This window comes from Ursus americanus, chromosome 17, assembly GCF_024610735.1.
Source record: "Ursus americanus isolate L20-20 chromosome 17, mUrsAme1.1.p, whole genome shotgun sequence".
Classification (NCBI taxonomy): domain Eukaryota; kingdom Metazoa; phylum Chordata; class Mammalia; order Carnivora; family Ursidae; genus Ursus; species Ursus americanus.
In genome coordinates this window covers 19,870,062-20,158,419 of record NC_142143.1, presented here as the reverse complement: position 1 = coordinate 20,158,419, position 288,358 = coordinate 19,870,062, and the positions used below count along the sequence as shown (strand labels likewise).

Below are 288,358 nucleotides of genomic sequence, written 5' to 3'. Positions count from 1 at the left end.
GCACTGTAATAGTGCCACATAGATACATACGAGAAGGCTGGCTGAGGGATTGGGATTTATCCTGTTGGTTAATGGAGAGCCAGGAGAGAGATGTTGTCTGTGAAGTTCTTGTGGAAGGTTTAAGTGAAGATGTCAGAAGACCTTTAAGAGAGAATAGGTGTGGAACTTATGAGGGAAGGTGGGTTGATATCCCTAGAGAAGGAATTTACGTTGGAAGTGAAAAGGGCTGCTAACAGGAGGTCAGAGAAAAGTACGATTTGTGGGCAGGTTGAGGAAAGGATGTCCAAGAAGCCAGGCTTTGCCTTGTGTTTGGACTAGGTCTGCCAGCTATTCTTTTAATAGTAAAAGATAATAACTAATAAAAAACAATGGTGATAATGATGTGGTAGCTAATATTTATTGACCCACCTACTCTGTGCCAGATACGTTCTGAGAATTTTTTGTTTAATCCTTATAGCAACCCTATGAGACAAGCAGTATTGTCATTCCCATTTTACAGATGAGGAAACCAAGGCACAGATATTTAAAGTCATTTGCCCAAGGTCACACAGCTACTAAGCAGTGGATCTGGGACTCCAACGGAGGCGGCCTGGTCCCAGAGTTTGTACCATATTATATCTCTCAATTCTAACCATTGTTGGGAGAAGTATTAGGAATAAAAACTGTTTCCTTATGCCCAAAAGTCAGGACCCAAGAGTGTTAGTGGTTAAGTCCCATAAAAGTATAGCATTAACAGATTTTTTATCTTCAGATTTCCAACTCAGCATGTGATTGTCTGATAGAAGCATCATAGACATATTGAAGCAATTCCACTTCTCAGAAAGCCCCCACGCCTCTTGAAACTACCCCTTCTTTCTAACAGACCAGCTGATTCTGTTCAACATGAGTGAGGCTTGGGTATTCAGTATTGCACAGGACTATATCTGGCCTGTTGGTGGTCTGGGTAGGGGGCATGGCTGACTAGCTGATCCCTATGATGATTAAGTATGGAATTTAAGGTACAATGGTTGAGTATGATGATTAAGTATGGAATATAAGATACAATGGCTGGCTGAGTTTGGCGGTGGTGAAGATGAGGGGATGTAGTAGCAAATGTTTGGAAGGGGCATGGACTAAAAACGAGTTGGGTGCCAACTTGACAGGAGATGACTGAGCCCCAAGATTTGTTAAGTTTTTGATGATTCTAAGCTGACGGTGTCATAAGGGAAGAGGAACAGAGTGCACATTCGATCTAAAACCAAGAAATACCATTAATGTAACAGGAATACAGAAAAGGTGGTTTTCCCAGGGCCTGAAAAAGTCGAGGAAGACTTTGCCAAGAGAAAGGGATAAGAACTGGGTAAGCATTCAATAGCTCGAGCAAAGATAGGTTGGGAATGCATATGGTGGGCACAAAAGTTAGACCAGCCTAAGTATCAGGCCACATGTGCGATGAGGAAGGTGGGAAATAGTTTGAGTGAGGTCAGGTGATGGGGGCCTTCAAGGGAGTTTGGTGTTAGGGCATCTCCACTGGCTCCCTTTTTCTCAAACAAGGAATTAAATGAATACAAGGGTGTTTTAGGGTCACTGATTGTAATACATGGGATGGCAGAGAGGCCGCAAGAGGGAAGGGATGTTAGACTGAGATCCTAAAGTGTGTGTGAAATGGATGGAGGCCTGGAAGAGGATGTGGCTGTGGGACTAAGGAGTAAGGTGCCTGACATATCTGTCAGGCAGTGTGAAGTGAGGATTGAAAAGAATATAGTGAGATGGAGTAGATGAAAGAGAAGGGACATGACAGGTAGGCTCCATATCCAGCCTTGAGGAGTGGAAGATTGAGAACACCACTAATGAGCTGCCTGGGAAGATAGGCCTCTTGCGTTATCAGTTAGAAGATTTTTAAAAATTGATCCTCCCAGAATTATATACTATAGTTTACTGATTCTAAGATGCATGTCTTTATCTCTCTGGGATTAAGATGCATCCTTTATGTGCTGTTGGCCAGTCTGCAGTTGTGACGTCCTTGCCTTTATCTGTGGGTTTGTACCAGAACTTGCAGAATTAGTGTCAGTGGCTCCGATGAGAAAATCTGAGACAACATGGGATCCCTCTCAATGGCACAGAGAATGATTTTGTGTGGGAAGCACTGAGACTGGAAACACCTAGTCAAAACTTATTTGGGCATTCACACTGTGCAAACGAACAGAGATTAGGGATAACTTAGCCAGTCTATTTCTTTTTAATTTATGTACAAGAATGATATAGGATAAAATACCAGTCTAAGTGAGTTTAAAAGAGCCTTTCAATAGAGATAAAATAAAAATTAAAAATAAGAAAGCATTATTTCATAGTTTAGTTGGTGGTAGTTTTTTGTTTGAATTCTCAGTACATATAATGGACATCTTAAAATCAGAGACATCTTCTGCTCATTGAAATAAGGTAAAATATCCAGGACCCACTGCTTGTTTGAAATTTGCTTGCTGGGGGTTTAAGACAAATAATCATTTTAGAGACTTCTTTAGGCAGAACTTTGTTTCATTTTTGTAGATTGAGTGGATTTAGATGCTGTCAACTGGTGAATTTAGGTTGGCAAGAAACAATGATTCTGTGTCTGTGAGCTTAGACTCTGAGAAAAATAGTGAATTATTGTAAAATGTGCTGTAGTCTACAGTGTGTATTGGTCTTCTCTGAAGTCTGAGTAAGTAATGCTTTGCACATAACTACTCAGCTTGTCATCCAAACATGGATCCCATAGTACTTTTTACATAGCACTTCTGGTACACAAGGATGGAATAAATGACTTCTCAAAGATAAGGGACATTAGCCACATCGATAACCTGTGTTGTCAGTTTCTGTTTGAATTTCCCCAGTTTGAAACAGTTTGTACTACTAGGTTGGTTCGGAAAAAAACAGGCATTATGCCACTTACAGTTGGGGAACTGAGACCCAGGGAGGGTAAACAACTTGTTCAGGTCATGCTGGTTAGTAGGAAGTGTCAGAGAAGAGATGGACCGAAGTTAGGTGGCTTCTTGTTCAGTGCTCTTCTTTTTACTTGTTCTTACTGAGTCGTTCTGGAGGTTGGATTTGGAAACAAAATAAAACCATATCCCTTTTTTGAGTCACAGCCCCTCAGGTATGTGAAGGCAGCCCTCACAAGTTGTCAGCTCATTTCCAGGCCAAGCATATCCCTTTTCCAGACTGGCAGTATCAGAATTCTCCCAAAGATCCTCAAAGTGACATTTATTGGACGTATATTGGCCAAGGGGGCATGTTGGGCTATGAAATGTTATTTCTTGCATTTGTCTTTGGTTAGCCTCCACTCAATATACTATAAAACTACCTTCAAAACTAACACATCATCTTATTTTTGAGACCCTGCTAGAATCCTTTAGGTACGCGTCTAACACTGTTTGACAAAGCCCAATGAAATGACCATCTCCATTTGTCCAGCCACTGGTTCTTAAAGAAAAGTGGGCAATGGCAACTATCTCTCTAAACTAAACAAAACAAAACAACCCCCACAAAACCTATGCCTCACCACATACCTACTGGAACAGAAATTTGGGGAGAGCAGCCCAAGGATAGATATCATGAAAGTAAATATGCTTGAAAGATTCTAATGTATCCCTGAGATATTACTGTTATACTAATGAAGCCTAAAATGACATTTTAGAAATGCTCCCACCTAATTTTATTTGCTCATACTAATCTTACCATTATTTGATTCATCATGACTTTTTCCATAAAAACTATTACTGAGCTAGGTCTCCTTAATCTTACACATATTCATTTATTGATTCATCCATGCAACAAATACACATACGAGTGCCTGGTATGTTTTAGGTATGGTGGACAAAGTGGTGAATGAGCAAAATACATATCGCCATGGAGCTTATATTCCACCGCAGCTAAACAACAAACAGGTGGAAGTATTTCTTCGGAAGTGGTAAAAGCTAGGAAGGAAGATGTAGCTGGGTAACAGGATAGGTAATGATGGATAGGAGGTTTCAAACTATACAAATAAAATGGTCAGCGAAGGCTGAGGAGGTATAAGTGAGGAGAGTCCTGAATAAAGTGAGAGAGCAAACCATAAGCAGATCCAGGGTGAAAGGTAGTCCAGGCAGAGGGAACAGGAGGTGCAAAGGCCCTGGGGCAAGGAAGAAGTGGGACTGTTACATTTCGTGTTAGTATACAACCATTTTTTGATTCTGCATAGTTGGGCTAGTCTTTCAGAAACTTAGGATGTAACTTATCAGAGCCTGAAATTTTTGAAATAATTAGGGGTTTCTCATTATCCTTCTTTTATCTTAGTCAAGAACTTTTTGACAATATTTAGTCTACTTTTTTCTGTTTGCTCTTTGTAGAAGACAATAATTAAAGTCAGATGATTGTGTATCTTCAATGACATTTTTGTTAGTGCCTTTTAAGAAAGGTGTGTTGCCTCATTGTGGGTGTCTAGAACCTTCCTGGTAGCTGAGTCAACCAGATTGGTGGACCTGACACTGGCATATATCTCAGCCAAATATACTGTATAGCTTCTGACAAATGCTCATACTGCAGTGTCCCTTCCCCCCACCCCCTGCCGCCCCAAAGCCAAGGACATAATATTCTTACTCATTTTCTGGCTCTGAATGTCTTTGTTTTTGCAGCCTAACCTTTTTGTCATCTTTGGCATTTTTCTCAGGCTCTGTCTCATTCCTGGCTTTAGTTAAACTTTACTGACATTCTTACAGGTCAGTGCTTTTCATCTGTTTCATTCTTTGTTACTTGTTTCCCCTTCCATCTTCTATGTGCTTGTTTTAAAACCTGACACCCTCCGAAAGTTCTCTCCTAACTAGTTATTTTCTCTAGAAGCTTTCTCTTTTGCCTGCTCCTCAGAGCTGCCTGTGCATGTGTATGCTTGCAAGCACGTGTGTACGTGGATGTCATTCTTAAAGTCTCTGGTTCCTTTTGAGGTAGACGAGTTCCCATTTAGAACATCCTGAGCGTAACATCATGCTTGCTGTGCTTCTAAGTTTGGTAAGCATTTTTATTAAAAACCTAAATTCATGCTTAACTCAGCCTTTCTCTTCTTTTGTGGGCAAACTCCTACATGATACAATTTCTTTTTCCTAAAGTTCCTGTTTCGCCAGCATCACCAGCCAGTGATTCTTTGTTAGAATTACGGTAAAGGAGCTGTTGCTCTTCTGTTAGCATAGTGATTAAGAGCAGGGCCAAATACAGTCCAAATCCAACTCTGTCACTTACTCTCTGGGTGACTCTAGGCAAGTTTTAAGGAAGACTGAGGTAGTACACTCTAGCTGCTTAGGACAGTGCTTGATACATTGTCATCACTTAATAATTTTAGTGGTCTCTCAGATGCCTGGCTGGCTCAGTCAGTGGGGTATCTGACTCTTGATCTCAGCTCAGGTCTTGATTTCGGGGTCATGAGTGGAGGCTACTTATTATTATTATTATTATTATTATTATTATTATTATTATTAATTTTAGTGGTCTCTGAGATGCCTGGGTGGCTCAGTCATTTGGGCATCTGACTCTTGATCTCAGCTCAGGTCTTGATTTTGGGGTCGTGAGTGGAGGCTACTTAATAATAATAATAATTTATTATTAATAATTTATTATTATTATTATTTTATCTGACTCTTGATCTCAGCTCAGGTCTTGATTTCGGGGTCATGAGTGGAGGCTACTTAATAATAATAATTTATTATTAATAATTTATTATTATTATTATTTTAGTGGTCACTACCACCACTACCACCATTATCATCATCACCATCAAATCATGTTTCTGAGAAAACAAATTGTCAAGGCCAGTCAAGAATTATCAGGTTCTCTAAAGTGTCTGGATTGGTAAAATTTCCCATCCCTATGATGTTGTAACTCTAAAAGTATTGTTCGTTCTATATTAAGAAAATACCCTTCACACCTCTGTTCCTAAGAACTTCCATTTCTTTTTATAGAGCAGTTTAATTCTCCTCGACTACTGATCCCAGACTTATGTATGCAAATCCTCATCAAAGTGTTTAACAGAATCGGGGACCTTACTGGTATCAGAAAGTACCCTGTAACCTAGAAGGCAGAGAGGCAAAAGAGAATTCTGTTACTGTTAGGAATGATTGCCATCCCTTCAAGACAGACAAATTACTTTTAACTTGATTAGAATTTTGAACAAGGAGAAAGGAAGGGCTTAATTAGTCAGTTTAGGGTAAATAATTCATCCATGGTGATAGAGTGGCATGGAATAATCTGAGAGCAGTGGTGGGAATTTAGAGTTTAGTCTGAAATATATAATGTTGTTCATATTGAAAAAGTGCTCAGAAGGAAAGAATATTGGTTATTAGACACTTCTCTTCAGATAGAATTTAAGCTAATAAATTTCTTTCTTTCTTTCTTTCTTTCTTTCTTTCTTTCTTTCTTTCTTTCTTTCTTTCACTTTAAGTCAGAGACAAGGCAAGGCACATCAAAGATGTTCGTTCGTTTGTTCGTTTGTTCATTCATTCACTCATTCATTCTGCAGTTACCTATTGGGTGTCCACTGTACATCAGGCACTGTTCTGGGCATTAGGGTTACAGAGGTGAACAAGATAAACAAGATGCCTGCCTTCACAGAGTTTATATTCTGGAGGCGGGAATTAAATGTTAAATCAGAATGATAATTTCAGCTGGAACAGGAGTAGTACAAAGAGGAAAGAAACACAATATTAAGGAAAGAGATAGGAAGGATGAAAAGTTGCAGTTCTGGGAAGGGGGAGTACTTGGAGGTACAGCTGGGTTTAATATTTTCTCATCTAGATTGGGAAGGCATTTATGGGTTTCTGGCAGGAGAGTAACATGCTCTGAATTTCATTTCACAGCAATTCCTCTGTCCCTTGTCAATAATGTATTGGAAAAAGATGAGGCTCTTTGTGAGGAGACCTGTTAAGAATTGGGTCTGTAGGAAGGAGGATAGTGGTTTGGACTGGATGGGGAAAGTGGACTTGGAGAGAAGTGAATAGGTTCAAGGTATATTGTGGGAGCTGAATTAACAAAACCTGCCAGTAGACTAGCTGTGTGGGATGATAAGACAGAAGGATGTTTCTGGCCTATCTAATGGGTGGAGGGCAGAGTGAGCCCTTTATCGAGAAAAGCAGAAGAGAAGCTGCTTTTTGGAGAGAGAGGGGATAGAGAGGGAGGGATGAAAAATTAAGGTTGTGGTTTGTTATGCTTGAAAAGCCTATGAGGCATGATGTGGAGGTATAAATAGCCAGCCAGTGGAACAGTCAAGAGTTAAATTTGAGAGGGTCCGTATATTCATAGTATTAATACCATGGGAATGGGGGAGATTGGCAAGGAGGAGAGAGGGGAAAAGAGCCCTGGACAAACTGTGGTGAAATCCAGTTTGATTGGTGGGTAGAGGAAGAGGAGATTATTAAAAATAAAACTTTTTTAAACAGTAACAGTCTTTTTTTTCCTCATGATTCTGTGGGTTGAGTGGGCTCATCTAGGTAATTCTTAGTTGTGGTTTCAAGCACCAGCTGGGGGTTGGGGTCCCCTCAAAGCTTTTTCATCCCACAAAGTTTGCCTGGCTGGAAAGACTCCAATGGCTGGGGCTTCTCAGGCAACTCTCTCTTCGAGGTCTCTCCATATGGCAGCCTCAGGGATCTGAACTCCTTACACAACAGATGAAGGATTGAAAAGGAACAGCCCGAGAGGAAGGGGGAAAGCCAGGAGAATATTTTATTGCTGAATCCAAGAAGAGAAGTTTGAGGAGGGTAGTTGTCTATCATGTCAAGTGCTACTGGAAGATTAAAAAGTTGAAAGCACAGAAGGTGCATCATATTGGCAAGACGGAAGTCCTTGTGCCCTAAGCAAAAGTGGCTTTGGTGTGATTTGGGGGTGGGGGGGGAGATTGGAGGGATTAAGGAGTGAACAGAAGGAGGGGGAAAGCAGATGGAGATGGTGAGAGCATTGAGTTCTCTTAAGAAGCTGTAAAGGGGCCAGAGAGAGTAGGACCCAGAGGGGGGTGTGAGTTTAAGGGAATCTTAGACATTTGAGATGACACCTAAAAGAAAAGTTCATCTGGGCAGAGGCCTGGCTGGCATATGGTAATTTCTCTGGGGCTTAAAGGGTAGAGATAGCTTGGAGTCAAGGTCTCTGTTCCCTTTTCAGCTTAAGGCAATCTCTCTCCCTCCTTTGTCTCTTGCCAGGGGTTTTTTGAGTATCCATCTGTGACTGAAATTAGCCTGTCCCTGCACATCTCAGTAACATGAGCCAATAAATTTGCTTCCTTTTTTCATGGCTTAAGATACTTGCTATAGAATCTTTTTATTGTCCATATGATACATACATCTATATATGATACATGTCTATATGATGAACTTTGAAAGAATTTTAAAAAACACGCTGTATAGTTCCTTCTAACAGCCATCCAGACTAAAGAAAGGGGGGGATGGGGAAAAAGTAATATTTTATTATAGAGTTGTTTTTTGGATAGCATGTATAACATTTCCTTTACCATTTCAATGTAAGTTACCCAATATTTAGAATTGGAAATGAAATCTGATGACATCTGGTTCAAATTCTTCACTGAATACAAGACATGGATGCCTCAAGTGAGTGAATTACCTGTGGAAGGAAAGAACCTAGGACCTGGGCTGTAACTTAGAAACCAGGTTTTGGAGTCACACAGACATGAATTTGAATCCTGGCACTGGCCCCTCACAAGTCCTGCGCTTATAAAAATTATTTAACTGCTCTGTTTGTTTTCTAATATTTAATCTGAATTAGTTAATACATTGACCTTACAGTTATTGTGAGGCATAAATGAGATTGCAAATTAATTAGGAAGTCATCTTGTACCTAGATATCCTTTGTTTAGTGTTAGCTCTTAAAACGTCCCAAGACTTTGAATGAATTAATACTCTAAACACTGAAAAATTGAAGATCACAATAATAAGGGTCATATTTTCCTCTCATCTTATTGTTAGTTTTGGCTAAACCAGTAATTAGACTTTCCAATTGAAATTATTATTCAGATTAACTGTAGATTCACATGAAGTCATAAGAAATGATATGGAGAAAACCCACATACAGTTTATTCATTTTCCCCCAATGGAAACACTTGGAAAAACCCATAGTATCACTCAACAATTTGGTGTTATAAACAGAAACATTTTTTATTGATGCTAATACCTGTTAGGACATCCGAAGTTATTCTTTAGTACACAGTCTTTCAATAGAATTTGGAAGCTTCATGATTTTTATTTTCTATCATTGCTCAAATGGAAGTGTGGATAGCAAGCATTTTGATTCTCTTTTGTAAAGTTGTGATTAGCTTTACATAATTTGGAGCTAAAGCAATGTCCTGATTTGAACATCTGATAGAACCTATTAGACAAGAGGATTTACTGCAGCAGACTTCTGACTTGGCTTTGATTTGGTGACCTTGGCCAAACCACTAAATTTTTTTATATTCTAGAGCTAACTGTAAACAGGGCAAAAGTACATATCTCTGCCTGATTCATGGGAATATTCTGGATGAAGTAGATACCATGTTTATCCCCTGCCTATCTTTCCAGCCTCCTTTCTTGATACTCTCCTTTTGCCTTCTATGCTTGGCCATAAGAATGTTCTCAGTTCCTCAAGCATAGCATGTTGTATCTCGTTTCTGCTCATTTTCTTAGGCTCTTCCCTCCACCTGGAATATACCCTCATTCCCTCTCTGCCATGCCTCCCAATCTATTCACAGATATATCCCCCCTCCCCCCTCTAAGTCGTACTTATTTTCCAGATCATATCTTTAGCAAAGTCTATAGGGAAAGCTCCCCATGACCTCCAGGCTGGATTAGATCCCCACATCGTATGTTTCCTTAGCATCCTGTGCCCTTATTTCTTGGGACTTAGTCCATATCCTTGCTCTGTTTTGTCTGGTGCCTATTTTCATCAGCATACAAAGCAAAGGCAGGAAAGAGTACTGTCTAGATCCCTGCTAACCACACCTATCACAGTACCTGCTGCAGGGTGGGTGCTCAGTAAATACCCTGGAATGAGCGACTGAATAAATTTAATAAACATACGCTTAGCTTTTTGGAAGAAAACACTATGCAGGTCAGGTGGAATTGTGGGTGGTATTTATTTAGTATGTGACTCATCTAGATTTAAGACCATTAAATGTTTAAAACTATATCTTTATGGGATGGTTTGGTTTTCCTTATTTTTTTCCCCTTTTCTTTTGTTTTCATGTCAGAATTGCTGTGTAATTATCTTGCAAAATACCACAAAGTGTGGCCAAGATGAATTTTAAAAAAGAGGACAAGCCCCAAATAGAGAAGAATGTTTACTTTAATGCATTAAAGAGTTCTGAATGTGAAGCTCTTGCCAGGAAAGCACATACAGTGTAGCAAATGGCTGCTTCTCATTCTGCCTCAGATGGTGAAAATACCTTGCAGTTTTCAGGCCAGTTGAAGTTGTCTGTGCTGTGTGCATCCGAATGCCCAATATGATGCTGTAATTCTAGCTCTCTTGCTGAGACAGAATAATGTTAAAGTGTGCTGTCTGCTTTGGTGTCTTGTACTGACTTTTAAAAAAAATCAAAGAAGAAATTTTTGTGTCTGTGTCACAAAAGAGATCTCATTGCTTGTTTTTCCTCCTTGTAGGAAGAGACTTATAAATGTTCCCCTTTGGGGGACTGGCCTTGACTTATCTCATTATTCTGCTTTCCATTTTCTCTGTCTTAAGTGTTGGGAAAATCCCAGTGAAGCCAGCTTTCTGCTTATACTCAACACTTACATTGGGAGGGAGGAGCCCAGACCTCTCTGTTTCTCTTTCTCAGCCATCAACAAAGTGTTTTGAATTTCTGTCAGGAGAACCAATGGTTCTCGTACTTGGTTTACCATCAAAATCACCAGGAAAACATCTTAAAAACTTAAAAAAAAAATTTCAGGGCCTCATGATCTAAAATGCTCACTCAGTATGTCTGGAGTGGAACGTGAAAATTAAACTGTTTTGGTGATAATGATGTACAAACATATTTGGGAGCTCTGTGGGAATCCCAAATGCTTGAAAACATTTATGTCCCTTTGATGCTTTGGGGTTAACATCTCAGTGCATGAACTTGGTCCTTTGTGTTCTTACTTCTCCTGGTCCGTTGCCTCCTGGTTCATTTCTCCTCGTGACCCCCTTGCACTTTCTCTCAAACCACTGGTAGGTTGCAGAATGTACCACAGGTTTTGTCTGCATTCGGACATGGTAGAGAGTTCTTACCCCTTCCATGCCCTGGGTAATTCCCACTGACGTCTTGGATTTTTCTCATCTCTTTTGATTGAGCTGTCACCCCTTGTCTGGGCTGTCCTTGGCCTTTGCTCTTCCCTTGCCTTCCATACTTGTCACCTTGTATTGATTTGCCCTGCACATTGTGGATGCTAAATAAATAGTTATGGACAGAATAAGTTGCCTGTTTACTTCTGTTTTTCCTACTGTATAGTGAGTATCTTAAAATAAGACCTGTGTTGGGGCACCTGGGTGGCTCTGTCAGTTAAGCTTCCGACTCTTGATTTCTGCTCAGGTCATGACCTCAGGGTCTATTTCTATTCCTACCTGTCCCTTTGTATTTCTGTCTTTAGGAGATTTACTACTTCATAAATTTTAATGCTGTTTCCATGTAACCTATATTTCTATGGTCACAGATATTTTTTTTCAGATAATTCTAGTTTGCTTGCATTTTAATTTTCTTGAACTAGGCAAGTTCAGGGAATTTTATTTAGATCAAATCTATTGATGTTTTTCTTTGTGAATCTTTCCTAGGTTTTGTATTTAGAAATCCTTTCCACATCCACAATGCAGACAGATATTTACCTGTATTTCCTCCTATATATTTTTACACATTAAAAAGTTGAAGTTTCTTAAAGGAGTAGTTCTATAATGCATCAGGTGGTGTGTAATAAAAGAGGGAGAGTATAACAACCACAGGGGATATTTGAAGTGAGGCTGCAAGGGAAGCAGAGAACTGAGGGGGCCAGGAAGCAAGCCAACCAGATGTGTGGGTGTGCCTGTTCCAGGGAGAAGAATTAGCAAATGCGAAGGTTATTAATGGGAGCATGTCTAGCATACATACCAAAGGAACATTAAGAAGGCTGGTGTGGGTGGAGCAGAGTAGGTGAGGGGAAGAGAGCAGGAAATGAGGTCTGAAAGAGAGTGGGCTAGAAGCGGGAGTGTCCAGCTCTCATAAACCATTGTGAGTACTTGGGCTTTTACTTCTAATGACATGGGAACTACTGCAAGGATTTAAATAGAGGAGCGATCTGACTTGACTTGCTTTTTTAAAAATTACTCTGACGGTTTGATAAAGCATAGATACCTAAAGAAACACATCCAGGGGGCGCCTGGGTGGCACAGCGGTTGAGCGTCTGCCTTCAGCTCAGGGCGTGATCCCGGCGTTATGGGATCGAGCCCCACATCAGGCTCCTCCGCTGTGAGCCTGCTTCTTCCTCTCCCACTCCCCCTGCTTGTGTTCCCTCTCTCGCTGGCTGTCTTTCTCTCTGTTGAATAAATAAATAAAATCTTAAAAAAAAAAAAAGAAAAAGAAAAAGAAAAAGAAACACATCCAGGAGAGGGAAGAACCTAGCAGGGACCCTCGGGTGGGAGCAGCCTGGCATGTGGGAGGAATGGCAACAAGTTCTAGTGTGGCTGAAGGTGGGGTAGAGGAAGGTGGAGGGCAAGGTCAGAAAATGTGGGAGGTTGGTGAGGAAGTGTTCTTCCTTCCATTTTTTTACTTTCTTATTGGTTATCTAGTTTTTACTCCTTTTTGGGTTAATTTTGCTTGTTTATAGTTTGTCAGAAAATAGTCCGATTACATTTCTACATTTTTCAGTACTCAACTGCTTAATTTTCTCTTAAGAATTTTTCATCCACCTGTATCTATCAATATCTTTTCTTTTGAAATTGGTGTTTTCTTATAAACTTGTTAAAATCCATTTGCAACATTAATGAAAAGAGTAGTATATTTATTTTTTTTATTATAAGAATATTTTTTTATTATCTTAGTCACCATACAGTACATCCCTGGTTTTTGATGTAAAGTTCCATGATTCATTAGTTGCATATAACACCCAGTGCACCATGCAATATGTGCCCTCCTTACTACCCATCACCAGCCATTAGCCATCAGGGAAATTCAAATCAAAACCACACTGAGATACCACCTTACGTCAGTTAGAATGGCAAAAATTGACAAGGCAAGAAACAATAATTGTTGGAGAGGATGTGGAGAAAGGGGATCCCTCCTACATTGTTGGTGGGAATGCAAGTTGGTACAGCGGTCCCTTAAAAAGTTAAAAATTGAGCTACCCTATGATCCAACCATTGCACTACTGGGTATTTACTCCAAAGATACAGACGTAGTGACGAGAAGGGCCATATGCACCCCAATGTTCATAGCAGCATTGTTCACAATAGCTAAATCATGGAAGGAGCCGAGATGCCCTTCAACAGATGACTGGATTAAGAAGATGTGGTCCATATATACAATGGAATATTAGCTATCAAAAAGAACGATTTCTCAACATTTGCTGCAACATGGACGGTGCTGGAGGAGATAATGCTAAGTGAAATAAGTCAAGCAGAGAAAGACAATTATCATATGATTTCTCTCATCTATGGAATATAAGAACTGGGAAGGTCAGTAGGAGAAGAAAGGGATAAAGAAAGGGGGGTAATCATAAGGGGGAGTGAAGCATGAGAGACTATGGACTCTGAGAAACACACTGAGGGTTTCAGAGGGGAGGTGGGTGGGGGAATGGGATAGGCTGGTGATGGGTAGTAAGGAGGGCACGTATTGCATGGTGCACTGGGTGTTATATGCAACTAATGAATCATGGAACGTTACATCAAAAACCAAGAGTAGTATATTTAAAAAAAATAACTTACAGCTAGCCTTTTTTTTATTCATCTGTAGTATCAGTTGGGTTGCATTCAAATATAATATATGTGATAAACCCTACTGCAGAGGTTCAACCTAATGGGGCTTTTTTCCCCTCACATTAAAGAAAGCCAGTAGGTGGGTAATTCAAGGCTAGTTCAGAAGTCTCTAGGAAGGCATCAAGGATACAGGCTTCTTCTACCATACTACGCATGTGTGTGGCTGTCATGCTGTTCACAAAATGTTCTCCAGACTTAAAGTTCTGTTTCCAGACAAGAGAGAAGTGGAAGGGCAGAGGGCAGCTAAGACTGTCTTTTTTCATTAGGAAACAAATAATTTTCCTGGAACCTCCAGTATGAAGCATCTGATTACTTCATGGCCAAAATTGGGTGACATAACTACTCTTGGCTTCGGGGGAGTCTCTAGGAGCAAGTATTTTGAACTGGATATATTGCTGCTTTGACTATAATCTGCACTTTCTTAGTTAAGAAAGAGGGAACTAACAGTGTTTGCCACAACAGACAGCCTATAGGAGAAGCAGTACAGATAAGTTTCAAAAGAAAAATATATATGGTCTAGTCAATATATATGTAAAAATGATAAAACCTCTAACAGTCCAAAAATGCAAGTTAAAACTGTTATCATTTTGGCTCATTAGGTGGTAAATTAATAATAGTGATGATACTCAAAATTAGCATAAGGTGAAATGGCATGCCTTCAGGAAGTATAACTTGGTATAACCTTTCTGGAAGCAATTTAATAATACATGTGGAACGTATGTGTAAGGGTATCTTATTGAGGGTTTGTTTTGCATTTCCCTGATGACTAAAGTTGAACACCTTTCATATGTTTGATGACCATTTGAATTTCCTCTTTGGTGAGTTGCCTGTTCAAGTCTCTTGCCCATTTTTCTACTTATTATTTTTTTCTTATTAATATGAAGTTCTTTACATTTTCTGCATATAAGCCATTTGTCTGGGATATGCATTGAAAACTTCTTCCAGTCTGTAGCTTGACTTTTCAAAGCTCTCCTAGTAATGTCTTTTACATACAGAATTTAATTTCAGTGTTGTCTAATTTATCAGTCTTTTTCTTCATTATTAGTACGTTGTATGTCCTATTGAAGAAATTTTTCCTTACCCCAAGTTAATATTTTCTTATAAGATGTTGTAGAAAATTTATTGTTTTTACCTTCATATTTAGATCTAAACATACTTATTTAAAAGGTTTCCTTTCTCGGGGCGCCTGGGTGGCACAGCGGTTAGGCGTCTGCCTTCGGCTCAGGGCGTGATCCCGGCATTACGGGATCGAGTCCCACATCAGGCTCCTCCGCTATGAGCCTGCTTCTTCCTCTCCCACTCCCGCTGCTTGTGTTCCCTCTCTCGCTGGCTGTCTCTATCTCTGTCAAATAAATAAAATCTTTAAAAAAAAAAAAAGGTTTCCTTTCTCAATCATTATCTTTGCCATAATTCAAATATCTTTATTCACATCCATCATCTTCTGAGCTCTTGCTTCTGATGCATTGGTCTATTTATCAATCAGTGCACTAATACTATTCTTTCTTATTTTCTGTTGTTTAAAAATAACTTTTGATATCCAAGATTTGGCAAATTCTTCTATTTTTTTCCCCTGTTCATTTGAAACCTATAAAGTCCTTCATTTATCTTTACTGTAGAAATTACAGTATACTTCTTTGACCTATTAAAGTCTACTGTTAATTGAGGTACACAGAAATGTTTTATATGTATACTTACTGAAGGCTAGAATAATCAGCGTCTCTATCCCAAACAACATAAGATTCTTGTTTATCTTTTTCAAGAAGGTCTCCTATTCTGCCTATTGGCTTTACATATCAATTCTTGCATAAGTTTGTCATATAAAACCTGTTAGGATTTTGACTATGATTGCTTTGTATTTGGAGACCAATTCAGGGAGAATTGATATTTTAAACATATTGAAACTTTCAATCTGTGAACACAGTATAACTCTTTATTAGTTTAAGGCTACTTAGTTTTCTTAGTCATGTTTTCCAGTTTTCTTTATACATAATGCATAATATTATTTTTAGGTTTAGTCATAGATATTTGTTATTTTGATACTCATACAATGATATTATCTTAAATTTAATTTTCTCTATTGCTGGTATTAGAGATATATTTAATGCTTAAATTACTGACTGTATATTCAGCAATACTGCTCAATTTGTAGATTCTTAGATTTTCTATAAACGTAATTATATCATCTATAAATGATGACAGTCATGTTTGTTTCCTTTCAAACCTTTTATCTTTCCTGTCTTTCTGTCCTGGGTAATTTCATCTGTTCAGTGTTGAACTGGTGATAGCATGCATATGTACCTTATATTCTATCTCAAAGAAAAACTTTCAGTAATTCATCATTCAGTATGATGTTTGTTGCAGATTAATCACCAGGTAAAGAAATTTCCCATTTTCCCCTAGTGTGCATATGATTTCTCTCCTTTTTTCTGTTGACTTTCAAACCTTTTTTATTTTGAAAAATTTCAAATTTATGGAAAGGTTGCAAGAATAATGCCATGTGTTGCTTAGCACTTTTTGTTTAGATTTTCTCATTGTTGGTATTTTTCACATTTATCACTGTCTATTCATATTTTCATTGTAACTATTCCTGAACCATTTGGGAGTCAGCTGTGGTTATATGACCCTGTAATCCTAAGTATCTTCTAAGAACAAGGATATCCTCTTATAAGCCACTGTACAATGATCAAATTCAAGAAATATGACATTGGTTTGATTCATTATCTAATGTGCAGTCCATAGTCAAATTAACCCAATTACCCCAATAATGTCCTTATAGCAAAGTTTTCCCTCTCTGGGCTCAGATATTGTATTTAGTTGTCTATCTGTTTAGTTTCCTTTAATCTGGAACCTCAAATTTCCTTTGTCTTCACTTTTACTATGTACTTTTTATTTCTTTTCTGTATTCTTTTTTTTTCTCCCTTTCTTGCTTCCTTTTGGTTTGGGCATTTAAACAAATTATTTTTTTCTGTTGGTAAAGACTATAGTTTTTCCTTTCAAACTTTCAAGACTATAGTCTTTCTTACCTTTACCTTATATATAAATTATAGCATTTTTCCCTTGACTTATTAAAGTCTAGTGTTAATAGTAGTATCCATAGAGGTATAACATGTATATTAGTCAAGAGCTAAAGATAACATCTCTGTCCTCTTTGCCAATAGCACAAGGATCTAAATACTAAATCTTCCCACACCTTTATGTAGTACTTTGGCTTAGTATTTTACTTATACCTGCTTTCTGGTCCTCTTATATTAACTATTACTTCTTGTGGTTTTTATAGTCAGTAGCTTTATGTAGCTTTCCCAACATAATAACCAGTTTATTTGCTTATTATTGCTTTCTGCATTTCACTTATTCCTTCTGGATTCTGCTTGGTCCTTAATAAGGAATATCTTTTTTGGCTCTGATGGTAAATCTTTAATGTTTGCTTGAAAATGTCTCTTTTGCTTCATTTATGAATAATAGCGTTGCTGAGTATAGAATTCTAAAGTGTGTTATTTTTCCTCAATTCTTAGAAGATAATTTCTTAGACGTTCTTAGCAGATATTTTTTTCATTGCTTCCTGCATCTTTTGTAGCTAATGGGAAATCTGTCAGTCTACTCATGTTTTCTTTGTTGGCAGTTGTCTTTATTTGCTTTAGCTGTGTCCTCTTTTCTTTGAAGGAGTGCAGTTTTAAGTTGTGATAGCTGCGGTCAGGTTAAGAAGTATTAGAGACCCATGTCTTCTTTCAGTTGTGAATATTTTTCAATCACTAGCTTGAATTTTTCTCCCTTGCTATTCTGTTCTCTTTCATTTTAAAACTTGTGTATGCAAAGGGTTGACTATTCTATGCTTCATGCTTGCTTAATGGATCTTGTATATTTTTCATTTCATTTCTCTATACTGCATTCTGCATGATTTCCCCAGTTCTACCTTCTAGTTTATTAACTTTCTTAAGTTGGCTTCTTTTTTGGTTCTTTTTCAGAACCACCTTTTATTCCCATAGAACTGTAGTCCATTTTACTAATTCGATATAGTAAAACATTGTCTCTTTAAGATTTTTCTGTTTCTTTAGTTCTTGGGGCACTAATTATTATATCTTATAACTTCCTCATCATGTTCCATTTTCTTGTGTGGTTTGTAGCTTTCCTTGGTGAACTGATATTCTGCAGGACTTTTGATCGTTTTGGTTGTTTATATGTGCGTTGGTGGAAGGGTTCCATATGTCCTGGCTCCTACATGGAGCCTTTCAGAAACATTTGATGTTTGCTCCCAACTGACTTAGATCTCGATCCAGTTTCTATGTTAATTTCTCAATTCGGGACTCTCACTCCATACAAATATGAATTTGAGTTCTGTACCTGTGCATGATCAAGGCTAGGGTTTGGATTTCCCATAGGTGGCCTTTCTTTTTTCCTCTCTCATGGCATTGTTCAATCAGCAAGATCCCTTGCTACTTTCTTAAGTGAGTGAGCAAAATTTATGTAGTCCCTTTTTCATGGACTGGGTGACATTTTGAGTTCTTGGGATTTGTTTAAGGAGACTTAAAACTAGCTCTTACCTCATGTGGTCCCAAGCCCTTTTCTTTTACCTCCTCATATGCTCTATGACCAAGTTCCTAGGTTTTTATTGCTTAATCTGAAACCTATTTGGACCACAAGTGTATCAGTTTCTGCTTTCTTTTCAGGAATTGAGTTCCTTCTTTGTTTTTGTAGCTGGAGTAGTCCATTTTTATTTTCAAGCTTGGCTCTGATTGTTTTATTTGTTATATCTGTATGCATAGCTTCTATGTGTTAGTAATGTCAGCTTGGTTCAGCACATCCTTTTTTCTCCTTTATTTCTGTTTTTTATTTTCATTAACTTCTACTTTTTGTCCTTAAGCTTTTTATTATTATCTTTATTTACTAAAACAACTTTATGCTAACATTGGAGGAGATTTATTAAAAAAAAAAAGAAAGAAAAGAAAAAGTTGCCCATAATCTCATAATTGGGGCAGAATGGCCTATTTGTAGTCTCTGGATATCCTTCAGGTCTTTATTCATAGGATTTTGTGGTTACAACTATGCCACATATTTAATTTTGTGTTCTAACTCTCGTTTCATTTTTTTCCACATTTCTAAGTAATCCTCAAATTACCCCTTTTAATGGCTCTATGATAGCTTCTTGATGTACTCTATCATGCTTAGAGAGTTTCCTGTTTTCAGTTTTTCATTGTTTTAAGCAATTTTTCCCAGAATATTTTTTGCATATGTAGCTTTTACATTAATTTCTTGGCTAAAATCTCAGGAAGGAAGATGTTCAATTAAAAATTCTTGGTCAGGCATTACCAATTTGTCCTTTGAGTGGACTTTCTCATCTTATAGTAACTTTAGGAATACATTTACATAGTAACCAAAAGCATTTATTTAACACTTACCGGGAGGGCAGCTCCGTGCATTTTGAACACCGTAGTGATTAATAAGACCTACTTCATGTTTCAAGTAACTTACAGTGAAGCCAAGGATGTAGCTGTGTTAAGTTTTATAATATTAGGGCAAAAGGAATAAGTGCTATAGTCAAATCTAATCAAGGAAGAAATTTCACAGAAGAGCTTACATTACAGCCAAGTGTAGAGGAGAGAGTAGGATCTCCCTGGGCAAGGAGAGGCTGGACAATGTTCCATGCTGAGAAAAGTTAATGGACAAAGCCAGAGGCATGGAAAAGTCTACAGTGCATTTAGGGAACATTGAAATTGATGGTGTGGCTGCAACAATGGATGAGGGAAAGGAGTAGGTGGCAGACGAAGTTGAAGGAAGGTTGTTGGATTGTAGATCTTGAGTACTTTACTAAATGGTTTTGACTATAATCATCCAGAGTTTCACTTCTGCCTCTAATTACAAATGCTGGGTTTCGAAAAGCAGCACGTATTGTAGAATCATGGTACCTTATGGTAGGCAGAGGTCTTAGCCAGTTCTCTATTTTATAAATGAGGAAAATGATTGCTATTTTAGGAAACTTTTCCAAGTTTACACCGATATGTTGAGGTATATCTGAAGGTAAACCAACTCCCTTTTTCAGGAAATATTTGCTGAACATCTGTTCATGGCTCTAAGCACTGCTTCTGAAGAAAATGTGAATAAAGCATATGGCCAGCTGTCATAGCTGGTCAGGGAAAATAGAAAAATCAATCATTGTAAAACAGAGTGGGGACAATGATAGAGATGGGTAGAAGGTATTCAGAGAACACAGAAGAGGGGCCGCTATTTTAGCTTGGCAAAGTGGGTGGAGGAGAAATTGTGGAAGATGGTGTCTATATTGTATCATAAAGAGTGGGTAGAAAGAAATTTGCTAGTTATGTGAAAACCGTGGTGAAGGAAAGGTGTTCCAGTATGAACAAAGGCATGAGGTGGGAAATAGCAAGGTGAATATGGGAACCAAAGCCATTTCATATCCTAGGAGAATCTGTAGTGAGGCAGAGAGTGTCAGGATGTAAAGCAGCTTCTAGATGGCTAGATTGCGCTTGTCGTGGTAAGCAGTATGGGCTTTATCTTTTAGGATAGCCGGGGATCTTAAAATATTTAAGAGGGAAACTTGGCAGGACTTTCTGGCTGATCGGAGGTAGGGCTAAGCCTGAGGGAGAGATGAGCAGAGTATGATTCTCACATGGACTTACATGTCTTCTTCAGTTAGTTGGGTTCATCAGGTTTTAAGGTGGTGGTGCTTTTGTTTCAGTAGAAGCGGTGCACTGTGGTGTCTAGGGCAGTAGAGCAGCCCTTATTTGGGCATATGGAGGTTCAAGCATTTTTGAAATGCCTGAGAGGACATCCAGGTACTTTTGGAGGTCACTTCCAGGGGCCATAGACATTATCACATTTTTAAAAACCCCTCTTTATTGCTAAGAAGTTTGAAGGTATAAAAAAACATAAGGTTCAGGGGCACCTGGGTGGCTCAGTTGTTAAGCGTCTGCCTTTGGCTCAGGGCGTGATCCCAGCGTTCTGGGATTGAGTCCCACATCGGGCTCCTCCACTGGGAGCCTGCTTCTTCCTCTCCCACTCCCCCTGCTTGTGTTCCCTCTGTCGCTGGCTCTCTCTCTCTCTGTCTGTCTCTCTGTCAAATAAATAAATAAAAAATCTTAAAAAAAACATAAGGTTCAGAAAACCTTCTTTTTTTTTTTTTTTTAAAGATTTTGTTTTTTTTTAATTGATTCGACAGAGATAGAGACAGCCAGCGAGAGAGGGAACACAAGCAGGGGGAGTGGGGGAGGAAGAAGCAGGCTCATAGCAGAAGAGCCTGATGTGGGTCTTGATCCCATAACGCCAGGATCACGCTCTGAGCCGAAGGCAGACGCTTAACCGCTGTGCCACCCAGGCGCCCCCAGAAAACCTTCTTAAATGGACAATCTCAAATGTGCAACAGGCAAAGCAGAACCAGAAGTTCTTATGAATAGAGTAGCTCCTCATTACAGAATGACAATACTAGGTGGTAATAATAGTAACATTTATGGGGCACTCATTATTTTCTACAAGTGCTAAATGCTTTGCATTCATGGTCTTATTTAATCCTCACTACAGTCCTTAAATGAGGAAACCAGGGCACAGAGAATGTAATTACTTGCCCATGGTCACTAATTAATGCACGTGCTGAGGAATACCAACTCTGAGGCCCTCACTCATCAACTCCAGGCCATCCAGCCTCCCCATGAAGCTGATAGACAGGTGTGGTGCCACATTGAGATTTTCAGGGTTCAGCTGTCAAAACGATGGCATCATTGAATCACCCATGTGGAATAAGAGGTTGAGGGCTTTATATCAGCTCTGTTTGAGACCTGGTAGATGTGGAATGAAAGAAATTAGATGATCTCTGAATCTTTCTGAGTTTGTAACAGGACTACAACCTCCTTAAATTGAAATTATAAAATAATCTATGTCACTGCTTCTCTTATGAAGGATTTTTCTTACTAAATATGTCAGGGGGAGAAGACAGATTAAATATTAATTTAGGCCTCCATTTGAAATCAAACCGTTAGAACCAGCAAAGAAAATTAAAGGTAACCATTCCTTAATTTCTTGGCAGGGATATATGTATGAAAACATAAATTCTGTCATCAGAGGTAGAAGAATTTGAGATTGAGGACTTCATGGGTTGGGAAGAGCAATTTTTTTAAAACTACACCTCTGGAAACCATATATATATTATATATATATATGTATATATATACATATATATATAATATATATATAATTTATATTTGCTAAAATAAAGCTATTTTAAACCTCATACTAAATATAGAAAACTGACATTTTCTATATTTATATGGGTGTGGATTATATAATTAATTTCTACTTATTTCTTGCTTCTTAGAAACTTTATGGTCCTTCATAGTTCAAAGAAGATCCCTTTTAATTTCCTCTGTTTACATTAATTTGCACATAAAAAGGATTTTATCTTATTTGAAATGGAGAACCAGGCACAGAAAATCAATGCCTCTGTGACTTAGCTTCCCCTCTTCTTAGAGATACAAGTGGAGTTTCAGGATTTGGGGTCTATTTTCCCTTAGCTTCCTGTTTCTTGCCAGTAATTTCATCGCAAAAACCACTTCTCCTCTGCCATCTGCCCTGCTTCCTTTCTCTATTTTCCACCCCCGTTTCCTCATTTTCTAATTACTCCCAACAGCAGTGACTCAAACATGTATTAGAAGCAAGAGTCACACAGTTGCCAAATAGGAGTAGGAATTTCACAAAAGGAGTCATTGTGCATCTGGATTTTCATCTCCCAAAGAAAAAGAGCAAGGACCCTGAAGGAAAGTCAAGCCTTAGGGCACAAAGTAACATAATAAACATATTCAGGAATAGCACTTCCCTGTAATTCCTCTTCTGTTACGTCTTTAAGGTAGCCTTCCAGGCTGTTCAGTTATTTGATTTCCTCCCTCTTTTGGGATACAGTATCATACAGTAGCTCTTCCTTAGTCAGCTGAACTCAGATATGGTCATATGACTTGTCAGAGCCAGCTAAATGCAAGTGGTAGTGACAGATGTCTCTTCTGAGCAGAAGATTCAAGAGTCCGTGCATGCTTTGATGTATTCTAAATTTGTTTTAAAGATCTTATTTATTTGAGAGAGAGGGAGAGGGAGGGCAGAGGCAGAGGCAGAGGGGAAGCAGACTCCCTGCTGAGAAGAGAACCCAGTGATGTCAGGCTAGATCCCTGGACCCCAGAATCACTACCTGAGCTGAAGGCGGGCGCTTAACTGACTGAACCACCCAGGCACCCCAGTATATTCTGATTCTTGACAGTAGCTGCTCTCAACTTGAGTCTCTTGAGTGATGATATGAACAGTCCCCTAGCTGACTCACAACAGGACATGTAACCTGACGAAGAAATAAACCTGTGTTGTTTTAAGTCACTGAGGTTTTTGGGGTTGTTTGTTTCTGTGGCAAAACCTAATCCATCCTGACTAATACACTAAACTCTTCCAGCATCTTAGGCCCATAAAAAACCTATAATCCTCAGTGCCTGGGTGGCTTAGTCAGTTAAGCATCTGCTGTCAGCTCAGGTCATGATCCCGGGGTCCTGGGATCAAGTCCCACATTGTATCGGGCTCCCTGTTCAGCGGGGAGTCTGCTTCTCTCTCTGCCTCTGCCACTCCTCCATGCTCGTGCTTGTGTGTGCGCTCTCTCTCTCTCTCTCTCTCTCTCTCTCTGGGTCTCTCATTAAAAAATCTTTTAAAAAATGTATAATCCTATACGTAGATCACAGATGATTTGCAGACTTGAAAATTTAAAGTATTTTTAGAGCATTAACTCTGAGAATGCACTTTTTCTGCATCTCTGTAGTCGTGCCTAACCTATTGCACAATAGTTTTGTGTTTAGAGATTGGCTGTGTTTCCAGAGGTTTCTTAAGGGCAAGATGATGTCTCATTGTTTCTTATTCCTGGGCACCTAGCACCATGTATGTTTAATGGGCACTAGATGATGACAGATTAATGAAAAGGACCAAAAAATTGCCTAGGTGATCATATAACTATGATAGGTGATCCATAACTATTTGGTGTTGAATACCTTAGTATTCATGGTCGTGAAAAGTGCATTCGTCTCCTTGGTGGTAGCTCCTTGGCTAATTTTCCAGGCACAAAGGAGCAGTTTAATGTAGATTCTCAAGTTGTATTTTCCATGCCACTGGGGCCTTTAAAAAGCTTTATTTAAAAAAGTACCCTTAGTGCAACTTTGGCTGGAGGGATGCTATATTTGCATATAAACTTATGTGGAGCTGGATGCTGAGCTTGCATCTTGACCATCTTTCCACTGGGCATTATAATTAGGAGGAATCCTGATGCCAAAGCTTGGCTAGTGCATAGTTATTGATTCAAAGTTTATTATTTCACCAGGGATTGTGAAGAATTTTATTTGGTTCAAAATGTGCTTAATACATGTTATTCTGAATGTCGAGGAATTATTGAGTTCTGCTTTGTGTGCTTGCCTTGATCCAGTGAAAGCTCTGCCTCCATCCCTCCCCTCCTCCCACCAGCCGCATTTTATTTCTTCCCAAAAGGGATTTCAGGCATCTGGGAGAACATGCGTACACAAAGCTGTTGTGATCGAGTTCCTACTTGCTTACCCTTCCATTCCCTCCCTCCTCTCTAAGTGTAAATTCCCTAAATGGAGCACACTTTTTCATGTTTGTCTTTTGTCTAAGCAGGTTCTCCAGTGTCCAAAAAGCCATTCCCTGAGTTTATTCACTTATTCTATTTATTAAGAGCCTACTCTACACCAGACATTGTTCTAAGCCTTGGGAAGAAAGCTTTTTGGGAGCTTACATTCTATTGGAAGAGACCGATGACTAACAAATAAGTAAATACATAGTATGCCAGGTGGTGATAATATAGAGGATACTTGGGATCATGAATGTGGGAGTGGGGCAGGGCAGTGCTGCTAATTTTTGCAGGGAAAGGAAAGCCTAATAGATAAGGTGCTTCTTAGATGTCTCAAGTGAGGAGGAAAGCCATGAGCACAGGAGATGAAGAGAAGCTGGGAGGGTTCACAGCAAAGAGAAATGCAAATACAAAAGCTCTGAGGCAGGAGCATGCTTCAGGGACACAAAGAGGAAGGAAACCTTGCCAGGGTCAGAGGGATGAGCTGGGGGTGGGCTGCACAAACCATGTAGGGTTTTTTGATCAGTGTATTTTGATCTTTGGTCTGAATGAGGTGGGAAGCTATTTTGCATTTTTTGGGCAGAGGTATGTCTTAAAAGGATCTGGCTGATGGGTGAAAATAGATTGTCACATGGGGTAGAACAGGAAAAGGGTGACCAGTTAGGAATCTCTTAGACTTATTTAGACAGGAGATGAAGGCATTGACCTTCAATCCTCAGTTCAAGTGTTGGCTTTTCGAGGAAGCCTCTCCTAATTCCCCTAGGCTGAGTTGGGCCCACTTCCGAGCTCCTGTAACGAACTTATTTTTGAAATGAAGTTGTGTACTTGAGTTGGCTTAAGTCTGGAGGTCGATTGTAGAATTGAGAGTTCTCTGAATTCATTGCCAATTAGAATACTAAGTTTATTTAAAGATAATAAAATAAGCTATTTAAAAATATATATGTATGTTACGTTATTAAACATTACAGTAACTGCCACAATTATTTAGAACTTCAGGGGAGGAATATTTTGATAAAGTTTAAAATTACCAGTGAATAGTAATAGTAAAAAGCAGACTGACTCATAGCAGCTTCTATTATTGTTTTTAAATTCTTTATAATCTGCCCTTTTAATGCCTGCACCCAGGATGGGCTTATATCCATGTCCTTGGTTTGTCACTGACAGGAAGAACTTTTTCTATTGTAGGTGACAGAGCACCCAGCTCCAAGTCCCTTGAGCAAAAGAGAAGTTGAGAGGAATATCTAGCTTCAGGCATGATTTGACCCAGGGATTCAGTTTTCCTCTGGGTTGGCCTCCTTCTCAGGCAGGCTGTCTACTCTTAGCTGCAAGGTGGCTGACAGTGGCTCCAGCCCCGTGGATGCCTTGCTCTGGGTCACTACAGCAAAAGTCCCAAAATATCACTCTGATACCATCATATGCTCACCCTTGAGTCAGTCACAGTGGCCAAGAGGATATGATATTCTAACTGGCCAGACAGGCCGGGGTCTCTTTCTCCCTTGTCACTACAGCTTCTTCTCCCTAAAGGGTTAGGTTTCTTTTTTTTTTTTTTTTTAATGATTTTTTATTATATTATGTTAGTCACCATACAGTACATCCCCGGTTTTCGATGTAAAGTTCGATGATTCATTAGTTGCGTATAACACCCAGTGCACCATGCAATACGTGCCCTCCTTACTACCCATCACCAGTCTATCCCATTCCCCCACCCCATTCCCCTCTGAGGCCCTCAGTTTGTTTCTCAGAGTCCATAGTCTCTCATGCTTCATTCCCCCTTCTGATTACCCCCCTTTCTTTATCCCTTTCTTCTCCTACCGATCTTCCTAGTTCTTATGTTCCATAGATGAGAGAAATCATATGATAGTTGTCTTTCTCTGCTTGACTTATTTCACTTAGCATTATCTCCTCCAGTGCCGTCCATGTTGCAGCAAATGTTGAGAACTTGTTCTTTCTGATAGCTGAGTAATATTCCATTGTATATATGGACCACAACTTCTTAAACCAGTCATCTGTTGAAGGGCATCTCGGCTCCTTCCACGATTTAGCTATTGTGGACGATGCTGCTATGAACATTGGGGTGCATATGGCCCTTCTCTTCACTACATCTGTATCTTTGGGGTAAACACCCAGTAGTGCAATGGCTGGGTCATAGAGTAGCTCAATTTTTAACTTTAACCAACTTGCATTCCCACCAACAATGTAGGAGGGATCTAAAGGGTTAGGTTTCTAAGTGGGAATCTCCTTTTCAACCTCCCTCCCTCCGTCTCCCCTCCTTCTCTCTCTCTCTCTCTCTCTCTCTCTCTCTCTCTCTCTCTCACACACACACCCACACCCACACCCACACACCCCTACCTTTCATAATAAGCTCTGCTTTTGCCTCAAGGACTTTACTTGAGCTGATCTTATCATATTTCGTGTGTGTGTGTGTGTGTGTGTGTTCAGAAAAACAAAATAATGCCTCACAAAAGCTGCATTTTGTTTTACCCTGTTGATGCTATATAAATCTGGGTCTCAGCATGAAACAGATGGAACACTCAAATTAGGATAATTTGAGAAGAACGCAGTAAAGGGACCATTTGCAAAGGTGTGGGCAGGGTGTAAGGAAACCACAGGAACAGTACAGCACTCTGGGGCTAGTAACTGCAGCTCTATTTACCTCCCCTAGGCCTGAGGGGGTGGAGGTCGATAGAAGCCGCTGGCAGACTTGTGTAAGGGGACACAGCCAGTCGTTACTGGAAATGAAGATGTATATTTGAGTCTGCTTAAGTCTAGAGGCCAACTACATAATTGGCCTCCAGATGGCAGCAATTAACACAAGGGCATTAATGCCCTGACATCACTCTCCTTTAGCTCTCCTGTCTTCTACTGGTGGCTCCCATTGGCAGAAGGCAACCAGAAGCCACAGGGCAGAGGAGCTCATTGATATAACCCATCTAAGTCAGCCTCTCAGTGCATAGGACAGGATGGAGGGGGTTGAGAGAAGATCTGGAGGGACACTGGGTGATACTCGGCACAGTTCACCACTTTTGCCCCTCTGTATATGCATTTATCTTTTGTCTAAGGGTAATGTCCTTGTTGCCTTCACAGGGGTCTCAGCAAGTCCCTATGGTTCTTTGTTGAATAATTTCACTTTAGTGGTGCTCCCTCCTCAAACCAGGAGCAAGGGACTAAAGGAACAATGCAAAGCACAGCTGCTGCAGTGCTGGATTCTGTTGCATGAGTTGTCTTTCCCCATCCTCGCTCCCGGTGCCCCTTACTTCTTCCAGCTTCTCAGCTAGATAGGACAGGTGGACCCAAACCTTTATTCCTGCAGAATCTCAGTTCTGGCAGTCCCTTCTTTATTGGGTTGTTTCCATGTTCCTGGTTCCATGGAGGAACATAGTCCTGCATATTGTATTAGCAGCCCAGTTTCTCCGTGGTAATTGGGATTAGTCAGTGAGTCCTTCCCTTGCCTGCTTAGTGATAATGGCCAACCCAAGTGACCCAGAGCCATCTCAGCTTCCAACTCAGTGGAACTCTGGCTGTTTCCTGATTAGAAGCACGCCAACAGGCACTAAGACTTCCCAGGTCAGGTGGTCAAGGTCATGGGGATGGAAAGCAAAAATTCTATAAGTGATTGTTAGGGTGAGAGTTAGGATAAGAACACTCTCACCTCTCCTCCTTGTTTCTGGACCAGTATATTTTGGTGAGGGAGGAGATAAATTACGTAAAATGCTGTTTACATGGGAAACATGGTAAGATCAGTAAATCCATGGATGAGAGTGCAATGCTGCACTTCTTTTGTCTCAAAATACATTCCCTGGACACAGGTAATGTTGGATAAGATAACACAGCAAATGGTTAAGGCATGCTGCAAGTCCGTGAATAGTGGTGCTGGCAGAACTGCTGCAGAGAACGATACGACAGAGAGATCAGCCACTATGGTAAAGGTATACTGTTTTTCCCAATAACTGAAAGCAAATTAATTCTGATTTTCTTTACTTTGGGGATGGAGGGAAATAGCATTTGCCTGGTTAGTAGCTGCATACCATATGCCACAGTCTGTTGATTTCTACAATAAAAATACTGCTGGAGCCACAGTTGTGATTGGCAATGCCACTTAGTTCAGTTTGTGATTGTCTCCCAATAGTCTCCACAAACCATCTGGCTTTTTCGGAGTTAAATAAAAGATAAGATGGGAATCACCACCCTTTAATTCTTCCAGTCTTGGGTAGCAGCACCAATCTCTGCAGCTACCCTAGGTGTTGACAATGATTCTAGTTTATTCTACTGGATGGGGTAGTTCTAGGAGTGTCCATGTGGCCCTCACTCAATGAATCAGTGAATCAATGTGGGGGGTTTGCCGATTGACAAATATATCTGTTTCTGCTATACATTCTGGGACTGGGGAAATAGCCCCGGGAGAAGTCTCTGGTCCATTGGACCTACTGTGAGGTGGACTCAAGCCAAGACTCTTATCACCTGTCTCCAAGCTGTCCTCCTTTGAATGGTGCACCAAAGCAGTATTTCAGAGAGCAGTGTAAATTCAGATCCATTATCTAGTTTGTGGAAGTTCTGAGTATTTCCTTTTCTAGTGCACAGTCACCCTAGAAATAGCCACAGGATCCTCCAGGGAAGGCTTGAGGGATACCTGAGGCAGCATTGTAGGACTCAGCCTCTTCCTCTGTTGAGAAGCTGTGTGTTAGTGAAACTTAGTAAGAAGTTGAGAAGCCCTACCGTAGTGACTGCATTACATTTCGGCCCATGAGACCTAGAATTTTTCCTCTCATATGTGTCAAGTAGCACCTTCATAGGTTAATCTATTTTTATTTCATTTCTTGGAATCTTGATCCTTGTGGATCAAGGATCTAACTACCACTCATTCCTGTATCCAGGTACTTGTTCCTGACAGTCAGGTACCACCAGCTGGCTCTACCATTCTTGGATCCCTTTATCTCTATTGAGATCAAAGAACTTGATTTCATTTCAGCATCTTCCCCATCACCTTCCATCTTCACCTGCAGAGGACAGCCACCACATGTTTTTCAAGGGTGCCTCCCTCCCCAGTCTTGGTCAAGTGTGGGAGTTCTGGTTAGGGAGTGGTGGTTGCTCATAACGGAGCCACTTCAGCATCCCATCTCTCTAAAGTTGAGGCTCTTTCCCCTACAGAAGTCAGCTCACTCAACTTCTGCACAGGGCCAGATGGTAAATATTTTTCAAGACACAAAATTCAGCAACTGTTTTTGCCAAAGACTGATAATTTTTGTTGTTGTGATGGTGGTGGTGGTGGTGGTTGTTTATGTGCTTGTATTTTGATATAAAACAACTAAAAACTATTCTTAGTTTATGGACCATACCAAAACGGACAGCAGTCCAGATTTGGCTCATAGGCTGTAGTTCGCTGACCCTTAGTGTACAGGAGGGCAGGGAGATTCAATGTGACATCATAAACTTAGGGCACCTTTGAGCCCAGGCTTTAATTTGACAGTTTGTCAAATCACTGATGCCACTCTGGTGGTCAGGCAGAAACATTAAATCCTAAATCTTGGGTGAGTGTATACTGACACTGAATTAAACCAGACCAATGCCCTTAGAAACTCACAAATCCTCCCCTGGTTCCTGACAATGGAGATTGGCAAGGTTCTCTCCAGGCTTTACTAGGATCTAAACTTAGGTGTAGACCTAGAGGCAATGAGAGGTGGTAGAAATGGGTTCTGGGAGAGGATGAACCATCAGTAGGTTATTATACAGGGAGAGACTGATTTTCTTAGGGAGTAAATGTCTATCCCCACGTGCAGGAGAATTTTGTGGGTTCAGAGTTTTCAGCTTTATCAGGGTCACGCACTCTGCCCACCACGACCTTAATATCACATACCTGGTGGAGCCGATGGTGTGATGAGCACTGCAGCTCTACAGCCTTTATAATCTGTCCCGAGTCTTGGTCCTCAGCCGTATCTGCCCTGTGACTCTGGAAGATGAGGGATTGTTATACTGTAGGAGAGGAGTAGCTATGGGAACTTTCTATCTTATGCATGCGTGCTCTCAATTGTATATTCAGATTTCAACTTCTCGTTTTCCATTTGTACACCTTCTATGGCTGTGAAAAGAAGCAAGAAACTTGATAATATTTATAATCACTACCATCACCATAGCAATAAAGTGCTTTGGCCTCTTAACCTCCCAGCAACTTGGCAACTTGAGTAACAGATATTTTGGCCTGGGTCAGTGGCCTTCCCTTTTCTCCTGGCAAGGAGGTTTTGCCTGCATTTCTCAAATACATGCGCAGTCCAATGCCAGAATCCCACTTCACGGTCTTCATAGAAAACAAATAGCATGTTCAGGTTAGGATGATTTGAGAGGAATTTCATAAAGGGATATAGAGGCCTGAAGCAGTGATGGGAGAGGGACTTGCCGGAACCCAAGGCAGTTGTCACTGTGTAGGAAGAGTTGCCAGAAAGGAGCTAAGAAGATCCTAAGTTGAGGGACAGAGTCAGCACTTTTGTCATTTTCCTGTAATATGTTATGCAGTTATGCAGCCAATCTCATTTTAAATGTACCTTATTTATAACCCCAGAGCATCCTATGACTCCTGTTTTTAAAAGTTCACAAAGTAATCATTTCACTTTCTTTAGACATCCTGGTCATGTTGTTCAGCTGATGGAATTCAGTTAAGCAGCTTTGGCTGTCTCTTGAAAAACTAAATGAATATAGTGAGGATATCTTTTCAGTTTTCATTAACTTTTTTTATAGCGTAGTCTTTGAAACATGACAGTTTGTTGTTCCGTATATTTGTAGGATTTTTTGTAATGTAATTTTATTTTTTAATTTTTTAAATTTTTTTTTTTTTTTAGAAAACTATCCAGATCTATTTTCTTCAAATACCATCATAGCATAATTTATTTTAATCCCTGAGCCTGTGGGTCATTTTTATCTGATGATTACTTTCATTTAAATTTTAATGAGGGTTTGCAAGTCCTTCCTTTAGATACTGCAGGACAATAAATAAACTTTTGTAGTGTGGCGGGGTGATTCATAGTCCAGGAAATCAATATCCCGACTTTGGTATGCATTAGTTCACGGCAAGGACTATTTTTTTTTTTTTCATTTGTTCTTGAAATTACTTTAGATTTCCAAACACACAATTCTACAACATTAAGGATGGAGGTTCATTGGTTCTGAAGATGTCTCCTTCTCCACCGTGGTGTTTTTCAGGTATTACTGGGATATGTCCTTATTTATCTGGAGAATGGGTCCTCTTACTCTTTTGTATCTTTCCTACCCAGTACTAGGAGATGACCAAAAAAAAAAAAAAAACCCCTCATTTAATAGGCAGCATACATGCCTCTTAACATCACTGTCCCCATATATGGGGCTATTAATTATTCCCTGGAAATCATTTTACCAGGGCAGTGCCTAGTGGTCTGTCTCCATCCGTCACTTTGTGATTACTGAGTTTTTATATCACCTTAAATTTTGATGAGCTGTTGCCAAAAGAAAGGTCATTTTTCATGTCTGTTTTATTGAAAAGACTAGACAAGACAAAGAGGTGCTACCTAATCTGTGATGCCCGTGAAACTTTCTAACCCGTGTTCTTCAAGAGATAAAAATTTCTTTAATCAAACTCTGTACAAAATAAATGGGGTGTTGTTTGTGAGAAACCCCTCTCTCTCCACACCAAACTTTTTAGCACCTTTCGATATATAGCTTGAAAGTCTGGTTCTCTAGGAAGTGCTTTTGTGTGTGTGTGTGTGTGTGTGTGTGTGTGTGTGTGTGTGTGTGACTACTAGAAGCAATTAGCTGTTCCCAGAGCTGTGCCCCAATGCACTTTGTATGCATTTCTGTGATAGCATTAAACACCTCCTGGTTTGTTAATGTATCTTTTTACAGGTCTTTCTCTTCCTGTAGACTGAGCAACTGAGCGCCCTGAGAGCCCAGACTGTTAATTATGTACCATTCTGTACACAGCGCTGCTCAGTGCCTGATGGCCGGCTGAGTGAATTTTGAGCAACCAGCTCAGCTGACCTGTCTTTGCATTTGTATGGGATTACCACTGATAACTCAGCTGAATTTATGATACATTGAGGATGCTGTTTTCCTAGTCTCGGCAGCCAAGTGGTTATTGGATGAACTTTTGCAATGTATTTTCATTCAACATTTTTTACGCACCTATTAAATGCCCAGCTCTGACTTAATCTTTGAGAATTATAGAAGAGTAGCACCTTGTGCTGCCTTGCCCTTCTTTCAGTTAGGAAGAAAACATAAAAACCAAACAGCTGTATCACAGCACTGTAGATGCTGTCATGGGAAAGAGTGGGAACAGAGGCGATGGAGTGGAGCAGGGCAGCTAAAGGAGACGCACCAGCACGCAAGGGAGCGCGAATGCATGGTCATGAGGTCAGCTCCATTTTCTGAGCAACCCTGGCAAGCGGGTATAGTCAGGAAAATGGGTTCATGTGTCCAGGTAACCATTTGCCTTTCACTCTACGATGCCAAGTGGTAATGAGGATTAGCTGCAGAATTAACACACATTTTCGGCTAAGCAAGTCATTAAAAATAAATGTAAATCCAATTTAGCTACTCTTTTAGCTTTAATAAACTAATATGTTACCGTAAGAACCTTGTTAATTTGTACGTTGATAGGAAAAAGCCACAAAAATGACGTGATTTGCACTTTAATTTATATTCAAGCAGCTGTAATTTTATAAAAATGGAACACATTGGCCAGCTACAAAGTCCTTATTATGTGATTTCTACAAGTCATTGAAAGTAATTATCATATAATCCAAATGCTTCCCTGAGGTTCCCGTGGGAAGTAAAGAATATTCAGTCCTAAGTATCTAGGACCTTTTCTCCCTACCATCTGTTAGTTTAACAAATACTGAGTGCCCGCTACGTGCCAGCAAACCAAAAGACAAAAATCCTAAGTTTACCCTTGGCCTGACTTCTGAGGTCACAAAGAATAATTACTGGAAAGGATATTTTCAGAGGCCCTTTCCAACATCCTACAGCTGGGACTCCTAAGCCAGTCCTTGGTGGGGCGCTCTCCTTCTGAATCTACACACACTCCAGAGGCCTGCTGCCAGAGGCATGATGAGTTTGTGTTAATTAAAGTAATTGGTGGCTGTAGGAGATAAACATCAAAATCCTTGTGGTTGAACACAACAGAAGTTTCTCACTCAGGTCAAGTCCAACTGTCCCGCAGGGAGGAGTGAAAATCTGTCCCATCTTCAGGGACCCAAGGCTGGCCTCTGCCATCGTCAAAACGTGGTTTCCAAGGTCACCCTGGTGTATACCAACCCACTGACACCCTGAAGAGAGAGAGTTGATTTCCTGTAGGAAGGTTCTGTGAGCCAGGGTGGCACACATTGCCTGTGCCCTCCCACTGGTTGGAACTCAGGCACGTGGGCACAAACACTGTAGGAGAGGGAGCTTGGGGACTCTCGCTGTGAGCCTGGGGGAAAAAAGAAAAATAGAACTAGGTTTGGTGAATAACTAGCTAGTCTTTGCCATAATGATGCTGTACTGTTTTTGTCATTATTAATCACATTATCCACAATTACCATCTATTGAGCACCAACTTGCAATAAGAATTTTATACTAATTGCCTCATAATTTTCACAACAACCCCATTTATCCCTTGGTTCACCAGCATATGTTTATTGTGCTCCTCTCATGGGCCAAGTATCAAGCTAGAGTGAATGCAGTAATAAAAAGCAGATTAGGGATCTATGTTTTGATAGGATTTTTTGATGTATTGCATCTGATATAAACAACAAAGAATCAAGAATGACTTTCAAGTTTGGGCATGAGCAACTGGGAGAATGTTGTCATTTACTGAAGTCAGCACAGAGGCAGGGGCAGCTTTGTGGGGTGGATGTGGGGAAGCACAGAAGTTGTTGTTATTGTTTTGTTGTTGTTGTTGTTTTGGCCTCATCAAGTTTGAGATATCTCCTAGACAAGCTGCCAAGGTCACAGTTGGATAAAGAAGTCTGGAGCTTAGGGGCGGCTGGGTGTCTCAGTCAGTTAAGTATCTGACTCTTGATTTTGACTCAGGTCATGGTCTCAGGGTTGTGAGATCAAGCCCCGCATCAGGCTCTGTGCTAGGCATGGAGCCTGCTTAAGATTCTCTCTCTCCCTCTGCCCCTCCCACCCCTGTTCACACACTCTCTTTCTCCCTCTCTCTCCCCCTCCCTCTCTCAAAAAAAAAAAAAAAAAAAAGTCTGAAGCTTAGGAGAGGTCAGGACTAAAGATTTAATTTAGATGTCATCAGCATAGATATGGTTATTAAGCCAAGAGAGCAAATGGGACCCTCAGAGGGCGGGCATAGATAGAAGAAAATGGTTTGAATTGGTGTTTAGGGGTCCTCTAACCTTGAGGAAGGATCCAGAGCCAGCTTCATGGGCAGGCGACTTTCACAGGTGTGTGCACAGGGCCCCTGTGCTTTAAAGGGTCCATGCTTGGTTTAATGGTTTACTGTTGCTGTCTTGGAATTCTTAATTTTTTAAGAGCCCCACATTTTCATTCTTCAGTGGATCCTATAAATTATATATAAATTCATCAGTCCTAAAAGAAATTCCTAGTGAGGCAGAGGAAATTGAGTGTGGGGTCCTGAGGGCAAGGCAAGGAAAGGCTTTTAAGGTGGAAGATGTTGTGAGAGAATCAAGAAACATAAAGACAGAGAAATAACTATGGGATTTGACAAGATGGAGATTGCTGGTGACTTTGACATGAGGCACAGAGTAGAGTGGAAAGGGGCCACTGGAATTAGCTGAAAAAAGAATGGTCTTACAGCTGACTCTACCTGTAGTTTTGGGTGGGCAGGGTGTAGGGAAATGTGATGGTAGCTGGAAGGGGATGCTGGGTTAAAGAATGTTCGTTTATCTGCAATGTGAGGGACTCAGACAGTAAGACACTGGTGATGCAGCGAGAAAGGGAAGAATCATAGGGGAAAGTGCTTGAGTGGTGAGAGGGAGCATGTGGAGGACAGGTGGGGGGGTGATTGTAAGAATAGACTTCTTCGTTTCAAAAGCAGAGAAGGCAGAGGCTATGGGTTCAGGTAGGTCGGCAATTGAGAGTTCATTCTAGGCTGAATGCTTCTTTTTTAATGGAATCTGGGGAGAGGTTAGTAGCTGAGGTGGTGGTAGAAGGTGTCATGAGTTTGGTGAGTCACTTTGGAGAACTGACAGGTCAGTTTACTATAAAAAGGTAGGATATGGGGGAAATCTTGTGCTGAGGTTCCATTAGAGATTTTTGAACATCCATTTACAGTCAACATGGTTGAATGACCTTTTTCCAGAACCGTTCAGTTTTTCAGGTGCAAGTCTAGAGTAGAAGGATAGTGGGATTTAGACAGAATTGGTTCTATTACTGTCATGTTTTACAGATGAAGAAAGTGGGGTTCAGAGAACTTGCTAGTAATTGGCAGAAATCAAACATAAATCTCTGACCGCGGACCCCAAGTGCTTGAGTACTGTGCCATATTTCAGAGCTGTTCTTGTTAGTATGCACTGATCAGTGTAGCTTCTACAATATTATGCTACTTCCCACAGTGGTGAGCAGGTGAGTAATCCCATAGTCTGTATCTCAGTTTTTTTCTAGTGTTATCCAAAATATAATGTTTTTCAGCTAGTCAACAAACCATGGCCTTTAGAATCACAAAGCAATATTGTCCATTAAAGATATGCTGGTGGGGTGGGAAGAGTTTGAGCAAGTTTGAGTGCCACTTCTCCTGTTGGCCATGTGATTTGCAGGGCTGTGTAAGGATCCATTCAACATTTATTGAGCACCTATAGTGTGCCAAGCAATATGGAAGGTGCTGAGGAGATAGTAGTGAATTAGTCTTAGTCTTATCCCCAGTGAGTTCAGTGAGATAATATATAGACAGTGTGGACACAAGTTGGACACTTGATAGGTGTTATTCTTTGCCTTCTTTTTGTAGTTGTTTTCAAGTAACTGATGATACTTCTTGGTAAGAACATCAACAACCAGTGGGAAATTTGTTCCATTTCCTGATCAGATACTAAGTGAGGGTCCCTCTTATGTATAAATACCCAATTGCGTTACCATTTAAAATTTGGTTCCCACCCAGCCAAATCATAATCAACAACTTGGAGCCAAGGCAAGACTTCTACTGAGTTGATTTTCTCTCGCTCTCTCTCTCTCTCTCTCCACACACACACACACACACACACACACGTATAATATATATTATATAAAATTATTTTATATATGTAATATATAATAAATTGTTATATATTATATATTTTATATAAACATATAAAATTTGTATATAAATCATATATATAAAATTTTCTTAAAGCAGTAGGAATGAACACAGGTTAGCATGACTGCCTATTGGCAGTAATCCCTGAGTAGTGCTGTTGTCTATGTGGCAGTTTTGTATTTTATTGTATTTTATTTTATAGTGAAAGAAGCATCAGCTTTTTGTGGTTTATTTGATCTCTAAAACCAATGAGAATTCTTTAAGTGAAAAGAGTCAACCATCAATAGGTCTTAAATTTTACCCTCTCGATGCATGCTGTGATTTATTTACCAGTCAATATTTATTCCTGAGCTCCAGACCTTGAAAGCTCTGCCTGTGGTACTTGAATTCGTGTTTCCCAAGAAGTCAACCCTTGGGATGGTAATTGTTTTATAGCACAAATGAGGGTGGATTTTGTATTCCTGGAGGAGGAAGTATTTTGTCTTTCATCCCTGCATCAAAGGGTCTGTTGTAGGATAGTTTATAAAATGAAGGAAGGAGTGGATCCACGGTAGGGAAAAGGGCTTCTTTTGCATTAATGTATTTGAATTTAGTGCCATAAATCTCACTTTCTAAAATTTCTAGTGCCGTTCAAGTTTCCGATAGTGAAACAAGTCATTAAAACATAGCCCTGTCAGGGCACCTGGGTGGCTCAGTCAGTAAAGCATCTGCCTTCTCTTCAGGTCATGATTCCAGGGTCCTGGGATTGAGCTGTCATCTGGCTCCCTGCTCAGCGGGGAGTCTGCCTCTCCCTCTGCCCCTCCCCCTGCTTGTGCTTACTCTCACTCTCAAATCAATAAAAATCTTTAAAAAAACAAAAACAAAAAGATGTCCGTATGTTTAGTACAACTTCCAACCAAGCCTCTGTGCTGCAAGAGTACCTACTCTAAGCTGTGAAGACGTTTATCTGTGGGACCATTTGCTCTGAAATTCCGTTCTTTATATCCCCTTAACTGTCACGCATCCACCCAGTGCGCTCTTAGGAGTCAGATTTTGTGGAAGAGTATGCCTTTTCATCAGTTTATTTGCAGAATATACTCAAGCATTGATTGGCTGTGCTTATCAAATTCTCCACGCTTAATAATATGTAAATAGCAATGTAAGATGGCTTCCCATTAGGTTTCTATAGTTAAGTCTTAGCAGTCTGTTGTGATGGAAGAGTTTGAGACCAGAAGATCTGATTTTAGTTTTTACTCTGCTGCTGACATTGTTGTGTTGTCTGGGCCTATCATGGAACTATTCTAGACTCCAGTGTCCTCACCTGGAATATGCGGTTATTGGAATAGATGATCTGTAAGCTTTCTCCCAACTCTAATGTTACATGCTTGTGGACTTTTATAATCCAACAGAGTTGTTTAAAAGGGAGAAAGGCAGTTGTCATAGCAACAGTGATTTAATGCACAACCCTGTTTCTTTTTTTTTTTTCCTTCCAATCTTTATTGAGGTATAATTAAAAAAATATTTAGGGGCTTCTGGGTCGTTCATTCGGTTAAGCATCTTCCTTTGGCTCAGGTCATGATCCCAGGGTCCTGGAATTGAGCCCCGGGCCAGCTCCCTGCTTAGTGGGGAGTCTGCTTCTCCCTCTCCTTCTGTGGCACACTCTCTCTCAAATAGATAAATAAAATCTTTAAAGTATACAACATGATGAATTGATACATGTATGTATTGTGAAAGGTTTCCCACCATTAAGTTCATTACCACGTTCATCATCTCACATATTACTCTGTGTGTGTGTGTGATGTATGTGTATGTGGTTAGAACACTTAAGTTCTGTCAGCAAATTTTATTTGTATAATACAGTATTAGCTGTATTTACAACATTCACCAATGTTATCCATTCGATCCATAGACCTTATTCATCTTATAATTGAAAGTTTGTACCCTTGTACCAGCCTCATCCTGTTTGTTCCTCCCCCTTAACCCTAGTGATAACCAATTTATTCTGTTTCTATGAGGGTTTTGTTTTTTTTTTTTTAAGATTATACATGCAAGTGAGATCCTGCAGTATTTGTCTTTGTCTGACTTATTTCATGAAGCATAATGACCTCTGGGTTCATCCATGTGTTGCAAATAGGATTTCCTTCTTTTTTACGGCCGAATAATATTACATTAATAATATTACATAATACATGGTGTATACCAAATTTTCTTTATCCATTGATGGACATTTAGGTTGTCTCTATGTCTTGGCTATTGTAAATAATGGTGCAGTGAACATGGGGGTACAGATATCTCTTCAAGATAATGATTTGATTTTTTTTTTTTTTTTGGTTACACACATAGAACTAGGATTGCTGGATCATATTGTGTTCTAGTTTTAATTTGCTGAGAAACTTCCATACTATTTTCTATAGTGGCTGTATCAATTTACATTCTAACCAATAGTGTACAAGGCTTCCCTTTTCTCCACATCCTCACCAACGTGTTATTTCTTGTCTTTTTGGTAATAGAGACCCAAGCATGGTGTGAGGTGATACCTCATTGTGGTTTTGATTTGCATTTCCTTGATGATTAGTGATATTGAGCATCTTTTCATGTGTCTGTTAGCCATTTGTATGTCATCTTGGGAAAAATGTCTATTCATATCTTCTGTCCATTTTTAAATTGGACTGTTTCCTTTTTTGTTGTTGAGTTGTATGAGTTCTCTATATGTTTTGGATACTAATCCCTAATCAGATATATAATTTGCAAACGTTTTCTCCCATTTAGTAAGTTGCTTTTTCATTTGGTAGTTTCCTTTGCTGTGCAGAAGCTTTTTAATCTAATGTGGACTCACATATTTATTTTCTTTTGTTGTCATTGCTTTGGATATCAAATCTAAAAGAACATTGCCAAGACCAATGTCATGGAGCTTACCTCCAATGTTTTCTTCTAGGAGTTTTACAGTTTCAGGTATTCCATTCAAGTTCTTAATCCATTTTGAGTTGATTTCGTTTATGGTGTAAGATAAAGGTCCAGTTTTATTCTTTTGGATGTGGCTATCCTGTTTCCCTAACACTATTGATTGAAGACACTGTCCTTTCCCCATTGTATATTCTTGGCTCTTGCATGAATTTATTTCTGAATCCTCTTTTCTCTCGCATTGATCTATGTGTGATTTTTATGCCAATACCATATTGTATTGATTACTACAGCTTTGTTATATAGTTTGAAATCAAGAAGTGTGATGCCTCCAATTTTGTCCTTCTTTCTCTAGATTGCTTTGGCTGTTTGGGGTTTATTGAGGTTCCATACAAGTTTTAGGATTGTTTGTTCCATTTCTGTGAAAAATGCCATTGGAATTTTGATAGAAATTTTATTTAATCTGTAGATTGTTTTGGGTAGTATGGACATTTTAACAATATTCTTCCAATTAGCACAGAAAATCTGATCACTTATTTGGGTCTTTTTAAAATTCTTTCATCAGTGTTTTGAGGTTTTCAGTGCACAGATCTTTCACCTTCTTGGTTAAATTTATTTCTAAATATTTTACTTTTTGTTGCTACCGTAAATGAGATTGTTCTCTTAATTTCCCTTTCAGATAGTTTGTTGTTAGTGTATAGAAATGTGGCTGATTTTTGCATGTTGTTTCTGTGTCTTGAAATTTTACTGAATTTATTCTAACAGTTTTGAAGGGTATTAAGGAGGGCACATATTGCATGGAGCACTGGGTGTTACACGCAAACAATCATGGAACACTACATCAAAAGCTAATGGTGTACTGTATTGTGACTAACATATAATAATAAAAAAATTTAAAAAATGAAAAAGTTCTAACAGTTTTGGTGGAGTTTTTAGGGTTTTCTATAAATAATCATGCAAACTGAGAGAATTTTACTTGTATTTTTTCCTTTACATTTGGATACCTTTCCATTCTTTTTCTTACCTAATTGCTCTGGCTAGGACTTCTAGCACCATGTTGAATAAATTTGTTCAGAATAGGCATCCTCATATTGTTCCTGGTCTTACAGAAAAAGCTTTCAGCTTTTCACTATCAAGGATGATGTTAGCTGTAGGTTTGTCATATGTTTTTATTTCTATTATGTTGAGGTACATTTCTTCTATACTCAGGTTGTTTAGAGTTTTATGAAAGGATGTTGAATTTTGTCAAATGCTTTTTCTGCATCTATTGAGATGATCCTATCATGTTTATCTTTTACTTTGTTAATGTGGAGTATCACATATATTGATTTGCATATGTTGAACTATCTTTGAATTCCAGGAAAAAATCTAGCTTGATCATGGTGTATGTATGATCCTTTTAATGTACTATTGAATTGAATTTGCTAATATTTTGTCTGAGGATTTTGAGGATGTTCATCAGGATATTGGCCTGTAATTTCCTTTTCTTATAATGTAATGTAGTGCAGTGCTTTGTTATCAGAGTAATCCTGGCTTCATAATATGAGTTTAGAAGTGTTCTATCCTCTTCAGTTGTTTTTTTTGGAAGAGTTTGAGAATGATTGGTATTCATTTTTTTTAAATGTTTGGAGAATTCACCAATGAACCCATCTGGTCTTAGACTTTTGTTTCTTAGGATGTTGTTTTTTTGTTTGTTTTTTTTTTTTAAAGATTTTATTTATTTATTTGACAGAGAGAGAGACAGCCGGCGAGAGGGAACACAAGCAGGGGGAGTGGGAGAGGAAGAAGCAGGCTCCCAGCGGAGGAGCCTGATGTGGGGCTCGATCCCAGAACGCTGGAATCACGCCCTGAGCCGAAGGCAGACGCTTAACCGCTGTGCCACCCAGGCGCCCCAGGATGTTTTTGATTACTGATTTTTTACCTCCTTATTAGCAATTGGTCTATTCAGATTTTCTGTTTATTCATGATTCAGTCCTGGTAAATTGTACATTTCTAGGAATTTATCCATTTTTTCTAGGGTATCTAATTTGTCGGCATGCAACTATTCATAGTAGTTTTAAATGTTTAAGGAAAAAATATACATTTACAATTTAAGGCATTTCAAATGGACCTTAAAATATAAAAATTGCCTGCCAGACAAATTTTCATTAATTATTAACTATATCAGAAATTTAAGTAATACTGAAATTAGTCAAGATCAATTTTATAACTCAAATCACATAAATAACCTTCATTGTTCTTTTGGAAATAATCATTGTACACTTGATTAAGAAGTTACATTTCAAAGTGCATGTAACTTAGTGTCATTTTTTTCCTGTTTTTCAAACATTTGTTAAACCAAGTGTCTATAGAAGCACATTATACAGCTAAAAATCTAATTGGGTCATTATTAGCATAGAGCTGTAATCAGTAAGTAATTAGTGCGCTGTATTCTGAAGTTAGTTTTGATAAATTTTTAGACTTTTCTGAATTAACATTTGTTTTATGGCCAGTTAAATTAAATATTGATTAAGGAAATTCAGACAGAGGCCACTTGACCATCTGTCTCCTACCCTGTCCCCTGAGTACACTGCCTTGAACATCTGGGAGGCCATGCTGACTCTGGGGAAGGCTCATTGTCAGTGGTGGTGGCCTGGGATAGGCTGATAGACCAGGGTGTTGGAATCATTAGCAAAAATATTAATCAGATTAAGGAGAGTTGGGAACCTGGATGAGTGTTTTATTGCTATGGTAACAAATTACCATACAAGTGTAACAAATTACACTTGGTGGCTGAAAATGACACAAATAAATTATTTTAAAGTTCTGCAAGGTAGAAGTTTGATACAGTTCTCACTCGCCTAAATCAAATTGCTAGCAGAGCTGTGTTTCTTTTGGAGGCTCTAGGGAAGAATTTGTTTCCCTTCCTTTTCCAGCTTCTAGAGCTGCCATATTCTTTGCTTTGTGGTTCCTTCCATGAGCCAGTCATCGAGCATCTCTCTCTGACCCCAGCCACAAAATGTTCTCTGCTTTTAAGGCCTAATGATGAGATTGGGTTTCCCCGTATAACCCAGAATAATCTCCCCATATCAAAGTTCTTAATCAAATCGGCGAAGTCATCTTTTCTGTGTGTATGGTATCATATTCACAGATTCCAGGAAAGCCATTATTCTCCCTACCACAGGACCTGAATTCAGTGTATTGGATTCACTGTCTGCACTTCCTGTGTTTACCGCCCATCTTCTCATTCTTCAGCTTTTTGTGTTTTGGCATCTGTTTCTGTCTCAGTTCACTTTAAACCTTTGTCTTCTCCGTTCTCAACTTCTTTGACATTCCTTTTGCATGCAGTCAGTCCCCTTGACTCCTTTCTCCTACTGAGAGCAATATTGCCATGTGGGCTAGTCAGGCTGCCTGGGTTCAAATCCTGGCCGTGCGACTTATGTGCGACCTTTGGTAAGTTACACACTATTTCTGTACCTCAATTTTCTCATCTGTAAAATGGAAATAAAGAATGTGTATGGCTAATGTATGTTTGACACAATGATTAAATGAGTTAACATATTTGTTACTCTTAGAATGATGCTTGGCACGTAGAAAACCCTCCACAAATGCTAACTATTGTTGCTGTTATTTTGGTTACTCCCCTTCTAGAAGTTCCCTCAAGATTTATCTGAGATCTCATTTCTTTTCTACAAAAATTACGGTATCTCTCAGAGCTTTAGCATTAATCTGTCTCATTCACTGGCCTCCTCAGTGCAATTCTAGGCAAAGAAATCCAGCCAGAGACATTTCCAAACTCCACACCTCTATTTCTGGCAGTGTTGGGTGAACATTTTATTTGGATGTCCAAATCCAAAGACTATGGCTTAAAATTAATACCTTGGAAAAGAGTTATTTTTCCAGGGGGAGCCAGAGACCTAGCATATCCAAAGCTTAACCCAACATCTTGCCTATCAAATATCCCATCTGTTTTTATTTCTGCTGCTATCTTCAGATCCAAAGTTAATTTTGAGTCTTTCCTCACACTCCTAAACCTCAAAAAGTTTATCAAATTTTACAGAATCTACTTTCAGTCTCTCTTGAATCTGTTTGTATTCTTACTGCCATTGTTCTGATCCAGGCCCCTGTGATTCTTACCCTGATCTTTTTCCCCAGTTGAAGTAGGCAGTCTCTTCTTAAATCTCTGCTCTGATGATGCACCCTCCCAACATTGCTCACATATCTTCAGTGATTTGTCACTGTCCTTAAACTGAAGACTATTAGTCTGGCATTCAAGGCTCTGGACAAATTGCCTAAAAATTTTAAAATTCCATACAAAAGTTAGTTCTTATCATTACTTTCAGTCTAAACAGCCAGTGTTACTGTTCACATGTCTTTTTTTTTTAATTTCCAAAATATTTAATTACTTTTTTACTGGAGTAGAATACTTTAGTAAGTAAGTACAGATGAAAAGACACAGCATGGCATTATGGAAAAGAATAAACAAACTGGACTTAGAGTTAGGTTTGGTCTCTAATTCAGGTTTTTTAAATAATTTACTACTAAACAAGAAACATCCTTTTCCTAGAGCACTCTAATCTTATTTACAAAAATCATGCAGTTAACCTAGATTATTTTTACTTCCGAGTTGTCTTTTTGTCTATGCTTCTATACATCTCATATTTAAAATATTTGATCCTCCAGGGAATGTTTGTTTGTTTATTTTTAAAATATTTTTTTATTATATTATGTTAGTCACCATACAGTACATCCCTGGTTTTTGATGTAAACTTTGATGATTCATTAGTTGCGTATAACACCCAGTGCACCATGCAATACGTGCCCTCCTTACTACCCATCACCAGCCTATCCCATTTCCCCATCCCCCTCCCCTCTGAAGCCCTCATTTTGTTTCTCAGAGTCCATAGTCTCTCATGCTTCACTCCTCCCTCTGATTACCCCCCCTTTCTTTATCCCTTTCTTCTCCTACTGATCTTCCTAGTTCTTATGTTCCATAGATGAGAGAAACCATATGATAATTGTCTTTCTCTGCTTGCCTTATTTCACTTAGCATCATCTCCTCCAGTGCCGTCCATGTTGCAGCAAATGTTGAGAAATTGTTCTTTTTGATAGCTGAGTAATATTCCATTGTATATATGGACCACAGCTTCTTAATCCAGTCATCTGTTGAAGGTCATCTCGGCTCCTTCCACGATTTAGCTATTGTGGACAGAGAGCTGCTAAGAACACTGGGGTGCATATGGCCCTTCTCTTCACTACGTCTGTATCTTTGGGGTAAATACCCCTTAGTGCAATGGCTGGATCATAGGGTAGCTCAATTTTTAACTTTTTAAGGGACCGCCACACTGTTTTCCAGAGTGGCCGTACCAACTTGCATTCCCACCAACAATGTAGGAGGGATCCCCTTTCTCCACATCCTCTCCAACAATTGTTCTTTCTTGCCTTGTCAGTTTTTGCCATTCTAACTGGCGTAAGGTAGTGTCTTAGTGTGGTTTTGATTTGAATTTCCCTGATGGCTAATCATTTTGAACATTTTTTCATGTGTCTGTTAGCCATTTGTATGTCTTCATTGGAAAAGTGTCTGTTCGTATCTTCTGCCCATTTTATGATTTGTTTATTTGTTTCTCACGTATTAAGTTTGAGAAGTTCTTTGTAGATCTTGGATACCAGTCTTTTATCTGTAGTATCATTTGCAAATATCTTCTCCCATTCTGTGGGCTGCCTCTTAGTTTTTTTGACTGTTTCCTTGGCTGTGCAGAAGCTTTTTATCTTGATGAAGTCCCACAAGTTCATTTTATCTTTTTTCTCTTGCCTTTGGAGATGTGTCATGAAAAAGGTTGCTTTGGCCGATGTCGTAGAGGTTGCTGCCTATGCTCTCCTCTAGGATTTTGATGGATTCCTGTCTCACATCGAGGTCTTTCATCCATTTAGAGTTTATCTTTGTATATGGTGTGAGATAGTGGTCAAGTTTCATTCTTTTGCATGTAGCTGTCCAATTTTCCTAGCACCATTTATTGAAGAGACTGTCTTTTTTCCACTGGATGTTTTTTTCCTGCTTTGTCAAAAATTAGTTGCCCAAAGAGCCGAGGGTCCATTTCTGGGTTCTCTATTCTGTTCCATTGGTCTATGTGTCTGTTTTTGTGCCAGTACCATGCTGTCTTTGTGATCACAGCTTTGTGGTACAGCTTGAAATCTGGCATTGTGATGCCCCCAGCTTTGTTTTTCCTTTTCAACAATTCCTTAGCGATTTGGGGCCTTTTCTGGTTCCATACAAATTTAAGGGCTATTTGTTCCAGTTCTTTGAAAAATGTCATTGGTATTTTGATTGGGATAGCATTGAAAGTGTAGATTGCTCTGGGTAGCATGGACATTTTAACTATGTTAATTCTTCCGATCCATGAGCATGGAATATTTTTCCATCTCCTTGTGTCTTCAATGTCTTTCAAGAGTGATTTGTAGTTTCTGGAATATAGATCCGTTACGTTTCTGGTTAAGTTAATTCCAAGATAACGTATGATTTTTGGTGCTATTGTAAATGGGATGGATTCCCTAATTTCTCTTTCTTCAATCTCATTATTCGTGTATAGAATTTCACCTGATTTCTGAGCATTGATTTTTGTATCTCGCCACATTACTGAATTGCTCTATAACTTCTAATAGTAATATGGACGCCAAATTCTCAACAAGATCCTGGCTAATAGAATCCAACAGTACATTAAAAGGATTATCCATCATGACCAAGTGGGATTCATCCCTGGGATGCAAGGGTGGTTCAACATTCGCAAATCGGTCAGTGTGATACATCATATCAACAAGAAAAGAGTCAAGAACCATATGATCATCTCAACAGATGCAGAAGAAGCATTTGACAAAATACAGCATCCTTTCCTGATTAAAACCCTTCAGAGTGTAGGGATAGAGGGTACATTCCTCAGTCTCATAAAAACCATCTATGAAAAGACTACAGCAAATATCATTCTCAATGGGGAAAAGCTGGAAGCCTTTCCCTTAAGATCAGGAACACGATAAGGATGCCCACTCTCGCCATTATTATTCAACATAGTACTAGAAGTCCTTGCAACAGCAATCAGACAACAAAAAGGGATAAAAGGTATCCAAATCGGCAGAGAAGAAGTCAAACTGTCTCTCTTCGCAGATGACATGATACTCTATATGGAAAACCCAAAAGAATCCACTCCCAAACTACTGTTTACATGGCTTAAACATGCTTGAAACTAGACTCCTCTTCCTTCCATGAATTCACTCTGATCTTTCATACCCTTGTGCCCTTGTTGCCAGGAATGCTCTTTCCCTCCATCTTTGCCTATTAGAAACTTACCCAGCAGTCTAGACTTAGTGAAACCATGTACTGCCCTCTTCATGAAGCCTTTCCTGATAGCCTTCCCCAGAACTCTGGGTGGGGAAAACTACAGCCCATGGTCCAAATCTGACCCGCTGCTTGGTTTTAAAAGTAAAATTTTATTGGAACCCAGCCACATTCCTTTATTTGTAAATTGCCAATGGCTGTTTTGGGGCTACACCAGCAGAGTTGAGTAACTGCAACAGAGATCATATGGCTCACAAAGCCAAAGCTATTTACTATGCGGCTCTTTATAGGAGGAGTGTGCTTCGAGTGTACATAGTCTGAACCATACCTCCCTTGTGGCCCTTTCACCTCTTCCTTCTGTTGGAGTTACTTCTGCATACTTTCTTTCCTTGCAAGATCACAGACTCTGCCTTCAACCTCCTTGTTTCTGTCATTGGGCCTAGGAGGGTGTAGAGCTCAGTCATTGTCAGTAGAAATAAGTTATTTTGTAAAAAATTCTTTTTAACTAAATTTTTGGTCACTTGACTAAATGACCAAAATCTTATATAATTAGCACTGTTCCTTTTAGGGGGTTAGTGCTTGTCATTTGGTGTTACTGGTAATAAACCATTTTGTTTCACTTATAGAAGCATTTTATTGATTGCCAAAATAAGTTAAAGTTGAGTCCGAGGATCTTAAGAAATAATATTCTTACGCTATTTAAGTTGTTCACTTGGAGATACCACTTAATAAGTGGTTGCACTGAAATTTAGGAATGGCAGTGTTTACATTTTCACAATGTGTGTGTTTTACCATGTGAAATAGACACCCTAGTCTCTTGGTTATTTTTGTTGCCTACCCCCAACTGTATGTACTGGGGTGTGATAACATTTGACCACACCACTCTATTATGAAAAATGCCAAATAATTCAATTTGTTTTAGAAAAACCAGAAATGCCTTTTCACTGGCTGCTTAAGGAAAGACAAAATGACCTGATCTTTTTTTAAATCTATGAAGTGTTGATATCTTTCTCCAGATGGCATTGGATGCCCTAGCTCTTTGCTTCTTTAGGACTGGGGTATGCCTTCTCTGTCAGACTCTGAGCTCTGCGAGTATAAGGACTTTATCCTTTAATCTCTGAATCCTCGAATCCTCAGTGCTTAGCAGAGTGATCTCTTAACAAATGTTTGTTCCATGGATCAATCAATAGACAACTGAACGTCTCAAAAAGAGCTCTTTCCCAAGGTGTTAATTTTAAACCGTACTCTCGTAATTGCCTACTTCCATCTTGTTTACATCCTTAAGTATGATCTATGACAAGTTTCCTGTTAGAAGTTTTATATCTGTGTGTGTTTTGGCTGGGGGGGGGGATGGAATACATTGTGTCTATGGCCACAGAACACCAGGAAAACCCTTAAACTTTCATGGGATTACAAGAATTCCATAGCCATTTTCTCAATGCTAAGTTCAGTAAAGACTTAGGATAAGTTAAATATTGCAGGATGAGGTGAAGTGAGAAATCCAGAGTTTAGATTAGCCTTCAGAGTAGTGAAGAAGAAAAAGATGATAAAAATGTTACAAAACGAGAAAATGGGGAATAAAGGTGAAGGATAGCCCACATGAAGTTTTTGAGAACCTTCCAAGAAAGTTCTCAGTGATGTTGTTGACTTTTGAGTATGTAGAACCTTTAAGTGTTAAAACTGAAAGGGATGGATTTCCAAGTCTCCGATAACCAAGGTTCAGGAGAAAACAGAATTCTCACAAATGAACAGACTAATGAAGGTGATTCTTATGCTGCATAGGAGGGATTGTAGTAAGGAAATTAAGAGGTAGTGAAGCACTCAGGATCTAGGAAGAGTAGGGGCTTAACTATTTGTAAAGAGGATAACATTAGAGCCCAGCAGAAAGAGAGCCATGGAAAAGGTGCCATCCAATAGGAGTAGATCTTGTAGATGCCCCTCAGAAGTGCTGAAGTAGTGAGGGAGCAGGGCGTAAATAACTCAGGCAAACTATGCAAGCACATTTCATGTCTCTGCTTTCATTATGTCCGGTAACATGCCATTGACTGAAGCAAGTCATGATGACCAAGTCCAAAATCAGCAGAGCAGGGAACATACTTTCCCTCCCTACTGGGAAGTACTGATGGGCCACACGGCAGAGAGAAGATATAAACTGGGGACAATAATTCTGGTTTCCTGAAATGAAGTGCTTCTGGTAGAATTCTGTAGCAGAGGGGGGAAAAATGGAAACTCTAAATCAGCCTCAGGCACAGGAAAGAAAGAAGTTACAAAAAAGGTATATAGAATCTAGAGATGGGTTTGAAGGAGAGAAACTCTGGTAATTTATCTCCAGCACTTTATCTGAACTTAGTAAGGCTGGTTATACATTATTATAGGCTCCCATCCTTTCAGATTCTGTAAATTCTTTATGTAGACATTGAGCCAAAAGTTAAATCTAGGTAATATTATATCTAATCCTCAGCATTTTGGTCTTTTTCCAAAGTGCTTGAATGCTAAGTTCATGTGGCTTTAGATAGACAACTGTCACAAAAAATTACAAATAACAGTGACTTGGCAGTTTTGATGTGTTTTCATGTGTTGGTATTGCTGGATTGGTATAACATATTGATGTTAAACCATCAAATAGCCTGCTACAATGCAGGGAGACCAAACAGGAGACGTGATGCATTCAAGGACCTGGTGTGATGGAGGAAGGTTGGATTGTAGCAAATCCTCTCATTAGGTCTACTAAGACTAAACAGTTCACCATCTTCAGGCCTCCAGAAGGGTCTCATATGGGTTACATCTCAGCATCTGTGACTGCTCCCTGGAATGTACCCACATTCAGTTACCCATCATTTCTGATACTCAGAGCTCCTCAGAACGTTTGCTGTGGGTCCACCTGAGTTCATCTGAGGTTGCACAAATTCTGCCCACTGAAATGGGATTATACCTACGCTAATAATAATTGGGGTACACCCTTGGCTTTGTGTAATCTATGTGTTTGAGTCTTCTTCCTTCCTAGAATATGGGAGGGTATCAGCCTATTTTATAAATATTTTGTAAAATGAATTTGAACCAAATAAAAGAGGACATTAGGAAAGCTCCAGAAGTTTTGGAAAGCAATTCTAAGCCTGAGAAGCAGCCAGGAGAATTTTCACCTCTGTTCTCATAAGTGTTTTGGGAAAAGGAAGTGACAGATTCATTCTCTACTTTGTAGTTAAATCTGAAAATAAGAGAAAACTAGAAATAAACACACCCTTGCACAAATTTCTTTCTTTCTTAATAAGGAGTAGGTGAGTTTTATGTTTTGCTCATGGTAGTGACATTCAAAACATAGGTTTTCAGTGGTTTGAAAAGTAATTTATCTAAGAAATGACAAGGAGAGTGATGCAACACAGAGACGCTCTGGCTGCAAGTTGTAAAACATCGACAGAACTGCAGATGTTCCCGTGGCACAGAGCTCTTCTGAATCACAGGAGTGACATTTAGATGAAAGCAAATCGCTTTTACATGGGTGTACTTCTGCGCAATGCAGCCAGAGCTAGTGCACCTTGGAAGTGAGCCAGAGAGAAAGAGCACCAGCGAATTTTATTTTATTGAGAAAAATACTCACATTTTAGATAGGATTTTAGGGAAAATGTGAGGTACTTAAGAGAAATCTGAGCTTGTTTTCTCTTATCAAAATATTAAACATTTTTTGTGTTTCTGTGGACTCATTGACTTTCTTAGGAGAAGATTCAGGCCAAGTAGGAAATATGGGCTTGAAATTTGGGAGACAGAGCAAGAGTGACTTTGGGAATGACCTCATGAAGACAATAGCTGGAGATGTGGAATCTGGCAGATTGCTTGGGGAGAGGATAGAGAGAAAGAGAAGAACAAAATCAAAACCTTGGGAAACACCTCTGCCTGTGGTAGAGTGATAATAGTCCCAAGTATACATTCGTGTTCTAATCTGCAGAGCTTGTGGAGATGACCTTATTTGGAAAGAATTTATAGATGTGATTAGGGTCCTTAGTGATTAAGGACCTTAAGATGAAGAGATAATCCTGTATTGCAGGTGGCTCCTAAGTGCCGTCATGCATGTCCTTAAAAGAGAAAGGCAGAGGGAGATAGGAGGTGATGAAACTATGGAGACAGACATTGGAGTGATATGGTCACAAGGCAAGAAATACCAAGGAGTGCTAGAACCCATGAGAGGCTGAGAGAAGCAAGGGGAAAAGGTCACCTCCAGAGCTTCTGGAGGAATCACAGTCCTCCTAACACCTTGACTTCAGACTTCAAGCCTCCAGAACAGGGAAATAATAAATTTCTGTTGTTTCAAGCCACCAAAGCTATGGTAATCAGTTATGGTAGCCCAAGAAAACTAATACCCCCACCTTTGGGAAGAAAGAAGAGAGTTTCCAGTTAGGAGAGGGAGTGGTGAGAAGCGTGAATATCATGGAAACCAAAGGAAAAGTTTAAAAACAGATGAACAGAGGCAATGGCATTAAATTCTAGGGCCTAAGGAGTGAGAGTGAAAAGTGCAGGGAAGTCATTGGTATGTTAGAAGGTAATGATGACCCCTGCCTTGCATTGAGCACCTGCTGTGTGCCGAGAACCGCCCTAAGCACTTTGTAGGTATTAACTCATTCTCTTGACTCTGTAGGGTAGAAACTGTTATTGTCCCCATTTTACAGGTGATTAAACTGAGGCGCAAAAGATTAAATAACTTGTACTAGGTAAAATGGGTAGAAAATGGTATGGCCAAGAATTGAACCCAGAAACCCTGACTCCAGCACTCACATTTTAACACCTACTATGCTTGCTCTCTTCATCCCTAAAGGTATGTGTTTCTCAACACTCTGCCTGCAGGTCTTTTATCAAGTAAGGTAGATGATAGGTCTCGAGAGAAAAAGATACTTTTTTTGAAAGATATTTTGAGGTAGAAAGGTGGTAAGATTAGAAACTTGACATTGCCTGGGCTCCATCTTCTCAGCTGCACTGGGGAGGAAGCTGTCTGCTGAAGCTGAGGAAAGCAGCCAAGTTTCAGGCCTTAAGGAGTCTAGGAAAGATGAATATATAGTGAAACAGGAAGCATGAAATTAAAAATTTGTTGCACAGGTCAACATACTCAGTGTCACTTCCTTGGCTGGCTCTTGACTCTGCTCTGCCTTTTCCCGAAGAGTCTTTGCACCACGTTGAATGCAACATGCAGAGGGAGAAGGAACTGAAGGCAGATTGTCATCCCACATCTTTGTATGGAGTGTACTTTGTTCAGAGCTGAGAAAGGAATCTGAGAAGTACACGATAAGATCCTTGTCCCTAGAGACTCTTGAACTACTTGGAGAAATGGGACAGCCATGTGCTGACAGATGAATGAGAATATGAGAGTAGTGGTTCTTACTGCAGTATTTTGATAGCTGGTCAAAAACCAGGAAGACATTTCAAAATGGATGGAAAAGAAGGAGAAGAGATGGTTTCATAAGAATTTGGGTCAAAGGGGTGTCAGCATACCATACCTTCTAACCCTGCCTTGTTAAATTATTTAGAACTGCTATAGACTTAAAACAGCCTATATAGGGGCACCTGGGTGGCTCAGTCAGTTAGGCATCCAACTCTTGATTTCAGCTCAGGTCATGATCTCAGGGTTGTGAGATCAAGCCCCACATCAGGCTCTACACTAGGCGTGGAGCCTGCTTAGGAGTCTATCTCTCCAGGCACCTGGGTGGCTCAGTCAGTAAACGGCTGCCTTCAGCTCCAGTCATGATCCCAGGGTCCTGGGATCAGGTCCTGCTTTGGGCTCCATCCTCAGCAGGGAGTCTGCTTCTCCCTCTCCCTCTGCCCCTCCCCCCCAGCTCCTGCTTTCTCTCTCTCTCTCAAATAAATAAAATCTTAAAAGTCTATCCCTCTCCCTTCCTTAGAGCCCCTCCCCCTCCCTCTCTGAAAAACAAAAACACAAAAAAAACCAGCCTATGTATTGGCATATAATTAATTAAATTCATCAGGCTGCATGCTATAGTGGAAAAGATGAGGGTTAAAATTTCAGTTACTCACTTGTGTGACATTGGACAGATAACTTTACCTCTTGAGCCTCAGGTTTCCTATCTGTAAAATGTAGATAGGAGTTCTCTGTCTTGTAGGATTGGGGTGAAGCATTAATGGTGTAATGATCAATATTTAGCACAGTGCCTGGCATTTAATAGATGATCAGCATCAACATTTTTTCCCAAAGTAATTAAGAACAAATTGGACAATGCAGTTTATTGACTGATAGTTCATTTCTGAGGATGCAACTGCTGAGTCTTCAATAAATGTTAACTTTTCATTTCTGGAGTATATTTAATGTCTTATGTGCTATTTATTTACATCTCTCTCTCCCCCATGGACTTAGCCATTGTGTGAAGAGAGCTCTGATGAGCCAGGTCCTTTATCTGTACCTCTTAGAAATCTTAATTTCTGGAGGACTATATGAATTTGCTGAGGCAGTAAGGATTCCTCCCCAGTTCCCTTGTAACATACCCATCTTCCCCATATCCATCCTCTCCTGGCAATACTCATGAGGTTTTTTTTTTTTTTTTTGACATTTTCCCCCATGATCTACATTATTATATTTTTAAATATGGAATTCAAAAATTTCAAGTACCTATGCCGCTTATTTCCACAGTGTAATTTTTATCGTCATTTATAACATTTTGTACTTCCTTGAAAGGAGTTTTATAAGAGCTAGAAGTGCCCCACTGAGTCATAGTCCTGGTTCCTTTAGCCTTATAATTCTCTGCAAAAGGGGCAAGGAGAAATGTTTTTTTTCAGGAGTGGTTTGTTCCATGGTTGCAGACTCAGACTGCATGTACTGTCCAATGTTGACTTAAAACATCTCCTAGCCCTTTAATCTGTCACCTGGAAATTTGTCTACATTCTTCTGGAGTCTTGGTGGGTCTACAGATAATTCGTTTTGCATCTCTCTGGAAATATGGAACATATAACCATGGTAGGGAGCATTACAGAGTGGAAGAATACCAGGTTGATGCTCTTGTGTTAGTTCCACCCACAGAGAAACACCTAGGAGTAAAAGGCTGACACTTGCCCAGGCACCTGAGCATCAGAGCGGGGCATGCATTGTGAGGGGAAGGCTGCCAGGTAGAATCCCAAGGGGTCACACAGCCTTACCTGGGTGAATTTCCCAAGAACAAGTCTCAGGCTCATAGCACTGTGGGCTTAGAAACCAGGTCTGTGGGCGGATTCATTCTAAGCAATCATGAGAAGATATAAGTGTAGAAAGAAATTCAGGATGCCGATTTGTTAGCCCACACTGAGAACCTTGGTTGCTGGGTAGATGAGAACATTAGTATGATTACTCTCTCCCTGCAATGGAAACCAAATCCTAATCTGAAGATTGGTGAATGCTGTTAGAGCAAGGGCAGTTAAGTGAATAAAAGAGAGTAAAATTGTGTCTCAGGACTGTCTGGCTTTTGGAACACTTGAACTTTTAGGCTGTCGTCTGGATGGGCACAAACTCACTATGTTTGTTTGTTACAAGTTTTGTTGCTGTCGTTGTTGTTGTTGTTAGGCTTGGCTGACCAAACCTCATTTGTTAGAATTTACAGTTTGGCCCAGGTCACATCATTTTACCCCTTTGGGGAAATTTGAGATAACTCTTTATACCTCTGACATGACCCATGATTGCTGATTTATACTTTATTTCTGAGCAGGCTTTTGCTTCCCTCATTTCTAGGTTTTTAATAGACTTCTTGCTGACCTTCCAGTACTGATAATAAGTAGACTGATTGTTTCTCCCTGCCAGGCTCAGTTTCCTCATCTATATAAGGCACCAAATTAATTAGCCAACCACTAAGGTAACTTCCAACTCTAAATTTCTACCTTCAAATTTCAAGATATTCTTCTCAAAAAATTCTGCAATTTGGTAAAGCTCAACTTTGCTCCATCAGATGGCATAATTCCTGACCATGTTCCCCAGGCTTGTTGGCATTAAATAAGGCTAACACGTTTCCTTGGCTTTTTTTTTTTTTTTTTTTAAGATTTGGATTTAGGGGTGCCTGGGTAGCTCAGTCATTAAGCATCTGCCTTTGGCTCAGGGCATGATCCCAGGGATTTGGGATCAAGCCCCACATTGGGCTCCCTGCTCCTCTGGGAGCCTGCTTCTTCCTCTCCCACTCTCCCTGCTTGTGTTCCCTCTCTCACTGGCTGTCTCTCTCTCTCTGTCAAATAAATAAATAAAATCTTAAAAAAAAATAAAGATCTGGATTTAGTCTTCCATGAGTTTGAATTCTAGCTCTGTCCTCCTAGTGCTTCTTTAGACAAAACTCATCTTTCATATTTCACTGAGGCTTCTAAAATTACTTTCCAATTCTCTTTTCCATCAGTAATTTATTAGTTGGAAATCTGTAGTAAAAACTTTATCTTATAAACTATTTGGTTATCTTGAAATATGGCTAGTAAAGGAAAGGCAGGGATAAATGTTTGCTTCTTTCCCTTTATCAATTTTCTGAGTAATGAATTGGTGTTCTAGCAACCTCTAATGATGACCAGTGAGTATTCTTTTAAAAAATCTTTTGATTATTAATAATTTTATTATTTTAAAATATCTAGAATTTTTATATCGTTCATATGTACCAGTAGATTTAGTCCATATTGATAGAATCAGTGTAAGTCAATACAATCAATATTGTTTTTGATGAGATTGACATGATGTCTAGAGTTTGCTTTAAATTACTCTAGCACCTAAAAATCAAATCAACAACAAAGGGAGTGGAATATGATGAAACAAGATTAGCAAAATCTTTTTCTCTCCCCAGCTTTATGGAAAAATCTTGATATTTGTTGAAGCTAAGTGATGGGTACATGGAATTTATTAAACTAATCTTTTTGCATTTGGTATGTTTGGAATTTTTCCTGGATAAAATAGCTCTAAAAAGGTACATAATTCTGAGATTATCAGAGGCATAAATCTGAGTTCAGTCTTCAACTCTGGTCTATTCATGAATCTCATGGGAAACATTGCTTGATTTTTTTTTTTTTTTTGAGTTAAAAGTTGCTTGGGGACTCCTAGGGAAGATGGTAGATTAGAAGGACCCTAAATTCACCTCAGCTCACAGATACAACTAGATAATACTCGCTTCAAAACAAACAGCCCAGAAAAGGACCCAAAGACTGGCCAAACAAACTCCACAACTGAATGTAGAGAAGAGGCCACATTGAACAGGGTAGGAGAGGCCAGGACTTGGTGGGAACCTAAACCCTGTGGATCTAACTGCTGGAGGGAGGTTAGCTACAGGTACAGGGAGGAGTGAGAAACAGACTAGCACACTGGGGAGCCTATAAGGGGAAGAGAAATCCCCATAGCATTTGGCTCTGAGAATCGGACTGAATTTCAGGAGTACTTACAATCAGCAGGACTTAAAGCTTGGAGCTTTAAAAATCAGCTGGCTCAGCTCTCAGAGCCCAGAAGGCAGTAGGAAGCTGAGCCCCTACCCTTAAAGAGACAGCACAGCAGACAGCCTGTGAGGATGCAGCTTGGAAGCAGCAGTTTGAAAGGCACCTGGAGCTTACAGGAAGGAAAGTTAGTTACTAATCTCAGAGTTCACTGAGAGACTTTTCCAGGAACGAAGGAGCTGGCAGATGCCATTTCCCTCCTCTACCCCTCATCATAAACACAGCCACCTGTGGGAACCAGTGGGGCACTAGCAATCCCTACCTAACTTGCTTATACTGCGCCCTGCCCCTCCAGCCAGTCCTGCCTCAGTCCTGGTGCTGCAGATCCTCTCCCTGAGAAGACCCACAGAGACCTTGCCAACACTCTGTCTCCCAACCCCCTGTGGAAGATGTGGGCACTTTGTTAAGAATGCATCTCTCACCTGCGGGTGCTTTGCGGAGTGGTCAGGCTAGCCCAGGTCTCTGCTAAGGCTGTGTATCCCCTGTAGAGGAGGACCAGCACTACCTAGTTAAAAGTGCACAGCTGGCCCACTTCTTTCAAGAGCAAGAGATGTAGCTGAGTTCCCAAACACACAGAAACAGAGAGCTAGACAAAATGAGGAGACAGAGGAATATATTACAAATGAAGGAACAGGACAAAACCACAGCAAGAGACCTAAGTGAAACAGATATAAGTAACATGCCTGAGAGAGAATTTAATGATCATAAAGATACTCACTGGACTTGAGAAAAGAATGGAGAACAGCAGTGAGACCCTTAACAAAGAGATAGAAAACATTAAAAAGAACCAGTCAGAGATGTAGAACAGTAAGTGAAATTAAAAATAAACTTGATGTAATAAATAGGCTGGAAGAAACAGAGGAATGAATTAATGAACTAGAAGACAGCGTAATGGAAAGTAATAAAGCTGAAAAACTGAGAGAAAATTATGCAAAATGAGAATAGACTTAGGGAACTCAGTGACTCCATCAAACATAATAACATTGCATTATAGGGATCCCAGAAGGCAAAGAGAGAGGAAAGGGGACATAAAATTTATTTGAAGAAATAATAGCTGTGAAAACTTCCCTAATCTGGGAAGGGAAACCTATCCAGATCCAGAAGGTACAGAAATCCCCCAACAAAATCAACCAAAGGTGGTGCACACCAAGACACATAGTAATCAAAATGGTAAAAAGTAGTGAGAAAAAATTTTAAAAGCAACAAGGGGAAAGAAGTCAGTTACATATAAGGGAGTCCCCATAAGGCTGGCTATCCATAGATTTTTCAGCAGAAACTTTGCAAGCCAGAAGTCGGTGGCACGATGTATTCAAAGTGCTGAGAGAGAAAAATCTATAGCCAAGAATATTCTATCCAGCAAGGCTATCATTCAGAATAGGAGAAAGAGTTTCACAGACGCAAACTAAAGGAGTTCATGACCACTAAACCAGCCCTACAAGAAATGAGAAAGAGAACTCTTTGAGTGGAAAGGAAAGACCGTAAATGAGAGTATGAAAAGTAGGAAACACGAAAGCAGTAAAAATAAGTATTTCTGTAAAAAATCAGTCAAGGGATCCATAAAATAAAAAGATGTAAAATACGACACTATGTAACTAAAACATGGAAAGGAGTAAAGAATGGGTTTGAACTTAAGTGACCATCAACTTTATATAGACTGCCATATGCAGAAGATGTTAATCTACAAACCTAATGGTAACCACAAATCAAAACCCACAAATAGATATGTAAAGAATAAAGAAAAAGGAATCCAAGCATATCACTAAAAACTAGCAAGCCATGAAAGGAAGAGAAGGATCTGAGAAAAACTACAAAAACAATCACAAAACAAGCAACAAAATGGTAATTAACACATATCCATCAATAATTACCTTGAATGTAAATGGACCAAATGCTCTAATCAAAAGTCACAGGGTGACAGTGGATAAAAAATAAGACCCATCTATATGCTTCCTACAAGAGACTCATTTCAGACCTAAAGACACCTGCAGATGGAAATTGAGGGGATGGAGAAACATTTATCATGCAGATGGGTGTCAAAAGAAAGCTGGAGTAGTAATACCTAAATCAGACAAAATAGACTTTAAAACAAAGTCTGTAAAAACTTAAAAGAAGGGCACTATATAAATAAAAGCAAATATAAACTATTGGGACTACATCAAAATAAAATGTTTCTGCATAGTAAAGGAAACAATCAACAAAACTAAAAGTCAACATGCTGAATGGGAGAAGATATTTGAAAATGACATATCTGATGAAGGGTTACTATCCAAAATATATTTAAAAACTCAACACCTAAAAACCCACAAATAATTCAATTAAAAATGGGCAGAAGACATGAACAGACATTTCTCCAAAGAAACAGACACATGGAAAAATCCTCAACATCACTCATCATCAGGGAAATGCAAATCAAAACTATAATGAGATATTATCTCACACTTGTCAGAATGGCTTAAATCGACACAAGAAACAAGTGTTGGTGGGGATGTAGAGATATGGGAACCCTTTTGCCCTGTTGGTGGGAATGCAAACTGGTGCAGCCACTGTGGAAAACAGTATGAGGGTTTCTCAAAAAGTTAAAAATGTAACTACCCTATGATCCAGTAATCACACTTCTGGATATTTACCCAAAAAATACAAAAACATTAATTCAAAGGGATTCATGCATCCCTGTGTTTATTGCAGCATTATTTATAATAGCCAAATTATGGAAGCAGCCCAAGTGTCCATCAGCTGATGAATGGATAAAGAAGATATGGTATGTATATACAATGGAATATTATTCAGCCATAAAAATATGAAATCTTGCCATTTGCAACAACATGGATGGAGCTAGAGAGTATAATGCTAAATGAAATAAGTCAGAGAACGTAAAATACCCTGTGATTGCACTCATGTGGAATTTAAGAAACAAAACAAATGAGCAAAAGAAAAAGACAAACTAAGAAACAGACTATTATTATGTTCAGTTAGCCACTGTATAGTACATAACTAGTTTTTGATGTAGTGTTCAGTGATTCATTAGTTAAGTATAACACCCAGTGCTCATCACAACACGTACCCTCCTTAATACCCATCGCCCTGTTACCCCCTCCACCCACCCTCCCCTGCTTTGAAACCTCATATTGTTTCCCGGGGTCCATAGAATTTTATTATTTGACTTTATTGGATCTCCATTCATGAAACTCTCGTCATGAGAACTGAGAATGTCCACTTTTGAATGAAATAATGTTCAGTGAATAATGCAATGTGAAAATCAATTAGTATCAGAATTCCAGTGTCATTAGCATCCCTTAAGAATTTGAACCATAATTACTTATGCTGTCTGTATTTCATGCCAGAAAATAATTTGGTATTTTAACCATTCAGAACTGACTTCTTTAATAATGTGCTATTTCTCATTCCAGGTTTAAGTTTATCTATTCATGGGGCTGAAAAGCGTTTGCAAATCCATCAACGGCGAAGTGTGGCAAGCCGTCCAGGGTCACGTCGCCTGCCCGTGGTCAGGCATTCCTCACTTCCACCAGGCAGAAGGTCAATAAAAATGGAGGCAAGTTCTTCTGGAATCACTAATGGGAAAACCAAAGTCTTCCACCCAGGTAATGCATGGAAAATATTCCACAAAAACCCATTTTAGCAGCAACCTAATGTTGCCTGCATTATTTTTTTATTCGAGTTAAACTTACCTTTTTATTTTTTATGTTTATTTTTTTTAACTCTCCTTTTTAAAGAGTCTTGTTTTCTCCTCTCTTTTACCTTTGGTCAGTGGTAAATGTCACCAAGACCAAAAAGAAGAGAAAGAGCTCAATGTGTCAGAAAAGGTTAAGACTACATTCTACCTACAGTGGTGGAATCTAAATGAAAATCTGAGTGAGTAAACTCTTACTCAGTTCAAAAAAGCTTATTGTATAATACAATAAAATAGAGATTTGGCCATTTTCTTGATAATTTGTTCTAAGATAGTCCAGGGAAAAATTCAGGCTAAAAATGCCCACTTTGAGGCCTGCGTTATCTGACTTGCCTTGGCTATATTGTCTGGAGATTAGGAGAGAAGACTGGAGTTGTATTAAGTTTCAAGGCTCTGGAGAACATCTGTGATTTCTTAAAATGAGTCTATATTAAAATAGGTAATTTCAACTAAAAGGTTTTATTTGCTTGTTTGGATGAGAAGCTCATCTAAGCATTCATTCATTCATTCATTCATTTGTTCATTCAGTGAATTTATTGAGTGCCTTCTGTATGCCATGCATTGTTTTGGGTTGAGAAAAAGTGAATAAGGCAACATTTCTGCCCATCTGATTCACAGAAACATTGAATTGTGAGGCAGTTCAGAAGTCCTTTAATGTAACTGTGACCTGATCTTGATTCCTCTGTGTTATGTCCTAGCAGGTGGCCACCTAGCCCCAACAAAAGCCAAGCCTCCATATCTAGATATGTCACACCATCTCTCTCTCTCAACTGATAACCTTGTTTCCTAACTTCACTGAGGTACCCCAGGGCCATTGGGTGTGAATTACTGCAGATTCCTTACCCTCCATCTCCAAATTTATCTCTGCTTACTTTCATCCTACTTCTCTTTCCTCCGGTTTTCAGAAAGTGAAGTTCCTCCCACTGTCCTTGACCAAGCCTTCACCTGTGGCCTTGGCCACCCTTCTTCTCTTGAGCCTCACTCAGGAGAATGTGTACCCTCATTGTTGTCTTTTCCCCTCCCTTGCTTTTGACTTAAGAAGGCTTAAGCTTCTCCCATTCTAATCATTTTCATTTGACACTGACCTTTTCTCTCTTCTGCCATGGTTCCTCCTCTAAAAGAATAATCTACTCTTGTTTTCTCTTCTCTCTCACTTCCCAGCCACTCTTGAACCTAATACAATCTGGTTTCTAGATTCTCCACTCTGTCACAGCTGTCTTGAGGCCCTTCGTGACCAACTTTTATCACAGAATGCTGTGTGGCAATCTCTTCTGATGCATGAGATCAGGGTGGACCACCACTTCTTCCCCAAAACACTGTTCCCTGGTTTCCATGATGGCCTTCTTTCTTGGTTCTCCTCTTGCTTCTCTCACAGGGAACTTGGATGGTTTCCCTACCACCAGTATCTCTCTCTTTCCCTTGCTTCCTGTCTCAATACATCCTTTATATCAAATCCAGAATGATTCATCTCTGCCCCTAATCATGTCATTCACCTTGTTGATCCTACCGATTTTGAGGTAAAGTTCAAACCTCTGAGTGTGTTAAAAACAAATGCCTTCCCTGATCTAGCTCTACTGCCTCTCATCCTTCATTTTTGCCCCCTTCTGCCTTAAGCTTTATATTCTAGGATATCACTCCTAGTTCAACCAGAAAAGCAGAACCAGTAGAAGATGGATATTTAGAGATTTATTGCAAGAAATTGGCTTCCATAATTGGGAAGGCTGTGTAGGCAAATCTGAAATCCATAAAGCAGACCATCATCAATGGCATGCTGGAACTTTTGGGCACAGGTGAAGCTGCTGTCTATAGGAGGAATTTCTTCAGAGAAGCCTCAGCTCTGCTTTTGAGAACTGTCAACTGAATCAGTCCTGCCCAGATTATTTAGAATAATCTTTCTTATTGAAAGCAACTGATTATGGACTTTAATTATATCTACAAAACACCTTACAGCAACACCTAGATTAGTGTTCATTGAGTAACTGGGGATTGTAGTCTAGCCAAATAGTCATATCAACCACACCATCACATCTAATCAGACTGACTTGCTTTCAGTTCTCCATCACATGATGCTATTTCATGTCTCCCAACCTTTGTTCATGCTGTTCTCTCTAGGATGCCCTGGTTTTGTTCCATTATCTTTTAACATTTTGAAGTTACCTATCTCTCCACCATAAGGTCTTCAAGGGCAGGGATTCTGGATATTTATCTTTGTCCTTTCAATAAATATTTGCAGGGTAGGATTGAACTGAATCTTCATTAGCTGTTTTTCAGACTATTACAATAGCTTCATTGTACATTTTCCCAGCTTTATTGGGATATTATTGACAAATTACAATAGCTTTTTAATTGTTCTACCTGACTTTCTTTCAACAAATATTTATTGGAGACCTATTAGGTTACCAGGCACTCTTCAAGTATTTGGAATACATTGGTGAATGAGGAATGAGTCTGGCAGTTTGAGGAACAGCACAGAGACCCCTGAGCCTGGAGTGAGGGGGAAACACCAGCCTAGATAGGTCAGATAAAGCAGGGCCTTGCAGGCCATTATAAGGACTTAGAACTCTTTGCAAAATGGAGTTCTTGTGGGTTTTTGAGCAGAAGATTCCCATGATCTGACTTATTTTTTTTTTTTCAAAATTTATTTATGAGAGGGAGAGAGCACGAGAGTGTGTGAGCAGGTGGGGGGAGGGGCAGAGGAAGAGGAAGAGAGAATCCTCAAGCAGATTCCCCACTGAGTACAGAGCCTGATGCAGGTCTTCATCCCAGGACCCTGAGATCATGACCTGAGTCAAAATCAAGAGCAGGATGCTTAACTGACTGAGCCACCCAGGCACCCTGATGTGACTTATATTTTAAGAGGACCACATTGGCAACTATGTGAGAATACATGATAGATGGAGAGGGTGAAAGGAGAAAGGTCAGATAGGAGACCATCATAACAGTCTGGTGAAAGCAATGATGGTAGCTTTAACTAGGGGTGGCAGAAATGGTAGTGAGAATTTAGATTCTGGGAATATTTTAAAGTTGGGCCATCAGGATTTCCAAGTGGATTGGATGTGGCGTAAGAGAGAAAAGAGAGCTAAGGATGGCTGTAAGGTTTTCGGCCGGAGTAAGTTGGATTGGTATCAACTGAGATGGAGAAGGCTGCAGGGGAAGCAGATTCAGTCAGTTTTAAGGAAGAATTAGGGTCAAGATCAGAAATCCGATTGTGGACATGATAATATCGAGAACTAGTGAGATCATGTGGGTGGTAGAATAAACATGTCTGGAGTTTGAGAGATTGGTCTGGGAAGGAGATATAAAATCAACTATTGTTGACATATAAATGGTCTTTAAAGCCATGTGATGAAAAGAGGTGACAGAAGGAAGAAGTAAAGATGGAGAAGGGGAGAAGACTAAGGGCTAGAATCTGGGTGACTCCAATAGTAAAGGTAGGAGAGAATGAAGACCAAGAAAGAATGACTGTCAAGGATGTCAAGAAACTAGAAATTACATGTTTTGGAAGTAAAGAAAGTTTACCAAGAAGAGAGGAGTGATTATATAGGTTAAATGTTGCTGAAAGTCAAGTAAGATGAGAGCTAAGGGTTGGCCATTGATTTTAGTAAAGTGGCGATCAATGGTGATTTTGATAAGAAAAGTTTTGGTGAAGTGGTGGGGATGAATCACTGATTAAAGTGGGTTTAAGAGAAAATGGAGGGATATGAATTAGATATTGTGAATACAGACAACTTTTTAAAAGCAATTTTGCTGTGAAGGCTAGTGAAGAAATAAGGCCCTGGCTGGAGAAGAAGTAAAGTCAAGAGAGCATTTTGTTTTTTTCAAAATAGCACATCTCCAGCAGATAATTTATGATGTTCAGGAGAGGGGAGAATTCATGATGTGGGTGTCAGTGAGAGATGAGAGCTATGCACAATAGAATTATGAATAATTTATCTGTGATAACAGATGGGAAGGGAGAGTGTATGTGGCTGTTGGCAGTGTGACGAGGGTCTAAAAAGTTCTTTCCTACTGTATCAGTTTTATCTGTAATGTGGGAGGCAAGGTCATCACTGAGAATGAGAATCAAGTCTTGTTCCGAGATGGAGGGAGAGGGAGATGGTATATGAAGACAGGTGATATGGACGGGGAGATATGACTGCCTGCCAACCCACATTAAAGGGCTATTCGAGATTCATGGTCATGAAATTAAAGTAGGACAGGTCATCATGGTTGTGTGTTTTTCTTTAACTTTGTTTAGGTACATGCTTGAAGACATAGAATAGATGGACAGTTACATTTAGTCGGGGTTGTGATTTTGCCAAGGAATTAGGAAAAGAGAATCGAAGGTGCATGAAAGGGAATGATGACAATTGGTTATGTGATTCAAGCTTGGTAAAGAGGGAAGTGAAGTCAATAAGGGAATGAGGGGCAGTGGGAAGTCGATAGAATTGGTTGGAGGTTCCAGAGCTTTGGAAGGGTGTCAGGTTCAGTGTAGGGAAAAGAGCTAGAAAGTTAAGAGGTGGTTGTAAGAGAGTGAGTGGAATGCCTGGCACTGATATTATGGAGGGGTTTGCTGTTAGTAATAATGACAAGGTCTACACTAGGGTATGAAATGAGTGGCTGTAATAGGGTGGAGGGCAAGATCATTGAAGGAAAGAATTCTCAGGGAGTGAGAGGCCAGGGTTTGGGAAAGATCATTCATATAGAGGTTGAAACTGTCAAGGAATTGAATAGTGTTTAGAAGAGGGATAATAAGCCAGGACTTGGCCTCACCCAGAAGTGAGGGAGCATGTCCTGGAGGCAGCAGGTGAATCCTTCAATGGCGAAGGATTGAAAGTGATATAGCAACCTGAGATTCAAGACTGGAGATGTTTAGGGAATAGGGAGGACCAGGGTCTGAAGGTGCTATTAAGACTCAAGGAAGATACCTCTTCCTTTCCAGGCCCATTGGTGTCAGGACTGTAGGAGAAAAATAGTACCATAGGAAGGAGCCACAGGGGGAAGCAGTGACCTCTGGAAAAGCCAGGCTTTCATATGAGCAAGAAGATGAAGAGAACAATCTGAGGAAAGACTGATGATGGGAGGAGAATTCTGGAGGGCCCAGTGGAAGGGATTTGGATGTTGGGGAATTGTATTCCAAAGCTTTCTTTAATTATTTTTCTGGACCATCCCAAAGTTTTCCTCCAAAGAGACTATTAATATTATCCCTCCTCTACTTAATGATCTTTATGGCTGTCCAGAAGAAATCACAACCTTGTGAGTCCAGTTTTTCAAGCCCTCTGCAGTTTAACCTTTCCCTGTCTTTGCTGGCCTATCTTTTGTACCCCACTCTGCCTTATTCTACTTTAACCATATATGGTTCTTTGCTATTTCTCAAATAAGCTCCTCCCACTTTTGGAAATGCTCCTTCCCTTAGTAAATGTCTACTTAGAACTTCTCATTCCTCAAAATGTAACCCAATTCCACATCTTCTTAAAAGCCTTCCTAGATCTCACTGGTCAGAATCGGTCTCCCACTTTCCAGTACTTCCACAGAATTCAGAAGCTTAATCAAAGTCCACATGTTTTTTAGATTTCATAGGTCTCCTGAAAGGCAGGAACTGTATTCAGTTTATCTTTGTATTCTCCATCTCCACTAACCCCATGCTTTATTCAGAGAAAGGTTTGCTAAATGATTATTTGCTGTTTGTTGAAATCTATTCTATCCACTGGATATAGGTTTGCTTTCTGAAGTTACACAGACTAAATCTAATTCCTTTAAATGATGTTCCTTTAAAAACTCATCTTAGCTATTTGCCAGCTGAAACATTTCCTAGTTTCGTCAATGCTTCCTTCAATGATGTGGTATTCAGTTTTTTTACCATCCTACCCATTTTGTTGTTAGAAACCGTCTTATTTCAATTACTGCCTCTTTGAATATACAGCACCCAGAGTATTTTGTTCATGTCTGGCCCAGGTAGAGTCAGTCAGTGTTTACCTGACATCTTGTAATGTAATAAAAATTTAAAGAAATGTTAAAGTATTTTCTAACGGTGTAATGTCAGTGTGAGATAATTTAGCATATGTCAAGTCACTGATCTCACCTTAAAAACATCACTATGTTTATCCATAATTTTATCATAGATAGTGAACCCTACTTGCATTGGCTAATGGCAGAAAATATAAGTAAAGCCAATTCTCTAGCACTGAATTAAAACAAAAATTATATTTAATTATAATTAAAAACCTGTTTTTTAATATGTGTATTTAAAACTATTCTGCAAGATAGATATGACATCAGTTACATCTTTTTATTTTTAGTATACTAACACTAATGCATCATAGCTCTCTGTTGGGAGATTATAAAAGGGCTCTCAAACTTATTTATAGTGAGTCATAGATGTTAGAAGCATCATGGCCATTTTAGTAATATTGAGGCCTATTATGTGATCCATCTACTTTTTACAAAGTTAATAATCGCAATTCTCAAAGTGCTTTCTAAAAGCTCACTCAGACTGGCTGTGAAGTACAAAAAGAAAAAAAATAAGTCTTGTTGATCTTCTATGCTATCAGCCCTGAAAAATTTCAATTCATATATCCCCCTTTGGGTTTACAAACATTTCTGAGTTCCTACTATGTACAAACAAATATTTATTTGGGAGATAACTCGTTGGGACTGCAATGGTGTAGAACTCTTTTATATATGGACTTTAGGGAGCTTACAGTCATGTTCAAAGAGAAATCAGTCAGGGTTCTTTGGTTATAAACAACTGAAACTAATTATTTAATCCAAGCAAAGAAGGAATTTAAATCTGGAGGATATAGATGGAAAGCCTGTGCATGGAACCAGCCTTGGAAAAGGAACAGAAACCAGCAAATGAATTATTTGATTATCTGGAATAAATGAACCCTTACAGTTTGTCTTAGTTTTGCATTATTTGGCTAAAGTTTTGAAGACTTGGGAGAGACCAGTCTTATTGGCCATATACCTTTCCCTTGGCTGGATAGGTAGTAATGAAAGAAAGGATAGGACAGAAGGAGACTTCTCCCTTCAGCTATTATAATAGGATTGTAGGACCACTTAATTTCTCCTCCCATCTAAACTACATATGGTAAGGGAAAGACACTGCCCCAAAAGGAAATAGAGGGGATGTTAGAAAAGAGAAATGTACATAGAAGATTGTCCACTACAGGGACCTGTATGTAACCTGCTATAATAGAAGTAAAACTGTTTTAATGGCTGGAATGGAGATTTAAATAAAGTTATGGGAATATTCTTAGTGGGAAAAGTTTAAGAAGGATTCACAAGGTATATAGTCTACAAATTGGACTTTGAAGGTCAGCTAGAATGTCAACGGGAGGATGGAGGGATGACCATTCATATATAGGAGGGAACATAATGACAGAGAAAATGCACTGTACTGGTTATGAATGTAGGCTTTGTTGCTAGAGATTTTGAATCCAGATATGTTAACTGATAGCTATGCAGACTTGGGCAAATGACTTAGGTTCTGTGAATCTCAGTTTTTTGACCAGCGAAACGAGGATATTAATACCTATTTCATGGTGTTAGAGTTGCCAGATAAAATACAGGACTCACAGTTAAATTTCAGATAAACAGCAAATGTTTTTTGGTGTATTTCTCAATATTGCTTGGGGGCACACTTATAATAAAAAATTATTAGTTTATTTGAAATTCAAATTTAACCGGGTACTCTATTTTTATGGACTATAGCTGGCAACTCTATATAACACCGTTAGGAGAAGTTGATAAATTCATTAATGTGAAATGCTGAATATGATCCTTGGCACATAGTAGGTGCTCAGTAATAAATGGTAGTGATCACTTTTGTTTTCACCATCACAGACAAAATTCAGAAGCCTGAAAGTGAATATGTCCCAGAACCCATTCTTGCTCAGTCACTGTACCATAGAGCAGTTTTCCAGTTAACTTGTGCTGGAATGAATATTCTCATTGTGCTATACTGACACAGGAGCTGTTTACCTTTGTCTTGTATTTGTGTGGTTTCGTTTTTCTTCTGATAGTTTCAGATGTTTCTCTTGTGTGTTGATTTGTATTTGACCTTATCTTTTAGCCACTCATAATTAATGAATACTATTTTCTATTCCCCTTTGAAGGCTGATAATAGAAGTATTAAATGGCACCAAACTTGGGACGATAAGGGTCAAGAGCAGAGTAAACTGAAGCATTGATTGCAATTTTTTTAATTCGAAACTGTAAAACTTAGTGGGCATAGATCACATTATCCCAGTTTAATGACTTTGCCATATAAAATAGAATTAGAAGCCTTCTGCAATCTAAAATATTTCTTCTCTTTCTTTTCCTTTATCTGTTAGGCCAATCATACAGTCCCAGAGGAATATCATCAATCCCAGAATTTGTCCTTTCTTCTCTTTTGGAGTTTGTAAAATGGCATTTTTACTGATATGTTTCATGGTTTTCTCAAATAATTTCTAACACAATTCCTTTTATCTTTTAACTTCAAATCTGAGCAGCCCTTTATGCATGATTATTTTTTCCTTATGTATATATGGTGTCTAAATGCTGGGATGATTTGATTTCACACAAGAGAGACTTTAGGATTTTGTTGTTTCCAGTGAAGCTAGAATGTAGTTAGTTCTGTCTGTATACAGAGGTATTAAGCGTTTGACAGAAATAAAATTATAGCTACAATTTATTAATCGCTCTACCATATTCTCAACCTCAAGAACTGTTAAGCTGCTTGCATTCTTTATCTCATTTAATTTCCCTAATATTCTCATGCCTTTATCCTTATTTTTATGGCTGGGGAAACTAAGGCACAGAGAATGTTAAATAACTTGCCCAAGGACAAACAGCCAGTAGATGGCAGAGGCAAGATTCCACATCAGGTAGTCTGATGCTCTCATTCAATGTGCCAATGTTACCGTCTTCTTCAAATGATGTGGTGGCAATATATTTCTAGCAAATCAGTATAACAAAGCCTTGGAAAATTTAAATTACAGGCCCTATAATAGTTCAAACCTTAGTGTAAGAAGACCATACTAAAGAAGGGACCAGTAGGATTCCATTGGAAAGTGATGATCCACTTTGTGGCTTCTTTTTTTGTTGTATTCTGCATTAGGCCTTAATTTTTCTGTCCTCCCTTTTTCTGGTTCCGGTATTATAGAACACATTCCCATTTCGCTGAGTTTTAGGTATTACTTTCTGGCCCTCATGTCAAGGTCTGATCTCAAATTAGGGAATAGACTGAACTCGGCAAGTGCCTTTCATGTTCTCTTGTGAGAGAGAGTACCAGGAGCTATGAGGAAAAGGACAGGGAGAGACAAGGAGCAAGTAAGGAGAGATTTTTAAAAAGCCAAATGAAGGCTGTCTTATCTCTAATTCTGCCAAAATGAGAGTGGAGATTCAACTCATTCTTTAGGGAAAAAGTAAGGAAAAAGCAAATGGATGGCTATTCTTTACAACAGTAATGATCATAATACAACCACCTCACGTTAAATGATGCTTCATTGTTTCCAAAGGGCTTTCACAAATATTTCTCCGACATCTCACTTAGTTCTTCCAGCAGTCCGTGAGGTGGAATTATTACTATTTTACTATGGCTCAGGAAATGAAGTTGCTTGCCCAAAAGTATAAAATTAGTAATCGGTGCTCCGTAACTAAGACCTATGTCTTTAAATTCTTACAAGTGTTTTTTGTTGTTGTTTTTGTTTTTCAGCTGTGCCATTTTTTTTTTTTTTTTTCCTCTTGAAGACAAGAATTAGTTGAGTGTGAAATTTTGGTGTTTTTCTCATCACTTTATCTGGAAACAAATATTGAGAATTGTGGCTGAAGCTTCTTTACTGAACCTAAAGAACCTGGCTACTCTTCCTGAGTAGATCTGAAGCTGGGTGAAATTATATGTGTGTTTTATTTGTGAAATGGATTTTTTGTGTGACCGGAAGCTAAGATCTTCCACATGGCTTTGAAATTATGTGGTAGAAAAACTATAGGAGTTACTTCGGACTTCTGTTTCATTTCTCATTGTGTTGAAGGTGAATGTGGTGTCTTTCAGAACAGTCAGTGGTGTGATTTGAAAATAACACTAATCATCCTTCATTTGAATCTCTTCCTCTTTAAGTGTTGGTGTTTTTTTTTTTTGTTTTGTTTTTTTGGTTTTTTTTTTTGTTTTTTTGATGTGTGATGTGAGTTTAGTAAATATGGGGTGCTTAGGAAAACAAGCTATTTTGGGCATTGGTATCTGTGTTCCTTGCTCTCATTTGCTGAGTAACAAAATTGTGTTTTCTAAAAATATGTGCCAAATTCTTCCCTTAGATATTTACATTTTCTTTTCCCTTTGCTGAGGGACATATGCACATATTTTGACTTATATGATGCATGTAGAGAGAATTTTCTGAAGAATCTTTTCACAACCATTTGAACACACAAAACGAACGAAGAAAAGCTGTAGAAAAGGCAGCCACAAGGAAAACCAAATGACTAATTTCTGGAACAAGGATTGTGTTTTGTGGAACCTAAAACTCTATCTTCTGCCCAAGGTTATTTCAAAAATTTTATATTTAAGAAGCTTGGACAGATTTAAATAAAAATTTATCTCAAGACCATACAACCGTAACTAGTGACCTAACCCCAACCTAAGCCCTTAATTGTGGTAGATAGTTAGTAGTAAACTTCTACTATGCTTAATTTCCTCAGAGATGAAGGTCATGTACAAAATGGACAGAACCTTAGCACTCACGAGGCTTGTTGTCTTGCAAGGCCATACTCTCATACATTCATCTCAAGCTTTTCTGTAGATTTATCATGCAAGTTAAGAGAATAAGCAACATTGTAGTAATGCTGAAGGTCTCATAGTTTTTATCGTGCAACTGCTCCTAATCCTGAGTTTTTTTCATCCCTTCCTGTGTAAGAATGTGTATTATCAGAGCAACAGAACTCAGCAGGAGATTGGAAGACGCCCCCACTCCCCCTCCATGGAGAACTGCCTACAGGACTCACAGATCCTTCCTGTCCTTCAGAGCTTTGCAGCTCTGATTTCCAAGCCGTCTTTGGAACTCCTAGTGCAAGGATGCCTTATAAGTTAGGAGGTCACTGTTTCGCCAATCCTGAGAAACAAACAATTTTGTTGAAAGTCAGCCATTACTGCCTCAAGTACTAGAATTATTCTTTCCATTTTAGACCTGAAAAACATCTACCCTCTATTAGCCACATGTGGTTCTCCAGTCAGGATCCAGTCCAGAATTGAGTCCTTAGAACTAGTCAGTGTTAATCATTTGAAAAAACATCTTTAGTTTCTACAGTGACTGGTGTGGGTGAATCAGTCTGTGTATTCCTTCTAATACAATGTTGAGCTTTCTTTTGTAAGAGAATGATCTTGCAATATCACTAGATTTATAGTTACACAACACTAATATGAAAGAGTGATTCGTGGGTCTTTTTACAATAGCACTTATGAAGCATCCTCTCTTGTGAAGCCTCTATAGCTTATAGCATGCTAAATAGAATTTAGTAAGCACTATAAAGTTAAGACACAGAGATGGAAAGTTTTTCTAGAACCAGTGGAATATCCCACATGTGAATCTAGGGTTTCCAATTTCAGATCCTTCAGAAGAGCTAAATTTATTTTCTTCCTTCTTAAAAAATATTTCTTGAACACAGTCTGATGCAGGGAAAGTTTGTAAAGAAGACAGAACATACCTCTCCCTCTTCTTAAATACCATTATTCATCTTAACACTGTCAGAAACACTGATTTCACTATGGGGAATTGAAAACAAACTCTCAATTACAAAAATGGTGTTTTTTGCAGCCTTTTTAGTCCAAAAATGTTACATGTGAGGATTTATTTTAGATATTTATATCAAGTTTTGATATATCACTGTTTCCTATTTTGTAAAAATGTTGCATTTGACAATTTGTATTAAAAATACCTCTCAGGACAGGAACTACCAATTTTTATTTGCAGAGTATAAATAGAATGTAACAGATGCTCAGATCAAGCATCATTCATTATGAGGAAATCACAGAAAATACCATTGTCCCCTTTAGCCTGGTTTACAGAGTTCCCCATCTTTTGTGTTGCATGGTGAAAGTAAAATTTAACTTGTCACACTTCTCTTTATTTCTGTTTCAACATGAAACAGCTATTCCAAGTCCAATTACAAAGTTTTTTTTTAATGCATTGTTTTTATTTAGTCTAGACCCTAAACTTGGAATTGGCCTTTATATTTCAGAGATGGATTTAATGGCTCAGGGTCGCATAAAAATGGAAATCAAGTCCAGGTCAATGTAGTGTCAGAATCTGCTTTTTTTTTTTTTTACCACTTTGTGTTAATTTGTAAATATAATATCTATTTACATTTGAACAAGAAACTGAATTTTAAGTCATTTCAAGTTATTAAACTAAGGCAATATAACAGAATAAGAATAGTGATTGGATGGCTGGGTGGAGGGCAAAAGGAAGTGAAAGTCATACAACGTATATTGTCTTGTATCATAGCAGGAAATATTAAGTAATATATAAAATTGATCAAAGAACAATGGAACACCCACATGGAAATAGCCAAAAAGAGTAAAAGCAAACTCTTGAGAGTATTTGTGCTAAGTAATAGGTTTGGGGTTGAGAAAGGGGTAAGGCTGGCAACTGTTAGCTTTCATTATAAGCTTTAAGATGTTGGTACCTCAGCATTTTCTTTATTATTTGACAAGATTTGAGAAGAATTCACAAAAAAAGTAAATATGTGATCTAGAACATGTCTTTCATAGTTGTCTATAGATAACCTATCAAGATGCCTTAAAATTATGGACGATGAAAGAAAACTGGGATGTTTTCTCAAGTCTGTATCCACTGTTACTAGTAATATGAAATTGCAGTATAAGAGCTTTAACTGAGCAATTAATATGTTCAAGGCCTTGATCTAGGTTCTGAGGGGATAAAAAGGTAGATGCAGTTTGGTCCCAGGCCCCCATCATGTGATAGTCTAGTTGAGGGTCTAGAGATGAAGAAGAAAATCTAGATGGGGAGAAATAGGAGCTCACGTGTTGTCTGTGTCTACCCCACACTGTGCTAGATACTTTACCTGCCTTATTGCTGATGGAAAACGTGTACCATAGAAAAGATAAAGTATAGGTTGCTATAGAAGTTCAAAATAGCAATGGTAGAAAATGGTGTTTGCTTGTTAGGGTCAAGAAATGTTTCCTGAAGCGGAGCATTTAGAATGGTGCTTAAAAGTAGAAAGGGATTTCTATAGACAGAAATGGAATGGGAGAGGCATTGACATGTGTGCTGAGACTCCTATTTCGAGCTTGTTTTTTCGATTCCTTTTGTATATAAGCATTTAGCTAAATCCATCTAAACTAGTTACAAACCTAAAATGAATTTTTATTGTTTGCTCAGCTGAAGATCTTTTATTAAATGTAAGCACTGTTATCAAGGCTCTTTTTTATTGAAGCTACTTTCAACTTTACTCTCACACAACAGAATCACAATTAAGATTTGAGTATAATCAATCAAGTATGAGAAAAGCTCAAGACAGATTTGAAGATCACATGAATTTTGTGGCTATTTTTGATTTTTAAAATGGTTCATTTTGTTCTCCACATCTTCAGGAATCTTTTTAAAGTTTCCCTCTTCAATGTAACTTATTGGTTTAGTTTCCTTGGGATTACATTTGGTTGCATGTCAATTACTGAGGCCCAGTGGGGGTTATATTTTATTTTAAAACTTTATCAGTTTGAAACCATGACATTTTCACCATCTTGCCTCTGAAAAGGAGCTTTGTGTTTTGACTCAAAGTCAGAGGCATCTGTGACTGTAGAAAGAGCTTTGATTCTCAACTTTTTAGAGATCACATCAAAACTATAGGACTAACAATAAATAAATATCGGAAGTTCAAAGTAGGACACAGAACTTTTGTATTGAAGTATTTTTTCTTGTTCACTGGGCAGTATGTGCTAAAGGTAAAGCTTATCACCTTGAAGGATTCATTTGAAAATGTCCTTGCACAAGCGATCACTTTCTATTTAGGAAAGTTTACAAAAGTCCTTGTTTTATAGCATCCCCTACTTTGTCATGTTGGACTTTAATGAATGATTTCCTGCCAGAAGTTTCAGACCGTTATATTACACTTTAAAGTGTATTTTATATTTCTTCTAGAGCAGAGAAAGGAAAACACCTTTATTTTAGGAATTTTAAATGTGATCTTACAGTTTACTACGAAGAGAATGTTGCATCCTGCAATTTGGAGCTCTTTAAATTATATATTTTAAGAATTGTATTAATCCAGAAAATTTTATGTTAGAATTATCTCTTACTGTCTTAACATTTGTAGTCTTTAAGTCTTGAATCTGAACTCTCAGTATTTAATATTCTCCACTGCCACAATCTGAATTTAATGACTTTAAAATTATAAAAATATTTTGTTTATTGTAAAAAAAAAACATAGACAAGATAAAGAATAAAATAAAATATACCCGTAATTTTAGAGATGAGGGATAACTATGTACCCATTTGGACTATTTTCTTCCTGCCTTTTTTTCTAGTCATATAAAAGGGTACTTTTTAAAAATATACTTGAGACAAATCTATTTATCTCTATCCTTGTATCCATTTTCCTCACATTTTCATGATATCTTAAGCATTAAATATTCTCTAAAGACAGACTTTAACGACCTGAATGCCTCCTTTATGTTGCATCTTTTGTGACTTCCTACACTCCTATACTGTTCTCTAACAAAAAAATAATTACTGGGGCATCTGGGTGGCTCAGTCCATTAAGTGTCTGCCTTTGGCTCATGTCATGATCTCTGGGTCCTGGGATTGAGCCCCACAGTGGGGCTTCCTGCTCAGCAGGGAGTCTGCTTCCCCCTCACCCTCTGCTCCTCCCCCCCTTGTTCTCTCTCTCTCTGTCTCTCAGATAAATGAAAGAAAATAAATAAATATAAAATATATAAATAAAAATAAATAATCTTAAAAATAATTACTAAAAATTTATGGAATTTTGGTTATTAGAAATTGTAGTAATTTATTAGTCAAAACTACTTCTACATGGGGGCGCCTGGGTGGCACAGCGGTTAAGCGTCTGCCTTCGGCTCAGGGCGTGATCCTGGTGTTATGGGATCGAGCCCCACATCAGGCTCCTCCACTATGAGCCTGCTTCTTCCTCTCCCACTCCCCCTGCTTGTGTTCCCTCTCTCGCTGGCTGTCTCTATCTCTGTCGAATAAATAAATAAAATCTTAAAAAAAAAAAAAACTTCTACATGAATTTATGAGCTCAGACAAACAAGGTAAATAAGTTGGGCTCCTGTGTATTAGCCTATTTATCAAGTCATTTGCTTTTTAGGTTATATAGTGGCATTTGTCATGTCGGAAGCACTAGAACATGGGACTATTGGTAAATCCTTTTCCCTTATTTCTAACAGCCTGTATTTGTGACAGCTTTCATATATGGGGGGTTTTTAAGACTGGTAGGAGCATGGGTTGGAGTTGCATCTTGACAACTTAGTAGCTGTATAACTGGGCAAATTATTCCTTCCCACTGCACCTTCTTCTCAAAGGTAAAGGCTAAATGAGATGATAAAGTACATAGCCCAGAGCCAGCCTATAGGCGGTATTGAGTATTCTTATTTATTTTTTGTCATCGTTATTATGAAGCGTTTGGTTTTTGAGCAGAACAGTGGCAGCTAGCCTTAGCAGAGGTTGAAAAGCAACAGCACTTGTCCCTACTTATGCACAGTAGCCGGCCGTGGGAAAACCAAATAATCCATTTTAATTCCTGTTGAGAAGCTTAGTCTCAACTGTTAACTTCAGTGAGGCAACCATATGCATGCATTTGAGAAGTTCACGGTGTCTGCGGTGCTTGACGATGCTTGACAGTCACTGAAATGCATGCTGGTGTCCCAAAGAACAGACTTGTGGCTTCCTTCTCATTATTCAGTAGCAAGTTTCTGTATAAATGTCAATGTTCCTTTGATACATTATTATGATGGTAATAGTAACGGTTTCCATTTATGGAGTGCTGACTGTCTGACAGCTAAGAGCTTGTCATGCATTATCTCCTTTAGTCTTCATGGTTGTTCTGTGAGACTGTTATTATCACCCTGATTTTATAGACGAGAAAACCAAGATTTAGAGATATTCAGTGTTTCCTAATAAGAGTTTGAATGCTGGTGTTCAGGACTCCAGAATCTGGGCTTATGGCTTTCCTTATAGCTCTACGGGCTTTCTTTCATAATTATCACGTAGCCTTAGTCATTTATTCAGCCTACATTTGTTGACGGCCTGCCTACTCGGTGCTAGGCACTGTTCTGTGTACTGGGTGACAGCGTGCAGGTAAAAGTTCCTGCCCTTCTAAAGCTCACCTTCTGTTATATTAAGTTACTTGTGTTCATGTCCCTCCTAGAATGAGCATCCTTATACGATAGCGACTGTGTCATATTCTTTTGAGTTTTAGCGATGTAACTGAAATTTATTCAAGGCTAAGAATAATTCTACAAAAATATTGGAAGCTACGGCATGCCCCACTCTATTCATCAGACTATCTTTTTATTTTAGCACTGGCTTTTTAGCTCTTCTAAAGTCCTCAGAATTGGAGATGATTATTTTAAGAAGCATTTAAAGGTTTATTATTGTTAGTGATAAAGCTACTTTTTAATATCTTGGTTCCTTTGATGTCCTTAAATGTTCTCTAGGTGTGTGGAACAGCATGAAAAAAACCCTCATCTTCAGAGCACACCAAAAATACGTGAGACAAATCTAGTACAACAGGTTTAATTACTTCATAGCAAAAATAAAAGCATTCTGATGTAATTGAAAAATAGATGATGTAGCAGGGAAGTCCAACTGTGAGGGGAAAAATGTCTATTTTCCTGTGATATAAAGAATATTAAATCCTTTTCTAAGAATGAATTACTATAGTTTTAGAGAAGATGATATAAAGTATTTGTGTTGGATGTCACTTTTTATCCATGTGAACTGAAAATAATTTTAAATGTCCTTGGGTGGAGGCTAGCATGTTTTATTCTTCACCCAGGAAGTCATCAGTAAATACTATGAAGTGTGTAGTATTTTAATAAAGTAATTGCCTTATTTTTTACGTTGGAAGTACAATTGAACCTTTTTGGTCCCATAAGGAGCAAATGCCTGGTAATATTTCTCATTTTTTTTTAAAGTCCTTTTTCCAAGAGGATCATTGGCAAATCAGCTGGCTGTTCATTTTAGATTTTGACATTGCTTCTCCTTGGGACCCTAATGCTGGGCTCTCTGATAACCAGTGCGAACTCCATGAATATCTTTCATTTCTCTAGAAGGAGGTGTGGATTTGCAAGGCTACCAGCTGGATATGCAAATACTACCTGACGGCCCAAAGAGTGATGTGGACTTTTCAGAGATTCTTAATGCAATACAAGAAAGTAAGTTTCCCTCAAATTTTAATTTGACCATGGAAGGAGAAACTATTCTAATACTTGGGAGGTATAATAAAACTAGAAACCTTAGATGCCAAGTTTAAAAAAAAAAAATGTCTTAAAGGAGATACTGTGTAAAATAATTTTGAGACCAGAAGAGATGGTTAGTGAAATGCAGGTTTAATTTGTGAAACTGAGCCACGCAGTATTGGGGTCTTTGAAAAAACCTGATGGAAGAACTGAAGTTCTGTACTTAAGATAATATTTAGTAGATCACCAGGTACTGTGATTTTTTAGATTCTTTGATTTAATCATAATTAAATAAGTTTTTGAGAACACTATTACTAGAATACTATCCCTTTGCTCAGATGTACGAGTAGTAAGAAGTAAATGTTGATGGAGTAACCTGAAATCATGAATTTATTCTCCAAAATGGGTATCTCAAGTCACTGATGATGGGCTGTGACTTGAGAAGTGACCCCACTCTTCTAAGCATTTTGATTAATCTCTATGCTTCTTACATTACTTTTTTAAATAGTTTTTACTAGAATTTGATCTTAATACATTTACACAAGTTGTAGATTTAGCATTGAGGATGGAGGATGTGGTATCATAGACTAAGTTATTGACATTCATGTTTCATTCTCAGAGCTCTAATACTAGATCAAGTAGTATTCTACAGTGTTGCGCTTGAAGGGGTTAGATCTGAAGACCACGGCAGGAAGAACCACTGTAATTTTTTGCTACTTTTAGTTTCGTGACACTGCGTTTCTATACTAAATTTTTAATGAGCAATTTTAAGCATTTTCATAGCAGTTATCCCCTTTTGTCATCATACTACCCTCCTGACCTTCTGAGATAATTAATACTTTCACTTTATAGGTAGGACAACTGAAGGAAGGAGAAGTTAGGTGCTGAGGTAATATGATCAAGATTGGAGACCAGCTGGAATGGAGGGTCTCCTACCCTTCATTTAATTCCTTTCTGAATGTGCTCAGTATGGGATTTAAACACATCAAGGGGAAGGATCCTGAAATTGAAGATGAGGCTGGTTCTAAGAGAAATATTTTTAATGAAAAAGACAAAAGGACCAGCTATTTGTTCTGCTTGGGCAATCCTTTCATATTAGGTTAATGAATAAAAGAGAAAAAATTTCCCCAGGAGATTAAAAATCCAATTAATAGACACTGGAGAGAAAATAATTTTTTCATGGAAAGTTATAAAATTCTGTAATTATGTCATCTGATTTGAAAGATGATAGATTATATAGTGCTGAAAGGATTTTTAAAAAATGTTTAATAAGTGATAAAAGTTGGCTTCTATGCAAGTGCAGGAGATGAACTTAAAAATTTTTTAGGGCTGCATAAACTTACATCAAAATGAATTTAATGTTTATGAGACTATTTTTACAGTAATTTTTGTTAGCATATCTTACTAAAGAAACATTTGTATATGATAACGTGTATTGTTTAGAGTGGTGAGCTCTTTGTGAACAAGCAGAAGCGTATGTTTGAATAGTTAATATTTAAGTTTAAAAATAAGAAAAAGGAAATGTTATTTCACCTTAATAAGCAAGTCAACTCTTTATAAGTTTAAGAATTTTCTAATACTTTGGAACTACTCTGTTTTCTTGTTTAAAAAAAAAGATAAGCTTTATGCTAAGTAGGTTTAGGAAGCTGTCTACATGGTCATTTCTGGTAGGAAAGATTTGGGCCATTTATCTGCCTTCAGTTTCACCGTAGATTCTAAATGTGACTCAGATACTTAACAAGTTAGTTGACATTTCTAAGTATAAAAATACATAGTTTGGTTCTTCAAGGGACTATACCTTAGATTGTTATTTGTAGAAAGTTTCGAGAGACCAACTTACAACAATGTAAAAATAGGATTTGGACATCAGAAAAATTCCTTCTCTCCTACAAACATTTTTGTTAAGATGATGGAAAGATTTCATTATTTTCTTGGAATTTTGTGGACATATATGTATGACCTTTAAGATTAAGCTAGGAGACAGAGAAAATTTGCCAATTTTTTGAGTGTCTAAGCTAGGCCAGCCATTATGGTAAGTGCTCTTCCCATACTTTATCTTTTCTTAAAACAACCCTACAAGAAATAGTAGATGTGTTTTCTCGATTTTAAAGGTGAAAAAACTGAGTATATTTCCCCAAGGCTATATGGTTAATATTTGATAGTCAATATTTAGTCATATGCTGGCCCTTGTTCTGATAAATAAAAGGTTAAATAAACATGATTAGGAAAAGTGAACTCCATATTTTTTTATAAAATTATTCTTATTTTGTTACGTCTTGATGCAAGAATTCTTCCCCATGCTTCTACATGGTAAATTACATTTTTTGCCTATAGTGCTTATGTCCTAACAATGGCTTCATCTGTTCAAAAGAAGATGTCTTAGAGTGGCTAGCCATCTAAAAGTTGTTTCTCAACTTTCCCCCTAACAGATGTGGCTTATAAAGAAGAAAAGTTATTTTATCCATTCACCCATCTCTCCATCTCACCTGTCATGTGCCAGGCACTACGTTATGCATAGTATCTTAAAGCAGTGGTGAACGTTTTGGTGCACAGTTCAGTTCAAGAGAAATTGAAAAACAGATCACATTTGTTTTGTTCAGATTGAAAACAACTTGATTGCTTTCTAGGAGAAAAACATTTCTATGTGCAAGTATAATGTAAGGGTGTGTGTGTGTCTGTGTTTTCCTTGATGTAATTTTCCCTTCTCTCTATTCTAACCCATTGTTCCCCATCCCCAGATGGTAGCTAGGTCTCCTGAGCTTCTTTGTTTCAGCAGAGTTCTGTGTTACCTGTAGTCCCCGGCTTTTGTGTTCTGAAAGTGTGGGCTTCTGAGTGGCTAATGCTTGGTAAAAAGGGACAGACACAGAGATACCCACACACAGAGACAGAGGGAGAAAAGGAATTTTCTGTCCAGCTCCCTTAGATTGTCCTGCAGTGGTAGCATGGCTTCCCGTGTATGGGGAGAAAGGGAGGGATTGGCTGGGTTGTGTGCCAGGAGCCTGTGCTTGAACCACCTGAACTGCCAGCGTTGGCTACGCTTCTCCAGCCTGAGGAAGGAGCAGGTCTTCCATGTTTCAGGGAACTTTGGGGGTTCTGGGAAGGTGGCAGTGTCATCTTCGTGTTTCTTTGTTGCATCTCTAGTACCTTAAGCAGAGTACAGAGTATAGTAGCTGCTCAACAAATTTTGTTAATGAATGAGTGAGTGAATGAATTCTACTCTAAACTTGCAATGTGGGTGGCTCAGCAGAAGCAGTGTGGCTTGGAGACCTGAGTGCTCTCTAAACGTTCTGCTGTTTACAAAACCTCTGTCAAAACCTTTTACAGTCCTACATATGTGGGGTAGAGGACTGGGAATGTCAGCAATGACTGAAATTAAATTGTCTATCAGGCCAGTTGGGGTGGGGACTTAGAGACAGATTTAACTTGATGTAATGATGACAAGGTCGTGGGGGCAATTCTTACTTATGGATTGCAATTTTTGCAATCAAATTGCAAGATTTTTGAAATATGGACATTTTTGAGAAGTAGACATTTAGAAATATTTCCTTCTGAAATTAGATTGAGGATCACGTTTTAAAGCTCTGTAGTCCATGAAGCCGGTGTGTTTGTGTATGTGCATTTGTTATATTAGCAAACCTTTAAGAAAGCTATCAAAGGTTATACTGAACCTTTTTATTCTTGCTTTAAATTATTACCAGTGCCCCGTCTTTTCTAGGGATCCTTCCTCTACCCTGCCCCACTCTTTGTTGCTTACCCCTCCTGCTTTGTCCTTAGTTTTTCTTTTCTTGATTCCTAGTATGTACAGATACAGACCATGGGGACTCTTGAGTGGCATTCAAACTATGGTACATTATTGTGTTATAATCCATTAGGTTCTAAAGAAGGAAAGTGAGCAAAAAGCAAAGTGTTTGAAATGAGGACTTGGAGGTTGGAAGGATTGTTGTTTTCCTGTAATCGGACTCTCTGTGCTTGCACGTGTGTCTACGTAATCACAGTGCTGTTCCTGCACTGGTAGTGCTCTGTGCTTCTGTGCCCGCAGAGACTGAGTCATTTCTCAGTGACATCCAGTGAGTCATTTTGAATCCAATTTCTTGAGCCCTGATTTCCAGTTTTATTTTTAATCCATATGGTCATGCTCTTTCAAAGGGGAGGATGGGAAGAGGGAGATGCTGACATCTATGGAACACATAATCTTGCCTGGCAACTCTGTGGTTGACCTTTTTACCCATATTACTCTTTTCAGTCTTAAGTTTTATTTGCTTTAATTTCCACATCCGATAAAGGGAGATAGTTCTAGTAAATCTATATAAAGCCCTTAGTGTGGTGCTAGGCACATGACAAGTGTTGGCCGCTACCTTGGCTTCATTCCTCTCAGTTGTGTGTGGGACATTGTATTATCCGCACTGATAGGACAAAGACACTAAAGCTTGAAGAGTTAAATGCCCAGTCTAATAGCTAGTAGGTACAAGGACTAGCATTTGAACCTAGGCTTGTCTGAATCCACAGCTCATGCTCTTTCCAGAGAAGAGGAAGTTATGGTCAGGAGACTGAGGATCTTTAACGCAGGACATCATTGACTTCATTTCACATTGTGAAAAGATAACCAAGGCTATTGAGCAAAGCTTGAATTAGGTACTTGGTTCTTCTCTAGGTATCATTTTCAGGTTGTTAAGAGGCACCGTTATTATCTGCCTTGTTATAGAAGTAATCAAGGTGTCTGTCCTTTTCTTTAGAATGAAGTTAGTAGCAAGAGAAGCTCTTCATAAGAAACATGCTGTCCCAGGAACAAGTTAATGATCTTTGCCCCATTGCAGAGTGTCCTGTGGATGCCCCATGCTGTGGTCTATGCTCTGTTGTATAAACTGTATCATCACTGAGCCAGGAAATGCCAATGAAATTTTTTTAATGAGCACACTTTTTAAAAAATTATGACTTTTTTCTTTGCAGAGATATATTTGAATCTTAAAGTATTTCAAGTAAACTTCCCATGGCAGAAAAAAGTACCTACTCTCATATCTATCACAATTAGAACCCTAGCTTGCTTTCTTCAGGTTTTCTTTGGGGAGATGTTAGCACAACCGTTTAATTGTTGCTGTAACACACTAGCAGAGATTTCCAAACTTTTTAAAGCAGTAGAATCGATTGTTTCTTCCTCAAATATATTTTCGCATATAGTCTCAATACATAAAAAAGGTAACTGAGTTGTTTGGGGTAGCTGGGGGTAATGGGTGTAGTGCTTTTCTCACTCGGTTTCCTCTTTGTCCCTTCCATTGCCCCTGAAGCTCCTCCAAAAGGATCCTGGGGTTCCAGGGAACACACTTTGAAAGCCCCTGACATTTGGAAAGGAATAAAACTAGCTAAGGGAGGATTTATGTCTTTTCCAATTTATTTATTTTGAGTTTTCCAATTTAGGCCCTTTTTTCCTCTCATTGGTAAACCAAACAGTCTCTGCCTTAGGGATGTTGTAAGATTCACGTGAAGTGTATTGAACAGAGTTCTAGGCTTGCTGATATATACATCTTACATAGTGTTTGGTCTAAATCCCAGCCTAAGGTGCTCAGAGCTATGCTGAGTCTGTGTGTTTCTCTGAATTTTTAAAGACCTTTAATTGGATCTATTTGTTAAATTTTAAAAAGTATCAGACCTGTCCAGTGACAGATGTAAAGTCTAGCTTTATTCAGATAAATATTAAAACTGTGACAAGACAGCTGGGTGGCGGTTAAAGGACTTCCTGTGCTAGAAAGCCAAACACGATTTTTTTTTTTTAGTATTAGAGCGTGCGCTCTCACACGCGACCACGTGCGTGAGTGGGGAGGGAGGTAGGGAGGGACAGAAGGACAGAGGGAAAGAGAGGGGATGCAGATCCACTGAGCTGGGAACCTGATGCAGGGCTCAATCCCAGGACCCCAAGACCGTGACCTGAGCTGAAACCGAGAGTTGGACACTTAACCGACTGAGTCACCCAGGCGCCCCAAGCCAAACATGATTTAAGAACAGTGGGATGCTTTCCACAGAAACAAGAAACCGGCTAGAAACAGCGTGGATATGAGGGTCAGAACTGGGTTAGAGTTCCTCTCTGTCACTTGCTAGCTGGCCTTGCTTAGTGTCTCTGAACCTTTCTTTCGCATAATGCCCTTCTAAGGTATTTTGAGGACAAAAAGGGAAAACAGGCCTGAAAATCTTGAATACAGTCAGCTCTCAACACTGTAGTGCCCTTGCTTCCATCTCCTTTCCCACGACTTCATCCTCAGTCTCTGGGTCTGAGAGAGAAACAGATACTTTGAAGCAATCCCACTAAGAGATAACTAGAATGAAAAACCAAATTGATAGAAACTTACAACTCGTTTTTTTAAAATTTACTTAAAAATGGGCCCGGAGTGCCTCCTATTGGCTAGTCCTTGCGTCAGTTTCAGAGCTGCCTGGGGCCTTCACCTGGAAGAGACCCTAAGGCTGGTTGTAAAGATGAACTGGTTACAGAACATCCTGCGAAATGTACAAATTAGGATGTAAACAAGCTTTTCTTTTCTTTCTTTTTTTCTTTTTGCATTCTAAATTATTCTTGAAGGTGTCCTTTTTTTGTGTTTTCTAATGAGGCTTTGAGGTTAATATGCAACATCTTCAGAGTTCTAAATATCAGATGTAACTAATAATTTGGAGCTGGGGACAAAAATAGTAAAACGGGCTGACACTCTGGAGGACAAATACAGACACCTGGATTACACTACACGGTCCTCCCATGTTGTCTTCAGTGACCTACAATTTCACTTGATTTTCTCTGCATCAGGAAATACTGAGATTAAAGTACTTCTGTGCAGTTAATGCCAGTGTGGGGTTTTTCTACTGCATTTGAGAATTAGGAAAGTTAAAAGAGCAGTGAGTCGAGCTCTTTGATTTTTTTTGACATTTATTTCTTACTCTCTAAAAGACACAGTTACTGTTTGTTTTCCCTGCCTTTACAGCACTGATTCGATTTCGTCCATTCATGTCTTGTTCATTTTCGTACCTCTAGCACCCTAACCTAAATGTCAGAAGATAATAACTTGTTTGCTTATTTATCTGAGAAATGTATCTGTGGCCTTCTTTCCTTAGAGAATGAATAATGGCTAATAATCCAAGTGATTTTCACTAAATAATTTAAATAATTACAAATATTTAATGAGTAGATTCAGTGCTATTGCAGTAAACTTGCCTTCCCATCACATAAAGATCTCCCTGCCTCCTGGCCCGCTGACTTCTGTGCTCTGTCTCTCTTCTGGAATAACGCAGCAAGTCAGCCTACAGAAATCTCTTTCCTGTGCTGACTTTGGTGATTTACTCAGACTCTAGCAGGTTTTTGGTCTCCCAGGCAATTTGAGGTTCTCGACTCTTGTGTAGCTGTTTTATGTGAGTCTTTGCTCTTTTGTTCCCTGGTCTTCTTCAGCTGAGTGCCTGCTTTTTGTGGAGGAGAATCATTTGAGCTTCTCTCGCTTTCCAAATGTATGGTATCTACCTACTGTGACTCAGTTTTCCAATTCTGTTCACAAAGCCTTTTGACGCAGTGCAGATCTGTTCCTTGGGTTACATGGAATTTTTGCATTTTCTCTTCTCTTGTCATTCTTTTTTTTTTTTTTTTGAGCTTTTATTTATTTATTTGAGAGAGAGTCGGGGGAGGGACATAAGGAGAGGGAAAGAATCTCAAGCAGAGTCTTTGCTGAGTGAGGAGCTGTAGGTGAGGAGCTTGGCTTGGGAGCTCAGTGAGGAGCTCGATCTCACAACCCTGATCATGACCTGAGCCAAAACCAAGAGTTGGATGCTTAACCGACTGAGCCACCCAGGTATCCCTCTTGTCATTCTTAACTGACTCCTCAGAATATTTGGCTCTTTCTTATTTAATGGGCCTAATAGCAGAATTTTGGCAGATAATTATCAAACTTTTTTTTTTTTTTTTTTTTTTTTTTTTGAGAAGTGTAAGGAAGGTGAGGGGATCCATTACAAGTAACCTTGTTTGGATGTCAAGTAGCTTTGTGACATCCATGCCATGGATAAAAAGGCCCCACTGCCACCTTGGCTAGATGGTGAGCTCTGTGAGGAGAGGGGCTGTGGCTGCTGTGTCCAGTCCTTGACCTAACCCAGCACAGGGTCCAGCCAAAGTAGGCACCCACTAAGTACTTATTGAATGAACAGATTTTTAAAAATTGATTAACTTTGGAAGTTGGGGGTTGTTCTTCTCATTAAAGAAATGATATAAGTTTGCTTCAAACGATATTGTACTTTGTTTCTAAAACTTAGCTCGTAAAGCTGCTCTATCAGTAACAATGGTGGAGTGTTGATAAAGGGCTCATGCTTCTTCTGTCTGTATACTTGTCAACATGGTCTGCAGTCTTCTTAGTGACCATGTGTGCAGCTGAGCATTTTTTGACAGATCAGCATTTTTAATCCCTGCTAAGGCTCTTGAGAGGCTGGCAGGTGATAATGGTGCCTTAATATCACTTAATTCTCTAAAAATCAGGTTTCACGACATACTGATTTCCCTTGAGCACTCAGGTAACATTAGCCCCGTAACAACTTCCAGACAGTAATACTGATGGGTAGCAGTGGGGAAAACAAAGGACTTCTCTTCCTTTTTCCAAGTGAGCTGGTCCCTCTAGAATCAACGAGTTGGGCCTTTAATGTAGAACAGAATTTTTCAACCTCAACTCTATTGACATTTGGGCTAGATATCTCATGTAGGGGCTATTCTGTACATTGTAGGGTGTTTAGCAGTATCCTTGGCCTCCACCCACTAAATGTTAGCACTACCCCCTCTCCTTAGCCATGATGATCAAAAATGTCTCCAGACAATGCCATGTATCTCCAGGGTGACAACAGGGTCCCAATTGGGAACCCCAGACTAAAGAGGGCTTTATAGGACTGATTATACCAATGCAGAAGGTGATACTTGCAGGAATGACCTGATAATTTTTTCTTTTCTTTTCTTTTCTTTTTTTAAGATTTTATTTATTTATTTGACAGAGAGAGAGACAGCCAGCGAGAGAGGAAACACAAGCAGGGGGAGTGGGAGAGGAAGAAGCAGGTTCCCAGCGGAAGAGACTGACGTGGGGCTCTATCCCAGAACTCCGGATCACACCCTGAGCCAAAGGCAGACGCTAATGACTGAGCCACCCAGGCGCCCCGACCTGATAATTTTCTATCTTAGCAAAAGCAAAGGGGCAATTCTCATGGGATGGATGAATGGATAGTCAAAAGTTTGTCGCCAGGGTGAGCCAGTCAGTCACTTGAACATGAATCTCTGTGTCCTCCTTAGCTTCTTTATTTCACACCTTACCCCAGTCTACCCCTCATAACAACCATTCCAACTTGTAAATGCCTCACCTCTTCTGTCTTGTGTTGCTAAGGCACAATTGCTGACGTAAGGTCCCAGAGTCTAAAATCAATAAACCAGCTCTGCCATGGGTCAGACTAACATGTCTATGATCTCATTGAATCCTCTTAGCCACCCTGAGAGAGAAGGTTTCATACCAGCCTCACCAGTGAGGAAATGGGAGCACAAGTTCACATGGGTGAGTGGTGGAGTTTAGGATCGTAAGCAGATCTACTTTGTAGAAATATTTTTATCCTGTTGTTCAAATCTAATCAATATCTACTTGAAATTTAAGCACTATGTACTTAAAAATTTAGTGAGTATCTACTTGGCAACTACAGAGCTCCGGGCTTGTGAATAAGAATTGTGTTAGGAAAAATGTACAGGCAAGGTCCTAGAACCATAGGATATTGGAGAAGAGGAGGCTCTCAGACATCATTAGACTGTGTCCACCTTGAGATCATCATTCTGTCATTAAACAAATATGTGTTGAGGGCTGTGCCAGGACCTCTGTGCACCAGTTAAGACAGACAGGGTCCCTGTTCTTATGGAACTTATATTCTAATAGGGTAAATATCCATCACGTAGTAAACAAATGAATAAACAATAAGTGCTGTGACGAAATGAGCAGTGAGAGGGGATGGAGAATAATCGGAGGACAGGAGTTTCTTTATGTAAGGTTGTCAGAGAAGTTGTCTTTCCTCTTGACATCGTCCACAACACTGGACATACTGTGCTCTTTCCAAACTGTTTCTTTCCTTGAGTTCCTGGCACAGCAAAGGTGCTCCTAAATCGCAGTTGTATGAAAAGACCATGATGTTTTCTTCTTTGGAGCTGCAGAGTCTAAAAACCTATAGTAAGTGTATCTTTTCGTCTTGCTACTGCCACAAATTACCACAAACTTAGTGACTTAACACAAATTTATTTTCTTTCAGTTCTGGAGGTCGGAAGTCATCGAGGTGCCAGCAAGACTGTGTTCCTTCTGCAGGCCTGGGGGAGAATCTCCTTTCTTGCCTTTTCCTACTTTCTAGGACACCTTCATTCCTTGACTCATGGCTCTATCCTCCATTTTCAAAGCCAACATCCGTAGCATTTCCCAATCTGTCTCTCTGACTCTGACCCTCTTGCCTCCCTTGTAATTACATTGGGCCCACCCATATAATCCAACATAATCTCCCATTTTAAGATCCTTGAATTAATCACATCTGCAGAGTCCCTTTTACCATAGAAGGTAATATATTCATGTGCTCTAGGAATTAGATCACCTTTGGGGGCCATGACTCAGCCTATCACAGTAAGCAGTAAATGTTAATTTTATTGCCTTGACGATATTATTTTACAGAAGAAAAACTAGATGTTAAATGAATTGCTTTGGAACCTGGTCACACCATCTAAGTAGATGATCTCTATTCCCTCTATATCCAAACTATGTTCTTTTCCTTATAGCACTCAATGCAATTTATAATTCTTCGACTCTTTGTTTTGTTTACTTATTCCCACAAGGGCAGGGAGACATGTCACTTTTATTTATCAGGGTATGGCTATCACTCAACTCTGTGCACAGCACAGTGTGCACATCTCTAAAAATTTTTTGAATGAAAGGATGAATACTCTTGTATGTGCTATATAAGTGGTACCATATCGCCTGCAAATTATTCTGCACAGCAGCTTGTGGTGGGTTAAGAACACTTAATGATTTCTAAAGCATCAAAGGAAAAAGTGAAATTCAATGTTGGTCTGTCATTTGAGTTGCTGAGGAAGGGTCCTGTACCTGGCATTATGTATCTTCAGCCACTAGTGCTGAACTGTCATTTCTGATACACTGCAAGGCACTATGCATTTGAACGTGATAGTCTTTATTTGCAACTCTGATATATAGTGCTTTATGTATTGGCATCAACAATCTCTTGGAAAGGCCCCTGAATGGGTAACTTCATGATTTCAATTTATGATTAGAGAAAGAAGAAATGCAGAAAACGTAATTGCATGCTTTGTTACTGCATGAGGTTTTATTTATTAGACCTTGGGATGTAACAAAGGTGTAAAATTACGGATCTTACTGAACCTTGCAGTTGGCACATATATGGGTTCACTTAGCAGGTTGTATGGCACTTTCATGAAAAATAAAATGAGATAAAATATAAAAGCTTATGTCCAACACAGAGAATGAGTTCTTAGAAGTCATAAGTGAAAGTGCTTTATGCTAAACAAGTATGTGAAAGAAAACTAAACAAACATAATACCTCCTCTTGTCATGGAAGGCAAGTTATATTTATATTATGGAGGTACTTTACTTTGCTTCACATTGTCCTTGATCTTCCTTTATCAAGACACTGTTTGATCAAACATGTTTTACATCTGACATCCTTTTCTCTTAGGAAATAATATACCTATCATTCAAGTGGTTTTTGAAACAATGAAAAAATATGAAGCCAAAGGGAGAGATGTCTTCTATTTTGGTATTGCTTTTAAGGTTAAATTCTTAACCTCACTTGTAATGTATTTATTTTGGTTTTAGTGGCCAAGGATGTCAATATTCTTTTTGATGAATTAGAAGCTGTCAACAGTCCTTGCAAAGATGATGATTCTCTGCTTCACCCTGGAAACCTGACCAGTACTTCAGATGATGCTAGCAGATTGGAAGCAGGGGGAGAGGTAAGTGTATGATTTCTTAAAAATACAATATTTCATCCAGGTGGAAACCTGTGAAGCATATTCCAGTGGATTGTTTAAAGTCATCATCTTGTTGAACTGTAGGTTTCCAGAAAACAAAGAGCAGGTCTTACATCTTTTTTATTTCCTCCGTAGGTCTAGCACATTTCGGGGATCCTGAATCTACCTATGCTTAAACTTTCACTAAATGATGTATTTCCCTTCTTACACCTAGAGACATTTCATTTATGTAAAGGGAGATTCTTAAAACCAGCTGTCATTTTATGATAATCTACTTTCTGAGCGTCACTAGGAGAAAGCAAGCTTTACGAGCATGGACTTCCTTGTATAAATCCCCCAGCACATAGAACAGTGACACAGAATGGACCAGCTCTCAGTAGATTATGTTGTCCAAAGCCTCCCCCAGTTTCTGTCCACCTCTGTAATCTGGAAATTCATTGCAGTTGTAAATAGATCCATCTGTTCATATGTCATTTTGGAAGAAGAGTCTTTTGTTAGGGGCATTCGCTCTTGCTTAGATTTTGTTTCAGTGGAGTTTAGTACCTTCTTTGTATATACATTAGGTATATACAGAATCATTTATTGCATATTCCTACTGTTTTTATTATTCCAGAGCCAGTTAACCATTGACAGGATGACACCTTTGAACAGGAAAAATTGCTTACTTTTGCCAAGCTTCCCAGACCTCTTTCTACCAACACCATATGCTACTGTCCATGTATTTTTTTTTTAAAAAAACTTCATTCCCTTGTCATTTCTTCACACAGTTACCTTGAGTGCCAAGATGTGGCATAAAGGAGGGATATCAAAAGGGATCTCAAAGAGCACCTACTCTCATCTCCTTAACTCACAGATAAGGAAACAGTCTCAGGAGGGTTAATGGCTTAGCTAACCCTCCTCCTGATGCCGTGGCTGAAACTTTGTTTTTGCAGACAGATGCTGATGTGCTAAATCTACAGAGTAGTTCCCTGCTTGGCAAATAATTGTTAAGAAAGTGTTTATTTGGGTAGACTTCTGAGTACCTCTTAAAGCAAAAACCAAAAAAATAATCAGTGAGGATTGGTCATCCATTGAGAATGTCTGCACCAAGACATGGGACGTGATATTTCCATCCCTCCTGGCTGATATTTTCCCTTTTAGATGAGGCGGCATGCATGGCACTTGTGCAAGAATGTACATTCTAGCAATGATCTTGGAGGTCTGGCATGTTTGCCTCCCATATACCACTGTTTGAAAACTGATGTAAACTGGGCCTACAGAAAATTAGCCAACCCCCCTCCCCCTATTTCCACTTGCTAGATTCATAGACATATTTTTGAAATCTATCAACCTGAGAACATTGGCTCTAGCCTAACCAGGCTGTACTTGATGGTCTCTTTCAGTGTTGTACATGATTATAACAAGCCTAGGGAGCCTGGAAGAAAATTACACCTACTATTTTGTTCTCTAATTTTTGTATGTGTAATCACTACAAAATGATGTTTATAACTTACATGTAAGTTTTGAAGCATAATAAAATAAACACCTTAAACTATCATCCAACTGAGGAACTAAGATGGTATTTTTCAAATTATAATGACAACCTAGTTGTAGGTTACTAACTCTATTTTTAGTGGAATGGGAAAGTAATATTAGCATGTATGCAAGTAGAAAGGATAAGTATTGTCTTGTGAAACTTTGGTCTCAAATAACTTGGTATGCTTATATATGTACACAGATATCATAAAGTAAAATGTTTTTTCTTATTGTGGGCAAAAATTTTGAGAAATGTTGAACTAGAATAATACTAAAACCACCAAAACTGCTTTCAATCCCATCCTTCTACCTTATCAGAAGTCCTATAGTCCTGAATTTTTGGTTTTTTATTCTCTTGATCTAAAAATATCTTTACCATGCATATACATAGCCTTAACAACTTCTTTCTAGATTCATTTTATTTGTGCTTCATTAAAAATCATGTGCCATGGAGTCCTCTGTGACTTGCTTTTATTCCTGTCAATATTGTTTTAAGAGTTATGCTTACTCTTAGATATAACTGTAGTTCATTCATTTTTACTGCTGTATAATATTCCACCATATGACTATTCTATAATTTATTTACCTATTTTCCTGTCCATGGACATTTGAATTAGTTCACATTTTTTATTTTCTACTCTTATGAACAATGCTGCTATAGATACTCATATACATGTCTCCCAGCACCTTTAATAAGGATTTGTCTTCTTATGGGTTATATGTTACGCCAATGTTCAGTTTTACAAGATAATGCCAGTGTGTTTTCCAGAGTAAGTATTTCAGTTTTCACTCTCGCTTTTTAGAATATGATCATTCTCAGTTGTTCCACATCCTTGCCAACATCTGGCATTATTGTTAGGGGTCTTAAGTTTTGTCCATTTCACTCAATTCTTTTTCCAATTTTTAGTTTTTGTTCCCTACTATTTACATTTTTCATTAATAAAAATGTAATTTTGATAAAACACAATGAAAAATTCATTTACTTTTAATTTTTTAATATTATCTCAGGCTCATTTTTATGAGTGTCTTAAACTGGTTTCTTTCTCTGTGTGTGCAGACAGTGCCAGAAAAAAACAAATCAAATGGACTTTACTTCAGAGATGGAAAGTGTCGAATTGACTATATTCTTGTGTACAGAAAATCCAACCCACAGACCGAAAAGAGAGAAGTATTTGAAAGAAATATTAGAGCAGAAGGATTACAAATGGAGAAAGAGGTAAATAGTTTGCTTAAATGAGAAGAAACACAAATATGCATCTATTCATATCGAGAGGCAATTAAAAAATAAGCCATTATGTTCATTATGTGAACTGAACATTTCATTTGTTTGGAGTTTACCAGTCTGCAGTGTTTGGGGAATGTTCCAATAACTAATTTTTTGAAGCACGGTTTGCCTTTGAGAGCATTTGAATGCCAAAAGATTCCATGAAAATCAAAATACTCTATTTCAATTAAATGAATTGCTTCAGAGTGTTATGATTTACTTGACTTCCTATGTCTACAGTGTCTCTGTCTATGTGAATGGAGGGTTCTTTTGCATGGATTTAAGAAAACTTTGGATAAGATGCAATCATCCCACTCGGGAGCCTCTTTTTACATTTCAGGAAACATAATGAGCTTGGGCATCCTCATAGCAGGAGAGGCTGTCTGGCTGATTTGGCCAAAAACAGTGGGACTTTAGAAAATGATTCCATTTTAAGAGACATTCAGGTGTCTTTTCATGAGGTTCTGTAACTCAAGAGTTACCTTACCAGTGTTTTGCTCTCTCCCCTCTTTCCTTCTCTGTATAGGGACCTTTCAGGGAAAAATTACTAAGGAAGGTACCAGCGGCCCAGCTACACCTCTGACCCACAATGAGATTATTGTGTACCCCAAAACACCATGCACATTTATAGAACTTGGCCCTGTTAGGTAGATTACATAAGTCCTCTTAGATTTTCCTTAAACGTTTGCAGAGCTTCTGGACCTTTTCATAGTCAATGAGAAGAACGTATTGGCAGTTGGAAACATTTGCTTCTGATTTTGCTCCTCAAGGCCGAGGGGATAGATCTTTGAAATCAGACATCCAGGTTCTTCTTTGTATGGTACACGCAGGTTGCATGCAGATCTTAGGACACTTAAGATAAGCGGGATTTTTCCAGATCTGTTAGACTGACCTCAACTCTTGAGCATTTATGAAACAGAACAGCATTTTTCTGGAACATCTCCAAAAAGAGCATTAGAAAAATGGCAAGGGGTGCTGAGTGGCTCCGTTGGTTGAACATCTGACTCTTGATTTCAGCTCAGGTCATGATCTCAGGGTCCTGAGATCGAGCCCTGCATCTGGCTCCCCGCTTGGTGCAGAATCTGCTTCTCTCCCTTTCTCTCCCTCTCCCTCTGCCCCTCCTCCTGTGAACAGCCCTCTCTCACTCTTTCTCTCTTGCTCTCTCTCTCTCAAATAAATAAATCTTAAAAAAAAAAAAATGGCGAGATGATTGTGGCCATAACAGGTTCTCCTTCTCGGGAAAGTGCATATGGGTTTCTCCAAAGACTGTCTCAGTTGGAGGTTTCCTTGCAGCAACACACAGAGTTAAGTATGTTGTTTCCACTTTTGTGGGGCTCCAGGAAACCTTTGTTCCACCCATAGAACATACCTTTGATAAATCTTGTTCTTTAAGTGGTTATCGAGACAACTGTATACTCTTTTCTTAACATTGGCAGTGCATTAATATTTTTATTATTTTTTAAAGATTTTATTTATTCATTTGACAGAGAACACAGGCAGAGCAGCAAGCAGAGGGAGAGGGAGAAGCAGGCTCCCTGCTGAGCAGAGAGCCCGACATGGGGCTCGATCCCAGGACCCTGGGATCATGACCTGAGCTGAAGGCAGATGCTTAACCAACTGAGCCACCCGGGCGCCCCTAATATTTTTATGCTTAAAAATCATTCCTTCATCTTTTATTCTTATTCCTTATTCAGAATTTTTATATAAAGCAATGTGAATTGCCACCTGATCCTAAATAATGAAAGTCTTTCTTCTGATCCATTCTGACTCTGTCAGAGTCTTAATTCCCATCAAAAGTAGGTAGCTTTGTTCAATTACTGAGATATTTCTATTTTAAGCTTTGTAACTATGTTCTCCGTTCCTGGGGTTTCTTCTGCCTAGATTGTTTTAATGACATTTTATGACTTATTACTTAAAACTCAAAAAGCCCAATACTTTTCTGAATAATACTCAATACTACAGAAATTGCAAATCTTCTGTGTGTCTCCTGAAATATCATCTGTGCTACAGTAGTCGTCTACTGGGATTAAATCAGGTAGCAGAGAATTGTTCTGCTGTTTGTTACCCAGTTGTGCTGACCATGGTGTGCTGGATGATTGCTGCATGATTTTGGTTGTATACAAGATAATTTTGTTTGGTTGTAATTTTTTGAAATTTTAATAGCTAGATATTTGCTTAATGTATACTAGAAAAAATAGCAATTAGAAAAAGGGTGATGTCACCATATGGAAAACTTCATAAAACTTATCTAAGCATTTCTTCTCTTTCCCTCCAGAACTTCTTCTCTGGATGGCAGCTCTCTATTTCTCCTTTTCCCCCACAATCCTCTATCCACTCCCAACAGCTAGGTTGTCCTCTTTCTGGAACCTTCATTCTAAGCAGCCTTTCCCATTTCCTGGCTCCAGTCTTTTGCATACATGACACAATTGGCTCTAATTGAGCCTCTGAGCTCTGCTTTGTGTTCTCATGGCCACAGCAGGCTCAGCAAGAAGGGCCTTTGCAGGTTCTTCTGTGCCTGAGAGGTAGCAGGAAATTATAGATAAATTAATTTTTTCCCTGTCACAAATAATTAAAATGTCCCTTAGTTGAACAACAAACTTGTATCTACATTGTGTTATTAGATTTAGAAGCCATCAAAAGCACTCTAATTTAAATCAAGTGTTTTATGAACAGCTACAGCCAAGAGACAATAATACTAATAGCTATTTCAGCTTCCAGGAGTTACTTCACTCTTTTACACAGAAAACAAAGAACTTAGTTCAAGGTGGAAAAGAAAAAAAGAAAACGCAGAAAGCCTACTATGAATCCATATACGTCTGAAATGATTAACAATAAATACATTGTATGGTTAGTGTTTTTTTTTTTCATTAGCTGTGTGTCATGATGCCCAACAATTACGGAAAAGATGTTTCAGAGACTTAGATGTTTTTGCCTTCAAATGGGTAAAGACAGGCTCTGTAGTTGAACATTTTGGCAGTAAGAGAATCGTTATCTCTTTTAACACTGAATTTCAAGAAACAACTAGGAGAATGTTTAATTCATGATAACAGTGAAGACATAGTCAAATTTAATCTTCCCTAAAAAACTTTGCCCCTGCCTGATTACTCAACAGCTAAGTGCTTGCTTTTGGCACCCTGGGTCTTTAATATTCTGTAACTCATCTTTCATATTAGCCCAGAGAAAGCAATCCACAGCAAACTTCCCGAATAATCATTAAGTCCAAATGTTCTGCGTCTTAGTGTCTATTTAAGGAAATCCCCCCTTTTAAAGGTAAACTCCTATTTACTACTCACATTTTCCATTTCAGATTTTTTTTCTCATTTTAAATTTTATGTCCATCATTGGCCCTTTGGTACCTATTTTGAAATGATTATCATCAATAATAAGTTTATCTTTTCCTTCATATAGTCAAATTGTTGATGACTTTTGAATTGCTTGGAATGTGTGAGTAGTAGTTGTATTAGTGAAGCACACTCTTCTCTTTAGACCCACACAGAACTAGTGATAGCCTCTATCACTAGTCATTACAAAATAACTAATTACATAAATCATACCATTTTGATGATAGTTAATTCATTCAGCAAACATGCACACTCCCTCTATTCCAGGCACTGTTTCAGGTACTAAGAACTCAGCAGTAAATAAAACAGACAAAAAGCCCTTTTCTGTTGGAACTTAAGCACAAAATTAAAAAGTAAATATATATAAAATATCAAACATTACGGGGAAGAAAGTAAAGCAGAAAGTGTTGGAAGGGGTTTGTAATTTTTGTAGAAGTTGGCAAGGATAGGCCTCTCTTCCATGGAAAGAGAACAGTAAGTTCAAAGGCACTGAGGCAGAAGCTTCCCTAGTGTGTTCATGAAACACTGAGGAGGCCAATATGACCGGACTTACTGAACAAGGTGGAAAATAGTAAGAAATTACTCCAGAGAGACAATGGAAGACGGATGACATTAGGCCTCAGTGGTCACTGGGAAACTTTAGCTTTTCTGAGTGACAAGAACATCCTTGGACGGTTTTGAGCAGAGGCATGACAAGATCTGGTTTCTATTTTATTAGAGTCACTCCGATTGCCTGGTGATTTTGGACTTAGAAAGGGAAGTCATGGCAAGGGCAGAAGCAGGGAGATCAGTTAGGAGATATGTTGCAAAATTCTGGAAGGAGAGGATGGTGGGTTGGTCAAGCACTCAGCAGAGATGTTGAGAAGAGTAGAAAGTAGACCTTATGGGAGTTTTCAGACACTTTGGGTGAGTGATGTAAGAGAGAAGGGTCACAGGCTGTTTACCTGTTACACGCTATTCATTTAAGGAGTTGGAAGAAAGGAGCTGCCCTTTTACAGGGATGCGGAGAAGAGTGGGTCCTATTGTAGACAGATTAAGCTTGGTGTGTCCCTGTGGTGGAGATGTTGAGTAGGACAGAAGAGTCTGGAATACAGGAGAGCTCTGACTGGGAGATAAACACTGGGATGAGCTCAGCAAAGGAATGACTACAAATGGAAAAGAGACCCAAGTATTGAACTGTGGGACACACCTGTGTTGTGAATTTGGAGGATAGAAGAGTCAACAGAAAGGAGCAAGAAGGGAACTCAGAGGGTGTGGTGCCCAGAGGAAAGTGTTTCAGGAGGGAGCGATTGTGTCAAATGCTGCTGAGAGGGCAAGTAAGATCAGGACCAAAGTTAACTATTGAATTTAGCAAAGTGGAGAAGTTTGGTGAGCTGGGCAAGGGAAGATTCTGTGGGGAGGTGGAAGTGAAAGCATGACGAAGGTATATTCAAGAAAGAATGGGAGGAGGAAACTTTGAGAGAGCAGTTATAAATAGCTCTTTCAAAAGAGAAATGGGGTGATAACTGGAGGAAGAAGTTGGGGCAAGAAAGAGTTCTTTGTATTTAAGATGGGAGAAATAACACGTTTTCATGTTAATAAAAATCGCTTACTTTCCGAAATTGGTGTTACAGAAGAGCGAAGGAAGAATTTACAGAGCATTGTCCTTGAAGCAATAAGCAAAAAATGATCACAAGTTCCTCCCATTGCAGGGACCTACTTGCCTGCATCTGTGCCCACAAATGCAACGTTCCCTCTCATGCCAAGGGTACCCTGACCATGCTCCTAGCTAAGGCCAACTCTTTGCTTTGGGCTCAAGATCCCATCCTCTGAGTCCTACTCAATAGCATTGCTTCCAAATGTGATTAATTATAGTAAGCTTTAAAAACACACAAAAAAAATGCAAAATAATGCATTTTGTCAAAATTTTTTCTGTTTTCACTTATTTCTAGAAAGATTGAAAACCTAACTGCAGTAAACACATACACAACACTCAAGATACTCAGGTATCTTGGACATTTTCCTTTGAGATTATGACAAAAATAGTATTAAAATTTTAACTCTTACATTTATTAAGCGCATACTATTATCATCCCCATTTTGTAGATGAGACAGTTGAGGCAAAGCAATAATGTGCCCCGGGGACAAAGCCAGCAAGAGGTAAAGCTGGGATTAAAACCTGAGCATAGGGGCGCCTGGGTGGCACAGCGGTTAAGCGTCTGCCTTCGGCTCAGGGCGTGATCCCGGCGTTATGGGATCAAGCCCCACATCAGGCTCCTCCGCTATGAGCCTGCTTCTTCCTCTCCCACTCCCCCTGCTTGTGTTGCCTCTCTCTCTGGCTGTCTCTATCTCTGTCGAATGAATAAATAGAATCTTTTAAAAAAAAATAAAAATAAAATAAAATAAAACCTGAGCATACTTGCTCTTCATTCTTTTTTTTTTTTTTTTAAAGATTTTATTTATTTCTTCGACAGAGATAGAGACAGACAGCGAGAGAGGGAACACAAGCAGGGAGAGTGGGAGAGAAAGAAGCAGGCTCATAGCAGAGGAGCCTGATGTGGGGCTCGATCCCATAACGCCAGGATCACGCCCTGAGCCGAAGGCAGACGCTTAACCGCTTGCCACCCAGGCGCCCCATACTTGCTCTTCATTCTTATATTGTGTTGATTTCTGGTATTTGAAGATGGATCTCAAAGTTAAGGAGGTTCAGAGAAAGGCTGAGGAGACAGGCACTGAGTTAGGAAAAGGAACCGGGAAAGTTGGGATTCATAATGAAGTTGGGTGCTGTCTAGACTGTAGTTCTTGTGCACTTTGGCTGCCAGTAGCCATGGACTTGAATCTTGTTACAACCACTTACAAGCTGTGTTGTCTGGAGTGGCTTACCAAACTTTTCTGGATCTCAGTTTCCTTATTTTTAATAAGGAGGTTGATATTGCTTACCATGAATTATGTGATAATTAAATGAGAGCATATTGACAAATACATAGTGCAGTATAAATCTTTATACTTTTATAAAACTATCCAAATCTTTTTTTAATTTTACTTTACCTTTTATTTTGATTTGGTTTTATCTTCTATTTATGACAAGTAATATTGATTTTTCCTATATTACTGTGTTGTAAAAGTTCTTTATAATTATTTTAAAAGTGAGTGCATTTAAGGAAATTTAGGAAATTGTTGTAGATGATACGCACATTTGGCAAAAATTGAGAAGTTGACAAAAGCATGATTCCACTTTGTTACTTGCCTAGTGCTTGTGGTGGAATAACCTATTTAAGTCAGTGAGACCTGCCTCATGGTTTTCACACCTTTGTATAATTTACTCCCCTTGAATGTGGGCAGGACTTGTGACTTGCTGTTGACCAACAGACTATGGCAAATGTAGTAGAAAGTCACTTATGTGATTATGTTATGGTATATAAGACCTCATATCAATCACCTGGTATTAGAAAGACTCTTCTTTGTTAGCTTTAAGGAAGTAAGCCCCCGTGTTGCAAGACAGTCTATGAAGGGGGCCAAGTACAAAGAAAGGTGGGGTAGCCTCTAGGAGTCAAGAGTTGCCTCCAGTTGACAGCCAGCAAGAGGACAGGGACCTCAGTCCTACAACCACAAGGAGGTGAATTCTGCCAACAACTGGGGGAATTTGAAAGCAGATCTTTCCTCACTTGATCCTCTGATGAGACTGTAGCCCTAACCAAGAGTAGTTTTAGAGCCTGGTGGACCCCAAAGGAGAGAAGTCAGCTATGCTGTGCCTGGGTTCTGACCTACAGAAACTCTGAGATCTCTAGTGTATGTTGTAAGCCTGTAAGTTAATAGTGTAATCTGTTATACAGTCATAGGTAGTTAATAGAGTGATTAAGAGTCTGGGGCTAGACATTCTCAGTGCTTATTTTTTTCCACCATTAAAAGCTGTGTGCTCCTGGGGAAGTTAGCTTATCTACAAAATGAGACTAATGAAATATATTTCATGGTTATTATGATAGTTAAATGAGATAATTCATATCAAGTGCTTAGCTCTATACCTGTCATATTTTAAGCATTTAATAAACCTTTATTATTATCATTATAGTTATACCAACTAAATAAAGTATATTAACACTCACTTCTAAAATAGTTTTTCAAGGCAAACTTTAGAAAATTTCTCATATAGTTCACAAATCCCTTAAAATGTAACCATTAGGAATCAACTGACCATATATTGCTAATGTATATGCATTAATGAGATTAATGGTTATCTATAATGCTCTTGGAAAAACTCAGAATACATTAAGTAACAAGTTTAGCATTGTCAGGATTCAGGTATTTATCTGCTTCCAGAGGATTTGGTTTTGGATTCATCAGGAAATGAAATTATAGATCAACCCAGACCTTTAAAACACACACACACACACACACACACACACACACACACACACACACACACCCTCTAAACTGTACTTGTTTGCCCATCCTAATCTTGCTTTACCCTATTCAAGGGAAAATTTCACAAAAATTTCCTCATTTAAAACTAATTTCACCCAGGTGTTCTCTGCCTACATAGGCTTCCTGCCCATACTACCATTTCTCTTTTTCATCCCTGTTTATGTTCTAAGATGCTCTCCTAATTAGGATCCAGAGCTCTGAGATATGAGGAGAAGAGAAACAGGGACTCCTCCCTCCCTTCATAGTTAAAACCATGATGAGTGGCAGGACAAACTGAACGATCCAAATTCCTGTCCTCTACTGCTTTCTGGCCTTAAAAGAGAGATTTACTTGGGGCGCCTGGGTGGCACAGCGGTTAAGCGTCTGCCTTCGGCTCGGGGCGTGATCCCGGCGTTATGGGATCGAGCCCCACATCAGGCTCCTCTGCTGTGAGCCTGCTTCTTCCTCTCCCACTCCCCCTGCTTGTGTTCCCTCTCTCGCTGCCTGTCTCTATCTCTGTCGAATAAATAAATAAAATCTTAAAAAAAAAAAAGAGAGAGATTTACTTAATAATCTCCATCTCCTCATATGTCACACATACGTATTACTAAGGGTCTCAGGTTGAGGTAAAGGGAAAAGAAATTTAAGGACAATCATAAGCAAAGAGCAGAGAAAACAGATTTTCTCTGAACATCAAAGCCCTAGAGATTCCTTGAAGATCTGTGTTAGTCCATTCTGGCTGCTATAACAAAGTACCACAGACTGGATGGTTTATAAACAATAGAGATTTCTCACAGTTCTGGAGTCCAAGATCAAGCAACCCACAAATGTGGTGTCCGCTGAGGACCCACTTCTTGGTTCATAGCCATTGCCTTCTCATTGTTTCTTCACATGGCAGAAGGGGTGGGAGCTAGCTCTCTGGGCTCTCTTTTATATATAAAGGCATTTTAATATATATATATATGTGTGTGTGTGTGTGTGTATGTATGTCTATGTATACGTGTGTGTGTATATACATACATATATTTGTGTGTGTTTATATATGTGTGTGTATGTATATGTGTATATGTGTGTGTGTATATATATATGTGTGTGTATATATATATATATATATATATATATATATATATATACACACACATACACACACACCCCCATTCATGAAGCTTCACTTCACCTTTCTGACCTAATAACCTTCCAAATACTTCCACCTCTTAATATCATGACATTGGGGATTAGGATTTCAACATATTTTGGGGGGACAGAAAACATTTAGACCATAGCAGTATCTTTCAGGGTTTACCATGGGCTTTTTCATTAATTTTTTATTTTAATTCCATTATAGTTGACATACAGTGTTATATTAGTTTCAAGTGTACAATATAGTGATTCAACAATTCTGTACGCCATTACTCAGCACTCATCGTAAGTGTGTTCTCAATCCCCTTCACTATTTCACCCATCCCCCCACCCACCTCCCTCTGATATGCTTTATTTTAAATGAGTACCCTCAATTAAAGTTATTTTTTTTCAACAAGAATTCTTTTTACTTGAAGCATATTTCAGAATACATGGTTCAAAAAGATATATAAAACATTCCATCAAGAAAAAGAGTACAGATTTTCTTCAAGTGCACACAGAAGAATTACTTGGTTAAATCACATAAAAAGAGACATAACAAATACTACAAATTTAAGAAGATTGAGATCATACGAAGTATCTTTTTCAACCACAATAGTACAAAACTAAAGATCAACAATAAACAAAGCTGGAAAATTTACACTGTAAATATTAAATATTTAATATGTAAATATTAACCCACTACTGCACAAACCAGGGGTCAGATAAGAAATCAAATGACAAATCAAACTAAGTCTCAAAACAAAGGAAAAAAAAAAACAATATTCCAAAACCTATGGGATACAGCAAAAGCAGATGTTAGAGTAAAATTTATGCTATCATACTTGTATTAAGAAAAAAAAGTTCACGGGGCGCCTGGGTAGCGCAGTCGTTAAAGCGTCTGCCTTCGGCTCAGGGCGTGATCCTGGCGATCCGGGATCGAGTCCCACATCAGGCTCTTCCGCTATGAGCCTGCTTCTTCCTCTCCCACTCCCCCTGCTGTGTTCCCTCTCTCGCTGGCTGTCTCTCTGTCACATAAATAAATAAAATCTTAAAAAAAAAAAAAAAAAAAAAAAAGAAAAAAAAGTTCAAATAAATGTAACACCACAAGGAACTAGAAAAAGAAGAAACTTAGCTGAAATTTAGTAGAGGAGAAATAACAGAGAAAAATCAGAAATAAAATAGAGACCAGAATAACCAATAACATAACATTGAAAGTAAGAACCAGTTCCACCCCCCCAAAAAAAATGGCAGTGTTTTAACTACATTAACTATGAAAAAAAAAAAATCTCAAAAACCAAAATGAGAAATGGAAGAGGAAACAATACAACAGATAACCACAGAAATACATAGTGTGATAACAGATTACTATAAACAATTATATACTAACAAATCAGATGGCTTACCAAAAAAAAGATAATTCCTGGCGCGCCTGGGTAGCGCAGTCGTTAAGCGTCTGCCTTCGGCTCAGGGCGTGATCCCGGCGTTCCGGGATTGAGTCCCATATTGGGCTCCTCTGCTGGGAGCCTGCTTCTTCCCCTCCCACTCCCCTGCTGTGTTCTCTGTCTCGCTGGCTGTCTGTCACATAAATAAATAAAATCTTAAAAAAAAAAAAAAGATAATTCCTAAAAATGTACAAGTTACCATAACTGAATCATGAATCTTGAATCCAAGAAATAAGAAATCTTCTTAGACTAATAACAAGAATGAAAGTTGAATTAGGAACCAACAATCTCCCAGGACAGGAAGGGCCAAGACCACATGATTTCATTGGTGAATTCTACCAAAGATTTAAAAAAATAATTTATGACAATTCTTACCATATCTTACAAATCATGGAATAGAGGGAACACATTCAAAATCATTCCATGAAGCCAGTACTACCCTAATACCAAAGCAGGATAAAAACAACACAAGAACAAAGCAGTCTATTTCTTCTGATATGTATATTGCTACTCTTTCTTTTGACATCCATTTGTGTGATAAATGTTTCTCCACACCTCACTTTCAAGCTGCAGGTGTCTTTAGGTCTAAAACGAGTTTCTTGTAGGCAACATATACATGGGTCTTTCTTTCCTTTTTTTTTTTTTTCTTTTATCCATTTTGACACCCTGTGTTTTTGATTGGAGCATTTAGTCAATTTACATTCAAAGTAATTATTGATAGGTATGTATTTCTTGCCATTTTATTACTTGTTTTGTGGTAGTTTCTGGACATTTTTTCTGATCCTTTCTTGTCTTTGTCACTTTTGGTCTCTCCTTTGCACTCAAAGAGCCCCCTTTGATATTTCTTATAGAATTGGTTTAGTGGTCTTTAGGTTTTGTTTGTCTGGGAAACTCTATCTCTCATTGTATTCTGAATGATAGCCTTGCTGGATAGAGTATTCTTGGCTGCAGATTTTTCCCACTCAGCACTTTGAACATATCATGCCATTTTCTTCTGGCTTGCTAAGTTTCTGGTGAGAAATCTCCAGCTAGACTTATAGATTTTCCCTTGTAAGTTAAGGACTTCTTCGGTCTTGCTGCTTTTAAGATTTTTTATCACTATATTTTCCAAATTTAATTACAGTATGTCTTGGTGTTGGCCTGCTTTTGTTGATTTTGTTGGGAGTTCTCTGCCTTCTGGATCTGGATGTCTCTTTCCTTCCCCAGAATAGGGAAGTTTTCTGCTATTATTTTTTGAAACAAATTTTCTGCCCCCTTGACTCTCTTTTCTTCTGAGACTCCTAAAATACAAATGTTATTATGTTTGATGGAATCACTGATTTCCCTAAGTCTATCTTCGTGTTGCTTAATTCTTCTTTTTCTCTTTTGTTCAACTTCATTGCTTTCCATTATTTTGTCTTCTAGGTCACTCACTAATCAGTTCCTCCACTTTTTCCAGCCTGCTGTTCATTGCATTAAGCCTGGTTCCAATCTTGCTTATTGTATTGTTCATCTCTGGATTGATTCTTTTTCAACTCTTTTATCTCTGTTTTAAGGGTTTTACTCATGTCTTCTTTTCTCAAGCCCAATGAGTATCTTTATGACTGTTACTTTAAATTCTCCATCAGTTATGTTACTTATATCTGTTTCACTTAGATCTCTGGCTGTGGCCTTATCTTATTCTTTCTTTTGAGATAAATTCCTCCATCTTGGCATTTTGTCTAAGCCTCTGCCTTCTTCTCTGTGTTAGAAAAGCCAGTTATGTTTCCTGCTCCTGAAAGTAATGGCCTTATGAAGAAGAGGTCATGGAGTGCCCAGAGCCTGGTGCTTTAGGAAGTGTCTCTGGTGTGTGCTCTCTTGTGGTGTTTTGACTGTTCATTCCTTCATGCCAGTTGTCTGTAGAGACTCCTCGCGGGCTGCAGGCAATGTTTGGTTCCTGGCCTGAATGTGGTGGGTTTGAAGTAGGTGTGTTCTTGTCTGCTTGTGAAATGAGATCTGACACCAACTCCATCAGAACTGAGGCCCTACAGAACTCTCTGCTCAGGAGACATGGTATAAGCAGGAGTTTTTGCTGATCTTCTGGGGAAAGGGGCCCACCACGCTGGGACTGATGCAAGCTTGACTGGGAAGGATAGTTCCACAGCAGCACAGGGGTGGGTGGGAAGGCGTGTGTGTGCGTGTGTGTGTGTGTGTGTTGGGGGGAGTTGATGTAAGCAAGTTAGGCAGCCAGTGTCTGGGATGAGCTGTTTCCCTTGGGTGGCTCTGTGTTTATGCTGAGGGGTGGGGGACAGAAGTGGCACCAGCCAGTTCCTTTGTTCCTGAAGAGGTGTCTCCCTGAGTGCTGCTTCTCAAGGAGAAACTCCTGGAATAGCAAGTAATCTCCCTACTGTGTGCCCCAGGCGTTTTTCAGATCACTGTTTCCACACTGTTTATCCCCAAGTTATTTGCTTGCCTTCTTTCTAGGAGCAGGACAGTGCCTTTTGAGTTCTATCCTAGCTGTAACCACAGACCTTTAAAACTCCAGATTTTAAGCCCTGCTGGTTGCAAAAACCCATAAAATTTAGCCCCTCTCATTTTCCACGCCAGTGGCTTTGGGGAAATGTTCTCTTTGTGTGTTCCCTTGTGTGCTCCTCTTTCTGTTGCCCTTCTCTGTAACCAAGCCCCCCTTCCCTCCACAGCACCTATGATCCGTTTCTCTCTTAAATCACATCTCCACACTTTCTACCTTCTTCAGTGTGGCCTCTTCTCTCCCTTTAGTTGTGGACTATTTCGGTCAGTATTCAGGCCAATTTCTGAGATATTTAAGATGAATTCATAGTTATCTAGTTGTGTTTATGGGACGAGGTGAGCCCAGGGTCCTCCTACTATGTTGCCATCTTTGGTCAGGGATTACCATTATTGATGCATGCTTTCACTGACTCCTTTTTAAAAGTGCTGTCTCGGGGCACCTGGGTGGCTCAGTCAGTTGAGCATCTGACTCTTGATTTTGGCTCAGGTCATGATCTCAGGGTCCTGGGATTGAGCCCCATGTCGGGCTCCATGCTCAGTGGGGAGTCTGTTTAGATTTTCCTTACCAGAAGCAGAGCCTGAGGCAAGGAATTTTGCTAAAGTTGATTGGCAGAGTACTCTCGAGAAAGGGAAGTAAGGAAAGTAGAAAAGGGCAGGGAGAAAAGCTAAGCCAAAAATGTGTTCTTTGATTCAACAGGGAAGCCCTGGAGCAGAGAGTACACCACAGAGCTGGGTCACCTTTAAACTCCCGTGTTAGTCATTGGCTGAAGCTTGTGGAAGTGGTAGGAGGTGGATGCTGTTCCTTTTTGACAAAAGGTGATTCTCCAACATTATGGAAGCTTGATTTCTGGGCCAGGGACCATTAGCATTTACTACCACTGGTAATGAGTTTGTAGTAGAGATGTTGTCAAGTCTGTGGTGTTTAGATGGCCCACTTTGAGATCCCAGTAACCATGGAATTCATGACGGTCCTTGATGGAAATAAAGAAAGAAGAAACGCACTTGGGCATTTTATTTTGCCCAGTCAGTGAACAGCTGATTTCCATGGCTATGTCGAGGTAACACCAATCAGTTTAGTTCCAGGGTTTCTCAGCTTCTGCACTATTGACATTTTGGGCTGGATAAGTCTTTGTTGTAAGGGGCTGTCCTGTATACCAAGGGATGTTTAGAAGCATCCCTAGTCTCTACCCACTAGATCCCAGTAGCGCCTACCCCCAAAGTTATGATAACCAAAAATGTCTTCAAGCATTGTCCTGAATCCCTGGGAAGGGAAGCAGATGAGTGCAAAATCATTCCTTGTTGAGAGCCACTGAGTTAGACCCTTTGATCCAACCTTATATAGTTTGTTGCAGTGTACATGAGGCAGCTAGAGGAACTAAAGGGAGCTATTACATACAGACTAACTGATTTAAACACTCTTAACATCAGACTCGTGAGTCAGAAAGAGTCCTATGTATTTGAGGGGAAAAATTGGGTAAGATTGGCCTTTTGGGGGATATAGATCCAGTTACTAATTTATCACGTACTAAATAAATAACTAGGTAAGATTCTTAACCTCTTACTACCTCAGTTTCTTCATTTTTCTATTACCTGGCAGATAATTCAAATGGGGCTATTATAAGGATCAAAAGAGTTAACACGTTATAATGTGCTTAGGTAAAAGTCTGACACATACTCAGTGCTCAGTAAATGCTTGCTGTTGGTATTGATAGTGAAGGGAGGGGATTCATCCATTGGTCATCTGTTTCCTGATCTCAGGCATTTAACCCATCACCTCTTGGTCTGAGGGTCCTTGCCTTGAAAGGATTTGGTAGGTAGCAAAGATACCCAATGGCAAGTCTTACCTAATTGCCAAGGACTCAGTCGTTTTTGGTGTCACCTTCAACTGCCCCATATCAGTCCATTAGAATCATATCATTGTTCTCACGGCTCCATCTTCTTAAGACAGTTTCATCAAATTGTGGGGGAGGCCCCTCTCTCCTTCTCTATCTCTGTCTTATTCTGTCTCCCTCCCTTCTGTCTCTTCTGTTTTTCTCCCTCTGTCTCTCCTTCTCCCTACCAACCCCCTCAATTTCACTATAATATGTAAAACCAGTTAGAGATCTGAGGGCCTAATTATTATTGCCTCCACTGCTTTTGCTTATTTAGGAAGACACTTATGTTGGCAGGTCAAGATGACCAGTACAAAGTTATCTTGAACTGACTTACTCAAAAGTTTATTCTTCAATACATATTTCTTATGACTCATGCATATTCCTTTGCTAAAGGCAGAATAACATTAATAGAAAAAAATACCCATTACATAAGGCACAGCTGAAGAACTGAGTTGGTATTATGAACTATTGTTACCATCCTACAAGACAAAATACTTTGAAAGACTTCCTAAGTGGTCTAAACTGAGCTTGTCTGATATAGAACACATTTTGCATTGTCATCGTTTACTACGTACCAGATGTAGGCATTGCATTGTTACACCTCTGAAAAGAACTGAAGTTCGTTCGTTCGTTCATTCATTCATTCATTCATTCATTCATTCTTGATTTTAATTATTTATTTGACTGAGAGAGCCAGAGAGCACAAGCAGGGGGAGCAGTAGAAGGAGAGGCAGAAGCAGGCTCCCCGCTTGGCAGGGAGCCCCATGTGGCCCTCGATCCCAGGACCCTGGGATCATGACCTGAGCCAAAGGCAGACTCTTAACCGTCTGAGCCACCCAGGCACCCCTGAAGTCCTTCCTTTATGGTGTTATTTTTGTTCCTGTTGTTTTTACTACATGTTATATTAAATTGCTGAAGGTTACTCGAAGTATCTGCTGGGGATATGGCACTACTTATTCATTAACGAGATGGAGAAATTTCAAAGCTTTGAAGCAGTCCAGAGAAGTATAAATCCATGGTCTCCCACCTGTAATCCTTGCAAGTGGAAACTTTGAAAAAGATGAATTATAAGCTGAATTTTATTAACCAAGCCTGATATACTTTGATTGCAAAAGTGATGATGCAGCACTGTCTCTTGAGGCAGAGACCAAGGTTTAACTCCCTTCCTGTTGTGTTTTAGGCGTATTTTAAGAGCAGTTGTTAGTGTTGATGACTCCATTTACAGATGGATTCATTCTTTATTCATTCATCAAATACCTAATGAGTATCTGCTCTTATTGAGGGAAGAAAGGCATTAAATAAACAAATATGTCAGATGTGATGAGTATTATGGAGAAAATATGCAGGAATAGTGGGAGGGAGTCACTATTTCATTCCAGAAGTTCAGAAAAAGTCTCTAAAATAATGGGGGAGCTAATTAGCACAGAGAAATTGGAATTTGCATTCCTGAACCCTATACTCTAAGGCAGTTTAGAGTTTTCCACTGTTTTACTTTTGTCTTGCATTTTTGCTTGTGTGGGCAGAGATGAGGTTAAGAAGACTGTGTAGAACAACTGAGTAGAGAGGGTGTACTACAGGCCGGGGAACCAGCTGGATTCGGCTGGGGGAAGGGAAAGGGGAGGACTGTGGTGTTTTTGCATCTAAATGACTTCTCCCAGGGCACAGAGCAGGAACAAATCAAATGCTTGAACAGTCTCTCCTCTGGGGAGATTAGACCTTGTTGCAAACCCCCTCTTTAACGTGTTCTTTGTCATTCATTAGTTTAGTTGTCACCTCTGTTGGTGTTCCCTCTTTTGAGTTCTTCCGCACTTTTGTCTATACACACACCAACATTTCTTCTTTTCATGTCTTCCCTACTGCTTGTAACCGCTTAGAGTTAGGGTTCTGTATGAGGACAAGCCATTCTGTGTCTTCCAAGAATGAAGTGTTCAGTATAGAAGCTTATACCACTGCTGAGAAGCCTACTGAGTGAAGGGTAGGGAAGCCACCTGCAACTACTTCCTGAAGTACCATAGGTGTAGGTCCCAGGAGCTGGCCTGGAAGCCACTGTCTGACTATGGCACAAATGATTCTCAAACAACTTACTGCAGCTGTCATTAACTTACACAAATAACTTCTACAACTGTCTCTAATGGCTTACCCAGAGTGGAACACAGCTTCTTCTTTTCCATCTTCCAGATTTCACCTAAGTATCATTCATCTTTCCACAGGGAAGGAGATTCTGGAAAATGTAGTCCTAATCCCCCCACACCCCCCCCCCGCCCCAGCAATAGGAAGGCAGGCCTTAGGAAGGGGCAGAGATGCCAAGTTGACAAAAAACATTATAGGCAGCCATCAGCCTACTCCTAACAGGATTGACTAGCTATCCGTCCCTTCACTTAGGGCTATGCCAGCCCCTTCTGTGTCATATCCAAATGGTTTTACAGTTCTAAGTCACGAAACTTAATACCACCCCCACCAAGATGGTGGTGGGATAGCCCTTTCTGGTGTTTCACATGGGCATGGCTGGGCAAATTGTCCACAATCACAGGCCTTCTCCACACCCACCCCCTTGTTTTGATGCTAACACCACATAGTTCTCTTTGTTCAATGCAGAATTAAATTCATTGAGACCAAATTTTTAATTTGAGGAACAGTAACTCACAGCCTGCATAAAGAGACATCCATGTATTTGTGATGCAGAGAAAAGGGAAAGAACAAAGGAAAGACAAGCTGAAAACTCCTTCCCCCACAACTGCCCACAGGAAGAATAAAAGAGGAAGGTCCTCTCCACCACTTCCAACTCTTTGGTGTTAGAGTATTGATCATTATGCACATGTGTTTTGAGTGTCTATCCTATTCCAGGCACTGTGCCAGGCAGTGGAGAATCAAAAATAAAAAAGTGTTCTAGTTATCTATTGTTGCATAACAACTCCAGAACCGGTGGCTTAAAATAACACTCATTTATTTTACTCTCAAATCTGCAACCGGGCAGAGCCAGCAGGAACAGCTTTTCACTGCTTCATGGGGTATCAATTAGAGCAGCTCTTTCTAGGGGTCTGGAGGACTCCTTTTCAAGATGGCTGATTCACAGAGCTGGAAAGTTAGTGTTGGCTGTTAGCTGAGAGCTCAACCTGGCATGTGGGCTATGGGCCTTGGTTCCTTTCCATGTGATCTCTCCACAGGCTTTTCTGGGGCTCCTCTTCTTCAGGCTTCCCTGTCACATGGTGGCTGGGTTTCAAGAGAACAAGGCAGAAGTACATTTTAATGACCTAGACACAGAAGCATTTCTTCTATATCCCATTGGCAGGAGGAGGATCAAAGGGAAGGGACAGAGTCTACCTTTCGATGGAGAGTGGAAAGGTTCTAGCTATTGACATGACAGCTATTGTCAGGGCCATCTTTATAAAATACAACCTGCTATGATATGCTCAGTGTGTTGAGGAGCTTATTGATTAGCTATGGACCAGAGGATTGGTATACAGCCTGAAAAGTTTCTGTGGAAGCACTGAGGGGACTTCAGACTTTGTCTAGAGCTTTCAGGAAGGTTCACGGAAGTGACCTGGGTCTTGAAGGATAAATAGATGAACGGGTATTTACTGAGCAGGAAAGTAGAGGGCATGGCATTCCAGAAGGAGAACAGTATGAGCAAAGGCATAACTTCTGATTGAGGCCTCAGGGCTCTTCTGTGCATCTCTGCTTCTCCATCTAATTAGTTCATGGAAATCCCATGAGGACTATAAGGGCTTCCCCACAGAGCCTAGCATAGAGCCTAGATCATTATTTCATCTTGACTTTCACATTGTTTATTCTCATTCAGCAATTTCATATAATTCATGTCGGATATAATTGTTTTCCTAGGCCTTAATGATTGGTCTGATACTGGCCAGATATGCATTTTGTAGTTATTTTTTTAAAGATTTTATTTATTTATTTATTTGAGAGAGAGAGGAGAGAGAGAGAGCACGAGAAGGGGTGAGGGTCAGAGAGAGAAGGAGAAGCAGACTCTCCGCTGAGCAGGGAGCCCAATATGGGGCTTGATCCCAGGACCCTGAGATCATGACCTGAGCTGAAGCAGATGCTTAACCGACTGAGCCTCCCAGACACCCCTAGTTGTTTTTGTTTTTGTTTTTTAAAGTGGTTTAACCTAGTATCATTCAGCTTCTTTGCAACCAGATCCATCCCATTGTGCTTCTATAGAGTCCTCTCGTTGCTGGATTTCCTTCAGGCCAAGAGTTTTAGTAAACCAACGGTGCCAGCTATTACCTGCAAACTTAAGGAAGATTGTGATGGTCTTCCAAGAAAATGATGTTTTTTGCTCACGAGAGTTCTTTTTTTTTTTTTCTACCTCTTTTCTCCATTCTGACTTTTTCTACATGTGTCGAAATTAAAAAGAGCTTTATGGAAGGCTGGGAGTAGAGCAGGCAGAAGAATGAAACTGTACTGCCCGCTGTTTCCCTTGACCTTAGCAGTCCAGCAGGCAGGAAAGAAAATTACGCATGGTGAGACCTCATGTCCATTAGTGTTTCAGAAATGCATTATGTCTCCTCTTGGGACCTCTCCTCCTCCACAGTCTGTAGGTTCCTTGGTTTAGCCAGGATATGATTTTGGAGTGCACAGCAGTAAATCACTTTGGCATTCATTTGAGGCTGCCTTGATTCAGCTTTTCAGACTAACAAGTGCCTGTGGGTCTTCTGAAATCTAGTTCTTTACTCGGCAACTCATGGATGACACTGTATACGTTATGTTTGAGGCATCCACTGTTACTTCTTATGGCTGGAAGAGTTCTCCTGCCCTGCTGTTCTCTGTACAAACTCTAGTAGAATGAAAAATAAACTAGTCTTGATTCATTATGTCATACAGCACTCTATTTGGTTGGCAAAACAAAGAAAAGCAATCAGCAAGTCAGTACTGAATTTTAGTTTGTGATTTTCCTTTTTTTTTTTTTTTCCTGTTTATACTTGGTGAAGTTGTACCTCTATCTCCCTTTAAAATGAAGTCTCTTGGGGTGCCTGGGTGGCTAAGTTGGTTGGAATGTCCAACTCTTGATTTTTGGCTCAGGTCATGATCTCAGGGTTGTGAGATCAAACCCACGTTGGGCTCCGTGCTCAGTGGGGAGTCTGCTTGAGATTCTCTTTCTTCCTCTCCCTCTGCCCCTCCCTCCATCTAAAATAAATAAATAAATCTTAAAAAAAATAAAATGAAGTCTCTTTGGGAAAACAGAGGTCTAAGTAAACCCTTAAATATTTGGAGCTGAAACTTGCTTTGAATGAGTTTAAATGTTCTAAATGTCACTGGAAAGTACATCAAATATGGTAACAAGCCTGTTGATTAATTATCCCAACCATGTTTTAGCCATCATTTCATCACCATCATCATCACCATCAGTGAACAAAACAAGCCCTATCGTCATGGTGCTCACATTCTACTGGGGGAGGCAGTGAACAATAAACATTATAAATACGAAAATAGCATAGAATATTAGAAGGTGGCAAATGATATGGCAAAGGCAAGAGTAGAACAGGATATGAGAGTACTGGGGGGTGAAGGAATTCTGATTTTAAACAGGGTACTGAGTAGGGGCTCACTGAAGGTGACATCTGACCAGAGACTAATTAGGTGAAGGAGTTGGCCACCTTTATTCCACATTTTCTTCTCAGCCCTCGACCGTCTCACCTTTGTACCTTCCCCTACCACCACCACCACACACACTGCTGATAACCTTGCTTGTGCTCTGACAGAGAACAGAAGCAGCTGGGTGAGATCTTCTGCATCTGTCCCTATCCCTGCCTTCCCTCTGTTGCTATGCATGCAGTATCTGCCGCTATCTCAGGAGCCCTTCCATTATGTGCTATATCCCATCCCATTTCACCTTCTCAAGGACCTTGCTCCTGCAACCATCTCCTCTCTCTTCTGCATCATCAGATTTTGCTCTCTTCTCAATCATTACAAACATGTTCCCGTAACTCACGTCTTAAAGAGAGAAATCCCTTGACCCCCCGTGTTCTCCAACAACTGCCCCATTTTTCTTCTCCACCTCACAGAAAATCTTCCTGAAAGATTTGTCTAGTATCGCCGTCTCCACTTTCTCACCTACCATTTTGCTTTCAAACTACTCAGGCTGAGCTTTCTCCTTCATTCAACAGAAACTGCTTTCATAAGGGTCAACCATGACCAAAATCTAGCAGTCATGCCATCTCTGTTATCGTATTGACATTGTCAGCAGCATTGCTGCTTGTAGTTTATTCTTTGTGCCTTGAAAAATGTTCTCTTGGCTCTGGAGCATGTCATACTGTCCTAGCTTTCTCCCTTCTTCATTGGCCCTTTCTCAATCTCCCTTGCTTGCCTACCTCTTCTCTTTGAACTCCAAATGGTAGAACATTTTCAGTCTTGCTCCTGCACTCCCTTTCCTTCTAGATCTCCTTGTGATCTTGTGAAGTTCCATGCAGATCTTTATATAACTTCCACATGTCACTGGAGGCTTTGTCATCTCAGAGGCTTAAGGTAACAGGGTTTAGTTCTTGATCTCAGGATAATAGGGGAGGGTGAAGGAGACTACTCTTATAGTTAGCAGGGAAGCTTCACCCAGACACCTACCTCTGTAGCAAGGAAAGGTGAATCACACAGCAGTCTTCAAGGTTCTGCTCACAGCTCAATGGCCAGAGCTTAAGATATGGTTCCAGCCTACCACAGTGGGTTGGTCAGAAGACCATTCTCCCTGAAGGAGAAGAGAACCCAACGTCAGGGACACATTAATGAACCCACACAACATGGTTTCAAATGATTATCTAATATATATTAAGATTTATAATATCCAATATTTAATCTATATAATACTTATATAATACCTAATAACATATATATCTATGTATCTATATGTCGATAGATAGATAGTTATCTTAGTGCTATAAAGTAGGCAAAGGAGTTACATCAGTCCCTCATTGGCATAATGCTGATATGAGTTAGGTATAATCTATCAGGTACATTTCTTTGTTATCAAAACTCATATGAACCTCATTCTTGACAACTTTTTCATAACCTTTAGGTAAAAAGCACTTTGTAAGCTGTACAGCTATGTGCCCTATTATTGCATCCTCCAATTTTGATCAGCATTTCCACCAAAAGATAAATAGAACAGGCCTAGGAAGGATGTCATAACCTTTCCAAGCTCATTAGAAGGTATTTCCAAAGTTAAATCACTTCTTCACTGGCAGCAGCCACCCTGTGCATCTGTCCTTTCTAGGTCGTGCTTATTTTATGGCTGTTAATCACTGTAATTTAGTAAGGGCATAATGACACATGGGTTATTGGCTGGGTCATAACTGTAAATAATTATCAGTGGCTTGATCATTTATGATAATATAAAGCATAACAGTGATGATATAGATGTCTCCATGTTCAACTTCCTAATATGCTACCTTGAAGAAATAGGGAGATGTTATGATGATCTGTAACAAGTGAAAGGACTTTTCAGGTTATGTAGATCAGAAATGACATTGCTTACTTCCGAGGAGAAATTTAGTGCTACACAGAGGGAGCATCCACAAAGGGAGCATTTTCACTCCTCTCCTCCCATAGGACCTTAAACCAACTTCTGTTCATATCCATCACATTATTTATAGTTAGTATAATAATGGCTTTGCTAAAATGTGAGTTCCCTGAGATTCAGGACCATGTTTTAGCTTTCTCTATATGCCTAGGGGCCAATATAGTGCTTGGGATGTAGTTAAAATTAATAATGTTGTTTGTTTGAATGACTTTATGATTCATTATGTTGAGAGGAAGAAAAGACATTTGCTTTACATACTAGGTTTACTGTGATCCTAAGTAGTGATGGAGGAAGGCTCTTCTATACCAGTGTGTATTAATTAGCACTACTCATCAGATATAATCCATCTTCCTGATGGTCTTATAGACAAATGGATCCATATGACTATTTCTGTCCAATGGGATGGGCCCAGAAGTAGCATGTGTCCTTATGAGACCCTTTGAGATCTTCTTTCCCTCTGGCATAGTGACCCATCATCATGAATCACTGAATTATTAAAGTGAGTTGACCTGCAATGGACAGGTAGCAAAACCAAGGAATAAACCTTTATCATTGTACCAGCCAATAAAAATTATGTAACTTTAAATTTTCTAATAGTCACATGTGAGAAGTAAAAAAAAAAAAAAAAATCAAATTAATTATAATAGGGTTTTTTTGTCAAATCTTTTTTTTAATATTTTTTATTATATTTTGTTAGTCACCATACAGTACATCCCTGGTCTTTGATGTAAAGTTCGATGATTCATTAGTTGCGTATAACACCCAGTGCACCATGCAATACATGCCCTCCCCTCACCCATCCCTCACCTATCCCTTTCCCCCACCCCCCTCCCCTCTGAAGCCCTCAGTTTGTTTCTCAGAGTCCATAGTCTCTCATGCTTCATTCCCCCTTCTGATTACCCCTCTTTCTTTATCCCTTTCTTCTCCTACCGAACTTCCTAGTTCTTATGTTCCATAGATGAGAGAAACCATATGATAATTGTCTTTCTCTGCTTGACTTATTTCACTTAGCATTATCTCCTCCAGTGCCGTCCATGTTGCAGCAAATGTTGAGAAATCGTTCTTTTTGATGGCTGAGTAATATTCCATTGTATATGTGGACCACATCTTCTTAATCCAGTCCTCTGTTGAAGGGCGTCTCAGCTTCTTCCACGATTTAGCTATTGTGGACAATGCTGCTATGAACATTGGGGTGCATATGGCCCTTCTCTTCACTACATCTGTATCTTTGGAGTAAATACCCAGTAGTGCAATGGCTGGATCATAGGGTAGCTCAATTTTTAACTTTTTAAGGGACCGCCACACTGTTTTCTAGAGTGGCCGTACCAACTTGCATTCCCACCAACAATGTAGGAGGGATCCCCTTTCTCCACATCCTCTCCAGCAATTGTTGTTTCTTGCCTTGTCAATTTTCTCCATTCTAACTGGTGTAAGGTGGTATCTTAGTGTGGTTTTGATTTGAATTTCCCTGATGGCTAATGATTTTGAACATTTTTTCATGTGTCTGTTAGCCATTTGTATGTCTTCATTGGAAAAGTGTTTGTTCATATCTTCTGCCCATTTTATAATTTATTTGTTTCTCATGTATTGAGTTTGAGAAGTTCTTTGTAGATCTTGGATACCAGTCTTTTATCTGTAGTGTCATTTGCAAATATATTCTCCCATTCCGTGGGCTGCCTTTCAGTTTTTTTGACTGTTTCCTTGGCTGTGCAGAAGCTTTTTATCTTGATCAAGTCCCACGAGTTCATTTTATCTTTTGTTTCTCTTGCCTTTGGAGATGTGTCATGAAAAAGGTTGCTGTGGCTGATGTCGTAGAGGTTGCTGCCTATGCTTTCCTCTAGGATTTTGATGGATTCCTGTCTCACATCAAGGTCTTTCATCCATTTAGAGTTTATCTTTGTGTATGGCGTGAGAGAGTGGTCAAGTTTCATTCTTTTGCATGTAGCTGTCCAATTTTCCCAGCACCATTTATTGAAGAGACTGTCTTTTTTCCACTGGATGTTTTTTCCTGCTTTGTCAAACATTAGTTGCCCAAAGAGCCGAGGGTCCATTTCTGGGTTCTCTATTCTGTTCCATTGGTCTATGTGTCTGTTTTTGTGCCAGTACCATGCTGTCTTTGTGATCACAGCTTTGTAGTACAGCTCGAAATCCGGCATTGTGATGCCCCCAGCTTTGTTTTTCCTTTTCAACAATTCCTTGGCGATTCGGGGACTTATCTGGTTCCATACAAATTTAAGGACTATTTGTTCCAGTTCTTTGAAAAATGTCATTGGTATTTTGATTGGGATAGCATTGAAAATGTAGATTGCTCTGGGTAGCATGGACATTTTAACTATGTTAATTCTTCCGATCCATGAGCATGGAATGTTTTTCCATCTTTTTGTGTCTTCTTCAATGTCTTTCAAGAATGATTTGTAGTTTCTAGAGTATAGATCCTTTATGTCTCTGGTTAAGTTAATTCCAAGGTAACGTATGGTTTTTGGTGCTATTGTAAATGGGATGGATTCCCTAATTTCTCTTTCTTCAGTCTCATTATTCGTGTATAGAAATGCAACTGATTTCTGAGCACTGATTTTGTATCCCGTCACATTACTGAATTGCTCTATAACTTCTAATAGTTTGGGAGTGGATTCTTTTGGGTTTTCCATATAGAGTACCATGTCATCTGCGAAGAGAGACATTTTGACTTCTTCTTTGCCGATTTGGATACCTTTTATCCCTTTTTGTTGTCTGATTGCTGTTGCAAGGACTTCTAGTACTATGTTGAATAATAGTGGCGAGAGTGGGCATCCTTGTCGTGTCCCTGATCTTAAGGGAAAGGCTTCCAGCTTTTCCCCATTGAGAATGATATTTGCTGTAGTCTTTTCATAGATGGTTTTTATGAGATTGAGAAATGTACCCTCTATCCCTACACTCTGAAGGGTTTTAATCAGGAAAGGATGCTGTATTTTGTCAAACCTTCCAAAAAACAAAATGCCAGGACCGGATGGTTTTCCGGGGAATTCTACCAAACATTCAAAGAAGAAATAATACCTATTCTCCTAAAGCTATTTCAAAAAATAGAAACAGAAGGAAAGCTACCAAACTCATTCTATGAGGCCAATATTACCTTGATCCCCAAACCAGGCAAAGACCCCATCAAAAAGGAGAATTACAGACTGATTTCCCTAATGAATATGGATGCCAAAATTCTCAATAAGATCCTTGCTAATAGAATCTAACAGTACATTAAAAGGATTATCCATCATGACCAAGTGGGATTCATCCCTGGGATGCAAGGGTGGTTCAACATTCGCAAATCTATCAGTGTGATAGATTTTATCAACAAGAAAAAAGCCAAAAATCATATGATTCTCTCAATAGATGCCGAAAAAGCATTTGACAAAATACAGCATCCTTTCCTGAATTAAAATAGTTTTATTTAATCCAATAGATCTAAATTATTTAAACACATAATCAATATAGAAATTAGGTATTTTACATTCTTTATTTCAGATATTCTAAGTCTTCAAAATTTAGCGTATATTTTCTACAGACAGCACATCTCAAATTGGACTAGCTATATATATATTTTTAGTAATATTTTTTATTATATTATGTTAGTCACCATACACTACGTCCCTAGTTTTTGATGTAAAGTTCCATGATTCATTACTTGCGTATAACACCCAGTGCACCATGCAATACGTGTCCTCCTTAATACCTATCACCAGCCTACCAGCCTATCCCATCCCCCCCCCGAAGCCCTCAGTTTGTTTCCCAGAGTCCATAGTCTTTCATGGTTCATTACGCCTTCTGTTTACCCCCCCTTTCTTCTTCCCTTTCTTCTCCTACCGATCTTCCTACTTCTTATGTTCCATGAATTTGACATCGGCCATAAATTTGACATCTTTGACATCGGCCACAGCAACTTTTTTTCATGACACATCTCCAAAGGCAAGAGAAACAGAAGAAAAAATGAACTTGTGGGACTTCATCAAGATAAAAAGCTTCTGCACAGCCAAGGAAAAAGTCAGAAAAACTGAAAGGCAGCCCACGTAATGGGAGAATATATTTGCAAATGACACAACAGATAAAAGACTGGTATCCAAGATCTACAAAGAACTTCTCAAACTCAATACCCAAGAAACAAATCAAAAAATGGGCAGAAGATACAACAGACACTTTTCCAATGAAGACATACAAATGGCTAACAGACACATGAAAAAATGTTCAAAATGATTAGCCATCAGGGAAATTCAAATCAAAACCACACTAAGATACCACCTTACGCCAGTTAGAATGGCAAAAATTGACAAGACAGTAAACAACAAATGTTGGAGAGGATGTGGAGAAAGGGGATCCCTCCTACATTGTTGGTGGGAATGCAAGTTGGTACAGCCACTTTGGAAAACAGTATGGAGGTCCCTTAAAAAGTTAAAAATTGAGCTACCCTATGATCCAGCCATTGCACTACTGGGTGTTTACCCCAAAGATACAGACGTAGTGAAGAGAAGGGCCATATGCACCCCAATGTTCATAGCAGCATTGTCTACAATAGCTAAATCGTGGAAGAAGCTGAGATGCCCTTCAATAGATGACTGGATTAAGAAGATGTGGTCCATATATACAATGGAATATTACTCAGCTATCAAAAAAAAAAAAACGATTTCTCAACATTTCCTGCAACATGGATGGGACTGGAGGAGATAATGCTAAGTGAAATAAGTCAAACAGAGAAAGACAATTATATGGTTTCACTCATTTATGGCCTAGCTATATTTTAAGTGCTCAGTAGCCACACATGGCCAGTAGCTACCATATTGACAATATAGCTCTACCATTTTAAGTCACTGATATTTGGGGTTATTTATTGTTGCAACATAACTTAGCCCATCTTGACTGTTAGACCAATCATTGATTTTCTTCAGATATCCTGATGAAATAAGTTTCCTAAGCTTGGTGTGGGGATCACCAGGGTTGATGCAGAGTAACCAAGAGTAGATTGCATTGGTGTTCACTTAATGGCAACAGAGGGAACCTTTGATGAACTGTGTGAAGATTTGTGTTTAGCTCCTTAGCCCTGGATCTCTCCTGATTGTGACCTAAAGGAGTGTTTGCTTGAGCTCCTCATAAATTTAAGCCATTTTGAAACCTTTGTTTTGAAAAGAAGAGGAATTTTTTTGTAATAGGGTTTTAACAAGGTAATCAACAACACGGAAAAGCTACTCATAGTCTAGATCCAAGACTAGTTCATAAATTAATTTAGGGAACATTCATTCTCAATGACTATGTGCTTAGTAACATACTGGGTATTGGGAATACAGCTGTGGAGAAGCTGAAGTCTCCTAGAGACAACAGAGTAATACATAATTACAGAATTAACTCATTGAAATGTGACCTCAAACTTAAAAGGCTTAAAATAACCTATGTTTATGATTTCATCGTTTCTGTAGGTGTCAAGAGTTCAGGTCTAATTGAACAGGATCTTTGATCAGGATCCCACAAGGCTGCCATCAGATGTCAGCCAGGCTGCATTCCTTTCTGGAGCTTAAGCTTCTCTTACATGGTTTTTAGCAGAATTTAGTTTCTAGAGGTTGTAGGACCAACACCCCCATTTTGTTGCTGGCTGCCAGCCAGGGATTGCTCTCAGCTCCTAGAACCACTCATGATTCCTCGCCATTATAGACCCCCTTACAACACATAGCTCACTTCTTCAAAACCAACAGCAGAACCTCTCTGATCTTGAGAGTCTCTTTTAAGGACTCACCTAATTAGTTCAGACCAATCCAGGGTAATCTGTGCTTGTGATTAACTCAAAGTCAGCAGATCCGTATCTCCATCCCAGAAGTGATAGGCCCCCATATTCACAGGTTCCACACACACTCAAGGAGAGGAGGTTATACAGGGCGAGTACACAAGGAGAGTGGGAATCTTGGGATAATATTAAAATTCTGCCTACCAAGTAACTTGAGACCCGAAAGAGCCTGGAATCTATCAGGCAGAGAAAATAGCATATGAGAAAACCCTGAGACTATCAGGAGCTTGGTGATTTAGAAAAAAGAAGAAAGGCCCATGTGACTGGAACATAGAGAAAGAAAGAGAGGCATGAAATAACCACGTTAGTGATTTTCCAGAGAGCCACAGGAAACCATGGATCACAATGCATTTTTAAAGATGTTTCTGATGCCAGTGAAAATACACAAGGCAAGAATGGGATTTGGCGGGGGGGGGGGGGGATTGGAATGAGCCCGGCTAAGAGGCTGCTGCAGTCTTTGAGGAGATAGATGATCGTGGCTCAAAGGAGGATGGTGGCAGTGGAGATGGAGAGAAGTGGGCAGATTCAAAGGCATTTTAAGAGGGAGAATCAATAAGACATGGTGAGTAATCGTATGTGGGGTAAGGAAGAAGAAGTCAAAGACAACTCCTGGACTTGAGCAACTTGGTGGGTGGTTTTGCCATTTCCTGAATCTGGGGATACTCAGGAGAAGAGCAGTTTTGCCAGAGAAGTGGATCCATTTTAGACACATTGAGTCTGATGTGCCAATGAGACAGCCAAGGGCAAGTATCATCATGGTGGTCATTGGCTATGCTGATCTGGAACTCTGAAGAGAGGTCTGGGCTAGAGATGAGATTCTGGGAGACTTTGGACAATAGGTGACACTGAAAGCCATTGGGAAGGGATGAGATCATCCAGGGAAAACAAGTAGATGAGACTAGAGCATGAATGGGCAACCCCATTTAAAGGTCTGCTGAGGAGGAGTGAGCGGTCATTTCACATACATATTTCCTGTTGCTGACACTAGCATCCTTCTCAGGGAATGAACATTGAGGCCATTTAGGAATATATGCAGTACCTCAGAGGTTTCTCTCCACCAGGGCATAGTGACTATGTGTATGTGCATGAGCGCATGAGTTGTAGAGAATTACATCAGAATCAGCTGAAGTGCCTTTTTGAACTACACTCACAAATTCTCATGTGTCCCTAAAGGAATCAAGTATAAAAATGCAAAAAAGGAAAAAAAGTCTCCTTAGAGACGTATGCCCTCATTTTTCAGAGAAAATGGCAGCTCAGAAAAGTGCAAGTGGCTAGATGGCAGCCCTGCTGAGAGGAGCAGAAATTGCTTAGTGATTACCTCGAGCCCTTTACCCCTCCAGAAATGTACAGTTCTCCATCAGTTTTAGAGAGTAGATTCCTGATCCACCAAGAAATTGCAGCATCAGCTAGGGGTCAACAGAATATCCACCAAGCATTCAGTAACTCTGGGAGGAGGATGAAATCCTCTTTCAGCCATTTACAGCACAACCATGTCAGTTTCAGAACAACCCTGCAAGGTGTGTGCTGTTGCCCCTGTTTTACAAATGAGGAAATGGAGGCTCATGAACTAAGAAACGTGCCCAGAAATACACGTCATGAGTGGAAGAACCGGGTTTCAAATTTATTTTTACTACTGGCCTTACATTCATTTTAGGATGTGTAGAGGGAACCGTATGCACTAGTCCCTGGATTCCAATGTGTAACTAAGCATTTTTCCAAAAGATAAAATGACAGTGGAATTGAATCCATGAGAAAATACATTCACATTAGCCCCAGCGAATGTGGAGCAACTGTTCTGAAGTCCAAATGCCTTGATGAGAACCTAGGTTCTACTCCTTAGTTACTGTGTGGTCTTAGCAAAGGTCGTCTACCTCTTTGTGCTTTGGTTTCTTGTCTGCAATAAATTAGGATAATACTAGTGCTTGCCTCATAGGGTTTGGTAAGATTATATTATTTAATGTATGTAAAACCCCTAAAATACTTCCTAGCATGTGGTAGCACTGTGTAACTGCTCCCACCTCTACCGCTGGTTGTTTTTTTTTTTTTTTTAATTGAACTATAGTTGACATACAATGTTATTAGTTTCAGGTGTGCAGCATAGTGATTTGACAACACTATACATTATTCTATGCTCACCATAAATGTAGTTACCATCTGTCACCATATAACATTATTACATTATTGACTGCATTCCCTATGCTGTATTTTTCATCTCCGTGACTTATTTATTTTATAACTGAAAGTTTGTACTTCGTTATCCACTTCACCCTCCTCCCAGCAACCACCAATTTGATCATTGTATTTGTGATTCTGTTTCTGTTTTGTTTTTTAGATTCCATATATAAGTGAAATCATATGGTATTTGTCTTTCTGTGTTGGACTTATTTCACCTAGCATAATATCCTCTAGGGTATAATATAGGGTCACCCACACACAGCCCACATCTTCTTTATCCATTCTTCTGTCATTGGACACTTAGGTTGCTTCCATAACTTAAATATTGTAAATAATGCTGCAGTAAACATAGGGCTGCATATATCTTTTTGAATTAGTGTTTTCATTTTCTCTGGGTAAATACCCAGTAGTGGAAGTATTGGATTGTATGGTAGTTCTATTTTTAATTGTTTGAGGAACCACCATACTGTTTTCCACAGTGGTTGCACAAATTTATATACTTGAGTCCACTCTTTTTGCCTTGATGAATCTGGCTGAAGGTTAATCAGTTTTGTTTATCTTTACAAAGAACTAGTTATCGGTTTCATTGAACATTTCTATTTTTTTTCTCCATTTCTACTCTGATCTTTAAAAGATTTTCTTTATTATTTGAAAGAGAGAAAGTACAAGCAGGGGGAGGGGCAGTGGAAGAGGGAAAGAATCTCTGGCCGACTCCTTGCTGAGCGCAGACCCCAGCGCAGGGCTCGATCCCATCCTGAGATCATGACCTGAGCCAGAACCAAGAGCCAGATGCTGAACCGACCCAGCCACCCAGGCTCCCCTCTACTCTGATCTTTATTATTACTTTCCTTCTACCAAATTTGGGCTTTATTCTTCTTTTTCTAGTTTCTTTATGTGTAAGGTTAGATTGAGATTTTTCTTGTTTCTTGAGGTAAGCCTGTATCACTATAAATTCCCTTTCAGAACTGCTTTTGCTGATCCAAAGATTTGGAACAGTTATGTTTCCATTTTCTTTTGTCTGCATGTATTTTTTTTTCCTCTTTGATTTCTTCCTTTACCCATTGGTTGTTTAGTAGTATTTTGTTTAGCCTTCATGTGTTTGTATTTTTTCCACTTATTTTTCTTGTACTTGATTTCTAGTCATCGCATTTTGCTCAGAAAAGATCCTTGATGTGATTTCAATCTTCTTAATTTATTGAGACTTGTTTTGTGGTCTAACATGATTTATCCTGGAGAATATTCAATGTGCACTTGAAAAAAATATGTATCCTGCTGTTTTGGGACAGAATGTTCTGTATATATCTCTTAAGTCCATCTGTTCTAATGTCATTCAAAGCTACTGTTTTCTTATTGATTTTTCTGTCTGGATGATCTACTCACTGATGTAAGTGGGGTGTTAAAGTCTCCTACTATTGTACTACTGTCAATTTTTACTTTTATGTCTGTTAATATTTGCTTTATATATTTAGGTGCTCCTATGTTGGGTGCATAGAGGTTAACAGTTATTTTATCCTCTTGTTGGACTGATCCCTTTGTCCTTATGTAATGCCCTTCTTTGTGTCTTGTTAAAGTCTTTTTTTTTTAAGTCTACTTTTTTATGTAAGTATTGCTACCCTGCCTTTTTTTTTTTTTTTTCATTTCTATTTGCATGGATATCTTTTTTCATCCCTTCACTTTCAGTCCGAATGTGTCTTTAGGTCTGAACCACTGCAGTCTTTTTCTCCGAGAAGCTTATCTGAGTTCCTAGCTGAAATTAATATTTTTTTGACCCAGCATTTTAAGGGTTTGCTTTGTTTTCCTACCAGTATAGTTATGAGAAAGCGACATCCAGCTATTTGCCTAAGGGGATACAGAACAGGTGCAAGTGACTACCCTGATTTGACCCTTTGTGCTCAATAAAATGAAACGTGAGGCATATTTATGCCTCAGGCCCTTTGCCTTTGACTCTTCTTGCTGCCTGGAATGTTCTCTCCCTGGATAATGAAACTGCATTCTTATGCACTTTCTTCAGGTTTCTGCTCAAATGTCACCTTATCAAAAAGCCTATTCACACGACTCTATCTAAAATAACCTCTTCTTCCCACCATTACTTTCTATTTCCTTACCCTTCTGTATTCTTCTTCAAAGCATACCATCAGAAATTTTATATATCTGTTTATTGAGAGTCTCTCTCCCCAGTAGAATTCACAGAAGCAGTGATTCAGTCTGATTCATAGCTGTCCTCCTGACGCCTTGTAGGCTCTCAGTAAAGGTTTGTGGAATACATGAATGGGTAAGTGAGTGAGTGTTAAATTATAGTTCACAAGATGAGATTCATGGCCATCTGCAAAGAGCACCAGGATTTCCCCGTGCACTTCCACTGAACCCATTTGGAACAAACTGAATGATTCCAGACCTTCCTTCTGCAGGTGAGGAAACTGAGGGCAGAGAGGAAGAGGCCAGTTTCCAAATCTAAGGTCCAGTCAGAGACAGGGCCAGGACTGGGTAGTTTTCAACGTGCTTTCACAGCTTATGCCAATCTGTGCCTCAAAAAAGCCCTGGAAGTTTGGCATTCAGGGGTCATGTTACCTCCGTGTGGTCAGAGGGGAACTGAGAGAAGAGTGAAGTGACTTACCCAGGTGTGCAATGGAGAGTGGTGGCCGGACCTGCCCAGGTGTTCTTTCCACTGCACAGCAGCACCCAGTTGGTTGTTGGCCAATGGTTACCTTTCAAGGCAAGCCAAGGATACTTCTAGATACTTTTGGAAAGTATCTATGCCTAGGTCTTCTTTAGTCTTCTGTGTCCTAAGTTCCAGCTCTTTTAAGCCCATCTCCTTCAAGTTTAAAAAAAGGATTTGGCATCATCTTTTGAGTTCAGTTGACCTAAGATGATAAAGGGGCCTTTTTAACTTTGGCAGCCTCTTGTAGGGCCCCTGGACTTCTCGGGGTGCTGTGGACAAACACACCTATGGAGACTATTTCCAAACAGACCTCCATTTCATTCTCCCATTACATCTGTTCTCTCTTCCTTTTAGGTACAGACATAACCCCAACCTTTTTACTTGAGATGAAACCAGAATCTAATGAGCTTGCAAGTGAGAGAGGCAGGCTCCCTTGAGCCAGACATTCACTCTGTGATATCCGTGGAGAGGAACAATCTTCAGTTCTCACATGCAACTGCATTTCCTAGTCCCTCCAAGCAAATACCTCCTTTTTCCTAATGTTCCTTCACTATATTTTCATGGCCAAAATTTGCAAACCAGGTTGGAAGAAAGTGATCTTTTTTGTCCCTCAATCAAAGCTTTAACTTTTGAAAATATTTTTAAATGCCTTTGATGATGAATCACATACATACCTTCCTCACCATTTAAAGAGCATGTTTAGTGCACAAGGAACTAACAAAATACTTTGCATGCATTAAACCTTGTAGTCCTAAGAAGAAATCTGAAGTGAATGCTGTTATTCACATTTCGCAGATGAGAGAATGGAGGCTTATAAAGATGAAATATTTTGCTCAGGGTAATCAGCTGCTAAGGTAGCATATCTGGCCCTTGAACCTTGAATTCCAAAGTTTAGGAATTCCAAAGCTAGGACTTTTAACCATTACACCGTGTGGTTTCTCTACTCTATTTTTCTCAATATATAAAGAAAGGTTGCATATTGTGCATTGTTTATTTCTTATTTTATAATTTTTCTCAAATTATATATGCGGTTATTATGTATCCATGGCTGGGGTATTAGCTTCTCACGGACAGGAACTGTCTCCTTTTTTTGTATAGGCCAAGGCACATCAGAGTTAGTTGCCTCATTCTAACACAAATGACCCTTTCTCAGCACAAAGCTAGTGATTAATACCCCTGCAATGAATGTTAAATAAATGATTAACCAAATCCTTTTAAATTGCTTTTCTTTCTCCTACTTTTTAAGAATTGCCACCATGTTTTAATATAAACCAACCAGTGAAAATGGACCTGAAATGAAAATAAATTGATAAAAGTTTCCCAGCATAAGATTTCTGTGGCAAATGTGATTTCTGGTGTATTTCCTTTATGTACACATACATACACACACACTGTCCAGGTGTGACTGTGTACGAGATCATGATCTCATTCAGACCTGTATCATAGATGTAAAATGAAACTCAAATTACAATGAGCTTTTTCTTTGAAATCAGCATATGTGTGTGTGATGAGGGCATGGAGGTGGGGTGGGGGGGTCGATCTGCATGACCGTCTCAGAAATTCTGGGAGGTTGCCAGGAGTTTTTGCCTGAGAATTCCTGGGAGGAGTGTGGAGAGCGTACAGCCAGAGACAGGGAACTCCAGGTGCAGAGCAGAGACTCAACGCACTTCTGGCCCCTTGACAGAGTGCTCTGAGAGGGCTGACAGCTCTCCCCAGCGTGGGCTTAGGGAGCTATGCCTGGGCTTCATTCTTTGCTGCTGGTTTGCGTGTGGCAGGGAGAGCACTTGGGAGAGACATGGCTTGGTACTTGTGTGCCCTCCTTGAAATTAGTTCTGACTCCTCGTGGAAGTTCCTGGCTTTCTTTCAGAGAAGAAGCTGAACATTGTTGGAAACAGTTCCACCTCAGCTCTGCATCCTCTTTAGAGCCAGGGCCAACGGCAGTGTCAGCAAGCACAAAGAGGCAGCTGTAGCAGCAGAGATGAGACATGGCACTACTGAATAAGGCCACCTTCAGGCAGCAGCCTGGGGGAGCTGTGGGAAGGGTTCCCTGAGCTGTCATCCTTCTAGAAACCCCCATTCCTCCCAGCTTCTATTTTGTCCCTCTTCTTGTTTCCCACCTCCCTCTCTGGTGGCTCCTTCTTAGTCTCCTCTGATGGTTGCTTTCTCCTCTTCCAGACCTTCTAAATGTCGATGTACCCTAACGCCTGGTCTTTGCTTCTTCCTTAGGTAACCTCATCAAGTTCTGTGCTTTTAAATATCAGTGGATTGTCTGTAATTCTCAGATTAGTAAGTCCCATCTCCCCAACCCCTGCCCTGAGCCAGATTCACCTACCCATTTGCGTACTTCACACTTGTATGTAAATATCTCCCAGGGATCTCAAACATAGCATATCCCGGAGTAAACAAACATCTTTTCCCTGATTCTTCTCTAATTCATTGTGCGGTACTACGATCCATCCACTTTTCCAGGTGAAACAACATGCCCACTCATCTGGACACTGGATTTTTTTTCTCTCTCTCCTCGTTTGACCAATCCCAAATCCTTTCAAATCTACCTCCAAATTAATCTCTAGTCTGTTCCTTTTTTTCCTTACTACATCTGCCTTCTGGTTTCAGCCATTATCTTGTCTCACCTGACCTCCTGGAATAACTTTCCTATTGACCTTCCAAGCCTTGTGTTCCCTCTGGGACGTTTTCCACAGAGCATTTAGAGTACACTCTATAAAACAAGGAATTCTGTTACCTTCCTGCAATTTAACCCATTGGTGACTTCTAAATGACCTTTCAGAATAAAATCTGAACTCCTTACCACATTGAACTTGGCCTCGCATGATCTGCCTACAGCCATTTTCTCCAACTCCATCTCTGGTAACTCTCCCTACCTCACACTTTATAATGTCCAGTCACCTGAGTCTTTGAATTTATGGTACAATCTCCAGGTCTTTGTACTTGCTGTTCCCTCTGTCTGGAATGCTCTTCACTTGGTTTCTCCATGGCTAGCACTTTCTCATCTTTTGGATCTCGGGTTAGATGCCATACCTTCAGAGATCAGCCAGGCAATCTAAAGCCAGGTGCCTCCAGTTCTTCTCTCCCACAGCATTCTATTTTTTCCTTTTTGTCACTTCTCATAATTTTAAATCATGTTTATTTGTTTAATGTTTATCTACTACTAGAAACTAAATTCTGTCTACCTCGTATATTCAGCCGAGTATCTGATATGTAGTAGTCAGTGGATATCTGTTGAATCTTAATGAGTGAATGTCCCTAGAGGAACATATAAAAGACCCTGGGGACCATGGAGGGACCCTGAGACAGAAATTGGGGGCTTGACTCTCAGGGTTTCTTCAGACTTAGACTTGTAGTCAAAGAATGGAAAATTCTTCTCAGATCCTGGTTCCTTATTTGCCACATTTACAGGTTGTAACTTGGATGAGTAGGAGTGCTGTGTTCTTCCCAACACCACCAATATGGCATGGCCCTTCTTGGAGATCATGATAACTAACGTGTTTCTACCTGTGCATCTTATCCATATTATGCCATTTAATATGATTCCATAATTAGATATTGCTGTCATTTCCCATATTACAGTTGAACAAACTGAGATTAGATAGCTTGCCCAAGATCACAAAGCTATTAAGAGAGACACATATGAATATGAATATGTGGAGTCTGACCTCAGAGTCTACATTCTTTTTGTTGTTGTTTTTCCTCTTTTAATTTATTCAAACTCAATATAGTTAACATATAGTGTATTATTAGTTTCAGAGGTAGAATTAATGATTTATCAGTTACGTATAACACCTAGTACTCATTCCATCCCGTGCTTTCCTCAATACCCATCACCCAGTTACCCTATCCCCTCCAGCAACCCTCAGTTTATCTCATAGAGTTAAGAGTTTTTACGGTTTATATCCCTCTCTGATTTTGTCTTATTTTATTTTTCCCTATATTGATCTGTTTTGTTTCATAAATTCCACATATGAATAAAATCATATGATAATTGTCTTTCTCTAAATGACTTATTTCACTTAGGATAATACCGTATAGTTCCATCCACGTTGTTGCAAATGGCAAGATTTCATTCTTTTTGGTAGCTGAGTGATATTCCGTTGTATATAAATACCTCATCTTCTTTATCCATTCATCTGTCAGTGGACATCTGGGCTCTTTCCATAGTTTGGCTATTGTGGACATTGCTGCTATAAACATTGGGGTGCAGGTGCCCTCTTACACCCCTGGTAGGAATTCAAACTAGTGCAGCTACTCTGGAAAACAGTATGGAAGTCCCTCAAAAAGTTAAAAATAGACCTACCCTATGACCCAGAAGTTGCACTACTAGGTATTTATTCCAAAGATACAAATCCAGAGTCTGCATTCTTAAACTAACCTCTGAAGTTCAGCTACCCATGTGGCTCTGCAGCTATACTTTCTCTCAGAGTGACCTCTTCCAGTGCCATGGTTTAAATACCATCTATGTCCTGGCCATGCTTTCTCTGTATCTCTGGCCCAGACTGCTCCCCCCTGAGTTCCAGACTAATTTATCTACCTACAAGGCATCTTCTCATAGGTAACTGAAACTTAACATTTCCAAAACTGAGTTTGTGCTGTATCTCCATCAGCATCTCCTTCTCAGCAATGGTATCAGGGTCATGAGATGTAAACATGCGTACATCCATACGTGTGTCTTAGAGAGATGGCTTGAATTAGATAATGGCATGGTATTTCTTCTTTTCCTTACTGTTGCTTGATTTAACCTTCCCTTACTAGATCATGACATGCCCAGGTGAGGCCCAGGACTTATATATACCCTTGTACTCCTAGCATCGAGTGCATAGAAGGTGTTGAATGGGATCTTGCTGAATGAAGGAAAGAAGGAAGGAATGTTTTCTGTGAATATTATCTATTTCTACTGCAGGTAGTTTCCATGCTACTTCTTAATTTCTCAGGATGTTTTCCAAACTCCTCTAACTGGCCATTTTTTATTCTCCCCATGGTTCTAACCTAAGGGGCTAGATATTAATGAAATGACTCTGTTTCAAAAAATCATTTTCATTTCTCTTTGCTTTGTCACTTGCACACTTCGGATTTATGTGGAAAGGAATACTTAATAATGAGGAAAAACCTATTTAGAAACAGTAGCATAATCATTCAGTGGTAGAGAAAAAAGTGATATATGAGCCATATAATTAGCAGTAATCTGTCTCATATTTATTTTTTTGGGCTGAAGTTCAGTTCCTCCTTGAAAAACTGAATGGAAGTAATAAGTTCACACACACACACACACACACACACACACACACACACACACACGACCTGTGAATAAATATCCATCATCATCCAAGGGAATTCAGCTAACATTTTTCTCAAGATTATGAAAATAACTTTAAATTGTCTCAAATCAAATCTAAGTTCATTAACTGCTTAATTTTGCTTCATTTTTGCTGCTTTGTTTTCTAAGATATAGAATTCTTTTCAATTTAGTTGGTGTAAACTGATAAAAGAACAATTCAGAAATTATGTATCTTCAATGCATGTACAAAGCCATGGATTTATTTAAACCTCAGAATTTATTAGGTAGAATTGGCAAGGGAGTCAAGGGATGTGAGTGCTAACTGTATCTGGGATAGATGTTCAGTTTGGCTATGAGTGAATTACTTGACCAGTCTCTCTCTCCCCTTTAAGAAATTGAAGGAAAGCCTCCCTTGCAAGGTTTGTGTAGGAATAAAATGAGGTAACAACGTGAAAGTGCTTCCAAAATTACAAAGCTCTACGAAATAATAATAAAATGATGGCTTTATAATTATTATTATAATTGAAATAAGCAAACTGAAGTTATTTTTATCATAATGAATGAATCAAAACAGCTATACTTTTATGCAGAAAATGGAAGAGATCCCACACTAGAATTTTAGTTGATTTCGTGTGTGTTCAGGTAATGAACTTGGCTTTTCCACACACAGAAATGTGGCATTTAAAATGTGCCCTAAGTAGAAATATTTTAATGTATTCTCTTTAATGTTTTCATATATTCATGGAGATCTACAAAATGATTTTTCTTCCACTGTATTTACTTTCCGTAAACCTAGCGATTACAATAAGAGAGTGAAGAGAGTATATCCTAAAATGATATTCTGCTATAAATCATAGTTTGGTTGAGTCTGTGAATCATTCACATTCCCACATTCCTTGTTGTACAGTTTCCCTCTTTGTATCATAGGAAGATGAGAGAAGAAAGAACCAGTGAATGTAGAATCTGTAGGAAAGCTAAGTGAGCTTAAAGAATTCCCATTATCACAATGAACATTTTCAAGTGGGAAAGCCACAAAACCTTCTCAGACTCTGAAGTATATCTTTAAAATAAACAATAAGATCCATTTAAGTATATGATATACTGCTATTGTTTATCTATGATAAACAATAAGATCCATTTTTTTTTTTTAGAAAATAGAGCCTTTCTTTTGTTTTATAACTTGGAAAACTGTTCTATATATTAGAAAACAAATGGCAGTCTTTTCCAATATACAAAAACGCTCAACTGATAAGCTGAGACCATCTCAGATCTGCATCTGCAGACATGTATGGGACGGGATGGAGATTTCTGTGGGTGTGTGCAATTTCTCCATGCTCTGTATGGACACTGCCACCTGTGAGCTCGTTCACACTCACCCTGGCTACATAGCTCTAAGCACCCAGTATAGAAAGGATTGGATATAATGGGTTACTAAATAGAAAACCAGTTTGTGCAAAGAGATCTAGCCCTGGTCCATCACATCTTCAATGTGTACTGGCTTGTCTGTTCCCTGGCTGGGCGCCTCATTTATTGTTACCAGCTATGTTGGCTCCAAGAGTCACTTCATCCACGGTTACTTCTTGCTTCACAAGACAAGCAGCTTTCATCTGACCAGGACTAACTGTTCACACTTCACTAACCATATTGTCAATTAGATAAGTATTGGCTATGTGCTCCCTCTGGACCAGACATTGTGCTAGGTCCAGAGGATTTACCTGTGAATAACAGAAACTTTCCTTGTTTTGGGGGGGCTTACAGATGTCAGAGATCTGCTTGTCCCAAGCTAAAATATAAAACCTCATTTCAGCTGGAATTACCAGAATGTTTGGTTTTTCAGGCCAATATCAAAGGGTGCCCTCCACCCTTGTGGATTTGGGTCCAGGCCCTCCTCCTTTTGGGAAATTCAGCACTGTCAGAGCCCCTGCGAATTAGTAGTTGATACTAATTTGATGTTCGTAATATCTTGAAGAATTATTATAAATTAAGTACAATATTTATAAGCCCAGCAAGAAGACTCTGAATGAAAATATGAGCAATGAATTGCAAGTGCACATCATCTGCAATTTAAAAACAGTTCCCTGTAGTGCAAATTTACCCCCTAAATTTGGGCTTCTATTTTTGCCAGCTGTGTAGAAGTATTGGAGTGTTTATAAATACTGTTACAAGGAGAGGTAAGCCACAAAAGCCTAACACATCTGTTGACATTCTTATGCTATAAAAATTTAAATGGCATGCAGTCCAGAATGAGCCTGTGTGAAAAAGATACGGATAAATAATAGACCACTTTGCTGATTTAAGCTGGTTTGGCTCACTATTTTCTCATTTTTCTTCTACGTCCTTCAACAACCCACCCCTACCCCTGGGAAATGACTTCCAAAGAAAATCTAATTGGGGAGACGCCGGGGTGGCTCAGTCGGTTAAGCATCTGCCTTCAGCTCAGGTCATGATCCTGGGGTCATGGGATTGAGTCCTGCATCAGGATCCCTGCTCAGTGGGGAGTCTGCTTCTCCCTCTCCCCCTCCCCTGACTTGTGCTGTCTCTCACTCACTCTCACTCAAATAAACAAAATCTCTTAAAAAAATAAAATGTGAAGTCCTAGTTGACTTCCGTATGTGCTGTATTGATAAAAAGCCCAAGAGGAGGCAAAAGTTTTGGGCCAAAGAACACAGTCCTTTGAAAAAGCTTTCCCTGACACCCACCCAGATTCAAGACTCACATCACCAAGTCCCCCCATCTCCACCACCATCAATTTTTGCTTTTGTCTCGAAGGTTGAGAGATCTCTTCTCTCTGCTTTTGCTGCAGCTCTCCCTTATAATGGTTTCTCCATGCAGTAGCCACAGTGATCTTTGAAAACCTAAATCAAAATGACTTCCCAGTGTTCCTAAAATAAAGTCCAGTTGTCCTGTTGGGGCTGGTAAAGCACTGCACATGCTGGCTCCTCTCACCTTTTCAGCCTTTTCTTACGCTAATCTTCATGATGAATACACTCCAGCCACTCTGCTCTCCTTACTGCCCCTGAGCATCAGACATGCCAAGCGATTTCCCAGCTTAGGGCCTTTGTACCTAGAACACTCATCCCATGCTCTTACCCAGCTCTGGCTCCTTTGTGTCTCAAATTTGTAGGTCCTCTCTGCAGAGGGGCCTTTTCTGCACCCCTGCCCAAGGTAGTGTGTGCTCCCCTCCCTATAACTTCTCCCATTAACTGCGTTATCTTCAGAACGTTCATCACTATCTGAATTTATCGCTTTCTTTTAAACTCGTTTTTGCCTGTTTTTTTTTTTTTTTTGTATATTTGTAGAATATAAATGCCATTCATATCTCTTTTGTTCACAGCTGGGTCTCCAGAGCCTGACACACAGTGGTATATTTTTTAAATGAATAGAGGCACACATAAGGACCCAGTTTTTTGCTGAAGAATGCCCCAAATCTTAAACTCCATATAGATTCATGTGTTCTAAGTTCCAATTCAATTTAAACCATAGGAGACTTGGGTATACTTTTCAATTTAGTTTCTTTTTTCTGTTTCAGTCCTCTCTAATAAATAGTGACATTATCTTTGTGAAGTTGCATGCCCCATGGGAAGTGCTTGGAAGATATGCAGAGCAAATGAATGTAAGAATGCCTTTCAGGTAGGTGTAAATATATTTTTCCTAGTCTCTGCTGTTCCCCTGTAAAACTAATGTGCTCCTCTCTTGAAACAAATAAAACTGAAATGCAGACTGGAACACTCTTAGAGAAGATCCTTTAAATGTTTAGGAAATGCATAAGTCTTCATGACTTTTAGTGACTTCATGGTTTTAGGTGAAAATTCTTGGCTAATTCAGTCCTTAGCAGGTAGATATGTCAAATGCCTACGAGAAAGAAGCATTTTCCAAGTGGCATTTTCATTTCTAAAATGCCATTTTCAGAAGTCCTGTGTGTTGCTGCTTTGAATGGCCAGACCCCAGGCATCAGTGGTGGAGGTCCTCCCTGACATTCAAATCTGCTTCCAGTAAAGCAAGTTCAAGAAATTTCATAAAAACGAGGTCTATTTTTTAAAAAAACTATTTTTAAATTTTAAAAAAGTCAGGTCATAAATACTGTGCAAGCACAAGCATTGATATTTTTTCCAAGGGTAATTAGAAAATACTTTGTGTGGATTGCTTAGTTATTTAAAGGATTAATTTACCTTCATCTCATAGCCAGTATTCATATTTTCAGATTAAGGAAGAAAAGTGATCTCTATTTGCTAGATGGAAAAGTGATCTCTATTTGCTAGATGGAAATAAAATAAAGTATTAGATGGAAATAAAATAAAGTATTAAACTTGAAATTATAAATGCCAAGATATATGGGAAGTAAATAATGGAATCTTCTAAAGGAGATGGAAGGATTTAGTACAAAGGACAATTCTAATTCTTTAATAAAGAATTAAATACTTTTGCTTCACAATTTGACAATAAGACCAAGTCAGACGACAAACCAGGCAAACGTGCCAATTCTGAAATATACCTCTTAATGAGCTGTGGAAAATTATAGAGACAGGGAGGCACTAGGGACACATTTAGAGAAGGACAATTTCCATTCACAGGTCTGTAATGTATCTCCCTGGTGCATCTTATTTTCTTTGTTTATTGGCCTTTATATTCTAATACCAAGTCAAAATAGAGGCTGTTTACCTCAAGGCAGAATTCGCAAAGGAATTGAGATAAACATCGTTCTAAACTTTTTATTTTTGTATTTAAAATGTAACAAAGGAAATCTGAGAACCCAAGGATTAAAAAATATTATATAAAATCACTGAGTCATTTATCAATTTAGTTTCCATTGAAACTTGTTACACTATAATTACAATTAAAGCCAGTTATTTATCAATGCTATAACTGTCCAGTATGGATTAATACTGTATCACACATAAAGACCAAAAGGGAAAGAAATCTGTGCTTAGATACAGTCGTATATCAGATCAGCATCTTATAGCCAACAATCCAAAGTCTATGTTCAGATATAAGTGAGATAGTAAAACTTAGTGAAATTGATACGTTATCCCTCCCCAGCAATCTCACAAAACCTTCCACCAGAATGTATTTCTCAAGCAAAGAACCCAAGCAGATTGCACAAACTTGAGCAGTGTTAATGCACAGCAAGTTCCTAGTCCCTGGAGGCACTTCATATATGAAGGGCCTGACTGTACCATAGCTAACACTTCTTACATGGTCATTACGTAGCAGGAAAGTGCTGCCTGCCAGCAGCATTAATACTTTCCTTATACCACGTTAAGAGAATGTGATCCAGGGAATAAATGAAAACAATGATAACTATGATTAATAGTCTTGTTTTTAAATGTAGGTGTTCCTGCAGGACAGTTTTAGGAGAAAATACAATTAATGTGTGGACACATTGGCCTCGTTAATATTGACGCGATTTTACCTAAACATAGCTTCACTTGCTACAACCTGATGCATTTAAAATGTGTGCTATTGTTTTATCCAGTGTTTCAGATAAATAACTGTAGCCTAAGAAGATCTATGTATTTCCAAAGGAGGAATTTTCCTGCCATATCACTTCAACAAAATGTACAAACATCAGTTTGGCTACATGTAAATGCCTCAAAGAATGTTATGTGTATTTATTTTTTTCTGTAGCTTACACTTTTGAATCCCAGGTTTAGTCTCCTTGGATTTGTATTCCTACAATGTGTGAAACAAAGTTAAAGAATAATTTTCTTATGGGAAGTTGTGAATAAAATTTCCTTCTTAAGTACCTATATGTCCATGGATATGGACTCTTTTTAATTAATAGACTGATTTTAGGGCATTTTTAGGTTTATAAAAATTTGAGTTGATAGTACAGTGTTCCCATATATCCACTCTCATGCCACTTACAGTTTCCTTATTGTTAATATGTTGCATTAATGTGGTATATTTATTATAATTAATGGATCAATATTGATATATTATTATTATCCAAAGTCCATAGTTTACTTTAGGGTTCACTGTTTGGGTTGTATAGTTCTATGGGTCTTGAAAAATCCATAATGTCATGTATCCACCATTATGGTATCACACAGAATATTTTCACTGCCCTAAAAATCCTCTTTACTCCATCTGTCCATCCCTTTTGCTGCCCACCCCAGCACAAACCCCTAGCAACCACTGATCTTCTTATTGTCTCTATAGTTTTACCTATTAAAAATATGAATATATTTTTAAGTTTTCACAGATGTGCAAAGCTAGTTGTATATAGACTTCCCATTTTCCTTAAATGAGAGAGCTCAGTAACAGTTCAGAATACATATAAACCACATTAATTTCCTTACTACTCCATTGGTGGAAACCCAAACTATGGAAAGGCTGATTGCATTTTTATAAAGCATCGAATCCATATGCTCTCCATTCAGATTACACCCTAAATTTTAATCTGTAATGCTTTAAAAAATGCAGATATACAGAAGTACAACACATCCTTAACAAATCTCACTTTTAAAAGATTTTTTCCAAGATTCCTTGTTTTACCTCTTTAATTCACCTATAATCAGGGCCAGTGGTTAGGCAGTATTCCCCAGTGTGGTGATTTGCAGCAGGATGTTGATGCCGATTAGTGTTCTTCCCATACTGGTAGTAAAATATATATTTTTATATTACCCTGCCTGTATCAAATGAGACAAGTGTTCTGTAAACTGAAGCGCTGTATAAATATTAGTTAATATAATAGTATGCCCGTTAAATTGTGCATGTTGCCAGCAGGCTGGCAATCCATTTCTTCATTCCTTGAAAAAAAGCTGACCTCAGCTAAATTCACATGAATACCAGTTGCTTCAAATCATTGCTCTGCACAGGCTGTGTAGGCGAGGAGCAACCATAAAAAATTATGATAATGAGAGGGAGAAATATCAATGGAAAGTATTTCGTAAGATTTCATGACTCAAAAATGCATGCCCTATGTTCCAACTACATTTCTCACTGTTAATCTCTTTTTAGTTTTTTCTTCTTCACCTCTTACAGGCTTCTATCTTCAATCTCCTTTCCTTCCTTGCTAGTTCAAACTGTAACTGACGATGGGTTTTCTTCTCGACTGGCTTCATTTTTGCTGTTCTTCCAGGAGAAAAATCTATTACCTGCCCCGCCGGTACAAGTTCATGAGCAGGTTAGTAGCATGCTCTGTCATGATGTGTTTGATATGTTGGCCTGGTTTTTTTCCAACAATGACAAGGAATACAAGCTGGGGAGGATGGGCCTTTGTCCCATGGCAAAATTGGCTGCCATGCACAGTCCAAAAATAGCTATTTCAGGTTAGCCTGAAAAGAAAAAAGCAAAGATGGAAATGTTTCTTTCAGAATCTTCCCTGTGATTTCTCCATACTTGGAAGGACAGAATTTATCTGCAGGTGTGTTGGGGCTGGTTTTTTGTTTTTTGTTTTTTTTAGCCCATTCTATTAGATAAATTACCAGAAAACCCAGCTGTTCAGCACATCTTTGGTCTGAATGTTATTTTTTTCCACGCAAATCCCATCCTCCGCCATAAGTAACTTGAAATTGGAAGTGCAGACAATGAACAACTCAAAAAGCTGATAGCTCTTTAGCCCCCCATGGGTGGGGCCCTCCTATATTAGTAATATTTTGTTAATAAAATATGCAGATGTATTAACTTACCAGAAGCCCTTCCTACTTTTTTTTTTTTTTAACCTCCCCACCCACCCAAAATTCTACTGGCTAAAGATTGCCTTTAATGTACTATGTATTCTTCTAAAGTTTGTTTCTCATTTTTTGAGAAGCCAGGGAGAAAGGAGGAAGCATCAGTGATGTCCTTTAACTCAATTCTGTTGTGATCACTGGAAATCTAATTTCAAAATTTTAATTGGTCTTATGTATCATTCACCCTGAGCTGAGCTGATAGTTAAATTTGGAGACCATTGCATTTCTCTGAAAATCCTATTGTTCAGTTCTGTGAGAATTAAGATTCATGTTTACTCTGTTTGTGTGCTATGCAGAATGATAAGTATAAGAGTAATTGACATATTCTAGTGGATTTACTCAAATGCATGTATACTCAATAAAGTATGATACAAGAATTGACATCCAACGAAACAAAGATGTGTTTTCCAAAATTTCCCTGCACAATATCCTTACTAGCAGTTCTTCTTTGCTTAGACAGTAGCCATGGCATTTGGATTCACCATTATTTAGATTGGTCCCTTGTCATATAGTGACCTTCTATTAAACCCTGAGGTAACACATTAGCCTATATCAGTAGTCCTCTGTAATTCTCAAACTTTAACCAGCATCAGAGTAACCTGGAGGACTTATTAAAACACAAGATTGCTGGACCTGTGCTCTAATCTATGATGTAGATGTCCATCTGTCCTCCTGGATGGTATGTGAAGGCAAGGATGGCTTGTCCAATTCTGTATTTCCGGCACCTAGCACATAGTAGGTGGGGTGAATGGGCAAATGCGTCTCTACACACGTGAGAAGATTTGAGTGAGGAAAAAGGAGGTCACAAAGAAAAGCATAGAAAAACCAGGTGTGTCTAAATTGTCAGACACAGACTTGGAACTGAAACATTTGCCTTCACAATGGGGGAGGGATGAGCAATGAGGGCTTAAAAGAAAATGGTGGTAAAAGGAACCATAAATCTCAAGGTTGGATTGGACATCAGATGTCACCAAGTCCAGCCATTCAACAGATACTTGAACATCTGCTAAATGGCCAGCCAGCCCATGTTTGAACATCTGTGCAAACAGGGAATTTCAGAATGCAACTGTGGGCACCTGACTTTTAGGAAATTCTTCCTTAAAATAAGCCATAATCTCTCTGTCTCTTCAGCTTTTACTCCAAAGAACATTCAGATTATAGTTCTCCCTGGATAGATGAAAAATAATCTACAGAGCAAAAAGGCAAAGTGTATGAGAAAGATTATGAAATTCGAGGCAAAAGGACTTAGCAAGTATTTGGAAATTGAGAGACAGGAAAGAGAAAGAGGTTTCCATATCTAAGGGATTGGGAAAATGTTGGCGGTAAAAGGAGAATGGAAATCCAGAAGAGGTACAGGTATGATGAGAAAGATGATAATTTTTGTTTTAATAATTCAGTATTATAACTCACAGTAGGTCTTTGACACACAGGTGTCCTGAAGGCCTCTGGAAATGATGGCAAAGCAACTGGAAGTAAGGCTAGAGAATCCAGTTGGGAAGTCAGAGTATAGAAGTCATGACTTGAGCCAGAGGAGTGGATGGGGTTTCTCAGGGAAGGGTGTAAAGTGCAAAAAGAGGGCCGATGGTAAATTCCTTGGAAAATCTTGTTAAGGAGGCAGGAAGAGATGGAAGGAACATGAAAAAGAATAAGGAGGCAACCTACGGGAAGACAGTGTCAAAGGAACCAGGGAAGAGTTCCCATAAGAATGGGTGTTCTTCAACTTCTGATGGAGGCTGAGAGATGAGAATCAGTTTTCAATACTTAGAAGTTAGTGATAACTACCATGATAGCAGTCTCCATGAGAGGTGGTTCTCAAAGTTGAGTGGACCTCAGAATTATCTTCAGGGTTTTTTAGCACTCAGATTATCTAGCCCATCCCTGGAGTTTCTGTGGTGAAGCGCAATATTTTGCACTTCTCTCAAGATCCTAAGTGATGCCGTTGTGGCTGATCTGGGACTACATTTTGAGAATCACGACCAGAGAGGAGGGTAATAGAAACCAAATTACAGCTGGTGGAGAATGGAAGGCCCTGATGCATCAGAGGCAGTGAGGGTTCACTACTACCTTGATAAATTTTTGAGATAGAGGAAAATAGAGAGGGGGCACGCTTAAGAACAGTAGCCAAGAGGAAGGAAGCAGAGGAGAGGAGACTGTGACAGGTGACCAATCACATATTCTCCAGGTATGCAGCAGAGAGGTTTTAAGTGAGTAAGAGTTTGGGAAATCCTTATTTCTTGAACTGAAAGAACAACTTACTGAACGGTAATATTTGGCCTGAAAAATTCAGTGCTACTTCAAGAGCATAAATCATAACTATAGAAGAATTTAGGCATTGGAAGTCACTGGAAGACTCAAAGTGAAGAGAAAAGAAATCCGAACCGTGGTAGTAGGACACATTGATTCAGACCGCCTGCTAAGACAAGCTCCGTTGCTTACCACATCACCGCAGTGGTGTACCTTAGTGAACTCCAATGTCTGGTTTCATTTTTAAAGTGCAGTTTGTCAGAAATTTTGGTATCTATTTTAACTCTTGTTTCACCTCAGAACAGATTCAGACAATGGAGAGTATCTCTTTGTAGCCAGCTCTGATATTCCAAATTGAAGGGCACATCTACGTCTGGCTATCCTGGTTGTACACCAGTAATAAAACATTGACTGAGTGTTCTAAAATTCTCATGCCATACTAAATATGGATATTTAATTTAGCATTTAGTTTCATCGACGTAAATGATAATTCCATTACTTTGCAAAAGCATCCCTGAAACAGCCTTATCTCCTTTAATGCTAAAGGAAATGATATTACAAAGTTTCCGAGCAGACAGAGATAGAGCATCTTCTCACAAATATCTCGATTTTTTTAAATCATCCGACCCCCCCATAAAACACACTGATGTGGTTCAGACTTATATTCTTCGAGTAAATGCTATTTTCATCATGTATTTGGTCTATTAAATGCTCCTTTGATTCTTTGGGCAGATTTATAGGCCTTATAAATTGCCTATCCAATAAAGAGAGGGAATTTATCACCTGTTTTCTGCCCGGTTTTTTGTTTTTTTTTTGTGTTTGTGGGGTTTTTTGTTTGTTTTGTTTTGTTTTGCCTTCACCAAAAACTGCAAATATAGTCTGTGGAAGATGTGATTACAAAGGAACAAATTTGATTATGGTCAGTGGCTTGTAGCTGAAGTCTCATTACTACTCATTCCTTTTCCGTCCGCTCCCCCATACACACCTGCCTGATGTTACCCTTTGCAGTCGTTTGGCAAAATAACTGCTGCCCCTACTACATTATACATTCAGTGCAGTTGCAATCTTATCAGTTGAGTATACAGGCAAATGACAAAATAACTTGTATTTTCCATCCTAGTTTTAAAAAATTAATATATGTAGATGTTCCAAAGCCTTTGGACTCTTCTATGAGATATTTAGGTTGTGCCCCAGTTAGTAGCCTTGTGACCTAAAAGAATCCTAGCTCCTATCCAAGGAGAGGCTATAAATATAGGAGACTTGGCTCTCAGAAGAGGAAAAAGAAATTCAAGGCTCCTGCTGTCTAACTGTTATCAGTCCAGGAGGGCTTCATTTATTGCAATGTAGGGCTCTATATGGTGCCTCCATTTAAAAAAAAAAAAAAGAAAAGAAAGTTTATCTGTAGTTTCCTTTTAGGTATATCACCCCTAAAAATGTAATCTGTTTGAAATGTGATGCTATTATTATAATATTCTGGTCTGGGGAAAAGCAGGTATCTCTGAAGTAGCCTATTTCATTTCATTTAGCCTAATTAAGTTGTCATTAGTACAAACTCCCTCCTGGGTTGTTAGTGGCTCGAGGGGAATGCCCTGGTCTTCTTCAGGGTATACCCACAGCATCCAGGTTGGTGATCTGCACACAGTAGGTAATTTATAAAGGCCTACTGATGGCTTAGTATGTGGGGAGTGAAATCCTTTGGCATGTGGCCGTTTTTTTAATTATTACCACTCCTAAGGTGAGTAGGATAGTCTCCCCTTTGCAGTCAAGGGAACAAAGCATCAAAGAGGTTCTAGCAGAACCTTCCCAAAGCATATTTCCAAGGCACAGCTTGGGAACGCGTAGCACACAGAGCTGGTAGTCTGTACCCATTTGCCTGGGCTGCGCTGCCAGCTCTTTCTAGCCACTCAGGACCTGACCTGCCATGAACCAGAACTTGGGGGGAACCCTGAACTTACTGTAATAACAACTTTCTATAAAAATAGCCACATTTTACTTCAGATATTAGCTTGACAAGTTAAGGCCAGAAATGCCCAAGTGGATGATCAATCCATTGTATCTTTATTGATTTGCCTATGTAGTCTATAAGGGGGCTTTTGCTCAATAAATGGCAGAAATGGCACAAAGTGATAATGCGTCCAGCCAAAATCAATACTAAATCATTAATCCAACATTTTCTCTTTGCTTTTCCCAGTCAGTGGAGATTTTATTAAGTAAGCCCAACTCCTATACTTAAGAGACAAATTGGATACTTTCTAGTTAGTTGGTTCCTCAACTCATACATCTAAGAGAATTTCAGGGTTGCCTCTTTAGGGAAGTTTATTAGATCAAGATGGGAGCACAGACCTCAGTCCACAAGTGAGAATCTTAGCTCTTGAATTCCCATTGATCTCTACATAAGAGTTTATCATCCTCATCTTCTGCATCCTAGACACCACCACTGAACTGAGCATTTTGTACATAGAAGGCATTGAGCAAACACCTGATATTTGTTATCTTCTGTAGTCCTCACCACTGACTCATGAAACAGGTGCATTCACTCCAAGAGGTTTAGTCAATTGTCCAGCATGCACTCATCATTAGAGAGATGGACAACAAGTTGGGAACGTACTTCAACTTCAGAGTCCATCATTCTGTATGAAAGGTTATCCATTATATTGTGAAAAGGAAAGCTCTTTATTAGCTTGTTGTTTAGAATATAGCTGAGATACTATTGCCCAAATCACCAGCAACATGTAGTAACTAAAAAACAGCAGAATCAGAAACCCAATTTGGGTCTCATGCTTTCCAGCCTGGTGACTTTTCACTATGTGTTTTTACTTGCACTGTGGAAGAGGATCCCCAGAGATGCCTAAGTACCACAGTTTGGGACGGGAATGTTTGTTGAAGAGTGGCCAGTTGTCATCCAGCCACAGAGAAACAGATCTTTGTTCCCAGAGTCACTGGACTGACAGGTGGAGTAGCATGTGGAGTGTTAGTCTCAGTATTGGGAGCCTGACCAGCCATGGCCAGGTCTCAAGGGGAAAATCAGACCAAGACTGTTTTCAGAGGCGTATTAAATTCCTGTTGCTGTTGTAACAGATTCCTGCAAACTTAGCTGCATAAAACAACACAAATTTATTATCTTACCATTCTGCAGGTCAGTAGTCCAGGGGTGGAGGCTTAACTGAATTCTCTGCTCAGGGTCTCTCAAGGCTAATGTGAAGGTGTTGGTTGGCCTAGGCTCTTCTTGAGGCCATGAGGGAGAATAATCTTCAGGCTTGTTCAGGTTGCTGGCACAATTCAGTTCTGTGCTAAATTTCTTTAGGATTCTTGGGCAAAGGTTGTTCTCAGCTTCTAGAGGCTGCCTGCACTCTGTGGCTGCTGGCCCTCTTCATCTTCAAAGCCAGCAATGGCCAGTTGAGTCCTTTTCACACTTTGAATATCTCTGACACTCCCCTCTGCCTCATCTTTGCTATCTCTAGCTAGAGAAAGTTCTCTCCTTTCATTAATTTTTCTATTTAAAATCAACTTAATTAACATATATTGTATTATTAGTTTCAGAAGTAGAATTTAGTGATTCATCAGTTGCATATAACGCCCAGTGCTCATTACATCATGTGCCCTTCTTAATGCCCATCACCCAGTTACCCCATCCCCCCACCACCTTCCCTCCAGCAACCCTGTTTGTTTCCTAGAGTTAAGAGTCTCTTATAGTTTGTCTCCCTGATTTCATCTTATTTTATTTTTCCTTACCTTCCCCTATGTTCATCTGTTTTGTTTCTTAAATTCCACAGGAGTGAAATCATATATTTGTCTTTCTATCACTGACTTTGCTTAGCTAGAAGGTATTATGCTAAGCAAAGTTCTCTCCTTTTAAATGGCTCATATGATTAATTTGGGTCCACCTGCGTAATCCAGGATGCTCTCCCACTCTAAAGGTCTGTAACCTTGCTTACATTTGCAAAGTCCGTTTGCCATGTCACATGACATATTCACAGGTTCCAGTGATTAGGGTACACGCATATTTCAGGAGCCATTCTGCCAACCAGAAGAGGGTACAAACCACTGACCACATTTGAGTATTTGTTTCTGTAATTTTGAAGAGCACAGAGCATGGACCAGCATGTGTGGTGGAACCTGTACAGTCCATGCTTTGTCCTCCTGCTTCTGCTCAGGCTACCCCACTGAAGGCCGATTCACCCACCCACCCCCACCCCCAGCCAGTGTCTTAGGGGTTTTGTTTTTCAGATATCTTTTGAATATCTTTCTTCCACCATAGTGTTTTAAAAGCCCAGTTCCTCTGCTTTCCATCACTTTTATATTAGCCTCCCTGGTCCTTAAGTTACTAATAACACTATTTGCCTGGCAGCTTCTCCAAAGCATTGCATGCACACCATCCTTTGTAGGTTTCCTGACAACCCTGCAAGGTCAGTAAGATGGTGATGATGATGATTAGCCCAATTTAAATAAGGCTTAAAAAGGTGAGTGATTCGTGGAAGGTCACACTGCTGATAAGCAACAGAGGCAGGATTTAGGCACCCCATTTCTACATCCCAGCTTCTTTTAGGAGCCTCCCTTCTCTTCCTTCCACTTCTGGCCCCTCCTCATTTTTCAATGAATCATTTTCATTACCCTGTTCCACTCTCTCTCCAACATCTCCACATTTCATTTAAATTGTGGTGCTACAAGCTGTTGCTGAAAGCTGCCCTTTCATTCCCATAGAGTATTGATGCCTGCTTTTGCACAGCTTTATTTGTTTTTATCCATGCTGAGCACTGTACCCAGCTGGATTTAATTCATAGTTGTGGCACGCAGAGCCCAGATTCTGTAAGAATGTGAACTTTGCAAAGTGTAATCCGATTAGTGCTGCAGACTGGAGATGTGTGGGAGGTAAAAGCTCTATTATGAAAAGCCTCTGGGCCAATGTCCTCTTTCTTGAACGAGTTTAAAGGCAATCAGATGAAATAAAACCAAGAGTTATGGGGAAGGCCACCAGCTTAGCCTAGGAAGTATAATTTATGAGTCCATTTAAGGACTACCTCATTGAACTTGGCCAAGTTGTAGATGCTGGTGAAGCACAATTAACTTTGAATTGAAAAGAAAAAAATGTTAAGAGGCAAGCTCTTTGCTCAAATTCTTATTTTGGGGGAAAAAAGTTTGTAATAATAGCCAGTACTTAGTGTACACCAGATAATCTTCTGGAAATTTTTACATATTGATTAATCACCACAACCCTATGAATTGAGTATTATTATCATGTCCACTTTATAGATAAGGAAATTAAGGCACAGCAAAGTTAAATGACTTGCCCAAGGTCACACTGCTAATACTTACAGAGCCAGGATTTGAATCCAGGTACTGCAACCCTGTGTTCTCAGTCACTGTATTCTACTGTGTCTCTGATATGCATTATGTCACTGTACTTCAAGTGTCTTTAAAGAGTGGTGAGAGAGGAGAGGACCAGGAGGAGGAAGGGTGGAGGAGATGGGAACTGTTTCTCGCTCCCTCCCTTTGGGGCCTTCCAATGTATTATTCTCTTCTGGGCACATGTCCTTGAGTAGAATCTTTATTTCTGTGTGCGTATATGTGGTAGGTACGAGTTGTCTTTGAGAGGAAGGGCCTGGAAAAGTTGTGAGATTCTTTCTACTCTGAACTTTCAGGGGTCCTGAAGAAAGGCCAGCCACCACTTGGTAGAAGGGGGTTGTGGTGAGACTGGAACCCTGCAGAGAATAAAAGAAGTGGTAAAAGAGTTAACTATTATTTTTCGTCTTGGAGCTCATTGGTTATAGAAAAAGTAATTCCTTCACCTAGAAGTTTCATTGAAAAGGATAAAGTGCCGTGTAAATATTTTTTGAATTGGAAAAAAAAATCCTGCCCAAATTCTATGTGTAATTAATAGACTTAGAGGGCATTTAGATATTTTCTTCATTAGAGGAATCCATCCCTTCTGTAGCCTTGAAGTGAAGATTTCCAGGATCAACTCCTTTGATGGGGTGACCCCTAAAATCAAGAGTCCAAAACCAACATTCTGTTCCTGGCTTTATTCACCGGCTGGGTAGTTTGAGCTGGATACTGACCCACTACGGGTCTCTTCTGTGATGTGTAAAATGAGTATGGTACCTGTTCATTCTGCCTCAGAGATGCTACTTGATACGTGCTCTTGGAACATACTTTCTTCAGTGGGTATAGACACCTGAAGTAGCACAGTTGTTTTCAAGTGTGTTGGGCATTTTGCTCCTTCTAGTGGTTTTCTGTGAACGACGGTCAATCTGGTCACTTGGAAGCCAGATGCTTTCATTGGCAGAAGCCAGAGGAATCGGGAGGGGGTTGGGTGGGGGGGACTGTGGCTTGTAAACCACCCTCACAACACTGTTGTTTTCTGTGACTCGGCATCATTGTGCGCCCTGGCAGGAGTGACACATGTGGCATCATGCCCCGTACTTTGAGAGCCATGGAGTCAGCCTGAAAGACAGACTGAAAGCTGAACAGCCTGCTGTCTCCTGAGAGGCAGCTCAGGGAAGGTGTGAAAGGCAGGAAGCAAATCATGACATCACGCTCTGTGCACACAGGCAACCCACTGGGATGTGCTGTCAGCTGCCCTGCTGAAAGTTAACTACGGCCAGAGCACTTCCCTAACCAAGGGAAGATGGGGAAATTTTCCAAATACAAGATGAGTTTCTAGAACCTGCGGAATGTAAGAAGTTAAGGTCCCTGCTGCTTTGCTTAAGGGGCTCTTCACTTCCTTTCCAGAGCCTCCCAGCCTTGGTCATTTATTGGCATGTGGGTGAACATATAACTCTTGGCCGCTATTTCATAGACAATAATATTGAGGCCCGGCGATGAGATCGAAAAAACACTGGAGTTGAGACTCTCTACTTTCTGTCTGTAGAATAGGCGTATCATGGGCTCATGTACAGTGAGAGTGCCTGGGGTGTGTGGTGTGATAATTATGGCTCTATGGAGACTTCCGTCCTGTGTTTTGGGGCAATGCTGACATGCTGTACCCTTTGGTCTTGCCTTCCATGTACCACAGGATCGATAAACAAATAAGCAGGTTTCGGAGATGGTTACCTAAGAAGCCCATGAGGCTGGACAAGGAGACACTGCCAGACCTGGAGGAGAATGACTGCTACACTGCCCCTTTCAGCCAACAAAGGATCCACCAGTGAGTGTTTCGTGTGAAAGCCTTTGTCTTACTAAGGACATGCAGCTGTCATAGAGCCTTCTCCTGTACGCCTTTGAGTCCTTGGCATGTGGAAGGAACAGCTTAGTGCCTTTCTTCCCTGAACGTCCTGTGAGTGTTCATATCCCTTTTGTGTTAGGGTAAGAGAACTGTTCTAACAAACAATCCCCATATCTCAGTGGCTTGACACAGTAGAACACGCGTTCATATGTGTGTTGGGAAACGACCTTCTCCATGGTGATTCGGAGACCCAGGCTCCTTCTGTTTTGTGCCTCAGCCAGTCCTCAGGCTCAGAGCCCCTGCAGGCTTATCAGCATCTAACCAGCAGACAGGGAAATTGGTCTATCCCTCGCCCTGTTTAAAAGAGGGGTCGTTTGTTTGTTTCAATCAATCTCTGTTCACTTCTCGGTTCCCCTTTCTTCAGCAACTCACCAAGTTCCCCCAGGAAAAGCCATACCCTTGAGTAGCCTGGTTGCTGGCTCTTCCATCAGTCTCTGAACAGTAATTTCTCACTTTTGACATGCGGGGGGAAAGATTGGCTAAATAATTGAGTCTTTGAGGAATTGCAAAAGTGATAGGGAATTGACTCTGAAGCTTCTGAGATGACAAGAAATTGGGATGGTGGGGTCAGTGGTAGGAGAGAAAAGCATGCCAAAGACGTAAACAACTAGGCAAAAACAGCCTCTCAAAAGGCAAATAAATAAGTTTGGCCCAGCCTTGCTCTCAGCCAGACTTCCAGAATTCCTGGTTCTCCCACTCCCACTATGACTCCAGTCACAGAGACAGCCTCAGTAAAAAGGACTTCCCCAAGGGGAGGAAGAGGGTAACAGATTTTTTGAAAAAAATACATTGCTAACTTTGAGAAAAAAACCAAATGGCAGTTGTCAGGTTGCAGGGAATGTCCAGTTAGGGGCATGTTTCAGCAACAGGAAATCTGTTAATGTCTTTGGGCTTTTAGAGGGTGAAGGAGAAAAGGAAAATCAAAGAGTAGATGTTCTGCATCAAAATATATAATGTATAATGCAAGGGAAACCAATTTATAAGCCTCTAAAATAGCCAACCTCTGGATCCCCACAAGTCAGATTGATGCCAACCCAGCCACATTTTGTGAACATTTAAAAGGGTCATTGAAAAAGACATGAAATTCACAGGCTGGCCTTAGAATCCTAGTTAAATCCTCCGCAGGAAATAAGAAATGAAAAGGGTTTCATGTTAATGCAAAGATCAAGACTTATGGGTGTTTTTTAAGAGAAAAAGACAGATGAAAGCTGACACGTTCCTGCTCTTAACTTAAACCTTTGCTATGCCTGTGTTGTTTATCTTGAAGTTTCTTAGACAAGTGATTGTAGGTTTTAAATTCTTCTGGAGTAGAGCCTGATTTACATGTATAATTTTCCCTTTGCTTCTCACCTGCCTAAGAGAGTACCTAGCACACACAATGCAGGAGCATCTCACAATTTTCAGGTGGATAGGTACATGAATGGATAAGGAGGTGGCTAGAAGAATCAAAGAAACACAGGGTATGTGCCTGAGGTTTTGCTTTACTTCAAAGGGATATAGGTAAATAGAAGAGGAAGGTTTCCCACTACTCATTTTCATGCTGGTTACATTTCCTGATGTTCTTTCTTGCTTTAGAACATATTTTTTAGCAGGGTTCTCAAAGTCAGAAGCACCTGGGCACCCATCAGGATCTCTAGGGAATAGAACCAAGATTCATATCTTTATAAGTATTTTAAAATATATAATAAATGAGGGATGATAGCCTGTGGGATCACAAAGGCACTCAGCCATCTCTGTCACAAATTTGAGAGGCCTTTTTTGATATGTTTGGGCATTGGTTCACTGAATAATTAATTCATTCAGCAGTCTCTGATTTGATGTCTACTTCTTGCCAGGCACTGTCTGGGTCCAGAGGATATAAAAATAAATAACACAGTCTTTAGCCCAACCTAGTAAAAACAGAGAGACCATTTTAAATAATTGTACACAATATGATAGGCGTGACTTAGAAGAAAGAGTGCTCCATACTGTGGATTTGGAGGGAGGTTCTAAAAAATAAGAATTGAACACACACAAAAATGCTCGAGATGGGTCTTGAAGGATAACATTGTCCAGGTGGGGGGAACAGATCTCAAGAGAGAATAATTTATAAAAGTATATGGGCATGGGGCACCTGGGGGGCTCCGTTGGTTAAGCGTCCCACTCTTGATTTTGGCTCAGGTCATGATCTCAGGGTGGTGAGATCAAGTCCTGCATCAGGCTTTACACTGGGCATGGAGCCTGCTTGACAGTCTCTCTCTCTGTCTGCCTCTGCCCCTCTCCACCCTGTATATGGCATGAACAGAATGGAGTGTCTGAAGAATTACAGGTAGTTTTCTGTGAATGAGCATAGGGTGGAAAAAGCAGAGGGATAGCTGGAAGGAAGAAAACCTAAGAATCAGGCCTCGGTGGGATCAAGAGGGTAGTTTGGGCAGTTCCATTATGCCGGTGGGTGATGAAGAATTAAAAAAGGTCTTGAACATCATGGGCGGTGGGGATTTCTTTCTCTTTGAGAATTGTCATGCTGCACGGACAACATCCCTTTAATGAATGTAAGACTTGAGGAGTGCTGGCTGTCCAGTTGGAAATGATTGGTATAATCAGAAGAAAAAAAAATCCCTAAAGATGGATGCTTCCCTAAGGTGACACTAATGGGTTTAAAGTAATCAGAGGTAGCTGGATAATGAGCTCTAGGGCTTATAATATGATTTTATGGTTTTCCAAACGCAGTCCAAAATCCCATGTGACTTCTTGGTTTTGCAGAATATTTGATATTGTGTTTGCCTAGGAGTAAGAGAATAATAGATATTTGTGTGTGTGTGTGTGTGTGTGTGTGTGTGTGTGTGTGTGTCTACATGAATGTAGTGGAAAAAGGGAGAGCAAAAATTAGGAGTTTAATAAATAATGATCAAAGTGGAAAAGAAGTCTTAAAAATACTTTGTGCTCAGGATAAAGCCCAGAGTCCTAAGCTGGCTCACTAGCTCCTGCTTCCCTTCCCTGTTGAGTGCTTCACCTACAATGAACTGTTTTGACCTTCTTAACTCAAAGCGTCCTCTTGTCTCCTGTTGTACAAGGTCTTCCCTCTGCCTGGTGTACTCTTTCCCTTAGACTCCCTTCTTTCAGGTTTTGTCAGAGGCATTTCCTTCAGAAAGCCTCCCAAGATTTCCAACCTTAGATGTGCATTTCAAAAATAACATTCTGTGTGCACTTGGGAGATGGATTGGAGGTGAGCAAGGGTAGAACCAGGGAGATTGGTTATATTACTTCTTGGTTTTAGAACTCAATTCTGGGTGAGGTACATTCTTCTATATCTTGATAATATATTTTTTTCCTATCATAACTCTTGATATAGGACTATATAGACAGTAAATTCTTGAAAGGCTATGTCTGCATCATCAATTTTGAGTCTTATAGTTGGTGCTTAATAATGATTTGTTAAATGAGAAATGAATTGATAAAAATGAAAATAGAACAATCATGTTGAAGAAAGAATATAGATGGTGTGATGCTAGCTCATTGCACACTCCTCTCAGACCAAATTCAACCCATTCTCTCCTTCAGTGTGGTCCACTTCCATTGTCCCTGGTCTAGTAAATGGCACTAATATTTGTGCAGTGGTTGAAACCACATTCAGGAAGCTATTTTAGACATCTCCTTCACCTCCACTTTCTGCATTCACTACATCTCCAAAGTCTGATGATTTTATAAGCTGAGTGTCTCTGTAATCTAACAACTTCTCTCAATGTCTACCATCATTATCTCACTTCTGAAACCTAGAAGTAATGTAACAGATCTCCCTGGTTCTATCCTTGCCCACCTCCAATCCATTCTCCCAAATGCATACAGAATGATGTTTTCAAAATGCATTTCTAATCATGTTACTTGATCCTGTTTAAAAACCTTAGGATAAATATCAAAATTATTGATGTGACCTACAAGGCCTTAGATAGCCTGACCACGTGGTCAACTCCTCTCCAACCTTATCTGCCTTCACTGTCTTCCACCCTCCCTTCTTATCATCTAGATACATACAGCCTCTCTCAGTTCTTTGGATGCACTCTCCTTCAGGGAATTTGCACATGCTGTTTTCTCTCTTGGATTCTCTTCCCACTTCTTCCCTCTTCCCCTAGTTTACTCTTATTCAGTCTTCAAAACCCAGCTTCAGAACTCTTCCCAGAGAAGCCTTCCTCTCTTCCTTCCAAAGACTAGGTCTCCTTGCTATATTCTCTTTAAGTCACATGTTTCTATGTAACATTTTTTTATTTGAAATTCTATAATTTTGTAATTATTTGGGAATTATATGATTAATCCTTAAACCCTCCAGGTAAACTAAACTCCATGGAGGCATATACCATGTCTGTTTTTACTCACAATTATATCTCTAATACTTAACACAACGCTAAGGGGGGGAGTGATTTTGTAGGAAGTTTTTATGGGCCAGGCTAAGAAGTGGTGTACAGCACTTAAACCCACATTTCATGGGCTAGAATTCAGTCATGTACTTACCCCTACTCAAGGGATGCTAACATAACTAGTCTATCTGTGTGCCCAAGAGGGGAAAGGAAGCAGGTTTCCTGAACAACTCAGCTGTCTCTCTCAGTGATGGAGTAGGAATTCAAATTCAGACGGGGAGGCTCGAGATTCCACACTCTTTTTTTTTTTTTTTTTAAGATTTTTATTTATTTATTTGACAGAGACAGAGACAGCCAATGAGAGAGGGAACACAAGCAGGGGGAGTGGGAGAGGAAGAAGCAGGCTCATAGCGGAGGAGCCTGATGTGGGGCTCGATCCCATAACGCCGGGATCACGCCCTGAGCCGAAGGCAGACGCTTTTAACCACTGTGCCACCCAGGCGCCCCGAGATTCCACACTCTTAAGCATTACACTCTACTATAGGATTTTTCAACTTTTGTGCTGTTGACATTTTGGACTGAATAACTCTGTTGTAGGGAGCTGTCCTGTGTGTTATAGTGTGGTTAGTAAATCATTGTCCTCTCTCCATTTGATGCTAGCAGCCTTTCCCTCCCGCCTTAGTTGTGAAAATCAAAAATGTTCCAAACATTGCCAAATTTTCCTAGGTTGGGGGCAGGGGAGAGGAAGGGCTCAAAATCACAGCACTCTCTCCACTTGAGAACCACTGCTTTACTGGCTTTTATTACATGACACCCTTCGGGCAGGACCACCCACTCTCTGACATCAATTAAACTCTAGATGAATCTGATAATTATGACAGACAATTCGACTTAAGATTTAATTTTTTCCTCTTCACCTCCTTGCCTGTGAATGTTGGCCTGCTTAAATATCATCACCCTTCATTCTTACAATGGCATTTGCAGTAATATCCTTGGGGCAGTTACTTTTTAAGGTTGATACTCAAAGATTTGTGCTGGTAGAGAAAAGGCAATGTAGATAAGATGCGTGCCATTTTTTATAATAGATATACAATATATTCTTTCAATAAATAGATCAATTCTGAATTGCCTTTCAAGAAATGTTTGTGTTAGATAGAAGCGGGAAATGTTTCTCCTTGTAATTTTATTCCTGTTATTACCATTAGTTTATTTTTATGAAAACCTATAAAAAATGAAGTGAAATTAAATATTGACCATTTCCTAATAGAAGATTCTGGAATTTGTTTGTTGTACGTGCATTTGTTTAAATAGGTACTTATTCGTACACACGCCCCACGCCTGTTGTTGTGGATGCTTGGGAATCAACAGTGAACAAATAGGCCAAGATCCTTGTTCTCCTGGAGCTCACCTTATAGCTGGGGCTGACTGGCAATTAAGTATAAACCAGTGGTTCTCAATAGGTGCATGATTTTGCAAGGTCTGGAAGCATTTTTGGTTGTCACAACTGGCAGCAGAGAGTGCTACTGGTATCTAGGGGATGGAGGGCTAAACATCACTCAGTACACAAGCAGTTCCCACAACAAAGAGGTCTCTGGCCCTGTATGTCAGTAGTGTTGAGGTAAACATTTAAAAAAATCAATTGTAAAGCATGTTAGACTGTGATGGATACTATGGAAAAAGAGAAAAAGAGGAGTAGGGGTTAAAAATGAAGAACTCTGGCATGGGGATGTGAGTGCAGGTTAGATTTTCAAAAGATGGTGTTTATATTCTTCTGTAGGCCTCAGATAGAAGGTGTGATTAGAAAAAAAGACTTAAAAGAGATAAGAAGGGGGAATGGAGAGGGGGTTCTAGGTAAGGGAACAGCCAAAGCACAGGCCCTAATCTGTGAGCACATGTGGGTGAAAGTAAGACAAGACCGGCAGCAGGGATGAGTTAGAAGGGAAAGAGGGAGGCTGATTATATACAGCCATGGCTTTTACAAAGGAAAGCGATAGTCTAATTAACTGTTGAAAATACCATTCCAGCTCCTTTAAGAACAGACTGTAGAAAGCAAGAGTAGAAGCAGGAACCAGTTAGGAGACAACTGCAGACATCCCAGTGAGAGATGATGTATTTATTTATATATGTGTATATATATTTTTACATTTCTAGCTTTTAAAAGTCTATAGTAACAATAGATATCACATATAACTCAGTATCAATCCTTTTCCTTGCAAAGCTTGGTTGTACACAAAACATTTTAGCATGTGTCCTATGCATGTGTGAAATAGACATTATAGAAAGACCCCTTGAGATGAAATTTGCTTACATGCCTTTCTCCCCCTGCTAGACTATGAGCTCCTGAGGGCCAGAAGTTCCTGCCTGGTAGCCAGTGACACCCAGGCTATGATTATGATCATAAGACCAACGGAACAGGAAAGGCCGTAGCAGAGTTGGGAGTTGGCACTGTTGCCACTGCAGGAAGACAGAGCCGGGACTCTAGAATCTTGTTCTATCATCTAAACCCAGAACGTCCATATGAAAAGTTGAAAACCATAGTCAACTAGTCAGTTGTGGTCCCCATATTCTACTTGAATTTCCCCCTGGATTGTTGATTTATTTTTGGTCTCAGTTTTGCTAATAGACTATCTTCCCTATCCAGTTTTGTGGCTATTAAATTCTGCTCTCAGGGTTAATGCCCGACCCCAAGACACTTAACTCCTACATCATACATTTTAATGCACATGTCATGTGTGTGTGGGAAATGTCAAGTGGGTACATCAGAAGGCCACTTGACATTTAAATTGGCTTATATTCTTTTTTCTCCCTTTCCAGACCATGATCTAGGGAATAACAAAACAACACAGCTCTTTGTGCCCAAGAAAGAACTAACCATGGACATCTTGGTGCTGGGGCCAGTGAGGGCTGGTAAGGACAGAAGAAAGTTACTGAAGGGTGGTTGATGGGAGGTTCCCTGGAACCTCTCTTTGATTGCCTTTGGAATAAGCCAGCAAACCATGGCAGTGAGGCATGGACTGTAGTTATAAGTCAACTGGCTGTCTAACAGCTGTCTTCAAGTAGTGGTAGCAACAATTGCAATGATAAAAGGTGGTAGTAGCCACCATTTATCTGTAACTCTGTATTCCAAAGTTGTGTCATAGATGCATTACAACTCTGAGGGTACAGGTGTATGATGAGGGTCAGAGAGACTGAGTGGCTTGCTCATAGTCACTCCAGTCAGTGGCAGATTAGCGAACAGAAGTGTGTCTTCTCCACAATGCTGATACCTCAGGTATGTGCCACATGGGCAAAGCCAAAGTAGTTTCTCTTCCAGCTGCATTACACTAGTGTAAACAGGTGCATGTAAATATACCTGATTATGCTTGGAGTTTGTTAAAGCATTTGAGATGGGGTAAACAGACAAATAAAATGGTAAAATATAAGTAAATATTCTGAACTAAGGAGAATATAATTTAGAGTAGGCATTCAAGTTCAGGGGGAAAAAAAAACAGGCTTAGATTTGTAGCCCTCAATGGCCTGTCTATCTGTAATGGGTGATAAATGAGCCAGCAAATTGGGCTTTAAGCATAGTGGGTAGAGCAGAGGGAGAAACACAGTAAGTCACATAATTCTAATTGTCAGGAAGAAACCCAATCCCTTAGTGAAGCAGAACTTTTCTTAGCATTTTCCTAGCATTTGCAAGAAATAAAATTCTTGCACAGGGAAAGAGGGAAGGCTGTGAATAAAGCAGTGAACAATTTCCTTAGCAACCTCCTTCAAGCAAACATCTTGTAGGGCTTTTCCATGAGCTGTTTTTGGTAGGTCCCTCAGCATGGTTCTGGAGAATTAATTGCTTGGGGCTATAACATTTTGGAGGAGTTTAGACATCAGCAAAATATTGCAGCATATCCTGAACTAACCTCATGTAAATCTTTTTTGTTTGAACTACATTCTGCAAGAATTACAGCTGAGAATTGATTAAAAAGCAAATAGCTTCATGTTCCATTTCAATGTATATTTGTGTTTGAGAAACAATAAAAGCAAATCTGTGGGTATACATTTTTATAAATCATTGTGTAATACCATTTGGTTGTTTTACATGATTTCACCTCCATATCGCTTATCAGCCATAATTGTATGGGAGCCTAAGAGTCCGACTCCACAGAAAGCTCTCCTACTATAGCCATTATGTGGGGCCCAAGGCTATCAGCATTAGGGTCAGTCATTCATTGGAGTACTGTAATTCCAGAAGACCCCTCTCAAAACTCAGACAATTTCAGAGAAAGTAATTCAATACAACAGTGGGGATTTTGTTGAATATTAGGCCTGTGAATAAGGTAAAGTCATTATCCCTATTTTTATAGAGGACGAAACAAGCACAGAGAGGTTAGATAACTTGCCCAAGGAAATAGTTGATAAGTAGTGGGACTTGGATTCTAAGGTAAGACACTCTGGCTCCAGTCTTATCCTCAAACATTATATATCAGTTCTCTATCGCTGCTATAAAAAATCACCATGAATTTCGTGGCTTAACACAACACAAGTGTGCTGTGGTCCTGCAGGTTAGAAGTCTGCCATGGGTCCCACCAGACTAAAATTAAGGTGTGGCAGGGCTGCATTCTTCTGTAGAGGCTCTGGGGGAAAACCTGTTTCTTTGCCCTCTCCAGTTTCTGGAGGCTGCTGCATTCTTGCCTCTGGGCCCCTCCCTTCCTCTGCAAAGCCAGCAACGGCCAGCAACGGCCAGCAACGGCCAGCAACGGCCGCTGAGTTCTTCTCACATCACATCATTTCACTCTGACCCTGCTCTGTCATCCCACCTCCTTCCTCTTCCATTTTTAAGAACCCTGTGATTACACTGGGCCTGCCTGAATGGTCCAGGATAATCTCCCTACCTTAAAGTCAGCTGACAAGTAACCTTAGTTCTATCTGAAATATTAATTCTTTTTTGCCATATAAAATAGTCATACCTAGAGATTAGGATGTTGACATTATTCCGCCTAGCACGACTATATAAACTGGCCAATATGCAAAGCCCTGAGGGTCCAGAACAAAAGATAGGTAAGTTTGGGTAGAAGGAAAAGAAAAGGAAGAGAGGGTTGTGGCAATAGGATTTAGGGACAGTCAGTGAAATGGCTTGTGTAAAATATTTAGTCCAGTACCTGGCCCATAGAAAACACTCAATAATTAATAGATATGGTGATGATGATGATGAAAACACTCAATAATTAATAGATATGGTGTTGATGATGATGATGATGGAGAAGAAGAAAGAAAAGAAGGACCACAAGTACAATGAGAATTCTTGGGAGAATCTCTGAAAAGTTGCAGTCGACGTATAAAGGGCAAGTTTGAGGTGACAGAGACTATTTTTTGCAAAGTTAAATATCTGACCTTAACTGGAATAGCATTCCTTTCAAGCTAAATGTTTTCCCTGTTGTGGATATGTTATGGAGCGAATGTTCATGCCCCACCCCCCAGATTCATATGTTGACACCTAATCCCCACTGTGATAGTATTAGGAAGTGAGACCTCTAAGAGGTGATGAGGTAATGACGGTGGAGCCCTCATGAAAGGGATTAGTGCCTTAAAGAAGAGACCAGAGAGCTAGCTTACTGTCCACATGGGAGAATACAACCAGAAGTTTACAACCAGTAGAGGACCCTCACCAGACCTTGACCATACTAGCACCCTGATTTCAGATTTCCAGTCTCCTGAAGATAAATTTCAGTTGTTGAGAAGCCACGTCCCAGTCTATGGTAATTTTTTATAGCAGCCCCAACTGACTAAAGGCAGGATACACCACCATTTCACATTTATCAGTAATATAGGTACATTTGTTTTATCTTTTTTTTTGAGGGTTTTTTTATTTCTTAATAATTTTTTATTGTTATGCTAGTCACCGTACAGTATATCCTTAGTTTTTGATGTAGTGTTCCATGATTCAGTATTTGCGTATAACACCCAGTGCACCACGCAATATTTGTTTTCTAACTCCTGTCAACATGGATGGCTGAAGCTACAGATTATTCCAGCATGTGCCTTTTTTTATATTTTCTGTTTAGAGTTTTTCTGGTGTTTTCATCAATCTGAAATCTTTAGAGAGTCCTTTAGGCAAAGAGATACTGATATTGATTTAGATAGGATTAATGTTCTTTTAGTCCCCCCATGACTTAGAGCAGGTCTCACAACACATGTTTTAGTGCAATCACTTATTTGGCATTAGGGTCCTCAATATGCAGGTGGTTTTTATTGATCCAGAAAGTCAGGAGAAACCTACCTCTCTCCCGGAAAGTTTTAGACTTGAGTTGAAAATGAGACAAGCCACACAGCCTGAGATTTATGTTTCTTTTTTTTTTCATAATAATATTTTTTATTATGTTAGTTACCATACATTACAGCCCTAGTTTTTGATGTAAAGTTCCATGATTCATTACTTGCGTATAACACCCAGTGCACCATGCAATACGTGCCCTCCTTAATACCCATCACCAGCCCATCCCATTCCCCCCGCCAAAGCCCTCAGTTTGTTTTCCAGAGTCCATAGTCTCTCATGGTTCATTCCCCCTTCTGTTTACCCCCCCTTTCTTCTTCCCTTTCTTCTCCTACCGATCTTCCTACTTCTTATGTTAATAAATGAGTGAAACCATATGATAATTGTCTTTCTCTGCTTGACTTATTTCACTTAGCATTATCTCCTCCAGTCCTGTCCATGTTGCAGCAAATGTTGAGAAATCGTTCTTTTTGATGGCTGAGTAATATTCCATTGTATATATGGACCACGTCTTCTTAATCCAGTCATCTGTTGAAGGGCATCTCGGCTCCTTCCACGATTTAGCTATTGTGGACACTGCTGCTATGAACATTGGGGTGCATATGGCCCTTCTCTTCACTACGTCTGTATCCTTGGGGTAAATACCCAGTGGTGCAATTGCTGAAATCAGAATAATTGGTGGTTTTTTGATTTTGGTTTTGTTTTATTGGTTTGTTTTTTGGTGTCAAGTTATATCAGTTCTTTATATATTTTAGAATATTAACCCCTTATTGGATATATCATTTGCAAATATCTTCTCCCATTGAGTGGGTTGTCTTTTCATTTTGTTGATGGTTTCTTTGCTGTGCAAAAGCTTTTTCAGTGTAGTCCCGATAATTTATTTGTGCACTTCTTTCTCTTGTCCAAGGAGAGAGATCTAGCAAAATGTTGCTAAGGGTGATATCCAAGAGATTACTGCCTGTGTTCTCTTCTAGGAATTTTATAGTTTTAGGTCTCACATTTAGGTCTTTAGCCCATTTGTGTATGGTTGAAGAAAGTAGTCTAGTTTCATTCTTTTGTATGTAGCTGTCCAGTTTTCCCTGTATCAGTTATTGAAAAGACTTTCTTTTCCCCGCTATATATTCTTGCCTCCTTCATTGTAGGTTAATTGACCATCTAAGCATGGGTTTACTTCTGAATTCTCATTCTGTTCCATGGATCTGTGTGTTTGTTTCTGTGCCAGTACCGTACTGTTTGATTACTATATCTTTGTAGTGTATCTTGAAATCTGGGATTATGATACCTCTAGCTTCGTTCTTCTTCCTCAAGATTGCTTTGGATATTCAGGGTCTTTTGTGGTTCCATACAAATTTTTAGTATTAATTTGTTCTAGTTCTATGAAAAATGCTGTTGGTATTTTGATAGGAATTGCATCAGTTCTGTAGATTGTTTCGGGTAGTATGAACATTTTAATAATATTAATTCTTCCAGTCCATCAGTATGGAATATCTTTCTATTTGGTGGTGTCATGTTCAATTTCTTTTATCAATTCATTCAACAACTGCTTTTAATGTATTGTGTGTCAAGTATTATGCTGTAGTAGAGAATGTTATTTTGTGTTCATATATATATTTATATATGTGAACATTTTTAATTTAAATTTTTAACTTGAGCATATTAAATTTGATGAGAAAGATACTGTTTTACTCACAAAATGGTAGAAAGTCAATTTAAAGCATTTATAGGAAAAGGAAAGTTTTGCCAAATTTACATATAATAAAATAATCAAGGGTTAACAAAAGGGAAGCAAAAGGACTAGGGCTGCATTTGTGGATGGGTTGTATGCTGAATAATCACATTGTGCATTACATCATCTGGAACAATGGTCAGGAGAAACAAGGGAGATCAGTGGGGGAGCTCTGTGCTGCCTGTTCTTTATTCATTGTCTTATTTGACACTTGCAATAATCCTGCAACTTAATTTGATTATCCTTACTTTACAGAAGGTAGAACCCAGGCTCGGAAAAGTTAAGTACTTTACCCAGGGCTACACAGTAACAAGCAGACTTTGGGGTTAGAACCTAAATCTGTCTGATTTCGAACCCATGCTCTTTCCAAGATACCACAGTCAACATTCATCAAGCACTCACCAGGCTACTCATGAGACTAGTAGTGTTGTTATATCCATTTAGAAATGGAGAAGTGGAACAGAGAGGGTTAGTCAGTTATCTGAGTTACTGAGCTGGCAGAAGCAGGAAATCCTCCTGAACAATCAGATTCCACAAGCTCACTGTTACCTGCTCTGCTAGCATACTCAAACCCAGGCTCTCATATTTATCTTCATTAGGATTTGGGGAAGAAAGACAATAGATTTATCTCTTTTAAACCTGCACTCTTGAATCTAAAGGCAGGGCAGGCCTGCTTATAACAATTGTAAGGCTTGGGGCAAGAGTACAAACGAAGCTTATAGACCATATGTCTAAATAATTAAAAGTAATAAATCATGTTAACAAGTACAACAGTTTCTTTTACTACCTTGACAAATACACCTGCATAAAGACCTGTGAAAGTCTAAGTTCTCAGGATTCTTAGAAATCCGTTCCATTGGTGGGGTGTGGGGAAAATTGCCCCCCCCCCATGGCCTGCCCTCTTCTCTTCCTATCCCCAGCTCTGTCCCACACTGAGGGACCTCAGGCTCACGTATTTGGACACCCAAGCCCCATGCCCGGGTGCCATCCATGTCCTCTGCAAACATCTTAGCTACTTGGTAAGCATAGAACTGTCTTTAGGAGGTAGGTCTGAGAAGCCCACAAAGACCAGAAATGGCCTTGGTGATTTGGGGGCAGCCTGCAGGTGGGCACATCCTCTTGGCCTGGCCAATACCTCACCCTGTGGGAAGCAGTACATGTCAGGAGGCTGATTTATGAGCCCTCTAAAATCCAGAGCCTGGGCCTGGACAAGGGGCCTCTTACATCTGAGAATGGCACTGGGTGTGGGGGACAGAAGCTAAACCCATGGCCTTTGTGAATAGTACTTTATTCAAATGACTGCTAATTTACAACCATGTTTTAGAAATGTCTTTATCCCTGGAAATAAATTTGATTTTTCTCATTTCCCGCTTCTCTCACCCCCAGTACAACACCCATACCATCAGTTTTTGTTTTCCGCTCCTGATTAATGATATCACCACTGCATGTTGACCAACTTTGACACTGCCCTCTTCCTCATCGTCCACCATCACCACTCAGTCCTTTTGGTCTTAGCTCCTCCTTTCTGACCTCACTGCCAGTGTCTTAGTGAAAGTGGCCACCAACTCTTGCATGAACAATTATAAGTGTGCTCAACTTCATCTTTTCCCCACTCCCATATCCACCACACCCATGTTGCTGGGGCACATGCAAGGCTCCTACCACTCGCCCACATAGCACCTTTGTACAATTAGGACACCCTTCCTCTAAGAATTCACAGCCCACAGATTGACAAGCAGAATATCTTGGATTTCTACCCATCCTTATCCCTTAGCCAGGCACCCTTCCTCATCCCTTAGCAGTGAATAAAATGCACTGCCACAGGTGGTAGCATTGCTTCCTTGCTTGACAGCTTTCAAAGATTCCCTAATGCCTTTGGGATCAAGTCCAAACTCCTTAGGGCATGGCACACAAAACTGCTTTCCTCCCCTCCTCCCAGACTCCTGGGCTGGATGTGCGGAAAGTTCTTACCACACGGCCCTGGAGGCTACCTAACTATCCCGGGACTCCTGTTACATGTTCGTAAGGTGTGCTCTTCCTGCTCACTCTCTGTTGAAACCCTGTTCTTCCCTCAGGAACTAGTTCAGATGTTGTCATCTTTGCGAAACCCCTTGTGTCTCATGCAGATGGCATTAGACTTCTGGGCCCATTAGCCTTTGTAAATACTGTGATTACAGCAGTGATTACATTGTACCACGATTATTTGTTTCCATATCTCTGTGTTGCACAAAGCACAGTTCAGCCAAAAGTAATTAGAAGGGATTTCCAGTTTTTACTCGAGTTTCTCAAAGGACACAAAAAAAGCCAAGTGCATGGTCTCAGCAACCACTTGTTATCATCCTTCTTTCTTCCTTCACACCTTCCCTTACGACCACTGACAAAGACGTCTCTCCTCCACTGAAGTCTCCACAGCCTTTCGCTCCTCTCCTCCCCACAAGCCTCACCCTTCTGTCCCATCACTTTGTTATGTGGACTGGCATAGCTTCTCCACAAGGAAGGAAAAAAATCCATCTTCTTCGGGATGGAGTAAATTAAGCCATAAATTGCAGGGTTGCCTTTGTTGGGTTAGAGACGGGCCAGTCAGATTACGCTAGGTCCTACTGCACTAACATCCCTCCACTCCCAGTGTCTTACTCAGAGCGGCCAAGCATGGAAATGGGATGTGAAATTGTCCTTCTCCCCAGGAGGAGGGACTGCAAGTCCATGGTAATGGGTAGGGATATATAATCTTCACAAAGAAAAGCAGCAAGTTGGGAATAAAAAGCAATCTACCCAGGAATACCTTATGTTAGTATCATTTTGTCCTGTCACATTTATACAGCACATTAGTCGGGGAGCTCTCCTAGGGTTCAGGTGATGTCTTGCACTGTTTTGCTTTGTTTTGAACACCCTCCATGTTTTTAGGAAAGAACGTTTCCATAAAAGTTAGCAAAGACAGGCAGAAGAGAGACAAACTCTGTAGGGTAGAAATCAGACTTGGAATTGAAATATTTCGAAATTCAAATTCAGAAACCATCGTGATACCACGGTGATATTCCTGTCAGATTAACAAGCAGGATAAGTAGACGGTTGTTTACGTTGTATACGATTTCAAAGAGAGAGAAGGTGTTTTCCCCAAAGGATGTTTCCCTTTCTAGCTCCCTGGACCTCTCAGGCTCCACTCAGGAAAACTGATACCCAGGAGCTGTTTCAGCAGAGAGGTTAATGTGGGGAATCACTTAAATAGGTATCAGAGAACTAAAATGTCATACAGGGAGCACTGAGTCCGCACAGATACTAACTGCAGGAGGTGTGGGAAGAAGCCAGTGCCCCTAGGGCTAGGGGGTCTGAAGGAAGAAGTTGGGTTGATCAGAACCTGCGAGCTCAGGGAAGGTTGCCCGCGGGAGCTGACCCCACACCTCTGAGGAGGAAATGTTACCCTTCTCGTGCCAGTACCTCTGGGTTGTGCGGGAGTCCGGTGAGTCGAGTTTGGGGTGGTTTTTTTTTGTAAGATGGGAACTGGAACCAACTGCCACTTTGAGGTTGAAGAATCACTGTGGGAGCAACGTTGTCAGGACACTCGGCTAACAAGTAAGACCAGATCCCTTCACCTGCATTTGTTCCCCTTCCAGTCTCCCTGTAGTGCCTCCCACTGGCAGAACAGATCAGAGAGCCAGTCACAAGTGGAGCTGTAGTTGGCAGAGTCCCTGCTCCAGCGTTACAGAAGAGGGAGCTAAGAGAGAACTTGGTGACGGTACAGCCCCTAGTACCTGGAGTTTTACAATGTGAACTTTAATCCTTTGGCTAAAGTCATCTGCATTTAAAATAAATGCCCCTGGGAAAGATGAAAGTTTTATTGTTATTCTTCATTTACAACCTATTATGAGTAAGCTTATCAGCTCTTTTCTAGAGATTTAAAAATAAAGAAGAGGAGGGGCGCCTGGGTGGCTCAATTAACAGTCTGCCTTTGGCTCAGGTCATGATTTCAGGGTCCTGGGATCGAGCCCCACATTGGGCTCCCTGCTCAGTGGGGAGCCTGCTTCTCCCTCTCCCCCTGACCCCCACTCATGCTTGCTTACTCTCTCTCTCTCTGTCTCTCAAATAAATAAATCTTTAAAAAAAAAAAAAAAAGCTAAGAGGGAGTGCTTTGGCTCTAGCAGGGATAGATCAAGGATTTCACTAAGCTGGAAGAGGGGGTGGAATGTTAAAAAAGAAAAAAGACCAGGGAATTATGGAGAATAAATTTTTACCAACTTTCAAGTTTTGTGGATGCTTGGCAAGGTTTCTAGGTCTTTGCTGACCACAGCAAGATAGATGAACTGCAAGAAAGTAGATAGATCTGCCCCTTTGGTCAGCACTCAGTCCTACTCAGAGCCAGTAAGGGAATATAAAAATAAGACCCATGACCAAGACCAGACTAAGACAACAGTCACAGATGTGTCACTGAATGATCAATTTATGCAGTGATAATTGCCTTAGTAAATCAGGCAAAACCTTACTATTGACTCAATTACAGTAGCACCCTAATTAGTAGAGAGCTGAGGCCTGGGTTATTCTAAATTGGATTTTTCTGCTCTGAGGATTAATTAGGAAATCACTAGGTTTCCAAACTTGTTTTTATAGATTTTTTAAAAAATGATTTCCTCTTCATTCTGGCTCACTTTTGAATGGGAAGGAACAGTGATCTCTAATAAATGTAACTACTGCAATACTTTCGTGTTTTCATCCTGAATATCCATTTTGGCTCAGGCAGCATCAGGCACAGGCTCTGTGACAGGCACTGTGTAGGGCTGGACAAGGATGAATGAATCACAGCGTCTGTCCTTAACGCTTAGTGGTTGAGCTCACACAGGCTCTGGAGTCTGTGAGACCTGGGCCCCGAATGCCAGCGCTGCAACTCACAAGCTGTATGATTCTGAGCTTCAATTTCTTTATGTGGAAATTGGGATTCATAATAATACCCACGTAATGTGAAAATTAGCACAATATATAAACGCCTGTGGTAAATGTTCAATGAATTTGTCTACTAATAATACATGTACCTTACAAATGAATAGATAATTTTGCCATATGTGCATTCTATATATGTTGATTTTCACTGTCCATTGCTAAAGATGGAGGTAATTTAGGACCGGTCTGGATTGCTAGCAGTCCCAAGATAACGCTTTTTTCTCTCGTCCTCTTTTCTCCTCTTTCCTACAACCTTCCTTTTCCTTTTCTTGCCTGCAATCTTCTGGGTTTATAAGAAGTAATTCCATCTAGCCTTGAGGCAGCTTCTTCCTCCAGAACTGGAGAAAATTAATTTCTTTTGTTTAAGCCACCTAACGTTACTGTGGTACTTTGTCATAGAATCTATAGCAAACTAGTACACATAGTTATTGTGTTTCATTCTTTATGATCGTTTGGTCATAAAAACTTTTCCCTCGGAATTTTGAAGGTCTTCCTCCTCTGATTCCAAAACTCAGTATCGCTGCTTGGGACTTCAAAGACGTTCCAATTCCTAATTCTCTCAATTGTAACCTGTTTTCTCCCCTGTGTGAGTTTGTATGGTTTTCTCTTTGTCCCCAGTGTTCCGAAATATCACAGAAACATATCTTGAGGTGGCTCTCAGTTCATCTGTTTTATTGAATCAGCAGTGGACCCTTTTAACTTGAATACTCTTTTTCAGTTCAGGAAAATATTCTTGAGTAATTTTTGAATCTTGCATATGATTTATCCCTTTTTCTTTCTTTATGGAATTCCTAGCTGATCCTCTCATGTCTGTCTTTTCTCTCCTTTTTATTAATCTGTAAAGTTTTGCTCTAGGAGATTTTTCTCAGCTTACTTTCTGGAAGATTTCAACTTATTTTCAAATGCTTCTATTAAGTTTTCAAATTGTGCTATCATTTTGTTTTAATTTACAAGGGCCATTTGATTTTCATAATGTTCTGGCTTTTTAAAAATCGTATTTTGAGCTTTTTTCACAATTACAACATCTTAACTTTCTGAGCATAATGATATTTTTAATGTTTCATCACTCCACATGGCCTAATATCCTCTAACATGTTTCTTTCTATTTTTTACTGTCTTTATAATTCTCTATCTTTCATTAATGAATTTCTTCAGATACCCAGTAATCTTTGGCTGTCCACATTAAAGAATAGGAAATGCGAAAACTTGAGTATAATTTCAGAGTAAATGGGTGGGGCTGTCAACTGGTAGTTTTGTTGTAGGGAGATGGCTGGGCGGCGGGGGGGCGGGGGGGGTGCATTTTGGAGTCTCCAATCTCTCCCTCTTCAGATCTTTCATCTTAAGCTGGTCAGATTCCCCAGAGAAGTCTCTGCCAGTGTCCTCCCTGGAAAGTCAAAACCTGGCTGCCAATGTTCTGGAGCCTAAGCTGATGAAGACAGTTGGGAATTTCGGCTTCCAGGATGCAAACATTCACTTGGTCCTCCAGTTTTCACTATGGCTCCCTTACCCCTAACCATGTCTGACGTCTTACAGTTCAGGGGCTGCATTATTACCCTATGCAGAAACAAAAACCAAAACCAAAAACCCTCACAAAACACAACTCCTCCAGGCTTCTGTTAAAGTACAGGTGAAGATCTCAGGATCTAACTTCTTCCTAAACAGCTTTCAACCAGTGCTTATTTTAGCAACCCCTTCACCCGGCTTCTAGAGGCCACTGGTGCCCCAGTTCTAAAATTTTATGAGATGTTGTAGTTTAAATATGATTGTTCTTGGTCTTGCCCAGAGCTGGTTTAGAAATCTGCTAAGTCTGTTACTACCTGTCAGTCTGCTTCTCACATTCCAACATTTTGTTGCTGTTGCTTTCTGCTGTCTTTGTTCCTTAAGGGTTTATACCTGTATGTAAATGTGCACACAGCCCCATTAAGCTCCCTGCTCAGTTAGGAGTCTGCTTCTCACTCTCCCTCTGCCTGTCCCCCTGCTTGTGCTCTCCCTCTCTCTCAAATAAATAAATAAAATCTTAAAAAAAGTAAACACACACATTACTGTTATTTTCATGGGGGTATTGAGAGCCAAATTAAATGCAGGGGTTTAATTTCCCATCTTTACCTGGAAGTCTCAAGAGTAAGTATTTCTTAGTTTGTATTTAACGTTCACATAGTAAAGATGATGTCATAAAGTGCAATTAGAAATGACCAATAGAATAAGAAAATGTCTCACATTGCTTTAAATTTCAGCACCTTATCACCTTAATGCTATGAAGAGGCTTAAAAGTCTTTACCGAACAGTCAGAACTCTGAATATTATGTATATTATATATTTGGCCTGATAGTTATCTCATCCTTTTACCAAAAACAATTATACTTAAGAAGTTAGTTATTGCACTGCGGTGCCTAAAGCCCAAAAAAAAAAACCTCTCAAAATAGGCCTTGTCACATAAAAAATTAATTGGTTGCTTTGTTCCTCCTTAGATTTTTCATTAATTTGAGGACATAATTTAAGTGACAGTTAACTGTACCACCTTTGCTTCTCCCTGTTAAAAAATAAATCACTATTTAAAAGTCTAGTTAAGAAAGTTTTCTGAAATATTTTTCAAAGCGTTAGCTTTCACTTTTCTTTTTGCATTATGAAATAATACAACTTTAGCCTTCAGAAAAGACTGGCGTTTTGGTCACCTATTACTACATAACAGTCTATCACAAAATTTAATTTAAAACACATTTTATTTGCTCATGATTCTTTTATTTCAGCAGTTGTGCTGGGTTAAGCTGGCCAGTTCTTCCACTGGTTCCATGTAGAGTCAGTATGTGGTTGCAATCATTCTACAGGGGAAGGTGGGTAGACAGTGAACATGTAGATACATCTCCTCCCACCCCCTAGAAAGTAAAACATAAGAAAAATACAATAAAACAAGGTAATGGAAGACAGAGAGACTTGAGGGACAGGAGAGTAACTATCCTAGCTAAGGTATTAAAGGTGACATTTAAGTTGAGACCCAACTTGTTGGGTTGGAAAGAAATGTTGGAAAGAAACAAGTTGTGCAAAAATCTGGGAGTTGCATGAACAACAGCCCTGGATGGTGTCACGCTGGGTTTTTTCAAGGGCAGAGGAAAGGCAATGTTGCTGGTTTATAATGAGCAAGAGGAAGAGGAGAAGAGGTGAGCACATTGGTGTAGGCAGGACCAGACCATGTGCCTGGAGCATGTAGACCATGGGAAGGAGTTTTGGTTTTATTCCAAATTCCAAATCTAGGGGAAGTTGGTGAGGAGTTTTAAGCAGAAGAGGGATGAGATTTTATTTGTTTTTAAAGATCCTTGCTATGTAGAGAAAGAACTGATGGGAGAAAGTGAAATTGGAGGAGTTAGGAGATTATTATAATGCTCTTGGAAACAACTTCAAAGCAAAGAGGGTGATAAAAGATCAGATTCAGGATAACATTTCGGAAGAGGAACTCAGAGAATGTGATTGGATATTGAACATGAGAGAAAGAGAGGATAGAGGATGCATCTCAAGTTTGTGACTTGAGAAATTGGGTTTTTACCATATAATGGTATAGATCTAGAGTTCTGTTTGGGACATGTTGGGTTTGAGTTGTCTCTTTGACTTGTGTGGAGTCCAGTCATCTACCAGCTATGTTTGATGGTCTATCTCAATACTTTATAGTCTCACTTTGTGATTAACCCCCTCCTTGGGCAACTAAGACATTACGACCCACATTTTTCTGACAAGTAACTGGGTCCCAAAGAAGCTCATTGACTTCCTTGTACACAGGTCTATAGGGCATTTTCATCCCTTACTCACTCTCCTGGTCCAGTTTTTGTAGTCAAAGGGAGAGGCAGGATAAGGATCCCATTACTGAGGCTTTGCCTATATACTCAAATTTTCATTCATGTTTGAGGCAACTGGCTATCTCCTAGCCACATGTGGCTATTTATATTTTAATTTTAATCAGTTAAAATTAAGTAAAAGTAAAAATTTACTTTCTCATTGTGCTATCCACAGTTTAAGTGTTCAGTAGCGACATGTGACTAGTGGCTACAATATTGGGCAGCATAGATAAAGAACATTTTCATTATCTCAGAAATTCCTTTTCAGCAACAGTGGACTCTAGCTAATTTGTACTAAATTAATTGTGAAGAAAGTGTAGTCATATCTTAATAGCTATTGCCTAAGAGGAAAGTTAAAAAAAATGAGTTGGTATTTGCTTTAAAATAACACATTTAATGGTAAGCTGGTTTTATACCCAGCTCTAATGAACACCTTTCCCCAAATCACACCCCTTGAATGTTCGTGTTTCTCATTTTATCTGGTAAGAATAGAGGAGCCTCTATTCTCTATATAAAGAAACTAGGTTCTTTCCACCTTTGCATTACCCTCACTCAAAATACATACTGCATAACACCCACATTCCTTTGTACCCACTGCTCACCTCCACATGTAACACTCTCAGTGAACAGTTCTTTGCACAGAACAAGCCAAACATTTACAGAATGTTTACAACCAGCATATCACAGTACTTTACAACACTGCTGTGGACGGTTGGCTTCAGAACAGAGTGCTAATAACCACAGCCTCAGGGAGTCTGTAGCTAAAACATAATTTCATTGAATATTCTCTTCCGGTTTTTGCCCTTCCTAGCATGGAGGAGATTGGGAGGCTCATCAAGTGAAAACTGAGGGCTGCTCACCTCCAGAGAAAGCAGGAGAGTAGAGACCCTAGAGGGGAATCTGTAGGAATTTAAGGCTCAGGTTTGCCTGTTACTTGATGACAGATCAGCAAGGCCTTCCTCATAGGGCAAGATGAAATCATCCAGAAAGTCCCTTTCACACATACATGCATACAGGCAGGCATGTGCTCTCAGCAGTTCCTTTTACAAATGAATGGGAAAATTTGGAACCGACAGATGGGTTTTGAATCCTTCCTCAGTTATGTGACTTTGGGCATATTACATAACTGCTCCAAAGGGTAGGATAAGTAGATATCTGTGCAGAGCCTCGATCGCATAATTATTCCTCTGCCAATTCAGTTTATTCCTCTCCTTATCCTTCAGGGTGAAGGAGAGAACAAAACTAGAACAGAAATTGCATTTTCCCTTTAAAAATTTCTTTTAAAAAATATTTCATGTTTTTTTATAGGTAGTACTTACATATGATAAAAATTTCCAAAGTATGTCAGTGAAGTTTCCTTCCTTTCCAGCCACCTAGTTCTCCCCAGAGGCAGCTAGTATTTCTGGTTGTCTGTGTGTCCTTTCCATAGTCATCCTGTGCATGTGCAAGCAAATAAATACATCATTACATTTATATCTACTTCCTTATATGTGTGTGTTTTTCTCTTTGATGCAAATAGCTGTGAGGCACCTGGGTGGCTCAGTTGGTGAAGCATCTGCCTTTGCCTCAGGTCATGATCCCAGGGTCCTGGGATCGAGCCCCATGTCTGACTCCCTGTTCAGTGGGGAGTCCTCCTCTCCCTCTGCCCCTTCCTTGCTTGTGCACTCTCTCTCTCAAGTAAATAAATAAAACCTAAAAAACAAAACAAAACAAAACCCAAATAGCTATGTGACTATTTTGAACTTTGTTTGCTCCTGGAGTAACTTGAAAATTTTTTTATATCTACATTGAACACCCTTAATCTCTTTACAGATGCAGAGTATTTCATTGTCGAGTCGTACAATAATTTATCTTTACCCCCACTGATGAATTAAGTCATTTTTAGAACTTTGCTATGATAACCCATGGCATAATGAGTGTTTTTTATTATCTGTCACTTTGCACATGGGTAAATGTATTTGTAGAATAAATTTTTAAAAGAATTGCTGGTCAGAAGATATGTATATATTATATATAATGTAATAATTATAGTTATTATTATAAATGTGTATATAAAATATATATAATTTTGATAGACTTGGTCAAATGGTCCTTACAGAATTTGTACTAGTTTGCTGACCCACCAGTAAGGTAGGAAAGCAGTTTCTAAGGCTCACACCAGAGCGCTGACACCTCAGAGACTGAGCCCCCAAGTCTTATGTTTGCCAGAACAGCTCAGCTTACATTGTCCACGTGTGTGTGCATGTGCCTATGTGTGTGATTTTGTTTGAAGAAAGTTGTTTTGGCTAAATGGCTAAGAAAAGCTTGAGAGCAATGATATCAAGAATCATCACTGTGCCTTCTCTTAGCCCTTCAGTTTGAAAGAGTGACAGAGAAAATGAGATTGTTCGACACCCTGTAAGAAAATCCTTTGGCAGTGTGGCGAGAATGATTCAGGTGGTAGTTGGAAAGGTGAAATAGGTAGAAATATTTCCAGAAGAAGTAGATGCCAAGGTATAAGGAGATGGTATTTAGTCACATAGCCCCCAATGTTAGCAGGTGTCCTCCAGATGGTCAGTTCATTTGAGCCCATCGTAAGGGCTAGTCACGTGCCAAGCCCTGTACTAGCGCAGGGAATACAGAGATGAGCATGGCTGGTCCCTGCCCTCAAGAAGCTCATCCAGAGAAGTCAGGTATGTAAGCAGACAGTTTCTATATGATGTCATAGAAGCAACAGCAATGATGACAGCTAACTCTGAGAGCTTATTAAACACTAGACAGTGGGGTTCTGCAAGGCTTGCCATCTCTCTTGATTCTACCAAAATGCTATGAGAGTAATTACAGTGTTATCCCCATTTCACAGATGAGGAAACCAAAACCCAGGGAAGTTGAGGGACAGTCTCAGTACCACATAGTAAGTGACAGAACTAGGGTTTAGTCTGTGGACTGTCTCAAAGTCTTAAGGGGAAGGAGGGGTAATGTTAGAACTTAAGGCTCATTTTCCTCCTGCATTAAATGATTTCCTCCTTCCCTCTCTTATTGTAGCACCACATTACTTTTCAGGGGGCGGACACGGGGTTAAGGTAGACCCTTAAAGGGAGATGTGCCCTGTGCCGAGGCTCAAAGAATAAGTGGAAGCAAGGAAAACATTCCAGGCAGGGCAACTCTTGGGCTGATCTGAAGGAGAGTCAGCCTCCAGGAGTCAGGAAGTTTCTGGCACAGGGAGACAGGTGAGTGGAGTGGGTGAGAGGGTGGCCTCTGGAGCCAGACTGCCCGAGTTGAAATCCTGGCTCTCCCCTTTAGTTGAGTGACTTTGGGAACATCACTCACCTTCTCTGATTCTTCACCTGCACGATGGAGCTAGAAAATGCTATGTCCTGGGTTATTGCAAGGGTTGAATGAGTTAATGTATCTGGAGCGCTTAGAATAGTGCCTGGCACGTGCCCTATATATTTGTTCCCACTATAGAATCTCCAGGCTCCAGGTACAACCTAGATATAAGGAAGAGGAAAACAAAATCTTGAACCTCATCTGCAGTGCTTATTATAGAGAACTATTACATGAGCTCACACAATGTAATGTGGTGCTATAAAAGGAGAAGAAAGCAGAAAACCACTTAATAGAGGAGGGACATGGGCTTTTAGGCCAGAATTGTCCTGTCAAGTATGGTCATTCTTATCAGCTTTCAGCCATCATCTGGTATTGTGAGTCAAAAATGAGCTTTTTTATTTGTTTCTTTATGGCATCTTTATTTGGTATTAAAATGGAATGGTCTATCTTAAATAAGGTGAAAAGGCAGAGGAGGATAAAATAAAAGGAACTGCATTCAGCGTAACTTTGGTTTTCCTCTCCTCCACTTTGATGCAATAATATGTTTTCAGAAAACCCTGAAGAAAATACCAGCTAAGCTCTGCAGCTTCCTCATTCACCCACATAGCATTTATCTCTCATCCACCAAGTCAAATTACTTTTTCTGAGAACAGTATTCTATAACAGAATCCTAGGGAAGTGAAAGTGAGAGGAAAATACTTCTCCAGGGAATCGCTCATGTGATTTACATTTTATTTTCAAATTCTCTGGCCTTTGTCCCCTTTGTATACTATCCCAAACTCAAATTCCCAGCTGTTCCCAAACCAGACCCCATGCCTGGACTATCTTCCCTAGCTCAGTTTTCTCTCTTCCTCCTGACATTTGAACAACTCTTGGGAATCCATCTTCTTGAAGAAAACATTTAATAGCAATTTCCCCAACATAAATCCCAATGGCCCTCACTTACTGCTATTCAAAAACATATACCTGTGTTTGTACCAGCCACTCACTAGATGCTGGGGCTACAGAAATTAGTATGATTCAGCCTTTTGTCCTGAATGAGTTCACGGTCTTCTGTGGGACAGAGACATGCAAAGGGAGGTTGATCCTGCCCGTCTCTGCCATATGATCAAGTTCATTTCCTTTATGGTTTGTCTTTCCCGCTAGACTGTAAGGCTCTCAAGAACAAAGATTTTATCTGTTTTGTTTACTGCTGTATAATCAGTACCCTAGACAAAGCCCTCAATAAACATTTGCTGAATGAATGAATGAATGAATGAATGAATGAATGAATGAAAAAACAAGTGACAATACAGAATAATTGATAAATCGATGTGCTTACAAGATAAGAAGTAGCACAGAGGAGGGAATACTGAATTCTTTGCAGGAAAGGAGTGGAGTTGGAGGGGTGAGGAGAGGTGACTTCTGAGCTGGGTTTTGAAGGCAGTGGCTGCCACCATTGGTATGCCTTGCACGGCATCCCCACTCTTAGGAGGTACCTCATTAAAGTTTGCTGAAGTTAATAAACTTCACAATTTATGAAGCAATTATACTTACAGTATGTCTAATACTGTACCATTTAACACATTTCTGGGAAGGGAAGACATGGCCACTTCATGCTGGTTATTGTGGTCCTGAAAGCTCTGTCACCTGGAAAACCTCTCAGTTCTCCGTGGGGTAGGAGTATCCCCTGGAAAACCCAGTGTCTTGGTGTGTGTGGATATGAGCCCTGTGAGAAGCTTTAGAGGCTGGGTCGTCCACTGGCTGAGAAAGAAAGCAATTTTAAGTATATGTTTTAGGAGAGGAGTCCCATCCAGCAAGGAACATGGGAAAGGAACAGACAGAGGCCCTGAGCCAGACCAGAGCTTATTCCCTAATTCCTATATCCACCACCCAAACCAGTTTCACGTCTTAAAATGTCTGAAAAACCAGATGGTTATGACATGGAAGGGGAGGGGCTGGGGAGACGAAAGGAGATAAAAACAAAATACATTTTTAGTTGGATTTATCTAATGACCTTACTGAGGGAAAAAAAATTATTTTATTTTAAGGTTTACTTAATTGCATTTAGTTCCAGCTCCTTCCCGGCATAATTATGTTAATGCTCAGGAGACTAAGAACCAAAACTACTGAGGGGTGTGAGCCTCTTGCCTCTGGTGTGATCTCTGGGCTCTCTCATGCTGTTCCAGACCTACCCGCTCTGTGACTGACGGAAGACCCCTCTGTATGAGTCACACCACATTACGTCACAGATTAGGCTCCTCACCTCCAGTTAACCTTCAGCTTGTGTTTTCAATGTGTGCAGCTTCATCATACACAACAAAGACACTTTCTTCAACAATGCCACAAGAAGTAGAATCGTACATCATATTTTACAAAGAATAAAGTATGAAGAAGGAAAAAACAAAATTGGTAAGTAGTATATTAGTATAACAAGCTACATCAGATTTGGGGGATTACAGACTTTTTTCTTTGGTTTTATAAAGCTTATATCAATTCTAGAACCACTCATCATTTATAAAATCTCTACTTCTTTGATGGATAACTCACAAGTGTAAAAATCTTAATATCATCCTTAGATCTCTTTAAAATAGCATGTTACCTCATTTACCTAAGATCATGGAGAATTTCTCTCAATTCAGCAAATATTTATGGTGTGCTCATTACGTGCCGGCACTGGGCTGGATGTTGGGGAGATGAGCATGGTTCTCTCCTGGGGCGTATGTTCAAGCATTTGAATGACGACAATAAACAAATGAATAGATACAGTGAGTAACGTGAAAAAATTGAAATGGTGAGGGGCGCCTGGGTGGCGCAGTCTGCCTTCGGCTCAGGGCGTGATCCCAGCGTTATGGGATCGAGCCCCACATCAGGCTCCTCCGCTGGAAGCCTGCTTCTTCCTCTCCCACTCCCCCTGCTTGTGTTCCCTATCTGGCTGTCTGTCTCTCTGTCAAATAAATAAATAAAATCTTAAAAAAAAAATTGAAATGGTGAGTTCAAGCTGAGATGGAGTGGTCAGGGGAAGCTTCATTGAGAAGCTGGGGTTTGAACTAGACCTGATGAAAAGAAGGGGCTGATATAGGAACATGGTGGTCTCAGGGGAAGAGGGGAGGTTGTTCTAGGCAAGTGCCGAGATGAGCTGTCACATAAGGAAATTCTCCAAATAATCACCTTCCCCATTAAACAGCTTCCATAATTCATACATATGGATTTTTTATTTAACTTTATTTTTTAATTCCAGTTTAATTAATATACAGTGTTATATTAGCGGCAGTTGTACAATATAGGGATTCAACGGTTCTGTACTCAGTGCTAATCCTGATAAGTGTACCTTGATCCCCTTTACCTGTTTCACCCACCCACCCACTCCCACCTTTAGTAACCACCAGTTTGTTCTCTTTAGTTAAGAGTCTGTCTTTTGGTTTATCTCTTTTTTTCTTTGTTTTGTTTCTTATATTCTACATGGGAATGAAATCATATGCTATTTTTCTTTCTCTGACTGACTCACTTCACTTAGCACTCCATCTTCTAGATCCATCCATGTTGTTGCAAATGGCAAGATTCCATTCTTTTTTATGGCTGAGTAATATTCCATTGTGTGTGTGGGGGGGGGGATATGTATATATACCATATCTTTATCCATTCCTCTATTGACGGACACTCATAATTTATATTTGGGGCATTTTATGAGAACCATTCCATATTACCAAATTTTCTCCATTATTAAACAGATTATCATATATCAAGAGGACTCAGGTGGCTTTGTCCTTATCTCTGTCCAGACAAGATTTTTATTGATAGTTTGAACAATGACCTAGTCAGGAGACGAAAATCGCACATAATTTTTACAGGGAAAGTTTAATATAAAATATATTATTAAATATTAATATAAAAACATGAGAGAGGATTGGAGTAATCAGGGATTGGTTAGTAAAGGTTAAGGAGAACTCTAGAGAATAAAGAAATAGGAGATATTAGAGGCAGCTACCACTTCTAGAAAGACTCTCCCCACAAAGCTGAGACGTAGATTCTGTTGGAAGTGGTGTAGCTGTGGTTCAGTAGGTGGCAGAACAGTTTTCTGGGGGCATGGTGGGGGACTGCCTAGAGGGGTTCCAGGGAAGCCGTTCATTGAGAGGTGTTGCATCAACAGCGTTGCTCTGTGAAGCTGTTCAAGGAGATACCTGCCCTTGGGGAGGTGCCATGTGCTACGGGCCACCATGCCCTGTAGGAAGTTGGTGCCATAGAAGCCATGTGTTGCAGAAGCCTGCTGAGGGAAGCATACTGGTATCAGGGAGACAAATTTCTTCCTCCTCCAGGGTCTTTCCAGTGCCTAATACTGACAAAACTTAACATTGTACAGTCTGTTAAGGAGAAATATTTACAAGGTCTAGCTCCATTTTTGCAAAGTAGGCAATGAAAGTATAGTTGGAGCTAAGGGGCAAATGTATTGATAACTGGTACTTGGCCTAAACAGCCTGTCCATCAAGCTTTCAGGTGGAGTGGACTCTGGAAGAATGCATTAAATATGTTTGTCATTGGAGGCAGGAGCATAAAAGATCTCAGTGATCTGGAAATCTCAGCCAAATCCAACAAGATGACATTTAATTGTTTGTAAATGTGAAGTCCTATACTCGAATTCAGCAAAACAACTACCCTGGTACAGTGTGGGAGAAATGTTGCTTAAGAACATCATGAGAGGAACAGACTTGAGAGACTTAGCTGAACGCAAGCTCAGTGTGAGTCACTCTGTGAAGCCGCCAAAACTACTTTGATCCCAAGCTGCATTAATTAAAATATAATAGAAAATGATAACTATCTAGTCCAAATCTGGATACACCTGAAATAATGTTGAGTGAGAGTCTATGTAGGTGGATACGGTAAAATCAAACCTGATTTAGATATTCCTTAACATCAGCGGGGTTGTGAATTAGGATATCTTCATATTCTCTGCATCAATCACCCATCTTTGAGACATGTCCTCTCCATGACGTCCTCCATGACCATTCCACCTTGAAGGAATTCTTCCCTCTTCCCATGAATTCCTATGGCACTTTCTTTGAGAGATGATTTGATAATTATGTACAATTCTGATTATCTTGAATTCTTTATTTTCAATGACATTAGGAAAATTCTACCACCTAAAGAGAACCATTGTAATATTTTGGTGTATTAAATAATTTAAATATTACATTAATTACTTTTTTCATATTTATGCATTTATCCATAATTTTAACAGACTTAGGGTATACTACACTAACTTTTATCATACCTTTTTCAGTTAACATTGTATCATGAAAATGCTAAAAAAAAAAAAAACAAGTGAAAGTAAAATGATTATGGCAATAGCTATTCTGAATTATTTTATAAAATGCAAATTTATAAAAAACAGTGCCTTCACTAATATTGATGCTATGATTTGCAGCACACCTCACAGTTTATTATAAAACACTAGGGTGTTGAGAATCTGCAGCTAAAACTGCTAGTTGGACAATAAGCTCCTTAATTGTAAATAAGTTGCCCTATTTGTCTTCCTGTCATCATTGCCTAACATAATTCTGGCTTATAGTAGGAGTGCTTGTTGAAATGAATTGAAAATCTTTTAAACATGATTAATATCTAACCATCAGCATCCTTGCACGGTCGAAAATTGTGTACAATGTGGCCATTCAGCAATTATTGTGCTTAACTTTTGCATCTCAAAATGTGAGCTGTTTTTAGAAATGGTCAAGATGGAGGCAAAAAGAGACAGTGATTTGTAAATATTCTTTTTTTTTTTTTTAAAGATTTTATTTATTTATTTGACAGAGATAGAGACAGCCAGCGAGAGAGGGAACACAAGCAGGGGGAGCGGGAGAGGAAGAAGCAGGCTCATAGCTGAAGAGCCTGATGTGGGACTCGATCCCATAACGCCGGGATCACGCCCTGAGCTGAAGGCAGACGCTTAACCGCTGTGCCACCCAGGCGCCCCTGATTTGTAAATATTCTAAAGGAATGCAGGGAGTGTTGTTACTAGTAAGAAATGATGTTTATAAAAGTTTCTCTCATTTGATGAAAGAAAGAGAATTCTATCCAAGAACTCCAGTGCCTTTTATTTTTTAAGTTTTTATTTAAATTCCAGTGAGTTAACATACACTGTTAGTTTCAGGGTACAATATGGTGATTCAACATACACTGTTAGTTTCAGGTGTACAATATGGTGATTCAGCACTTCCATACAACATCTGGTGCTCATCACAAGTGCACTGCTTAATCCCCATCACCAATTTAACCCATCCTCCCCCCTACCTCCCCTCTGGTAACCATCAGTTTGTTCTCTAGAGTTAAGAATCTGTTTCTTGGTTTACCTCCCCTCTCTTTTTTTTCCCCCTCTTCCCATTTGTTTTGTTTCTTAAATTCTACATATGAGTGAAATCATGTGGTATTTGTTTTTGACTATTTCACTTACCATAATATTCTGTAGCTCAATCTATGTCATTGCAAATGGCAAGAGTTCATTCTTTTTTATGGCTGAGTAATATTCCATTGTGTGTGTGGCTATTTATATTTATATTTATATTTATATGATATGTATCTTTATCCGTTCATCAGGTCAGTGCTTTGAAAATTGGTAATGATGACCTGGAGAAGTATCTGATTAGAAATGACCAATCACAGAGTAAATTATTAACCTAGGGTCAGGCATTATTCTGAAAAATATGGAGTAAAACCACAAATGCTTGGTTGACCTGATGATTCATTGTCATGTTTGGTTTCATAAATGAAAGAAATAACATATTAGAAGAAAATTTAATTTATTGATAGAATGGTATTTATCTGTTATTTTCTACCTGAAGCTCTTTCTGAAAGTAGCATCTTCCATGAACCAACATTGATTAGCTGATTTGTAAACATGATTTGTAAGGACATTTTGCTGGAGTGTAAACTACCACTATGTAAGTTTTCCAGATTCACTCTGAATTTATTACAACTGTGAAAATCAAACTATTGAAATCCACTCTCAAAATAGAGCAATTAATAGATCAACATAGATTTATTTAACAATATAAGTAGATAAAATAAATTTTGAAATTGACTGTGTTTTCAAAATTGGTGCTCAAAGGGGAAGTTGCTGAAGTGGTTGACTTCAAATATTAACTACTTTCTCACTTTGCACGACTTTGATAAATTATGATAAACTTACTGGGTCATCATCAGAGTCTGTTATTAGGTCCCGTAAATTCTGTTTTTTTCTAGTATCTGAGATGTTTGAAAGTTTATTGATGGGACGCCTAGGTAGCTCAGTTGGTTATGCGTCTGCCTTCAGCTCAGGTCATGATCGGGTCCTGGGATCAAGTTCCACAGCAGGCTCCCTGCTCAGCAGGGAGTCTGCTTCTCCCTCTCTCTCTACCCCTCCCCGCTGCTCATTCTCTGTCTTTCTCTCTCTCTCTCACTCTGTCTCTCAATAAAATCTTTTAAAAAAAGGAAGAAAGTTTATTGATGAGATATGTGGATTTCTCAATAGACTTGAGGCAATCAGAGCTTTCCATATAATAATTTATTCATTCATAACAGAGGTATTTATTGAGGGCCTCCTGCATGCTAGACAAAATACAAAAGCCCTACAGATATTTGCATTTCAAATGTTGTTCTTAGACATTTATTGTTCATGTCAGTCATCTTAAAACACATTACTGTATTAGTGTGATTAAAAGTACCTAAACATTGATTGACCCGGCATCAATAAAAAGTGAATCAGTGCATGTTCCATTTCCCAATAAGGCTAAGCCTCTGGACTCTAATCAGGACCTAAAGCATGGGGAGCATTCCCCTGTTAGCCACTTGAGAGACATCCTTCTAGTCATCATCTTTGAGGTATATTTTAGGAAGTAGTATAATTCTTGACTTGAAAGACACTTTAAGGACCAACACATTGAACTTCCACTTTTGGCCAAGACGGAGTAACAGGCACAAGATTTACTCTCCCACCTGAAAAAAAGGAAAAACAGGAAAAAAAATGTGGGAGACCATTCTTTTCAAGACACTGAACATTGGGCAGCCAAGAATAGAAATCCCTGAGAGACAGAAAACAAATGCAGTGAGCACTATGATTGCATCAGCCCACTACGTTGACATAGTTTCTAGATGGCAGCCTAGGGAGGGAGAACCCAGGCAGAACCTGGTAGACTCCCTGAGTTGCAAAGATATTGCTAGGAGTCTAAGGAAACCAAGGCAGTTAGAGTTCACAGAAGAAAGTACAAAAAGCAAAAAGTTCTGCCAAGAGAGAACCCTGAAGATCATCAGAGGGCCCCCCACCTTAATTATTTAGCAGAGTACTAGTTAGTGCATATGTATTAGGAAACTACTCAAAGCCAGTGAAAGAACAACCCCAAAGGATTTCCAGTGAAATTGGAACGGCTCATAATTCACAGAGCATTGAACATAAATGTTCTAAAGAACCCAATCCAAAATTCAGAATAAAAAAATCAAGGCCTAGGGGCGCCTGGGTGGCACAGGGGTTAAGCGTCTTCCTTCGGCTCAGGGCGTGATCCCGGTGTTGTGGGATCGAGCCCCACATCGGGCTCCTCCGCTAGTAGCCTGCTTCTTCCTCTCCCACTCCCCCTGCTTGTGTTCCCTTTCTCGCTGGCTGTCTCTATCTCTCTGTCAAATAAATAAAATCTTTTAAAAAAAAAATCAAGGCCTAAATTCTTTGCTGCCTGCAAGAAACTTTAAAGACACAAATGGGTTAAAAGTAAAAGGTTCAAAAAAGTTATGCTTAACCAAAATAAAGCTGAAGTGGCTGTATTGATATCAGACGAAATAGATTTCAGAGCAAAGAATATTACCAGGGATAAAAGTAAATTCAGTCAGTTCATCAGGAGGACATAATCCTAAAAGCCTGGAGCTTCAAACTACATGAAGCAAAAACTGACAGAACTGCAAAGAGAAATAGACAACTCCACAATTACAGTTGGATATTTAAATGCTTCTTCCTCAGTAATTAATAGGATAGGTAGAAAATCAGTAGGGGCTAGAAGACCTGAACAACAGTCTCAGTGAACATAACTGATCTTCTGGATCACTTCCAACAACAGCAGGATACCTGTTTGTTTTTTTCAAGCGCACATAGAACATACCCAAGATAGGCCATGTTTGGGGATATAGAACAAGACTTCATCTAAAGTGATTCAAGTCATACAGAATATGGTTTTTGACCACAGAGGAATTAAATTCAATGTTAATATGAAGATGATCTCTGGAAATGTAACAGATATTTAAAACTAATACCTTTTAAATAACTCATCAGTGAAAGAAGAAATCAAAAGAAAAATCAGTATGTTGCACTCAATGAAAATGAAAACAATATATCAAAAAGTGTACAGTCCTTAGGGAGAAATTTATAGTATAATAGGCCTATATATGAAAAGAAATGTCCAAATTAATGACCTCCCCTTCCACCTTAAGAAAGAAGAGAAAGAAAAAGGAATTAAAGTAGGTAGATGAAATAATAAAAGAGAAGAAATAAATGAAATAGAAAACAGAAAAAAATAATAGAGAAAATAAATGAAACCAAAAGCTGTTCTTTTGAAAAAAATTATAAACCTTGTGATGAACACACCCAAGGTGACTTCCTAGTGAGCCATGGCCTGTGTAATTACTTTCCCTTAAGTGTAGGTAGAAACTGTAGCTTACATTTATTTTTTTAATAATATTATTTTTTTATTATGTTAGTCACCATACAGTACACCCCTAGTTTTTGATGTAGTGTTCCATGATTCATTACTTGCATATAACACCCAGTGCACCATGCAATATGTGCCCTCCTTAATACCCATCACCGGCCTATCCCATTCCCCCACCCCCCACCCCTCTGAAGCCCTCAGTTTGTTTCCCAGAGTCCATAGTCTCATGCTTCATTCCCCCTTCTGTTTACCTCCCCTTTCTTCTTCCCTTTCTTCTCCTCCCGATCTTCCTACTTCTTATGTTCCATAAATGAGTGAAACCATATGATAATTGCCTTTCTCTGCTTGACTTATTTTGCTTAGCATTATCTCCTCCAGTCCCGTCCATGTTGCGGCAAATGTAGCTTACATTTAACCAATAGAATTGCAAAGGTGATTGTGTCACTCCTGTGATTATGTTACATAACATGGAAAAGTTTAGGAGACCTTCCAGATGTAAAAGAGCTCTTAATTTGACTTTGACTTAATCAAAGGGAAGATCATCCTGGGTGCGCCTGACCTACTCAGGCAAGCCCTTTCAAAGAGTGTTCAGGCCTGCCCCCAGCTCAGAAACTTGAAGCAACAGGGACTCCCTCTCTCTGTTGCTGGTTTCAAAGAAGCAAGTTGTTGTGAATATAGCAGCTGCAGGGAAATCAGTTCTGTCAATGATCAGTGGGTCCTTTCCTAGTTGAACCTCCAGGTAAGAATGCAGTCTAGCCAAATCCTTCACTTTGGTTTTGTGAGACCCAGAGCAGAGAACGTAGGTAAAGCATGCCCAGACTTCTGACCAAAAGAAACTGTGAAATAATAAATGGCTATTGTTTTCAGCTACTACATTTCTTGTTACACAGTGATAGAAAACTAATGCAAATTTCTAGCCAGGTTTATCAGGAAGAAAAGAGAGAAAATACAAATTCCTGAATTTCCAGGAATAGGGGAGATGCTGTCACTAAAAAAAGGTGGGAGTATATTAAGGGAATATTTGAATAATCTTTCGTCAATAAATTTGACAACTTACATGGGTACATTTCTGGACAGATGCAAATAATCAAAACCCATTCAAGAAATAATAACCCTGTGTTGTTGATTTTAGCCATTCTGATTGGTGTGAGATGATACCTCATTGTAATTTTGATTTGCATTTTCCTGATGATAAGTGATGTAAGGATCTTTCATGTGTCTGTTGGCCATCTGTATGTCTTTGCAAAAATGTCTGTTCATGTCTTCTGTCCATTTTTTAATTGGGTTATTTGTTTTTTGGGTGTTGAGTTGTGTAAGTTCTTTACATATTTTGGATACTAACCCTTTGCCAGATACATCATTTGTAAATATTTTCTCCCATTCCATAGGTTGCCTTTTGTTTCCTTTGCTGTGCGGAAGATTTTTATTTTGATGTAGTCCCAATAGTTCATTTTTGCTTTTGTTTCCCTTGTCTCAGGAGACATTATCTAGAAAGAAGTTGCTACAGCCAATGTCAAAGAAGTTACTGCCTGGGTTCTCTTCTAGAATTTTTATGGTTTCAGGTCTCACATTTAGGTCTTTAATCTATTTTGAATTTATTTTTGTGTCTGGTGTAACAAAGTGGTCAAGTTGCATTCTTTTGCCTATTGCTGTCCAGTTTTCCCAACACAATTTGTTGAAGAGAATGTCTTTTTCCCATTGGATATTTTTTCCTGCTTTGTTAAAGATTAGTTGACCATATAATTGTGGGTTCATTTCTGGGTGTTCTGTTCTATTGATATATATTTGTATCAGTAAGGTACTGTTTTGATTACCACACCTTTTTATTTATTTTTTTTTAAGATTTTGAGACAAAGAGAGACAGAGCACAAGCAGAGGGAGCAGCAGGCAGAGGGAGAAGCAGGCTCCTTGCTGAGCAAGGAGCCCAATGCAGGACTCAATCCCAGGACCCTGGGATCATGACCTGAGCCAAAGGCAGATGCTTAACCGACTGAGCCACCCAGGTGTCCCATGATTACCACAGCTTTTTTAAAAAAGATTTTATTTATTTGAGAGAGAGAGAGAGACCAACTGGCGTGAGGGGCAGAGGGAGAGAATCTCAAGCAGACTCTGCGCTGAGTGCAGAGCCCAATGCAGTGATCAGTCCCACCACACTGAGATCATGACATGAGCTGAAACCAAGAGTCAGATGCTCAACTGACTGAGCCACCCAGGCACCTTGATTACTACAACTTTGTAATATAATTTGAAGCCCAGAATTGTGATGCTTCCAGCTTTTCTTTTTCAAGATTGCTCTGGCTATTTGGGGTCTTTTGTGGTCCTATACAAATTTTTGTTTGTTCTAGGTCTGTGAAAAATGCTCTTGGTATTTTGGTAGGTATTGCATTAAATGTGTAGATTGCACAGGTGTTGGTGAGGATGTGGAGAAAAGAGAACCCTCTTGCACTGTTGGCGGGAATGCAAACATGTACAGCCACTCTGGAAAACAGTATGGAGGTTCCTTAAAAAGTTAAAAATAGAAATACCCTATGATCCAGCAATTGCATTATTAGGTATTTAACCAAGGAATACAAAAAATACTAAATCAAAGGGATACACAAACCCCAATGTTTATAACAGCATTATCTGCAATAGCCAACCCAAGTGTCCATCAACGATGAATGGATAAGGAAGATGTGATATATATACACAATGGAATATTACTCACCCATAAAAATAGAATGAAATCTTGCCATTTGCTATGACATGGATGGAACTAAATGTATTATACTAAGCAAAATAAGTCAGAGAAAGACAAATACCATATGATTTCACTCCTATGTGGAATTTAGGAACAAAACAAATGAGCAAAGGGGCAAAAAGAGAGAGAGGTAAACCAACAAATGGACTTTTAACTATAGAGAATAAACTAACGGTTACCAGAAGGGAGGTGGGTGGGGGATGGGTTAAATTGGTGATGAGGATTAAGACATGCACTCTTATGAGCACTGGGTGATATATGGAAGTGTTGAATCACTACACTGTACACCTGAAACATAATACTGTATGTTGACTAACTGGGATTTAAATAAAAAATTTTAAAAATAAACTTATGTATACAAGCATTAAAAATAAGAAATAACCTAATTAGCTCCATATTTATTAAAGAAATTGAATTTATACTTGAAAATATTCTCACGAAAATACCCCTACAGGCCCAGATTATCTTACTGGTGAATTCTGTTGGGCATTCAAGAAAGAAATAGTACCAATTTTACAAAACTCTTTCACAAAACTGAAGTGTGGAGAATATGAGAGCATTATTACCCAGGTACAAAACCAGGCCAAGATTGTATTAGAAAACTATGAATCAATATACTTCATGAATATAGAGGCAAACATTGTAAACAAAGTTTAGTAAATAATATATATAAATATATATATATATACATATATATATATATATAAAATATATATATAAAAAGGATAATTCATCATGATCAAGTAGGGTTTATATAGGTCTGGAAGGTTGGCTTAGTGTTTGAAAATTAACCAACGTAATTCTGTACTTTGGCAAAGTAAAAAAGGAAAATGATATGGTCATCTCTGCAGATACAGAAAAAGTATTTGACAAAATTCTACATTCATTCTGGATAAAAACTCAGCAAAGTATGACTAGAAAGGAACTTCCTCAACCTTAGTAAAGTACATCTATAAAATACTTATAGTTAACATCATACTTGATGTTAAAAACTAAATGCTTTCCCCCCAAGATAAGGAACAGGACAAGTATGTCTTCTCTTGTATTCATCATTTTGCTAGCCAATGCAGTAAGACAAGAAAAGTAATAGGCATCCAAATTGAAAAAGAAGTAAAACTATCTTTAGTCTCAGAAGACATGATCATCTGTATAGAAGCTCCAACATGATCTACAAAAACACTAGTAGAATGAGTATAGCTATGTTGCAAGAAACAAAACTGATATACAAAACTTAATTGTATTTCTATAAGCCAACAACACACACTAAGGAATTAAAATTTTAAAGACCGTGCCATTTATAATAATATCAAAAAAATATGAAATACTTATCTGACAAGAGATATGCAAGGGGTGCCTGGGCAGAACAATCTGTTGACCATCTGATTTTGGTTACAGCTTGGGTCATGGTCCTCAGGGTCCTGAGACTGAGCCCTGCATCTGGGGTCTGTGCTCAGTGCAGTCTGCTTGGGACTCTCTCCCTCTCCTTCTGCCTCTTCCCATCTCTCTCTCTCTCTCTCAAATAAATCTTAAAAAAGAAAAGATATGTAAGGTGCATATACTGAAAACTACAGAACATTTGTGGGAGAAATTTAAAACTTTAATAAATTTACCCTGATTCACCCTGTTCATGGATCAGAAGACTCAATGTTGTTAATTCTCCCCAATTTAATCTATAGGTTCAGTGCAATCTCATTCAAACTCCTAAGGTTGTGTGTGTGTGGCTATGGAAATTGACAAACAGATTAAAAAATTCATAACCTAGAATAGCCAAAGTAACTTTGAAAAAAGAAAAGCACAAATGGAGGGCTAACCCTACTTGATTTCAAGAATTATTATAGGCCTAAAGTAATCAAGAGTGTGGTATTGATGTAAAAATAGACAAATAGATCTGTGGAACAGAATAGAGAATCCATGAGTAGAGCCACATATATGTGGACAATTGATTTTTGACAAAGGCTCAAAGACAATTCAGTAGGTAAAGGATTCTCTTTTCAAAAAATGGTGCTGGAACAATTCATACCCATATGCAAAAAAAAATGAACCCATATATAAAAATTAATTCAAATGGATCATAGATCTAAATATAAAACCTAGGGTCACCTGGTTGTCTCAGTCAGTTAAGCATCTGACTTCAGCTCAGGTCATAATCCCAGGGTCCTGGGATCAAGCCCTGCATCGGGCTCCCTGCTCAGCAGTCTACTCTCCCTCTGTCCCTCCCGCTCCTTGTGCTCTCTCTGTCTCTCTCATATAAATAAATAAATAACATTTAAAATTAAAAAAAAAAAAAACCCTAAAATTATAAAAATTCCAGGAGAAAATCTTTGTGGCCTTAGGTTTTTTGGGAATTTCTTAAACACAATACATAAAAGAAAAAAAATGGATAAATTGGATTTCATCAAAATTAAAGCTTTTGCTCTTTGAAGTGTATTTTTGAGAGAATGAAAAGAGAATCCACATACTATGAGAAAAAAAATTCAAAGCATATGTCTAATGAAAGGCATCTAGAATATATAAAAAAGTCATAACTCAATAATAAATTAATGGGCATAAGACTTGAACAGATATTTCACAAGAGAAGATATGCAGATGGCAAATAAAGTTAAATATATACCCACCATATGATCTAGTTATTCCACTTCTTAGTGTTTTCCCGAGAGATAAAAGCAGATATCCATACAAAGACTTCTACATAAATGCTCACAGTAGTATTATTTGTAATAGCTCAGGACTGAAAACAAATATCAAGGGGAGTAGATAAACAGTTATATATCCGTTTGATGGAATACTCAGCAATTAAAAAAAAAAGAGTTACAACATGGATGAATCTCAAAATAATTATCCTGAGTGAAAGAATTCAGATAAAAAGGAGTGACGCTGTATAATTCCATTTATATAAAACTCTAGAAAATGCAAACTGATAATGACAGAAAGCAGATCAGTGTTTGCCTTGGAGATGGCACAGGCAGGAGTGCAGTTACAAAGTGGCATGATAAAACTTTGGGGTATGGATATGTTTACTATCTTGACCATGCTGATGGTTTCAGGTGTGCATATATAAGTCAAATCTTCTCAAATTGTATGTTTTAAATATGTGCCATTTATAGTATGTCAGTTATGCCTCAATAAAGCTATTTTTAGAATAATCCACATATCCAGGGCATCTTGGTGGCTCAGTCGGTTAAGTGCCCAACTCTTGATTGCAGCTCAGGTCATGACCTCAGTCAAGGTTGTGCAGTCGAGCCCTGCATCAGGCTCCATGCCCAGCGTGCAGCCGGCTTAAGATTCTGTCTCTCTCTCTCTGCCTCCCTCTGCCCCTCCCTTCCCTAGTGCACATGTGCTCACTCTCTCTCTAAAGAAAAAAAAATCCACATATCCAACACCCCTTCCCCATTTTATGTATGAGAAAACTGAGACCTGAGGACAAGAGGACTTTTTCAAAATCATACCGCTAGTCCAATGTAGAAGGATTAGATTTATCCACATTAAGGCTTCTGGATAACAACATAAAAAGAGCTCCTGGTAGATCTTTTTTTTTTTTGGTATGATAAATTCATCCACTTTTCTCAGTACATTCTCATCTTTGTGCCAGGCACTGTAGTAGTATGTTTACTGTTTTCTTTCTATTTGAAAATCCAATTTCCCAGCCCTTGATTCCAATTTCCTAGCAGATAGCAAAACTTTCTAAACTGTTGGAGTCCCCAACTGGGTTTGAATCATTTTTGAAAGCCTAGATTATTTTCTCCAAAAAGTACCACCCTTACATTAATCTTGAACGTCGTGAGGATTCAAACTCAGTATTAATTCAACTGAACTTTTTTGTTGTTTCAGGTCTGAATCGTTTGCTTACCAATGGCTCCTATGAAGCTGCATTCCCTCTGCATGAGGTACTGTCCTGCCTTTCCTCCTCTGTCAATGTCTTGTTATTAAATCGGCTTCTGGGAATAGTCATTAATTGAGTTTGTTGATATGACATTTGTTCAGAATGAATTTAATTTGTTCAGTGGATAATTAGGGAGGGCCTACTTGCATTGTGACGTCTCTCCCTCAGCATAGATTTATTTCTGGTTTTTTTTTTTTTATGTAATTGTAAGAATACTTGAATCAAGAGTCACTCAGCATGAATTCAGAGGAATCACTGAGGGACTCCAAGCCATAAAATTAAAGAAGCATTGAAAAATTGCATGAGGCACCAGACCCATGGGGAAAATGTTCTTGAAACATATAGTCTCTGTAACAAAGACATTTATAGCTATTCCTTAGAGAGTAGGAGGGAGCCATCTTGAAAAGCCTCTGGTAACCAAAGGGTGATGAATGGAAATGAATAGTATTGTATCTGTTATTGCTTATTTAAGATATATAAATTTTGATATTCTCTTTTTTTGCTGCATAGTTTTTGTCATATTTTAGTACTTTAGTAAATAAAACTGTGGTTATCCTTAACCCTGCTTTCCCCATTCAATCTTGGGTTATTTAACCCAGAATTCTCTTGTACACATAGGTTTTTAGGGACATAATCCTTATGATTGGTGAGAGATTGTTTTCATCTTCATGGTATTGAGCTTTTACATTGTACCAATCACTGTGTGACAAAGAAAGCACAAAGATGATTATCCTCGCCCATGCCCTGTAGGACCTCACAAACTAGCCAGGCTGGAACTCCTGGGAGTGATTTCCAGAAGTCTTCTACTAGAAACAGTGTTAACAGTTTGCCAGTAAGCTTTGCAGAACAGTTCCAACAGTTCCCAAATGACAAGCCTTTCCAAAACATACCTTTTATTTGGCTTACAGTGCTGCTTCTGTTGTTTTAAACACTACAAGGATGCAAAGGTGATGGAGAATGTTACAAATCTTATTCACTAAGAAAACTAGAAGCTTTGGTCCCAGACCCTATTTACAGACTTCCATGAAACATTTTTGGAATGATCCTTTTCATATGACAAAAGCAAAGATTTTGACCGAAAGGTTTTCTAGAGCCACACACGGGTGATTCTGAACTCTGAAGACGGAGTCCCTCCCCGCCAAAACATCATCTGGCTTCCTATAGTTACTAGTTGGATTGCCCAAAAAAACGTTTCAGAGACAACTGCATCCTCCCACAGCCGAGCCCCTGCCTGTAGTGAGGGCAGTGTCTGATATGGTAGGTGAGCAGAAATATCTGTGCATGTGAGTAGGTGGCAGGTATGAGGATGTCTGAGAAGATGTAGCTCTGAAACCCCATGGAGCAATTCAAAGCCTCTTCTCTTTGGCTTTCTTATCTCAGTAAAGCCCTGTGTTCTATGAGAAGAGAACTTCCAAGTTAGTAATAGCAGTTCTGTTGACTCTTTACTCTGTTTAACTTAATTATATTATTTAACATCCTAATAACCTTCAGAGGCAGAAAAACAAGAAGGGCAGATATTGTCGCCCTTGTTTCATGTTAAAATTTTAAGTAGAGGTTTAGAGAAAGGTTAGCCCCCTCTCGTTATCGTGTGAGTTGTTGGTTGAGCTGAGACTAGAACCTGAGTTTTTTTTATCTCTCAGCCTTGTTCACCTTCCACTAAGAAAGAACTTCTCAGGTTAATGTTAATAATTAGTCAACTTCCAGAAAGTACTTTTTCTGCTTGTGAAACTAGCATTGCCACTAACTGAACTCAGAAAAACTTCCACCTGTGTGGCCCTTGGTCTCCTCATTGGCTCCATGAGGTGGTTGAATTAGATTGAATTGTTGTAATTTTGAGGTTACAGCCAGCTTTTATATTTTAGGATTTTCGTATAGATAAGGCAAGGGCTTATCTATGTGGCTGTTTACTAACTACCCTGTCTTGAGACAAATGGAAAAGAGAGCTAAGTCTTGGGCATGGCCTCTAGGCAAGACACTTTTCACTCAAACCATGGAAGAAACTTAATGAGGCAGGAATTATTAGTTCCATTATGAACTAGGAATCTAAGGCTCAGAGAGCTTAAGGTCTCCTAGCTAAAAATAGCAGAACTGAGTTTGAACTCAGTTCAAACCTGCCTGATTCCTAGCAAGCATGTGCTTTTTACTATATAGCACCATCAACAAGATGATGTCCACAATAACTGCTTTCCTTTCAATAGTGTGGATACATTTCTTCCTTATATCACCCCTATCACTACTCCTTCCATAAAAGACTAGTATTACTATAAGATTTTCTTTATGGCTTTTCTGGGTATTACCTCACTGGCAGTGGTGTTTTTATCCCAGGGAAGTTACAGAAGTAAAAACTCCATTAGAACCCACGGAGCGGAAAACCACCGACATCTGCTATATGAGTGCTGGGCCTCCTGGGGCGTGTGGTATAAATACCAGCCTTTGGATCTTGTAAGGTGAGTTCTTAACCAGCTGCAAATATAAAACTTAAACAGAATGATTAGGGAAGATTGTCAGCTGGGACAAGAAAAAAGTCTGTGTTACATAGCTCTTACTCAAATCCGGCTTCATCTCAAGAAGGCAACTCATCAGAGGACATCGGTCATTCTTGGAAACTAGACCTCAGTCTGATGAGGTTGGTGCTTCCTCCAAAAAGGTCTCAGGAAGGGGCTTGTGAGATCAGTCAGGCCTCCCACGGGGCTTTATCTGGAGCAGGTCATCCACGTGACAATTATTGACAAATTACCAGTAATCGTTACAGAAATGTGACATGTTTACATATATTAGTGACAAATATTAGTTACTATCTATGTAAGTAGGAAAAATGGAGTTCTATCATTCTAATAAATTTCAGGCTTATTGTAATTTTCAACTAATAACCTTTAAAAATTGTTTTAATTCTGCAAATCAAATTAGTATATCAGCTTTTAACCTATGATAACTGTACAGTGGAAATGTATGTTTTTTTAACTATTTATGTCCAACTTTCTACCATGGCAGCATTATACTCTGACATCTCATTATTTATTTAGAGACTGGTTATTAAGGTTGGGTAGCACCAATCCACACTTTGTGGATTCCTTATAAAAAAGAAAATCGTCTTATTTCCTAGACTTGCTGGATTTGGTTTACTTTCACTAGTGCCCTTAAAAAATGAGCCCAGAGGAAAATGAAATAATAAGACAACTCACTTTACACTTTGTCTCCCTGGGTAGTCACTCTTACTGCCAGAGTCCCTGTTACTAAGTATTTACTTCTATTGACCCAGGGTCATTGATGAATTGTGTACTTTTCTTTGTGTTGGTAGCAAATAATCCAGATGATCTGGGTGAGTGGAAAATAGTTTCTGAGATGAGACCATTTTCTTTTGATCAGTTTCAATACATGCTAAACCAGTGGGGGAAGAAAAAAATACAAGTAAGTGTTCTTCCCAGCCTCAGTCCCAATATTACAGGATTACACTGATTAAAAATTACAGAAAATTAGTGCAGGCAAAATATCTGTCCTCCTTGACAGTGTTTTGATTAAGACTTGCAGTTTGTCAATAAGTATTAATTAACTGCCCATTGTGTTTCTAGTATGATGCTAAATACTATTGGCAAAGACCAATGGAAGCCACTATCTCTGAGAAACTCAGTTTCCTTCAGTAAAACAGGCTCTGCATACTTGAAACAACTTGAAAACAGTGCAAGACTATGCACAATTAGGTAAAATGTATGATGAAGGTGGTAAGTTTCATAACAATTTGGAAAAATGGAAAGGATAGATATGCATCAGTGCTTCTGTGGAAGGCTCTGTAGAGCTGAGCCTGGAAGAGAGTAGGATTTGTACTGGCCAAAGGGAAGAGAGATGAAAAGCATAAGCAATATTTCAGTAGAATGAGGTCGTGGAGTATCCAGGGAATCTCAACTCTTAAATAGCTCTTGTCCTATAGATTTTGCTTCCTCCATATCTCTTGATTCTGACCACACCCCAGGACCACCTCCACCATACTGCCTCCTTCACCTAATGACCTGGACTATGGCTGTTGTCCCATACTTGGTCTCCCTTTTCCCACTCTGGTCCCTTCTAATCTATTCTCTGCCCTGCAGACAGAGTGATCGTTTTGGAATGTAAAGCTGATGATGTCCTTTGAATGTTAAAACTATCTTATGATTTTCCCATTCTCTCAGGACAAAGATTAATGCATTTAGCGTGGTTTACAAGACCTGCCGAGGCCCAGCCTCCACCTTCCTCACCAGCTCATCTTTTGTTATCAGTGTTCCAGGTGCACTGCCCCTATTTCACCTGGTCCCTTCTGCCATAGGATGTTTGTACTTACGATGCCTTTGCTGGAAACACTTTTTCCTGTTCCCAGTTCCACCTAGGTAATAGTCACCTCCTCAGAGAAGTCTTCCCTAAGTAGGCTGGTCACATGGTCTTGGTTTATATACTTGTGGAATTGTGTTTCTTTCCTTTTGTAAACCCTTTTCCAGTTCTAATTATAAACTTATTTCTTTAATTGACTGATGTCTATGCACTCTGTCAGCCTGTGAGTTGCACAAGAGCAGGGACCAAGCTGATTTTGCTCATCATTGTACCCTCAGCTCCTAGCACAATATTTGCCACATGGAAGGTATTTTTTTATTTGTTGAGTAAATTAAAGAATGTATCTCTGTATTTGGATGTTAGTTGGAAAAGTCTTCAGAGAGCAGAAAGTTTCTGTTGGGACACAGTGGAAGATAGGATAAATAATCTTTAGTCCATCTTTCAGACTTTGAGGAAGCATTGGGTGTTCTAAGAGGAAAGCAGAAGCCAGTATTTGGAATCAGGTGGTCAGCAACATTTGTTTAGAATGAGAATGAAAAAAAATAATTAGAATATTCTTATGTTAGACTGAAAAGTAATTAACTTCTAACTAATGAAATAGAGCAGTTGAGAGGCATAGAAAGCACAATTTGGGTTGTATTTTAACATAAGTTAATAATATTATTAATGGTGTTTGAGAAAGAAAAACAAGGAATTCCCTGGACATTTCTAAACTTTGCACGCTGTAGGGCACTAGGCAGACTGGTTAGTCTCCGAAAAATATTTATTGAGGTAGATGTTGAAACTTGTGAAAAATCATAACTTAAAAGGAAAAGTTGCTCTCAGTGTCAATTCATGTTGAATCTCTGTAATTAGAATTTTTTTCTAATATCTTCTCATTCTGGCATCATAAACATCTTAGCTACAAAATATTGAAAGGGGTGTTTAAAGTTTCTCACAATAACTTTGTTTCCTATTTTTAAAGATACATGTAATTATAATACGGGTGCTACACACAAGCCCACAGAAATGGCGAAGATGAGATTATGCGTTGTCACCAACACTTCAAATTCCCCTGGCTCTGTATTAATAAGTGCCGTGTCTTCCTGAATGGGCTTGGGTTTATTCTGTGTTCTCAGAACAAGCTTGTATATAGTCCTGTTCTTCTATGGAAAGAAAGTTTCATTCTATTTCTGATATATAATAATAGGAGAAGAAATTTAAGCCCAGAGCCTTAATTTGGGCAAGTGCTCTATTCTCTTGGATGCATGTTTATCAGCAAGGCCACAACAAAGTAAAATGAGCAAAGTATTATAATGCCTAACTCTGAACACTTTGCTGTGATTTTCAAGGCGCTTGTGTCTTAAACAGGCGGTACTTTGGAGAGAAGATTGGGTTGTATTTTGCCTGGCTGGGCTGGTACACCGGCATGCTCTTCCCAGCCGCCTTCATTGGATTGTTTGTCTTTTTGTACGGAGTCATTACTCTGGATCACTGCCAAGTCAGGTACGGGGAGCTCTGGGTGAGCCTGCCTTTGCAGAGACGGGTGGTGGTGATTTAGGAATGTTCCAGGACTGTGGGCCCGCTTTTCCTTCTAACTTCTTTCTCGGTCACTCCTGGGAAGAATTCACTAGATCTTGCATCCATTGCCTACAGCTGTAGTCTTCAGTTACCAGGGAAACAAAGTTTACATTTGTGGACATATAAGCCACTCCATGTTCAGAGAAAAATCACTTTCAGTCACTGGCTAAAAGTTGCTTTCTTTCTGGCTTTTTTTACCTTTTCTTTCTGCTAATCCGGCAAAATGGTGGGTTAATAATCCTTTTTTATGAATTCTGTGTTTTTACAAGGACCCTTTAAACCTAAGCCAGAAAGACATTTACCAACTTGTTGGGGCCTTGAGAATGATTCAGTGTTGAGAATTGTTATCTCAGCTCTCTCACCAGAGTATAGTTTAGGGTATTCATAGAGATTTTATTGCCTGGCTGGACAATGATCTTAAATAATAAATGTGCCTTTTAAAAGTGATTACAAAAGTAAAAGTGATTGATTTATTCTCCCACCTGTAACAGTATTTTACTTTCTGGTGGAGTTGTTAATGGGGATGTAGTTTTCCCCTAGAACTAATGCGTTGTATTTTTATTTACCCCTCCATTATTAGTTATCACTTATGCACATAGAGATTGAGACAGGCACTTTTAGGTACCTGGTTGTTCCTATAATTCAGTATGAAACTGCTTCAAATCTGTGCAGTGTTGTGAATGACTTTTATGTCATTTAGGGGATAACATCTAACGTGCTTCATGTGTTTTCAGAGTTTAACTTATTAATATGTAAAACCAAGAAACAACCTCATAAATAAGTAGGTTTATCAAATTATTAAAATGTGCAGGTACTTGTTAACAGATAAGGCTAGGAAACTTCTAAGGACAAAAATCTAATCTGGATCTTATTTAGTGGTTACGGATTCTCGTGAAATTGAAGGGAAAAACATGCTCTTATGTCATTAAAAAGCGGTCCTTTTCTGCTCTTTTTTCCAGTAAAGAAGTCTGCCAAGCTACAGATATCATCATGTGTCCTGTGTGCGATAAATACTGTCCATTCATGAGGCTGTCAGACAGCTGTGTTTATGCCAAGGTAATTTCAAATCTGCGACATTTTAAGTAGCTTGAGTTTTTTATACATTTTTTCTGAGGAACAGAGGGTAACCATATTCTCTTTGTCATTTCTGGTCTTGGAGTCTCAAGTTTATATTGTAGGAGAGAGGTACCTCTATCACTTGGTATTCTCGAATGTTTTGTACTGTATATGTATTTTAGATGTATTAGCTCTGATTGTCATCACAGGAAGCTACAATGTGCATACTGCAGAAAGTACAGTTGTTAGAGTCAGAGAAAGACTCAGATCTTGACTCTGCTCTTTACCACTTGTCCCAGAACAAGTTATTTACCTCTCTGAGCCACAGTTTTCTTATCTGTAAAATGGAAAACATGATGCTTGTTTCACATGACTGTTATAAGAAATGAGATAAAGTGTATACTGAGCAAAGTGCTAGGCAGATGGTAAGATCTCAGTAAATGAGAGTCACCATCATTTTCCTCTTTCATTATTGTTTTTGTAAAAAGAAAAAATTTAGATTGAGGACTGGTTCAACTATTTGCCTCCTTGACCATGCACACGGCCAGTCTCTTTGAGGCTGAGCTGAGATTTCTCATCTCAAAAATGCAGGCAGTGCTACCTGCCTTCTCTGCCCCATGGCTTGTCAAGAAGACCAAGAAGATAGTACATATATGGAAAAGTACTTTGAAAAAAACAAATGCATAGCATCATTGTGTCTATTATATGTTACTTCATGTCCCTTTCTCATGTTATGCCTTACTTTATTAAAATTTTTAGACACATTCATCGAATTCCTTATTTTTTACTTATGGACAGGGTCACTAATACAAAGCAATAGCTGGAGTATGGGCTGCTGAAGACTTTTCCAAGACCACTACCTGTCAACTTGCCCAGATTTCAGATACAAAAAGGGTTGGCACACTTTATTGAATGTCTGCAATCCCTGCAGCTTGGATCTATTTAATTACACTGTTGGCATGGCAGAGTTTTGTTCATTTTAAACGAGAGAATATTTGATAGACAGCCCAGGAGCCTGCCCATCCATGATGTCTGTGGCACTGCAGGTGGCCAGTCTATGTGGGTAGAGCCCAAACCACACCAGCCAGCTGTGATCTTAGAACGATGTGGATAAGTGCTGCAAGAGATAAAAAGCACAAAATGCTCTCCCTGCCTTTGGAGAGCCTACAGATAGACCCAAGCTAGTGAGGAAACTTTAACAGAATGAGCTTGGGAAATACAGATTTGGTGAGAATCAAAAGAGTTTTGTCAGTAATATAGTCTTGTTTAAAGATCATGAGTTAAGCTTGAATGATTCAGGTGCAAAAATTCTGCTTTTTGAGAATCTCGGAAACCCAGTCTTCCATTGCTGTTGTTTGGGGATGTTTGTTGTTTATATGGTAAGAAATGCCTTGAGTGACGTTCTCTCCTTAGGCGATCCAGGGTAATTCCCTAAGAGGATCATCATGGAAAGTTCAGGGTGCTCAGATTTTATAGGAGCCAGATGAGCAGTTATCCTACTGAACATAAGCTCTAGAATAATGATAATTATAATAATAGCTAGGCTGTAGGTATAAAAGTAGCTAAGCAACCTACATTTTTATTTGCAATTCCGATAGCAACTTCAAGGTAGATGTTATTACTCTCATTTTACTCAGAGGTAAAAATTACTCATCCGTGGTCACACAATAAGTAGCTAGGCCTTGGTTTATCTGACTGCAGAACTTATCATTGTGCCATGCTGAGGCTACAAGATGTTTGGATTCTGGATTTTAGAGTTGGTCTTGCCTTAAAAAATTTAGTAAAATGAAAGCCGAACAAAAAGCCTCAGATGAATTGAAGTTCTATAGATTTTCCTTTAGAAGTATTTATTAGAAATGCCAGGCCATCAAAAGCTAAGCATATACTGTATGGTGACTAACATAACATAATAAAAAATTATTATAAAAAAAAAAGAAATGCCAGGCCAATTTCATGGGACTGAAGATAAACGTGGGGATATTGGATCCAATCAGAGCCCAGATCCAATCTAATCAATGGCTGTTCTGCTGGTCAGGAATGCTTTATCCCCAGCCTTTACATTTGCAAGGTCAGAAACCCAACTGAAATTGGCTTAAGCAGAAAGGGACTTATGGCTCATTTCACTGGAAAATATACTGGAATAGCTCACGCTATCTGAGAACAAGGGCCTCAGGGCCTAAACTTGTCCCCCAGGCCCCAGATGTCTCTCTTTGGCCACCTGTCTACATGATCCTTCTGCAGAGAGGTTGTCAGGAAGGTGGCTGCTGACTGACACAACATCAGACTTATATCTCCTTTGTCTTCTTAGGCATGTTTTTATGTTTCTTAAAAATGCTTGATCTGCTGCTACAGAATGCCTGTTGCAGAACATGGATATTGCCTACTTTGGAATTCCTTGGAATCAGCCATCTTCCCCAAATACTTCACTATTTTGACCTGTGCATGTTTGTCCCCTGGAGGTGTCAACCATTTTGAGTAACAGTCAGAGGCCAGGCACTCAGCTCTCAGTCCTGGTGAGTTTACAGAAAGGAGAGGACAGTGTGTCCCAGGCACCACTGGGTGCTGCACTTTTCCAGAGGACGTTTTTGGTCAACGTTTCGTTTTTAAGCCTGCCTAGAACAAAACAGAATTAGGTGGAGTCACTGTCCCTGGATTGCAATCTACTGGGCCTAGAGTTTAAGAGAAGCTGGACTGAGGAGAGAAAGCCAGGCAGCACCTCCTCATCTCCTCAACCAGGGCCTGGTTGAGTGTCCCTGATGTTACCCCAAGAACCAGCCCCTGTGGCTTAGCCTGTTACAGCTGGTTTGATGGGAGACACTAATTGTCCAATGACCGTTGAGGGAGAGGCTGGAGTAGAACTTACGTATTGCTCCAAGCTAAGCTCCCACTCTGCTTGGGAACTGCCGCTAACTCTCCCTGTACACCACCACCTCCATCACACACACACACACACACACACACACACACACACACACACACACACACACACACCAGTTCAAGGCAACTTCCTATGTCCCCTCGGGTTTGTCAGGGGTTTTGTTTTTGTGTTTTGTTAGTTCCCAGAATCTACTATCTTGCTTCTCTAGGATTGATTTTGGCAAAGGGAAACATCAGTCTATTTTCATTTACCATTTTAGTAGGAACCAGAAGTCCTTATTAACTCACCCCTCCTGATTCACATATTCCCAAGTAATTGCAGCAGAAAAATGTCTCTCTCCAAATGTTTGTATATCAGTTCCAGGGAAGGTCTCTAATCGATTCTGTTTGAGCCACATGCCGCTAGTGACCTATGTGAGAGACATCTATTACCAGGAGAAGGGAGAGAGGTAATGTGAACAGCCAAAAACAATGACCACCACAATTCATTCCAGAATCTACACTGATGGTGAAGGCTACAACTTCCACCAACTCCCCGTAAATACCCTAATAGCACAGACCAGCCACATACCAGTGGAAACTCTCAGGCTTGATTTAATGCTCAGTGCATTATACAATATGCAATATACAACGTAACACTCCCTCTGGGATATGAAATAAATTGTCTTTTGCCTTGTATCTACATTAGGTATTTGAATGCTGCTCATCTCTCCTATGTTCAAAGAAAAAGAAGGCATAAACTTTTGGAAAATTTTGAAATACTTCACACTCTGATAAAACAGGAAGAGACCTGTTTATAGTTGGCACATTCTCCAAGGGACAGTAAAATATATTTTATAGAGAGCTATAAAGCACCCAAAAATGGTTATGCTTTATGAACGTATCAGTCATCATTTCAGTTTGGCATGACATTGGTGTGATTTATCCTGGAGGCGGAAATGAGCATGGCAGCTTTGCAGGACGAATATCTTTGCTTTCTGCTGTGGTATTTGTGATAGAATATATTATCTAGCAATAAAGTATTTGCTAGCTGTCTTCGTGTTACGTGTAATAGGTAAATACAGTGATTACCTGCGGCTTTCATAAAGGTGGAAGTGAATTTTGTTAATGGTCTGCTCTCTCTTCTTTGTAATACTAAAATCCAGAGGGCGGCCCAGAAAACGTTTGCTCAAAACTACACAAACAAAATAGCCATGTTTTCAAAGTGAATAAATGAGGCATTAAAAATAGAAATCAGAAGCCTTTAGAGCAGCAACAATAGTACCTCCCTGGTCTTAAATATAAGTATATCCATATGTCTACATATAATAGTTTTTATGGTGCATAAAAGAAAACTCTTAGCACTATTGGAGCTGCTGATAAATGTTCAACTAGGTGATATCCACATAAAGGGAACAACTTTTCTCTTGTGTATGCAAACTACTTCATAGTTGGAGGAACCCCCTTCTTGATTATGACCCAAAAGTAATATCTCGCAAAGAAACCTTGCAAAATTCATTTATTTTTACAGAACTTGAAAAAATGTGAATTGAAATATAGTATATGAGAAACTAGTTTAACTATGATTCATAATGTTCCCAGGTAACCCACCTCTTTGACAATGGAGCCACTGTCTTCTTTGCTGTTTTCATGGCAGTCTGGGGTAAGTGTTCTGTATCCATGTAACTCGAGTTCCCTTTATATGCTCTATACTATGTACCTTCAGAAATCTGACTTTGTCATGTGGATATGAAAGGAAGAGGCTTAAGTAAATTCAGTTGGCCATTCTATTAGACATGAGCTGATAAAAAATTCATTCAGTTTGTTTAAAAAGTAATGTCATAGAGGAGAAATACATCTCACTTCTCTTAAACCTTCAATAATTTCATCAACATTCCATTATTAAAGCAAAATTCACCTTCTGTTGGAGACAAAAATAAAGCTTATAGTATATCAAAAAGTCTGGTAAAGATCTTAAGTACTCAAAGAAGTATATGGGACTTTCTGTTGTGAGTGGAATCTTTTCCACTAATGGAATCCAGCTAATGTATGAGTGCCCATCTCTAGCTTCCTTCCAGTTCTGGTTAAAATGACCCCCTAAAAACAAGAGCTACTTACAAAACTCAATTGAGATCTCCTAGTTCAGTTTAAGTCAAGAGTTCCATAATAACAAGTGTGATGAAACATTCATTTAAAGAATTTCTTAACGCAAAGAAAGTGCTTAACCTACTTCTTTGTAAAATGGGTTTCATAATACCTTTCTCACTGAATCATTATAATGTTTTGATTTAGTAGTATAGAAAAGTGTCTGGACAAATTTAGAGTAAACAGCTAATGCTGGTTACCTTTGAAGAGAAGTTTCCCCTGTGGAAAGGGTAAGTGAGCAGTGATGAAAGACAGATTTTTTACACTATATTTTTTCAATTTGGTTTAAATTTTTCACGGTTATTATGCATTTCTTCTAGAACTTAAAATACCAGAATCTCTGTTTTGCTGTTATAAAACTCTGCTAACTCAAGGCTTAGGCTCGCGTTATCCTTTATGTCTGGAAGGAATATTAGATCTCAATCTTTCAGAGACTAGCTGAATTGTCGTCTTCATCCTTTGAACTTCATAACATTTGAGTTCTGGCATTCTTTGGGCACTTAAAATGATTTGCATACACAACTTATCTCCCCTAGTAGGTTCATATTCCTCAAGGATCATTATGGTTATTGGCAATTTCATACATTTCTTTTGAAGACAGATTCATATTTGTTGGATGGATGGAATGGATGGATGGATGGATGGGAAAAAAAGGGAGAAGGGATAGAGAAGCAAATTATCAAAAGGGTTTCTTTCTAAGACAATGAATGTGTTTAAATGGTCTCTTTGACAACAGAAAATATAAAAACCTTGTTCTCTTGAGGAGGCTTGTTCTGGATATATTCTTTCTTCCCTACCTAGAGATCTTCAAAGGAAAATCGTCTCTCCCACTACAGCTCTGTTGAAGGAACATATTTTGAAACCTGTGACTAGCCCCTCTCAGTCAGTGGGCATTGGACTCAAGACCTTAGTCAAACCATAGTGTAGTGAGTGGCCTGGAAGAAGACCTGAGCTTCTGTACAAAGAGGAAGTGTAAAGATCACCCATAGGCTATTCTCAAGGATGTGGGTTGAAAAATGTGAAGAGAGACAGGGAGTTAGAAATAGGATTTGAGGGGCGCCTGGGTGGCACAGCGGTTGAGCGTCTGCCTTCGACTCAGGGCGTGATCCCAGCATTATGGGATCGAGCCCCACATCAGGCTCCTCCGCTATGAGCCTGCTTCTTCCTCTCCCACTCCCCCTGCTTGTGTTCCCTCTTTCGCTGGCTGTCTCTATCTCTGTCAAATAAATAAATAAAATATTTTTAAAAAATAGGATTTGACACTGAAAAATGCAGAGAGGACAGGAAGGGGGGAATAAGAAGGAAATTGAGGTTGACCACGAGGTCGAAGCAGGGATCAAGAGAAATTAAGAGCAGGTTTAAGTTATGAGAAATCAGAACCTAGAAATAAGCAAAAGCAAAGTACTAGTGGAAAAGATATAAAGTAGAGGGTCCAGAAGCTCACTGGTAGCCACTGGAAGAAAATGCAAGACAGTCCCCCAAAGAGAAAGAATGTAGCCAAGTAACATTATTAGTAGAATATCAGGGTAAAGACAGGATCTCTTGTGGCTGGAGTCTCTCAAACTGCTGCTAGCTTCTGTATCCTGTTTTGAATAGGCTCTTTTAATTCCCATGGGACTCCTGCCTCCCTTGATAGGACTTGTGAAAAGACATCATTGTCTGTGCTATACGTTAGTTCATGTGCATTTCTGTCCCTTGCAAACAAAGGAAGCTAATCATAAAAGAATTTTGGTTATGGGACTGAGCTCTCAGATCAAGAATGTATATCGGGTTTTTCTAGAACATATTTGTATTGGTAACTATGATAGGAAATATAACAAGCCACTCAGTGCTTAAACATTGCCATTGTTACAATTGGGGGTACTTTAGAAAATGTATTCATTTATTAAATGAGTGGTTCCCAAACTTTTTCCACTCATGGCACACATATTAAATGATACTGTTTGCACAGCATACTGATGTAGATGAACTGCCCTAAGTGCCTTTGCCTTACCTGCCCCGAGAGATGAAGGGATTATCACCTCTTGTACACCTATAATCATCCCTGGCATACCCATTGGACAGCTCTGCTTTGGGCCATGAGTCTACTATGTAATGAGTTAATTCTTAAGTATGGAGAGTAATTTACTGGAAGAATTAATACATAAAACTCCCTTACCCTCTTTAGTATTTAACCAATTTTGACTGAAATAATGTTTTCTTCTCCCAGTTTATCCTCTGAGACTGTAGAGAAATGAAATTCTGGTATAATGACATTTGTCTAAAGGGCAGAGGTCATTATCTCCCTTATCCCTCCCCCAGTACCACCATTATAAAGAGGATTGCATTCCTTCTTTACAGGTTGTAACGTCTTATGCTGGTGATAACAAATAGTTGTATTTTATCCTGACAACCTCTGTTGATTGGTGGTAGCTGCCTGGAGTATGGAGCTGAGAAGCTTCTGAGTTACAAGTGGGTGAATTAGAGATTTGACAGTTCTTGGGCCTTGGAGAGTACCCAGTAAGAATCTGATAGATGTATTGTAATAACCTTTGGGCAGAAGGGAACATTTTAGGGCCACTCCAGGCAAGGCAAGCCTGGAATAATTCATCCTCTGAATTGCTTTGTCTGAGTTGACAACTTACTGCTTAAATCTTGTATGGTTCCCAGAAATGCGATAGTTTGAGAAAAAGAAAGATTTACCCCAGTGTTTCACTGTAGATGAGTCTGTGCTTTTTGCAGAAATCTGGAATGGCCAATAATAACAGCTATAATAATAGCATACACTTATAGAGAGCTTACTATCTGCTAGACACCATCCTACACAGTGTACAGTATCATCTCAGTTAATTTTTATAGCAACATTTGAAGAAGGTACTATTATTATCCTCATGTGATAGATGAGGAAGCTGGGTAGTAGCTAGAAAGTGGCAAAGCCAGGAGTTAAACTGGGCACTCAGCTTCTACACTCTATTGCTAGTTCGTGTATTGTTTGTAACCCTATTTACTTCTGCTTCAGAGATCTAAACTTAAAGGACTGTTAAACTTGCCCCAAGGCCCATTTATACTGTTTCACAATGGTGATGTTCTATAAAAGTGTGTCACTTCTGATGGAGCTCAGTTTAATGGTCTCAGACTCATCTTTTATGATTGACAAGTTACATTTAAGGAAACAAATGCACTATATTTTTGGGAAATTGCTAGATACAGAGATGTTGAGAACAGATGTGAGCGGTTTACAGGACCTCTGAAGGATGGGGCTGATGTGTTTGTTTTGTTGCCTTTTGCTTTGTGTGTTCACCAGAGAAACAATAGGCCTCCATTTGGAACCAGTCCACAGCAGCTGGGAAGGACTTTGTGTGGGGTTAAAAGCTTGACAGAACCCCATTACCTTTTGATAGCAGAGCCTCCTGGGGGCCCTCAAGGTACACCTGTGAGGCTAGGGCTCTAGGCTAAACCACAGTGTGGCTCTTTCCTCAATGTTCATTTTTGTTCAGAAAGATTCAAGAGACAGAACAATTATGGCCTAAATTAGCTTCTCTCCCTAGGGGAAAAAAAAATGAGTCATTAGGGAGCTAGATGTTGGCGGAGACTTGTCAGGAATCAGATTATCTTTCTCTTTTCTTCATTCCTGGGGTTTTTTTTCTCCTTCTTTTTTCTTTTCCTTTTCCTTTTGTTGCCAAAAATTAAATTGCCCTCAGTAAATAAATAAATCAAGGTCTCAAGGTCCTCAGTGTTCTCCAATCAAAATAACAAGGTTGTGGTTATTTTAATGGAAATTCAAAGATTCTTTATATGGTTCTATCAGTCAATTTGTAAGTGAAGTATGTCTCATTTTTGAAAATAGGTTTTATAATAATTGCCTTTTATTGCCAGATATTTACATTAATTTTATCTTTATAGTCTTATGTATATGTCCAACAAAATATAGCAATTATATATTTATATACATATATATATATAAATATTTACATATATATATGTATATTTACTAAATGCTTATTAGATGTGTAGGTGTTGTCACATATGACCTCATCAATTTCTTACAACCCACCGGAAAGAAATTATAATCTCTGCCTTATAGATGAACATATTGAGGTTCAGAGAGCTTATGCAGTTTGCCCAAGATTGCCCAACAACTGCTAAGTCGTGGAGTCTGATTTTAAACTCAATCTGGTCTGCCTAACTCAAGTCATTCCAGAGTTTGTATACTATGTCATGCACCTTTTGTAGAATGTGTTAAGATTTCATTACTCAGCAGACACTATCACTTGGCAATGCATATACAAAAATGAGTAAGATGTGATCTCTGCTCTCAAAAATCTCCTAGTATGTTGAGGGAGAGTTGATAATTATAGGACAGGTTATCAAGTCCTATTTACAATGGGAAAATGAGGATCCACGCTGCCAACTTCCTGAAGCCAAAAGGAAAAGCAGAGATGGTTTCATCCAAAAGGAGATGGTGAAACCAAGTCTTAAATTTGCCAAGCAAAGGAGTGGGGGTGGAGGGAGGTGTGGCAAACATTCTGAACTGAGAACAGGGTGGGCTAGGCTCTGAAAAGGAAGGCCTTTCAATGTGCTAGGGACATACAGTATGTATTAGTTTCCTAGGAGTGCTATAACAAAGAATCTCAAACTGGATGGCTTCAAACAACAGAAATTTATTCTCTCACTGTTCTGGAAGTGAGAAGTCAAAAATCAAGGTATGAAAAGGGCCAGTTCCTTTTGAGGGCTCTGAGGGGACACCTGTCCCATGTCTCTCTCCTAGATTCTTATGACAGCGAGCAATCCTTGACAGTCCTTGGCTTGTGGGTGCATCACTCCAGTCTTTGTCTCCATCTCCACCTGCATTCTCCCTGTGTCTCTGTGTCTTCACATGGCAGTCTTCTTATAAGGACACTAAATCGCAGTGGATTAAGAGCCCACCCTACTCCAATATGATTTCATCTTAACTAGTTAATCTGCAGTTACCTTATTTCCAAAAAAGGTCATATTCTGAGGTTGGGCCTTTGTTAAAACATCAACATATCTTTAACAGGAGGCACAGTTCAACCCATAACAGAGAGTATGTTGAGGGCTGAGGTTTGTTTATCATAAGACATTTATGTTCCAACAGGGAACCATGGCTTCACCCTGTAGACAACAGAAGGCCAACTGAAGTTATAAGCTGGAGAGTGACATCATCAGTTGGGTTTGGGAAGTAACTCTGGCAACAGCAAGAGAGGAGTGAACGTGGGGTCACTTAGAAAGCTGTTCCAATATGCAGTCAAAATATTATGCAGCATCAGCTTTAGAAAAGATCTAAATTACGGAATAAAAACCTCATACATAAATGTGTTTTCCTAGTTTTAGTTATTTATAATAGGCAAAATAAATATCTAACAATAGAAGAATCAGTAAGGGAATTATAAGCAGCCCTTAAAAATTAGTCTTTCAAAGCAAGTAATAGAACATAAAGATTATATTTTAAAAATTGGTAAATACAGGATATAAACTATACAAATAAATGTGACTTCGGGTATATTAAATACTAATGAAAACAAAGTGATTATGTCACAATATTAATGGTAGTTTTGTCTGGGTGAGGGGATTACGGGAAGTTTTTATCAGCTTTATTTAGGTATAATTTACATAAAATCCAGCAACTTTAAATGTGCAATTTTACAAGTTATGTCAAATGTATATAGTCACTTAACCATCACCATAATGATGATATAGAACATTTTCATCCTCCAGAAAGTTTCCTCATGACTTTGCAGTGAGTCGCTTGGCAACTTCTAACCTGCTTCCTACCACTATCGTTTCACCTGTTTTAGAATCTCATGCAAATAGAATCATTCAATATTTAGCATTTTGTGTCTGGCTTTTTTCACTAAGATTAATGTGACTGAAATTCATTTTTGTTGTTGCATATGTCAGTCTGTTCCTTTTTAGTACAGAATAATACTTCATTGCCTGGATGTGTATATCCATTTACTAATTAATGAACATTAGGATCTAATCCAGTTTTTAGCTATTAAAAAATAAACCTGAGAATCATTGGATATTAGAATTTTTGCATATTTGCATAAGTCTTTGTATCTATTTCTCTAGGGGAAATAACTAGGAGGAGCATCGCTTGATCCTAGGATAAGCGTGTGACTTTATAAGAAATTGCTTTCCAAGTGCCTGTGTCATTTTGCATTCCCAGCGGCATTATATAACAGTTCAGGTGTTCCACATTCTCACAAACTCGGAATTATCAGTCTGTATCATTGTAGTCATTCTAGTAGATGTGTAGTGTTATCTCATTGGGGTTTTAATTTGCATTTCCCTAATAACTAGTGATGTTGAACATGTTTTCATGAGTTTATTTCAAATCTGCACATCTTTGGTGAAGTGTTTGTTCAGATTGTTGCCCATTTGTTATTGGTTTTCTTATTTTTAAGTTAAAAACATTCCTTACATATTTTTTCAAATATTTTTCCCAGTTTGAGGCTTTCGTTTCTTTTTCTTAATGATGTTCTTTTGAAAAGCAAGAGGTTGTTCTTTTTTTCTTTTTTGTCTGTGCATTTGATTTTTTATTTAAGATATCTCTGCCAAACTCTAGGTCTCTTAAGATTTTTTTCTATGTCTTCTCATAAAAAGCTCATAGTTTTAGCTCAAATATTTAGGTTCATGAGTTATTTCAAGTTGATTTTTGTACATAACGTAAAGGTCAGCTCTATTTCTTGGCAAAAATGGATAGCCAGTTGTTCCAGTACCACTTGTTGAAAGATTATCCCTTTCCTCCTCGAAATCAATTGTCCATATGTGTGTGAATCTACATCTGGAATTTTTTTTGATTCACATATGTACTCTTAAAAAATCATTTTTATTGAGCTATACTTGACACATATTAGTTTCAGGTGTACAACATAATGATTCAATATTTGTATATATTGCAAACTGATCACCACAATAACACTAGTTAACATCCATTACCACACATTGTTACAGACTTTTTTTCTTGTTAAGAACTTTTAAGATCTACTCTCTTAGCAACTAACAATACAATATTGTTAATTATAGTCACCATGCTATATATTATATTCCCATGACATTTATTTTATAAAAGTTTTATATTTTATAGTTAAAATATGTATATTTCATAGTAAAAATCTGTACCTTTTGACCACCTTCACTCCTCTTGCCCACCTCCAGCCCCCACCTCTGGAAACCACAATCTGTTCTCTGTATCTATGAGCTTAGGGGTTTTGTTTGTTTCTTTGTTTGTGTTTAGACTCCATGTATAAATGAGATCATAAAGTTATTTTTGTGAAAGTTCAGAGTTTCTATATGTGGTTCTGTCAGGAAGAGCAATGCTTCTCTTTGTTCTTCTTTCTCAAGATTGCTTTATGTATTTTGGGTCTATTGTGGTTCCATAAAATTTTAGGATTGTTTTTTCTGATTCTGTGAAAAATGCCATTGGAATTTTGATAGGGATTGTATTGAATCTGTAGATTATGGACATATTAACAATATTAATATTTCTTCCAATCCATGAACATAGAATATCTTTCCATTTAATTGTGTCTTCTTCAATTTCTTTCATCAGTGTCTTAGTTTTCAGTGTACAAATCTTTCAAACTCCTTGGATATATTTATTCCTAGCTGTTTTATTCTTTTTGATGCATTTATGTATTATATAAATTAGTATTAATTAATTAGTATAAATTAATTTTATATCCAGAAACTTTACTGAATTTATTAATTTTTTTATTAACAGTTTTTTGTTGTTGTTCTTTTTACTGGAGTCTTTAGGATTTTCTATACATTATATCATGTCATCTGTAAGTACTAACAGTTTTATTTCTTACTTTTCAATTTGGATGCCTTTCATTTCTTTTTCTTGACTAATTGCTGTGGCTAGGACTTCCAGTACCATGTTAATAAAAGTGGTGAGAGTGGGCATCCTTGTCTTGTTCCTGCTGATCTTAGAGGAAAACCTTCTAGCTTTTCACCATTGAGTATAATGTTAGCTGTAGGCTTGTCATACATGACCTTTAATATGTTGAGGTCCATTCCCTTTATACCCACTTTGTTGAGCGTTTTTATCATAAATGGATTTTGAATTTGTCAAATGATTTCTCCATATCTATTGAGATGATCATAAGATTTGTATCCTTCATTTTGTTAATGTGGTCTATCACGTTGATTGATTTATGGATGTTGAACCATCCTTACATCCGTGAAATAAATCCCACTTGATCATAATGAATGATCATTTCAGTGTAATGTTGGTGTGTGTGTGTGTGTGTGTGTGTATATATATATATATATATATATATATATGGTTTGCATATATATATAAATATATATTTATATATTTTTTACTTTTTACTTTTTTATTTTTTAAGTTTTTATTTAAATTCTAGTTAGTTAACATATAGCGTAATATTGGTTTCAGCAGTAGAGTTCGGTGATTCATTACTTACATATAACACCCAGTGGTTTGCTAATATTTTGTTGAGGATTTTGCATCTGTGTTCATCTCAATATTGGCCTGTAATTTTCTTTTGTTGTGGCATCCTTGTCTGGTTTTGGTATCAGGGTAATTCTAGCCTCACAGAATGAATTTAGAAATGGTCCCTTCTTAGGGCACCTGGGTGGCTCAGTCGGTTAAGGATCTGACTCTGGATTTCAGTTCAGATCATGACTTCCAGGTCATGGGAGCAAGCCCCGCAACTGGCTCCACACTCAGAATGGAGCCTGCTTGGGTTTCCCTCCCTTTGCCCCTCCTCCTACTCACTTGTTTTTGCTCTCTGTCTCAAATAAATAAATCTTAAAAAAGAAAATGGTACCTCCTCTTCTATTTTTTGGAAGAATTTGAAAAGAATTAGTATTAATTCTTCTTTAAGTATTTGGTAGAATTCCCCAGTGAAGCTCTCTAGTCCTTGACTTTTATTTGTTGGGACAGGTGTACTTTTATGGCAATAACACACTGTCTTGATTATTATAGCATAATAGTAAGCCTTGAAATGTCATTCTTTTTAAACATTGTTTTGACTGTATTAGGGACTTTGCATTTCCATATATATTTTAGAATCAATTTGTCAGTTTCTACCAGAAAAGATGCTGATATTTTGACTGTGATAGAGTTGAATCAAGAGATCATTTTGGGAAGGTTGAAAAGTCAATATCAAACACATCTATGAACATTATTTACTTTTTATGTAAGTGATTTGTAATTTCTCTGCAATTTTGTATTATTTTCAATGTATATTTTTGGATATTTTGTTAAATTTATCAGTTTTTAATACTTTTGATTTTTTAGTAGTTTTATTTCTGTGATGTTAATTTCCAGTTGCTCCTTGCTACTATATAAAAATACAATTGGCTTTTTTACATTTACCTCATATCCTGTAAATATCCTCACTTATAAGTGCTACTAGCTTTCTTGTAGATTCCTTGGGATTTTCAACATAGATGATTATGACATTTATAAATAAATACAATTTTATTTCTTCTTTTCTAATCCACATGGGTTTAATTTTTTTCTTGCCTTACTACACTGACAGAATAATGTTAGATAGAAGTTATGATATCAGACGTCCTTTCCTTGTTCTCAGTGTTGGGGGGAAAGTATTAAGTCTTACACTATTAAGTATGATAGAAAATACAAATTTTTGTAAATACCCCTTTATCGAGTTGAAGAATTTTACTTTTATTTCTAGGGGCTGAATTTTTATCATGAATGGGTTTTGAGTTTGTTAAAAGCTTTCATCTGTATTAATAAAATATCCTGTTTTTAAAAAAGATGGTTGATATATTCATTACATTGATTCACTTTCAAATACTACAGTGACTTTGAATTCCAAAACAAACCCACTTCATTGTAATATATAGTTGACTCTTGACAGCATGGAGATTAGGTTCACCAAACCCATTGCAGCTGAAAATCTACATATAACTTTTGACTCCCCCAAAACTTTACCTACTGTTGATTGGAAGCCTTACCTATAACATAATGAGTTGATTAACACATATTTTGTATGTTATATATATTATATACTGTATTCTTATAATAAAGTAAGCTAAAGAAAAGAAAACATTATTTTAAAAATCGTAAGGAAGAGAAAATACATTTAGAGTAACTGTATCCAAAAAATCCATATAAGTGAACCCACACAATTTAAACCCATGCTGTTCAGAGGTCAACAGTATTATCTTTTTTCTGTATTTCTGTATTTGATTTGCTAAAATATTTTTAGGATTTTTGCATCTATTTTCATAAAGGTTGTCTATGAATTCTATGAATTTTCTTCTGGTTTTTTTTTTTTTTTTTTTTTGGTTTTGTTGTTTTTTGTTGTGAGGTTATGTGGCTGCATAGAGTGAGTTAGGAAATGTTCTTTTTTCTGTTTTCTGGAAAGGTTTATATAAAAATGATATTACTTATTTCTTCTATGTTTGGTAGAATTCACCAGTGAAGCCATTTGGGCTTGGAATTTTCTTTGCAGGAAAGTGTTTAATACAAACTTTTTCTCCTTAACAGATTTAGAGTTCTTTAGATTATCTATTTCTTCCTGTCTTCAAGAATCTGTCATTTTATCTAAACTTGCGAACTTATTGGCATAAATTTGTTTATAATAATCTCATATTTTACCTTTGGTAGGATCTTTTACGACGTCATTTTGTTCATTCCTGAAATTGTAGTTCTTGTCTTTCTCTTGTTTTCCTGTTCATGCTGCATAAGAATTTATCAATCCTATTGATCTTTCCATGAAGAAGCTTTTGATATTAATGGTGTTTTTATATTGTTCTTATGTTTTCTTTTCTCATTAATTTCTGCTGTTATCTTTCCTTCCTCATGCTTACTTTGGGTTTAGTTTGCTCTTCTTTTTAATTTCTTATGGTGAATGCCTAGTTCACTAATGTGAGAACTTTCTTCTTTTCAAATATGAATTTAATGCTATAAATTTCCTCTAAGTACTGCTGTTGTTGCATCCTCTGCATTATATTTTCATTTTTAATGAGTTCAAAATATTTTCTAGTTTCCATTTCTGATTTTCTCTATGACCCATAAGTTATATAGAAGTGTGTTATTTACAAAAAAATTGGGAGATTTTCTAGGTATCTGCCTGCTATTGATTTCTAGTTTAACTCAGAGAACATATTTTGCATGATTTCAATCCTTTTAAATTTACTGAGATTTGTTTTATAGCCCACAATATGGTATCTCAGCAAATCTCCCATGCCCATTTGAAAAGACTATATATTGTGCTGTTGTTAAGTTTAATGTTTTGTAGGTTTCATTTGGGTCCACTTGGTTGATTATTTTGTTTTAGTCATATATATATATATATATATATACACACACTAATTCCAACTTTATTTGTGGATTCATCTAGTTTGTCTTTCAGTTAGGTCAGATTTTGCCTCATGTATTTTAAATATAGGATTGTTATGTCTACTTGAGGCCCCTTAGTCATTATGAAGTTTCCCTCATTATTACCAATAATATTTCTTGTTTTCAAGTATACTTTGATATTAATTTGATATTAATTTGATATTAGTAGTGCCACACCAATCTTTCTTGATTTGGGTTTGTATGGTATATTTTTCTTTCCTGTACATTTACCTATCTGTGTCTTTATATTTAAAGTGTTTTATACACAGCTATTAATAGTAAGTCTTACTTTTTTTTCCAATCCAATGATCTCTTATTTTTCATTAGAATTTTTATACTATTTACTTTCAATGTAATCATAATACATTTGGTTTAAATATACCTTCTTTTTATTTGCTTTATATGTGTCCCATGTGCTGTTGTTTTATTTTCCATCATTTTCTCTCCTTTTGAATTAGATATTTTCATGATTTAATTTTATCTCCACTATTGATTTATTAGTTATACTTCTTTGTCTTAATCTATAATGGTTATTCAAGGATTTATAATATATACCTTTCATTTATAACAGCCTACTTTCAAATAATATAATGCTATGTCACATGTGGTATGAGACCTTTAAAACAATATACTTCACCTTTCATTTTCTGTCTGTTGTATTATTGCTATATATTTTACTGCTATTTTTGTCCTATATCTTACTACTATTCTTGTTATATGTTTTATTTTACATGTTATAAATATCTTGATACATTGTTATTATTTTGGCTTTCAGCAGGTAATTATCTATTAAAGAGATTGAAATGAGGAAAAAAATTCATTTACCCATATATTTACTTGTTTATATGTGCCCTTCCTATCTTTATATTAATCCAGATTTCCATCTGGTATCATTTCCTTCTGCCTGAAGAACTTCCTTTAAAGTTCTTATAATGCAGGCCTATTGGTAATGAATTTTCCCAATTTTTAAAGTCTAAAAATATCTTCAATTCACTTTAATTTTAAAGATACTGTTGCTGAATGTAGAATTCTAGGTTGACAGAGGTTTTTTTTTTTTCCTTTCAATACTTTAAAGCACAAGTTCTCAATCAGGAGTGAATTTTGCCTCTCAGGAGACGTTAGACAATGTATGGACACATTTTTTATTGTCATAACCGAGAGAAAGGAGTGATATTGGCATCTCAATCTAGTGGGTAGAAGTCAGGGATGCTGCTAAATGTCATACAATGCACAGAATAACACCCCCTCCCAACAAGGAATTAAATGGTCTACAAGGAATTAAAGGGTCTACAATATCAATAGTGTTGAGTTTGAGAAATGTTGCTAAATTTACAGTCTTTCTTTTCCTGAAGCATATGGCCTAGTTGAGTTTCTTTTGGAAAATCATCTGACACTTCTATCTCAAGTTCTCATTTAATCTGAAGATTAAAGTACCACTAACATATGCAATGTTTTGATGTAGAAAAATGACTTATATTTTCAAAATTGTTGACACAATGTTAATTGTGTCAAGATTGAAAAACCCTTAAGGGATGCCTTTCCATTGTATGGAGGCTTGCACAGTTTTTTATAAGATGTCTGCTGACTTTCTCTTTCTTTCTTTTTCTTTCTTTCTTTCTTTTTCTTTTTCTTTTTTTTTTTTCCTACATAAGATTTTCCTCCCTTGTATCTGCTTTGAAGATTTTTACTTCTTATTCTCAGGAATTTGATTGAGATGTGCTTTGGTGTCATTTTCTTTGTGTTTCTTGTAATTGGGGTTAAGTTTCTTGCATCAATAACTTTAATTTTTGTCAAATTTTGAAATTTGTCCAGAATCACTCAATATTGTTCTATAGGTCACTTATGCCTTGTTCACATTTTTCATTCTTTTTAGTCTTTGTGTCACCTGTTGTAATTGTTTCTCCATAGAAACAATGTGAATTGTAAATTCATATTTGAACTGAATTGTATTGTAATTGTTTTAATTGTAATTGAATTGAATTGTAATTGTTTCTCCATAGAAACAATGTGAATTGTAAATTCATATTTGAAAAGAAGAAAGTTCTCACATTCGTCTTCAGATTCACTAATTTTTTTTTCCTGAAAAGTCTAGGCTTCTGTTAATCCTATCCAGTGTATTTTTCCTTTCATAGCTTTCATTTTCCATTCTCAAATCTCTGTCAGTTGGGGCTTTTTATGCCTGGTATTACTTTCCTCATTGTGTTCATGTTTTCTTCTATCTTTTTGACATACAAAGCATACTTGTAACTGTTGTTTTATCACCCTTGTTCTATCATTTCTGGGCTGTCTCCCTGGGAGCGACTGAATTTTCTCCTATTCATAGGCTTTATTTTCTTGCTTATTTGTATGTCTGGGAATTTTTTATTAAATGCTGAAAAGCGTTGAATTTTGTTTTTCATTATGTTTCCTTACTGTTGGACTTTGTTCAGGTATGCAGTTAACTCTCTTGAAGCCCAGTTAGATTGTCTTGTGACTTGGTATTAGCTTGTTAGGGTAAGTCCAGACCCACTACTAAGGGATGATCTTCATGAGGCCTCTTATAAGTTCTATGAGTTGCAACATACATGTACTCTGACTAGTGGGATTGGAAACTTCTTTCAGCCCTCTATGAATTCTGAGGATTTTTTAGCTACTATTAAGCAACCAGTAAAAATACTGTGGCCCTCACCAATTTTAAAAATAGACAAATAAACTATTATTTTGAAACTGAGTTTACACAAAGACACATTTTTATAGTTTCTCTTGAAAAATTCTAAAATCTGGCCACAATGCAATCAGTGGAAACTGAAGAACACCTATCACTTTACTTGGTGCCCACACTCCCCAACTGGTCCTGTTCCCCACCACTCCCTATCATGTGGTTTCCTCTTCTAGGTTTTGTACTGATCTGGTCGTCTTAGCATTTGAGTTTGTGACTCCTCACTAAGCTCATTCATTATGGGTAGATTTTATGAGTTAAGTTCTCGGGAGGTGACCTCATTCTTCTATTTCTAAGTTCTTGGGAAGCACATCCGCATAACTGCCCTGTACCTTCTCCAAATGAGTATTCTCAGAAAGTTATAAAGGACAGAAATAATTAAATCTGTTAGTATTATTCATTTCACTTTTAAAAAGAAGGCAATTAGAATTGGAAGAAAAATGACTATGTGTAATTTCCTAGGAAGAGAATCATGTTGACCAGGTTTCTGAAAATGCTTTGAGTCATTAGACAGCAGGCACTTTTCTGAAATAAAAACCATCCTTCCTTTTTCCTATATATTGCTCATTTTATTTCTGGCCACAGCTCAATTCTTATTTTTATACAAATAGAACACAATCTTTTGACAAGTTAAGGAAAGATGTTACACTATAGGATCTTTAAGCCCTTAGGGTTTTTTCAAAAATAAGAAGTAAACATGTCTTTATAATTAATTTCCTGGCATTAGACACAATTCTCTTCTGGACTCCTAGGCTAGAAATTTTGCAAATGAAGAATCAGATTAGGCCTTTGAATACCTATTATGTTACCAAAGGGCAAAAACTAGCAGCATGTATCCCTAGCAGCTTTGGGAATAAATGTGGGTTTTTCCAGGCCTCCAGAAAAAAATATAGATCTAAGGGAAGCACAGAGAGTAAATGCCAGGCTCTCACAGGGAACCTGTAACCTGGTGTGTGGTACTTTGGTTTTTATGATAACTAGTTTCAGCAAAGTGCTCCTATGGTTCAAAGAGTAGGCTTTCTTTTTCTTTTTGGCTCTTCCTGATTCAATAGAAATTAGAGGCCCCAGATTAGACTGTGCCCTTCTAGCTACAAGACAGCACCCCTGGCTCTTACCTTAAATGCCAGCTGCCCCTAGTCATTGTGATAGCCCAAATAACCCTGTTATAGGTTGAATTGTGTCCTCCAGAAAGATATGTTTAAGTCCTAGCTCCCGGCACCTGTGCAAGTACTTTATTTGGAAATAAGGTCTTTGAAGATGTAATCAACTTAAAACAAGGCCATGCTGTATTCCCAATATGGCTGGTGTCCTTACAAGAAGAGAAAATGGAGAGACAGACACTCACAGGATAGGATGCCTTGTGAAGACAGGCAAGGGGATTGGAATAGTGCCTCTGCAAGGCAAGGGATGCCAAAGATTGCTACCGACTACCAGGAGCTAGGAAAAAGGCATAGAAGATACTTTCCCTGAGAGCCTCCAGTAGGAACTAACCCTGCCAACACCTTGATTTTGAACTTCTTACCTCTAGAACTATAAGAGACTAAATTTGCTGTTTTAAGCTCCCTCACCAAAAAAAAAAAAAAAAAAAATATTAGACCCAAGCCCCAGTTCTGTCATTTACTAGCCATGTGACTTCTTAGTACCTCCGATTCTTCATTCATAGGATAATGAAAATAATACCCACCTTGACAGACTTTTGAGAAAATAAAGCATAGTACCTAAAATGTAATAAGTTTTTACTATCCAGTGACTAAACACTGCAGTGTTTCAACCCTGCCATGGAACCCAAGGTGTGCAGCTTAAAGGGGAGATTTTTCCTGCATAAGACTCTCAAAATGCCTTAGGAAGGTGACAAAAAATAGTAACTCGTGGGTTTTTTTCTTCCTGTTTGCAAAATGTTAACCATGGCTGTACTTTCCAAAAAAACTTTTATCAGTTAGGATGCCTACAGTTAACTGCTGTAATACACAAAAAGCAAAACCTAGATGTTTAATAGAACCCATGCACATGAGGGGGCACCTGGGTGGCACAGTCAGTTAAGCGTCTGACACTTGGTTTTGGCTCAGGTCATGATCCAGAGTTGTGGGATCAAGCCCTGCATCAATCCACCTTCCCAACCCACCACCCCCATGCTTGTTCTCTCATGCTCTCTCAAGTAAAGAAATAAATCTTAAAAAAAAAAAAAATGCACATGAAACCCAACCAGATGTTTCTGGTTGTCAGCCTTCCACGTGGTCATTTAATTACCCAGGTTCCTTTTATTTTGTGGCTCTATCCTCTTCTGGGTCCTTAGAGTCCTCTCCATTCACCCCTCAAAAGAAGAAAAGAAGCATGGGGTGATATAATTACTTCCTAATTTTCTAGACCAAAACTGACATACATCACTTCTGTTTACTTTCTGTTTCCCAAAACATGGCCACATCTAACTGTAATAAAGGCTGGAAAATGTAATCTAAGTATGCCTAGAAAGACAAGAAATGGTTTTGGTAAATGTATAGAAGTCTGCCACAAATTGATCTGAAAATGACAATAATTGTTCTATTTAAGAAAATGATAATAGAGCATGGCCTGCAGAACACTCTCTCATGTCCTTTTTGTGTCCTTTATGGGCTACATGTGACAACCTTCTCAACTTTGTACAATTCTGAGCCAGGCGTGTCTTGGTGTTTGAACACAAACCTACCCAAACACTAACCTTGACCCTTCCTATTTCTATTACTTAAATTCAGAAGTCTCCTATTTTTCTAATGCGTCCACTAATGTTGCGAGGGCCTTGTTATTTGGCATTGATGTTAACACCTCAGATGAACTTCATTTGGTTAGGGTACAGTGTAGTATAGAGTAGAAAAGGGAGAGAAGAAACAGCACACAGAGCTCTGTCTTATCACTAAAATGAATAAAGTTTCATGTATTGTTGCTTGATATTGCCCTATCTAAAATCCGTAAGGGAAGTAACTCGTAGGTTTTTTCATCTTCATGCCTCCTCCAATGTCTCAGTGATTAAATGGGGTAAGCATTCCAGGCTGGCAGATAGCTCTGTACCACATGGTCATTCAGGAACTCATATTCTTACTAACAAGTTGTTTGCCATCCTCCCAGGCCTTGGCATCATTTGCATAACATCAACTGAGTCACTTGGACCCCACCCATCCAAAAGGGTAAAGAGAATGTGGAAAAAGCACCCTGTCTTAAGATATCAGCAGACAAGGGGCATACATCACATTACTTCCTTTCACATTCTGCTTGTGAGAACTGGCCTTTGGCCATATCTAACAGCAAGGAGATCTAAGAACTACAGCATAGGTGGGCAGCCAGGACACCAGCAACAACCCTTTTACTATGGAACAAGGCAAGAATGCATCTTAGAGGCAGTCCTTGCCACAGGCTCCATGCAACCCAGTAATAGGAGTAATATTTAGAAAAGAATGATATTGGAGCACCTGGGTAGCTCAGTCCATTAAGCATCCAACTCCTAATTTCAGCTCAGGTCATGATCTCAGGGTCGTGAGATCAAGCCCAGCATCGGCTCTGTGCTGGGTGTGGAACCTGCTTGGGATTCTCTCTTTCTCTCCCTCTGCCCCTGCCCCACTCCTGTGCTCTCTCTATTTCTCTCTCTCTCTAAAAGAAACAAAAAACAAACAAACAAACAAACCAACACAGAACGATATTTTATTGCAAGGCAAAAGAGAAGCAAAGTAAGTTTCAGTTTTTCATGTTAGTAAGTTATTATTTATTATCTATTTATTTATTACTATATAAAATATATATACTAATATATATATTACTAATATATATATTACTAATATATATATTACTAATATATATATACTAATAAAGTATATATTACTATATACTATATAAAGCATTCACAAGATATAATTGCATGTTTTTCAAACTTACACCCTAATTTCTTATAAGATTTAGATAAATAAAAAAATAATTTACCATATTGCTTTCATTTTCATGATAGCATGTCATTTGTACATTTACTGTGCCTCTATGATGCCAGTCACTGTGCTAGACCCTGGGGATATAAAGAGAGCTAATATGTAACCCTTATTCTCAAGAAGCCCATAACTAGTGATAGAAACTATCAGGTTTTTCTGTTATTTTTTTAAGTGCTGAATGCTATGCTCAGCACTGACCTAGAGTTTATCTGCACAGCTCAGTATGGGTATAGAGAAGTTTCAAAGGGAGTGGTTGCAGAACACATGGAGCCAAACTGGAAGCAAGAGTGGGAGTTGGTCAAATAGACCCAAATAGGGAAGAACACTATAAGCCAAAGAAATAGTGTGGGCAAAGCTAAGAAAGTCGTGTAACAGCTCACCTGTGAAAATGCTAGTGAGGTAGCCTGGAGTCTAGGGTACAAGTTAGGGCAGAGAGGGTTAGAGATAGGCAGGGACGTTAGGAGCCTTGCTTCCTGGGCTGGTAATGGGGGCTTTTTCTGTAGGTGGTGTTGCTCCTTGATACCCAGACCTGGTCAGACCTTGTTTTTGAAAGAGCATTATCTACATAGAAAGATTGGCACCTAAGGAGTTCGAAATGCTAGCAGTAAGTTTAAACCTTCTGATTCTTTGAGGAAAAGATATTTTAGACCAAATCTTTGTGGAAAGAATTCTGCACAGTAGAAAATCTTGACAAAACACTTAGGAATTTTAAGTGTTTTTGAGAATCAACCCATAAAAGAAGTAATACTTTTTAATCAACCTTTAGTACTGAGTGGTATAGTGGTAGAAGACAAATATATATATTAACATAAAGCCAGCCTCAAAGGAGACAAAGAGGAAAATGTGAATTCACGATGTAAGGCAACATATAGTTATATGTTGTGCATATAACTATAACATATAGTGCATATGTTGTGCATATAACTATAACATATAGTGCATATGTTGTGCATATAACTATAACATATAGTGCATATGTTGTGCATATAACTATAACATATAGTGCATATGTTGTGCATATAACTATAACATATAGTGCATATGTTGTGCACTCGAAGTGCAGTGGGCTCTCAGGGCTGTGAGTATTTCGGCAAGGGAATTTAAATCTTGGAATAATAAGGGTGTGGGATTGAAGATTTGCCTTGAGAGGAGACAAGCTATATTTGATTCTATCCTAGTTCATGGTTAGAGATAGCAGATTCTTCCTCAAATGCATTTTCACACAAAAACACAAGAGAACAGCAATTGTCCAAGCAGCTAATTTCTTCTCATCCTCCCGTGTCCTGGAAGGGAGGAAGAGGACGATTAGCCACACGAGGGAATTCTTGGTTAGAGTTTCTCTCTCCTCCAGGCAGGATGCAGCACATGCTAGGGAGAAGAAAGGTGGTGGAATATTTCTGACAGCCACTGGTCTGTCTTAGAAGTCAGTTCCTTCAGATGAGCCCCACAGGTGGGTTGGTAGGGCTTGGTGGGAGCAGCAGCCAGTAAGACAGCCTGGTGCGTATCCTGTGTCCTTAGGCTGTCCCACAACGGTCCCCCATCAGGCCTCTCTGAGGCCACTGGATACAGTCCTGACTTTTCGTGAAGAATAACCACACTTTCAAGGGCTGGCTGCTTCATCTCTTCAAAGCCAGGGGAGACTCGAGACAAAAAAGAGAGAAAGTCTATAGAAAGTACCATTTGCTTGAGGGGCCGGAGAATCTCGTAAAATAATTGTCCCAGGGGGCCCATGCAAAGACAAGAAAATTGGTGAGGCAGAGGGCAAGTGTACAGAAAAGAGTTAACATAGCAGGCCTGCTTTAGAAAATCCTGCCTACCAGGTCTGCCCTGGACCCTTGCTTCTGTAAGTCTAAGTACCATAGCAAGGCCCAGGAGAGAGAGCCACCAATTCCATCTCCTGAGTGTCTCTGTGATAGCTTTCGCTGCAGTCATCATCAGAGTTTGAGAGCGTGTGAATGCATGTGTGTGTGTGTGTGTGTGTGTGTGTGTGTGTGTGTGTGTGTGTGTGTGTTGTGTGTGTGTTGTGTGTCTTATCAATTTCCTTGTGACTTCCAAGGCAGCAAGATTATGCCGTGATTATTTTTTCCCCTCTGTCATTGAATAATAACTGAATTGAGTAGAAAATTACTTTGGCTGAATGAGGATAAACCTTGATTTTCCTGCGTGGGAAAGTCAGCTACCCCATGCCTCATTAAAAAAGGTTCTTAACAGAATTTGCACACTTTTTCCTTTAATGTGACAACAAAGAAATATTTTGAAAAAAAGAGTAAAATAGTAAAATTGCTTCTTTCAATAAAGTAGTAAAATACATTTTACATGGATATTTTTTGCAAGAAGGATTTGGGAGACATGCACTGGCAGTCAAATACATGTAAACTGCTAAGCTTTATTTTTGCTTTTCTGCCCTTACCTGCCCCTTGCGTTTAAAAATAAATACTCTATCAATGAGAAAGATGTTGGTAACCTACTTTTCTGTATTTTTATATCCCAGGAGCTTTGTTATTCTAAGTCTGTTTCTGCCTCGACTTGCAAATCACCTTAATTTAATTCTAAATGAAATCTTTAATTTTTCATTATGTTTGACACAAGCTTAGTAATTCTCAGAAAAGGTCCTTGTTAAGTGAAGCTTAGCTACAAATTCTGATATTCAAGGATGCTTACACAAACAACTGTTATTCTCTGCAATGACTTCATTATTCAGTGACAGTTAACAGCATTGTTTTATTTGAAAAACGTCTTTGTGTTTCTCTGCTTGTTCCAGCGACAGTTTTCCTGGAGTTCTGGAAAAGACGGCGAGCCGTAATTGCTTATGACTGGGATCTGATAGACTGGGAAGAAGAGGAGGTTTGTATTATTTACCTCAGAATTTTTCAAAAAGCAAATCAACAAATACACAGTCCTCTCGAGTCATCACTCGGCTCTGTGACAGAGTCAGCTTTGCTCATAAAGCATTTCAATACCTGTCTTTGCAAAAAAGCTTCAGGTAGTATAAAAACGAGCAGAATTTAAAAGAAAGAAAAGACAACATTGTGATTGCTTAGTCGATTAAGATTCCGTGGCTAAGTGAAACATTTCACTTGTAGGTAGGGACTTCAGAAGCGTTAGTAGTAAGATTTGTTTAGTTTTCTTAAATAGTATCCATTTTCTTTCCTTTAGCAGAAGAGTGTTAGTCTTACAGCTGTAGGTTTGTTTAGTTTTCTTAAATAGTATCCATTTTCTTTCCTTTAGCAGAAGAGTATTAGTCTTACAGCTCTAGGTACATGGAAGGAAACCTCATGAGAGAATTCCAAGGAAATGTTTCTGTGTGCTCTCCAGAACCCTGGACAGTGCCCAGAGCTGCAAAGGCCCAGAAGTAGGACCTCAAGTGCATAAATGCTGAGGAGAAACCACTCCTCGAGAGGCCTCGTTGGTGGAAGCATCTAAATGCCTTGCGTGCTAGCCTGTGGCACTCAGGTTGCTGTGCAGAAAAGCCCCAACTTGCTGCATGCCTTCTTCACGGAGAACCCAGGGTATTAGTTTGCTGGGGCTGCCGTAACAAAGGACCGCAGACTGTGGATTAAACAACAGAAATTAGTTGCTCCCGTTGCTGGAGGCTGGAAGTCTGAGATCAAGGCGTTGGTACAGTTGGTTTCTTTTGAGGACCATGAGTGCAAGATCTGTTGCAGGCTCCCCTCGTTGGCTTGTAGATAGCTGTCTACTCCCTCTGTGTTCACATCATCATTTCTCTGTGCATGTCTGTGTCTAAATTTTTTATAAAGAACCAGTCATATTGGATTAGGGGTCACTCTAATGACCTCACTTGACCTTAATTACCTCTATAAAGACTCTGTCCAAGTACAGTCACACTCTGAAGTACTGCGGGTTAGGGTTTCAACAAATGAATTTGCAGGGGGAGGGGACACGGTTTAGCCCATAACACCCAGACACACAGGTCTCATTCCATGATTGGCCTCAAGTCCCTGGATACTTAACTTAGTGACCCTTAGATGACACTCACAGCCTGATAAAGTCAGTTTCCCAAAGAAACAGAAGATTCCAGGTCTGTTCTGTTTATATCCTCAAGCGTCACTTTCTAAAATAAGGGAACGAAGTCAGAACCTGTTTATAACTGTATCTCCCCCGTCCTTCCCTGTTACCTGTCACTGAGTGAAGTCCAGCCTTGGGCTTATTCTGCAGCTGGAGTGAGGCTTCCCTTCCTCCTACACAGAGAGGCTACTGCCTAACTGTGCCCATTGTCCAGAACCTCTCTTCTGTCAGCTCCTGCCTCACTTTCTGTCAGTCTCTCCATCTGAGTCCCGAGCATTTCTGCCTGGGTTAACTCAGTCTCCATTTCACCAGACTTGCCACTCCTTTCCCCTCCTCTTGCAAGACATTCACATAGAATAGGTACTTAATTAACCAGAACCACTTTAGCCTATCCTCTTGCTGATTTCCCGTTCCTAATCCCGTAATTGCTTTTTAGTCAGAAACTTTTCACATTAAATGGAGCTCAACTAAATGAAACAAAACCTCAGCTTGATTTAGAATTAGAGCTGCCTTGATATTAGCTGGATTTGAAAGATGTTTACCTTGTTTTTAATACCAATTAATACATTTAAAATATACTGGTTAAAGGTGAATGACTCTTACAGGAACTTATTAAAAAGTAGATTCACCATATTTTTGGCTGCCTCAATTGAAAAGAAATATTCTTAATTGCAGGAGGAAACTAAGAATTATATTTGCCATTATAACTCACAACATAAATTCTAGGCATTTTGCTGTTCAAGAACTTTCTTTGCCCTGGTGTCTGTATCATTCCCTGGTAATAAAAGTAAAAGTTTAGTAGTCGTTTCAAACTGCTAGGGACGGAAAAGGTGGCCCCTTTTCTCATTCTGTTTGTTTCTGCAAGCACAGCTGAATAAGATAACAGAGACACTTAACTATAGTCTAAATTACACTGTCTTGGAGGGGCGCCTGGGTGGCGCAGTCGTTAAGCGTCTGCCTTCGGCTCAGGGTGTGATCCCAGCGTTCTGGGACCAAGTCCCACATCAGGCTTCTTTGCTAGGAGCCTGCTTCTTCCTCTCCCACTCCCCCTGCTTGTGTTCCCTCTCTCGCTGGCTGTCTCTCTCTGTCAAATAAATAAATAAAATCTTTTTAAAAAAAAATTACACTGCCTTAGTGATAATAAGTCTAAAGCATCACCTTTTAGGTTTTCTTCAAGTGGCCAATTTCCAAACATTTAAACCTGGGTCTTTGAGCCACCTCACTGATTGACTAATTAGCATGGTAGCTGTTGATTCAGTTTTACGGTAGTAAAACGATTGTTGGTTTTGTTTTGTTTTTTTACATTGTGTGTATATATCTCTCCAGTGCATAAAAAATGTGTCTGTTTGTTCTTAGGAAGAAATACGGCCCCAGTTTGAAGCCAAGTACTCCAAGAAAGAGCGAATGAATCCCATTTCAGGAAAGCCAGAACCATATCAAGCATTTGCAGATAAATGCAGCCGACTTATCGTTTCTGCATCTGGGATATTTTTTATGGTTTGAAACTTTTCTACAAAACTCTTTGTTTCATAAAGTACAAACCTGTAGCGTGGTGTCAACAATAATCATATCGGGCATTTGCATAATTCCACAAAACATTTTTGCGCATTCTGTTATTTACTCCTCACAAAGACTCTGTGAGGTGGTCAGAGATGGTACTGCTGTCCCCGTGTTCCAGATGGAGCCACTGAGACACTCTAGAAGGCTAAGGGGCTTGTTCAGGATCAGCCAGTAAATAGCCAAGAGCTCCAGTTCTTTCTGCTTGCCTCTCTGTGCTATGCTGAAAGGAAGTAAAAGTTGAGATAGGAGCTAGCAGCAGTGTTCTTCAAGCCTTTTGCTTGCCATGCCCATAAGTGAGACTACATTCTCTGTCATAACCCAGCGTATGCCATGCCAGGAGATGTATAAAACTAAACAGAGTAACTGAAACAGTGCTCACCATTGCAATATGCAATACTCTGATTTTTTTTTTAATGCCAGCCACAACCCCTAAATATCATTTCCAGGTTCACTAATGGTTTTTTCAGTTTGAAAAACACTACTTTAAACCTGGGTTGTTGACTTTTCCTAAAAAGAAGTCGTTTAGTGATCAACTTTGACTCTGTTAATCACTGGACAAAACTTACGCAAATTTTTCAGAAATGTCATTTTAGAACAGTAAGAGGTGGTTAGGATTCTCCTTTCCTCTTTCCAAATGGAAGAGTGTGTAAATAGGTATTGTAAGTCATTAGATTAGAAAGGACAAGATGACAGCAAATCTAGACACTCCATCCCCCCTTTAGCCAAAGAAACTGGGAAGGCGAAAGGGTGGGTGGGCAGCACGCCTAGGAGTCTCTTGGCTCAGACCAAGATTCAAATCCATACCTTTCTATAGACACTACTCTGTAAGCCATTGTGTTATGCCTTGACTTTCATATTTATTGTCTTTTTGTATCTTACAAGACATATAGACATAGAAGTTTTTCCTACTCTACAGATGGGCAACCTGGAGCATAGGAAGCCAAAGCCATAGAGAGGACAAACCACGTGCCCACAGTTAGAATGCTAGGTAGAAGCAGAGCCATGATCCAGACCGGACTTCTGACTGAGTCCCGCGAGCTGTCCATTCCACCATATTGCCACCCTGTCTGAAATTCAGTGTAGATTTCACCAATCTCCCCATCAATAGCTGAAGGATTAAGATGTGGGCAGTTGTTGTTGTTGTTGTAATTTTGGCCAGTTCCAGCTAGGGTTTATACTCGAGCTTTTAGACCATGTCACTCATAGGAAGCCAAAAATGGTGTAAAACAGAGGAATGCTTCTAACAATCTCGAAATCAGCAGAGTCCATCCTGAGGCTCAACTTAAAGTTTTTGATAACTAAGTAGGTAGAGGTCTTTACTCTGATAGATTGAGTCACCTAACGAAAGACACAGACTTTTTGGAGTCTCAGATTCCCAATAGATAGAAGACATGTTGTGTTCTTGTCACATACCACGAAGTCTTCAGAGAAAGATAACTAAGTTCAGTGTTCGTAACTGATTAGTAAGAGATTATGTACCTGTCACACAGTTGGCTTATTCAGGAACAAATAGCTGAACTATGCACCTGTAACTATGTAAGGTGCTATAGAAACTATGGTGAGCAAAACAGACTCCAGACCTGCCCTGACGGAGCCTATAGTGCCCCCCTCCCTTATCTGCAGTTTTGCTTTCTGGAGTTTCAGTACCTGCAGTCAACCCCAGGCCAGCAGCAGGTGATTCTTCTGACATATCATCAGAAGGTCAGTAGTAGCCTAATGCTATATCCAGGACCTGTGTCATCTGCCTCACTTCATCTCATCACGTAGTCCTTTTATCATCTCACATCACCACAAGGAGAGTGAGTACAGTACAATAAGATATTTTGAGAGGGAGAGAGACCATACTCACACAGCTGTTATTACAGTGTATTGTTCTGCTTTATCATTAGTTACTGTTGTTAGTCTCTTACGGTGCCTAATTTGTGAATTAAACTTTCTCATAGGTATGTATGTATAGAAAAAAACATAGTATATATAGGGTTTGGTGCTGTCCGAGGTATCAGGCATCCACTGGGGGCCTTAGAAATATCCCCCATAGATAAGGGGGGAACTATTGCACTTTCTAAATGAGGGAAACTGGCAATAACCAAACTGACAAATTGTTAGAAATTATCAACAGGATACTAAAAGTAGAGTATAGGTACCATATGACAATAGCAAAGTCTGAGGGTCATGAAAAGCTTCAGTTACGAAGTGGTTCTTGAGCTGAGGCGTGACGGAGGAGTAGGTGTTATAGGGCGTGTGTGCGTGTGCACATCCATGTATGTGTGTGTGTGGTATGGGAAAGGGGGGTGGTCAGCCTTTTAGGCAAAGGAAATCGTGTTGGAGGTTAGCCCATTTGAAACCACGAGAGAGGTTCTGGAGTCCCCAGACAAAAGGGAAAATGGCATTCAACGAGGTGGAGAAAGTCTTGCCACCATTTAGGCTTTGCTTTTATCCTAAGAGTAAAAGAAACCAATAAAGAGTTTTACACAGAAGAGTGACATCCTAAGGTTTCCATAATAATAGTGCTCAATCTGATGCCCTGCTTAATAAAATGTTACCCCATAGCTTACACAGTTTATCAGCTTTCAAGCACTATGGTTTTTCTATTTGAATAACAAAGAACATACAGGCAAAAGAAAGTATTAACCACAATGAAAAGTTAGCATTTTATTGTGGTTTCTTGAGTCAATACCACTGTTGCTTTATTTCCTTTTCTTGTTTTCCAGTGGTGGGATTTTGCAGTGGTGGGAACCCTCCTCCTGAGACATTCCACCAGTGCTCACAGGCTCTCTGTCTTCCTCCCAGATCTGCGTAGTGATCGCTGCCGTGTTCGGGATCGTCATTTACCGGGTGGTGACTGTCAGCACTTTTGCTGCCTTCAAGTGGGCGTTAATCAGGAATAACTCTCAGGTTGCAACCACGGGGACTGCCGTGTGCATCAACTTCTGCATCATTATGCTGCTGAATGTGGTAAGTGACCACAGGGTAACCAGCCTCAGGTTCAACGATCTGGGCTGTGGTTTTCTTTTGATGCTAAGGGGACCCAGCCTCGGAGGGGTGAGTCTGTCACGTAGCGTGGATGGCTAGGCAGCAAACTGCTGGGCAGGAGATGCACTCAGGTCCGGGGATTGAGGAGGCTTGAGTCAGATCTAGGCTCCAGGATTTTCTACAGTGGAAGGCACTAGCCCTCTCTGAATCTTCGTTCCTTTATTTACCCAATAAGATAACACTGTATATATATACCTCTTGGGGAAACTTAGAGAAAGAACATATTTTAAAGTCCCAGCCCAGAATCTGTGACACAGCTCAACAGTGTTGGTTCCCATTTCCTTTTGATTCTGAATGACAGGAAAGGTCAGTATCCAACGCATTGCTTGAGATAACCCTGCAAGGGACCCATCAGGATGGTGCACGTTGCTTGTGTTAATTCCAGGCTTTTTTCAGTTTTGTATTTCAGCCCAGATGTCTCCCCTGAGCCGCATACATCCAGCTGCTTCTCGTCCCTCCAGACCCCTCTCTTCCCTCCAAAATCAGTTCCTCCACGCTCCCCGCCCTTCCCTGGTAGCCGCTCAGGCTGAAAACCTTGGCATTATCCTTGACTTCTCTGTTTCTCTCAGTGTCTGTTTCCAGAGTTTGATCACTTCTCACATGTCCCCAAGTCCCACCTTGGTCCCAGATCCCAGTAGCTCCCACCTGGGTTATTGCGGTGCCTTCCTAACTGGTCTCCCGGCTCCCACGTTTGCTCTCTCAATTTAGACTCATCACGGCAGCTAGTGAGAGCTTCTTACCTGCGAGTCAGCTCCTGTCGCTGCTCTGTTCACCGTGTGCAGTGGCTTTCCTCTTGCTCAGAATGAAAGTTCACATCTCCATGTGGCCTCCAAGGCTCTCCTTCTGGTCCCAGTGACATCTACGACCTTGTCTCCTCCCTACTCACCCTGCTTCTCCTGCTCCAGGCTGACTTTCCCTTTGTTCCCTGGATATGCCAGGCATGCTCTCACTCTAGGGCTTTCTACTTGCTCTTCTCTCTGCCTGGAATATTCCTCCCCATGGGGTCTGCCTGGCTTACTCCCTCACCTCCTTCATTTCTTTGTTCACATGTTACTTTTCTAATATAAGGTTTCCATGGTCACTCAGTTTTAGAATTATAACCCTCTCCTGCCAGCTAAAATTTCCTATCTCCTTGCCAGCTCTATTTTTCTCTGTGGTACTTATTACCATATAACTTCCTGTTTTTAATTTATTATATGTCTTCTCCATTGGAATGTAAACCCATGAGGGCAGAAACTTTTATCTATTTGTTTTTTACTCTTATTATTTCCCAGTGTCTGAAACAGGGCCTAGCACATAGTAGGCTCTCAGCAAATTGTTGTGATTATTTGCAGAACAAATAGTATCATTTGCTGACATTGTTAGATTTGAGGTCAACCTATACATAAAAATACTGACACTAGAGATTTGTTAGCAGGGAATAAATAATGTATGTGGAGTGTTTGACATGGGGTAGCTGTTCATTTAATTATGGCTCCCTCACCCTTGGTTAGCTTGCATCTTAAATCTGGGCCATAATGTTGAATTTCTCTCATCATTAAAAAAGGGTTTTCCAAAGGCCAAGTAATTTAATACTATTATCAATATAGTTTAATCTCTTTGGATTGTCATTTCTAGCTCTTTAAATAATCCTAAATTCTATAACCCATAAGCTCAGAGTGATTCTTCAGAGAATTCAACCTACCCAATAATAAAAAGTTTTATTTAGGATTCTTAAGTGAGCTAGTAATCACTGAGCTAATGAAATATAGTTGATTTATTATTATTATTATTATTATTATTATTATTATTACTAAAATATGCAGAACTTCTTTATTATTTTCAGAATAATAGTTTCAGAATACAGAAGTTCTAAAAATGAAACAAGAGCAGTTGCTAATCATTTGACATGATGATTGTGTACGTGTGTGGTCAAGTGGAGGTTGAGAGTGGACATGTGGCACCCCCTGGCCCTCTCTCCTCCAGGACTCAGCTCGTCTCAAAGTTAATTGTGGAATATATGCATTGTGAAGGGGAGTGATTCATGGTGAAATTAACCAAACAGCCAGAGCACTGAAAGATTCTGCATCCAGGTAGTTTGCAATGAATTAAAGCCCTCTTTTTCTCTAATGTCTTATTAAAATTTAATTTATGCATCTTAAGAAATAAATACATGCAGTGAGTCTATAAATACATGGCTGCTCATACATTTTGAGCAGACATACCAATGTTGTCAGAGTAATACTTCGTTCAACTGGAAATCACTTATCCAGCAATCTCTACTTCATGAGACACAGTCAAGAAAAAGAAAGTAAACTAAAAATGAAGAAGGGAGCACAGGGAATGGGAAAACGATATAGTTATGGACATTGCAAAGCACGTACTGTGTGCTGGGAGCTAGACTACTAGGCGTTTCTGTGCTTCATCTAACAAGCATTTCGGAGTCACCAAAATGGATGATGTAGGGTCTACACACTAAAGCTGACATGTATTATGTTTATGAATGCCCTTAAGGGGTATTTTCATTTATTTTAGGTACATGTGAACACTTTGGTGTTCTGATTTCTCACCAACATCAGACTAGAAAAACAGGAGGTTACTAAGGCACGAATTCTGACAAGGGCAGGAAATGACAAGCCATAGCAAAGGGAAGGAAAGAAAATAAGAAACATACGTAAGAACTTTCAAAGCAGCAGCATGCAAGACCCTTCCGTGCAGGGAGCAACCACCTTACTCTCCTCAGCCCGTGTCTGATGACATCCCCATCCCAGCAAGCACGTTTACAGTCCTGTATTATGTCCTGAGGCCTTGCAGGTTCCATTACGAAGGCAACTGAGTGTGTAATATAGTTCGGAAAGATTTTCATCAGAATATCCAAAAAATAAAAAAGTAAGTCCTTAAGCAAATATCACATAAATGATAGGTGACAGACTAATAACTATAATGTAGCTTTGACCAGTTCAGAACCAAACTATCTACTGACTTCTGAAATTACTCAATTTAAGATATTTCATGACCCTACAATATACATTTTTTATAGCTACATAAATTATTTTCAACTACTTAAAATTTTGGCCATACTGGTCTTGCAAAAAAAATCATCATTTAGACATGAATCATTAATACTTTCCATTAATTGAATATAAAAACCTTGAGAGCTAGATTGGTTTTTAACTTCTGTTCATTACAGCCTCTAATTTTTAAATATTGTTATAGATCACATACCCTGTTTCTGACTTTCTGCTAGAGTTGTCCAACCTTAACTGAACAGGCAGATCTATAAGGATGCCTAGTTTCTAGATTTTATGATGTGTATTTACACTTGTTTGTTAGTTTTGTTTTTGATGTGTATTTACTCTTATGTAGCGTGTACACTAAAAATTTAGGTCATAAAAAATTTTTGATCTGGGGCACCTGGGTGGCTCAGTCGATTAAGCACCCAACTCTTGATCTCAGCTCAGGTCTTGATCTCAGGGTCGTGAGTTCAAGCCCTGTGTTGGGCTCCCAACATGGAGCCCACTTTAAAAAATACATATTCTGTAACCCAACAAAATATTAACCTTCTTAGTGACTGGTTAAGGGGCACTTACTAGTTTTCATTTTATTTCCTCTTGAAAAAGAAATACTTCAAAGATGGAGTGAATAAGATGGATTTTCTTGCTCCTTGTCATACTGTTTCAATCCCATTCTGCTTCACTAGTGACCAAAGGACATCCCAATATGGTGGTCAGAAACAAAAGATGCCAACAAGGAATGTATCCCAAGAGGAGAATAAACGTTATAACCATCCTTTTTATTCAGCCATACCAATATGAATCTCTTATTGCATTATACTCTAAACAGTGAAAAACACTGGGTCTTATTCCAGAAAGAAGTGAGCCAGAAAATATGGATTGCATCAGAACAAGCCCACATACATGGATTGGGTGGACAAGATCAAATCACAAGTACTCATAGGTTCTTTTGGAAGTGTACTTAAGATCAGAACGCTTTCTGTCAGTTACAGATTTAAACTCTCACAATTTGTGGTGTCCGGTTTGGAAACAGCTTTTCTACTGCTTTTATCAGAAAAGACCTTCCATGATTTCTATCTCAACTGCCTAATGAGAATCAGACTTTTTCCGGAAGCCGCTCATCTGCAGGTCTCTTGCTGGCCATCAGGCACTCTGCTTGTGTGCCCTTTCTGGTTACATCCTGCTCAAAGCCTCACTGCTCATCCCCTTGCACCTTCAACGTTTATAAAATGTTCACACATGCCATGGATCCCGACTGTGTCCCCATATACTTTGCCTTATTTTTCAAAAGGTAATAGTAACCATAGTTTGACTCCTGTGCTGTTCCCTTTCTAAGTTCCTTTTTTTTTTTCCCTTTGGGGTCCAAACCAAAATAACATTGGCGTGTCACCAGCTACCAAGACCTTTGAGACAGGAGTGCAAAGTGAGGTACTTGGACCAAAGCATGTCAACATGAAAGATCTAAAGGATAAACTCAACAATCAAAAATTGTGTTTTGAGGAAGGTGGCCTCACCAGTCAAATCTAATTTTCCTTGAAAATTATATAACTAACTTTAATGATAGAGTGTAACAGTAAAACATATTTTATTAAAACTGTCCTAATCTGTGGTTAACCAATATTTTTTTAGATTAAAATGTATGACTATGCCACAGGATTTCTTATTGAAAATTATACCAATCTCTTAACTTTTGGCTCTAAGAGTCTGTGGCTTCTGTACACAAAATATGATACTATGGCCATAGTAGTTACCTTACTTTAGCGAACCATAGTCACTGCTGAAAATTTAGAGTCATACTGTCAGTATTTTCCCCTAATTCTGTAGTTAGCAGAAGTCTTGGATAAGAGAATTCAAAAGTTGGGAAGGACCTTAAGAAAAATGAGTCCAATACCCATTCTCAGTCACATAAAAGAAAACTGTCATCTAAAGAAGAGGTGAGGTAATGTGCCCAGGCTCTGCAGCTTGCTGGCCGGCGAAGTCATAGTTACAGCTTGGGGAATTTTTTTTTTTTTAGATTTTATTTATTTATTTGACAGAGATAGAGACAGCCAGCGAGAGAGGGAACACAAGCAGGGGGAGTGGGAGAGGAAGAAGCAGGCTCCTAGCAGAGGAGCCTGATGTGGGGCTCGATCCCAGAACGCCGGGATCATGCCCTGAGCTGAAGGCAGACGCTTAACGACTGCGCCATCCAGGCGCCTCAAGCCTGGGGAATTTTGACCAGTGCATTTTCACTGCTTTAAATGTGATCTTAATTTTCATGTTGCTCCAATCCATTTGACTCGTTTTTCTTTTCCATTTTACTGTCTCTCATTTTAGAGAAGACACTTGTTCTTTTTCTCGATTTATACCCTCTCCGGGGAATCTCCTAGAGCTGGGTTTGCCCTGAACTGTACCCCCTGCTCTTCCATATACATATGCATACACACGTGTGCACACGCACGTACACACACACACACACACACACACACACACACACACATATTTTCCCTTCCCTCTTAGGATCCTCCATTTACCAGATGGCTGGTTGAGTTAGGATGCATCCAGTGCAGTAAAGGAAAAGCAGAGTATCAAAAGTTAGGAGTTCCTAGTAAGGTTTCATCACTTCAGCATTTATGAAAGCTCTAATCTAGAAAATACAGCAGTCCATAAACAATGAGATTACAGAATCTTACCATCAGAATCAGTCTTAGAAATGCTGAGGTCGCGGAATGTTGTGATTGTCCCAGCATCACTTAGCAAGCTGATAATTAGTGGCAGCTAGCCTTGTTGCCAATTAATTACTCCAACATAGGAAGTGAGAATTTAAAAATAGTAAAGTGGGACCTTGTGCATTTCTTTCTTGCCCTGAAAGGACACAATTGTTTGTTTACATTGTTTTCATTGTTGAGTAATGGGCAGTTAATGAAATTATTTTCACTCATGGCTTGATTACCTATTTCCTTTATAATTAGGGATTTTATAGCATCTACAGCTTCTTTGTTAAATGTATGAAATTTATTTTACAGCTCTATGAAAAAGTAGCGCTGCTTCTGACAAATTTAGGTAAGTGAGACCCTTCTTATTTCATGGTACAGTATTGTGATCTGGGAAGTATCTTTTCAAAGACTGATTCCTGAAACACTGCTGAAGAGAAATATTCTTTTTTATTTCAAATTGCATACAATAATTTGTTCTTTGCCTTCAACAGGACGTTTTAAATACATCTAGTAATTGGGGGATCATTTCTATTTAAAGGTTTAAAACCTGTCATAAACATTATCTATCATGAACTAATGTAATTTGAAGCAGGTTTTCTCTTAATGCACAAAAAATATTGCATCACAAAAGTTGTAGATGAAGTGCCCAGAGTCATTTAGAAAAGTGTTCATTTGCTATGCCTACAATTTTTATTTAATTAAAAATGTATCAGGTTTTCGTGGTATATAAAAACCACAGCAAGGTTAGTTGTTTTGAAGACTGGGGGCCTTCTACCAGGAGTGTGGGTGGCCTAATCATTCCTGACATTTACTTTCATCTGGACAAGTCACCCCTAAGAACATTTCTCTGACTCCATAAAACATTAGAACAATCTGGTAGCTGACTATGCACTGTACATTTTCCATGTTTTCAAGATAAATTGTCCCAATTTTATTAATGAAACATTAGTCATTTTACTCTATGCAATTTGAGAAAATTGCATGCTCCCACACGTAGACCTATTTTAGCACATTCCCATATGTAGCTTGTCCAGAGGGGGGTAAAATCACAAAAATGCTTTTATTTTTAATCATTATAATACAAGATGTCATTTATTGAGCCTTTCTATGTGCCAGATACAGAGCTAGGTACCTGGCATATCTCCTTTAATGTCGTTAAAATCCTCCGTCATTATCACTTGCCCTGAAAGATAGAAAGAGGCTTATATGCACAGAAGAGATAACTGCATTGGCAGATTGTGTCCAGTGGCACCTTGATCCAGGCTGGCAAAGATGCCAGGGAGATACAGTCCTGGCCCATCTGTGGTTGGGATACCTGGGCACCCACCCAGCTGGCTAACATTGTGGGAGACCTTCCTACGTAACCAGTAGTTCAGTAGCCGAAGTGAAGTAAAGCTAAAACCTTTTGAAAATCCTTTGTCTTTTCTTCTCTCAACAGCAGTACAGCTTTGTTAAATATGATTCTCCTCCCCCTTCTCAGATATGCTCCCAGCAAGCATTTTGAGGCATTAGTGGAAAAGAAATTGATGGGGTGAAGTGGTAAAGAGCAATTAGAAGCTCAGAGAATGTGGAAACAGAGAAAGTACTATGGAATTAAATACATTTTCTTTGACATTGCTTGGGATGAGGACGCAGCTCCTAGGGAAGGATGGGTACATTTGACATGAGATGTCAAGCTGGAAGTTTGATTCATATTTTGGTTCATATCACAATGTCCAAAGAGCACTTGCTTTATGGAAGTCAAACTATAAGGAGATAGAATTGGCTCCTGAGGTCAGAATATTGTAAGATACAGATGGTGATATACAGTAAAAGCTCTAAAGTGAGGTTGTCTCCTTGGTATTTGTCCATGAGAATTGAAAATGATGGATGAGGGTAACAGGCAAAAAAGTCAGATACTCTCAGCATTCTGAGAGAGGGGTCTGACTCCCTCTCATGCAGCAGCACCTGGCATTTCACCAAAATAGAATTGGAGAACAAGGAATTAATTAGGAGCTGGGAGGGGACCTGACAGACAGGCCTGCCCCACAGGCAGCAACTAAGAGCAAAAGGGAATGAGGCCCCTTCAGCTTAGCTGTCTCTACTCCAGGCCAGAGTGCCCCAGGATGCCCAGAGAGGGCATCCATTCCCTCAGCTACCTCAGTAGCTGCTTCCCACTGCATCCTGGGGCTGGTCTGCAAGCTTGAGGATCTCATGGGTGGTCCATTCCATCACACACCATCTGTAGGCAAACTGGGGTCTCCTGCAGCCTCCTTAGAACACCTCTGCTCCTGCCCTGTGTGTATAGGGAGTAGGGCAGAGGGAGTTAAGAAGGGGTCAAAGGCAACCTCTCAAACTCTGCTCCCCTTTTGTCCACAGAGCAGCCTCGCACAGAGTCTGAGTGGGAGAACAGCTTCACCCTGAAAATGTTTCTTTTTCAGTTTGTCAATCTGAACAGCTCCACATTTTACATCGCGTTCTTCCTTGGAAGGTAAGGACCTGATCTCCACGCTTCTGCAGGCCAGGGACAGAGCACTCGGCAGTCCCTGACCAGGGTGAGAGGGAAGCACCTCCTTCACAGTGATTTACATAAAGGGTAAAAAGAGATGAGCCTCCTCCGTTCCCTTCCTCTTCCCATCCTGGGGAATGGCCGCTCCAGTCAGAAGTTACTTGTGCACCTTTTCTTGCTAAGGTACATAGAGGAAAAGCATTTGCACAAGTGAAGGATGGATTTAAAACTTGTGCGCTCCATCCGCACCTGAGTCAGGCCCCCAGATCACACACCTATATGAGCAGGAGACCTAATGGGGAAGGTGGTCTGCAGTGTGTCCTGGCTGCCTGCCTTCACAGAAGAGGGAAGGACATCCAGACAGGAAAGGGGCTGACATAGGATGCCAGAGGAGAGCGGGCAACTTCTGAATCCCGCAGTTACGAGGATTTGCAAAAGGTCCTGTGTTAAGTAGTCCCGTCCTATGAATTCTTTTGTGCTGGGAAGTAGTTTCAGAGGAGATAAGAACCAGAGACGGGCGAGTGTTGGGTTTTGGTGGGATGGATGCAGTAGCTTCTTCTCGGTATCGAGCGACTTCAGTGTGGAATTCTAGTCAAACAGTAAAGCTGGTTATTTTTCTTTAAATTAAACTTCTACTCAAAAAGATCAGAATGTGTTTCAAACCAACATGCTGTTTGTTACACAGGCCAGAGCGCTCGATAGTTAGCAGAAAACGTTCAAAGTCACAGCCAGCGACAAGAGCCGGCCTCTGTGGTTAGCAGCCAGACAGTCCAGAAGGGAAATATACCCTGGAGAATTCCAGAAGCTGCAGTTTGACAGCTCTGGAGAGTTTCCTAATTCTCTCAGCCCTGGTTGTACCAGTAGTTTTCACTGGAGGATGTGCTAATCTGAACATACTAGTCACGAACGGCTTAGACCTACAGGATAACGGTTTGTTTTTCTGTGTGTCGAAGATTTACAGGACACCCAGGTGCCTACTTGAGGCTGATAAACAGATGGAGACTAGAGGAGGTCTGTATTCTTCCATCATTCCTTATTTCCTATAGTCTTATATTAAATAGCCTCGGGCAACTTTGTGCAGATTAGAAACCAGACACTCTTTCTTCCTCTGCACTGATTCTGGAATTTCTGTGTTTGCTTACCTCGCAGTGCCACCCTAGTGGATGCCTTATTGATCTCTGTATGCAAATGGGCATTATAATGGTGCTAAAGCAGACCTGGAATAATTTCATGGAACTCGGCTACCCGTAAGTACCTTAGACATCTAGAGTTGAGACGCAGCATTGCTCATTATTGGCGTTTCTAGGTGTGGCAAGTAAGATAAGCGATGCAGACTCCGCCGTTAAGGCAGTGCGTATACGTGGAGCTGAAGCGCGCATGCTCAGTTATTCAAGCACCGGCTCTTTAGGAAGATTCGGTACCAGAAGTGTGAGTGATAGTGAATATGCTTTAAAAAGTCTCTGTGGGGCCCTAAATATTGAACACTTCCTTATAGCACCTCCTTCAGATAATGCGCGGCAAGGCTCACACTAGTTATGACCCATTAACTAGAGCTCTACTACCCCACCCCCGTGATAAATCAGGAATGGTAATTTTTTAAAACTACCTTAAATTGAAAATGTACAGAAAAAGAACTTAGGGAAAAGAGAAAAGTTTAGGGATGCAGAAGAGAAACTGGAGAATTTCTAGGTCAACATACCTTGACAAGTAAAAATATCCCCTGGTGTCGATAGTTTATGTTGATGACAATAGGCAAAAACTTGCATCACTTTTGTAAGGATAACCTTGAATTCTGCTGTGTTTGCTCAGCTCTGGTCAGTTAAGTTTTAAAGGAACATAAATCAGCAACTTCTATTTCTGCTTTAATTCCACACCTACTGGTTTCCGTGTCCGCTTGGTGTCTCCGTGGAGAACTCCAGGTTTCCGGGAGGACCACTCAGCCAGAATGATTAGCTAGATTTTGGATCACTTCGGAAAAGTCACCTCTTAGCTCTCAGTCAGAACCTATGCCAGTAATTTTCTATTCTTTGGTTTTTAGAAAACTTATTCCAAGTGCTTGATATTTTCTATCAAACTTTTTTTTAAATGCATAAAATTTAAAAATCAGCATTATATGCTACTTTAAAGTATAAGCCATAATTTATCAAAATGTCAGAGACATCAAGGAAACTATATTTTATCTTCTAGTAGTATGGACAGAGAGCAAAATTGTGAAGTAGGTTGTTTACCTTCGATACCTGTCCCATTATTTCCTTTATTTCGCAATTTGTTTTTGGGTTTTTTTGGCATGTCTACTCTTGGATACCCCTCAATTTTTCCTTGTCCCCTGTAGCGCAGAGATCTGGCCCTTGCACCCATTTCCTCAACCCTGTTCCTTATCATAAGATGCACTCCTGAACATTACTAAGGATTAATGTGCTAACCTCACCAGTGTGAGATGCATTTTATTGGGAATCAGAGCCCCTGTCGAGCTCGAGCTGAAAGCAGGCAAGTCCAGTTGAGGACGTGAAGGCTTCCGTGTGCTAAGAGAGGAAGCATTTAGTGGGTCTGCAGATCTTCCAGGCCCTCAGTTAGAATATGCAGGTCAGCACCCGCATGGTAAGACTGCCCATGGGTCCTAAGTTAAGTCAGCTAGGCCAGACCTTCCTCTACTCCAAGGTCTGGGTGTTGCCTTGGTGCTAGAGGGTCAGTGTATAGATGTTCTTAGTCCTCTATCCAACCCTCTGAGGTGACACCGAACATGAGACAATTGCATGAATAGTTAAAAAGTCATTCTGTTCACTTGTAAGGGCAAATGCATGAAGTATAGCCGTTGATATTGTCTTCCTAATCCAAGGCTTTATTTTCTTGGCAGCCTATCCTAAACATTTTTAGGTGGTTCTGTATTTGAAGTCTGTCTTATTACTTAAGTCTTCTGAACAGTCACATATTTTTTTAAAGGAATTGGTCTTGTTGTGCAGGTTAATTCAGAACTGGTGGACCAGAAGAAAAGTACGACAAGAACGTGGACCTGAAAGAAAAATAAGTTTCCCACAGTGGGAAAAGGACTACAACCTTCAGCCCATGAATGCCTATGGACTCTTCGATGAATACTTAGAAATGAGTATGCCAATATCCTATTTTATCCTATTAATTCTAAATGCCAATTCTAGATCTCAAGCTATATTCAGCTAGACATGCACCCTCTATCATTGAGGCCAGCAGTGTGTGGGGTTCTCCAGCTGAATGCAGAGGAGGGAGTTTCTTGTTTTAAGAAGCTCAATCCATAGAGATGGTGTCAAAAGCCTAGGCCTTCAAACTCTTCATGACATTGTCCTGTCCCTTGTAATTAATCACCAGGGAACAAAAATAAGTTGGAAAATGGTGAACCAAAGAAAAGAGAATTATTCATAGCATGATTGATTCATTCTTCTAGCAGACATGTATTGAGCCATGTTATTCCAGGCAGACGCTATGCTTGACACTAGAGCTACAAGAAGGAATAGCGCATAGTCTCAGCTCTCAAAGAGTACACGGGCTAGCGGGGTAGAGCCAGAGATATAAAGAGTAAGTGCAATAAGGAGTCCTAGAAGCTGCAGGATGCATCAGTAGAGGGGATGGCGGAGCAGCCATTTCTCTTGGCGAGGATGGCAGGAAGCTGGGAATGCTGAAGCTATGCTTGCACTTACATGTAAGGAATTAGATTTCTCCATTAATCAAACCCAAGCTATTTATCTTGTATGTTGTATATCTACCCAAGCATGTATTCAAGAGCATGGGCTATGGAACCAGATTACCTGGGTTCAAATCCCAGCCCTATCACTTATTAACTATGAAGCTTGGACAATTAATCTCTGTCTCAATTTTTTCACCTCTAAAGTGGGGATAATAATGAGATCAACCATTTCATAAGGTCCTTATGTGGATTAAATGAGTTAATGAACAATTAGAACAATGACTGGGCTCATAGGATACACTTGGGACATGTTATTTGTAGCATCATTATTATTTTCCTGTTCTTAAAGAAAAGCTAACAGAATTGCTTAGCAGATAGATGGTGTGTATGGGTTTTTTTTTTTTTTTTCAATTATGCTTAAGCTCTATAACATTGGGGTAAAAGTGGGGGTAGGGATGGGCAAGATGCATTACTTCTGAAAGAAACAGTTCTTTCTGGGAAAATCTGAAAATTAAAGGAATAGTAGAATAGATGCTTAATGTTCTTAGATTGCTTATGTCTTAAGTATCTACTGATGTTTTTGAAGTTTCAATTATAGAAGGGATAATATAACTTAGAGAAGAAATCAATGTGGGCATTAATAATAAAACTTAATAAAGGGAATTCATTAAGAGAACTAACCATTTTGAGGTCTCTTAATGGACTTTTCTCCCATAAAGAAGGAAATGAACAATAATGTTGGTATATTGAGTGCTTGAAAAGAAGCTTTTATGGGGCTAGAATTAGTAGTGCTCCAAATACTGCAGTATCTGCAACAAGACACAAATCTCAGAAGCATCACAAGCAGACTAGTGAATCCTAACTGCTTCCTTCTGTTCTTCTCATTTTATTTTCTTAATGACTTCCCTGCTTTGTTATCTATATTTTTAATGTATTCATTGAAGTATGATAGTGCAGAAAGTATATAAATAAGTATACAGATCAATAAATTTTTACATATTTACCAATCTGTGTAGGTGAGAATTTGGCAAACTATAGCTCTCAGGTCAAACTGAGTCTATTGCCTGTTTTTGTAAATAAAGTTTTATTGGTTCACCGCAATATCCAGTTATTTACATATTATCTATAGTTGGTTTTGCACAATAATAGGGTTGAGTAGTTTTGACAGAGATTGACCTAGCAAGCCTGAAGAGTTTACTGTCTGGCTCCTTAAAGAAAATGTTTGCCATCCTGTATGGTCAATCAAGAAATAGAATATTATCACTTTCAAAGAAGTCTCTCTTTTCTCTCCCAGTCATAATACCCTCACTAACCACTCTCCTGATTTCTAACACCATAGATTAATTTTGCCCTTTTTTTAAAATCTCCATGTGAATGAAATTTTACAATACATACTGTTTAATAACTGGCTTCTTTCAAGATCATGTGTATAAGATTCATCTATGTCGCTACACGTAGTAAGCTTTCTTTTCATTGCCGTGTAGTATTCCTAGAATGTATACCCGAAGCAAAATTTTGAAGCAGGTGGGGTTTCTCTTTGATACTCACCTCCATCTTTAGGGCACATGTGATTTTTTTGCATTTCTACTCCCAGATACTCCCCAACTTTCTCTTCTTCCCCCCACACTGCCCAAACCCACCACCACCAATCCTTCAGCCCTCTCCCATATCATAAAACGTACCTCGTGAGTATGGAACTTCGTGAGCACTGCTAAAGATAAATGTGCTAGATAAATGCTTTTTAATAGGAATCAAAGCCTTTGTCAAGCTTGAGTCAAGAAAAGGCGAATTTACTTGTGGAAGTGCAGATGTCAGTGTGCCGACACAACTATTTTGTGAGTCTACAGATCTTTTAGCCTCCTGAAAACAGCAATGTACCACTATTTATCTCTCCATTCTACAGGTGATAGACATGTGGGTTATTTCCAGGTTTGGGCTCTTACAAATAGTATTGTGAACATTTTGTACATGTGATTTGATTAACATATGTACATATATCCGAAGGGAATTTATGTAGCGGTGGAGTTGCTAGGCCATAAGATAGGCATTTGTTGATCTTCGGACACTTTCTGTTTTCAAAACTGGGTTGTACCAATTTACACTCCGACCAGCAATCTTAGAGCTTCAGTTATTCCACATACTCACTAAAACTTGTTAGTCTTTGCGAATTTTAGCCCCTCTGGTTGGTATGTAGTAGTATCTCATGGTTTTAATTTGAAATTTCATGGCAACTAGTAATGCTGAGCACCTTTTCATATGCTTATGGCCATAAGGTTATGCTTTTTTGTGAATTTGCATTTAAACCCATGTTTTGTTTCGTTTTTTTAGTGATTTTAGAAATTATTTACCTATTTTGGATATGAGTCCTTTGTCAGATAGCTATGCAGCAAGTCAAATATCCTTTCCTGGTTGGTGGCTTGACTTCTTACTCTCTCTTATAGTGGTGTATTAAAGTGAACAAAAGTTTCAACTTTATTCTTCTTCCAAATTTGTTCCCTGTAACTTTTAGGATCAGATTTCTGATTTCTACACTTAGCTCACTTTTCTATTGGGATTTTCTTTTCCCGCTGATTTTTTTAAGACTATTTTTTTAGGGGAGTTTTAGGTTTACCACAAAATTGAGAAGTCTCAGAGATTTCACATATGCCTCCTATCCCCACATGTGCATAGCCTCCCATTATCAACATCATTCACCAGAAAGGCACTTTTTTTTTTTTTAAATCAAGGATGAACCTACATTAACACATAATCACCCAAAGTACGTATTTACTTTACTCTTGGTGTTTTACATTCTATGGGTTTGGGCAAATGTATAATGACATAGATCTGGCCTTATAATATGACACAGAGTATTTTCATTGTCCTAAAAATCCTCTGTGTTCTGCCTGCTCCTTTCCCCCCAACCTTGTGTATATCTTTTGTCAGGTTAAAGAAGTTTCCGTATAGCCCTAGGTTGCTGAGAGTCATCATCATGAATTCTACTTAAATTCTATTGAATCATCTAAATCTGCTAAAATGATATGAGTTTCTTATCAATGTGGTGAATTTTATTGACTGATTTTTTGTTGTTGTTAAAGTTGTTACACCAAACTTGGAAAAAGTACTCACTTGGTCATGATACTTTTTTTCTTTAATTGCCAAACTTGCTAACGTTTATATATAAGTTCATGAAACATATCCTACTATAGTCTTTCTTTTTTGTAGTATTTCTTTCAGGGTTTGGTGTCATTGCTATGATGACCTCTGATTTGGATAATTTTCTCCTTCTGTTTCTATTCTCTTAAACTGTTTGTATAAGATTATTATTTCTTATATATTTGGAAGAACTCAGTCAAGTTGGCTAGATCTGGAATTTTCTTTGTGGGAATATTTCTTTTTTTTTTTTTTTTTTTTTTTTTTTTGTTTTTGTTTTTTTGTTTTTTTTGTTTTTTTGTTTTTATTAATAACGATTTTTTATTATATTATGTTAGTCACCATACAGTACATCCCCGGTTTTCGATGTAAGGCTCGATGATTCATTAGTTGTGTATAACACCCAGTGCACCATGCAATATGTGCCCTCCTTACTACCCATCACCGGTCTATCCCATTCCCCCACCCCCCTCCCCTCTGTAGCCCTCAGTTTGTTTCTCATAGTCCATAGTCTCTCATGTTTCATTCCCCCTTCTGATTACCCCCCCTTTCTTTATCCCTTTCTTCCCCTACTGATCATTCTAGTTCTTATGTTCCATAGATGAGAGAAATCATATGATAGTTGTCTTTCTCTGCTTGACTTATTTCACTAAGCATTATCTCCTCCAGTGCTGTCCATGTTGTAGCAAATGTTGAGAACTCATTCTTTCTGATTGCTGAGTAATATTCCATTGTATATATGGACCACAACTTCTTAATCCAGTCATCTGTTGCAGGGCATCTCGGCTCCTTCCACGATTTAGCTATTGTGGACATTGCTGCTATGAACATTGGGGTGCATATGGCCCTTCTCTTCACTACGTCTGTATCTTTGGGGTAAACACCCAGTAGTGCAATGGCTGGATCATAGGGTAGCTCAATTTTTAACTTTTTAAGGGACCTCCACACGGTCTTCCAGAGTGGCTGTACCAACTTGCATTCCCACCAACAATGTAGGAGGGATCCCCTTTCTCCACATCCTCTCCAACAATTGTTGTTTCTTGCCTTGTCTATTTTTGCCATTCTAACTGGCGTAAGGTGGTATCTCAGTGTGGTTTTGATTTGAATTTCCTTGATGGCTAATGATTTTGAACATTTTTTCATGTGTCTGTTAGCCATTTGTATGTCTTCATTGGAAAAGTGTCTGTTCATATCTTCTGCCCATTTTTTGATTTGTTTATTTGTTTCTCGTGTGGGAATATTTCTAACTGTGGATTTAATTTATTTAATAGACATAGGACTATTTAGATTTTCTATTTCTTCTAGTATTCCTTTTGATAGCTGTTTTTTAATTGTGTTTTTCAAGAAATTTATCCATTTCATCTAAATGTTGAAATTTAGTGGAATAAAATTGTTTATAATACCCTTCTATTAACTTATGTGTGTAAGGTCTGTAATGTTCTCTTTTTCATCTATAATTCCATAGTTTGTGCTTTTCTCTTTAACAGTGTGGCAAGAAATTTATTAATCTTTTCCATATGTAGAACATTCTATCCAACAGCAGCAGGATACATATTCTTCTTCTATGTACATGGAATATTCTCCACGATCATATGGTAGGACACAAAACAAATCAGCAAATTTAAGAAGATTGAAATCATACCAACTATTCCAACCACAATGGTATGAAATTCAAAATTTGCAAGAGGAAAGTTTTAAACCTACAAATATGTGGAAACTAAATAACATACTTCTGAACAACCAATGGATCAAAGAAATCAAAAGGAAAATAAAGTATCTCCAAACAAATGAAAATGGAAATACAACATACCAAAATTTATAGGACAAAGATAGTTTAAAAATAACAGTATAATTATTGTACAGTGTTATATTAGTTTCAGGTGTACAATATAGTGACTCAACAATTCTTTACATTACTCAGTGCTCATCCATGATGAGTGTACTCTTAATTCCCTTCATCTAGTTTACCCATCCCCTCACCCATCTTCCATATGGTAACCAGTAGTTTGTTCTCTGTATTTAAGAGTCAGGGTTTTTGGTCTTTTCGTTTTGTTTTGTTTTGTTTCTTAAATTCCACATATGAGTGAAATCATCTTGTATTTGTTTTTCTCTGACCAATTTATTTCACTTAGCATTATACCTCCTGGATCCATCCATGTTGTTGCAAATGGCAAGATTTCATTTTTTTTATAGCTGAGTAATATTCCATTGTATATAAATAGCACCTCTTCTTTAGCCATTCATGCATCCGTCAGTGGACTCTTGGATTGCTTCCGTATCTTAGCTATTGTAATTAATGCTGCAATAAACATAGGGGTGCATTTTTTTTAATTAGTGTTTTCGTATTTTTTAGGAAAATACCCAATAGAGGAATTACTGAACCATATGGTAATTATATTATCAAATTTTTGAGGAACCTCCGTACCATTTTCCACAGTGGCTGCACCGGTTTACATTTCCACCAATAATGTACAGGAGTGACTTTTTTCCCCACATTCTCCATAACACTTGTTTCCTTTGTTTTGTATTTTAGTCATTCTGATGGGTGTGAGGTAATATCTCATTGTGGATTTGATTTGCATTTCCCTGATGATGAGTAATGTTGAACACCCTTTCATGTGTCTGTTAGCCATGATGTCTATAGCCATCTATATGTCCTTTTTAGAGAAATGTTTGTTCATGTCTTCTCAATTTTTCATTGCATTATAATTTTTTCTTTTTTTTTTTTTTGGTGTTGAGTTATATAAATTCTTTATGTATTTTGGATATTAACCCTTTAGCAGATATATCATTTGCAAGTATCTTTCCCCATTCACTAGGTTGTCCTTTTATTTTCTTAATGTTTCCTTTGCTGTGTAAAAGCTTTTTTTTTTTTTTAAAGATTTATTTATTTGACAGAGAGACAGCCAACGAAAGAGGGAACATAGGCAGGGGGAGTGGGAGAGGAAGAAGCAGACTCCCAACGGAGGAGCCCGATGCGGGGCTCGATCCCAGAACGCCGGGATCATGCCCTGAGCCGAAGGCAGATGCTTCACGACTGAGCCACCCAGGCGCCCCTGTGTAAAAGCTTTTTATTTTGATACAGTCTCAATAGTTTATTTTTGCTTTTGTTTCCCTTGCCTTAGAAGACATATCTAGAAAAATGTTGCTCTGGCCAATGTCAGAGAAATTGCTGCCTGTGCTCTCTTCTAGAATTTTTATGGTTTCAGGTCTCACATTAAGGTCTTTAATCCACTTTCAGTTTGTTTTTGTGTATGGAGTGAGAAAGTGGTCCAGTTTTACTCTTTTGTATGTAGCTGTCCAGTTTTCCCAGCAACATTTGTTGAAGGGATTTTTTTCCCATTGCATATTCTTGCCTCCTTTGTCGTAGATGATTTTGCCATATAATTGTGGGCTTATTTCTGGGCTCTCTATGCCGTTCCATAGATCTATGTGTCTATTTTTGTGCCAGTACCATACTGTTTTGATTATTATATCTTAGTAGTATATCTTGATATCTGGGATTGTGATGCCTTCAGTTTTGTTCTTCTGTTTCAAGATTGCTTTAGCTGTTCAAGGTCTTTGGTAGTTCCATACAAATTTTTGGATTATTTTAGTTCTGTGAAAAATGTTGTTGGTATTTTGATAGGGATTTCATTTAATCTGTAGATTGCCTTGGGGAGTATGGACATTTTAACAATGTTAATTCTCCCAATCTATGAACATGGAATATATTTGTGTCATTTTCAGTTTCTTTGATCAGTGTTTTATAGTTTTCACAGTATAGGTTTTTCACCTCCTTGGTTGTTTATTCCTAGGTATTTAATTATTTTTGGTGCAATTATAAATGGAATTGTTTCCCTAATTTCTCTTTCTTCTACTTCATTATTAGTGTATAGAAATGCAACAGATTTTTGTATATTGATACTACATCCCACAACTTTACTGAATTCATTTATCCGTTTTAGGTTTTTTTTGGTAAAGTCTTTAGAGTCTCCTATATATGGTATCATGTCATCTACGAATAATGAACGTTTTACTTCTTCCCTAGCAATTTGGATGCCTTTTCTTTTTCTTGCCTGTTCTGTGGCCAGGACTTCCTATTAATACTCTGTTGAATGAAAGTGGTAAGAGTGGACATCCTTGTCTTGTTTCTGACCTTAGGGGAAAAGCTCTCTGTTTTCACCATTGAGTATGATGTTAGCTGTTGGTTTTCATAGATGGCCTTATTATATTGTGATACATTCCCTCTAAACCTACTTGGTAGAGGGCTTTTTTTTTTTCAATCATGAATGGATGTTTTATTTGTTGAATGCTTTTTCTGCATCTATTGAAATGATCATCTAGTTCTTATTGTTTATCTTATTGACATTACAAATCATGTTGATTGATTTATGAATATTGAACCACCCTTATATCCCAGGAATCCCACTTGATCATGGTGAATGATTTTTTTATGTATTATTGGATTTGATTTGCTAATATTTTGTTGAGGATTTTTGCACTATGTTCATCAGAGATACTGGCTTGTAGTTCTGTTTTTGTAGTGTGTTTCTCTGGTTTTGGTATCAGGGTAATGCTGGCCTCATAGAATGAATTTGGAAGTTTTCCTTCTTCTGTTTTTTGGAGTAGTTTAACACTTCCTTATATGTTTAGTGGAATTCATCTGTGAAGCTCTCTGGTCCTGGACTTAACGTTTGTTGAGAGTTTTTTGGTTACTGATGCAATTTCACTGCGGGTAATCACTCTGTTCAAAATTTTCTGTTTCTTCCTGATTCAGTTTACGAGATTATTTCTAGGAAATTGTTCATTTCTTCTAGGTTGTCCCATTTGTTGGCATATAATTTTTCATAATATTCTCATATAATCCTTTGTTATCTCTGTGGTATTGGTTGTTATTTCTCCTTTTTCATTTTTTATTTTGTCTATTTGAGGTTTTTTTTTTTTTTTGATGAGTCTGGCTAAAAGCTTATCATTATGTTGATCTTTTCAAAGAACCACCTCCTGGCTTCATTGATGTATTCTAATATTTTTTAAAATTTTCTATTTCATTTATTTCTACTCTAATCTTTATTACTTTTTTCCTTCAACTGGTTTGGGTTTTGTTTGTTCTTTTTCTAGCTTCTATAAGGCTAGATTGTTTATTTGAGATTTTTCTTGCTTCAAGAGGTAAGTCTGTATTGCTAGAATCTTCCCTCTTAGAACAGCTTTTGCTACATCCTGAAGATTTAGGACCGTTGTGTTTTCATTTTCATTTGTCTCCATGTATTTTTTTATTTCCTCTTTGATTTCTTGGTTGATTCATTTATTGTTTAGTAGCATGTTATTTAACTTCCATACATCTGTGTTCTTTCCGATTTTTTCTTGTGGTTGATTTCTAGTTTCATAGCATTGTGGTCAGAAAAGAGACATAATATGATTTCAGTCTTTTGAATTTGTTGAGATTTGTTTTGTGGCCTAACGTGTGATCAATTCTGAATAATGTTCCATGTACACTTGAAAAGAATGTGTATTCTGCTGTTTTAGGATGGAATGTTCTGAATATATCTGTTTAATCCATCTGTTCCAATGTGTCATTCAAAGTCACTGATTCTTTGTTGATTTTCTGTTTGGAAGATCTACCCATTGATGTAAACGAGGTGGTAGATTTTTCTGCTATTATGGTATTATTGATTACTTCCTGTATGTTTGTTAATAGCTGTTTTATGTATTTTGGTGCTCCCATGTGGGTGCATAAATATTTACAGTTATTATATCTTCTTATTGTTCTCTTTATAAATTGGTAGTGTCTTTTGTAACAGTCTTTGTTTTAAAGTCTATTTTGTCTGATGTAAATATTGCTACCAGCTTTCTTTTCACTTCCATTTGCATGATAAATATTTTTCCCTTCACTTTCAACCTGCATGTGTCTTTTCATCTGAAATGGGTCTTTTGTAGGCAGCATATGGATGGGTCTCGCTTTTTTATTCATTCAGTCACCCTGTGTCTTTTGATTGTGGTGTTTAGTCCATGTACATTCAAAATAATTATTGATATTTTGGTACTCATTGCCATTTTGTTACCAGTTTTATGGTTGTTTTGTAGTTCTTCTCTGTTCCTTTCTTCTCTTGCTCTCTTCTCTCATAGGTTGATGGCTTTCTTTAATGATACATTTGTATTTCTTTTTATTTTTTTGTATATCTGTTACTGATCTTTGATTTGTGGTTACCAGTAGGTTTATATATAGCATCTTATACACATAGCAGTCTATATTAAGTTGATGGTTGCTTAAGTTTGAACCCATTCTAAAAGCACTAAATTTTTCCCCCTCCCCCCACGTTTTAGGTATATGGTGCCATACTTTACATCCTTTTATTTTGTGAATCCTTTGATTTTTACAGATATACTTAATTTTAGTGCTTTTGTGCTTCCTACTTAACATTTCTCATAAGACTGGTTTAGGGGTGATGAAGTCCTGTAACTTTTAATTTTAATAGAGAGCAGCAGCAGCAGAGGGAAAGGGAGAAGCAGACTCCCTGCTGAGCAGGGAGGCTGACGCAGGACTTGATCCCAGGACCCCAGGATCATGACCTGAGCCAAAGGCAGATGCTTAACCAACTGAGCCACCCAGGCACCCTGTCTAGGGAATTCTTTCTCTCCTTCTATTTTGAATGATAGCCTTGCTGCATAGAGTATTCTTGGTCACAGGTTCTTCCTTTCAGCACTTTGAGTATATCATGCCACTCTCTTCAGGCCTGTAAAGTTTCTGTTTAAAAATCAGCTGATAGTCTTATGGGGTTTCCTTTGTATATAATGGTTTTCTTTCCTCTTGCTGCTTTTAAAATTTTGCCTTTATCACTGCTTTTTGCCATTTGATTATATGTGTCTTTTTGTGGACCTCCTTGGGTTGATTTTGTTGGGGGCTCTCTGTACCTCCTACATCTGGATTTCTATTTCCTTCCCCAGATTTGGGGAGTTTTCAGTTATCATTTCTCAAACTTTCTGCACCCTTTACTCTCTCTTCTCCTTCTGGGATCCCTATAATGAGACTGCTGATATGCGCACCAGATGTCTGCCCCCAGCCCACTGCCAGGGTTGCAGTTGGACTGGTAGGTGTGGTTTATCTTCCCCTCTCCCCAGGGCATGAGTCACTCTGGAGTGCTGTTGGCCACTGTGAGGGCTGCTTGCACAATGCCACCTCTGTGGCACGGTTTTAGATGGACTTCTGCCAAGGGTGTATTGGATGGAGGTGGATTCATAGGAGAGCATGGGGGCAGGGTGAGTTTTTAGCAAGCTTGGTGGAGGGTGTTCTTGCTGATTTTCACAGGTGTCCATATATCTAGGCTAGGGGACAGGAAGAGAAATGGCACCTGCTAGTTCTTTTGTTCTTGGAGAAGTCTCCTAAAGATCCCTGCCCCTCCAGCACATGTTTTGAGATTAATAAATAAATCTTCCCATATACCCCAGGTGTTTTTTAAACTGATTCTATGCTATATCTCAGTGGGGTTGTTTGGGCAGGGACTCAGCTTCCTATCACCCTCTAACTCTCCCAGAGTTGAGCTGCTAATTTTTACAAGTTCCAGGTGTTAAGCCCCACTGAAAACCAGAGGCATTTAACTTCATGAGTTTTTAGAAAGCCAAATGTTGTGGGGATTCATCTTCCCAAAGCTGGTCCCCCATCCCTGGGGTGTCTCATGTGAGATTTGCTCTTCTCCCTTCTTTATGCCTGTGATGTAACTTCCTCCAGTGGACAGTCTTACCGGTCAGTTTGGTTACCAAATGTATCTTCACCCTTCCTCCAATTTTTGATGCAGCCCCTCCTCTATGATTAGCTGTGGAGAGTCTGTTCTTTCTTTCCGTCTTTGAGTCATTTTCTGAGTTATTTACACTGATGTGGGTGTTAACTAGGTATATCCAGGGACAAGGTGAACTTAGGATCCTCTTTGCCATCATCCACAGAAGTAATAAGGACAGTTTTTGAGAATAAAGTTTATAGCAATAAATGTGTGTATTAAGAAATTTAAAAGATCTCAAGTATCCTTTCTGCTTCAAGGAACTAAGAAAAAGAACAAACTCTGCTCAAAGTTACCAGAAGGAAGGAAATAACAAAAACGAGAGCAGAAATAAATGAAATAGAGACCAGAAAAACAATAGGTAAGATCAACAAAACAGAGCTGATTTGTTGAAAAAATGAAATTGACAAAACTTTAGACTACAAAAAAAAAGAGAAGACTCAAAATTAGAAATGAAAAAGGATACTACAGAAATACGTAGGATTATAAGAGGCTCTAATGAACAACTACATGCCAATGAATTAGATAACCTAGAAGAAATGGATAAATTTCTAAAAACATACAACCTACAAGAGTGAATCAGGAAGGAATAGAAAATCTGAACAGACCACAAACAAGTAAAGAGATTAAGTCAGTAATAAAAAATATCCCACAGTAAACCTGGGACCATATGGCTTCACTGGTGAATTCTAACAAGCATTTAAAGAAGAATTAACACAAATCCTTCTCAAACTATTCCAAAAAAACAGAAGAAGAGGAAACACTTTCAGACTCATTCTGCAAGGCCAGAATTACCTTGATACCAAAGCCAGGTAAGGATACTACAAGAAAACTATGAGCAAATATCCTGGATGAATATAAATGCAAAAACTCTCAACAAAATATTGGTGAACTAATCATTTTAATGTCTTCTTAAACTCAAACACCATAACCAAATGGGATTTATCCCTGGGATGCAGACTGATTGATTGAAAATAGGCAAGTCAAATGTAATACATTAGTAGAACGAGAGATTAAAATCCTATGATAATCTCAATAGATTCAGAGAAAGCACTTGATAAAATACAACATCCTTTCATTATAAAAACCCTCAACAGATTGGGTATAGAAGGAACATACCTCTACATAATAAAGGCCATATATAATAAACCCATAGCTAATATTATATTCAGTGGAGAAAAATTGAAACTTTTCCTCTAAGATCAAGAAGAAGACAAGAATGCCCATTCTCCCTACTCTTATTCAATATAGTACTGGAATTCCCATCTAGAACAATTAGGCAAGACAAAGAAAAGGCATCCAAATCAGAAAAGAACTAAAATTGTCATATTTGCCCATTAAATGATTTTATATACAGGAAATCTCAAAGACTCAACCAAAAAAACTGTTGGCACTAATCAACAATTTCAGTAAAGTTGCCGATATACTTACACTAATAATGAAACCTCTGAAAGAGATAGAAAGCTATTCCATTTAGAAAAACATCAAAATCAATACCAAGGAATAAATTTAACCAATAAATTTAGCCACTGAAAGATCTACAAAACTTTGCTGAATGAAACTGAAAAGACTCAAATAGAAAGACATCCTCTGTTCATGGATTGGAAGAATTAATGTTGTTAAAATATCCATACTACAAGAATCCATCTGTAGATTCAACGCAATTCTTCACAGAAATGGAAAACAAAACAAAAACAAAACAGGGTGCCCAGGTGGCTTAGTCAGTTAAGCAGTTGCTTAACTTGGCCCGAGATCGGTCATGATCTCGGGCCCTGGGATCCAGCCCCACATCAGGCTCCCTGCTCAGTGGGGAGTTTGCTTCTCCCTCCCCCTGCTTGTGCTCTTTCTCTCAAATAAATAAAATCTTTAAAAACAACAACAACAAAGTAAAAGAAAAAGAAAAACCTAAAATTTGTATGGAACCACAGAAGAACTCAAATAGCCAGTGTAGTCCTGAGGAAAAAGAACAAAGGTGGAGATATCACACTTCCTGATTTCAAACTGTGTTCTAAATCTGTAGTAACAAAAACAGTATCTTACTGGAGTAAAATTAAACACATGGACCAATGGAATAGAAGAGAAAACCCAGAATTAAACTCCTTCATGTATGGTCAACTAATATTCAACAAGAGAACCAAGAATACTTAATGGAGAAAGGATAGTCTCTTCAACAAATGGTGTTGGAAAAACTGGATAAGCACGTGCAGAAAAGTTAAATTGGACCCCTGTCTTAACATCACTCACAAAAATTAACTCAAAATGGATCAAAGACAAACATAAGAGTCAGTACCATACAGGGAAAGAGCCATAAAATCAAGACAGAATAAGTTCTCCAATGTAAGCAGAGTTGCAGAAGCTACTAAGGAAGCAGTAATTACGAGAGGTTCCAGCAGAGGCCACATCACGCTTACCGTGAAGGAAGACTAGAATTTCACCAGACTATGGATAAAAAACCCTGGTATATGACATAACCCCATAAAACCAGAAGTCCAGTGTGGCCAAAGTAGAGGATTGTTCGGGAAGCCTGTCTAGGCATGAGGTATGTTTGGACATGAGGCTTGGAAGATCCTTGAATGGCACAGTGAAAAATTTGAGATTTAGTCTATAGGCAATGAGAACCTTCTGAAACATTTGGAGTAGAGAGATGATCGATGATTGATTATGGGCTTTAACCAATATTGTCAGCAGTGAGATGGGGGGAGGTGAAAGTCTGAGGCAGAGAAGTCAGAACATGAGAGTCTGGACTCCAGTAGGAAGAGTGGAGGCTTCGAGGCTAATTAACAGTCATGAAAAGTGAGCTAGATGAGACCTGATTTTTATGCAAGACAAATCTGAGGGTAAGGAAGACATGAAAGGAGGAGCATGTAAGGATGACAGATTGAGGTTTGAGATTGAATCAGGGTTTGGAGAGTGCTGCTTCTATAGCATAACAGCAGGCAGCTGGAAGTTCCCTGATAAGATTCAGGGTGAGAGAGAGGGAATTGAAAACCCTTATCAGAGAGCTAATAACGAAGTCATGAGAGTAGATGGACTGACCCAAGGAAAGAAGAAAGCCAGCAGAAAGAGGAAACCAAGAGGGAAAACTAAGGGAGATGCCTGTGTCTCCTGGTGGGTGAAGAGCCAGCAGCATAGGCACAGAGTATGAATGTGACCAAAGACAGGTGACACCCTGAAGATGGCTGTGCCACAGAGATGAGGTAAATGGACTGACTCTTCAGGACTCTGGAGCCACATTACCCACTAAGAATTGCTTCTTAGTTGTGCGTCAAGCAAGTTCCTTGACTTCTTAGTGCCTCCATTTCCTCATCTGTAAAATAAGGTAATAATAACGCCAATACAATAGGGTTATTGTGAAAACTAAATGAGCTAATATATGTGAAGTAATGAGAACAGTGGCTGTTACATAGAAATGGTATATAAGTGTTAGTCATTATTTTGTTACTTTCTAAAATAGTCTACAAAAGCAAAAACAAACTATACAGTCCTCCACTTAGCCAAGTACTTTTTTTGCAGTCCACAATGCCCAATAAATTCTATTTTTTAATTTTCAATTATGCTCTCTGGTTGCTTTGCATCAGGGATTGCCTTTTTTTTAAGCTTGTTTTTAACATTTTATTTTCCAAATTTGCAAAAATAATACAGAGCTCCCATATACTCTTCACCTTGTTTCCCCTAATGTTAATACATTATATATTTATTGAAACAAGAAAATAAACATTAGTACATATTGTTAGTATAATACATAATATTAACACAATAATTAATACTATTAACTAATCACAGACCTTTTGTTAATATTACCTTTTTTTTTTTTTTTTACCTTTTCTTGTCCAAGACCCATCCAGGATCCAACATTGCATTTAAATTGGGTCGTCTTGTTTTCTTCCCATCTATGACAGTTCTTTGTTTTTCATGATCTTGATACTTTTGAAGAGTGCTGGTTTACAGTTCAGTAGAAGGTCCTTCAGTTTGGCTTTATCTAATGTTTTCTCACGAGTGGGTTGAGGTTATGGCTTTTTGGCAAGATCACAGAAATGATGTACCCTCCTCAGTACATCATATCAGGGGTATATAATGTCAATATGTCTTATTACAAGTAATATTTACTTGGTGAAGGTGATGGCTACCAGGTTTTTCCACTGTAAAGATAATGGACTCTGGGAAACAAACTGAGGGCTTCAGAGGGGAGGGGGGTGGGGGAATGGGATAGACTGGTGATGGGTAGTAAGGAGGGCACGTATTGCATGGTGCACTGGGTGTTATACGCAACTAATGAATCATGGAACTTTACATCAAAAACTAGGGGTGTACTGTATGGTGACTAACATAATAAAAAATATTAATGTTTTTCCCTTTGTAATTACTATCTTGTAGGGAGATACTTTGAGAATATGCAAATGTCTTTTTTTTTTTTTTTACTATAATTCCCCCTATTAATTTTAGCATTCTTTGGTGGTTCTTGCCTGCAACAATTACCGTGATGTTTTTGACCAATGGTGATTTTTCTATCTTTATCATTCCTTTTACATTCATTTTTATGCATTTATTTTCTAATTTATTAAAATTCAATCATAGGGAGGAGCTATCCCTTCTCCCCCATTTATTCAGTTATTTATATCAGCATTTATATCAGTATGAATTTAGATATTTTGTCTTTGGATTTAACCCAATACTGTCATTTATTTTGTTGTATGTATTGTTCCAGCTTTTGCCATTGGTAGCTTCTTCATGTTTGTCCTGTGTCCTACTGATATGCTCCCCATTTGATTTCAAGGTCTTGCTAACTTTCTGGCATCATGACATATTCCAGCTTCCCATGGTATTGTCCCTGCCATGGCTCTGGAATCAAACATTTTTTAAAGGAGCTCTGTTCCTTTTATTAGACAATGGTATTTAGAAAACAAGATCTGGATCCTAGATATGATCATTGCTCCTAGGATGTCATTCCTTCCAGGCCCAGGTAGTACCTCTTTTTCCAGTGTCCTTGCTATCTTTCTTGAAGAGATGTTTCCTGTGAGTCTATATTGGAAACAATATGGGCGAAGACAAGGGCACATTCAGATTATTACCCTTTTGAAAATAGTAATGGAAAACCAATACTCTTTGTTCTTTTTCCTTTTTTCTTCTCTAGTTCTTCAGTTTGGATTCACAACTATCTTTGTGGCAGCTTTTCCCCTAGCACCACTTCTGGCCTTACTGAATAACATAATTGAAATTCGACTTGATGCTTACAAATTTGTCACACAGTGGAGGCGACCTTTAGCTTCAAGGGCCAAAGACATAGGTAAGTTGGATTTGAAATTTTTTTAGATATTTTAAAGATATTAACCATCTGGCGGATAAAATACAAACAGACATCGACTTTAGATTTTTACTGTGGTTTCCATGTAAGATGAATTAACTTATTCTAGAAAAGAATAATTATGCTAGCTTTAACTAATATTAGACAAGTAGTAAAGCTGCCTATTTTGAAATTTATAATTTCCAGTGCTAGAGAATTTGTACTTAAATAGATTCTCAATTTGGTTATTTGAACTTGGACTCTTGATTTATTATGACTTATTTCCTTTTTAAAGTAATCTTCCATTGTAAGCAAATGTCCAAATGTTTTCCTGAGTCACATAAAGCATGGTCCAGTTTTCTAAAGACAGAGATGGCCTTTGGTCTTTGACAAGAGGCTGAGTCGAATCAGGCGCAGCCTCTTGAGCACTGCCTGAGATCAGAGACCATTTTTTATTCATTCCTGCATCAAATGCTTAGAACAGAGCCAGCAGGCACTCAGTGTGTATGGAAGAGAATTGAATACGGATGTACTTGGTTCACAGTGGTCTTTAACCTCCATATCAAACAAACCCACATTCAGTGAGCACCTACCCTAGGTCAGTGCAAAAGGGACTGGGCCCACCCAGATGTCAGCACCCTAAGGAGCTCTCAGCCTGGTAGTGGCTTGACAGTGTGAGTGCTCATCTTATCGGATAATGTATCGGTGCCTTATCACCGACCAGAACTCTCTGACTTAAGTCTGATCCTGACTGAGTCATTAAGTCATGAGCATTGGCACTTTTCCAGAAACTCCTTCAGTGCCAAGGTGTTTGCAAGTACAAGTTCTTACTCTTGGTTACAAGTGTATTTGGGGATTTGAAAGGACCCATGAAAGGACTATTGAAATGAGTTACCCCAGTTGTTTTTGTACTATTATCTCTGCTGTTGTGTCTGGAACTAATATAACACTTCTCTTTGAATAGGAATTTGGTATGGAATCCTTGAAGGCATTGGAATTCTCTCGGTTATTACAAATGCATTTGTCATAGCGATAACATCTGACTTTATCCCTCGCTTGGTGTATGCTTATAAATATGGACCTTGTGCAGGCCAAGGAGAAGCTGGCCAAAAGTAAGTTTGTCATAAAATCATGAAATCCCCGTTTCCTATGCACTGTGTGATGCTGGTACACTAAGTCAGAAGCTTCGGCATTGGAGCAATGCAGGATGAGAAGGGCAGTAGTGGGGAAGGTGGAATTATGAGGACACTTTCAGCCAAAGAAAACACATCCTGATCTACTGAAGAGATGGGGCTCAATACAGGTAACACAAGTTTTAGGTGGAATTAATCATTTCTCCTACCCCTGACTCCTATCAACTATGAATTCAGAAATGTATGGTATGCTAATGTGTGTAGCCAAAAAAAGTAGCACATGATACAGTAAATAGTTATGCCATTTTCATGAGTTTGTAAGAGGACAGTTACAATTTGATTCCTCTTGTGACATCATAGGAGATTCTGCAAATTCTCCATGGGAAATATGCAACCATGCAATATGTACCCTGTAGGTACTCAATAAGTATTTGTGGAGTAACTGAATGATTCTTTATTTTTTCCTTTTAGTCTTTTTTTTATTATGATATGTTTAGTCACCATACAGTACATCATTAGTTTTTGATGTAGTGTTCCATGATTCATTGTTTGCATATAAACATACTCTCCTCCCTTCTAAAACCCTCAGTTTGTTTCCTGGAGTCCATAGTCTCTCGTGGTTCATTTCCCCCTCTGTTTATCCCCCCTTCATTTTTCCCTTCCTTCTCCTAATGATCTCCCCGCTATTCCTTATGTTCCACAAAAGAGTGAAACCATATGATAATTGTCTTTCTCTGCTTGACTAATTTCACTTACATAATCTCCTCCAGTCCCATCCATGTTGATGCAAATGTTGATTTGATTCTTTCTGATGGCTGAGTAATATTCCATTGTATATATGGACCACATCTTCTTTATCCATTTATCTGTTGAAGGGCATCTCAGCTCCTTCCACAATTTGTGGACAATGCTGCTATGAACATTGGTGTACATATGGCCCTTCTCTTCACTACATCTGTATCTTTGGGGTAAATACCCAGTAGTGCAATTGCTGGGTCATAGGGTAGCTCAATTTTTAATTTTTCAGGAACCTCCACACTGTTTTCCAAAGTGGCTGTACCAACTTGCATTCCCACCAACAGTGTAAGAGGATTCCCCTTTCTCCATTTGTTGTTTGTTGCCTTGTCAATTTTTGCCATTCCAACTGGTGTAAAGTGCTATCTCAATGTGGTTTTGATTTGAATTTCCCTGATGGCTAATGATGTTGAACATTTTTCATGCATCTGTTCATATCTTCTCCCATTCTGCGGGTTACCTCTTTGTTTTGATGACTGTTTCCTTTGCTGTGAAGAAGTTTTTTTTATCTTGATGAAGTCCCAAAAGTTCATTTTTTTCTTTTGTTTCCCTTACCTTTGGAGATGTGTCGTGAAAGAAGTTGCTGTGGCTGATGTCGAAGAGGTTACAGCCTATGATCTCCTCTGTGATTTTGATGGATTCCTGTCTCACATTTAGGTCTTTCATCCATTTGGAGTTTACCTTTGTGTATGGTGTGAGAGAGTGGTCAAGCTTCATTCTTCTGTACATAGCTGTCCAGTTTTCTGAGCATGATTTATTGAAGAGACTGTCTTTTTTCCATTGGATATTTTTTCCTGCTTTGTCAAAGATTAGTTACCATAAAGCTGAGGGTCCATTTCTGGAGTCTCTATTCTGTTCCATTGGTTTATGTGTCTGTTTTTGTGACAGTACCATGCTGTCTTGGTGATCACAGCTTTGTAGTATAGCTTGAAATCAGGCAACGTGATGCCCCCAGCTTTGTTTTTTTTTTTTTTTTCAACATTTCCTTGGCAATTCGGGGTCTTTTCTGGTTCCACACAAATTTTAGGATTGTTTGTTCCAGCACTTTGAAAAATGTCATTGGTATTTTGATTGGGATAGTGTTGAAAGTGTAGATTGCTCTGGGTAGCACAGACATTTAACTATGTTTATTCTCCTGATCCATGAGCATGGAATGTTTTTCCATCTTTTTGAGTCTTCTTCAGTGTCATTCATCAGTGTTCTGTGGTTTCTAGAGTATAGATCATTTACCTCTCTGGTTAGTTTATTCTGAGATACCTTATGGTTTTTGGTGCTGTTGTAAATGGAATCGATTCCCTAATTTCTCTTTCTTCAGTCTCATTGTTAGTGTATAGAAATGCAACTGAGTTCTGTGGGTTGATTTTGAATCCTGCCACGTTACTGAATTGTTGTATGAGTTCTAGTAATTTGGGGGTGGGAGTCTTTTGGGTTTTCCACATAAAGTATCATGTCATCTGCGAAAAGAGAGTTTGACTTCTTCTTTGCCAATTTGAATACCTTTATTCTTTTTTGTTGTCTGATTGCTGTTGCAAGGACTTCTAGTACTATGTCGAACAATAATGGCGACAGTGGGCATCCCTGTCATGTTCCTGATCTTAAGGGAAAGGCTTTCAGCTTTTCCCCATTGAGAATGATATTTGCTGTGGGCTTTTCATAGATGGTTTTTATGAAATTGAGGAATGTGCCCTCTATCCCTACACTCTGAAGGGTTTTAATCAGGAGAGGATGCTCTATTTTGTCAAATGATTTTCCACATCAATGGAGAGGACCATATGATTCTTGTCTCTTCTCTATTAATGTGATCTGTCACACTTATCAATTTGTGAATGTTGAACCACCTTGCATCCCAGGGATGAATCCCACTTGGTCGTGATGGATAATCCTTTTAATGTATTGTTGGATCCTATTAACTAGGATCTTGTTGAGAATTTTGGTGTCCATATTCATCACCGATATCAGGGATATCGGTCTGTAATTCTTTTTGATGAGGTCTTTGCTTGGTTTTGGGATCAAGGTAATGCTGGCCTCATAGAATGAGTTTGGAAGTTTTCCTTCTGTTTCTATTTTTTGAAACAGCTTCAGGAGAATAGGTATTATTTGTTCTTTCAATGTTTGGTAGAATTCCCCAGGGAATCCATCAGGCCCTGGGCTCTTGTTTTTTGGGAGGTTAATGATGACTGCTTCAATCTCTTCATGATTAATTGGTCTGGTTAATCAATTTCTTCCTGTTTCAGTCTTCATAGTTTATGAGTTTCCAGGAAGGCATGCATTTCTTCCTGGTTGCTTAATTTATTGGCATATAGTTGTTGATAATAGTTTCTAATGATTGTTCCTATTTCCTTGGTGTTGGTCGTGATCTCTCCCCTTTCATTCATAATTTTATTAATTTGGGTCCTTTCTCTGTTCTTTTGAATAAGTCTGGCCTGTGGCTTATCGATCTTGTTAATTCTTTCAGAGAACCAGCTTCTAGTTTTGTGGATCTCTCTCCTGTGCTCCTGGTTTCTAATTCATTGATCTCTGCTCTAATCTTAATCAGTTGTCTTTCCGTGCATGGCTTAGGCCTGTTCTTTTGTTCCATCTCCAGCTGTTTAAGGTGTGAGTATAAGGACTGCATTTAGATTTTCCTATTCTTTTGAGTGAGGCTTGGATAGCTATGTATTTCCCCCTTAGGACTGCCTTTGCAGTGTCCCATAGGTTTTAGACTGATGTGTTTTCATTCTCATTGGTTTCCATAAATTGCTTAAGTTCTTCTTTAATTTCCTAGTTTACCCAAACATTCTTAAGGAGGATGGTCCTTAGTTTCCAAGTGTTTGAGTTTCTTCCAAATTTTTTCTTGTGATTGAGTTCCAGTTTCAAAGCATTGTGGTCTGAGAATATGCAGGGAATAATCTCAGTCTTTTGGTTTCGGATGAGACCTGTTTTGTGACCCAGTATGTGGTTTATTCTGGAGAAAGTTCCATGTATGTTCAAAAAGAATGAGTATTCTGTTGTGGAATGATCTGTATATATCTATGAGGTCCATCTGGTCCAGTGTGTCATTCACAGCTCTTGTTTCTTTGTTGATTTTCTGCGTAGATGATCTGTCTGTTGCTGAGAGTGGACTGTTGAGTTCCCCTACTATTAACTTATTATTATCTATATGTCTCTTTATTTTGGTAAACAGTTGGCTTATGTAGTTGGCTTATGTAGTTGGCTGCTCCCCTGCTGGGGGCATAGATATTTATAATTGTTAGATCCTCTTGTTGGATACACTCCTTAAGAATAATATAGTGTCCTTCTGTGTCTCTAACTATAGTCTTTAGCTTAAAATCTAATTTTTCTGATACGAGAATTGCTACCCCAGCTTTTTTGGGGGTTGTTGGCATGAAGAATGGTTCTCTATCCCTTCACTTTCAGTCTGGATGTATTTTTAGGTTCAAAGTGAGTCTCTTGTAGACAATATATGGATGGGTCATGTCTTTTTATCCAATCTGCAATGCAACCCTGTGTCGTTTATGGGAGCATTTAGGCCATTCACATTGAGAGTGATTATTGAGAGAGATGATTTTAATGTTATCATGTTGCCTGTGAATCATTGTTTCTATAGATTGTCTCTGTAAATTTCTGTTATCATTCTTGGGTTCTTTCTACTTTTATAGAACCCCCTTAATATTTCTTGTAGGGCTGGCTTGGTAGTCACGTATTCTTTCAGTTTCTGCCGGTCTTGGAAGCTCCTTGTCTCTCCATCCATTCTGAATGACAGCCTTGCTGGATACAGTATCCTTGGCTGCATGTTCTTCTCACATAGTGCTCTGAATATGTCTTGCCAGCCCTTTCTGGCTCGCCAGGTTTCTGTAGACAGGTCTGACGTTATTCTGATGTTCTTCCTTCTGTACGTGAGGATTCTCTTCCCCCTGGCCGCTTTCAAGATTGTTTCCTTGGATCTAAAATTTGTGAATTATACTATTATATGTCATGGTGTTGGTCTGCTCTCATTTATCTTGGGAGGGGTCCTCTCTGCCTCTTGGACACAAATGCTTGTTTCCTTTGCCAGATTAGGGAAGTTCTCTGCTACAATTTGTTCAAATATCTTCTAGAACCCTGTGTGTGTTTGGTGGGCGGGGGGGGGGGAGATGGGTTCAGTGAGAACCTGTTTTTTGGGGCTTTTGTTCTCTGGCGGCTTTCCCTGGTGGCTTTCTGTGATTCTTCTGAGAGAGCAGCAGTGACCGTATCCAAACCTCTGTCTCAGAACAGAGAGATCGCGGTCTGCTCTTCACTGAGCTCTCCTGGCCACACTGACTCCATTTCTGTCGATGCTGCTAAAATCCTGCAGCATCCTGGTTTGTGCGCCCCACAGCCACTCTCCCAGTCCTCACTCCCAGGGCTGGCTCGTCTCTGCCCTTTGTGCTTCTAACACCTCCAGCCGCCCCCGGTTCCCACACACGCTCCCAAGCTCCCGGTTTCAGTCTGGTTTCCTAGTGGCTACCGGTCAGCGAGTCCAGCCCGCTGCCCAGCACAGGAGGCTTCTGCCTTCCCCAGCACCCGAGCACGGCGGCTCCCTCCCCCTTCCGTTTATCTTCCGATATCTGCGCGCAGACTCTCGGCTCCCCACTTCATACCTCGAGACCCAGCGCCAGAGATGTTCTGTTTGTAGGGCTCCATATGTATCTTCTTAGGTCCCAGACTGAGTTCATGGGTGTTCAGGATGGTCTGGTAGATATCCAGCTCGAGTAAGGGGACCGGTTAAAATAGGGTCCCCCACTCCTCCACCATCTATCCTGGAACCGAACAGAATGATTCTTTCCTGGCTATTGGCCTGACCAATGTACATATTACCCCAGGCAAATTCAATTCTGTAGCATCACTTAAATGATACCCAGAAGTCAGGGCTTTCTGGGTATTTCTGGTCAAGTAAAGTCCAGGCAAAATTATAATACGTCCCCTAGATTTCATTTCTATACCCTTGGAAAGAGACAAGAAATTTAACCTACTTTCATGGGAGAAAAATCCTTGTTTGGATAAAGTAAAAACAATCCAGTTCTAATTGTGGGATTTAGATGTCTGTAGGTCAGAGTGGAGTATATTTTGGGAGACTTTTCAGTGCCCCAGAAATCATCCCATGTGGGCTGACTACTCACACAGGCAGCCCTGCCTGCTGGTTTACTAGTCGGAACTAAACTAATCCGTATAACCACTGTAGTTCGATTAGCCCCCAAGGAATAAAGTGCTACCAAATCAAGTCAGCCAAATTCATGCCCGCCTGGCCTAGGTCCAATTCCGTTGTTAATCTTACGTAACTGCTCTAAGGCATGGATGGTTGAATGCAATAAACCTCACAATCCAGCTATTTGAAGAGGCTTCTGTAAAGTCCTTTACCATAATAACCATGTGGCCATTAGACACTAATTATCTAGCAACTTTAAGTGAACGTACCATCCTATTTTAAGAGGTTTAAAGACTTATGTTGTACTACTCACCTATTCTTTCTAACTTGTTGCCAATATCCTCTGCTTGACTAAGCCTAGAAAAGTTTGCCTTTGTTTAAACCACTTTCCCATCTTCTCAAAACAACCCCGGGACTGGGACATGCATTATTACCCTCAGTTTGAAGAGCAGAAAGAGATTGAGAGGTTAAATCCAGAATCACAAGACAGAGTAACTGATAGAACCCACATGAAGGCGAAGCCTAGACTCATGCAGTGCTCTCCGTGCTGAACCACAGCCCTGGCGGCTATTGCCAATAAATGTTTATCCAGCTCATCTAACGGGAGAACTCCCCAGGGGTTTAAGCCCCAATGGTTATTTAAATTCTTTTTGGACTGCAAATATAATGAAACCTGTGTTGGTCTGGGGGGGGGGGACCCAAAAATAAAGTGGGAACATTTATGTGCAGTTGATAGTGAATCACAGCTTTAGAATGTTGACAACTTTTTGGATTTAAGACAATGTTCATGGAGATTAAAATTTATCTAACAGTCTCCTTGATTTAGGTTTATTGGGCTCCCCTGGGCTATTTTTTACATATAACCTTTCACATAAGAGCCTTCTGCCACTTTGAATATTTATAGATCTACCTTCTATCGTTTTTCTTGTTTTCACATAGTTGCATTTGTATAAGTTTCTTCATGAATCTTATTTTCTGCCTCATCAGCTACTCTGTTATCCTTTTTAAGGTTTTGGGGTTATTTCTTTTCCAGTTTGGAAATGCTTTAGAAATGATTGCCCTCATAGAAGAGCAGCGTTGTCAGATTTTAGCATGTTACAGGCTTTCGAGGTAGTGTGTGCAGAGTCACATTCCACTTACGGCGTTTCTCCAGGTGAATTAAATCCTAGTATTTCAGTTGAAGCTGACTCTAAATCAAAAGTGCTCCAAACCAAACTCCGAAACGCCCTCAGTGTCTCTTTCTTACTCTTTTTTCAGCTTTCCCTGGCTTCTCCAAAGATGAGAATTTCATACATATGTCCAGAGTCACTCAGTTCACATGCCTCTTATCCCTGTGACCGGATGTGTCAGCCATCCCTGACCATGCCTTCCAACCACAGTCCCCCTACTATCATGAGTGTTCAGTGAATGCCTCTTTAGTGGCATAGAGGGGAGGACGTTCTCATTTTCCAGCCAGATCTGAACATGGGAGGAATACCATGAGTTGAGGCAATGTTCTCCACACAGTGGATACACAGGAAATTTTTAAATGTTTCATCTTTCCTCTTAAGACATTTCTTTTCCTTTGGCTGCAGCCTGCCTCAGTAGGTTCCTGGACCGATGCCCATGCTCGGATTGTTCATTGTTTGCAAAATGAAGTCACTTCCTCTTTCAGGAGATCCTCACATGAGCCGTCTAGGAAAGTGCTTAGAGAACTAAAATCACCTCTAGATATGCATCAGGAGACAGAAATTATGAAACAAAATTGAAGGCATATACTATGAAATTTAACTCTGACAGAACAGTTTTAATCAACAAACTAAAATTATTTTTCAAACAGCAGAAAAAATCATTTTGAGCCCTCCCCCATCCACTGAATGTTTTGAGAAACTAATTACTTTGGTATCAGGCTAGAGTTGTGGAACATTCTCTAAGAATATGTGCAGGCCTTAGGATTATTGTGAGGTATATATCTGATGCAGTGATCTAAATCAAAGCTGATTTTCATGTAGAAATAGTGAAATCATAAGGACTTAGAGACTTGATCAAGGACACAGTGCTCAAACTGTCACAGAATGAACTATAGGTATCTTAATAAAGTGATATATTTTTGCAAATTATAAATCAATAGAGCAACATCATAACCAATTGCAAAGTTGTGTTTAAAAAATAAAGCCAACTGTACAGAGATTTAATCTTTCTCTTTTCATAATGTCTGGCATTTTTATTGCAATAAGTCAGAATTCCACTTTCTTCTGTCCTTATCTCATTAGCCTAATTATAAATAAATTTATAAATTTGTCATTATCTATAAGACACATTTGACTTTAAATGCATAAACCAGATCTTATTTCTTCTAGCTTTTTCATCACTTGAGCCCTATCCCATTCTGTTTGTGTCACTATATCCAAATTTGCCTTTGAGGCAAATTTAATAACAAAATTCAAAGACATTCCACAATAAGTTTGATCTGGAATCTACAAACTCAAAAGTCAACTTCAAGTTCTTTTCTTCCCCTTAACACTGATTACTAATGATCACTAGTGCATCTTTTTCCTTATAGTAAAGGATTGAAACAGTAAGTCATGAATGGTTTTAAAACCAGAATTCTCAAATTTAAATGAACGTAGTCTTTACAGAAGTTACTTGGTGGGTATTAAGGAGGGCACGTATTGCATGGTGCACTGGGTGTTATACGCAAGTAATGAATCATGGAACTTTACATCAAAAACTAGGGATGTACTGTATGGTGAGTAACATAATAAAAAAATAGGGGCGCCTGGGTGGCACAGTGGTTAAGCGTCTGCCTTCGGCTCAGGGCGTGATCCCGGCGTTATGGGATCGAGCCCCACATCAGGCTCCTCCGCTATGAGCCTGCTTCTTCCTCTCCCACTCCCCCTGCTTGTGTTCCCTCCTCGCTGGCTGTCTCTATCCTGTTGAATAAATAAGTAAAATCTTTAAAAAATAATAATAATAATATTTTTTTAAAAAGTTACTTGGAAAAGGCATGCATCCTAACTCAAACAATACTACCCTTACATATTTTCTGAATCTCCTTTCTTGAAAATGCCTTCAGAAGCCATCTACCAGCCCCTTAAGAAAATTAACTTTTTTTGTATTTACGGAAATCCTCCCTTCGTTTGATAGTTTTTTCTATCTCGTATTGCCTGATCATCAGTGTAGCTTCATCTTTCCTCTAACTTGGAGCTGGTGGTGGGCCGCATCGAGGGTATAGTGATCTCCTGCCGCCTATGGCTCCAGATTGACATGTGAATGCCACTGGCTGAACTTCATACAGGGAACTCTAGGAAATCTCATTTTCCTGAATTGTGACCACCTCAACTATTTACTGTGGGCAATAGCTAAGATTCTACCACAGTGAAAAGACTTTGAGAAATGCCCAGGCAGTTTGGTATTAGCAGTCCCTCTTCTTCCCTGATTATGGACAAGATAGAGAAGGGAGACTTACACCGCTAACTATCAATACACATCCTACATGCATGTGTGAGGCTTTGTACATAGCACAGAACCACCAAAGGCACATTTTCAACTTGGATTTATGACTGATATTATATGAATATGCTTAACAAATAGTTCAAAGATACATCTTCTTTATTTTAAAGGTAGAGTGTTGTCCATGAGACTGGTATTTTATTTAAATTTAGATTTTTCTCAATTGAGTTTTTGGACAGAGCAGCCATTAGGCCACAGCTTTAATCTCAGTAAAGCTGCAGGGCTGTTTTGGGAGATAAGAAAGAGTGCAGAGGGGCTTGTGAATATTTCATTTCAATGTTAGGCCTGTTTTCTGCCAGTTTGCAGAGCACCTTTCCTTTCCCACTGTTTGGCTCCTGAGAAAACTCTGCTATATTCTATAGTTCACAAAAACTGGCTCCCTCTCTATGACAGCTAATAATCATCAAAGCACTAATTTGCTTTCATATCATGTGCTAGGCGGTTCAAAGAGGAGTGAGACATTATTCCAAATTACCAAGGAGTGGTAGGGGAGACCTGCTGCCAGTTGGAGTAAGGCATGTTGCACACCCACTGACCATTTGTTTCACCCATGAGTGACTTGACAAATGGGTCCTTCTGCTTGCTTCATTTTTTTAAGGCCATGATAAAACCCCAGTGATTTGTCTTGATCAAGACAACACGCAGAACTCACGTCTTCTCAGAACTGCGTTTGTGTCATCATTTTGGTCTGGTGTCCAGCAGCTTGGAATAGTCATACCAGACAAGTTATGAAGAGAATTTGAAAGCTATGATTTATTCATTAAATCAATAATTATTTATTGACCTTCTGCAAGGTAAAAGAAATAAAATTAATAATAGCCACTCACATTTAATTAAGATCTTGCTATAGGCTAGGCACTCTATCACTCACTTTACATGTATCATTTTGTTTAATCCCTACAATGACCCTAGGAGGTAAGCACTTTTGTTGCTTAAAGAAGTTACATAACTTGCCAAATTTGCATGGCTAGAAAGCAGAAGAGCTACAGTTTGACCCTCAAACCCAAGTTTTTAGTGTTGTAATATACTGACTCCTAGTGCGGAATAGAAGCTATGTTCTCAAGAAGCTTATTAGCCCTGGCATATGTCGGCAATAGTTTTATTCCTGGGTTATTCTTAAGACCTTGATAGAATCTCTGATGCTTTAGTTTTCCTCAAATGAAATTAATTGAATTTGATATTTAGCGGATTCCTACACTACACAAGGCATAAAAATACTTACGACACCTGCTCTGCTCCAAAACAGCCTAAAGCAGACCTCCCTCTACGCAGGTAACCCGCCCAGCTGCACGGTAATGATGAAGTCAGGTACAGCGGCACCATACATAAGAAGGAATGAGTCTTTTTCTGCGGGGATTAGGACATCTTCCCAGAAGGGATGCCATTTCTGTTGGTCATTGAAAAATGAGCACTGTTTCTACTTAGAAGGAAATGAAGAGGGAATCCCAATAGAAAAGATAACCTGAACAGAGGCATGAGAGCATATGGTATATGCAGGGAATATAGTCTAGCATGACTGTAGAAAGGGATGTGCGTTTGGAAGGGGGTCATAGTAACACCAGTCACATTCAGGGCATTATGGGAGAGTGTAGGTATTCGTTAATAAAGGAATGTGTCTGTGTGTTTACATCATCAAGGAGAGAAACAGTGACTTGCCTACTAATCCTGCAATCACCTGTTTCACTGAAGTATTGATTGGGGTAGTGGTATTCTGTACGACGATTCTGAACAAGAACTAGAATAGAAGAATGACTTGTTCCTGATTCCACATACCCGGGGTTTTTCTGTGTATCCTGAGTGCTTATGACAAGGCAGAACCAGCGAAAGACATTTACAAGTGCAAGAGTTTCTAGGAAGTAGAGCCTTTAGTGAATTGGATGCAGTGGTGATCAGAGATCTAATTATAGAATTCTTTTTCAGGTGCATGGTTGGCTATGTAAATGCCAGCTTATCTGTGTTTCAAATTTCTGACTTTGAGAACCGATCTGAGCCTGAGTCTGATGGCAGTGAGTTCTCGGGGACTCCTCTCAAGTACTGCAGGTGAGGATAGCACTCTTAGCCAGTCCTGGGCTGGCTCTGCCATGGGAAGGTTTTGCTCAGAGAGCCCTTTCTGACTGAGTGGGTTTAAAGCAGTGGTTCTCAACCTTAATCATGCATTAAAATCCACTGGAGAATTTTAAAATCTTCTCTTGAACAGGCTGTGACCTAGAAAATTAAAACAGCCTCTGGGGTGGAACCCAGACATCCAGATCCAGGGAGCCAGATAAGAGTAACCCAAAGAGACCTACACAAAGACATCATAATCGAAAGTTTAAAAGCAGCAAGAGAAAAACAACTTGTTACATACAAGGGGACCTCTCCCCATAAAACTTATCAGATTTCTCAATAGAAACTTTATAGGCCAGAAGGAAGTGGCATGATCTATTCAAAGTGCTGAAAGGAAAAAAAAAGCCTGCCAACCAAGAATATTCTGCCCAGCAACAGTGTCCTTCAAAATTGAAGGAGAGATGAAGAATTTTCCAGACAAGCAAAAGCTAAAGGAGTTCATTTCTGCTCGACCAGCCTAACAAGAAATGTTAAAGGGACTTCTTTAAGTTGAAATGAAGGGGCACTAAATAGTAACAAGAAAGCAGATGAAAGTATAAATTTCACTGGTAAATATATAGAAAAGTGGAGATGATCACTTATAAAGTTAGTATGAGGTTAAAAGACAAAAGTAGTGAAAATCATTATAACCACAATTATTAGTTAAGGGATACACAAAATCTGGAAATTGTAACATCAAAACAAAATGTTGGGGGGAGAGTAAAAATATAGAGCTTCATATTGTGATCAAACTTAAGTAATTATCAACTTAGACTGCTAGTTGTTATATGTAAGCCTTGTAATAACCACAAAGCAAAAAACCTATAGTAGATATATGAAAAAGAAAGCCACCAAATCATAAAAGGAGAGAGCAAGAAATGAACAGAGGGAAACTCCAAAACAGCCAGAAAATAATTAACAAATGGCAGTAAGTGCATACCTATCAGTAAATACTTTAAATAAAATAAATTCTTCAATCAAAAGACATAGAGTGGCTGAATAGATCGAAAGACAAGCCTGATCTATTTGCTCACTTCTGATGTAAGAACAAGATCTCCTAACATACCCAACACAGGGACACCTGGTATATAAAACAGATATTAATAGACCTAAGGGAGAAATAGATACACTTTAACACCCCACTTACATCAATGGATAAATCAGACAGAAAAATCAATAAAATAACATTGACCTATACAACATGTTATAGATATATACAGAACATTCCATCCAAAAGCAACAGAATAGACACTTCTCAAGCGCACATGAAATATTCTCCAGAATACAAATCAAAACCACAATGAGATACCACCTTACACCAGTCAGAATGGCTAAAATTAACAAGTCAGTAAACAACAGATGTTGATTAGAATGCAGAGAAAGGGGAACCCTCTTACACTGCTGGCAGGAATGCAAGCCAGGGCAGCCACTCTGGAAAACAGTGTGGAGGTTTCTCAAAAAGTTAAAAATATGGCTACCTTAAGATCCAGCAATTGCACTACTAGGTATTTACCTAAAGGGGCACCTGCACCCCAATGTTTATAGCAGCAATGTCTACAATAGCCAAACTATGGAAAGAGCGCAGATATCCACTGACACATGATTAAAAAGATAGATATATATAGATATATATATATATAGATATATATATATACACACACACACACACACACAATAGAATGTTAGCCATCAAAAAATGAAATCTTACCATTTATAATGATGTGGTTGGAACTAGAGGGTATTAGCTAAGTGAAATAATTCAATCAGAGAAAGACAATTATTTTATCTCACTTATATGTGGAATTTAAGAAACTAAACAGGATCATAGGGGAAAGGGGGAAATAAAATAAGATGAAATCAGGGAGACAAACCATAAGAGACTCCTAATCATAGGAAACAAACTGAGGGTTGCTGAAGGGGAGGTGGGTGGGGTAACTGGGTGATGGACATTAAGGAGAGCACTTGATGTAATGAGCACTGGGGGTTATATGCAACTGATTAATCACTAAATTCTACCTATGAAACTAAAATGCACTGTATGTAACTAAATTGAATTTAAAACATTCTCCAAGATAGACCATGTTCTGCCACAACACAAGTCTTAATAAATTTAAGAAGACTGAAATCACATGAAGCATCTTTTCTGACCCCAGTGGTATAAAATGAGAAATTACAAAAAGAAAACTGGAAAAATTCACAAATATATGGAGATTAAACATACTACTCAACATCCAGGGGGGTCAAAGGAGAAATAAGACATAGCTTGAGACATTTGGAAATAGAAATACAATGTACCAAAACATATGGGATAAAGCAAAAGCAATCCCAAGAGGGAAGTTCATAGCAATAAATGCCTACCTCAAGATACAAGAAAAATCTCCACCTAACTTTATACCTCAAGGAACAAAACAGAACAAAAAAGAACAAATGAAGTTAGTAGAAGGAAAAAAGTAAAGATCAGAGCAGGAATAAGACTAAAAACAAATAGAAAAGATCAATGAAACTACGAGGTGGTTCTTCTTTGAAAAGATAAATAAATTGACAAACCTGTAGCTAGGCTCTCCAAGAAAAAAGATTCAAATGAATGAGAAATGAAAGGGGGTATATTGTAACTGACACCGCAGAAGAACAAAGGATCATAAGAGACTAGTGAAAAATTGTATACCAAAAACTTGACAACCAAAAGAAATGGATAAATTCCTTGAAACATACAAATTTGCCAAGACCAAATCAGGAAGAAACAGGAAATCGGAACACACCAATTACTAGTAAAGAGATTGAATCAGTAATCGAAAACCTCCCGACAGGGGCTCCTGGATGACTCAGTCGGTTAAACCTATGACTCTTAATTTTGGCTCAGGACATGATCTCAGAGATGAATCCCAAGTGGGCCTCTGCACTGGGTGTGGAACCTCCTTAAGATTTTCTCTCTCCCTCTGCCCTCCCCCCCCCCACCCCTCTCTCTCCCTTTCTAAACAAACAAACAAAAACTCCCAACAAACAAAAGTCTAGGACCAGATAGCTTCACTGGTGAGTTCTACCACACATTCAAAGAATAGATACCAATTCTTCTCAGAATCTTCCAAACAATAAAAGAGGAGCAAATACTTCCTAACTCGTTTTACATAACCTTAACTCCAAAACCAGACAAGGACACCACAAGAAAAGAAACTACAGGCTAACATCCTTGGTGATGTTACTTACAACAGCATAGATGAATCTTAGTAGCATAGTAGTAAAGGAAAAAAAAAATGCAAGCCTCAGAAGACTACATACAGTATAATATCCTTTCTAGAAAGTTCAAAACCAAAACTAAACAGTATAGTATTCAGACAAATATTGATACAAATGTTTGTTAATAATAAAAATGAAATTCAGGATAAGGAAAGCAAGGGGAGGAGGAGCACAGAGGGTAAGGTATAAGTTCCTTATGTTTTAATTCTTGTGTTACATGATAGATATGAGAGATCATCATATTAAGTATTAAATAAATATAAAGGTTAGAGAAAAGAACACGAATGGATCAATGAGGTTAGTTAAAAAGATTATGATTAGGCCAATTCTGTGTACCTGAGGTTGAATATAATGTTGTATGAAAATGCAAAGGATGTAGAATAGTCAAGATACTTTTGAAGAATAACTAAGTGGAGATTTACCTTACATTAGAACTAGTATAAAATTAAAATAATTAATCAGTGTAGTGGTGGTGTCACCGAATCAAATAGAAAATGGAATAGCGAGAACTTAAAAATTGCATATTAAAGATGTAATAACAAAATAACACATACAATATGATTTATATAGAGTTCAAATCAGACAAAAGTAAGCACTGTTTTATTGAGGAACACTTGTATAAGTAGTATAACAATAGAGAAAAGCAGAAAATTAAATAGCAGTGAACTTTCTGGGTGTCTGGTATTGCCAGTTCGGCATTTCTAAGTTACTGACCATGTTCTAGGTCTTTACTTGGATGGCGGTTATGTGAAGTTCACTATCATTCTTTTAAATGTACGTACACCTTTACGTTTTTAAAAATGGGAATGAATTAACTCTACCTGGCACTGGAAAAAAAATATGTTTGCAAGCCAAAATTCCATTTCCTGAGAAATAAAAGCAGCCGTAGAGAATGCACTAACTTAAGTAGGGACGTCCTGCCTTCCCCACACGTGGAATCAAAGCCAAGAAATTACAAGTGTTACTTTCTGAAAACAACTCTGACTCACTTGAAAAAATTCTTCCAAACATTAATGCCACTGGACCACTTAGTTTCTTTGAAGATACTAAACGAAGATTAGAGGAGTAAAGTGTTGATTCAGTTGGCTTTGAAACTTGTCTTTCTGTTTCTACAGCAAGACCAGGGAAGTGTTTTCTTTGCACAAGCAGACATGTAGCCATTTGGCAAATAAATAGCACTGCATCAAAAACAGACACATAGGGCACAAATGACATCTGAGCCCCTCTCAAATCTCTGCCTCATTGAAGAGGCCAGTGGGATCAGGAGTAGGCTGGCACGTGAACTGAGAGCGCCACCTGAAACAGTCATCTGCAAACTCAAAGAAAAGAGAGAGTCCAAAATTTTAGAGCCTGCTGAGATGGAGAGACCCTAATTGTGTTATTAAGGAAAACTGATGTCTAGAGAAGCTTCATGAATTACCTAAGATCACAAAGTCAGGAAGACCCCAAATTTGGTTTCAGTGTGCTTTCCAGTGCATAGTTCTAGAGACAGCTGAGGGCAGAAGCAGGTGACAGCAAAACTCATTAGCACCACTGCAATTTAATTGCCTTAAGGAGCAGTAAGAAGTTTTCTAGAGAGAAACTGGACTTTGTAATAGCACGAGAGAATAGGAAGGCCAGAAACCTACTGCTTCTGAAAACTGAAACTTCTTAAAAATTTCAGAGGTTCTAAGAACAAGAATCAGAAGAATGGATAAAGAAGATGTGGTCCATATATACAATGGAATATTACTCAGCCATTAGAAAGAATGATTACTAAACATTTGCATCAACATGGATGGGAATGGAGGAGATTATGCTAAGTGAAATAGGTCAAGCAGAGAAAGACAATTATCATATGGTTTCACTCATTTGTGGAACATAAGGAATAGCAGGGAGAACATTAGAAGGAAGGGAAAAATGAAGGGGGGGGGAATCAGAGGGGGAGATGAACCATGAGAGACTATGGACTCTGGGAAACAAACTGAGGGTTTTAGAGGGGAGGGGGGTGGGGAATGGTTAACATTGTGATGGGTATTAAGGAGGGCATGTATTGCATGGAGCACTGGGTGTTATATGCAAACAATGAATCATGGAACACTATGTCAAAAGCTAATGATGTACTGTATGGCGACTAATGTAACATTAAAAAAAAAAAAACTACAGATGGCCAACAGACACATAAAAAGGTGCTCAGCATCACTAACCATCAGGGAAATGCAAATCAAAAACACAAAGAGCTACCACCTCACACAAGCCAGAATGGCTAGTATCAAAAAGACAAGAAATAAGTGTCGGCAAGGATGTGGAAAAAAGGGAATCCTTGTCTACTATTAGTGGGAAGGTAAATTGCTGTAACCACTGTGGAAGACATTATGGAGGTTCCTCAAGACATTAGAAATACCATATAATCCAGTAATTCTACTACTGAGTATTTACCCAAGGAAAATGAGAAGAAAAATCCAAAAAGATCTATGCACCCCTATGTGTATTGAAGCATTATTTAGAATAGCTAAGGTATGGAAGCAACCTAAGCGTGTGCAGATAGATGAATGGATAAAGAAGAGGTAGTTTATATACACACAATGAGATATTACTCAGCCATTAAAAAGAATGAGATCTTGACATTGTGACAATATGGATGGACCTAGAGAGTATTATGCCAAATGAAATAAGTCAGAGAAAAACAAATACTATATGATGTCACTTATATGTGGAATCTAAAAAAACAAAATAAATGAACAAAAAAACAGACTCTTAAACACAGAGAACAACGTGGTGATTGTCAGAGGGGAGGTGGGTAGGGGGATAGGCTAAATAGGTAATGGGAATTGCATACCTCCAGTTATAAATAAGTCCCAGGATGAAAAGTACCACATAAGGATATAGTCAATATTGTAATAATGTTGTGTGGTGACTATACTTATCGTCATGAGCACTAATGCATGGAATTGTCAAACCAATATGTTCTCCACCTGAAACTAATATAACATTGTATGTCAATTATACGTAATTAAAAAAAATACTCCGCATAGGAATTACCTTGTATCCTCGTACACAAATGAGTGCTGACCTTGAGGTTAGGTACTGTCTTACATGAGAGCCTGGATAATCCTAGCTTTTCCTCAGATAAGGGCATTTGGTATGTTTGCACACAGAAGTGTTAGAAGAATTAGCATTTCCAGACCTTTCCACACTTCTGGGGCTAGTGAAAAGAATACTGGTGACACAGAGAATACTGGTGAAAACTAATATTAAGAGTCATTTTTCAGTCCTCCCACCTGTGGTAATAGTAATGATAATGGCAAAGATAAAATGGAGCCAAATGGATTTAAGTTCCTAGGACAGGTGCCTGGTTCTTAATAGTTATTCAACAAATATTTGTGGAATTTGATGCTGACTCAAAAGTTATAATTGGAGCATGTATTAGGAAGGACTCTTTAGCGGCAGGGGGCAGAAGTCCAGTATAAATGGACTTAAAAAGAAATTCACTGGTTCAGGTACCTGGGAGGTTGGCAGGATGACCCTAACATTAGTAACGGCTGGATCTCAAGCCTCCAGCAGTGTCAACAAGACACCGCCTCTCTGTTGACTCTTCGTTGCTCAGATGACTTCATTCTCGAGCAAGCTCTCTCCACACAGTCTGTGATGGCCAGCGGCAGCACCAGGTTTTACCTTCTGTGGACTTAATTATAATTCACTAAATGATCATTCCAGCAGAAGTCTTGGTGAGGGTTCTCACTGATCAGGTCTGAGTCATTTTTTGAACTGGGGTCAGGGTGAGGGGTACACCCTGCCTCATCCACATGGATATTCCCCAGAGAAGAGCTATTCTTTTACCAGACAAAAAAATGATGGACAAGTGACAAATGTCTAAGACGGAGAAACTTTTAAACTATTTTTCATGAATGAGGACTACATAGTGGGAATGGATGAGATTTGGGAGTCAGGCAAATCACAGATTGGAATGTAACGTTCATTCTCCTGTGTATTTATAGATACCGAGACTACCGTGACCCCCCTCATTCACTGGTACCCTATGGCTACACACTGCAGTTCTGGCACGTCCTAGCAGCGCGACTGGCTTTTATCATTGTGTTTGAGGTATGTTCTCTTAACCAATTCCTTTGCCATAATTAAGTAACTAAGAATAACACGTTAAGGGTAAGTCTGAGAACTTTCAATGTGATTATCTATGTCCAGAATTATTATAGTAATAGCATATAGCCTCTTTTTAAAATCTTTTTCTTCACCTTGAGTTGTCCAAGAAACAATTCAAAGTCCATTGTTGATTGTTAATGGATAAGTCAGAAATCATCAGTCCTAATATTCTAGGGCCATAGTTCTTCAACTTTGGGAAAATTGCAGTTTTTTTCATCACTACTCCTAGAGACTCAGATACATCATGTCTGTAAATTGCTTTTCACAAGCCCTCCAAGGGGATTCTTTTTGTTGTAGGTGTTCAAGGACTATAGTTTGGAAAACATTGAACTGGCTACTGTAGAAGTGGTAACCTCTGGTTTTGTGTCATCAGGACATTAGTCATATTCAAGACACAAATAAGTATTATCTTAGACTCAAATTTGACTTTTAATCTAACAATTACCTGTATGTCCATAAAAATACATCATCTGTTTTCTTTTAGTCTTGAAGAAAATTGCTACTAGAAATCATTAGCATTTCTATGACTGTACTTATAAATGGAAATTTCATCTCCTGTCACATATATTAAAGCCAGATTAATGCAAACCAGGACTGCCTCTTGGCTTGCACTAGACATTTCCTATACCTCTTCTTCCATCTTTTTTTCCTTCATTCCAGCTAACCAAGAGAATACAAGCTGTTCTTCTTTGGGAATTCACTTATTTAATACTTTAGAATTATGAGAGCCTTTAAGTTATCTGGTACTTTACTAATCATCATCATATACACAAAGAGAAATGATAGTGTTTCTAGAGTTTCAGCTGTTAGTAAAGAATTTGTGGCAGTTTACCAGAAAAAAAAGTTTCTTCCTGAAATGATAACTTCCTTTAGGCCTACTGATCATTCTTGCAATCCAAATTTGTGAAGCAAATTTGGCAATCTGCAAAGTATTTTGAAATATTTTCTTATAATTTTCCACCATAATGCCCATTTTATACATGAGCAAATTGAAGCTCGGAGTGACTTTCTCCCAGGTAAACAGACAGCTCTTCAGTAATAACAGCTACAGAGCCAGGGTTCAACCCTGGGTTCCTGGCCCCACGGTGTAGGTACTTCCGGCCCACCTTTGCATTCTCCGACTGCTCGTTCTCCACATTCTTTCCTGATTCCTTTTCTCATTCCCTATGAAGTGTCATCAGACCATGTTTAGTTCTCACCTATCCCTGTGATCTTCTTTCCTCCCATATCCCCCTGGCCTCCTTCCACTTTCCAGACACTCAAGAGGCTCCACATCCCTGGACTGTGGGGGGTTCTTGTGCCAAGTCCCAGAGCTCTTTCCAGCTAAGGATGGGCGATAGACCTAACTTGTCGTATTCTCCTTTATGTTTTTAGCATCTCGTGTTTTGTATAAAGCACCTCATTTCATATCTGATCCCAGACCTCCCAAAAGATCTAAGGGATCGAATGAGAAGAGAGAAGTACTTGATTCAGGAGATGATGTATGAAGCAGAACTGGAGCGACTCCAGAAGGAACGAAAGGAGAGGAAGAAAAATGGAAAAGCACACCACAATGAGTGGCCGTGACCGGGTAGGTGAGAGGTGTTCTCATGGTCTAAAACCTCTCCGTGAGTTGAAGGGGGCGCTTTAAACTCCCTGAATCAAAACTTGCCATTGTCCTACTGATAGAAATCGAACTCCTTAGAAGCTTCCCAAACCAGTTTGTTTCTTAATTGCACAATTTAACTTTTATCTTCCCTTTCCACATAATTCCTGCAACTCTTCTCTACCTCCATGCCACTCTTGGTCTGGCGGTCGAGGTCTTCAGGAGTTGGCCTGGGTGTTCCCTGAAATAAACCTTCCTCTCTCCCTTCTACTCCAGTCTGGCGATTCTCTTTAACAGAAAGAAGAGTCATGTTGCCTTGGGGATGTAAAGTCACCTTTTTATCTCACCCCAGATGGCCTTCCCTTCATCACCCATTTATTGTTTCCTCCCAGGCTGGTCCATGTCACACCACACCCTCTGCGAAGTTTTCCCCACACTCATCAGCCCACTGAGACTCACTTCTTATAAACTTCTCTGGTTATTTCATCAGTGCTACATGCATTAACATATATACATGTGTGTGTGTGTGTGTGTGTGTGTATATATATATATATATGTCTGTATTGTTAACTCACGATTTTCAAATAGTTATCAGCTTCCCCAGCACAACTGTAAGCATCTTTAGGAACGTCCTTATGGATGGTGATTTTATTCTTCCAACTAGTTAGCATAGTGTTAAGTACATGACACCCATTAGATGCAATTCAGTTAATAAATTCAGGTGGATTAAGGCTAAAAACATTATAAGAAAGTTTCATAATGTTCCCACATATCAGAAAGTTTTTCTGAAACCTTCTCTCTGGCAAGTCTATTAGCTGTGTCCTTGGGCAAGTCAGTTAACCTGTGGGCCTCTGTTTCTTCAGCGATGAAACGATTAGATGACCTCTCCGTTTTGGTACTCTGTCAGTCTAACATTATAGCATTTCTTTTGCCTTCCTCACCCTTCATTTCTCTGTCTCCACTTGTTTGAAGACTAACTTTGAAAACATTGCTCAAAATTTGGCCTCCAAAAGAAAAATAAGATATACAGGGGGAAAAAGCTAGGTTTTTCCCTTTTTGTATCGGTTAAGATGTAGCAGTATCTGCAGAGGTGTTTGTTAATTTAGTGAATTTGTGTGACCCCAGATCTGTGTTAAGAGTCCAGGAGGTTATTAAGAGTTGGATATGAGGGTAGACTTGGAGGAGATCACCCAGACCCCAGACCCACAGGGATAATAGTGGTATAAAGATACTAAACAGTGCCTTGACCCTCAATTCCAAAATAGGCCTTGATTTCACTAAAGGCCAGGCATTTTTTGCAACATAATAATTTTGCCATTTCCCAGATCTGCCATTTGGCTCTGTGACTTGGGGGAAATTGCTTAATTTTTCTGAGTCTGCTTTTTGGCAGAACTGATATGCAGTAGAAGGCATGTATGTGAGACCCGTACGAAACAATAAAGTGCTATAGAATACTATAGGGGATTTGTAGTGTTAAACGTTTTGTTATCGTCTGCCAGATTCTAGACCTGGCTTTTCCATTCTCTGTCTGTAGGACCTGGAATGGAATATTCATGTGGATTCGATTTCGACATTTGCAAAAGTAAAGAAGTTGGAGAGAACGATACTTTAAGAGCCTATCCAGCTTTTACCTTCTGGGATCGTAGAATCTGTTCCAAGCCCCTGACCCTGACACCCATTCTGGTCACCTCTTCTCTGGCTCTGGTCAGCCGTCAGAGCAGAAAGACTGACTATCCAGATGGCTTTGTTTGGGGGTAGGAGGCAGGCATCAGTGAGGAGCACTGCTCCTAGGAGCTCCAGTGGCTAGAGACACCTAGGGGCTGCACTGGGCTGTAGGGCTGATAACCAATTGGGAGTTTCTTCTGGCCTCATCACTATGGGCTGCTTTCTCCCCAGAGGCCATTTCTAATTTTTGCTTGAAAGCATAGTGTTTGTCTGTCTGTCTCTATTCCCCCAACAGTTGGCAGGATGTCACCTTGCTTCAGACTGCCTTTCTGACTCAGTCTGTTCATCTGTAAAGCAGGCACAATAATGTTTATACCATACCTGACTCAGTTTGGGGTTACAAATTCTTTGAATGCCTTTGATTCGTGGTGAGTACAAAACAACCATTGCACACTGTGTTCTTAAGCCGTCATGTGTACATAGGGTTTTAATGCTTTCTTTTCTCTTTCTAGGTAATAGTTCATTTCCAAGCCAAGGACCTGAATTCTGTTTACTTCTCCCAGCTGTGCAAAAGCACATTCGAGTGAATGACTAAAACACAAGCGCAGTGCATGTCGCAGACATTGGCAGCAGCGGGGGGGTCAGCACCCTTCAAGGACTACCTGGGAAATCGCGCTGCTGTGAAACCACATTGCAGCACACACCTGCTATCTATCCATAGACCATTCTTGACTAAGCAAGCATGCACGTCCTGGGCAGTTACACTCTCAAGTTTTTAAAACCAAGGGGAACTTGTATACTGGGCCTGTTTTTCAGCCTGTTTGCTACCTTTTTTGCATTCTACCCCATGTGAATTTTACAGACACTGGGCTAATAAGGGTATTCAGACACCTGGACACACATTCCTAGAATGTCATCCTATGGTCCTAATTCCATGTCACCAAACGATACAGACAAGACCCTGTTTACAACTTTATCTTTTTTTTTTTTAATTTCTGATCTTTCTGAGATTATATGACATATCTATAGCTATGTGTATGGCCATAGATGTATTTCTGTGTGTACATATGTATAGTCATGTATTCTTACATATGTACATACAAATACAGAGATATATAAAGTACATAGAAATTCCTTACTTGTAAATAGCCAAAGGGTACTGACATGAATGATAAATTTTCACACTTAAATAGTCATCAACATGAAGCCATGTTTAATGCTTGTATAATGTGATGCAGTAAAATTTAAAATAAATTTATGCACATGGAATATTTTCAGTTGGGTCTTCTGAAATTCTGTTGTATTTTTTTCTCATAGAATAAGAGAAATTACAGTGGGATCTTTAAAGAAAGGCTTATAACTCCCACATAGTCCTGAGAAATCACTTCACCCTTCAGAGAGACTATATATATTTTTTCTAAATCTACCTTTTCCATCTTGTTTCTATGCTACCTTTTTAGAATACCAAGCCACCTAATTAAAAATCTCTCAGAAGAACTTGGAAAATGCCATTGGCACACTTTGTTGAAGAAATATGAAATATAGCCAACGACACTTAGGCATTTTGATTATCCTGCTTACTAGTCTGGCCTGGTAATTGTAGGAAGAAGCCATCTATCTGGAAAAAAACAAAAGTTTCTAAGCATGTCTGTTGTGGTAACTTTTTCTAGAGATGGCAGAACCTGCCCTTGAACTAGGTTATCATCATTTTGCCTATGTCAGGGAGATGAGAGCGCTCCCATTACCGTGTCTGTCAAACACTGTCCTCTTTCAGATGTGTGTTCTCTTAAGCTGATAGATTCCCAAAGACCTTAGTTGTTTTCTTAGTCTTATAGAAACAGGCAGTCAGAGTGGCTTTGGGCACACCAGAACTTCAACCATTTCTTAGTTTTGTCTTTCCATGACCTGATATTCTTAGGAGTTTTAAAATTCTAACCCTTAGCAGGACCTAAACTAAGGAGATGCACTTTATGGAAACTGAAGACAAAAGGCCATTGAAAGAGTTTCCTTTTCAATCTTTGGCTAAGAAGTCTGTGAAATACTTCACAGCAGCCCCTGGGAGAGGAATTTCTATGAAAAGTCTCAAGAGATGAAATGTAAAGAGACTTTCCAATAAGACAAAACTCCCTCTACTGACTCAGCTTGTAACTTTTGTTTGCTGTGCCTCTCCAAGCTCCAAGCATCACGGCCCAATAAATCCTTGGGGCGGGGAGAGCAGCAGGGGCAAAGCAAAGCATTGCAAGCCCCTCTTTGGGTTTGGAATGGGCCATGAACATTTAAAGCTAGGTAGAGGACCACCAAACACACCGGTCAGGGTAAAGAAGTAAACATTTACGTACCACTTTCTAAGCAGTCGTCTGAGCATAAACTGAACTTAAGACAGCTCTATAGCAAGAATTTTCTTCTTCCCGTGGAATTCTGCCTTTGCTATTCCAAGTGCTGGAATTGTGACAATCACAATTCCTGGTACGTTTCTGGCTTACAATTGTTTTCTTCCTCTCTTCCTCCTTTACTCTCTCCCTCTCTTCCTCTTTCCTCCTACTGTCCTGCTTGCCCACTCTTCTCTTCACTTCTTTCTACCAGTGCAGTGAGTGTATTTATTCACCTTCTCTGTTTGGGGTAAAAGGAAAATGTGGTGAATATCTTAGGGTGGTTTTTGGGGGGAGAAAGGCAAAGAAGGTTATAGAAAAGAATTTCTGATGTACTTTATAAGAAATAAAGTGTTAGGAGTAACATTACCGAGATGGCAACATAGGTTCCTGACTTGGCTCTTCCTCACAAGATGAAAACTAATAACTATTCATGGATAAGACCACTGAGAGAAATTAAGAATGCAGGGGTAATGCTGAAGCACCCTCTGTACCATGGAGACCAACGAAGACCACATTAGAGGAGTAATAGCAGCCACATGCTGACCACATTGCCCTCCTCCAGGCTGGTACAGTGCTATGCCTGAGCCTCCAGTTCCTCCAGGGGAAGGAAAGAGAGCCAGTGTGGACATCCAGTACCCCCAGCATTGTGGGTCATTTTTTAGCAGTCCCTATTCCAATTTTGCCCCACAGGAATTGCAGGAGAGTCTGTGGGACTTGACCACTGGGAATCTGATTGTGATGGAGAAGTGGGGAGGGACTTGCAACAACCAGCAGTCAAATCTCAGAAAACTGAGTTCCCAGCTGCAATGCCCAAGAAGTAGTCCCAGCCAGTGGCTTTATCTGCAGAGCCATGACCAGGGAACTTACCAGGATGCAGATCTGCCTGATTCAGGTCCTTAAAACACACGGAATGGCTGAATGCATAAAAAAACAAAATCCAATGATATGCTGCCTAAAAGGCACACAGAGACTGAGTGAAGAGATGGAAAAGATATTTCAAATAAATGGTAACCAACATAAAATCCAAGAGTAGCTTTACTTCTATCAGACAAAATGGTGTTAAGTTAAAATGGTAAAAAGAGGCAAAGAAGGTCATTACACAATGATAATGGGGTTAATCTATCTAGAAAATGTAACAATTGTAAATACACCCAACATCAAAACACTTAATATATAAAGCAAAGGTAACTGAGCTAAAAGGAGAAATGAACAGGAATACAATACTAGTTGGGGACTTTAGTAGCCACTCTCAATAACGTATAGATCATCCAGACAGAAAATCAATAAAGAAATGGCAGATTTGAGTAACACCATAGACCAAATAGACCTAACAGACCTACAGAGAACATTCTATCTGACAACACCAGAATACACATTTTTTTCAACTGCACATGGAACATTTTCTAGGATAGACCATATGTTAGCAAATTCAGAAAGCCTGAAATCATACCAAGTATCTTCTTTGCCCATGATGGTATGAAACTAGACATCAACAAAGGAGGGAAACTGGAAAATTCATGAATGCATGGAGATTAAATAACACTCTCCTGAACAACCAATGGATCAAAGAAGAAATTAAAAATATCTTGGGACAAATGAAAATGGAAACACAAAATACTAGAAGTTATGGGATGGAGCAAAACACTTCTAAGAGGGAATTTCATAACAGCTAATGCCTACATTAATAGACAAGAAGTATCTCAAATAAACAACCTAACTCTACACCATAAGGAACTAGAAACAGAAAAAAAACTGAGCCCAAAGGTAGCAGAGGAAGGAAACAATAAATATTAGAGCAGAAATAAGGAAAAAAATTCAAAAGATTATCTTTTCATAAAACCAACTGTTAGTTTTGTTAAACAAAACTGACAAACCTTTAGCAAGATTAACCAAAGGAAAAAGAGAGACTTAAATCAACAAATGTATAAATAAAAAAGGAGACATTACAACTGAATTCACAGAAATAAAAAGATCGTAAGAGGCAACTAAGAACAACTACATGCCAACAAACTGGAATACCTGAAGAAATGAAAAAATTCCTAGAAACATTCAACCTACCAAGACTGAATCAGGAAGAAATAGAAAATCTGAACAGACCAATTTCTAGTAAGGTAATCAAATCAGTAATCAAAAATCTCCAATGAAAAAAAGCTCCAGTCCAGATGGCTTCAATGGTACATTTTACCAAATATTTAAGAATTAATGCAATACTTCTCAAATCTCCACAAAAGAAAAAAATCAAAGAAGATGGAAGACCTCAAAACTCATTTTGCAAGGTCAGGATTACTCTGATACCAAAACCAGAAAATGACACTACAAAGAAAGAAAACTACAGGTCAATGTCCCTGATGAATAAGATACAAAAATTCTCAATAAGGTGCTAGCAAGCTGAATTCAGCAGCACATTAAGAGGGTCATTCACAGGGGCAACTGGGTGGCTCAGTCAGTTAGGCATCTGCATTTAGATCAGGTCATGATTCCAGGGTCCTGGGATCAAGCCCTGTGTTGGGCTCTGTGCTCAGTAGAGTCCGCTTTTCCCTCTCCCTCTGCCTCTTGCCCCTGCTCATGCTCTCTATCTCTCTCTTAAATAAAATCTTTAAAAAAAAGGGGGGGGGGGTCATTCACCATGATCAAGTGGGATTTATCACTTGGTGCCATGATGGTTCAACATACAAATCAATTAGGTGATACAGCTCATCAATAGAATGAAAGAAATCATATGATTATTTCGATAGATGCACAGAAAGTTTTTGACAAAATTCAACATTTGTTCATAATAACTCCTAACAAATTATGTATAGAAGGAACATACTTCAACATAATAAAGGTCATTTATGTCTATCCCACAGCTAACATCATACTCAATAGTGAAAAGCTGAAAGCTCTTCCTCTAAGAGCAAAAACAAAGATGCCTACTCTCACCACTCCTATTCAACATAGTACTTGAAGTCCTATCCAGAGCAATCATACAAGAAATAAAAGACATCAGAAATGCAAAGGAAGAAAAATTCTCTATTTACAGAAGATTTTATATAGACAAAATATATAAAGACAGACTACAATTACTGAAAAACTGTTAGATCTAATCAATGAATTCAGTAAAGTTGTAGGAAACAAAATTAACATAAAAAATCCATAGCATTTCTCATGGGTTAGAAGAATAAATAGTGTTAAAATGTTGATACTACCCAGAGCAAACTACAGATTTAACTCAATCCCTATCAAAATACCAGCAGCATTTTTCACAGAACTAAAACAAACAGTCCTAAAATTTGCAAGGAACCACAAAGGCACTGAACAGCCAATGCAATCTTGAAGAAAAAACAAAACAAAACTGGAGGTATCACGCTGGAGAGCCTTGGGAAGATGGTGAAGTAGGCGAACCCTAAGCTCACCTCATCCCACATTTATAACTAGATACCACTCACATCTAAGTAAACAAAACAGAGAGTGATCCAAGGACTGGCAGAACAAACCACAACTAAACGTATAGAAGAAGCTGCAGTGGGGAGGAATGTATAGGAAGGGCAAAAACTGTGATCAGGAGCTGCCTGCAGGAGGGAGGGAGTGGCAGTCTTGGAGAAGGGAAAACACCAGGGAGCCCACATTGGGAAAATGAATCCCTATAGTGTCTGGCCTTGAAAACTAGAAGGGGCTATATTCCATGAATTTGTATAACCACTGGAACTTGGAGGCTGGAGCTTTAAAAGTCAACTAACTCAGCAATGGGAGGGTGAGTGATAGCCAGTCTCCCAGCTTAAAGAAACAACAGCCCAAGGAGAGGAACCATAGATGCAACAGCTTACACAATGGGAGGGAAATCTGTTTATACTGATTTTGGAGCATGTTGGTGAACCTCTTGGGGAACAAAGGAGCTGGCAGTTGACATTTTCCTACCCCACTCCTCAGCATAAACACAGAACCATGTGTGGGAGGCAGCACTGCACAGACCCTTGCTATGGAAACTGCTAACAGTGAGGCCAGCCCATGAGTTCTCCTGAGGATTCCAAGCCTGCTGGTCTTGGCCCTGGGCTCAGCACAAATTTTGTTAATGCCACATGTGCCTCACCCAGCCACTGCCTATGTGTGCCATAGCCCCATGGCCTCCGTACTTCAGGAGATCTGGCCTAGGACTAGTGGCCCAGCACAAATTTTGCTAAAGCGCACACACCCTATGCAGTCGCTGCATGCACAGATGTTGCAAACCCCAGCTGCAAACTTCTCACCCAGCCATTGCTCACATAGACATGAGGAGCACAGATAAATACCCAGCCACTGCTTGAACAGATGCTATAGGTCCCTGGCCACTTCAGTTGCTGTATGCTGCACTCCCCGCAGCCACTGGGCTGTGGGAGATAGGGCCAGGACTAGTGGCTCAGTGCAAATTTTGCTACCACCACCACCCAGCAAAAGCCCTTCTGCTGTCATGGCCCCTCAGAGCCAGCATGCCTGAGTCTCACTAACATCACAGAGAGTAAGCACAGCCCACAAAAGGCAAAGAGTCAGTGCAGATGTCTGGACTGAAAGAAAAAAGCGACTCAGACACAATAGCAGATTGCAAGCAACAAACCTAGGAGACTCCCCTGAAGAGCCAGGTTCTGGTAAACTGTGGACACTACACAGGAGGTTCCTACAGGACCTCTTCATGTGTTTTCTACTTTTAAGAGCAGACTTTCCTAACACAGAAATAGAATGGTAGACAAAATGAGGAGATAGAAAAATATGTCCCAAATAAAAGAACAGGGCAAAATCAGAACAGGAGATATAAGTGAAAGAGAAATAAATAATATGCCTGATACAGAATTTAAAATAATGACCATAAAGATATTCAAAGGACTTCAGGATAAGGTGGATAACATCAGTGAGACCCTCAACAAAATGATAAAAAAGATAACATATCCGAGATGAAGAGCTCAATAAATGAAGAACTCAAAAAAATACAATAGATAGAATACATAGTTGGCTACAGGAAGCAGATGAATGTATCAGTGACCTGGAAAATAGAGTACTGGAAACCTATCAAGCTGAAAAGGTGAGAGACAAATACTGCATAATAAGAATAGACTTAGAAAATTCAGTGACTCCCTCAAGAATACAATTTTTGCATCATAGGGATTCCAGAAGGAGAAGAGAGGGAAAGGGGAGGAGAAAATGTATTTGAAGAAATAATAGCTGAAAACTTCCTAAATTTGGGGAGGGAGAGATCCAGATTCAGGAGACACAGAGAGCCCCCAACAAATTCAACCCAAGAAGCCCCATACCAAGACACATAGTAATTAAAACGGCAAAAAATAGGGCTAAAGAAATAATGTTAAAGGTTGCAAGAGGAAAGAAGACAGTTACATACAAACAAAGCCCCATAAGGCTATCAGCTGATTTTTCAGCAGAAATTTTGCAGGCCAGAAGAAAGTGGCATGATGTAGTCGAAGTGCTGAAAGGGGAAAAGCTGCAACCCAGAATGCTTTATCCAGCAAGGCTAAATTCAGGATAGGAGAGAGAAAGTTTCCCAAACAAAAGTGAAAAGAATTCATGACCACTAAACCAGCCCTACAAAAAGTGTTAAGGGTAACTGTGAGTGGAAAACAAGAACCATAAATAAGACTAAGAAAAATAAAAAACAAGCATAAAAATTTTTTAAAGTAAATCTGTAAAAATCAGTCAAGAGAAGCACAAAAGGATGTAAAAGATGGTACCAAACATCTGAAAGATGGAGGGGAAAGGAGTAAAGAATGAGTTCAAAATTAAGCAACCATCAGCTTAATATAGACTGCTATATGCAGAAGATGTTCTATATAAACTGAATGGTAATCACAAACCAAAAACCACTAATAGATATAATAGATATAATAAACTTAATCAAAGGTAAAATACCTGTACTCTCTAAAACACTGATGAAAGAAATTGAAGATGACAGGGGTGCCTGGGTGGCTCAGTCATTAAGCTTCTGCCTTAAGTTCAGGTCATGATCCCAGGGTCCTGGGATCAAGCTCCACATCAGGCTCCCTGCTCAGTGGGAAGCCTGTTTCTCCCTCTCTCACTCCCCCAGCTTGTGATCCCTATCTCGCTCTCTCTCTCTGTCAAATAAATAAATAAAATCTTTTTTAAAAAATAGAAATTGAAAGTGACACAAAGAAATGGAAAGATATTCTATGCTCATGGATTGGAAGAACAATATTCTTAAAATGTCTGTACTACCCAAAGCAATCTACACATTTAATCTAATTCCTATCAAAACAGCACCAGCATTTTTCACAGAACTAGAACAAACTATCCTAAAATCCAAATGGAACCACAAAAGACACCAAAGAGCCAAAGCAAGTTTGAAAAAGAAAAGCAAAGCTGGTGGTATCACAATTCCAGACTTCAAGTTATATTACAAAGCTGTAGTAATCAAAACAGTAGGGTAGTGGCACAAAAATATGTACATAGATCAATATAACAGAATAGAAAAATCCAGGAATAAACCCACAGTTCTGTGGCCAATTAATCAACAAACCAGGAAAGAACATGCAATGGGGAAAAAGTCTCTTCAACAAATGGTGTTGGGAAAGCTGGACAGCAACATGCAAAAGAATGAAACTGGACCACTTTCTTACACCATACAGAAAAATAAACTCAAAATGGATTAAAGTCCTAAATGTGAGACCTTAAACCATAAAAATCCTAGAAGAGAGCACAGGCAGTAATTTCTATGACATTGGAAGTAACAGCATTTTTCTAGATAGGTCTTCTGAAGCAAGGGAAATAAAAGCAAAAATAAACAATTGGGACTACACCAAAACAAAAACCTTCTGCAGAGCAAAGGAAACAATTAGCAAACTAAAAGACAACCTACAGAATGGGAGAAGATATTTGCAAATGACATATCCAATAAAGAGTTAGTATCCAAAATAAATAAAAAACTGATACAACTCAACACCCAAAAAACAAATAATCAAATTAAAAATAGGTAGAAGACATGAATAGACATTCTCCAAAGAGGACATATTGATGACCAACAGACATGAAAAGATGCTCAATGGCAGTAATCATCAGGGAAATACAAATCAAAACTACAATGAAATATCACCTCACACCTGTCAGAATGGCTAAAATCAACACAAGAAACAAAAGGTGTTATAAGGATGTGGAGTAAAAGGAACTCTTTTTTACTGTTGGTGGGAATGCAAACTGGTACAGCCACTGTGGAAAACAGTAGGGATGTTCCTCAAAAAGTTAAAAGTAGAACTGCCCTAGGATCCAGTAATCACACTACTAGGTATTTACTCCGAAGATACAAAAACACTAATTGAAGAGGATACACGCACTCATGTTTATTACAGCATCATTTCCAACAGCCAAATTATGAAAGCAGCCCAAGTGTCCATTGATAGATAAATAAAGTCGATATGGTATGTGTGTATATAAATATATAATAGAATATTATTCGGCCATTAAAAGAAATGAAATCTTGCCATTTGCAATGTCATTGATGGAGCTAGAGAGTATAATGTTAAGTGAAATAAGTCAGAGAAAACAAATACCATATGATTTCATTCATATGTGGAATTTAAGAAACAAAACAAATGAGCAAAGGGAAAAAAATTTAAAGAAGAGAGATGTAAACCAAAAGTCAAACTCTTCAAACTGAGGGCTTCAAAGGAGTTGGGGGTGGGGGATTGGGATAGGCCAGTGACGCATATTAAGGAGGGCACATATTGCATGGAGCACTGGGTGTTATACGCAAACAATGAATCATGGAACACTACATCAAAAACTAAGGATGTACTGTATGGTGACTAACATAACATAATAAAAAATTAAAAAAAAAAAGAATCACACTCTTAATTATAAAGAAAAAACTGATCATTACCAGAAGGAAGGTGGATGAGGGAATGGATGAAATAGGTGATGGGAATTGAAGAGTACACTTATTATGATAAGCACTAAGTAATATATAGAATTGTTGAATCACTATATTGTATACCTGAAACTAATAATAACATTGTATGATATCTATACTGGAATTAAACAAAAGACAGACAAAAACACCGCAAAAAAAAAAAAGAAAGAAAACTACACATCAATATCTCCGATGAACACAGATGCAAAAATCCTCAACAAAATATTAGCAAACTGAATTCA

General features: G+C 39.0%; 1 protein-coding gene across 2 annotated transcripts; it reads left to right on the top strand.

Annotated features, from left to right (window-relative positions):
• The first annotated feature begins 59,743 nt into the window (after positions 1-59,743).
• Positions 59,744-279,139, top strand: ANO4 (anoctamin 4). 2 transcript variants are annotated; one of them, XM_045779921.2, is made up of 27 exons: positions 59,744-59,933; positions 77,286-77,390; positions 89,273-89,409; positions 92,000-92,158; positions 133,831-133,931; positions 137,383-137,427; positions 147,231-147,362; positions 174,094-174,200; positions 188,016-188,071; positions 190,393-190,514; positions 193,717-193,851; positions 194,886-194,982; positions 199,441-199,501; positions 220,737-220,819; positions 223,358-223,498; positions 226,352-226,516; positions 232,593-232,629; positions 234,642-234,753; positions 235,725-235,782; positions 235,921-236,018; positions 237,732-237,874; positions 254,441-254,593; positions 255,555-255,702; positions 267,074-267,193; positions 274,450-274,555; positions 275,987-276,182; positions 278,375-279,139. In XM_045779921.2, exons 1-26 carry the CDS (start codon positions 59,879-59,881, stop codon positions 276,176-276,178), a joined length of 2,868 nt encoding a protein of 955 aa, XP_045635877.1. In that variant the 5' UTR covers positions 59,744-59,878; the 3' UTR covers positions 276,179-276,182; positions 278,375-279,139. The 2 variants fall into 2 exon arrangements, with proteins under 2 accessions (XP_045635877.1, XP_087724950.1); XM_087868824.1 differs by lacking the exon at positions 77,286-77,390 and having other exon boundaries at positions 59,787-59,933.
• Positions 279,140-288,358: the final 9,219 nt, after the last annotated feature.

Coding starts and splice junctions, on each gene's coding strand:
- ANO4 (XM_045779921.2), top strand. CDS start 59,879: ATGGAGGCAAGTTCTTCTGGAATCACTAATGGGAAAACCAAAGTCTTC. Junction 89,410..91,999: donor GATTGGAAGCAGGGGGAGAG/GTAAGTGTATGA, acceptor CTGTGTGTGCAG/ACAGTGCCAGAAAAAAACAA. Junction 194,983..199,440: donor ACAGCTGTGTTTATGCCAAG/GTAATTTCAAAT, acceptor TAATGTTCCCAG/GTAACCCACCTCTTTGACAA.